This window comes from Pantherophis guttatus, chromosome 1, assembly GCF_059756535.1.
Source record: "Pantherophis guttatus breed Tessera chromosome 1, ASM5975653v1, whole genome shotgun sequence".
Taxonomy (NCBI): domain Eukaryota; kingdom Metazoa; phylum Chordata; class Lepidosauria; order Squamata; family Colubridae; genus Pantherophis; species Pantherophis guttatus.
The window spans coordinates 110,783,661-111,068,470 of NC_142063.1; the positions used below are offsets into that span (position 1 = coordinate 110,783,661).

The following is a 284,810-nucleotide window of genomic DNA, read 5'->3' on the forward strand; positions in this document are numbered from 1 at the left end:
TGATCCCAATCTGTTGCTATCACTTGTTTTCAAAAGAGTGGGTTATTTACGGATGATATTAATACACTGCACTCTCAACACTTTGCATCCATCCGTACAATTCAGAGTTATAAAATTTTAACACCAAACAGAATATAGTCTTTGCATGGAAATGGAATAAAAAAGAAGCAAAAATAAAATGGACAAATACTGTTTTAGATCTGTTTCCAAGTGTAACACCCCCCAAGGCTAAAATATGAACAAAGTTATGAAAGACAGGAACTTTGCTATTTGATTGAACGTAGCATTAATTTTCACAGCAGGTCGTATGTAGATAATTTGAGGTTTATAACTGGAATAAATATGCCTTAAGGTTTAATTTTCTTTTCATTTTATTCTTTTCAGGCAAGGGATCGTAAAGTTATTGGAGATCCTGAAAGCGCAGCTACTTATGGGAAGAAAGCCAAATACCTGAACGTTGCTGCCTGCCTTATAGGCTTTGGAATCACTGTTACTTGTTTCCTTGCAATGATTTTAAGTGCAGGAGATATTCTTAAATTGTTCAGAGAAATAAGGGAGAACCCCAAATTATTACAGCCAGGTCAATGAAGAACAAGTAATTCACCCAGGATATCATTACCAAACATACTGCCTACTGGCTGCATCACTTTTCTGTCTCATGTATATTTTCCCTTGTCAAAAGGAGGATTCTGTGCAGTTTAATACAACTTGCCATACTGACAGTGGGAGAGATTTAGATTGTCTCTAGAATAGTTTTTCAACTGAATTCTGCAGAACTCCAGACTTCCATGACAACTTGACAGAGTTCACGAGAGATTTAAGACCAAGCAAACAAAATTAAATTCAGTACAGCCAGTGTTATTCAAAGCAATTTTTCTAAGGAAAAGCAATCACATCCCAGTAACTAAACATTGATTTCTATGGTTAAAACATTAAATTCCCAAGTAATTGTGTGAGTTTTTGTGCACTAGAAATGTTAATTTTGCATTTATAATACTTTAATTTTTATACTTAGGATAAATGGAGGAATCGTGGGATTATGATTGAGATATCAGTTATTTTGAAATTCAAATATATCAATAAATGACAAAAAACAAAAATTACTTTGACGGTTTTCTGTTATTACAGTAGAGCTTTGCCTCTTGATCAGGTTTTAGGAATTTCTTTAAAGGAGTTGTGGCAAAATAGAGTCTTTTGTGAGTTTATAATGCACTCCATCTTATATTCTATACAGTTATTTGAATTTATTTCTGAATTTATTTCTGTCGTCTTTCTCTAATATGAGACCGGCCACAATGGACTTAATCGTTGTAATCTCCTTTTATATATTCTTTATTGCATGTATCTTCCCTGAATTGTGAATGGCTTTGATTTAGCAACTTCAAGTGTTCATAACTGATTTCCTCAGTTTGAAATGAGGTGACAACCAAACTTAGAACTGGCATGGTTGGGTCCATCCCACTGGCATTGGCCCACCCCACCCTTGCTGGCAGAGGAAGCATGCTATGGATCCTATTGGCCAGGTTATTCTGGTTGGTGGGTTCCAGGAAAAGGGCCTTCTCTGATGTTGCACCTGCCCTCTGGAACATCTTGCCCCTCCGTGAGTGAGGTTGGCTCCAACCCTCGTGAGCTTCCATAAGAGCCTAAAGACCAGGTTCTGCCAGCTAGCTTAGGACTCCAATAGAGGGGTTTCATATGGGGATGGCTGATAGATTATCAACAGATTCCCCCCCCCATTCAACTCGCTCCCCATCTTTTAATTGGAGCTCAGTATTTGAATCTCGGCAGTATTTTATTTATGTCTTTTAGGTTTTGTATAGTTTTTATCTTTTTAAGATTATAAGCCATCCAGAGTTACCCTGTGATAAGATGGGAGTCCAATAAAGTTTACAAATAAATAAATACAATGGATTAAAACAAATGGGAATTAGAATGGCGCCTGTTGTGCTTATTTAACAAGTTCCTATAGCTGCCTATCTACCAACACCCTATGAACAAGAATTACTTTTTTTTTTAAAAAAAAGCATGTTTACAAATCATTAATGCCCCTAACAAAATGCCCCTGACAAAAACTCAGCATTAATCTCTCATAATCCCCGCCTTTCTTTCCCTCCACCCCCGTTAAAATTTTGGCACCAGTGCCTGTGGTAATCTGGAAGCCAATAGGGTAAGGCTGTCCATATTTCAATGTTCCTGTTCCACAAGACAGGTACCATGCTAGAGGAAGCACTTTTCCTAGGGCCAACGAGGTGACCTTGCATCACCTATGAGACCCAGAGCATGCCCACTCTGCCTGATTTGGTGGAATGAGCAGAAACTATTAGGAAGAGGCACAGCAGTCCTGCAAGTATTGATTCCATGCCAAGCACAACAAAGAATGTTCTTTCTGCGTCAACTCAGGAAGCTCAAACTCCCCAAGGAGCTGCTGATACAGTTCTACAGAGGAATTATTGAGTCTGTCATCTGCACCTCTATAACTGTCTGGTTTGGTTCTACAACCCAACAAGACAGACACAGACTTCAGAGGATAATTAGAACTGCAGAAAACAATTGCTACCAACCTGCCTTCCATTGAGGACCTGTATACTGCACGAGTCAAAAAGAGGGCTGTGAAAATATTTACAGATCCCTCACATCCTGGACATAAATTGTTTCAACTCCTACCCTCAAAACGATGCTATAAAGCACTGCACACCAGAACAACTAGACACAAGGACAGTTTTTTCCCGAACGCCATCACTCTGCTAAACAAATAATTCCCTCAACACTGTCAAACTATTCACTAAGGCTGCATTACTATTACTATTAATCTTATTGTTCCTATCACCCATCTCATCCCACTTATGACTTTAACTTGTTGCTTGTATCCTTACGGTTTATATTGATTGGTTCCTACTATCATTTGATTGCTTATTTGTACCCTATGACTATCATTAAGTGTTGTACCTTATGATTCTTGACGAATGTATCTTTTCCTTTTATGTACACTGAGAGCATATGCACCAAAGACAAATTCCTTGTGTGTCCAATCACACTTGGCCAATAAAGAATTCTTTCTTTCTTTCTTTCTTTCTTTCTTTCTTTCTTTCTTTCTTTCTTTCTTTCTTTCTTTCTTTCTTTCTCGTTTTTCTTTCTTTCTCTTTCTCTTTCTCTTTCTCTTTCTCTTTCTCTTTCTCTTTCTTTTTCTCTTCCTACCTACCTACCTACCTACCTACCTACCTACGTCAGGCTTTAAAGATGACAACAAACATCTTGACTTGCATGCAGACTCCTATTGGGAGCTAGTGCAGCTGGCATAACAGATCATCCACAAGTACAGTCAGTTAATCTCAGTACCATATCCTAGCCTGACTCCAATGAGCTGTTTCCAGAACCCTTCGGAGCTGCAAGCCCACCCCAAGAAGTGTTGGAGGTTGGATGAAAATTGTCCCATACTTCAGTTTAATGGGGAAAAAATGGTTTGGATTTTTGGATTGCAATCCTTCTAATTTATTCCTCAAGGCTGAGTTTTGCTGTTTCATAGGTTCTATAGCTTGGAAAGGGCTTTATAGCCTCTTTAAAAAAAAAAAAAACATGTAAGAAAAATTGGGCATTAGATGGGAATAATGTTCTCAGTGTATTAACAATTCAGGAAGCTACAGTTCCTATTCCTTTCATTTACTAGTATACGCCTGCCCTCAAGTGGTCATCTTCGGCAACAAAGATGAGCTAAAGGAAGTCCTATACAGTAAGTGTCCATACAGTGTAATACTTTCCTGTATTACTCAATTCATGATTGCTTCCTTCTTGAACTAACTTCTTGGAATACATAGGCCAATAATACCCATTCACTGTGGAAACCAAACCTTTTCTTTTTGAGGTTATTGCCTTTGGTGGGGAGGGGAGCATTTATTTAGAAGGTTTACTGCCTACTCACTCTCTGAATCTGGGAGGCTTACAAATAATTTAAAAATCCAATAAAGAATAAACTTGCAAGTATGAATGTGCTGTATCTTTTCCCTCTTATACTCCTGTTCATTAGGAAAGGCGCCTGCCTGAGTCTCTCCCAAATATTTTCTATTGGTTGTGGACTTAGGATCCTTTATTTTACTCCTGGTCACTTTGATAAAAGAGCTGCCATATCTCTGTCACAATCTTCTTCCTTGTGCTTTACATCGGCATGGTTTCAGAGGTTCTGGACATGTGAAACAATGGGATGCAGAGCAAATCTCCAACAGCAAAACTGGGGATAAGTCCTGGACTGAAGCAAAAAATAGAGAGAAAAATAATACAATTTAAGTGATTGTCCAGATTTTATACAGGTGAGGTCTGGTAGCCTTGCCAGGCTGGCTCCAGATGGTTAAAAAAATCAAGAAGGTGGCCATAACCATTTTACTAACTCTTGTCTGCACCCAAAGCCTCACTTTGCAATTCAGAATTTGGATTCCCTCCATTCCACTCCAATATTTAAAAGTTTATATTTCCTTTTTTCCTGGCTGACTGCAAATAAAAAAAGTTAAAAATTGCATAGGATGGGAAATAGTGGGAGGACTGTCCAGGCTGTCCAGGGGAGAGATTCCTGATTTGGCAATCCTCAAAATCTCTCCCTTTCTGCCAGCTCCATGTCTTGTAAATTACACTTATATTATTATACATTGAATAGCATTTACAGCTCTTAACACACAAGCTTAAAAGATTCTTGAGAAATCAAGTACCTACTCTTAATCCTCTTAACAACTTTTTAAACTCTGAAGTGCTAAAGAAAAACTTCAGCAAACAGCAAGTTCGAACAGGTCTTTGCAGCAAAGAATTCCATGAGTCCCACCAGCAATATACAAGAACACAAAGAAGCTAAAACGATAGAATCTGGGCTAGAAAGGAGGTCTTCTAGCCGAACCCCCATGCAGGCAGGAATCCTCAGACCTGTAATGGCGAACCTATGGCACAGCGCCCTCTCTGTGGGCACGCGGGATTTTGCCCCAGTTCAGCTTTGCCATGCACGCGCGCATGCCTCCCACTGGCCAGCTGGTTATTGGGTCTCTGCTGCGCATGTGCAGGGGATAGGGCATGTGTGGGGGGCGTGTGCACATGTGCAGGGGGCCTGTGGGGGGCTGTGCACGCTTGCATGGGATGTGTGCATGGGGACGTGTGCACAGGCAGGGCACATGCGCAGGGACCATGCACACATTGCATTTTGGGGGGTTGGATGCGTGTGTGCATTTGTGCACACTTTGGGCACTCGGGCCAGAAAAGGTTAGCTGTCACTGCCTCAGACCATCCAAGGACCTTCCAATCTTTGCTCCAAAGCTCCAGTGATAGAGCCTCCATGACTCCCAAAAGGGAGGCTGTTCCTCTGCTTAATAGTCTTCATGGTCAGAAAATTCCTCATTTTGAGTTTGGATCTTCCTCTGTAAAGCTTCCACCCATTGGTTCTTGTCCTTTCCTTGAGCGCTAGGGAGAATAAATCTGTACCCCATTTCTCTGACAGCCCTTCAGATATTGGAAGACTGTTCTTATGACTCCCTTTGGCCTTCGTTTCTTTAAGCTAAACTTACCCAGTTCCTTTAACTGTTCATAGAATTTAGCCTCCAAGCCCTTCACTATCTTTGTGGCTCTTCTCGGCACTCTTTCCAGTGCCTCAAATCCTTTTTGTACTGTGGCAACCAGATATGGATATGGTATGTGGAGATCTGATTAGTGCAGTATGAAGGGGAGGTATCAGTGGTGGGTTGCTACCGGTTCACCCCGGATTGGTCGAACCGGTAGCGGCGATAGTGGGAGGCTCAGCCCACCTGCGCCGGATTCTTCTGCACATGCGCAGAAGCGTCACGTGAGTGCGCGCATGCCCACGAGCAAATCGGTAGCGACAGGTTTTGAAACCTGCCCCTCGGAGGTATCCATACACTCAAGGGCCTAAGAGAATAAAACACCGGTTGGCTCTTTTTACAAAATAGAAGAGCAAGGTTAGGACTGAGGGATTATCCTCATATATCATGTGTTTAATTAAATCACATACCCACAATTGCTAATACTTCCATTACAACAGTTACACTTCAGAGGTGGGTTTCAGCAGGTTCTGACCAGTTCCGGAGAACCGTTAGCGGAAATTTTGAGTAGTTCGGAGAACCAGTAGTAAAAATTCTGACTGGCCCTGCCCCAGTGGTGGGCTGCCCCCGGTTCGCACTGGTTGTATAGAACCAGTAGTAAAACCGGCAGGAGGCCCCGCCCACTGCCCCCGAGGTCATCAAAATGCTTCTGTGCATGCACACTGGTAGTAAAGGTAAGTAGAACCCTCCCCTGCCCTGCCCCCATCTATTCTCTGCCTCCCAAGTCCCAGCTGATTGGGAGGAAATGGGAATTTTGCAGTAACCTTCCCCTGGAATGGGGTGGGAATGGAGATTTTACAGTATCCTTCCCCTGCCACGCCTACCAAGCCACACCCACCAAGCCATGCCACGCCCACCAAGCCACACCCACAGAACCAGTAGTAAAAAAAATTGAAACCCACTGTTACACTTGTCTTTGCTATTTTCCAATACTAATTATGTGTCTCCTTTCCAATTTTATGTGATTTCTCCACTGACATTTTTTCTGCTTTAAGTTTAAATCTTTATTTTTTCCAGGCAACTTGTTCATTTTTCAAGGGTGATTAATAACCAGCACCAGATATGCAAGATCTATACAGCAAAGATTCCATTAAAGTATCTTCTTTAAGACATGTCAAACAAAAGCATCTATTATAAAAAGATGAACCATTGCTATGTTGCTCAATACAGTGCATACTAAGAAAAAGCGGGGGGGGGAGCTTGCATCATGAAGACATGTCCTCCATCTTTCCTTTTTTGGCATCTCCCATGTACACTACTGCTTTCTTTTTCTGAATTTAAAAAGGCTTGCTTTTGAGATTCCCCCATGATTCCAATTTAAGGCTAGCTTGAAGTATATATTCTCCCTTGAACAAACAAACTATAGCTAAGAGAGCTGGGGGTTAGTCAGAGGGAAGGATAGGCCAATGTTTCCTCATCAGGAAGGAAGACCACCATTTTTGTACTTGGCCATTCTTCTTTGTAGGAAAGTTAAAAGCTAACTGGCTTCTCACCTTGGTCCCCTTTTCATGGGAAAATCCAGAGATAAACCCTAAAGCCAGTGCATAGTCCTGGAAAAGAAGTTGGGCTCTGGGAATGGCATTCCCATTGGAACCAGGAAATGAGCAATGTCTGGTTTGGCCTTCCTGGTCTTGCTACATTATACAATCTACATTCAATAGGGCACTTCTACAGAACATGATATCCATTCCCCAATCCCTCCAAGGCAATTTATAGTGGATCTGCAATCTTCAAAATACAGAGACTGGAATGAGCAAATGGAGGTTCTCTCTCAGTGACCAGAAAGAGTTTGCTAAAACATAGTTCCTTTACTACCCGATTCACTGCTTATCTTAAGCAACAAGATTTGCCCTCTCTGAAAGAAAAAAAATAAACTGCTAATTCCATTCATGTTCCCAATACTTATTTGTCTGATCATGTTCAAAATAAATAAAGTGTCATTTGGAGCAGTAAAATTATCCAGTTACCAAGATATTCTTTCTATATTAACAATCCCATTGGATCTGTGAAAGTGACATGAAGACTTGCCCTGTGCTTCTAACCATAAATAGAGCAAGAATCTTTTAACAAAATGCATACATTTAGACTGCAGAAACTGGAAGCCAATGTAAGAGTGTTGACTTTATGTCACTGTTTCAACTTTACTAACCAAAATCACTTCACTTCCCATTCAACACACAAGGGAAATAAAAGGTAAAGGAATCCTAAGTAGCCTGTATTTTGCATGTCACTTTGTCCACAGCTAAAAAGAGAGGAGAAATAATCAGATTTCTTTCAGCCTGCTTCTCTCCTGGGTTACTCAGTGCGAAATGCAAGGCTGGCAAGTCAGATTTCCTCTTAAAGGACCTATGCAGGTGCTGAAATTCAAAAGCCAGGAAGAGGAATGAGGCACGACTTTCTTCCATCCAATGGGAAAACAGGTTGCTTGCAAGCTCTCTGGAATTTATTTCAGCCCATTCCATCAGCTGGGCAGGGTTAACATGCTCTGGATCTCAACAATTAAGCAACATCATCTTATATGAGCCAGGAGTTGTGCCTTTCCTGTCACTGCACCTACCCTATGGAATAGTCTTCTTCCCTGTGTCCTGAGATATGGCTCCAACTTGCTAGCATTTAGGGAGACATATAGGCCTACCTCTTTTTGCAGTTTCTGGGATAGAATATGGGGCTGCTTTTAAGATTATGTGAACAACTTTAGGAATCAATTGAAATCACTTAGTATGTGTGAAGGTGTGCAATTTTGTCCCACAGGTGCTTTTTTTTCAGGAGGCAACTGGTCTTTCTTGTTTTTTCTTTTGAAGATGTTTCGCTTCTCATCCAAGAAGCTTCTTCAGCTTTGACACGATAGTGGGGAATGGAAGGATTTATATTTCTTGCAGACAGCTGGTCATTTGCATCCTACTATACAATTTGGGATGAATGCCCTTTGAATGGTGTGGGAGTAGGAATGGATTTCCAGAGAAAAATGGCAGACTACAGGAACCAGGACCACTCCTCAGATGACCCTGAGGACACAGATAAACCTCCAAGTGCTTCAACGACCCTCTAAAAGGATGCAAATGTCCAGCTGTCTGCAAGGAATATAAACTCTTCCATTCCCCACTATCCTGTCAGAGCTGAATAAGCTTCTTGGATGAGAAGCGAAACATCTTCAAAAGAAAAAAACAAGAAAGTCCAGTTGCCTCCTTGAAAAAAAGTACCTTTGGGACAACCATGACCTGGATAACTGAGGATCTCTACAGGCGTGTGCAATTTTGGTTTTACTGCAACAGAGCTGTCAGGTCAGTTGCCAATCTTAGGTAAACATTACCTAAGGTTCACAGAAGTCTGGGGCCACTTCTGCAGAGTGTTTGTGGGCAAAACTCTAAACCCCAGGAAATAAACAATGGGGCAAGAGAAGACACAATGGTTGTGGAAGAACAAGAAGAGGCAATGAAAAGGACTGCAAGATCCCTTTTGCTGTATGCTGGCTCTGTCATTCACAGAAAGACCCTGAAGTGAGAAGGTGGCACTGTGAAACCTTTCCATCTTTTGCCTTTGTGCCACGTGCCTGAATTACTCTCCATTGTGGAGAGTAGTGCAATAACAACCGCAGTGATATATAAAAAAGCATTCCTTGCCCAAGTGAGAGAGGGCAGGCATGAAAACCAAATATTTCTTTTAGCCCTAGCAAGGCATTTTTGATAACCACAGTCAAACTAGAGCTGTAATTTCTTTGCTATATAAATAGACGGAGATGAAAATGTGCCTTCGCCAGGAACTATATAAAGGGCTTCCCTGGTCTGGCTCCCTCACAGACTAATCTTACTGGGAAACTGCGTTTCCTCTTTCTTTCTCTGCACTTTTGCAAAACCTGCTTGCCCATGACATCCCACGAGAAGGAACCTTCTCCCACTATAATCACTGTCAGGCCTCCTGTGGTACCCCAGGACTATTTGATATGGTCAGTCTTCAACACCCTCTATATGAATATTTGCTGCCTGGGCTTTGTAGCTTTTGCATATTCTGTCAAGGTAGGAGATCTTTTTTATATTATTATATATTGAGAGTTGCATTGGGGTTTGACTGTTTAGCTGGGATGGTCCCTGGGGAGCTAACATTTCCCAAATGTTAGCTGTGATGTTGTGCTATGGAACCTTTGTAGCTTCTGTGAAACATCTGAGTTTCATAGAGCTCCATCATGTATTTAGTTGCTCATTAAATTGTTTAATTGTAAGGGTCTAGAATCTACCAACTCTTTTAGTTTACACCAGCCAGGCAGAAACACAAAAGATAGGGGGTCCCTCAAGTAACCTGGCCTAATGACATGTAAGGCTTTATATGTGATAACCAGCACTTTGAATCACACTTGGAAGCAAACTGACACCCAGTTCAGCTCACAATCATGGGGGTATATTGAGGTATGACTATCAGTGCCTGCACCATTGCCCTCAAGGCCAGTTGAAACTTCTAAGAGTTAAGGGCAGCACCATGTAGAGCGTGTTGCAATAGTCAAAGCATTAAGTGACTGGCATGTGTGAATGGTAGGTAGACATTCCAAAAGAGTATTAGTGTTTGCTGTAGATTGATCTGAAAGATGGGAGAAACTACATATTTATGTGACAGACTACTAAAGGCATTAGAGGAAAATAAGGAGAGGAGGTAGAATAAAGAGACAGAGAAACATGTTTATGTGGGAAAAACTAGGCTACAATGAGATCAATCCTTATTTATGTTAGTTATTTTGAGAGGTGTTCTTTGCAATGAATCTGGTTTAGTCTCATTTACTGAAAAGGATTACATGATAGCACGAGCAAGAATCAGCAGAGAATTTGTGAGACAACCTTTACATCAGTATCTTTGTCATCTGATGATGAATAAATGGTGCATTTGTTGATTATGTTTAAAAGGCTGCACTCTGTGCTTTGTGAAAATGTGAGATTACAAACAACATAGGATGATAGCAGAGGTAGTGATATACAAGCAATTGGAACCAGTCAAAACACAGATGGGGAAAAAAACCCTCTAGGAACTGTTTAGAGTGTGTGGGCAAATTCTAGAGAACAATTACTATTTCATGTGGTTTTCCTTAGAAGGAAGACATGCCATGTTCCTATTCTGGTTAAAAGTAAAGAATGTTTAACTGCTGGTCTACCAAGATTAAGGACATGAATTGATTTCTCCTGCTGCCTCTTTGGGATTTCTGCATTAGATTAGCCTTCCACAAGTTAGATGGCATTGAACTGAGATATATGAAATGTAGCAACATGTCACTAAGAAGAATTATTAACATATGGATTCTTTTCCCCCCCAGTATTCTTCCCCTTAACTGTGCCATTTGTACTTTGGAAGACAGGGGAAGAGCATAAACATTAAACACAACAGCAAAGTGGTTGATATAAACTATATGTATTAAAAAATATGTTCTCAAATATTATATTTTTTCCACCCTTGAAGGCTCGGGATCAGAAGGTGACTGGGGATCTGGAAGCTGCTCATCGCTATAGTTCCAAAGCCAAATGCTACAACATCCTTGCCACAATGTGGAGTGTGGTGCTGCCATTGGTGCTCATTGCTTTGGTGATTACGGGTGTCCTTCACCTTTCAAAGCTGGCTCAGGAGTCCGTGGACTATTTGGCTTACAGACTTTTCCCAGAGGATGTTGAGGACAAAAAGTGAGGGGGGGGGAAACAAGAGTTGGGTATAACTCAAGCACTGCACAATACAAAACCTCTACCTGCTTCTGATCTGGATCTTCTGGTTCATTACAGTAAAGCATTAAACAAGCCTAGGACTCCTTTCTCAGAAAGTCCTGCAGATGTTCATCCTTGGTGTCTTTCATAAACTCTGAATTGTTCTGCCTCTACCCTGTCTCACACTTCTCTTTTTTGAGGCTCTTTTCTTCCTAGCTTTCTGTACATTCTGCTGTATCTGCACATATTTTGAGTAAGCAGACTTGCAGAATTCAAAGAAAGCAGGTAGAAAAGGTAGCCTAATAAAAAATAATTATTATAATGCTTCTGGAAACTGATTTGTATTTACAAAAATAGCCTTGTTTCTTTCAAATTACTTGCTAGTATGTTTCTATCTATAGGCTTACTATCAAGATATATTAGCTAAAACAGATTTTTTAAAAAGTTCATCTAATTTTTTTGGTACCATTTATGTATTATTGACGGTGAGATCCCAGGACAAGCGATCTGGAAATGAATAGTTAATGGAGTTTGATCAATCTGGCATATGCAGAAAACCAATGGGAGGGTTTATTTTGTTCTTGTTTTTTTTTTTTTTTTTTAACAAAGGTGTAACTTAAACTCAATAATAAAATTTCTCAACCAAGAGTAGATCCCAAATGAACTTGGTGGTATTTTCTTCTTAATAGCATTTTAAAACATCGCACAGTTAATCTATACGCCAGAAAACTAAGTAATAAAATGTTTTACCATGCATTGATAGAATAGGTGGAGAGTCTCTTACAAAAGTCTTTCCCAATTTACTATAATATTTGCTAAGTGAGGCTGAGGCAAGTCAGAAATATCTAAAAGGCATTAGCCTAGTTGGTTGCCAGAGAAAGAACATTTGTCAGCTCGGCTTTTTTAGTTAATATAGACTACAAGGTCAGCCACCATTGAATAGTTCTAAGGGTTTGGTATTGGTGGTGGGGGGCTCTCTTAGATGTTAGATTACTTAGGAGCAAGCCCTCAAATCTTCCTTAGAGCCCTATTTGGTTCCTTACCTGTTGTTGATGTCAATTTCTCTTTATATAAATAGTCCTTGATTTACAACCATTTGTTTAGTGACTGTTTGAAGTTATAATGGCACTGAAAAAAGTGACTTATGACAATTTTTCACATTTATGACCATTGTCATGTGATCAAAATTTGGACACTTGGCAACCAGTTCATATTTATAATGGTTGCAGTGTCCCGGGGTCACGTGATCACCTTTTGCGACCTTCTGACAAGCAAATTCAACGGGGAAGCCAGATTTACTTTGCAACTGTGTTAGTTAACAACTGCAGTTATTCACTTAACAACTGTGGCAAGAAAGGCCATAAAATCTTGCTTACAACTGTTTTGCTTACCAACAGAAATTTTGGGCTCAATTGTGGTCGTATGTCGAGGACTACCTGTGGTTGCTATTTAAGTACAGAACTGAGACAACACACTAGTCTTCTGTGCATTTCAGTGTTAATATAAGTAATTATTTTAATCTTGGTCATTTTTCAGCCTATGATTTATTCTAACCCAAATAAAAGAGAGAGGGAGGGAGGGAGGGAGGGAGAGAGAGAGAGAGAGAGAGAGAGAGAGGGAGAAAACTTGGATCACCTCTGTCTAAAAGTCCAGTGGACATGACAGCCCTGCTTAAAATCTGTAAGCCTTGAAGGCTCCAACTGTAATATACACTTGAAGGTATAAAATTGTACAGAATAGTGTGTGAAGCAGAAGTGTTAGGGATATCTGCTGGCAGTGCTGTCCAAAAAAAGTGAAGCTGACACATAATTGTTCAAAAATAGTGACGCTGACACATAAAAAAGAACACGGCTTTGATTATGTGGTAGTGGCAGCCATCTTGCCTCTTTGACACTCTTTATTCTTTCCCTTGGAGATGCCCTTGAGAAGAACTATTGTTACCAAGTAGAAAAGAAAATCCTTGACTGTTTAGAACAGGGGTCCCCAACCTCTGGGCTGCGGCCCCACGGCCCACTACCGGGCTGTGGCCCATTTGCAACCAGGCCGCGTGAGCGGTGGACTGGCACACATGCATGCATGCGTGTGCACACTGGCTCGCTTCTTGCATGAGTTGTGCTGTGTGCATAAGTGCTGGCCTGCAGCTCACATGGCCTGGTTCTCCTCTACCTTCCCAGCCAGGCCGCCAAGCCACAAAGGTTGGGGACCGCTGGTTTAGAGTAAAAGTGGTTACTTCCATGTGTGCTTGTGGCTGCAATCTCAGAGTCTTTCAAAACTAGCTATAGGAGAGATAATAGAATCTACTGCAAATGTAATTTGGACTCAAAATCTATTTTTTCTAAATATTCATGACTTAAATGGGCCTGTAGCTTTGACTAAATAACTTCCTTAACATACAATAAAGGCAATTTTAGGCAAATCAATCAATCATTTGTATTATACTTTTCTTTACATTATCAATGTGATGTGCTGCAATGTTGAAGCTGGATCAGGATACATCATACTAATCTCTGCTTAATAAAATGCATTAACGATGCACCTATTCCAGATCCAGATGGAGCAATTTGAATATTTGTAGTGATCCACCAGCTGGAGACTGCTGCTGTATCCTCAGACATTTCTTAACCAAGTTTTTATTATAACAACTGGCATGTGTTAACTTTCTTTCACTTAGCAAAGGAGGAAAATGTAGTCCAATTATATTATTACAGAGATATAGTACTTGCATTTATTACCAATATAGAACTATAATAAAATAACTCAAAATTCATCTACCAAGCTCTTCTGCTTTCCCTTGCCATTTTGGGCTTCTTGGGGGATGTTTTACAAAATGTCCATTGATTCACAACCTCTACTTAACATTCCTCTGAGGCTCATCCATCTTTAGATTCTTGGTTATGCCGAGGAACAAGGATTGCAATGTAGTGCAAAGCTCTGTAATTTACTGGTTTCTCTTCTCTTTTGCCTCGACCATTTGTTTTAAAAGCACTCCCTAGCATAAAATGTCCTCTTTAATTTTGGATGCACATGGCCCCCACTAGTTTGTTTGCCCTGGCTATGTGTTAGCCCTTTGACATCCTGGGCTGAAAATTTATTGCATGGCTATTTCAGGATAATAGCAGAGAAGCTGCTGTTGCTGCTCTTTGAAGCCTTTGTGGCTAATAGCTACCTTGTTTACTATTGCTGGAACATCTTACCAAGCACCATGTTTCCAGCTGTTTTGCTGGATGGTGGCAAGGAACGTGTGAGCTGTGTTAAAAGCCAATCATTATCTCATTATTATCAGCTAAATGTTGCAATCTGTGGGCATGGGAAACCATTGGGATACACCATTTGCTAACAGCTCCTTTTCATTTTCTGGTGTCTTGACTGAGCAACACAGAAGAACTGGGTGGGCAGAATTTTCAATTTACTTAACTTCTAGGTTGATTTCTAGATACTGTATCTGTGTGGTCAAAATGATTCTGGTGTATACAGGATTTAGAACTTCTGTTTAGTCAGGTTGCCTTTGAATGTGAGCTCTTCTTGTTCAGCATTTTATTAAGGCTGAAATCTTAGATACCCTTTTTTGTGAATGCAGTGGGGCTTCCTTCTGAGCAAGCCTGCAGGGTAAATGGCTGTTTATAACTAGAAATCTCCCAGAAGAGCAACTCACAGCCATTTCTACTTACATTCTCAACATATTGCCTTTTATAATGTCAACTATTATTACAAGATAGCAATCCTGAAATCACACTGAAAGAAATAACTTGCTGTGAGTGAGTGTTTTGATTTGTCCCCGTGCATTTTTAAAAGAATACAACTGTTCAAGAAATAGTAACAATTTCAACAAGCTTAAATGTTTTTTTTCCACACAAAATCAATGGAGTTTAAAAAGGACTGACATTGGATTTTGCTTCACATATATCAAACTTAGATAAGTGGCAGAACTGCTATAAGTTACATGGAGGTTCCTGCTGTCAGTCATAAAAATTACCTTAGATGGGAGAAAGATTTCTCAAATTAAAACAAATTTAAAAGGCCATTTATAATGCTTCGGTCCTACACGTTACTTCAAAGTAAATAATCCTCTCTCCGCAGCTCAGTGAAGAAAAAGATAGACAACCTCCATTCCTTGAACCTGCCCTAAAGGGCTTCAGAACAGTTGTGGGCATTTGGTGATTAAGGGACGAGCATTTCCTCTACTAAAGACAGGTCCTGAGTTGCCGCCAGCCTAATTACAGGGCACTGAAGGTTCATTTCATTCCCTTGTTAAACGTTCCCACATGATGGCTTGATGGTCACAGCAGTTCTGTGCTTTTTATGTATAAGGTCTAGTTTGAACTTGTGGGATTTGTTTGGATAAAACCAGATCTTAGCAAAAGAAAAACTGGTGTGTGAATGCCTGTTAGAGAAACATGATACTGCTTGGGTAGAAATAAGTACACAGCCAAAATAACAAGTGCCCATAATCTGGTATGAGCACCAGTTTACCTTTGTCACCAACTAACGGCAGCCTAGGCTGAAATTTCTGAAGCTGGCTTAAGAAATGACTGGGAGCAGCATGGCGAATAAGCAGCTTACCCTGCAGTACAGAACTGATAACCTGCTCAGGATCTGAATGCCATTTGTAAAAGAAAAAAAAAGGATGGCTGTAAAAGGATGCCATCGCTGGCTATTGGGGGCGAGTTATTGGCCCCCACAGATAGGGCTCGCAACTTGGGTGTCCTCCTGGATGCACAGCTGTCTTTAGAAGAGCATATAATGGCCGTGGCCAGGGGGGCTTTTTATCAGGTCCGCCTGATTCGCCAGTTGCGTCCCTTTCTGGATCGGGACTCCTTACGCAGTCACTCAGGCACTCATCACTTCCCGCCTGGACTACTGCAATGCTCTCTACATGGGCTCACCTTGAGGAGCACCTGGAGGCTCCAACTGGTGCAGAATGCGGCCGCGCGGGGGATTATGAGAGCGAGGGGGCACTCCCATGTGACACCTCTCCTAGGTGAGCTGCATTGGCTTCCAGTGGTCTTCCGGGTGCGCTTCAAGGTGTTGGTTACCACCTTTAAAGCGCTCCATGGCATAGGACCTGGGTATTTGCGGAACCGCCTTCTGCCACCGATAGCCTCCCACTGACCAGTACTCTCCCACAGAGAGGGACTCCTCAGGGTGCCATCAGCCAGGCAATGTTGGCTGGCGACCCCCAGGAGAAGGGCCTTCTCTGTGGCAGCTCCTGCCCTCTGGAACGATCTGCCCCCGGAGATACAAAGGATATTGGATCTCCGGGTCTTTTGCCGTGCTCTGAAAACTTTTCTATCAAGCAGGGCTGGCGTGAAACCCCTCCCCCCCTTTTTAGTCTTTTTTAGTTTTTTAGCTTTTAATTTGTCAATGGGTTTTAATTCGAATTGTTTTAAATTTGGGCCAAAATATGTAATTCTTTTAATAATTTTAAATTTTGTATTGGTATGTATTTTAGTTCTGGCTGTGCACCGCCCTGAGTCCACTAGGAGAAGGGCGGTATACAAATTGAATAAAATAAATAAATAATAAATAATTCTTGTAAATATGATTGAAGGCTGCCTTTGGAGTAGAATAAAATAGATTAGAGCTGGAAGGGACCTTGGAGGTCTTCTAGTCCAGCCCGCTGCTCAAGCAGGAGAACATATACCATCTCAGATAAGTGACTGTCCAGTCTCTTCTTAAAAACCTCCAATGATGGAGCGTCCACGATTTCTGTAGGCAAGCTGTTCCACTGGTGAATTGTCCTCACAGTTAGAAAGTTTCTCCTTAATTCCAGGTTGCTCTCTTTTATTAGTTTCCAACCATTATATCTTGTCCTGCTCTCTGATGCTTTGGAGAATAGTTTGACCCCCTCTTCTTTGTGGCAGCCCCTCAAATACTGGAATTCTGCTATCATATCACCCCTGATTTTTCTTTTCTTTAGACTAACCAGACCCAAAACCTACAGCCGTTCTTCATATGATTTAGTCTCCAGGTCTTTGATCATTTTAGTTGCTTTTCTCTGAACTTTTTCCAAAGTCTTAGCATCTTTTTGGCCAGCAAAATTGGTTGCAGTATTGCAGGTGTGGTTTTTTTTTTTTTTTAAATTTGATTTATATGCCGCCCTTCTCCGGAGACTCAGGGCGGCTTACAATGCGCTAAGCAATAGCCTTCATCGTTTTGTATATTTATACAAAGTCAGTTTATTGCCCCCACAACTGGGTCCTCAATTTACCTACCTTAGAAAGGATGGAAGGCTGAGTCAACCTTGAGCCTTGGCGAGATTCGAACCTGCAGTAATTGCAGGCAGCTGTTCTTAATAACAGGGTGCTTTGGACCACTGTACTACCAAGGTCTTAGTAAGTTTTTGTAAAATGGCACTAATACTTCATGTGATCTTGATTGTATGTCTCTGTTTATACAACCCAGGATTGTATTAGCTTTTTTGGCTGCTGCTGCACATTGCTGGCTCAGATGATCATCCACTAGGATTCCAAGGTCCCTCTCACAGTTACTGTTTTTGAGCCAGGTCTTGCCTAATCTATACTTATACATTTGATTTTTCTTGCCTAAATGTAAACCTTTCCTTTTCTCCACATTAAATTTCATTTTGTTGGATATGGCCCATTCTTCAAGTTTGTCAAGATCTTTTTGGATCCTGAATTTGTCTTCTGGGGTGTTGGCTATTCCTGCCAGTTTAGTATCATCTGCAAATTTAATGAGTTCTCCTTCTATTCTCTCATCTAAGTCATTTATAAAAATATTGAAGAGTACTGGGCCTAAAACGGAGCCTTGTGGTACTCCACTGCTTACTTCTCTCCATGTGGATGTAGTACCACATGAGAGAAATAGACAAAACTCCATTATGATTTGTCCTACATGAGTGGGGGGAGGCAGAGAAGGAGAAAGGTTATCCTTGAATGTCGGAAAAGTGGACATCTCCCTATGAATCAATTTGAATAATCTGCATCTATGGGAAGTGCTTTGTCCTTAGCAAAAGAGAGTGGACAGAAACTATGGCAAAATGCTTTACTAGTGCAGTAACAACAGAGACAATATGCTCCACTTCTTTACATAGATGCTTTGAGTGTTCAGGAATTTTAGAATATCCCAAATGCAGCATAAGGGAATTTGTTGTAAGAGATTTTCATATAAAAATCAGCTGATGTTCATTTAGGATAAAAAATTCACCTGGAAGGCAATCTAAAGTCCATCATTGGAAAAGGAAAATGTCTAATTCCAGCGTGACAGGGAGCAAATTTCATAATGCACAATGAATAGCCATTACAAAATCTACATATATTAGATGTGTTAATTATGCATTTTAAGTCACTACTTGTAAGTGAGAAATGCAGTTTTGAGTCATGGAGTCTGATCCACTTGTAAAATATTTGGGATACTGGGACTCATTCAGAGGCTCAAAGTATTCGATCTTGTCCAGATTATTCTTCATTGCAAAACAACCTCCTTCCAGATTGAAGAGTAAGATATTGCTATATCCAAAGTTAGTATACATTAGCAGATATGACCAAAACCATATTTAAGGTACATAAAAAATAAGCTGGAATCCATCACAAGTAAGTGGCATAAAACACTTTATAAGAGAGGAAGAGATGAACATAACCGAAATAAAAGTTAAAGAGGTCTCTTTGTCCAAACTGTGGTCTTGTATAAATTCCCAGGATGCAAGTTAGAAATAATCGTATATGATAAAGATAAGGTTGTTCTTTCCCTAAGTCTAACAAGATATGAAAGGAATAGAGATGTAATACATGTAAACCAGACTGGTGCTTTTTAAACTTGGCAATTTTAAAATGGGTTGACATCAACTCCCAGAATGCCCTAGTCAACATGCCACTTGGGGAATTCTTGGAGTTGAAGTTCACACATCTTACAGCTACCAAGTTTGAAAAAAACTGATGTAAACCAACATAAGAGAAATGCTACAGTCTCCTATAAATGAAAGAGCTTTTTCTGTTGCTTCTTACAGAGGAGTTCCCAATTAGATTTGTGAGTGATCAAAAGTTCTTTTTACAGTAAGCCAGGAGAGAATGAGGCAAAGCTGCCAATAACCCCCCCCCAAATCTGGGTCTCCTCCATCTCCAATCAGGAAAACACAAAACCACCAAAATTGAGCAGAGATGAGCAGCAAGGGAGGGATGCTGTACTACAAGACATTTCTACAAGGACTGACTTGGAAAAATGTTATTCCAGTTAATGATCTCAGTGCACCTATCCTTGAAAACTCTAAGAATGGCAGTAGCTAGAATTATTCTGGTCCAACTGCCCTTCCACCAAAAGTAGAAGGTGCCATTTCCAAGGTGTTATTCCCAAACTACAACCAATGAAGGATCAGCTGCATCAAGGACTTTATGCTACCAGCACTTGGCTGCAAGATGGCACTAAACCAACATAATAAATTACTCACTAGATTGTAAACTTTTGTCTTCTCCTACTTGGAGTATCCTGCAATTACAGATTTAATAAAACAATATTCTTTTCAGCTTTATTGCCCTAAATTAGGTCTGAGAGCAGTGGTGGGTTGCCCCCGGTTCGGACTGGTTCACAAGAACTGGTAGTAAAACTGGTGGGAGGCCCCGCTCACCGCCCCAGATGTCGTCATTGCTGATCTGCGCATGCACAGAAGCTTCACACCAGTGCGATCCCATTGAGAACCAGTAGTAAAGGTAAGTAGAACCCATCCCTGACTGAGAGGACTGTTTTCCTACCACCTCATTAGTAAAAAGCTATACTTTGCTTCTCATTAAGGTGTGACTGTAATCTTGGAATCACTTCAGCTGAATATTTAAATATATATTTAGATAAACAAAGAGAATATTCCTACCCAGCTAGAGTGAGTCCAAGATTAGTCATATATATATATATATATATATATATATATATATATATTGCAGTCACTAGCTTTGCATCCCATTTTTTTTCCTAAATTTTTTATTGAAAATTATTAAAAATTACAGAAAAAAGTATAGCAATATGGATAGAATTGCAGAGAGTAATATAATACATATAGAGTTTTAAAGTATCAATTTTCACCTAGAGATAGTACAAACCTCCATTAAACCAACTCATCAAAAAAAAAAAAAAGATTATCCAGAAGAAAAAATTCTCAACTGCCATGCAATGCTCCTATAAATATTTACCCACGTTCACACTAAGATTAATATTTTACATTCTTTTTAAGATTTCTTTTCTTGCAGCCAAGCATACCACCTGTCCCAGCTTCTATATAACCCCAATTCTTGTCTATCTCGCAAAAGTCCAGTAAGCTTGTCTGCTTCTGCACAGTCCATGATCTTTGCGGTTAACGTAGCCTCCGATGGAGTATTTTTGGATTTCCATTCTTGCGCAAACGAGATCCTGGTTGCAATGATGATGTGGAGAGTGAGATACCAATTAGATTTGTTTAAGTTCTCTGGTTTCATGCCTAGTAAAAACGTTTCCGGGTTCAATTCTATCCTACATCCTATGATTTCTAAAATCCATTTTTGAATTCTAGCCCAATATTCTTTTGCTTGGGGACAGGTCCACCAGCTATGAAAATAAGTTCCCATAGCGGCGTTGCATTTTCAACAAACCGGAGAGGTTCCCGGGAACATCTTCGATAATCTAGCCGGAGACAGGTGCCATCTATACAGCATTTTGTATATATTTTCCTTATAGGAAACCAACGTTTAGTTTTAAGGTTTTCCCCCAAATTTCTTCCCATTTTTCAAGTTCAATTGAATATCCCAAATTTCTTGAATCTTGGGGAAGAACAAGATTAGTCATATAGATAACCATCCATCTACCCAGAACGCCAAGCTGCAAGCAAAACACAAAACATAGCCATACATATAAATCCAATTTGTATGCTGCACAAAGCATTATAAACCCTTTCTTCTTTGTGATGCATACGGTAAAGAGCAAGAAAACCATAGAAGAGCACATTCTATGTAATTAACAACTTTTGCCCATTCAACACCATGCTGTTTATAGGGTGTCTTTTCCCTGGCTCAATACACTAAGTTTTTGTACTGGTTTATTTATATATTACTCCACCATAATTACAAATCATAAGTTTAGGAATATTTTGTTACCATAACATTTTTACATCTTGTACAGTATACAGTAGTATATAATCTTTCTAGCATGGACTACATCAATTAAATTGTACTACATCAATTAAAAAAAACCACAGTGTAGAACCATAAATACTGGTATATATTTTAAAAAGGTGGATAAAATAATATACATCAAGTCTGGGTGACTTGAAACAGCTTTGATCAGCTAACATTGCAATAACCAGAAAGACAGCAGCTGACTTTTCAAGAGCCAAGTTGCTACTTCAAAGAGGATGTTTTTCGGATTTTTATCTTCAATCTATAGGGGATCTGGAGTTAGGATCCAAAGAAGTTGTGCTGTCTGAGGAATTCTGGGAGCTGAAGTCCACTAGTCTTAAAGTTTCCAAGGTTGGAGACTCCTGCAAAAGCCTTGCTCCAGGCTTTAAAACTGAAGAGCAGGATCGCTGGCAGCTCATGATGGGATCAGACTGGGATAGCCTCTTGTGTGACCCATGATGAGAACCACAGTCTCACATTCTCCAAGGCTATAAAAATCCAGCTGCTTGGTGAGCTTCTGTTGAATGGTCTTCCTTCTTGAAGCAGGATAGTTGGGGAAGAATAGTTGCCTGTGGTTATTCCTTCAAGGAAGTCCAGAATTGGCCACCAAAATAATGAGTACTGAAATTACTCTTATTGGAGGGATATGGTAATCTTGCAATTCTGAATGGGCTTCCATTCTCCCATGCTTTTATTTTAAGAGAGAACTAGGAAGGATTTGGTCTGAGAACCCTTACTCAAATATAATTCTCACAGCACATTATATCTATGGGCCTCATTTAGCAACCATAAAACTTACTTATATGTTTGTACATGCACACAGCAGAAATAATAGCTATGCAAAAATGCATGCAATGTATCTAAATATATATTTAACCTATCTACTGTAGTAATCCAGGCAATCTCAAGCAAGAAGTCGCATCCACTGCTTAAAAGTGGATACTTAGAATCTGAAATGGATTGGCAACCTGTGGAGTTGCCAAAAGCATAGGAACGTGATGCTAAATAAGTTTTGAAAATCTCCTCTTGATCATCATCAGTTTCTGAACCATTTTTAAAGGGAGCTCCATGGAAGATGGATTGCAGAAATCTAAAGAAGTTAGGAAAAAAACTGCTTACTTTTTCTTCACCCGAGGAAGCAAGTGGAAGCCCGTTTGCTGCACAGCAAATGAGCAAGATTGGACAAATGAAGTTGCAGCTGTGTCTTCCTCCTAGCTGTACTGGAGAATGGAAAGACACAGGCCTGACTGCCATCCTGCAAACTGGCATCCAGCTTCCCTACGCTGGTCGCATTTCCCAACAGTGAATTCCCAAGTATTACTGAACCATACAGCTCACCTCCCACATAGTCACTATAGTACTGTACAATCAAAAATCAGGAATGCTGCAAGCTATTGCCCACAACCCATGTCAAGGTTTTCACAGGTTAAGCCAGAGCAACCAGATGCAAACTGTTTTTTCTTGGATAACTTCGGTTACAGATGTGGTTTGGGTGCCATCATGTGGTTCCTTTGTTGACTTTCAAAGGCTAAAAATAGATGGAAGTGACGCCTCCCAAATGCCTTTAAATAGCCTCCTGGTTGCTGTTCACAGAAGGCTTCTCTCACTGCTGAGCTCCTCTTGCAGACACTGCCCCATTATTTGGAAAGAAGGAAGGTTTTCTTCCTCCCAGTGAAGGGGCTAGATGGGATTCCTGACCTAAACCAATCCTGAAATCCACAGATCGCCTTCTGTGCCCAAAAAAGCCCCTGCTTCATTCCAAACATTCGCAACCCCCACAGATGTGCGAGTCCACACAGAAGAAGGCCACAAGAGGTAAAAGAGGGCCAGTGTCACAAAATCCAACACAAGGAGTTAGAACTCCCTCAGTACTGGCTCCATTAAGCAGGAAGTCAGAAAAAAATAGGATTGATGAGCAACTTCAGGAGGAAGGAATATCTGTTTACAATACATGTTTCTCTTGAGACTGACTGAAGTTCAGAGCTTAAGGATGAAATGTCTGACTTAATTATTTGGGAGCATTTTCCCTTATGATTACATTTTAATGGGTGAATGACATTATTATGGAGATTTCTAGAGAATTTAATTTGCATATTCTTTTGAGATTGTTTAGTTTGGACCCAAGATAGAGGCTATCCAAATATGGATTTCCCTCCCTCCCCCAAAGATATTATCAGACTGAATAATGCCTCAGTGTAGATTTTGACTCCCACTAGGCATGAGTTAGGTAGGATTAGATTCCAGCCTAATCACCACAGAACTGATACTGAAAAGCAGAGCTTTCACGTCAGTGAGGAAACATTTCAGGCGTTTCATGAGCTCTAGATCCTCATTTCAGAAACTGATTGTCGTAAATGTCTGGATAACAAGGAAAAATAAATTGGAAATATTGGAAAACCACAAGAAGGCCCTTCACAAACATGTTACCAAAGAAATGGAAATAATTTATACACCACCAGTTATTTACAATGTCATCTATTGTGGTAATTTGGCTAGCAAGATAATATTGTATTTTATAATTCTGATGAGTTGCAAAGAGAGAATAGTTAGTCCTCAATTTACGACAACAATTGAGCCCAAAATTTCTGTTGCTAAGGGAAAATTTGTTAAGTGAATTTTGTCCCATTTTATGACCTGTTTTTGCCACAGTTGTTAAATGAATCACTGTAATTGTTAAGTTAGTAACATGGTTTTTAGTGAATCTAGTGAATTTAGTTAAGTGAATCTGGTTTTCCTATTGACTTTGCTTGTCAGAAGGTTGTAGAAGTTGATCACATGACCCCAAGGCACTGCAACCATCATAAATATGAGTCAGTTTCCAAGCATCTGGATTTGATCATGTGACCATGGGGATGTTGCAATGGTTGTTAGTGTGAAAAATGGTCATAAATCAGTTTTTTCAGTGCTATTGTAACTTCAAATGGTCACTAAATGAACTGTTGTAAGTCAATGACTACCTCTAATGTAAGAATTACGCTGTACAAATGATGATATAAATATTCCATGCCCAGTTGGGTTGCTACAACACAATAATATTAAAGCAGAAAGGCATAATTTTTCAATAAAGTATCCATGGAATTTGTATTATCCCAGTCTGTATAACATTATGTATTGATTAAAGAAACATTTCTCCAGTAATATTGCTGAGACTTACAAATTAATGTCTCTGTAATATGTCAGTAAAGAAAATTATCAACTCTTGCTCGATCATTTTTATAAGAGTCATAAATTTTATTTAAATTGTACCCCTCTTTTATTATTTTTACAAATAATTCAGAGAGGCAAACTTATCCAATACACCTTCCTCTTCCTATTTTCCCCACAACAACAACTCTGTGAAGTAGGTTGGGCTGAGAGAAAGCGACTGGCCCAAAGTCACCCAGCCGGCTTTCATGGCAGAACAGATTCTTTCTGAACCCAACCAGCAGTTGTAAAGAAGGACACACTTTGCCCTGAAATGAAAAGAAAGGCAGAGTGTGTAAAATCGTGATTGAAACCTCTTCCAGTTTCCATCCTTCATTTATGTTACTTCTCCATGTACACCTGTAAGACAGAATTGGAGAATCTATACATTTCCAGCTGTTATTAATTCCTACTTCCATCAGCCACATTGCTGGCCAAAAGTCAGGAATAAAGCTTGTTGTAGTCCAGGTCCTCCAAACTGCTCTCCCTTCTAGAAATGTGAATTTCAAAATTTCCTGTTAGCGACTGGGGAACACTGTTGCACTCAACATGATCTGGTAGGTCAGACAGATTCCATCCTGAAGAGCGTCTATACCTTTCCCCACACAAAGCAATGGGTACTGCCTAACATTATTTCTAGGTGTCAATATCTGGTGGCCTAGTAGATCTTAGCTAAGCAGGGTTCTTGCTATGCGTTTTCTTCTAGGAGCTCTGGAACAACAGTTGGAACTCGAGGAATTCCATCAACACCTGATGTTCTCAAGGGCTCCAGCTATAATTCTTTAACTAGGTTTGCTTTCACTGGATTCCCACATGGAAAATCCAGAGAAGATATAGAGCTATGTCTTAGAGGGGAAATCTTCAGAGAAATTGTGTCATAGATATGTTTGGCATTCACTTATCAGATTCTTCAGCTGTCCTGAACCAGTGACTACATATACTCTTATATAGACTCTGTTTTTCATCTATAGGGACTGATCTCAGTTTTTGGCTGTTTATGGATCTAAATTGGCTCAGTTACAGCTTTAACAAATATGAATGCCCAAAGGCCATCCTGAGTGCTAGTCTAGTAGTGCTAGTGATATAAAGTTCTTAAATGCTCTTAAGGGACAATATGGGGTATTCATATTATAGCAAACAATGTAACACCTTCTTTTAAGGACAGATGCTCTCCTGTTCTAGCCAATACCACCTCTAGAACAGATAAGTGTAAATCGGGAGAAGACTTGGTCATTTTGATGGTGGTTTTCTCTTTGGTGAGGGTGAAATTCAGCTTGCTTCCTAAGTAGCAAATTCCAGTAATGTTCAGCTGCTTTATGTCATCAGGATAAACAGGGTCAAACTTCAAGCAGCTTCTGGAGATCCTAGGAAGAGCAGAAAGAACTCAGTGGCTAGAATAGGGAATCCCATACATTATCACGAGCCTTGAGACAGGATACAGATAATGATACACGCTATCATTCACGATTACTATTCTTCCCGAACAAGTGATTTTAAAGCAGAGTCCAAGAATAAGTTCTTCCAAAGCTCGGTGGGAGTGGTAGTGGTGAGATGGCAAAGAAAATTATTAAGGTTCAAGTTAAATTAACTAGTTTTAAAAAGGAATGTTAAAGCCAAAAAGCCAGAGCTTAGAGTAGAATACATTTCCAGAAACTCTGGAGAGTTACCAGGCCAAAGTTGATCCTGCTGGCTAGAGTGGCCAATGCCTTTTGCAACTTGATTTTTGCATTATCAATGCACATAGTATTCTGTGGAGCAACATGAGCAAAACAACACAAAGTACTGATGGAAGAGAATATTTGTAGCTCAGGGTTCAATTTTGACATCCTTGGTGCTCCCTGAGCTTGGTTGTTTTCTTGCAGATGTTTCATTACCAAACTAGGTAACATTATCAGTGCACTTGGTAGGAAAAGACAATATTGTCTTAATCTCAGTATCCCTGCTTGAGGGATACTGGCTGCTCAGCTAATGGTATTTCCGGTTAGCAGAAACAAAAGGTGTTTGATTACTGCAGTTAGAAGCACTTGCCCATGCATAGCTCCTGCAGTGGGAAAAGCTTGTTCCTCCCCACCTTGACTTCTAAAAATAGTTATAAAGTTAGTAATTTTAATACAATTATATATTTAAACATGTGTGTGTAGTGAGACACAAAAGGGACTTTTGAATAGATAGTAATCACTCATAGCAAGTGCTAAATGAATTCATTCTATCAAATGTTTGTATTGCTTTACAAAATATTTTTAGTTACAAAACTTGCACTATATTTATTTTTAGATGTGACTTTTCTAACCTATATCATTGCTATGTTTTTATAAGGACTTATTCCCAGTTACACATACCCTTTATGCAAATTTTTCTGAACATATAGAGATACATTTTAAGTCAAATTCACAATAAGATAGCTAAGAAATAGATTATAAGAAACTCTAGGGTTAAGGAAGCAGGGATGAAATCCAGCAGGTTCTGGAGAACCAGTAGCGGAAATTTTGAGTAGTTCGGAGAACCGGCAAATGTCACCTCTGGCTGGCCCCAGAGTGGGGTGGGAATGGAGATTTTGAAATATCCTTCCCCTGCCTTGCCCACCAAGCCACACCACACCCAGCAAGCCACGCCCACAGAACTGGTAGTAAAAAAATTTGGATTTCACCACTGTAGGGAAGCTATGTCTCCATTCATTCTGCATCACAATATGTTCTGGTACATCATATGATTTCGACTAGGAAGAAAACTGTGACAATTTCTTTCGCCATTCCTAATTTATACCTGAACCCAGCATATCCAAAAAAGATGGCTTGCAGAAATCCACCCATCCCGGTCAAGAAATTTACAGCTCCTGATCCATCAGAGTTTTCCACCCAGATCTAAGAAAAAGAATAATATATATACATATGTGTAGATGATTGTTGTCAAGAGTACAAGAACTTAAAAGACAGGAATAAAATGTGCCCAATTGCTTGACCTTGAATGGCTCGGTGATGTTGCTGAAACATTTGTTGATTTGTTGTTGTGCTTTTTTGATTTCCTTCAGCTCCAACCAGCCAATTGCAAACATGCTCTGAAGGGAGAAAGACACTGGTAACACTGAGGATGCACTCAATCATCAACACACCCCTTATTCAAACAGATGCACTGCAGATGGGCAGGACCCCACATTTTTAGGATGGAAAGCGCTTGCTCCCTTCCTCAAGGTCAGCTTTTTACCCAAGTCATGGCTGGCCCCTGAGGATCAGTCACAGGCTCATAGATCTCAAGATCATTCCTTCTGACTTCTGGGTCCATGGGGTACATGAGAGGAAACCCAAGCAAGACAACATCAGCTTGTTTCACTGGCTCACCTGTGGGAAGAGGCATGAAGCAAAGCTCTGAGGTGACCAAGATGTGGGATGGCAATCACCAAGGAAATGGAACCTCTTGTTTTCATACCACATTACCTTTGATGGCGAAGGGGATACAGAAAGCCTCTACTTATGTCAAAGAATCTTGATGTACAGTAAGCAAAGGTGCAGCTGCTGTCACAATACATTTACATGCTGAGAAAAGCTCACTTGTTTTGGTTTTTGTTTTAGCCCTACAGCAATAAAGCTCTAGGAGCCTGCTAAAATGTCCATTTGAAGAAGCAACTTGCCGATATTCTATTATCTGGCCCACCAGTTTAAATACTAATTTAGCCAATATGTGAGAGTTATCTCTTTCCAACTCATTCCCTCTTGAAGGGGTAAAGGTAAAGGTTCCCCTCACACATATGTGCTAGTCGTTCCTGACTCTAGGGGGCGGTGCTCATCTCTGTTTCAAAGCCGAAGAGCCGGCGCTGTCTGAAGACGTCTCCGTGGTCATGTGGCCGGCATGACTAAACGTCAAAGGTACACAGAATGCTGTTACCTTCCCATGAAATGTGGTCCCTATTTTTCTACTTGCTTTCGAACTGCTAGGTTGGCAGAAGCTGGGACAAGTAACGGGAGCTCACCCCATTACGCAGCACTAGGGATTCGAACTGCTGAACTGCTGACTTTTCGATCAACAAGCTCAGCCACTGAGCCACTGTGTCCCCTTCTTGAAGGGGTAGACAAGTCATAATCAAAAGCCACATGTAGTGTCAAACCCTGTGTTGCCTTTGACACAACCAATGCAGTCCTAATGGTTTCAAGCAGTTTCAGGCAATCAGAGGATTCCAGGGGATAACTGGAAGGAACGGGAAAACAAAGGTTTCCATTTCCTTCTGGCAAAGAAATCACTGTGTTTCCAAATATCTATGAAAGTGAGAATAGAACAATTTTGCCTTTTTTTTTTCTTGGTGAGAGGAAAAGGAAAATCTCTTGGCTTTGCACTATTCTTCTCCTCATCCTCATTCCCGAAGTGGAGAAAGTACATCCCTGAGCAAGAATGCAAAAATATTGAACACTGGGCAAAATATTAATTTGATGCCCCCCACATTAGCATGCAAGCTGAGTGATGGTTACATTCCCATGATTAGGTGAACACTTGATATGCAGTGCAGTTGGTTTTGAAGTTAGGATGAACATCTTGGTTTATTCTTCTGAATCCCTCACCTGGACAATATCCATCATATTCTGGATGATAACATCTGCTCTTATCCAAAGGCACTTTAAGTTTCTTCATAATCTCCTTCCACTCTTCGGGCACAACAAAATGCAATTGGGAGCCCAAGTCAATTGCAAATTTCAAGCTGAAATGGTGTGGAGGGAAAAAGATCTAGCTGAGTTAACCTAACAGAGAATTATAAATTGGAAAAAGGTTGACATTTAGCATTTTAAAAGACAACAGTTATTTTTCTTTGAGGTTGCTCCTGACTTGGTATTAAAGAGGTATTAAATTATTCCTCCCAACACATGTTTTAATCTCTTTGATGTCATACTTGCTTAATGTTTTCTTCTGTGAAATTAAATGGCATCCCAAAGGTACAACAGCATACATTTTGTTGCAGAAGACAAATCAGTTATATGCCACTTAAAGAAGTTTTGGGGACTTCCTCTAGTACTGGGGTAAAGACAGGCAGAATTTGTTCAAAGAAAATGTTACATTAAAAAGTATCTACACAAGGTTTGCAATTGTATTTAAACTTTTCTGCTTTTTACCAGTACTACTTGGGAGCAGAGTATTGATTTCTGAACAATGCTGTTGCTTTTTCATACATTTCAAAGAGATGGCGTCTAGTGAAACCAAGAAAATCAGCAGCAATATTTTCAAGTTTATCATCTGTGTATTTACATTCCTTTTTCTTTAGAGTGTCTTTAAATGAACATGGGGCCTGAGATCTTGGATAGCCAACACTGATGGATTGCTTAATTGGTTATTTTTTCTTTTGTACAATGTGGAAGATTAGATTGAACCCTTCCAAATTTGGAATGATCTGATTCCATAACTGGCCCACACTAGGGACGTCTTCTCTGGCATTAACTGTTAGGGATGTAATGACAAAATCTAAAGCTAGAGAAACACATTTGTAGACAACAGTCACACTGATGAACTGAATTTGAAAAAGATTCCCAAATAATCCTTAAAGTACTTGGAAATTTGTACTTGATTTTATATTATTCAAACCAATTAGGAGAAGTTTTTCAATTGCATTTACAATTTGTATTTACAATTTGCATTTACAATTTGTAAAGAAGCAATATATATTTCATAAGACGAGTATCCTTACAAAAAATATTACTCTATTTCTATTTGATTGGCCTCCTTTTCCTTTCTTTACATGGGCAGTATCTTTCTCAAAGGAGGTGAGGAGGGAACGAAAGGGAAAGGTTAATCTTAAACCATCGCTGCATTTGAAAGTCAACTCCTCCTGGAAACCAGAAAGTAAATTCTGTGTGAACTGGAAGTGGGAAGGAAGAGGGAGTTGACAAATATAGTGCACTTGGTTTGGACTTCAGACCAGAAAATTCAGAACATCTTCCCAAGAGTTGGGCTGAAGAGATGAAACTCCCCAGCAAGACAGACAAAAAAATATGACATGAGGCTCAGCCTATGGTAATTATCCTTTATCTTCCTGAAGGATAGAGTATGCCAATGAACTTTTAAATTACAGGTAGTCCTCAATTTACGACAATTGAGCCCCAAATTTCTGTTGCTAAGTGAAACATTTGTCAAGTGAGTTTTGCCCCATTTCACAACTTTTCTTGTCACCATTGTTAAGTAAATCAGCGCAGTTGTTAAATTAGTAATACGGTTACTAAGTGAACCTGGCTTCCCCATTGACTTGGCTTGTCAGAAGGTCGCAAAATGGGATCTGGGACCCCACAACTGTCATAAATATGAACCAGTTGCCAAACATCTGAATTTTGATCATGTGACCACGGGGGTGCAGCAACAGTCATGTGGAAAATGGTCACGTCGTTTTTTTTCAGTGATGCTGTAACTTTGAACGGTCAGTAAATGAACTGTTGTAAGTCGAGGACTACCTGTATTTAAGTTTATAATAGATAACAAATGCATTGAGAAAGTGAATTCAATGTTAACCATAAAAAAGTCTAAAGTAGAAAAAAGTCAAAAGACATAGAAGAAAAGAACAGCAATTCTGGAAGAAGAGAAGGACAGTGAAGAATTTCCAGAAGGGGAAGGGCAGAGAAGCAGGATCAGCGATTCTGGAAATCTCTTACCTCCTCTGGGCAACTGCATTTGTATAGACAGAATTATCTACAGTGCAATGATATTCATCTGGGGGCATAACACCTGAAAGGAGGCAGACATTTTTAGAACTCAGCAGCCCTTCCATAGGCACCACTGTGATGTCCGCACGGTTAGGAATGGACACCTATAACCTGTCCAATCTTTTTTTTCCTCCCAGAATAACTGTTAGAATAAGTATTGATGGGTAAAGATTGAAGGGTGCATTTTGGTTACAATCCATTTGGGCATTAAAAAAAAACCCTTTATTGCTCTTCCTTCTGTCTCCCAAGGTCATTCCCACCTATCATTACAGGTTCTGCCTCATCAGCTGTAGCTGCTAGAGAAGATGCACTGAGCTGGCTTCTATCCCTGCTCAGGAGTTCCCTTACACACTTACCAACAATGTGATAGTTTTCTTCCTCAGAGTTCCACACAACTCGGCTGCACCAGTATTGAGCAATGGCCTGGACTACATCCCAGCCACCTTCCTGCTGAAAGAGCTTCAAGTCCTAGAAGCACATCAGGAGAGATTCCATTGACCCTGGAGTGCCCCATCTGACTCAGACAGGCTAACCGGGTTTGCTGGCAAAAACAGGATCAGGACAGGAGGCAACAGTGGCTACTCCAAGCCCAGCTCCAGCTACCTGAGTGATGCAGAAATATTGCTCGAATGCCAGCATCACATCTCCATTGATGTGGATCTCCTCGTCTCCATAAATTTTTTCAGGGCAGACCTCTCGGCCCGTTGCCGCACTCTCCCAGGGAAACTTTGCACCCTGCCACAATCAAAACCAAAGCCAAAATAAAATAAAATATCTTGGTAAGCTCAAGGCATATTAAATAGTAAAATGTTTCCTTTCTTTGAGGGCTTTCAAATCCAGAGCATCCTTGTTCAGGAATGGGCAGCTTTTTCCTGCATGACAGAAGAGCCTGCTAGAGAACGGCCACTGGCCTCGTTTGCTCAATCCAGTTTCCGTCCTCAGTGAGGGAAGGCAACTTTTCAATGTCATTCTGTGCCTTGTTCAGTTGACAAAGAATAGTTCTTGCTGTTGTTAAGTTGTGGTTCCCCACAAAACTCTCCACTTGGGTCAAATGGGGTAAAAACTCATGGGGGAGGGGTTGAATCCAGCACCTTCACTATTCAGGCACATGTTCATAGGAAAGAAGAGAACACCGGGAAGATGGCACACGAAGGCCATTGACTGGATCCAATAGGCAAGTCAAGAGGTTTTCTGTTGTTGATGCCAATACTGCAGATTAGATGTTGCCAGGCTTTATAGCCAGTCTGGAGCAATGGTTAAGGCATCAGGCTAGAAATCAGGAAATTCTGAGTTCTAGTATCCCCTAAGGAAGCAATCTAGTTGGGTGATCTTGGGCCAGTTGTTTATTCTCAGCTCTAGAAAGAAGGCAATAGCAAGCCCCTTCCAAAGTCTTGCCAAGAAAACTGCAGAGATTAGTCCAGAGAGTCACCAGGAGTTAAGACTGTTTCAAAGGCATAACTCCCACCCCACCTCTATAGCTTACCATAAGATTTACTGAGACTTAAATTAACTGATTTTAAACCCTCAGTATCAAGTAGCACATTTGAAAAATGCTTAACATACTTGTGCCCTCTGAATCCCTGTATGTTACACAAGCATCACTGGAGTTTTAGCAGCCAACTTCTGAAGGAAGTCTGCTCTTCAGAATTATGACCTTAGAAATTGTTACTACTGTGTAATTGTTCATTGTTGTTTAAGCACATTGCCATAACACTGAGCACTAGAAACTTACTCCAATAGCACTAGCATTTAGACTTATATATTGCTCCATAGTACTTTATTGCACTCTCTAAGCGGTTCACAGAATCAGTGTATTGCCCCTAACAATCTCAGTCCTCATTTTACTGACCTCAGAAAGATGGAAGGCTGAGTCAACCTTGAGCCGGTGAGAATCAAACTGCTGGCAGTCAGCAGAATTAGCGTGCAATATTGCATTCTAACCACTGTGCCACTAGGGCGCCAACAATTTATCTAGCTTAATTTCAAATTATATATTCATGTGGTATTACTGGTGGTTGGTCTAAATTACTTTATTTAATAAATTCCAGACAACGCTAGAAACTCACCCTGAATTTTCCATTGTGCTACTTCAGAAATTCTTCCATAAATTATTTTCAAATTAGCCTGCTGAAATTTGGAGCATCTGGCTGTTCTAACCATTTATGCTTTCTGAAGAACAGAGAAGAGATCCCTGACTTGTCTTCAAAGCAAGGTCCGAATCCGGAAAATCTAACTCCTGAGTCATCTAACTTCTCAGAAAGAGTTAAAATCTCCTCAATTTAGACACCACTCCCTGCCCTTTTACTTCCAGTATGTATGTATGTATGTATGTATGTATGTATGTATGTATGTATGTATGTACGTACGTACTTATTGGTTCAATTTATATGCTGTCCTTCTCTGGAGACTCAGGGCGGCTTACAATGCGTTAAGCAATAGCCTTCATACTTTTGTATATACCTGCTTAGTAGGGCTTTCAGCCCCCCCAAGCGATGTTCTTTTTTATACAAAGTCAGCTTATTGCCCCCACAATCCGGGTCCTCATTTTACCTACCTCGAAAGGATGGAAGGCTGAGTCAACCTTGAGCCTGGTGAGATTTGAACTTGCAGTAATTGCAGGCAGCTGGTGCTACTTTAACAGCACTTTAGTCTGTTGTGCCACCAAGGCTCTTCCCCACTTCAGATTGAAAGAGCTGCTTCTGAATATCATCAAGGCTTTCATAACTGTTTAGAGCCACTCTTGTTTCAAAGGAGTTTCTGTTGCTGTACCAAAATTTTACTTTTGTTTTTTGAAAACTTGCCGAAATGCTAAAATTAAAAACCATTCAAGTCAAGGGGAACCTCTGTGTGGATCCCTGCCATGACTAAAGGAAATAATGAAGGAAACTGGTTCCAAGCCTTCTGTGGAAAGAGATGCCGTATTTCCTCTTGCCTATGTAAGTGGCTTCTACCTTGTATCCTTGTTCCCGTGCATTGTGTAGAGCTCCCTCTAGTGTTTGGATCCTGTATTTTAAGATAGCACAAGCCGCTTCTGGATAGAAAAGCAGGATGTTCGGATAGATCCAGGTATCCTAGGTTTAACAACAAAAAAGGACAATATATATAAATATTGCCATCAAATGAAAAAGATCTGCAAATTAGAGTAAAGCCAGCACTTATTCCTTTCCCATAAGGGCTCCCCGCTTCAGATGAGGATGAGATGGAGAGCGGGAGACAAGTTTCTTCAACCCCACCCTCAAAAAAAATCTGGGCCCTAGGAATTATGTCACTTCAGTTTAAAAACTAAACTAGAGAACCACATGATGAATATTCTTCTCTGGGGCAGGAGGCTGGTGGAAAGTTGGTATCAAATCCTCCTCAGGAGACTGTGGAAGAAAAAATGATGGGCCCAGAATCTTAAAGTGAATATGCATAGTTAGTCTCAATGCACATCACAATTTAGGGGACAGTGTTTAAAGGAGGAAGTGAAAGAGCAATAATAAAAACATGGGATTTCACATGCCATGTGAAAACCCATTGAAACAATTGGAAGGTTAGCAAAGCTTAAGTTATAAAGAAATGGATAGAGAGGGAGGGAGGGAAGAGGGAAGAAATAGAGACAGATCCAGAGCCAGATCATTTGCTAATAAAACATTGCAATTTGTTGACCATTTTGAAAATATATTTTATTTGAGAAGCAGAGACTGTGCCTCAGGATAGAACATAAATAATAGCCAGATTCAATCCATGACCCTCCAATTAAAAAAATCTCTTGGTTAAAGGCACACATACATTGTATCCCATCTATGCCAGGTGAGATGAACTAAGTCTAACTTTCTATCTTCACTTTCCAGATTGAGTCACATATTTAAACTCACAGTTGATTGCATGGTACTTACATCAACCTGCAACAGAGAGAAGCAGAACTGGGCAAAATTCACAACACCTTTTAGTCTTTGCATGCACATTACAGAAAGCTAACAATAGTTGCAGGACAGAAGATGACCAGGATGTTGCCATGCCAGGTAACATCTTCTCCAATTCATCTCCGCTTCATCCAGCAGTAGAAAACTGGGGCGGTTCCCTTTGCTCACCTGGTCCCAGAAGACATGGCCCCAGTAGTCTTCACCGGATGTGCCGTTGGAAAGGCCTCCTGGGCTGATTCCAGAGAAAGGGACGTTCGCAGAGCCCAGAGGAGGAATGGCACTCAGCAGGTAATACAGGCAGCCATATATGGCCTGGCTGAAAGGAAGAGGCCCGTCCACATCTACACAGCAGCCGTCCCAGAGTGCTGCCCATGCCTGGGTGTGAGACAGATATAAGGAACCAGAGCCAATCAGGGACATCCCTTCACAAAAGGTCCTTTGCACAACCTCTTCAGACTCTGCTAGGGCAGTGAGGAACTCCCATCTCTGCTCCTTCTGGTCTCCAGGGAGGGTCACTGATTGGGGCACCGGGGTCCAGATCATGTGTACAGTAGGCTGGGGGCCACCCTCTACTTCTGGGACCAATGTCTTTCCATATAGATAGCTAAAGAGAAAGAAAAAATGGGAATCCTTATGTTTCTCTCTGGATATTAGAGGATCTACTAAACAACAGAAACATTTTATACTGGAATTTTATACTCATTGAGCACAAAGACTTCGCTTTGCATACCTTTTGAACTCTAATCTAAACCTTTTCCATCTTCCCATTCTCCTTATTCTTTGTATTTCTGCCTATACCTTTTAAGTGCAGTGGCCAATGGTTCTCTTCTCCCTCAATCACTCTGCCTTGTAGACCAAGCTAGTTGGGATTTCAAGAAATTGTAGAGCCAGCGTATCTGGAGGACAGCAGGTTAGGGAAGGCAATGTTAGACAAAGTCCACCTTTTCTTATAATCCAAAGCACCCTCTTAGCATGATAGGGGTTTCCTGACAGCCTCCCTGTGTCCTCTGGAGGGAACTGCATTTATTCCCTATTCAAAACCACAAGAAAAATGACCAAGCTTTGTTTTTTTTTTATTTATTGCAAAAGTTTTACAATTACATTTTCACCCCTTTTCCCCCCCCCACCCCCCCAAACTTCCCAACCTCCCTAACCCTCCCCTCCCCCCAGACTTCCCTATAATATACTCATAACTCGTAAAAAAAAAAACCCTTAATATGACACTTATGTGTAAACTTGAACCCCTCCCTCCCCTGTATAATTTTTCTTTTTACCTCATTACATTAAAATATTTCTAAAACATTATTTTCAAATAAAAGCTATTTGATACTTTCTAGTTTGATATTTGTTCTGAACATATTCTATCCATCTTTTCCATTCCCATTCATAAGTCTCTTGTGAACAATCTTTTAAGTATGCTGAAATCTTCGCCATCTCTGCAAAACTGGCCATCTTCAAAGTCCATTCCTCAATAGTGGGCAAAGCTTCATTTTTCCAGTATTTACCTATCAACAATCTTGCTGCTGTTATCATATACAATATCAGTTTTGTTTCACCCGATGTAAAACCCTTAACTATACCCAATAAAAACAATTGTGGAGAGAATTGAATTTTTTTCTTCAACACATTCTGCATGACCCACCAAATTTTTATCCAAAAAGCCTTAACTTTCCTACAGGTCCACCAAACATGATAATACGTAGCATCCAAACATTCACATCTCCAACATTTTGGCTGAACATTAGGGTACATACATGACAACTTTTTGGGATTGGGATTGTTATTGAAGTCTTTCAATGCTTGGCCAGGAGCCACAGAAAACATTCCTACAATAATACTCACTGAGCTCCCAGGAAATCTGGCCCTTTCTGCAAGTCCAGGTCTGGACTCTCTGGTTTGAACTGGGTGTGGAGATTCACTGTGATGGGTTTAGTTTTGAGAGCTGATCTTGCGATTGTTATGCTGAAAGCCAGAAGGTGGACAAGAGACTGGTGGGCATAGACTGTGTGAGTAGCTGTATATTCTGAGCACTGAGCTGTATGGATATACGTCCCTGCAGACGGAAGGAAAGGGTCAGTTTGAATGCATACCCTAAATTTTCATGTCAAATCTATTTTGCAATTTCACATAAGCAAAAGGGTCTGGCATAAGAAATTGAAACATGGCAATATAATCCTTCTGTTATTTGATGAACTGAAATATGAAAAGGGATCTTTGGGATTGTCTGCCTAACCATTCAATTCAATTCAAGGACTGAAAGGTAATCCATTGTTTTGCAAGTGTCACACAATTGGTCTTTTGGATCCAGAGAGAATAAACATACCAGGGAATAAAGACATTTTAGGATTTATTATTAACTTAAGCTAACAGCTTTGAAAGCTTAACACAAAAAACATACAAAGCAAGCAAGCTGATATCCAAATTCTTACAAGCTGTTAGGAGCTCCTTAATAAGGACAGCAGTGATACCCCATGGGGGGGGGGGGAATTTTCACAGTACACTGTGCTATTCTGTGCAGAAGCTCCCAGCTTAACATCCAGTACTAGAGTTTTTATTAACTTGACATTGTGACTTTATATGACCCTGTTGCTATGGTATCCAGCCTGCAAGACCTGACCTGGACAGGGTGGCAAATGACTCTGGGATGGAAGCTAAAGAGTCTGAGACTTTTATAGATAAGAAAAGTTTTGCCGCTATGGGAACATTTGCCCCTTCACCTTTGTTCAACAACCAAGAGTGAAAAATAAGCAGGTTAACAGAGAATGAGCTCTACATTTGTGACAACTTTTCTTAAGTATGTCACAAGAAATCAAAATATGTTATTAAATTCCACAAAATACAATTGATTTTCCATATTGCTACCATATCCATTTTCACAGAAAGTGAAAATATTCTCCAGATTTTGAGCACTCTCGTATCTTAAAAATTCTTGCCTTCTTTCAGGTTGAAAGTTTTAGGAGGCTTCCCCGTTGGACAAGACATGCTGGACAACTCATGTCAGCCTGTTGCTAATGGGGACTACTTTGCTGCATCTGGAGATCTAGTTGAAGAGGCTGTTTTAAAATCTGCCTTTCAAAATAGGTTCATTTAAGAGATTTTCAGATTCTTTTATGAGCTAGGAAGGGATTCAAACTTCAGACAACATAGCTCAGTTTGAAATTTCTATTTTCCACCCCTTTTTCTCCTTTTTAAATCTTAGCTTTACACTACCTTTCAAAACAAAAGCTAATTTCTATATTCAACATGTTGATGGAAGAAAACTGCCCTGACCAGGTGGCAGGAATATATTGGCCATGGAAACAATATAGATCAGTGGTCCCCAACCTTTTTATCGCCGCGGCCCGCTGAGCGCGCGCAGGGGTGGGGGCACGGCCCAGGAGCTTTTGCGCACGGCCCATTGCGCACGGCCCAGGAGCCTTTGCGCTGCAGTGTTCATGTCCCCCGGCCGCTGCGCGGCCCGGTGCCAGGTACTCCACGGCCCGGCACCGGTCCGCGGACCGGGGGTTGGGGACCACTGATATAGATGACGAAGGTGGCATTGCCACTTACCTATCCTGGTGTCCAAAGAGAAGGTCTCCCTCAAATCATCAGCCCCATCCACATCCATTTTGACATTAAGGGGACTGGGGAGATCAGCCCGATGTGTCTGCCCAACTTCTCCATTGTACACCCCGTTAACATGAAGGATGTCCCTGTAGACTCGGGTGCCCAGATAGGCGTTGGTCAATGTTGGGAGGAGCCTGATATCAGAAGGCAGAGCATCCGTGGTAAATACAGCAGGGTCTTCACGCACTTCTGCCATATCAACAAGAGGGAGGGAGCAATGGCTGGAGTTCTAGCTGGGGAAAAAAAAATAAGGCACACAATATATATATTCTATCTTAGTGTTTCTCACCCTTGGGAACTTATGGGTGGATTTCAACTCTCAGAATTCCCCAGCTACCTGGAATCCACCCACCTTAAAGTTCCCAAGAGTGAGAAAGGCTGCTCTGTTTGCATGGCATTGTGCCAAGGGATGGATTTCCATGCCCATCCTCTCTCCCCCCCACCCCTTGCTCTGGCACTCAGAGCCTGGCACTGAAGATCAGCTTAAAATCCACATGGAAAGAAGGACTCAGATGGATCCATTCTGTGTGGTAAGGGTGTAAAGGAGAGGCAGGCAGGCAAGTCTCCACCAGCAATTCCTAATCAGCTAGTAGGGACTAATGGGAAATATAGTCCAAAATTTCAGGCTGCTGCTCTCTAGGGAAGAAAAGAGCCAGCCCATCTGCACACAGATATTCCAAAGGAACGGAGGAAGTTCTGAAAAGAGGCGCCGCTCATCAAGTCAGAAGCGGGAGGACATCACCTGTCCGGCCCAAGTCAGTCCGTCTAGCCCTCGATTACGGGAACTCCAAAGCTTCGGAGACGAGGAAGTGCGGCAGCTCCGACCCTCCTTCTTCTCTCCAACTCCGGCCAAGCCGCCAATTCGGACACCCACCCAGCCACCCCCGCCGCCTCTTCCGCCTGGCGAATTTGCTACTTGGTCCTAAGTCCGCAGGGGGGGGGGAATAGCTCCAGGCTGAGGAAGGGAGTTTCTTGTAAAAACTCACCACGCCTTCCGGGCCAAGGGACAGGCGGAGCCTCGCCGTCTCCTCACCCACCACCGGCGTCGCCCCTTTTCTGCCCTTTCCATTTTGTCTTTTTGAGACTCTCCCAGTTTGTGCCGCGAGGGGGCAGCATCTGACCGCGCAGCGCCAAATCTACAAACTTCCGAAGAGTTTTCCCCTTAGGAAGAGAAAGAGTTTTAAAAGTCTTTGAAAAGAGTTGCGAGCCGAGCGCGAAGAATCCATAGTGTGTGTCCCCCCCCCCCCATGTTTAGCTGGAAAATGCCGACTTACAAGAATAAAGATTGGCACCCAAACCATCCATATCACAGAAAGGTAGACAATAAGTCATAGAGATTTTCTATACTGTGAGAGAGTAGTTTCCTTGAAACCTGAAGAAGGAAAGGTAACACATCTGCACTTTCTCATTGTTACTAAACAATAAAAGAGAGGCAGTTCAGTTTCTATGCATAATCGCATTCTCTTTAAACTCTATAAGAATACATTCCATGCTTGCTTTTCAAAAGGTAATTGCAATATTTTTCACTCTTTTCTGCAGGTTTTCTGGAGAGATCCTGAGTGAATCTTTCAGCAGGCATGTTGCAGACGTATTCAGGAAAAACCCAAGACTGAGAGTGTTACACTTGGACATCCAGAATCTAGATGACAAAACAATGGAACTACTCTGCAACTACTCTACTCCTTTTAGGTTGATCTATCATTTGAGGGTTAATTTTCTGTAAATATATCCAGGGAGAGGCACATTCTCTTCCGTTCCAATAAAATACATACCTGCCTCACTTTCAAGAAATAATTTTAATTCTTTATACTATTCTCCACAGGCTTGGTGGAGAGATCTCGACTGCATCCTGCGGCAGGCATCTTGCAGAAGTACTCAGAGAAAACCAGAGATTGAGAAAGTTAGAACTGACCTTCAAAAGCCCTGATGACAAAACAATGGAACTATTGTGCGATGGGCTCAATGATCCAGAATGTACAGTAAAGGAGCTAAAGTAAGAAATGCATATACCTCTCAGTTTCAGCTGCACAATCATTTTTTCACTGTTATTCTTCTGGAAATATATTCAGGGTGAGGCAGTTCAGTTGCCTTACATAATCACAGTCACTTCAAGTCCTATAAAAATACATTCTATGCTTGTTTTTCAAGAAATAGTTATAATTTTTCATACTCTTCTTTGAAGGCTTGGCGGAGAGATCCTGACCATGTCGTGTAGCAGGCATCTTGCAGAAGTACTCAGGAGAAACCAGAGATTGAGAGAGTTAGAGCTAGCCCTCAAGAACCCAGATGCTAAAACAATGGAACTACTCTGTGAGGGGCTCAAACATCCACAATGCACAATAGAGATATTAGAGTAAGTGACTATTTACTTTCAGTTTGATCGGCACAAAAGTCTTTTGATGTTAATATTCTGAAAATATATCCAGAGGAAGGCAGTTCAGTTCCTACATGATCATATTGCGTTCAGTCCTTGTAAGAATACATTCCAGCTTGTTTTTCAAAAGATAATTGCTATTTTTCTCACTCTTTTCTGCAGCCTTGCTGGAGAAACCCTGACTGAATCGAGCAGCAGGCATCTTGCAGAAGTACTCAGGAAAAACCAGGGATTGGATGCATTATTATTGTCCCTCAAGAACCTGGATGACAAACCAATGGAAGAGCTGTGTGAGGGTCTCAAACATCCAGAATGTACAATAGAAATGCTGCAGTAAGTGACCGTTTTTTTCAATTCAGTTTGATCTTCACAACCCCTTTTTGTGACTGTTAATATTCTGAAAATATATCCAGGGAGAGGCAGTTCAGTTGTCTTACATAATCACTTTCCCTTCAATTCCTGTAAAAATACATTCCTGTTTGTTTTTCAAAAGATAATTGCAATTTTTCTCACTCTTTTCTGCAGCCTTGCTGGAGAAACCCTGACTGAATCGAGCAGCAGGCATCTTGCAGAAGTACTCAGGAAAAACCAGAGATTGAATGTATTATTCTTATCCCTCAAGAACCCGGATGACAAAGCAATGGAAGTGCTGTGTGAGGGTCTCAAACATCCAGAATGTGCAATAGAAATGCTGCAGTAAGTGACTGTTCCTTCAATTCAGTTTGAGCTGCACAATCATTTTTTGACTTGTTACTTTTCTGGAAATATATCCATGGTGAGGCAGTTCAGTTGCCTTACACAATCACATTTCCTTCAATAACTATAAGAGTACATTTGATGCTTGTTTTTCAAGAAATAATTGTGATTTTTCATACCCTTCTTTGGAGGCTTGCTGAAGAGATCTTGACCGAATCCTGCAGCCGGCATCTTACCGAAGCACTCAGGAGAAACCAGAGATTGAGAGAGTTATCCTTGTCCCTCAAGAACCCAGATGACAAAACAATGGAACTGCTGTGTGAGGGTCTCAAGCATCCACAATGTACAATAGAAACACTGCAGTAAGTGATTTCCCCCCCTTTCAATTTGATCTGCGCAACTGTTTTTTGATTTTTAATAGTCTGGAAATACATCCGGAGGGAAGCACATTCTTTTCAGTTCCAATAAAATACATACCTGCCTCGCTTTCAAGAAATAATTGTAATTTCCGACTTCCGGTTTGACATTGCAGAGAGACAGTCGGGGAAATAGCGGGCTCTGATGAGCCCCGCAAAAACCCCGACTGCCGAACCACCGCCAGTGGGTCTTTGGACCCGAACTGTCCTGCAGGGATGGGGGTGAAAGAGAGGTGCCTCGGATGACCAAGAGGAACAGGCAAGTTCCTTGGAGGTCGGAGGGAACTCTCTGCATCGGCGGTGGGGGGCGGCAGCCATGGTGGCTGCCACGAAGCTGGGACATACCGAAAGAAGAGATGTGCAGGAGGAAAGTGAAAAGAACAGAGCTCTTTGAAGCTGGGTGAGTGACACCAACCTAGGCTTGAAACAACGCTAGAGCAATAATTATAATTTGAAAGACCCCTTAGCCTAAAAATAGCGGCTGTGGATTACAGGGGCATAGAAGATCTTGAAAAGTGACTTTAGAAGGAAAAGATCCGCAAGGCAAACTATTTTGGTTTTGAAGTATTTGGAATAAATAAATAGTGAGGCATATTGCAAAGCTTGGAAAGAATTTGTTTAAATTAGATTTGGATTTGGAAAAAAGGAAAAAAGAATTTTAAAAGAAGAAATGGATTGAATTGGATTGTTATATAATCACAACAAAATGGAGATGTATTTGACGAAGGGAAAGTGTGGATTGCAGAATAACACCTTCCATTTTAAAAAGAAACACTGTAATTAGTCATTTGTCTTGGAGCATGGTGAAACTACTGAGAAACAGCCGTGAGTGGTCGGGACTAGAGGTTTTTTCTTTGTCTACAGATGGTTTTTTTGAGGGAAAGAAAGAGGAAATACAATGGATTTTTTAATAAAAGAAGGAAGTTGATGTACTTCGCAGGAAATATAAGGAATAAAAAGAACTAAAATGATACATGAAGAATTAATATTGGGAACACTGAATTTGAAATTGATTATAATTTGACAGACAAAGAAATGAAGAAATAAAATATTCACGCTAGAAAGAAGAACAAAAAATAGTTTGATTAAAAAATGAAACTGTATTGTTTAGATGTACACTAATTATAAAAGAAGGTGTTTGTATGGAAAATAAAATAATGTGACTAAAATAGAAAAATGAAGTAAAGATGGGTAGTTTTGATAAAAAGGAGCTTTCTGTAGATGAATAAGAAAATATATGAATATGAGAAGAATCCAAGAAACTTTATTGATTTCATATGTGGATATGTTTGATGTAAGAATTAAGCCTCAATGTTAAATTGTAAACAAAGCTGAGATTGAAAACAAGATTAGATATACTGAATTAGAGAATGCTAATGAATATGAATAAGTAATGATTATAAAATAAGGTGATTATATTGGGTATAACAGTAAAATTAAAGAAACTTATGTTGAGATTAAAAATGAATATATTGGGTTTAACAGGAAAATTCAGAAGATTATGCTGGGATTGACAGCAAAACAAAAATGATTATACTGGGTTTAACAGTATACTGGGTAAAACTTTGATGATTCTGCTGGGATTGACAGCAAAAAATAAAGTGATTTTACTGGGTTTAACAGTAAAATTCAGAGGATTATGCTGGGTTTGACAGCAAAAACAAAAATGATCATACTGGGTTTGACAGTAAAAAGAAAGATGATTTTGCTGGAAATAATAGTAAAAATAAATGATTATGTTGGACAGTTAAAATAAAAATGATTATGCTGGGATTAAAAGTAAAAGGAGGACTAAAATGAAGATGATGTGCTGTGATAAATAATTAAAGATAAATATGTTGGGATTATTGGCTAAATCAGGATTATATTGAGATAAATAATAATGAAGATGATTTGTTGTGAGTAATTGTTAAGATGCTGTTTAAGATAATAGTAATGATTTATATTCTTAAAATACATTCATTCAAATAAAAATAAAAAGATAATGAAATGATATTGAGTTAGGATTTAAAGATTTAAGTAACGGGTTTTTGGATAAGGGGATTATAAAATAGATAGAATTTAGGGAAACAATTGTGTAAAACATTAAGTTGTGTTATTTGGAAATTAATATTTGAGGTGAAAAAATAGAAAGGTAATTGTTTTTGAGTCAGTTATTGTGAGATGGTTTTTTTTTACTGTTTTATTACTTTTTATTATTATTATTTTTACAAGATGATAATTAGTGGAGATGAAAATTTGGACAGGCCTGGCAAAGAGATTGTTCTTTCAGTTTCCTCTGCACATCATTTTTTTTATTTTTAATATTATGGAAATATATCCAGGGAGAGGCAGTTCAGTTGTCATTAATAATCACATTCCCTTCAATTCCTATAAGAATACAAATCAGAGGTGGGATTCAGCTGGTTCGCACTGGTTCAAGCAAATTGGTTGTTAATATTTTGCGCAGTTCAGAGAACTGGCTGATACCACCACTGGCTGGCCTCGCCCCATCCCAACCCTCCCCTCCCAGCCACTCCTTATCTCACCTCGTCCACCTTGGCCAGTACCTAGAGTCACACCTGCTGCCCAGCTGCTTTCTGGCTCCTTTGCTCACTTGTTTGCCCAGACCACATGGCCCCTGCGGCCCAGCTGATCTCCGTGCCTCACCCACTCTGCTCACCATGGCTGCCCACGAAGGTAAGGCGTTTGGCCGAAGGGCCACCTCAGGGTGGACACAGCGAGGCTTGGCTGCCTTTCGGGCTTGGCTCTCGCCATTCTTCTGCTCTCATGCCGCCCACTTGCCCTCTGCCTCTGGGTGGGATTCCTTGGCCATGTGTTTCCTCCTGACTTTGCTGGCAGAGCCCCTTATTAACTTTTAACAAGAAGCAGTTATTCAAATTAACTGTAATTTCCAGCCTCCCAGATAAACTCTGCCTACCATATGGCTACCTCCTGCATGTTCTTAGTGTATCCTTTGGGATCAACCCATTGGGATCTTTAAATATGTGTTAACTCTTGATTTTTCCCATTGGATATTAATTTGAGACAATGTAATTTTGATAGTTTTCTGTCCCCTGATTGCTTTGCATGTGATTAATATTAAAAAGCCATTATTATATTTTCTCATTCTTTTTCTAAAACAATAAAATTAATTAGTTATACCTAATGAGATTGATCCATTACAGTATTGAGGGGGGAATTCTTACTCTAATTACATGTCTGATCCTAAAGGGTCAAGAGGTGATACTATAGAATTAGTTTCATTTTGTCAGATACTTATCCAATGTAATATGTAGTTCCATTATACTTCAGAGAAATAGTAACCAATCAATAAGTCCAAAATGTAAAAATCAGTTCAGAACACATTTGAAATTAAATGACTTACAGCACTATAAAGTATAATTTGACTGTAATAGTGCCAGTTTTTAATGTCAGTATGCCGTTTCTTTATTTCAAATATGATAATTGACATAGAGATCACTCTCATGCTACCTTAAAATGAAATAAAATACAATAAAATACCTTATGCCACCAGACTCCAAATTTTGGGCTTAGACAATTTAGAAGTACGCCGACTTCAGTCTGACCTAAGCATAGTACATAAAATTATCTGCCACAATGTCCTTCCTGTCAATGACTACTTCAGCTTCAACCACAACATTACATGAGCAAATAATAGTTATAAACTCAAAGTAAACCGTTCCAAACTCGATTGCAGAAAATATGACTTCAGTAACAGAGAGGTCAAAGCCTGGAATGCACTACCTGACTCTGTAGTTTCTTCCCCAAACCCCCAAAACTTTAAACTTAAACTGTCTTCTGTTGACCTCACCCCATTCCTAAGAGGTCTATAAGGGGCGTGCAAATATGAGATAGCTGTTTTCCTAATTTATTTTTTTGGGGGGGAGATGAAGATCAATTTGAGAAACAGTGTGATACCAAGGATAAAATACACACACACACACACACACACACACACACCAGTTAAATTGTAATGATAGCAAATCTTCCCAAAGAGACTGGAAATCAAACTTTTTGATCAGACAAAACACCCTAGAATGAGTGAAAACAAATCACCCCTGAAATTAACTAGGATGAATCAGATTATAATCTCATTATTAGGGATTTCTGCTGGGAGGTTAACATACTTTTTTTTAAATTATAGGTTGAATGGAAAATACATTATACAGAATGGAAAATGGAAGGAAACAGCTATGGTGGAATCTCCAGCTAGAAACCAAGGAGGAGTGAAGAGACTGGCAAGCTCAGAGTCCTTGCAGAGCAGGAAGAGGCGCAGACCTGACCACTTTCAGAATCCCTAAAACCCTAATTTGGTTGGCATCTAGGACAGGTTGCTGCGCCAAATCGCCATGGCCAAGTTGCCATAGCCACCTCACCACAGGACAAGAGTTACACTAATCAAAGAAATGGTGGAATAGAATCATTTAAAAAAAGGCTGCAAAAGGAGGGACAAAATGAAATGTGAATGACAAAAATGAAAATATTAAAAAATATTTTAAATAATTAAATTGAATGGTTTAATTGTCCTGCTACAAGTTGGCTGGATTGAGTTGACCATGGCATTGTCCGTGGCGAGTTGGCTGTGACAAGTTGTCTCATTTCAATCTGGTTGTTGCCAAGAGAATGCAACCTATCCGATGAAATTCTCTTATCAGCTCAGGGTTCCTTGCATCTGACAATGGCTAAGCCTCTGGATGCTGTTTCTTCATGCTTGCTTATTTGATTGATCTATTTTTATTTCCATTCTGAATATGGTAAGGAAGAGTTGGAATTTAATATACAGGTAGTCCTGAACTTATGACCACAATTGAGCCCAAAATGTCTGTTAGTAAGTTAGATGTTTGTTAAGTGAGTTTTGTCCCTTTTTAACCCCTTTCTTGCCACAGTTGTTAATGAATCATTGGAAAAACTTGGAATTTAATAGATATTTTTCTTATTTGAAGGAACATTTTGTTCGCTGATTTTTGCCTTGATTAGTTTCTGATTTACCTGTGATTTTGACTGTGCTGCAATTGCTTCATTTCGTTGTAACTATTGGTCTGCTTCAATCATTATAAAATGTAATTATCACTAGAACAGAACATATTTAGTTCAAAGTTGAACTCAACATGTGTGTATGATTTTGCATACAGTTTTCATAAGTTTTCTGTTACTTGTTGCTGGTTTGCCTTTCACATCAATAAAGTTTTAACTTTTTTAAAAGTGCAATTCAGCATAGGAGGCTCCTTTTGTGGAACAGTGGAGCTCTCACCAATATTCCTTGATTAACGTACACTAGTTCAGTGAACGTTGAAACTTACAGTAGTGTTGAATGAGAGGTATTTACAAAGGGTCCTTGTAATTGCAACCATTGTAACATTCCCACAGATACATGATCACAATTCAGATACTCTGTTCACAGTTATGACATTGCAACATCCCATGGTCACATGGACAACCTTGGTAACCCTCACTACTGTGTTCCAAAAAGCAAAGTCAATGGGAAAGTTAGCTAAAGGTTGCAAGTGGTGATCACATGACCTGGAGATGCTGCAAATACATAGTATTCACTTAATAATGGTAACTGGGACTGCCAGAACTGCTATATGGCAGTGTAATCACATGCATCATGCCTTATAACTGCATTGCTTACTAACAGAGTTTCTTATCCCAATTCATGTTGCTAAGTGAGGATTAAATATACTGAGTTGTGGTGATATGTCTTAACATCCAAAATAACCTCATATTGGAGTAATAAATGTGACCAAGAATGGAATTCAATATAGAAACCAGGTATAGACTACAATGCTATTCATGGATTACTGTTTGTAGAACATTCAAAATGTAGGTTTCTTTTGAAGGTATTAGCACTTACACTTTAAAAGATTTGGAAGAAAAGACAGAGTCTTATTGATTAGACAGATTACAGTAATGGCAACAAGGTGTGTTCTTGGAGGCAGCTGGCAAATTGGGGTTGTGAGTCAGTGGGTTTGTATATGTTTTGGGTTATTGGTGTGTTGGTATTTGTATGAAAATGTTTTCCTTCTATGTTCTTTATACTGGATATAGTATTTTAATTGTCCTTGCAAGATTTTCTTTTGTGGCATGTGGGGTCATGACTAGCCCTAAATGAAAAGAGGAAATGTAAATCCTAAGTGTTTTGTTTTCCTGATTTGACCCCAGCCTGCACAATCCATTTCAGTCCTTTATCTAGTTGGCCTGTCTATTTGGAGATCCTTTTAGCTGTGCGGTTTTATTAATGGATACATTGTTTTATGAATGAAACAGTTTCCTTAAGCTTCACCTTCGGGCTATTTTAGTGGAGCAAAGTTGGGGGGGGTGTATTCAATACTGACACAACCAGCAACACACAGCTGGCAGGATCAGAGTCCTGTGGTATCCAGGGATCTTCCTGCTTCAACCCAATTGCTTCTCCAAGGATCAAGTGGAAGGGATGAATTGCTAAGTGCTGACAGTAAAGAATTTTGGCCAGCAGTTCTCCAAGATAGTCCATGGAGTAGACAAAGGGGCCAGTAGTTGAAAAATGGCTGTAAACAACTATGGCCAGAGAAGCTGCTTGTTAGAAAATCAGTTCATGCTCACTAAGCAGAAAGCTGGCGAAAAGACAAAACAAATCCACTGAATGAAATCTTACCAAGTTCTTAAGTTATTATCTGTGAGAATCAATGCTCATGCTAGATTCCAAAAGTTCAATCGTGAGATTGATAGCAATACTATAGTATCACACACACATAAAAACAGGAAGAATTTCGGAGGTGGATTGACAGGGAATACAAAAGCTGCATTATATCTGATCTAGCAAACACAATACTTCTCCCATGGAGTTTAAGGTGAAACAGGAGGGAAGCATTTTCTAGGCTTGTATGAGCAACTTGGGATTCACTTCAGGACAAGAACTTTCTCCTTGTAACTTCCTTCAAGTCATTAGCCCCCTCTATCTCTTTCAAAGTGGAGAAAAAGAATCTGTGTCCATAAGCTCTTCCCTGATATTACAATCTCTGTAGGAGACTGAGAAAGCACCCGGAAGGCTGCAGAAGATCTTAAGTGAAGCAGCGGCTGTGTGTCTCCACTTAAACCTTTGTGGAAGAAAAGCTTCTGTTAAATATGTAAATAGGGAGTGAAGCCGGGAACAAAGGCTTCACTCAGGTCCGGGTTAGCCAAGACATTAGCATACCCGCAACTCATTGGTCCATTTGAGCAGCAGGAAAATAAAGCGATGGCAGTGGCCAGGCTGCCTGACAGCTCCCTTTAAAAGAGGGTGCTGTTGGCCAGCCAGCTCAGAAGTTATTCCGAGCTGCTAAATAAGGAGCTGAAGTCACTACCTGGAGTCCTGCCTCTTCATTTGACCCCCCTCCCCAACTAACACTGGCAATGAAGGTGGGATAATAAGAAAACAAAGGACAATCGAGCTGATCTGAACTGGACATCCACATGGCATTCGCCATCATCGCAGCATCTGGACATCTACATTGGCATCCAAGATGACCTCATATGCCCCACCTGCTCCATTCAACCCAGCTAAGGAATCGTGGAAGAAATACATGTTCAACTGTTTCCTGGAAGCCAACGATCTATTGGGTCTATCAGATAACAGGAAAGGGCACTTTTCCTAAGTTACTGTGGACCCAAAGTCCTTGATATGGCTGAGGCAGTATCAAAACCAGCTGACTTACAGATGGTACTGTGGCCAACCCTCCAAGAATCACCCAGAGCCCATTACACACCCATACCCTCACCGATGATATACAAACACAACTTCTACCACAGAAATCAAGAGGAAGGGGAGATGATTAATCAATACATTGCTGCTTTAAGAAAAACTGCGGATTGCTGCAAATTTAGCAATATAGGAGAAGCAATGATGGATAGACTGGTCTTTGGACTGAGAGACCTCCAATTACAGAGAAGGCTGCTATCCCAGCCTAATCTCACTTTTAAAATTGCATTAGAGGAAGCTAGAGCCTCTGAAGCAACTGATAAAACAGCAGCAGCTATCAAAAAAACAGGACACACAAACAGGTCACCAAGAGCAGCCATGGTACATCAGGAGAGCTGGGAGCCCAAGGACTCCACCAATGAAGATGATGAAATCCATCGCCTGCGATTCGAACGGAAGACAGGAAAGCCAGAGACGTGAGACAAATCGCCGTTGCATGCCAGCTGTGGGGTAAACCATCCCAGAGTGAGCTGCCGATTCTGGGATGCAATTTGCCAAAGATGTGAGAGGAAGGGTCACATCACAAAAGCTTGTTGAGCCAACCAGCCGGCCATGTACCGGCCCCAGCAGACAGCGTGGCAGGCAGAAAGCCGAACAAGATCCAGGAAAACACAATTTCCAAAGAACAACCGCCGGGAAAACCAAGCCGCAGACACCAAAGAAGCACATCAAACAATCATAGGACACTCCAGTGTGCACAAATAAAAAAAAAATCCATATCATGGTATGCATCGAGGGGTGCCCATGTGATATGGAGGTGGACACGGGGTCATACCTGACCATTGTGTCCTGGAAGACAGTCAAAAAAGCAATTCCAGGACTGGAAAAGAAACAGCTGGAACTGTAGAAAATGATTTTAAAAGACTATCAAGGAAACTGGGTCCCTGTCCTAGGGAGCAGATCCTTTCAAATCAAGTTTGAAAAGTTCATCGGACAGCTGCAGCTGACCGTAGTGGACAATGAACTCCCAAGCCTGCTGGGACTGGAGTGGTTTGAATCTCTGGGTTTAGGAGTGACTGGCATCCACACAGTCCAAGATGACAGCTTCAAGGACCTGATGAAGGAATTTGCAGACGTTTTCAATGGAACTTTGGGCAAGTAGATTGGAAACCCACCTCTTTCAAGCTAGATCCTAATGTAGCCCCCATCAGAATGAAGCCAAGGAGGGTCCCCTTTGCTCTCCGGCCCAAAATAGATAGTCAATTAGACAAACTAATTGCTCAGGGAATTCTGGAGCTAGTTGATCATGCTAAATGGGAGACCTCAATAGTCACCCCAATTAAACCAGATGGGTGAATTCACATCTGCACTGACTATAAATGTACCCTAAATAAGGCTTTGCAACAGAGTGCCTAGCCAGTACCGGTTGTCCAGCATCTACTGCACTCGCTGGGGCAAGGCAAAATATTCGCAAAACTTGATTTAGCACAAGCCTATCAGCAACTTCCAGTGGACAATGCCACCACTGAAGCACAGACTATTGTCACACACTGAGGGGCATTTAAATGCCACCTGTTACAATTTGGGGTGAGTGTGGCACCAGGGCTTTTCAAAACCATAATGGAATGCCTCCTACAGGGCATTCCAGGGGTAGTGCCTTACTTTGATGATGTCTTCGTGCTCAGGCAAGAAACCCTACAACACTTCAGACAAATGGTTATCCAATCTTTTCTTTAAAACTTCCAGTGATTGGAGCATTCACAACTTCTGGAGGCAAATTGTTTGTTCCACTGATTAATTGTTCTAACTGTCAGGAAATTTCTCCTTAGTTCTAAGTTGCTTCTCTCCTTGATTAGTTTCCACTCATTGCTTCTTGTCCTACCCTCAGGTGCATTGGAGAATAGCTTGAATCCCTGTTCTTTATGGCAGCCCCTGAAATATTGGAACACTGCTATCATGTCTCCCCTAGCCTCCAGTCCCCTAATCATCTTTGTTGCTCTTCTCTGCACTCTTTCTAGAGTCTCAACATCTTTTTTACATCATGGCAACCAAAACTAGATACAATATTCCAAGTATGGCCTTTCCAAGGCATTATAAAGAAATAATATGGTGATGATATTATGAAGCCAGGTATTTTGGAGAATGCTTATAATAGATTGAGACAAATTCTACTTTCTCATCATCCAGACACTTTTTAAAAAAATTAAGTATTATTAAAAATTTTATTCCTACCTACTCAATACTATGTATGTTATAGCTGCAAGGATGCTGTAGAGATCATAGTGGAAAGCATAGGCAGCTCTTGCAGGTAGTTCTCTCTTAATGTACACTCATTCAGCAATTTTTCAAAGTTACATCAGCTCTGAATGACGGTTAATTATGATGCAGAATAAGAATAAGACAATGCAATCCATCATCTTAAGCATTTTACTGTTTATATTTTTATTTGGCATGTATTTGTGTTAAGGAATCGCTAATTCAGAGTGGTGGTCTGAATTCCATTGATAACACAGCAAAATATACACAAAACCTCTTGTCGCAGAATGTTCAATGCACTCATTGCTGACATAATAGCTGGCAGGACTAGAGTCCCGGGCATCCAGGGAGCTTCCGCCTACTTCATCCTGGCTGTTTGTCCCAGGATCAAATGGGAGGACAAGTTTTAAGTGCTGGCAGCAAAGAGTTGTGGACAACAACAACACCCAGGAGTAGACAAATGGGCCAGTAGTTGAAAAATGCCACCCCCAAAATAAGAGCTGCAAAAAACTTTTGGCCAGAAAACCTGCTTATTGGAAAACCAATAGTTTCTTATATCAAACAGACTCCAATGAGATGATTGATGCTTATTAGCAGAAAACTGGTAAAAGGACCAAACCAAACCCACTGAAGGAAATCTCACCAAGTTCACAAATTAATGTTCACCAAGATTCTAATGCAAGCTATGGCAAATGGTATCACATACACAGATACAGGAAGAGCTTCAGAAAGGAATTGACAGAAACATGGAAGTTAGGCAAACATTTCTCCCACAGAGCTGGGGGGGGGGGCGGGGAGGAGGGGAACCTTTTTTTAGAGCAGCAAGGATCCCCTCAGGAGGAGAGCTTTATCTGCCCTTTAGCCTCCTCCAGGTCCTTGGCCTCCTCCATCTCTTTCAAAGAGGAGAAAAAGAATCTGCACATGCCCAGAAACCCTTTTCTGGTATTACAACACTGTGGGAGGTTGAGAAAGAATTAGGAAAAGTGTGGAAGACATTAAGTGAAGCAGCCGGTGCGTATCTTCATTTCAACCTTTGTTTAAAGGCATCTTTTCAAGGCTTTTACAGCTCTCTTGTTTGATATTCATTTAGCAGAACTGCTGTGAAACGTTTCCTGTCTTTTGAAGCAGCTACTTCAGGACACGACAGAGCAAACACAACTCACAGAATAAACTGCAACGAGGAAGGGAGGGCCACTGTTGAAAATGAAAGCACTTTTATCTGAGGCCTATGAAGGGCAAAGCTTTATCTATCTGTCTACAAATTCAGGACGAATTTACTTTCAGACTCCATTTTTTTGCCACAAAAAGGTAAGGTTGCCATCCTAAGTGTTTAAATATAGGAGAGTTGGATTTCGTGTAACGTGTGTGTGTGTGGGGGGTAGTCTGTTTGGGCAGTCAATGCTTTGCAAAAATATAAGGCCTTTGAGGAAAACTTTTCAGCATAATTTGTGCAAGGAGGAAACGTCTCCAGGAAAGGAGGAGGCCCTTCATCTGAGCTTGGAATGGGGCTGGCAATAGAGGGACCCTTATTTCCACCATCAGTCTATAAGCAGAGAGATATTTTTTCCCTTAAGTTTTGCTTGGAGGTCATCAAGATCTGGCTCCTCATATAGGGTGTATACCTGATACCAGGATGAAATTCCTGTGATTTCATGTTTACAAACTTTCCTGGCTTTCCAGTCTGCTGAAATGCTGTGTAGAGCTCAACCTGTCTGTGCTTTTAATGTTTAATCACATGCTTCAGCAGAAGAGGTGACATCTGGGGCATTAGTACAGCAGAAAATGTGTCCCTACCTGGCAAAAGCTGATCTGGCCCTCAAGTGCCCTCTGGGAAAGAAGGAAAAAGGGCTTATGTGCCAGGCGTGCAAGGCACTATGAGCCAGATGCAGAGGGTGGGAACCCCAGCCTGGTTCGATCTGTGGGGCTTCTGTTTGTTTTTGAGCAGCCTTTGAAGTTCTTTCAGTCCTAACCGTAGCAGACAAATGGAGATCAGGAAGGGCGGTGGCTAGGTTATGGCCAAGGTTAACGGGTGAAGTGAATGGAAAGGGTAACATAGATCATGCCAAATGTGATATGGAAGTCACTGTCAGATCTTGTCTGTTGAGTCTGAGCCTGCCTAACAAAGTAAGGCATGTTGGAGCTGCCAAGTTGGGAAAGTGGCTGGGGGGGGAGGGTTGAAATCACTGCCCACATCATTTAGCCTCAAGAGAAAGTTGTAGGGAAGGAGAGATGTTTGTCTTGTCCGCTGCTCCTGATTGTGGTCTTGGAGAACAAAGGGAGGAACCGGTGTGGATTGGAGTTTGTTGTGGTCCATCACAGGCTCTCATTGGAGTCTCTGCAAGAAGAGTTGGAAAAAGAGAATGCTAGAAGTTTGGATCTGCTATCAGAGCGAGGCTATCGTCTGCCTATCCTGACCTCCTTGGCAGTATCGGGGGGGGGGGGGGAAGATGTCAGTGGGGATTGTGAACTGGTTTCTCATTGAATACAAGCCAGACTTTAAAAACCCCAAAATATTTCTAAAGGGTTTCCCCAGAACAGCTCTTTTTGTCTCTATATTTGTTCATATATTTAGGAATGTGTGGTAGTGGCCCCCTCCACTGAAATCGTTAAATGGTACAGTATATAGGAGGTGCCACAAGATCCAGTTCAGCAATAAAAGAACACAATATGATAAAATTTAGTTTATATTCTAAAAGTGCTGTTAATCATATAGTAGAATAGCAATAATTCCATTCATGCCACCAGAAATCCCACAACAGTCCAGTCTCAAAGGCCTTTTGGAACAGTCATAGTCCAGAGGCTATGAGAGTGGATGCCTGTTGTTTTGCAGTGAGATATTCTCAGAGAATATCTGTTTTCAAGGCTCCCCATCCCATTGCAATTCATGAATGGGTGGGAGCCTTCTTAGGCATTTTCTGTGCTTTTGAATTGGGTAGGCAGCAAATTTCAAGAGTCTATTTCAAGTAAACATCTATGTTACATTTTGCAAGAACTAATCAAGAATACTACTTGCTGGAAATATAGAGTCAGGGTAAAACAATTTCTTTATTAAAAATCAGGGGTGAAATCCAGCAGGTTCTGACAGGTTCTGGAGAACCGGTAGAGGAAATTTTGAGCAGTTCGGAGAACCGGCAATTACCACCTCTGGCTGGCCCCAGAGTAGGGTGGGAATGGGGCAGGGGTGGGTTCTAAATTTTTTTATACCAGTTCTGTGGGTGTGGCTTATTTTGTGGGTGTGGTTTGATGGTCATGTGACAATTCTTTAGGATTTAGCAGAGGTACTGGTCTACCAGACTTTTAACTGCTTGCAGAACTGTACCGGTCTACTCATTTGTTCTTGGAGCGTTCCGGTCTACTCATTTGTTTTTGGAGGCACCGATCTACCCATTTGTTTTTGGAGGCACCAGTCTACTCATTTGTTTTTGGAGGCACTGGTCTACCCATTTGTTTTTGGAGGCACCGGTCTACCCATTTGTTTTTGGAGGCACTGGTCTACTCATTTGTTTTTGGAGGCACTGGTCTACCCATTTGTTTTTGGAGGCACTGGTCTACCCATTTGTTTTTTGAGCACACTGGTCTACCACCACACTGCCTTTTAACACTGATCAGCTGTAGGGCGGCCCTTTGAAGCCCTGCGGCAAGAGTTTAAACAGTTTTTTTCCTTCTAGCCGATCAGCTGGGACTCGGGAGGCAGCAAAAAATTGGGGGCAGGGCCAAATAAAAGGTAAGAATAATGGGGGGGCAGGAGGGCCCAGCTCCCGAACAAAGAGAACCGGTTCGGTGATGTCATATCGTCACCGCTACCAGATTGGCCGAACCGGGCTGAACCGGGAAGAACCCACCACTGGAATGGGGATTTTGCAGTATCCTTCCCCTGCCATGCCCACCAAGCCACACCCACAGAACCGGTAGTAAAAAAAATTGGATTTCACCACTGTTAAAAATGTATGGCTGCAGCCCCTCTCTTTCTGAATGAGAACCTGTTAAAAAAAAAAGGTCAGTTTTCATTTGGTCTTATAGTTTCATTTGTTTAAGCTTCTGGGATTTTTTTGTTGCTTAATGGTATGTTCTAGCAGACCGAGGAGAGGTGCCTTCTGGAAAAGAGACTCACAATATGTGGACAACTTTGTTGACTAGCTTTCTGAATTGAAGGCCTGATTTATAATTAAGAATGTATTTCCTCTTTGGTCTTTGGTCTTTTAAATGAAGAGAAGAAAATGACTAAATTCAAAGAGAAACTGGGATAAAAAAATAATCTTGAAATAAAAAACATTATTGACATGAATGGAAGACACCATTAAAGAAGGCAGAATTGAGCACTATCCAAAGCAGTACATATTTGAGCCTCTAAATAAGACTCAGAATGAACATTTTATGAAATATGCATGTTAGAGAAGTGGATTATTGTTTTGCTTCACTGAGTGCGATAGTGAGCAATGCACATTCCCTTCAGTACTGCTGTAGTTTGGAGAGCCTTAACTAGATGGCCTTACATTCAAATCAGAAGGACAGATGGAATATTTGGAAGAAGAGTTATTCCATTCACAAATATTGCTAAATCCAAATGTATTATTTACAATTTTCTTACCTTTACAATGTTCTTGCTCCACTTATTTTTAACTTTCCTTTCAACATCTGCTTATTTGTCTTCCTAATATACTGTCTAATAAAGGAGAATATTTGTAGCTCAGTATTGAAATGAGCTTGCTTTGTTTTCTTGCAGACTTTGCATTACCCAAACTAAGTAACATCATCTATGTTGTTGACCCAGATGAACCTCCTGGTGACCGGCGGGGTGTCAACCTAGTGGCCCGTGGGCCGGATGCATCACACACAGGCCACGCCCACCCCCGGCTCCACAGAGGCAAAAAACGTTGTGATACATTAGGTGACGTCACGTGATGCAATTGACTTTGACACCCCTTCTCTAAAAGAATGCAAATGACAAGCTGTCTGCAAGGAATATAAATGCTTTCATTCCCCATCATCCAGTCAGAGCTGAAGCAGCTTCTTGGATGAGAAGCAAAACGTCTTTAAAGAAAAAACAAGAACATCTAGTTGCCTCCTGAAAAAGCACCTTTGGATTATAACCAGACACATCTTCATTTTGTGCCTCACTTCATTTTCTTTACAGGTAGTCTTCAATTTATGACCATTTGTTCAATGCCCATTTGAAATTGCAATGATACCGGGTAGCTTACTCATACCTGATGTTATAGCCATTGAAACCCTCTGTGGTCACATGATCAAATTTGGATTCTTGGCATCCTGCACAGGCCTGGAGTCACATGGGAGGGGGGCTGCAACTTAGCCTCCCATCTCCCACCCCTGTTTGTGTCTTTTTGCATCCTGTTGCCTTGCTGGGTGGCAAGCAAACTCATATGTTGCAAACAGCAGCAGGAGAAATTGGTTGCTAAAAGGAGTCAGATAAGCAGCAAAGGAGCCAAAGGGAGACCCTGGTTTACTAAAGCTGGGAAAAGGCCTACTATTTACTCCAGAAGAGGAAGAGAAAGTAGAGTCGACTAGGAAGGATGCTCAGTGGTCCATCAAGTGATGGTGTTTTGCAAAAGAAAGAAGTCACCCTTGTGAGCTGGGCTCTGTTTTAATCCGCTGGCATTTTTGCTAGGCTTTGGGGAAGTGATTCCCCTCAATTCATAGGCAGCAGTTTTGAGACAAGCTTCCCAAAAACTTTGCTTTACTCACACTCTTGACATTTTCTATAAAATATTAATTTCTCTAATTTTAATTTTAGGTCAGATATAATCTATCATAACTGACATGAACAACGCTGTGAGAGAAGAACTTTTCAAAGCATTGAATGACCTCCTTGAGAAGCAATTTAATGATTTTAAATGGTTGCTAAAGGGTATTGACCACAATGGAAAGCCAAACATTCCTATTGCTTCATTGGAGAAAGCTAATCAGCGAGAAGTTGTAGATCTCCTGATTCAAAATTATGGAGAAGAGGCTCCAGAGGTGTGCATTCGTGTCCTTCAAAAAAGCAATATAAATGATGTTGCTAGAAAACTTGAGGAAACTTTACAGAAAGGTAAGAAAATTGAACATATTACAGAAAGGTTCTCTCATGTAAAATCAGCTGGAAATAAACATCAATTGTGATTTGGGGAGCTGTCTCCACTGAATTGTGTTCCACTAATTCTTTGATGTTGACTAGGATTGGCAGTGAGTCCCTGGGATTTCAGAGAGGAACTTTCCTTCTGGCCTGACATACCTTCTAATCTTGGACCTGAAATCAAACCCAAGGGAAGCATCTGCTCTGTCACTCAATTTGGCACTTTCCTATTACTGGGAAAAAAAAAAGAAAAGAAATAAGCCAAGTTCAACCAAACAGTTCATTGATCTAAATTTAAAGGAGATTCTTAAAGGTTTTATTTATTTATCAAATTATTAAAACTGTGCCTCTTCCTAAAAGATAGACTTGGTATGATATACAAGTAAAAAAAATATGAAAGCATAAAAATCTGATAAATAAAATTTACAATTTAAAAAGGCAAGAATGTATGAAAATTAATTAAAAGGTTTTCAGGGTGCTAAGTCCCTCTATAGTGGCATGCTCTTCTGTGTGCCCCAAGGAAGGCCTCAGAGTCATGTTTTTATACTTTTTCAGTAGACCAGGGGAGGGGAGCCTGCCTCACCTTGGGAGAAAAAGTGTTCCACATGGAAGGAGCAATGGTAGAGAAGGCAGAATTTTTAAGTAATGGAGTCCACAACATACCTTACCTGATTTAGAGGATGGGGTGTCCTGAATTAATAGGATTAAGATAGCTCTGAAGGTATCTTGGCCCCATCCATGTAGGGCTTTATGCAGTATGCAGTTCAGCAAAGTTCCACCTAGTTGTAGCTGCTATATATTCTTTGAACAGGAGCTGAGAATATAGGAGGACCCCCAGATTATGCATGGTTTTTGTCTGGGAAAGTACAACCTTATCGAAGACCAAAGATGCTAAACTCCTGGATGCAGAGGGGCTCAGCCACAGCCACTTTGTCTTATCAAGGTTCATTAGAAGTCTATTGTTCCCCATTCAGGCCTCCACAGTCTCCAGGCACTGTGAGAGAACATCCACAGCATCACTCACTTCACCTGGGATGGAGATATAAACTGAGGTATCACGCAGATATTAATGATACCTCATCTCAAGCAATAGATGATGTAATCCAGTGGTTTCATGTACATCAATATAGATTATGTAGATGTTAAAAAGTATGAGAGAAAGCACCGAGTCCTGCAACACCCCTCAAAAGAGGGCTGTGAGCTAGACTTCTCACTTCCCATCAACACTAATTGGGACCAGCCTTGAAGGAAGGAGGCAAACCAGCACAGAACACTCACCCCCAACTCTCTAAATTAGCCCAAAGGGATACCATGATAACAAAAACAGCTAAGAGGTCAAGAAAAGCAAGGATGGATGCATTATGTCCATCCCTATCCCAACAGATGTCATCCATGACTATGACCAATGCTGTTTATGTATGTGGGCTTCAAACCTGAGTGAAAAGGGTAGTATAATCCATTTGCTTCAGGATAGTCTGAGGTTGCAATGCCACCACCTTCTCAACCATTCTCCCTAAGAAGGAAAGTTGCAAGATTGGATGGAAAGCATCCAATAAAGGAGAGTAGAATATTTGTAGCTAAACTAAAAAGCTTCTTCCAACATGTTAAAAACAAGAAAAAAGTCAAGGAAACAATTGGTCCATTGCTGAGGGAAAGTGGCAAGAAGGTGACAAGCAACAGGGAGAAAGCAGAACTACTTAACTCGTTTTTTGCATCTGTCTTTACGCAAAGGGAAAAAACAGTCCAACCTATCAAAAACAGCACCACAAAAAGCAGATTAGGAACACAAGTTAAAATAGGGAAGAAAATGGTAAGTGAACACCTGTCTACCCTAGACGAGTTCAAATCACCAGGACTGGATGGATTACACCCCAAGGTTCTGAAGGAACTGGCAGATGAGATCTCAGAACCACTGAACTACAATATATCTTTCAAAGCTCCTGGAGCACTGGGGAACTGCCAGAGGACTGGAAAAGAGCTGATGTAGTTCCCACCTTCAAAAAAGGGAAAAAAAATAGATCCAGGAAACTACAGACCTATCAGCTGGACCTCAATACAAAGGAAGATTCTGGAAAAGATAATCAAGCAACGAATCAGCGAACACCTAGAAGCAAACAAAGAAATAACCAAAAGCCAAAATAGGTTTGTCAAAAACAGATCATGCCAGACTAATCTTATTGCATTCTTTGACAAAGTGACAAAATTAGTGGACCAGAGGAATACGGTCAATATAATTTACTTGGGCTTCAGTAAAGCATTTGATAAAGTAGACCATAACCCACTACTACATAAAGTAGAAAAATGTGGGTTAGACAGCATCACCACCAGATGGATTCATAAATGGCTGACCAATCACACTCAATGTGTAGTCCTCAATGGAATTGCATCGACATGGAGGGAAGTATGCAGTGGAGTACCCCAAGGCTCTGTTTTAGGCCCAGTACTCTTCAACATCTTCATCAATGACTTGGACGAGGGGATAGATGGGGAACTCATCAAATTTGCAGATGACACCGAGCTGGCAGGAATAGCCAACACTCCAGAAGATAGGCTCAAGATACAGAAGGATCTTGACAGACTTGAACTTTGGGCGCTATCTAACAAAATGAAATTCAATGGTGAAAAAAGTAAGGTTCTACATTTAGGCAAGAAAAACAAAATGCACAGGTACCATATATGTGGTACCTTGCTCAATAGTAGTAACTGTGAGAGGGATCTTGGAGTCCTAATGGACAACCATTTAAATATGAGACACAGTGTGCAGCAGCTGCCAAAAAAGCCAACACAGTTCTAGCCTGCATAAACAGAGGGAAAGAATCAAGATCATGTGAAGCGTTAATACCACTTTACAATGCCTTGGTAAGGCCACACTTGGAATATTGCATTCTGTTTTCATTGCCACGATGTAAAAAAGATGTTGAGACTAGAAAGAGTGCAGAGAAGAGCAACAAAGATGATTAGGAGACTGGAGGCTAAAACATATGAAGAACGGTTGCAGGAACTGGATATGTCTAGTTTAATGAAAAGAAGGAATAGGGGAGACATGATAGCAGTGTTCCAATATCTCAGGGGTTGCCAGAAAGAAGAGGGAGTCAAACTATTTTCCAAAGCACCTGAGGGTAGGACAAGAAACAATGGGTGGAAACTAATCAAGGAGAGAAGCAACTTAGAACTAAGGAGAAATTTCCTGACAGTTAGAACAATTAATCAGTGGAACAACTTGCCTCCAGAAGTTGTGAATGCTCCAATCACTGGAAGTTTTAAAGAAGAGAATGGATAACCATTTGTCTGAAGTGTTGTAGGATTTCTTGCCTAAGCAGGGGGTTGGACTAGAAGACCTCCAAGGTCCCTTCCAACTCTGTTGTTCTGTTCTGTTCTGTTCTGTTCTGTTCTGTTCTGTTCTGTTCTGTTCTTGCAAATATTTCATTACCCAAACTAGGTAACATCATCAGTATTAGTCAGTGTCCAGAACAGTGGCATCCATGAATGGCTTAATGAGGAGTTGATGCATCAGAACATCTTCAAAAGGTGCCAGGAACACTCTGTCCATCAGGGATGAATTTACCATCACTTACATCCATTAATTTGCTGGACACAGAGCAGTCAAATGGGTCCAGCCTCCCTGCAGAAGGGGTAGCATAAGAGAGCCTGAAAGTTACCAGGTCATGAGCTGACCATGAGGTAGACCACTCATGTTTCCTGATCTGATGCAATATTATAATACATTACAGGTGGTGATGCTTTGTTGCTGTTAAGGAAGAGAGCAGGGTATGTAATGCTTGGTGGAGCCAGAAAACAAAGAATGACAACATTTGTAGCTACTAAGATTGTTGCATGAGCAGGGACAAAAACAGCCAGGGAAGTGATTGATTGGTAAAAGAGCCCTTCATTAGTCAACATGAGTGCAGATTTAGCACTATCTTATCAACTACTTAAGGAGGCGAGGCCTTGACAGCACAAGCACAGCCAATCGCTTAATAGCCAACTATCAGCACCCAATCAATGTCTAAACAGCTATGTACAATAGGCACCAAATAAATATCACACACAGAATGGCCCAAGAACATTCACTCTGCTGGGCTCTATCTTGTAAGACAAAACTTCTGGTCCTGGTGACTGACCCAGATTGTATCCAAAGACAGCATTCTGTCACAGGAGCTCCAAGTGGAAAGGAAATGAAAGATGACTTGGGAAAGGACAGTTGCCAAATATGAAACCCCTGAGTACATTTCTACATTGAAGATCCCAAATCTGGGAGCCGAGAAGTATCCCAGAACCATTCTTAATCCCAAGAAGAAATCCCATTTATGTCTTGATGCATCCTGAAGGTCTGCTTTTGTTTGCCTGACATTTGCTCGGATGGCATGAGATTAGCCTCTGTAGAAACAGCAGCATTCTTAAAGGAGGGCACAACCCACCCACCCTCAAAGAGTTGCCCAAAGATCTAGGGAGCTGTAATTTCATTAAATTACTTAGGCTAGAGAAGAAAAAGCTACACAGATTGAATGGCTGACATGGCATAATTGAAACCCAATTTACATTCAGCTGAAATACAGTGAAGAGTTCACTTGGCTTCTAAAACTCTAATGCCTGAAAAAAAAAACTTACAGACAATTGGAAAAACCAAAAACAACTGGTATCCAAGTTAGGGGTTTTGCTTTGATAAAGATGGTATGCAAAACTCCACACATTTAAGACATACTTGGAAAATAAATTGTGTAATGTTATGAAACACCACCCAACACCTCAAAGCCCCCACCGTTGGGCATGCAAGGTTTTCTACCTTCAACTTTCACATATGAAAAACAAACCAAGATTGAAAAGTAGATATGAAGATGATAAAAGGTGGGGAATTTATTCAGAGACCAAAAGGATGAAAAATGCTGCCAAACCAGTGGTACAGCTTTGAAGAGCCCTGGAGGAAATGATTACCTAGATCCTTTCCCAACATGTTTTGGGTTGGGATCTAGCACTGAGATGGTCTAGAGCGGAGGTGGTATTCAGCTGGTTCTAACCGGTTCTGGCGAACTAATAGCAGAAAGTTTGAATAGTTTGGAGAACCAGCAAATACCACCCCTGGCTGGTCCTGCCCCTGATCTATTCGCTGCCTCCTAAGTCCCAGCTCATTGGCTGGGTCTTCTTTTGTTGCCTTGCATAGGAGAAAGGAGCTGGAAAGCAGGTTAGTGGGGTGGGGAGGGAATGGGGATTTTGCAGTATCCTTCCCCTGGAGTGGGGAGGAAATGGGGATTTCGCAGTATTCTTCCCCTGCCACACCCACAAAGCCACACCCACAGAACCAGTAGTAAAAAATTTTGAATCCCACCATTGGTCTAGAGGATTAATGGATGGCCTCTAATGGGAGCGGGAAATGGAAAGCACATGTGTCCTAACCCTCCTTGATCTCTCGATGGCCTTTTATATCAGGGATCTTGATATCATTTTGGAATGGTTTGGTGTCATAGGAGTGGAAGGAGTGGTTTAATAGTAGCTCTCCCTCTTCCAAAAAGAAATGCATAGAAATGCATAGGAACAGTTAGATAGGAAATCTAATATACATTGTAAATGTAGACAGACATAGTTGCTGTTTAACTCTAAAACTCATGTATTTACCTATTTTTAAAAAATGCTCTGAATTTACCTATTTTTATCATTTCTATTTCACTAATTCAGTCCATCTTCATTTGCAGATGCTGGTGCTCACCAACTGCCAGGTTTATCAGGTAAGTGAATCTGTTCATGTTTAAAGCTAATTCAGCATGATCAGGTCCTTCCCTCTCCATCCTCATTATGTAAGAAGCTGTTGTGAATATTAATCACACCCAAAATCCTGATGGGGAAAGCTGCAGAGTGGTTCTTGCAGTGCTGGCCATAAAAAAGAAAGGAAGAGAGGGAAGGAAGGAGGGAGGTCCCCATACACCCCTTTCTTTTTCTTATATTCAATTTATATTAGCTTGTCAGAATATAACATACAAGGAAAAATGAAAATATTTTTTTTATAAAAAGTTTTTTTTTAATTTTTTACACATACACAAACATACAATGTATTTTTGCTGAACAGAGTATTTGGCCGGTTAACAAATTTAAACAGTTTTTAGTCCTTTCAACTAAAATTACAATTTCTATACCTCCTTTTTGCCATAAACCATTAAAAGTATTTCAATTATTACAATTTAAACTTATTCATATTTCTAAAAAAAACCCTCATCGTTATCTAGATTTCAAAAATACATATGATAATATTCCAATTATTATTCAGTTCATTTTCACCATCAGATGATTTACCATTATTTCTTACTACAATTCGTATTTCAGTTCTAGATATATACATCATATTCCTCTTTCATTTCTTTCTCCTTTTCTCCCTTTTCATTTTTATTTTTACCTTTTCTTTCCCCTTTTTTCCTGTGCTTTAAAATCCTGATCTCTCGGACTTCCTGTTGGCTCCGCGAGCTTTGAAGACGCTCTTTTACGAGCGCCCGATCCCCGGTTCCGTAAAAGCCCCAGAACAGCCGAAAAACAGCTGTCTGGAGGCTTGGAACCCTCTCCCCGGGCAAAGGGGAGAGAGAAGAGTTGACAGGCAGAGGTAGAGCCCCCCAAGTGCGCTAGGAGAAATCCTGGGGCGCAAAGGGTGTGGGCTCCCTATTGAAGCCGGTCAAGCTGCTCTGGACCAGGGACGACTCCGCCAAAGCGGAGCTAGAAGCCGCGACCAAAATCTGCTGAAAATCAACGGGGGGACTTTTAACATCTTTACTTTGATCGCAGACAGAGCAAATCAGGAGAAAACAAAAAGGAAAACTTGCAAGTAACATTTTAACTCCATTTTAAAATGCAGAAAATGGCGCCTGAGGGCGGGAGGAGGAAACTACTAGGGAAAGTGCTTGTTAAGGCTTGTGAACATTTGCAACAGTGATACAGCTACTGGATTACACCTTAAGAGAAAGTTTTAAAGTGGAAGCAGCCAGGAAAAGAATTTGGTATTGAGGGAAAGAATTAGATACTGACTTTAACTAAAATCTTGTTTTTATACTGTATGGAAAAGAGTTGAATTGTTGTCCTGATAGCTGGATGAATACAAAGTGGCTGAAATATGGCTGACAATAGGGCTGGTGAATCAGCAAATTCTCAAGCCATGACTGTTCAGGCTTTTCAAGAACTTCTAGACTCTTTTACTTCTGCCCTGTTGGATACAATTGAAAGGGCTTTTTCAAAAAACAGCTTGGGAAAATATAAGCAGTTGTTAGAGGGACAGCAGGAAATTATTCAGAGGAATTTGTTTTTGGAAGATCAAGAGATGGTCAGAATTAAAAGACAGGCTGGCACAGTTGAAACAAAGGTTTTGGTGGACGTTTCCGTTCAATTGACAGAAAAGCAACAAATAGTCTTTTTACTGCAAGCTGACAATCTTTATGGCAACAAATTCTGGCTATATGGACAAAGAAAAGGACTGAATGATTATACAAGCAAGAAGAGACGAAATGGGGATTTCAAGTTAGAAAACGCGACCTCAAGAAGAGTATTTCAGAAACATAACCTCAAATCACCATTTTAAAAGTTTCAAAAATAAAATTGGGGGGACTGTTGAAAGAATTTATAAAAAAAAAGGATTGGAAAAATATAGAAAGAACAGAAGAACAGAAGATTAAGAAAGATATCTTCCTGTGGATTTTGAAATTGGCATCGGGCAAATATGTGTTTTAATGGTATTAAGAGATTTTTAAAATATTTAACATAAGTTTATATTATTTTAAAAGATATATGAGATAAATTGTATAAGCTTTTAAGATGCCTAACCTTTTGAAGAGAAGAGGAATAATGTTAAATTCAGAATTTTATTGCAAAATGATAATTAGTTTTGGATAGTAAAAGGGCTGTTCTCTAAAAAGTTAGAGGTATTAAGACGGTTAATTGAAAATTTGAAAGACATCCTCCTGTAGATTTTGAAATTTATATTTGGTAAATAAGTGTTTTAAAGGTATTAAGAGATTTTTAAAATGTTTAACATAAGACTATATTATTTTAAAAGATATATGCGATCAAATGTGTAAGATTTTAAGATGAATTTTTTTTTTTTTTTTTGAAGGAAAGAGTATTAATGTTAAACTCAGAATTTCACTAGGGAGTAATGTTCAAAAAGAATGATGTTCGAGGGTATAGAAATGGAATTTATTCATGATTTTTACTGTTTGTAAGACTGCTTAAGTATCAGATTATACATCAAGAAAAAGTTTTTTTATAAGTAGGAAGAATGAATTTAATTTAATTGGTTTTGAGAATTTATAAAAGGGAGGTTGATGAATTGGAGCAAGGGGAGTTAAAGAACATGTGGGAGTCTTGAACTTTATAATTAGTTGGTTTATTTTAGCATATGTTTGTTAGATGCTATACCCTGTTTTTGCTCTGGGAAGTCAGGGTGGTGGTGGGGAGGGTGGGATAAGGGATGGGGGGGGAAAGTGGTGAATAGAGAAAGTTTTAGCAGAAGAAAGTATCTATGAGTAGAATACAGGAGTTGCTCAGACACTAAAGGAGGAAAATATTTCACAGCAAAGAAGTTAGAAAGGAGAGAGGAGGAGGGGGTAGGAAGAGGAGAGGGAGGGTGAGGAATGGAAGAAAGGAGAGGAGGAAGGGAAGGGAAGGGGACAGGAGTAGGAGTGAAGGTGAGAAGGGGGAAAAGAAGAGAGAAGTGGGGGAAAGGAAAAGGAAGTAGGATGAGGTGGGAGAGGAGGCAGGAGAAAGTAGGAGAGAAGAGGAGGGAGGGAAGGGAAAGAAAGGAGGAGAAGAAGAAGGTTTGTTGTGGAATGAGGGAAGAAAGAGAAGAAGAGCAACTCCGAATGTAATTAAAATGTCTTATTTTAATGCTTTCTTTTGTATAAGAAAATGTACAATTTCTATTATGTGGGAAAGGGGATAGGGTGGGGGGGAGAAAATTGTTTGTATTTCTTATAAAACTTTTCAATTAAAAAAAAAATCCTGATCTCTCCTGTTTTGCCCTATATTTCCCATTGTTCCCCCTCTCTTTTCTCTTTTTTTTAATTTCACCACTGTTTAGCCCACTGTTTATCCCAGTATTATCATTCTGTATTTCTTTTTTTTAAATTTTTTTTATTTATTTCTTTACAACAAAATATTTATTCACACACAGATCGCGACGGGAGCTTTACACAATATATTAACTTCAGTCAAGATATACAAATAAAGAATAAAATCTACACTAACCTTATCCTTCTTTTATTCTATTATTCAACCAAGTATACCATTGGTCCCAACATTGAAAATATACGGAGTTCTTTTGATCTCTCAAAATTTTTGTTAACCTGTCAGCTTCCGCATATTCGATAATTTTTCCCAGAATCAAATCTTCAGCCGGTAGGTCTTTCCCCTTCCAATGTTGAGCAAAACATATTCTTGCTGCGGTTGTGATATATGTAATCAGACACCATATACTCGTGCCTATCTTATCTGGCCTAATATTTAATAGATAGTATTCTGGTTTCAATTGTAATTTATATCCCGTAATTTCTAATATCCACCTCTGTATAAATCTCCAAAATTCGATTGCCTTAGGGCAGGTCCACCATACATGATAATAAGTACCTATCTCCCCACACTTCCAACAATTTGGGGAGAGTCCTGGAAACATTTTAGCTAATCGAGCAGGAGGGAGATGCCGTCTATACACCATCTTATACAAGTTTTCTTTGTAAGTGGTTGCCATCAGAAATTTCAATTGTTTCGTCCAAATTTCTTCCCATTTTATCAATTCAATTGAATAACCAATATTTCTCCCCCAGGCAATCATTGAGTCTTTAACAATCTCATCTCCTATCCAATAAGTTATTAAGAATTTATAGATCTTAGATAATATTCTTTCCTCCTTTCCTAATATAATACTATCTATTTCTTGCTGGGTCATAACTATACCACTTTTTTCCTTGTCTTTCTTATATTTAGAGCTGATCTGGGCATATGACCATCAATCCAATTTTATTCCTTGAAGCTCTAACTCAGTTCTTGTTTTACGCATCCTTGGGCATCCAACAGTTCCGGATAGGATAGGTGTTTTTCTTTATTATAAAGCGAACTATATGTTGTAGCTTCTAATGGGACCAACCAAGAAGGAGTTGAAAAGTAAAGTTTACCCTTAACTTTCCTCCATGTATCAATTAGGATATTCCTTACTTAATGTCCTGCAAAACTCATATGTTTTTTAACCTTATCTTGCCAAAGAAAATAGTGCCAACCCTGTTGTAATCCCGAACCTTCCAGGATCAACAACCGTCTTCTTCTCAGCAGGATACATTCCCTTATCCAAACTAAGTTTGCAGCCTGATAATAATATTCCCATTTTGGTAAGCCAAATCCCCCTCTTTCTTTCACCTCTTGAAGCATTTTAAGTTTAATTCTGAGCTTTTTATTTTGCCAGATAAATTTAAGGACACATTGATTTAACTTTTTGAAAAAAGTATTGTCTAGTCTAGCTGGTGCTGTATAAAATAAATATGTTCATTTTGGGAGGATATAAGATTTTATAATTGCGACCCTACCTAATAAAGACATCTGAAGGTTCTTCCATTTCTCTAAATCCTGTTCTGTTCGTTGGAGTAATTTCAAATAATTATCTTCTTTAATTGTTGTACATTTAGCTGATAATATAATACCTAGATATCATAATTTATTGACAATTTGGAATCCCAAATTCGCTTCTAATTCCTTCCCCTGCTTTGTTGTCAAATTTTTAATAATAACCTTAGTTTTTTCCTTATTTACTTTTAAGCCCGCTACATTTCCATATTTTCCTAACTCATAAATCAAATTCGGACCCGATAAAATGGGGTCTTCCGATATAAATACTAGGTCATCAGCGTATGCTTGTACCTTATATTGTTGGTTTTTAATATGCAATCCTTTTATCCCCGAATTATGCCTAATTTCCCTCAATAAAGGTTCTAATGTTAAAATAAATAGCACTGGAGAAAGCGGGCACCCTGTCTAGTTCCTTTCTCAATGCAGATTTGTTCAGAAACATCTTCATTAATTAGAATTTTAGCAGACTGCTTCGAATAGATTGAACGAATTGCCTGAATAAACCTTTCCCCAAATTGCATATGTTGTAATAAACCCACTAAAAAACTCCAACTCACTCGATCAAAGGCCTTTTGCGCATCCACAAAGACCAAAGCCAATTGTTTATCAATATGGGTTTCATAATGTTCCAAGACGTTCATAATTATTCTCACGTTACCTCTAATCTGCCTACAAGGTAGGAAACTGTTTTGATCTTCATGTATAAATTGACTTAGGAAACCTTTTAGCCTTTCTGCTAGCACTGCCACAAATAATTTATAATCTGCATTAAGAAGTGAAATAGGTCTATAATTCTGGATCAGGGATAAGTCACTGCTTTCCTTCGGCAAGAGGGTTATTAATGCTTCTGACCAGGAATTCGGAATCTGTCCCTCCTGGATTACCCCATTAAATAGTTCTGTCATATAAAGGCTTAAAACTTCCCAAAGTGCCTTATAATATTCTATTGGGAGGCCATCTGTACCGGGAGTCTTTCCTGTTTTTTGTTTTCCTATAACCCTTTCAATTTCCCCTTCGGTTATCTCCCTGTCCAGTATTTCCCTAGGCATGTCCGATATTTTGGGTAGATCAGATTCTTCTAGATATTTCCTTATTTCCTGCTCAGACTTGTCCTCTTTTCTATATAGATTGGTATAAAATTCCTGCGCTATTCTTTTCTTCCCTTCTTCCCCTGTAATCCATTCACCATTCCTATCTCTCAAATTATGAATTCTACTCCTTTCCTTTTCTTTTTTTAATTGGTATGTAAGCCATCTTCCCTGTTTATTTGCATTTTCAAATTGTCGTTGTTTCATCCACCTAATTTGTTTTCCTAAGTCCTCTTGGTTTAATGAATTAATTTGATGTTGTACTAATTTCAAATTCATATTGAGTTCTCTATTGTTTGGGTCCTGTTGCAACATAGCCTCACTTTTGGTCAAGTCTTCTAATAATTTATCTCGTTTAGCCCTCTCCTTCTTCCGTTTCCCTGCTATATAGTTTATCACTAAACCCCGAAACACTGCTTTAGCTGTTTCCCAGACATTTAAAAAGTTCGCATCTTCCTTATTATTTTCTTGAAAGAAAAAACCCATCTCCTTCTTTAAATAACTTAAGAATTGTTCATTTTTGAGGATCCTTACATCCATTCTCCACCTGGGGCTTGTTTTCAACCTCCCCATGTTATCCATAATGGATTATGGTCTGCCCACTCATTGATACCTATTTCTACTTTCTGTGTTCCCTGCCTCAGTTCCCCCGACATCCAAACCGCATCTATCCGCGACCAAGATGAGCGCCTGGCGGAGAAATATGTGTACTGTCTATCTTCTGGATGTTTTTCCCTCCAAATGTCTCTAAGTCCAAATTCCTCTTGTATTTGATGGCAGATAGTAGGCAATCTTTTCTTTGCTGATCTCTTTTTTCCCTCCTGATTCTTATTTCCGGATATATAATCTTTATCCTTATCATCTATGGCGTTGAAGTCCCCCACTACACAAATATGTGAGTAATCAAATTCTACCAATTTACTATAAAGATTCTGAAAAAAAAACTTTTTGATTCCAATTAGGTGCATAAATACAAACCAATATACATTTTTTACCACAAATTTCTACTTTGATCATCAAAAGTCTCCCATCTTCATCTGCAAAAATTAATTTCGAGTTTATATGCTTTTGAACATAAATTGCTACTCCTCTTTTTTTAGTTTCCGCTAGAGATGTATATAATTGACCCAATTTGGTATAATTCAGTAAGTAAAGATGATCTCTTTTCACATGTACTTCTTGAAGGCATATACTATTCAAACGTGCTTTTATTAATTTATTAAATATCTTTTTTCTCTTATTCGGGCTATTCAGCCCATTGATGTTAACTGACAATAATCGAATTTCCTCCCCCATCCCTTCTCTCTTCTGTTGCCCTTACTTGCCTTCTGCTTGGAGTTTCTTTTTTGTTTGTCTTGTTTCTCTCTGATTTAGTCCCTCGGCTCCTATTTCTGCCTGTATCTGCGTCTGTCCTCTTCCTTTCTTTCTCCCACCTACCTGTTCTGGTTCCCCTCTCTCTTCCTCCTCTAATAATTCTTCCCCACTCTTCCCCTCTGGCTCTTCTCCCACATCCGCTTCTAAAGGGTTCAAATGTCTTATAAAAAAGTATCTGGCATCTCTAAGGTTGTCAATTCTCACTTTTTTGTCAGCCCAAGTAAATTGTAACCCTTCCGGTAATAACCACCTGTATAATACTTTGTGTTTTCTTAATTGAGTGGTTAAGAAATGATAGTTTCGTCGTATTTCCTGTACCCGTCTGGGGAGTTGCTTCAGTATTATCAATTGTTTGTCCTTATATGTCACCGTTTTGTCTCTGGACTTCAGAATCACTTCTTCCCTAAGAGCTTTTTTTGATAGTCTAACATGAACCTCTGTCGGAAGTCTCTGCCTCCTGGTGTAACTTGTAAATATACAAAAAACGTCATCTATATCTTAGTTATCTCCAGAATCCCAGCCAAAATATCCACCACAATATCTCTTAAAGCCCCCCCCCCGTTCTTCCACCACATTTTGTATCCTCAAGTAGAAGGCTGACTTTTCCATTTCAAGAAATATAATTTCTTCTTCAAGGGCTCTATTCACCAAGAGCTGCTCTCTTTCATTTCCATTCAGTCTCTCCTCACATCGTCCCACTCTCTTCTCTACGTTTTGAACTTTACTCTCCTGTTGTGTCAATAGCCCCTGAACACCTTCCAGCCTCTCGTTCAACATTTTGATATCATTTCTAACAGCTTCCAGCTCCCCTTTAAGGTCTGATGTTAAGTCCTCTAAATTTTTGGAGATATCTTCTTGATTTTTGGTCATCACCTCATACATTGCCTGCAGCATATTTTGTAGACTTAATAACGATGGAGGTTTCCCTGCAGCAGCTAAGTCCTCCAAAGATTTAGATGATGATGAAGATGATGATGTAGGTGTGGCTGGGGTAGCAACCGTTGGGAGTGTCAAAACTTTTTCCCCCGATTTTGTGGTTGTTACAATTGTTGCGCTTGACATCTTGTTTATAGGGGTATTCCCAATCACTTTCAAAATATCTTAATCAGCTTTTAAGTTAGTCAATTGAACAAATATATTGTATTCCAAGTCCTTCAGGTCAAGTCTAGTCAATAAAGATAATAATCAATGGGGGTAATTCATTCAAAAACATACAATCAAGTACAAAACAGATTCAAATTTCTTCTCTCCTAAGAGCACAGTATATAGTGTAATTCTACAGTTCGCCACTAGAGGGGGGTAAAGTACTGTTCCACACACACACCTTCTAATGATAGAAAAGAAGGAAGAAGAGTATTTCTCTACCAAGGGGTATATCTGTCCGTTCGACCACCGTTCTTAATTTAATTCTTAATTTATCAGTGGGGAGGGAGGAGATAAACCATCCAGCAATACTTCCCACCAATCGAATACAAATCCAATATTTCTTTCAGTCAGCACAATTCAATAACGGCTCGAAGTTCATGGTGTGATAAACTAGCAGCCGCTTTCCCCGTCTTAGCTCCAATCGTAAAAGGGCACTCAGAACATTCCTCCACCACCACAACACTCACAATAGGGAGATCAAAAGGATCAAAGGTCCGTCACAATGTAGACTAATTATAATTAGAAAAGGGCTCCTTGCCCATCTGCGATCAGGTTTCCCTTCCAATATAGGTAGTCATCGCTTTGGGGCCGCCATTACTGGTGCCGTCTTCCCAGCCTGTAACAGGAGAGATTCGCCTTCGCGCATTGGGTTGCCACTCCACACGCGCTCTCTGCTCCTCTCCGCTTACGGCCACCTCTCCGGGGCCGCCGCCGGCAAAGAAAAGCCACCCAGACTGGAAAGTTTACAAGAAGGGGACAGGAGTGATCTCCATACCCGTCTTACTTGACACGATGACGTAACCGGAAACCTCATCATTCTGTATTTCAAAGTCCTGGATTCTTCTATTTTGTCCTATATTTTCTGTTGTTTTCCACCCTTTTCCTCTCTTTTTTATCTTTTCACTGTAAATCCCAGTATAATCATTTAAGTTCTTTATATTCTTTCTGTTCCACCCTTCTTTCCTTATTTGTCTCTTTCCATCCTTTCTATTTTTTTCATTGTTAATCCCAATGTAATCTCTAAAAACCTCCTTTTTATTATTACTATCCACATGTTCAGTTACTTTTTCATATTTAATCGCATTGTCTTTATCTTCTTTATTTTCAGCCTCTGTGTCTTGCTTCTCCGACTTTATTTCCTTGTCAGCTTGCGTATGCTCTATCTCAATTTTTATGTCCTCAGATTTTAATTCCCCATGCAGCATTGTAGTTATATCTCTTATTTCCATTTTCCAAGACAAGTACATCGATTTAATCATTTCTCTAATTTCCTGCACCATTTTATTCTTTTTGAATTAGTATTATTCCAATTTTAAAAGTTCAATTGTATTCCTTTCCCCCCCCCCCAATGTCAAGCCGCTTGCAGACAAAGGAATCCTCCCCAAAAGTTCTCACGGCTGTTATCTGTAAAGTTCACAATTTTCCAAAACAAAGATCAAGTTGTAATGTTCCTTTTTGCTCCTGAAGATGTCTCTCTTAATGCTCTCCTGCTTAATGCTTAATCCAGTTGCCCCAGCTTCGTGACAACCGCAATGGCTGCCGAGTCGTAGAGAGTTTCCTCTGACCTTTGGAACTTACCTGTTCCTCTTGGTCTTCTGAGGTGCCCTACAGGACGGTTCCGGTCCGAAGACCCCTTGGCTGCGGTTTGTCAGTCTGGGTTTTTGCAGCTCATCAGAGCCCGCTAATTCCCAGACTGTCTTGCCGTGATGCTTCCAGTCAACCGACACTTCCAATCAATATATGTTAGATAAGAAATCTTATATACATTGTAAATGTAGACAGACATAGTTGCTGTTTAACTCTATAACTCATGTATTTACCTATTTTTAAAAAATGCTCTGAATTTACCTTTTTTAGGTATTTGTATTTCACTAATTCAGTCCATCTTCATTTGCAGATGCTGGTGCTCACAAACTGTCAGGTTCATCAAGTAAGTGAATCTGTTCATCTTTAAAGCTAATTCAGCATGATCAGTCCTTCCCTCTCCATCCCCATTATGTAAGAAGCTGTTGTGAATATTAATCACACCCAAAATCCTGATGGGGAAAGCTGCAGAGTGGTTCTTGCAGTGCTGGCCATAAAAAAGAAAGGAAGAGAGGGAAGGAAGGAGGGAGGTCCCCATACACCTCTTTCTTTTTCTTATATTCAATTTATATTAGCTTGTCAGAATATAACATACAAGGGAAAATGAAAAAAAATTTTTATAAAAAGTTTTTTTTTTAATTTTTTACACATACACAAACACACACACACAAACATACAATGTATTTTTGCTGAACAGAGTATTTGGCCGGTTAACAAATTTAAACAGTTTTTAGTCCTTTGAACTAAAATTACAATTTCTATACCTCCTTTTTGCTGTAGTATTTATTTTCATCTATTTTTTACCAATATTACCCTTCATTTTCATCTCTAATTTTAACTAAATTCCATTTTTTCCCTTCTATTCTATATTAAACCCCTTCTCATTGTCATCTGTTTTTGTATCCATCATCAGATTCATTAATTTTGTGGTGTTACAGTTGTTCAATTCTTATAGGAATAGTAAACCCACTTATTTTATAACATAAATTTCCTTAAATACAGTCCAACATTTTAATATAAATCAATTAATTATGTAAATATCTTTTTCATTTATATATTCAAACAAGAAAAAAAAGAATATAAATGTGGATATTCCAATTAGTTCCATTTTCATACATCAAATAATTTTCCCCATATGTTCCTCTAAACCACATCTTAATCATTTCTACTTTCACCACGATATGCAATTAAAAATATTTCATTTATTACAATTTCCTTAGTTAATTCTAGCTGTTATCCTCTAATCATATAGCTTTCCCCATGTATTATTCAAAATCATCACTTAATCATTTCTACACACACCACCATAAACCATTAAAAGTATTTCAATTATTACAATTTAAACTTATTCATATTTCTAAAAAAAACCTCATCATTATCTAGATTTCAAAAATACAAATGATAATATTCCAATTATTATTCAGTTCATTTTCACCATCATATGATTTACCATTATTTCTTACTACAATTCGTATTTCAGTTCTAGATATATGCATCATATTCCTCTTTCATTTCTTTCTCCTTTTCTCCCTTTTCATTTTTATTTTTACCTTTTCTTTCCCCTTTTTTCCTGTGCTTTAAAATCCTGATCTCTCCTGTTTTGCCCTATATTTCTCATTGTTCCCCCTCTCTTTTCTCTTTTTTTTTTATTTCACCACTGTTTAGCCCACTGTTTATCCCAGTATTATCATTCTGTATTTCAAAGTCCTGGATTCTTCTATTTTGCCCTATATTTTCTGTTGTTTTCCACCCTTTTCCTCTCTTTTTTATCTTTTCACTGTAAATCCCAGTATAATCATTTAAGTTCTTTATATTCTTTCTGTTCTACCCTTCTTTCCTTATTTGTCTCTTTCCATCCTTTCTATTTTTTTCATTGTTAATCCCAATGTAATCTCTAAAAACCTCCTTTTTATTATTACTATCCACATGTTCAGTTACTTTTTCATATTTAATCGCATTGTCTTTATCTTCTTTATTTTCAGCCTCTGTGTCTTGCTTCTCCGACTTTATTTCTTTGTCAGCTTGCGTATGCTGTCTCTCAATTTTTATGTCCTCAGATTTTAATTCCCCATGCAGCATTGTAGTTATTTCTCTTATTTCCATTTTCCAAGACAAGTACATCTATTTAATCATTTCTCTAATTTCCTGCACCATTTTATTCTTTTTGAATTAGTATTATTCCAATTTTAAAAGTTCAATTGTATTCCTTTTTCCCCCCCCCAAAGTCAAGCCGCTTGCAGACAAAGGAATCCTCCCCAAAAGTTCTCACGGCTGTTATCTGTAAAGTTCACAATTTTCCAAAACAAAGATCAAGTTGCAATGTTCCTTTTTGCTCCTGAAGGTGTCTCTCTGCAATCCACAATTTCCGGTTATCTAACAAGTATCCATTTTGTTTCAATCTACATTAACAATCTTAACTAGCTTCTCTTTTTCTTTTTAGCTTTAAAAATACCAAATCAGTTTTATAGTCCAGTCCGAATTTAAACAACCCTTTTCACTTCTTTTTTCCATTTTTCTTTTGTTTATACAACACTTCTATTACAGGGCTTATTGTCCGTTCTCTTTTGTTTTTCTTAAAATTCGAAAAAGAAAGGGGAAAAAAGGATCTATTTCTTTCTTTCTGATCCTTTAATCAATCTTGGGGTGATTTCTCTAGTTTTTAAAATTTTCCAAATTATTTTTCAAATACTTTTGTTCAAAAGTCAATTTTCTATTTGGATTTTTGTCCCTTTAAAATTACGCTTCAACGTCCTGTTTTCTTCCCCCCATGTTCATTAGCTACTGGTTTTTCGCTAGGGGTCTTCAGGTTTAAAGACTTTTTTCTTATTGTTGTTTCACCTGTGAGTTGGCTTTCACTCACCCAGCTTCACAAAACTCCATTCTGTTCACCGCTCCTGCTTAATGCTTAATCCAGTTGCCCCAGCTTCGTGACAACCGCAATGGCTGCCGAGTCGTAGAGAGTTTCCTCTGACCTTCGGAACTTACCTGTTCCTCTTGGTCTTCTGAGGTGCCCTACAGGACGGTTCCAGTCCGAAGACCCCTTGGCTGCGGTTTGTCAGTCTGGGTTTTTGCAGCTCATCAGAGCCCGCTAATTCCCAGACTGTCTTGCCGTGATGCTTCCAGTCAACCGACACTTCCAATCAATATATGTTAGATAAGAAATCTTATATACATTGTAAATGTAGACAGACATAGTTGCTGTTTAACTCTATAACTCATGTATTTACCTATTTTTAAAAAATGCTCTGAATTTACCTATTTTTAGGTATTTGTATTTCACTAATTCAGTCCATCTTCATTTGCAGATGCTGGTGCTCACAAACTGTCAGGTTCATCAAGTAAGTGAATCTGTTCATCTTTAAAGCTAATTCAGCATGATCAGGTCCTTCCCTCTCCATCCCCATTGTGTAAGAAGCTGTTGTGAATATTAATCACACCCAAAATCCTGATGGGGAAAGCTGCAGTGTGGTTCTTGCAGTGCTGGCCATAAAAAAGAAAGGAAGAGAGGGAAGGAAGGAGGGAGGTCCCCATACACCCCTTTCTTTTTCTTATATTCAATTTATATTAGCTTGTTAGACTATAATATACAAGGGAAAATGAAAATAATGGTAACTGGAAGAATGGAAAAGGGGAAAAAAAGGAAAGTGTGCAGTAAAAAAAGGGAAAAAGAAAAAAGGCATAGACTTCCAATTCTCTTGATCAGTGTAGAAGATAGAGATTTTGCAATATCCTTCCCCTGGAGTGGCGAGGGAATGGGAATTTTGCAGTATCCTTCCCCTGGAGTGGGGAGGTTATGGAGATTTTGCAGTATACTTCCCATGGAGTGGGAGTGGGAATGGGGATTTTGCAGTATCCTTTCCCTAGAGTGGGGTGGGAATGGGGATTTTTCCGTATCCTTTCCCTGGAGTGTGGAGGGAATAGGGATTTTGCAGTATCCTTCCCCTGCCACACCCACCAAGCCATGCACACAGAACCGGCAGTAAAAACATTGGGAAGCTAGAAATTTTTCTTTAGAATTTGGAGGGGGCAGAAGTACGAAGAAGAATCCATCTTAATCTGTGTCATCTGAGGGCAAACCCACACCCCACACACAGAGCATCGCTGGTGAGATTTAGATTACTTGTGTTTATTAATTGTTATGTTCAGCAGTAACTCAATACTGCCTATCTTGTATTTGGTTCTCATTGTATGTATTCCTATTTTCCCCAGTTTCACCATATCCTGTTCTTTCAATAAAGCATCCAGATCTGTGCACATAGTCTTTTTTATTGGAGGATAGGTGGGTTTAGCTGCAGGTCGAGCTGCATACAGACTAACATGTAGTGAGGACAGAACAGTGAAACAGCAGCTACCCAGCAAGTGGGATCCTGGATAATGACTGTATAGTCATTATAGCCTATGCAGCTATCTGCATACAGCCATACAGCAGTCTCTAGACAGTCAAGCACCTCCAGAAGACACCATGTCACAGAGCCAGCTATCTTCATACAAGACAAGGTCTCAAATCCTCCAGATTCCCTTCACAGGTCTGCCAGCTCTTCACATAGAAACCCAGATCAGAGATCCTGGTAAGCAGTGTCCTCTACACCAGAAGCCACATCCTCTCCTAAAATGCAGAGCCTTCAAGGAGAAGTCCATTGAAGATTGCAAAGCTTTCCTGAAAGCAAACAACATTTGCTACAAGTGCTGCTCATCTGTTCCTCACTTTGCCAATGACTGTAGCATCAGTGTAAAATGCATGGAATGTGGCACCACAGGTCACAACACAGCTTTACATCAAGGGCCAGCACCATGGACTTTACAACACACTTACAGTGGCAGTGAGCACAGCAGGGAGGAAGAACACACTGCTACATCTACAACAGAAATCAATTCAAAATGCACATGAGTCTGCAAAGAGATTGCAGATGGCAAGTCCTGCTCCAAAATCCGTTTAGTCAGAGTCTATCCAGCAAGCCAAAGGGACAAAGCCATTAAGCTTTATGCCATCCTAGATGCCCAAAGTAATAGCTCTTTAGCCGTGCTGTGAAGACCTTTTTATTCCATCAAGCGGGCTTGGCCTAATCTCTTCCCTTTTTAAATATGTAAATTTTAATCTGTTTTTAAATTATTGGGGTATTTTAATTTGTCTGAGCCAAATAATTTAATTTGATTTTATCGGGTTTTTAAATTTTGTGTATTTATGTATTTTATTGTTGGCTGTTCACCGCCCTGAGTCCTTCGGGAGTAGGGCGGTATACAAATCAACTAAACTAAACTAAACTAAACTAAACTAAACTAAACTAAACTAAACTAAACTAAACTAAACTAAACTAAACTAAACTAAACTAAACTAAACTAAACTAAACTAAACTAAACTAAAGGCCCCAGTACTCCATATTCCTTAAAAATTTTGCTGGAATTGTGGAGATGGCAGGGAGGAGCTTCTGGTTATCAAGTCAAAAACATGCCTGACTTTACCAACTCTTATCAAATGCAACCAGATCCCTGACCATAGATCTGAAATCTCTACACCAGATGCAGCGATTCATCACCCACATTTGAATTGCGTAGCTGATACCAGAATTCGATCCTCAGGTTCAGAGAGTCTTGTTCCTAGGGAAAGATATTTTATGAGTCCACAAGGCAAGAGCTCAGATCAATGGTCCTCACAATGCTCCATACGCTCAGAAATTAGACCTAGGGTGGGTCAGTACAGGAGATGTCTGTTTAGGAAGCATGCACAAACCAACCACTGTTAGCAGCATGCTGACAAGTACATTAAAGAATGGACATCCTTCTATTTTTCAGCCAAGGCACAACCAATTCCACTTAAAGGAATCACCACACATTACCCATTTGCCGTGTCCCTTCACAGGCACCCTTAGTGTCACCTTCACCTGTGACAGTGACCAAGGTCATTTAAGGTGTACAGTCTTCCAAAGGATGGAAGATGACAACCAGGTGGCAACATCTACTTAGGACAAACTCCCTTTAGAAATGACAGAGGAGGGGTTGGTCAAAGAAGATACTGACAACTGGGTCGTCCCTCTTCCCTTCAGATCACAGACTCAATGCCTAACTAAAATAAAGAACAAACTGTAGCATGTTCCATGCCACAGCCTCCAGAGTCTAACTATGCTATTCATACCACAGAACCTGTGGAGAATACTATGGCTCTAATGGTGTAGCAGCCTACAGCCAGACCACAAATATCAGCAAAGATCAAAGAGAAACTGAACCAGTCTTCTGCAGTGTCCTCCACCGTATTTGTTTAAAAGGAACTTCCATTCTGTCAGTCACAGAAAGATCCCAATACAAGGTGTGGGACAAATACATCAGAGACTGTTGCATCCTCAGAACAAACTGCATCCTCAGAACAAACTGGTTTCCTTGCTTCAGAGGCGGGTTCCCCCCCCCTGGAAATATGCCAATGATTTTGTTTCAGCCATCCAAACCAAATGCAGAGAAAGAAAGAGTAGTTCATAGAAGGGCAAATCCCCTGATCTGCATCTGCTCATGGACGTGGCTTGCAAGCAAGAACATTTTCTGAAGGAAAAATGTTTAACATCTCACAGATCCCTGATGAATGGAGATTCTTCATCTAACACAGAATCTGAGGGCAGCCTCACAGTAGCAGAAGCAGTGACATGTCAGTCTCAAAGCCAAGTCACTGTCCAGATACGTTCTGACATGACTCGGGTCCCATTGCTACAGAATGGTGCTGGATATACATCAGATTACTTCACCAATTTTAAGGGAGAAGCTAACAATGAGATGTTATATTCCAAACATATATCACTGTCAAGCTCCCAGAAGTCTCATTGGAAACTGCAGTCATGTCATTCTACTGACAGCCATATCAGCAAAAAAGTAATGGCAGCTCACTTAATGCTACCATGTCAGAACTCAAAAAGTGGTATCAGTTGAGGGAGTGTCATGCCCCAATATGTAATTTTTATATACTGTTGCTGCTCTATAGTCCCATCTAGTGGCTGGAGAGACAAATACGAATTATATTGTTTTGAAGCTGACCCAACCTCTTTACCCCTCAGCCCACACTCAAAATAAGTGCACACTGGGAAGCTAGACTCCATTTTCCTTTAGCATTTGGTGGAAGCAGAAGCACAAAGAAGAATCCATCTTAATCTGTGTCATCCAAGGACAAAACCACATCCCACACTCAGAGCATCACTGGTGAGATTTAGATTACTTGTATTTATTAATTGTTATGTTCAGCACTAATTCAATATTGCCTATCTTGTATTTGTTTCTCATTGTATGTATTCCTATTTTCCCCGGTTTCACCATATCCTGTTCTTTCAATAAAGCATCAGATCTACACACACAGTCTATTTTATTAGAGGATAGGTGGGTATACTGCAGGTCCAGCTGCACACAGACCAGGCGTGAAATGCTCCCGGTTCGGATCGGCTCGGGCAAGTAGGTAGCAATGATGGTGGGCAGTTCGGAGAACCAGTAGCAAAAATCCCTGCCCCCGCCCCCCTATGCCCAGCTGAGCCCCGCGGTCATCAGAGCCTTTTTTTTCTTTTAAATGGCTCTGACGATCCAAGCTCTGACAATCCCAGCTGAGTTGCCTGCTAACAGGTAGCAAAAATTCCTCCCCCCTCCCCTCCCCCCAGCCTCCAGCTTGCTTACATTAGCTGCTGGTCGCATCAGCTGCCTTCCTTCGCTTGTTGTAATCTCTGCAATCCATTGCATCAGCAAGCAGCTGAATTTCCCTGCCTGCAATCAAGCTCATCGGTGAGCAGCTCTATCTGCCTTCCTGCCTGCCTTGTACCTTCTATTGCAGCCTGTAATAGCTGGCTGAGGAATTCTGGGAGTTGAAGTCCACAAGTCTTAAAGTTGCCAAGGTTGGAGATCCCTGTTCTATTGGGTAAGATTTTTTCCCCTTTGGGAGCTTTAAAAAAATAGTTAATTGGGTTTTTTTTTTAGTTGTTCTTTTTTTTAGACCTAGCCATTTAAAGTTTAGGAAGTTTTAAATTTAGCTGCTTTTATATAAAAATAAATTAAAATAAAATAATATTTGTGCAGCTTTCTGAGATTTATTGTGTTTCTGTAGTGTTTCACTCTAACTACACAAAGACACAAAATCTCACAAAGCTGTATGTGGAATTTTGTGTGTGTAAAGTGTGAAAGTTGGCTTTTTGGACTTTTTGTGCCTGTGTGAGGTTACTGCTTGTTGCAGGGGCCATTTTGGGTCTAGCACAGCTGCTTTTACATTGTAGGTGAGCCAGTTGTGTTGTGTTGTGTTGTGTAAAGTGTGTGTAAAGTGTGAAAGTTAGCTTTTTGGACTTTTTGTGTCTGTGTGAGGTTCCTGCTTGTTGCAGGGGCCATTTTGGGTCTAGCACAGCTGCTTTTACATTGTGGGTGAGCCAGTTGTGTTGTGTTGTATTGTATTGTTTTGTTGTGTATGTAAAGTGTGAAAGTTGGTTTTTTGGACTTTTTGTGCCTGTGTGAGGTTCCTGCTTGTTGCAGGGGCCATTTTGGGTCTAGCACAGCTGCTTTTACATTGTGGGTGAGCCAGTTGTGTTGTATGTGTGTAAAGTGTAAAAGTTGGTTTTTAGAACTTTTTGTGGCTGTGTGAGGTTCCTGCTTGTTGCAGGGGCCATTTTGGGTCTAGCACAGCTGCTTTTTTTTTTTTTTTTGCTTTAATTTATATGCCGCCCTTCTCCGGAGACTCAGGGCAGCTTACAATGTGTTAAGCAATAAGCATTAAGCAATGCTTTTACATTGTGGGTGAGCCAGTTGTGTTGTGTTGTGTTTTGTAGGTTAAAAAAGGGCAAAGAAGTGACATTGACTTGGCCACGCCCACCTTACCACCAAGCCATGCCCACCCAGTCACCTTACCACCAAGCCCTGCCCACTAATTAAGCCACGCCCACAGAACCGGTAGCGAAAATTTTTAGATTTCACCCCTGACACAGACTAATGTGTAGTGAGGACAGAATATATATATTATGCTGGTATTAAATTCATTCTGAGAGTATTTACTATAGTCCACGGGGATAAGGTTTAAGAATCTCCATCTATCGATTTGTTTTGCACAAAATGTGTTCGACAATCTCAATTGGACATTTTTAACATTACAATTAGAAAAAATGAGAGCAGGCGACAAATTCTTAAATATGATTAAGACGATATACTCCAACCAAATGACGAGAATATGGATAAATGCAGAGACAACAGACCAATTTCAAATATCTAAAGGGGTGAGACAGGGTTGTCCCTTATCCTCCCTACTATTCATATTAGCATTAGAAATATTATTGAACGAAATTAGGAAAGTCAAAAAAATAAAAGGATTAAAAGTAAAGAATCAGGAATATAAATTACAAGCGTTCGCCGATGACGTGGTATTTATCCTAGAACGACCAAAGCAATCAGGAATGAAATTATTAAAGAAAATAGAACAATACGGAAAAGTAGCAGGATTGAAAATTAATAAACAAAAAAACAAAACTACTAACGAAAAATTTGATGAAAACTCAGGAGAAAGACTTGGAAGACACATTAGAAATACAGACAACAACAAAAATAAAATACCTAGGAATCTGGCTCACCAACAATGTATCAACACTCAAAGAAGACAACTATAATAAATTGACCAAACAAATTCAAAAGGACCTAGATATATGGAGTAAACTACGACTATCACTTTTGGTAAAATTGCCTCCATTAAAATGAATATTCTGCCGAAAATATTGTATCTATTTCAAGTAATACCAATAAACCCAGGGAAATCATACTTCAAAGATCTCGATAAAATGATATCAAAATACATCTGGCAAGGAAAAAGGGCAAGAATAAAATTGAAACATCTTCAAGACACCAGAGAGAGGGGTGGCCTAGGATTACCAGACTGGCAAATTTATTACAATGCAGCATCACTTACATGGATAAAAGACTGGATAACATAAAAAAACAAACGTATGTCAGCACTAGAGGGATTCGACCTGCTGAAAGGATGGCATGCATTCTTATGGGAGGAGAAATTCAGACAGCATGAACATTTCAGGAGACACTTTATCAGAGAAGCACTTGCAAAAACTTGGACAGAAATAAGGAGAAACCACTATGACAAAATCCTGAGGTGGCTCTCAACCATGGAGGCCCAAATTTATCCAAGTGCAATGGACATAGATAAGATGAGAACTTATAACCGCTGAGGAGATTATTGCCACAATTAAACAATTGAAAACAGCTAAAGCTCCTGGGACGGATGGTTTAACTGCGGTGTACTATAAAACCTTACAAGCAGAAATGATTGAACATCTTAAAGATCTATTTTGTAGTATACAACAAGGGGGTAAAATACCCCCATCATGGAAAACAGCTTATATTTCATTGATACCGAAAGAGCAAATAGGTCCTAAAAAACCTGAGAATTTTAGACCAATATCTCTTCTGAATAATGACTATAAAATATTTGCAAAAGTATTAGCCAACAGGTTGATGCCAGTTATTCAAGAGGTGATTCATTGCAATCAAGCGGGATTTATAGAAGGCAGATATATGAAGGATAATGTAAGGCAAGTTATAGATTTATTGGAATATCTTGAGAAGAATAAACAGATCCCTGCAGTGCTGGTTTTCTTGGATGCGGAGAAGGCTTTTGATAGAGTGGATTGGAATTTTCTATTAAAGACTCTAAAAAAGATGGACTTTGGGGATCAATTTATTCAGGCGGTTTCAGCAATCTATCAAGAACAAAAGGCACAGTTTATTATTAATGGAAGTTTGACAACAGACTTTAATATTGAAAAAGGAACAAGACAGGGTTGTCCGTTATCCCCATTGTTATTTATTTTAACATTAGAAGTCTTGTTGAATATAATACGGGACTCGAGCACTTTGAAAGGAATAGTGATAAGGCAAGAGGATTACAGAATAAGGGCATTTGCAGATGATCTGGTAGTTACCCTAACACAGCTGATGGAATCAATAATCCAGATGAAAGACATTATAGAACAATATGGTACAGTATCAGGATTTAGATTGAATCAGAAAAAAACTAAGATGATAGTTAAAAATATGACACAAGATCGAAAACAGGAACTTGAAAGCAAGGCAGGTTTTGAGATAGTATCAAAGGTCAAATATCTAGGAGTTCAAGTTGCAGAATCAAATATGAAATTGTTCCAAAATAATTATGAGGTGTTGTGGCGAGACGTACAGAAAGATATGGAGACCTGGAAAAAACTGCAGCTGTCTTTACTTGGAAGAATAGCAACAGTTAAGATGAACATTTTGCCCAGATTTCTTTTTTTGTTTCAAATGATTCCGGTGCTTAAAAGTGATAAACAACTGAGAGAATGGCAAAGAGGACTGAATAAGTTTGTCTGGAATGAGAAAAAGCCGAGAGTTAAACTGAAAATTATGCAAGATGTTCCAGAAAGGGGAGGCCTTAAACTTCCAAACCTACAATTATATTATGAAGCAGCAGCTTTGACGCAAGCAAGTGACTGGTTTGGAAGGAAAAAGACTGGAATATTGAATATAGAATGTTTTGATCTTGAATTTGGTTGGCATGCTTACTTATTTTATGAGAACAAAGTGGATAAAGTATTTAAAAGCCACATACTCAGAGACTCTTTGATGAGAGTTTGGAAGAAGCACTGACTCAAATGGGATTACAAAATACCGTTATGGCTGGATCTTGGTCATATCATGTGGAATACAAATATAATGTCACTCAGGGGGGTTTTATATAAAGAAGTTCTTTTTGCAGATGTGGGCAGATGGCAACTGAAGACTTTAGAAACGCTGTTGGAAGAAGGGATTAATTTAACTTGGTTACAGTATAATCAACTTCAATTGAGATGGAAAGAGGACCAAAAAACTGGTATAATGATGCATGAGGAAGAATTGGTTAGACATATAAAAGAGAAAGGTCCAATGCATATTAAAAGGGTTTATAATGTTTTGTTAGAAAGGGACTCAGAAACTGAATTGGTTAAAGATTGCATGATAAAGTGGGCACAAAATTTTGCAGAACCAGTGATGTTGGAAACATGGGAAAAAATATGGGTTCAGAATGTTAAATTTACACAGTCGCAGAATTTGAGGGAAAATTTTTATAAAATGTTTTATAGATGGCATTTAGATCCTAAGAAATTGTCGTGCATGTACCCTAATGTTCAACCAAAATGCTGGAGATGTGATTGCCTAGGTGCTACATATTATCATATGTGGTGGACTTGTAAGAATGTGAAGGCTTTTTGGATAAAAATTTGGTGGGTTATGCAGAATGTTTTGAAGAAAAAAAATCAGTTTTCTCCACAATTGTTTTTATTGGGTATAGTTAAGGGTTTTACATTGGGTGAAACAAAGTTGATATTGTATATGATAACAGCAGCGAGATTACTGATAGGTCAATATTGGAAAAATGAAGCTATGCCTACTATTGATGAATGGACTCTGAAGATGGCCAGCTTTGCAGAGATGGCGAAGATTTCAGCATATTTAAAAGATCGCTCACAAGAGACTTATGCATGGGAGTGGAAAAAGTGGATAGATTATGTGCAGAATAAATATCAAACTAGGAAATATCAGATAGCTTTTAACTGAAAGTATTATATAGAGATAGAATATTTGAATTTTGTGAAGATATGAAAAATATACAGGGGGTGGAGGGGTTCAAGTTTTATAAAAAGGGGATTTTGATCTGGATTATATTCTGTGGAAGTCCGGGGGGAGGGGTGGGCTGGGGGGGGCTAGGGAGGGTTAGGGAGGTCAGGGAGGGTTGGGGGGGAAATTGGGGAGAAAATGTAATTGTAAAACTTTTTCAATAAAAAAAAAGAAAAAAAAGATGAGAACATATAATGAACTGCTGAATAATGAAGGAGAACTGAAGACAAGAGAGGAACTGAAAGAACAGGGTACAGACATTGATTGGTGGCCGTATTTACAAATAAAATCAAGACATTAAATGGATATGAAAAAAATTGGAATCCAAAAAGAACAGAATGAATTGGACAAAATTCTATTGGGATCAGATGATAAATTAATAACCAAAATTTATAATTATTTACTAAAATACAAACTAGAGGAAGAAGTGGTGAAAGAGAATATGATTATGTGGGTGAAAAATTTCGGATACAATATTGAAATCGATAAATGGGAAAAAATGTGGAAAGTAAATACCAAACTGACAATGTCTGTACCCTACAAGGAAAATACATACAAAATGTTCTACAGGTGGCATCTCCCCCCTGTATGTTTGGCAAAGATGTTCCCTAACAACACACAGGACTGTTGGAAATGTAGATCACATAAAGGGATGTACTACCACATGTGGTGGTCATGCCAAAAGGCAAAAAAAATTTGGAAAATGATTCAAAAACAGCTGGAAGAAATTACCACCCATTAAGACCAGAAACATACTTATTAGGAATACTAATGAATCACTATGAAAAAGAAATACAATATTTGATAATCCATATTCTGACAGCGGCAAGAATCACGTTCACGCAAATGTGGAAATCGGAAGATAAGCCATTAGAGGATAAAATAATACAAAAAGTAATGGAATGTGCGGAGATGGACAGGATTACCAAAGAAATACAGGAAAAGGAAGACACAGAGTACTATCTAGTTTGGCAACGATGGTACGATTGGCTAGAGAAAAGGAAAACGAAATAAGAAACAATCAAAAGGACAGGAAGGGAATACCAACTAAGGAAACAAAAATTAAGAAATAATCTTAAAATATCATTATATAATGAAGGATGTAGATATATATATAGAAATATAAAATACCGAACTAACTTTCTTTTTTCTTAAGGTTCAAGTTGTAAGACTTGATTTTAATGTATAGTTTGTCTATGTTGTATATTGTATGTATGTATGTATGTATGTATGTATGTATGTATGTATGTATGTATGTATGTTTTTGTTTGTTTATCTTTAATAAAATAAAATAAAAAAATTTTTTAAAAAAGAATCTCCATCTATCAATGTCCAAAGAAACATCTTTATATAACCTACTAGTGTTGAGTGCAATTATTTGAGAAATATTATGTGGAAAAAGAAGTTAATAAATAATTTTATGTATTTTATTAACAAACATTTGCCTATTGAAATCAATTCCTATTTTGATTAATTAATAGAGTATCCTACAATTCCTCTGAATACATTAAACTAGAGGGTGGATGCAGGTGGCTTCAAGGAGAAGATACAGCAACAAAAACGCCTAACTGAGTGTCTTTTGCAGGCTTTAATTTTATAACTTCTAATTTGATATTTTTTCCTTGCTTTAGATTTCAGAAACAATGTTATAAAAAAATTTCAAACAATTGAAGATCCTAATTCTATTCTTGATGAATATGTGGACCTAAATAAGAGATTCTCAGAGCTAATCATCGTAAATTTTCAACACTCTCTAAAAGAAAGAGAATGTGAAATTTTGGCAACAGGAACAGCACATACTGAAATCATCAGCAAGAGAGCTGAGTCTTCAACCAGCATTAAAAGATTATTTAACCCTAAACATGGAGCAATTCCACAAACTGTTGTGTTGCAAGGAGCTGCAGGAATTGGAAAAACTACCATGGCCAAAAAAATTATGTTGGATTGGGCTTCTCAAAAACTTTACCAGGACAAATTTAATTATGTTTTTTATATTTATTGTAGAGAGATGAATCTCCATACAGAGTCAGAAAAGAGTAGCATTGCAGAGATAATTTCAAAACAATGTCCCAGCAATTATTCAGAAAAAGCCATTCAATTCATACTGAAGAATGAAAAGAAGCTTCTATTCATAATTGATGGGTTTGATGAATTAAGGTATTCTTTTGATCAGCCCGAAGATTCGCATTGCTTTGATCCCTGGCAGAAGGAACCAATTAGAATTATTTTGAAAAATTTATTTCAAAAAAAGCTTCTTCCTGAATCCTCTCTTATAATCACAACAAGACCTATTGCTTTGCAGACACTCCGTCGATGTTTAGAATATCCACATTTTTTTCAGATATTGGGGTTTTCTAGAGAGGAAAGGGAAAAATATTTCAGCAATTTTTTTAAAAATAAAGACCAAGCAACTCAAGTTCTCAGCTTTGTGAAACAAAATGATACACTTTTCACGATGTGTGTCATTCCCCTTGTGAGCTGGATCATCTGCACAGTGATGAAACAAGAGATGGAGAGAGGTATAGATCTTCAGAAGTTGCCATGCACTCTTACTGCAATCTATATGCTGTATCTATCCAGCTTGTTAAAGTTTCACCACAAAGAAAGTGAACAGGATGTCCAAAGAAAGTTGAAAGGCTTCTGCTCTTTGGCTGCAGAAGGCATCTGGAAACAGCAAATACTGTTTAGGGAAGAAGAAGTCAAGAAGCACGGTTTGGATCAGGATGACTTCTTTCCCCTCTTTCTGAATCAGAACATCTTCAAACAGGATATTAACTGTATTCAAACCTTCAGTTTCTTTCACTTAAGCTTCCAGGAGTTTTTGGCTGCTTTGCTTTATGTTCTAGAAGATAGAAAAAAGTGGCAATCTCAAAACCCAAAGAGAAATTTGCCAACACTTTTACATAGACATAGTATATATTTTGAGTCTGTTTTTGCAGTAGGATTTCGCTTCCTTTTTGGTTTTCTAAATGAAGAAAAGAGAATGAGAGAGTTGACAAAAGACTTTAAATGGAAAATTTCTTGTACGAATAAAGAGTTATTACTAGACTGGGTAAAAAATAACATTAACAGAAAAATTTATAAGATCGACCTAAATTGGATCACACAAGATAATCATGTGCTGTATTTATACAACTCCTTTCATAGAAGAATTCATTTCTATTTGGAAAAAGAAATACTTAGTTATTTATATGAGACACAAGATGAGAATTTTGTAAGAAATGCGCTGTGTGCTATCACTGAAATAAATTATCACTGCGACTCAGATATGGAATTGATTATCCTGGCCTATTGTTTACAACATTGTCAGAATTTGGAGTATCTCTATGTTCAAAGCCCTACATCTCGATATCAGGCAGATAATGAATTATTTCTTCCAAAAAATGAGTAAGTATTTTTGAAAGTTTATAACATTTGGGTGTGTAATTCAGATTATAATAATCTCACTGCTGTTCTCAGACCTACTCTCCAAAATATAAATATGGGTTAAAAATGCTTTGTTAGAATATGTATAAATAACTTTTAGCAGTTAGATTAGGGATGTCTCAATCATTATATAGCCTTTTAAAACAATATATTATGCTCTCTACCAAATGGTACCAAGTGGACTGATTCCCTGCTTGCTTTTCTGGCTGATAATCTGTCTGTTCACTTCTTGAACCCTGACTCAGAAGATTGATAAAATTATAACAGTGCGAAGGAAACAATCATGGATCAATGACCTGTGGGTGGACAACACCTAGTTAGACCTTTTTTTTTAAAATTTGATTTATATGCCGCCCTTCTCCGGAGACTCAGGGCGGCTTACAATGCGTTAAGCAATAGCCTTCATACTTTTGTATATTTATACAAACTCAGCTTATTGCCCCCACAAACTGGGTCCTCAATTTACCTACCTTAGAAAGGATGGAAGGTTGAGTCAACCTTGAGCCTGGGGAGATTCGAACTAGCAGTAATTGCAGGCAGCTGAATGATAATAACAGGCTATTAGTCTGCTGCGCCACCAGGCTCTTTTCTACTAGCCTTCATCCAATCATTAGCCTTTGTGATTGACATGATGGACTAATAAAAGGAAAAAGAAAACACCAGTTTTTCCATTTTGTCTGTCACCTCCAGTAGAAGATAACACTCTTGTCAATTTCATCTTGTTAAAAAAGGCAGTTCCCCCTTTAACTCTTCCACTAGTGACCTGTTCTTAAAATAAATGTCCAGTCTTTTCAGTGATTTTGTACAGTAACCCTCCAATGCCCAAAGAGCACTGCCCAAGGTTATTGCATAAGAGGCAATAACCAGCCACCAGAGAGGAGAAGGCATTCTTGCCACAGTTCCTAATAGCCAATTGGAGCAGAGACATTTTCCTAAAATTAAATGAAGCTCAGGCAGCAATCTCGACAGTCCCACTTGTTTATAATTATAGGCAATAATTATTTGGATGTGAATGAAGAGGAATATGTATGAAGAGGAATATGTATGGTATGCATGCATGCATGGGTGTATAACATGTGCAAACTGCTTCTCACATCTATGTCCTGGTACTTAGGACTCCTTAAAATTTCTCCCATCTTATTCGTTTTTTTGTGTCTTGGATGTCATCTTAGTCTTAATTGCTTAATTCCTGCATATAGAGCTCCATAATCATTTCATTTACAATATGGTCTTTTTGTACTACTACTTTTCCAATTCTGCAACAAGAGTACATTCACATCTCGTTAATTTACAAATGGACTGGAAGCCATTTATATTGGATGAAGGATATATGGAACATTTCTTTAAATCACTGACAAAGCTGAGAAACCTAAGAATCCTGAGGTAAGAAACTGCTTGCATTTTAACACAGATGTTATTGATAGAAAAACCAATACATACTTTAGTACCCAGATTTATAATTCAAGATGATCACTAGCCAAGGCAATCCCATCCAAGGCATAGATTAGGTCATGTGGAGCTCCCCAAAATTACGATATTGTTGCCTCCACATGATGTAATCAGGACTAGAATTGTCTTGTAACCCATTCAAATTTACCCGTGTTTCCACCACTGCCCCTTGACTGATTCACTTAAGGACTCTTTTGTCCTCTGTAGCATATTTTTCAGAATCTTTCAGGTTGGCAATTTTTTTCACGCCACAGAATTAGGATATTGTCCTTCTATAAGAAGCATGAGAGCTAGAGTTGCTGAAATGGAACAGCTTCATTTTTCATACATTGTAACACATGGCCTAAAGAGTATTGTGTATTTGGAGCTATAGCTGGCCTAACTTCAACCATACTCCAATCATTTGTCTTCTCCCCAGCATAGTGTTCCCACCTTGTTACTGGAATAGGAATGAAAATCAGGATATTAGCTTGCACCAGGTTTATGCACTTATCCCTTCACATAGACTGATGTAAGATTTTTTAAATTTTTTAAAAAGATAATTTTTATTGAAAATAAACAAACAAACAAAAAACAAACAAAAACTGATATTTACATCATCTTCTTTTCAACATCCTTGCATTAGTAATCTATATTTATACATTTTATCTTTTTTATTTTAATCTATCTTTTATACATATATTTCTAGTATATCATATATATATATATATTCTCTTAATCTAAATATTTTATTTACATTTAACATAAACAGGTACCTAGTTTCCTTTCCACAATTTATATCTTCCCATTTGTTTCCATATTTCTCCACCTAATTTAACCATTGTTTAGTTTTCTTTTGCCCCCCCTTTTTCCCCCTTTCTCCTCCAACCATTTATGCCATTTCTCCCAGACTAAGTAGTATTCTGTTTCATCTTTTTCTTGTATCTCCTTTGTGAGCTTATCCATTTCTGCACATTCCATAATCTTATCTTCTGATGGCATGTCATTGTTTTTCCAATTTTGGGCGAAAACTATTTGTGCTGCTGTCATTATGTGAATAATTAAGTATCTTATTTCTTTTTCATATGGCCCATTAATTATTGCCAGTGAAAAAGTTTCTGACCTCATTTGTATTTGTTGATTTATAATTTCTTCTATTTGTGTTTTAATTGTTTGCCAAAATTGTTTTGCCTTCTGGCAGGACCACCACATGTGATAATAAATTCCTTTTTGATGTTTACATTTCCAACACAGTAGGGAGGCATTTGGAAACATCTTTGCCAATCTGGCGGGTGGGAGATGCCACCTATAAAACATTTTATACATATTTTCTTTATAGGGTACAGACATTGTTAGTTTGTCATTTATATTCCATAATTTCTCCCATTTATCTAATTCAATATTGTATCTATAAATTTTTCCCCAAATTATCATATTTTCTTTAACTACTACTTCTTCCAATTTGTATCTTAATATATAATTATAGGTTTTTTTTTATCAATTTATCTTCTGTTCCATGAAGAATTTTATCTAATTCGTATGTTCCCTTTCGAAATCCAAATTGTGCCAAATCTGTCCTGTATCTAGATTTTATTTGCATATAGGGCCACCAATCAATGTACCCAATTCTTTCAATTTCTGTCTTGTTCTTAATTCCCCTTGATTATTCAACAGATCTTTGTAAGTTTTCATTTTACCAATATCTAGAGCATTTGGTAGATTTGTGCCTCCATAGTGGATAGCCATTCCGGAATTTTATCATAATGGTTCTTTTTTATGCCCTGCCATGTCTGTAGCAATGCTTCCCTGATCAAATGTCTTTGAAAATATCCATGCTGTCTACTTTTTCCTTCCCACAAGAAAGCATGCCATCCTCTTTGTAGATCATACCCCTCTAATGACAATATTCTTTTGTTTTTTAATTCCATCCAATCTTTAATCCATATCAATGAAGTTGCTTTGTAATATGTTCCCCAGTCTGGGAGTGCTAATCCTCCTCTCTCCCTCATGTCTTGTAAATGTTTTATTTTGATCCTTGCTTTCTTCACCTGCCAAATGTAATTCGCTATAAATTTGTTAAAATCTTTAAAAAAATTCTTCCCCAATTTTATCGGTATCACTTGGAATAAAAATAACGTTCTTGGTAGCACATTCATTTTGATTGAGCGCTCATGTTGCGAACCGTTAGCGAAGGTCAGTAGAACCCACCCCTGGGTTAAACCCAATTCTTTCTCAGGCTGTATGACCTTGAGTGCTGGCACAAACACTCAGAGCTCCACTGTTCTTCATCAAGCTGTCATTCCCTCCTCCCACTTTCCCCTCATGTATTGCCCTTTTGGTTGACTCTTCTCCCCCCCTTGGTCCTTTGACAATTCTGAGTGTAACTAATGGACTGGATGGTCTAAACTAGCTTGTGGCCATGGGCATCTGACTCTTTAAACTACCATGCTTGACTTCAAAGTTCCTATAGATCTGCTGATCATGTTATCTGATGAGGAGGCTGGGGAAGAGGTAGAGTTAAAGGCTCTAGAGACAATAGTCTTGGCTTTGATAATTTTAGTTGCAGAGTCAATGAGTACACCCTGGTTGAGTCAGTTCCAGTAAGCCCCTAGGATGCCTTGACTTCACCAGTGACAGCCTCAAATAGAGCAGAACCTGGTAGATCTGAGAAATTTGGTAAGAACAAAGGCAACCTGCAGAGAAGCCAATGCTAAGAAGAAAACTGCCACAGTTGCATATTGGGTGGAATATCAGTATGATTGACTTATTGGCCTCACTCCCTGAGAGCATATTCTGAGAAAAACATTTTAAATGTTTACAACATTTAAAGAATGTTGTCTCTCAAGCTTCCTATCACCAGGTCTCTTATCTTTTCTCCTTGCATCTCTTACTTGTGAGGATTCCCCATCTCGACTTGTGCCAAGCTTGTGGCTATCTTGATAATTGCCCTTGTATCATATTGGACAAAAACATTTTTTCAAAATTTTGTCTGAAGTTGCATGTCACAGGATTGTGGAAGGCATCCTGCTTGCTGTCTTGTTGGTTGTCAAAGGCTACTAAACCACATATTGCTTCAATATATTTATTGACGAATACTAAGATTGAATATGTTAGAAGCTACAAGAATTTTATATATTCTTTTTTGAAAAAGATGGTGATCGTCTCTTTTGACCCATGACTAACTAAATTGTGGGAGTGTAGTTCAACATCTAAGTTCACTTCATATTTTAAAAGTATATTGGATTTAGAAATCTATTCTGTTTGGAATACAGTTTAGATGACAACGACACACATGAAATGGTGCCAAATCCAACATTTATGTTTCAGAGTTTATTTTTTACTTTGATATATAATCTACACACTATTTATAGGATATTTTTAATGTTTTATTTATTATCTAGACATATGATATTTTAGATTTGTTAGTTCCCATATCTATAATTTTTATTGAGTGTCTGTAATTATTATCTATTTATCTATTTTCATATATCTAACTTTGTAACAGTACTCTTTTTCTTTCCATCCTCCTTTGAAAATTATAATAAATACCTCATAAAAATAAATAAAATGTAAACCAAAGCAGAAAGTATTATTCTAATGCTTCTGAATATTTACTGCACTTTCAGGTTGGAAAATTTGCACTTTACACGGTCCTGCAGCAGGCAACTTGCTGAAATCTTTAAAACAAACCGGAAGTTGAAGGAGTTAAATTTAATCTTAGAAGACACAAATCTGAGCTCAATGGACTTCCTGTGTGAGGCCCTCGAAGATCCATATTGTAAAGTAGAAACACTGGAGTGAGTGATCAGTATTTATTTTTCAGTTTGACACAAAGCTGGAGGGAATTTGAAGACAGACTGAATATTCGGAAGGATCTTGACAGAATTGAGCTTTGGGCCCTATTGAACGGGATGCAGTTCAGTGGTGAGAAAACTTAGGTCCTGCACTTAGGCTGGGAAACCAAATGCACTTCTATTGAATAGGTCCGTGATGGCGAACCTATGGCACGCGTACCACAGATGGCATGTGGAGCCATGTTGCCTGGCACGCACAGTGGTGTCCATTCCTCCCTCCAGGTTTCTGGTGCACACATGCACACCAGCCAGCTAGTCTTCTGGTTACTGGCGCGCATGCGCATGCGACGATCAGCAGGACTTCACGCATGCGGCTGTGCCAGAAACCAGAAGATCAGCTGGCGAGCTGACCATCCCACACGCATGCTCACCAGTAACCAGAAGACTAGGTGGCTGATGCGCATGCGTGCACCGGAAACCAGAAGTTTATTTCCCGGCACACGCATGTCCACTGGGCAGCTTCTCTTAGCACATATGTGCACCGGCCATGCCATTGACAGCCGCTTCCTGGGATCCACATTGGAGGCCGTTTGTGCTGGCAAACCAGCGCTGCCTCTTTGCCTGCGCTGCTGTCTCTGCTTGAGGTTTGCCTTATGGGGGGGGAGAGAGGGGGGAATGCTCTTTGCAGAGGTGGCAGCGGCCAGCTTTGCTGTAAATCTCAGAGTTTGCCTTGGGGGGGGGGAAAGGTCCTGGTTGGGAGCAAATCCTCTTTGCAGACACAGCAGCTCCTCCTCCTCCTCCTCCCCCTACCACTGTAAATCTCAGGGTTTGTCTTTCAGGGGGCGGGGGGGAGAAAGGTCCTGGTGGAGGGATGTCTGTGGTGTCAGTGACTGCAGCCACACTCTGGAAAAGCCCAGTTGGAGTGCCGATCAGCTGTGTGCAAGGTGGTGGCCAGCACAAGAGAAGCAGGATGCCAAATGCTCAGCTCTGCAGACCCACAGAGCCGGGATGAGGGGCTTGCCCACATAAGTTTGCTGGTGCCACTGCCTCTTTTCTGGCACAAACGGCCTTCTGCCACTGCCTTTTTGCCGGTGAAGTTATGTAAGCAAGCCCTGCGCCCTGCCAGTGCAGACCATGCTGGAAATTGACTGACCATCTCCAACGGGGCTTCTCCAGAGTGCAGCTGCAGTCACTGGCACCACAGACATTTCCCCACCCCAGGGCCTTTCTCCCCCTGTAAGGCAAACCTTGAGATTTACAGTGAGGCTGGCAGAGGGAGGAGAAGGAGCTGCCGCTGTCTCTGCAAAGAGGATTCCCCCACCACGGACATTTTCTCCCCCCACCCCCCCGTAAGGCAAACCCCGAGATTTATGGTGAGGCTGGCAGGGGGAGGAGGAGGAGCCGCCTCTGCAAAGAGGATTCCTCCCCAACCAGGACCTTTCTTGCCCCCCGTAAGGCAAACCCCAAGTTTTATGGTGAGGCTGGCAGGGGGAGGAGGAGGAGCTACCGGTTTTTGGATTTGGAGAGGAAAGGGTTTTCGGACTGCAGCACTGGGATCCCCTCCCCGAATCAAAAAAGTACACTGCATTTCAGGTGGCGGATCTGGCCATCTGCGGAGAAGGAGTAGGAAGGCATGCAGTTCTGCAATGTGCACCGGAGAACCACAGAGGAAAGCGTTTTCCAGCAAATCCAAAAACAGAGTGCGCGGCTGGCCACATGCCCTTCTCCTCCTTCTCCGCAGACTCACTTTCTCTTTCCTCCTGGCCAAATCTGCTGCCTGAAATGCAGTGCACTTTTTAGATTCGGGAACGGTATCTCAGCACTGCCGCCCAAAAACCCTTTCTTCTCCAAATCCAAAAACCGGGCATACACAGGCAAAACAAGAGCACCAGAGTTTCAGGCACTGTGCAGGGGGCATAAGGCAAGGTGCTTAGCCGCCCTGACTGCCCCTTTTTCAGATGACCTAGGTGGAGGTTGGTTGGCTTCTGCTCCTGGCCCAGGAGGAAGGAGAAAGTGAGTCTGCAGAGAAGGAGGAGGAGGGTGCACTGCTCTGCAATGTGTACTGGAGAACCAAGGAGGAAAGCCTTTTCGGGTGGATTCGGGGAGGGGATCGGGCACTGCTGCCTGAAAATGCTTTCCTTCATGGTTCTCCGGTGCACATTGAAGAACCGTGCGTCTTCCTCCCACTTCTCTGCAGATTCACCTTCTCTTTCCTCCTGGCCAGATCCGCCGCCTGAAACGCAATGCACTTTTTTGATTCAGGGAGAGGATTGCAGTACTGCCGCCCGAAAACCCTTTCCTCTCCAAATCCAAAAATGGGGCATGCAGAGGTCAAAAAAGTGCATTGCATTTCAGGCCTCTGGGGGAAGGATTGAAGCCTGCTGCCAGCTGCTCCTGCCACTGAGTGAGAAGTGGTAGCGTGAGAAGCGCCGGTGGCTATGGGGTGGCAGCATGGGTGTGCTGGGGCTTCAATCCCACCCCCCAGGCCTGGGTCCACGCCAGAAGCCTGCTCATGCAGGGAGACAGGGAAGCTCCGGCTCGTCCATCCTTGCAGCCACCACCTCATTGCTCTTGGGGGCAGCGGTTCTCACGTTGCTGCAGGGGGCTTGCCGGGAAGCCCAGCACCCAGTGGGGAGGAGCCCAGGCAAGGCTGCATGTTCGGAGCTTCCCCAGCTGGCACATGGTGGGGCTGAGAGCGCTGCCACCGGCCAGGGAACAGCTGTCTCACCAGGGAACAGTTCGGTATCTGGTTGTCCTCTGGTAAGAGGCACGCTGGCCCCCTTGGAAAAAGTGGAGGCGCATGCATGGGAGGGCGCATGCGCAGTGTGGGGTGCATGCGTGGGGGGAGGGTCATGTGCACATATGCAAATGGGGTGTGTATTGCATTATGGGTGCTGGCACGTGCGAGCACGCTCTGACTTTTGGCACACAATGCCAAAAAGCTTTGCCATCACTGGAATAGGCTGTATTTGGCTCAACAGTAGTGATTATGAGGGGGATGGAGCCGCGGTGGCTCACATGGTGCTGAGCCTGCACACCGCTGAGGTCAATAGCTCGGTGGCTCGATTCCCATGAGTGAATAAACTGCAGAGGGACAAGAAAGGAGCCTCCCCCGATTGCCTACCAGCATTCAGGTGGGTAAAGATAACATTGCCTGAAAAAATTCATTTCACAGAGGCAGCCAGCCACCTCAGTGATCTCTGGCTAACATGTGCCATACACTAAATAAATAAATAAGGGGGATCTTGGTGGACCATCCTTCTAATAGATCATCACTTAAGTATGATTCAGCAGTGTGATACTGCTCCCTATAAACAGTGCAGAGAAGAGCAACAAAACTAATAGGGCTCTAGGGGCTAATCTATATGATTATATGATAGATAATAATCCTCTATAGAACTGTATCAGTAGCTCCTTGGGCAATCTGAGCTTTCTGAGTTGATGGAGGAAGAATTTTTTATTGTGTCTTTTTAATGATGGTTCTGATAGAAGGTGTCCATTTCAAGTCTTGGGAGATTATAGAACTCTGAAACCTGAAGGTCTCTACTGTTGATACTGTTTAATATTGTAAGAAGTGGTAGAATAGGAGAGCTTCTCCTAAAATGCCATCACTCTGCTAAATGCCTAATTCCTTTGGCACTCTCTTATGCCTAAAGATATTTTGTAGTAGGGCTGTATTGCTATTATCCTTCTCATCTTCTCAGCCTTCTCATTTTTTTCATCCTTCTCATCTTTCTCAACTTTCCTACTATCCTATTAGTATCTTATGTTTTATTACTTGCTTGTACCTTATGATATGATATAAGATTATATATTATGATTTATGATCTGCAACTTAATGGTATGTACACGGAGAGCTTAAATACCGGAAACAAATTCCTTGTGTGTCTAATCACACTTGGCCAATAAAGAAGAGTCCTACTCCTACTCCTACTCCTAGTTCTATATTAACAGTTAATGAAACTAAGTATGCGTATCCTATTGAAGAAATGAATGAGGGGTGATGTGATAGCTGTCTTCCAGTACTTGAAGGGCTATCAAAGAAAAGAGTGTATCCAAATCATCTGAGGGCAGGACAAGAAGCACTGCTTAGAAGCTCATTAAAGAGAGATCAATCTGGAACTAAAGAGAAATTTCCTGGCAGAAAAAACAATTAATCAATGGAATAGCTTGCCTTCCTGAGTTGTTGTACTTCATCCCTGGAGGTCTTCAAGAACAGATTGAGCAGCTATTGTCCAGGATGCAATGATGTCTCCTGCCTTGGGCAGGGGTTAAACTAGAAGACCCAGAAAATCCCTTCCAGCCTTATGATTCTACAAAGGCTGCATGTTTTGTTTAAATGATTCTAATGTATTTCTCCTTTTGTTTATTCTTGGATATTGAAGGAGTTCCCCATTTTACAGAGAGTTGTTTGTTATGATTAGGAGCTCTAGAACTGATGTCATGCTCATGTACTGGCTTGGCTCTTCTCCCCAGATTTAATGGGGACCAAGCATAGCTGTTATATAGTAGTTTCAAACTTGTCATGGATCTGCCTCCAGATGCCCTGCTGGCGTGAGTTTGGAGGAGGAGGGTGAGTTTGAGTCGGCAGAGGAAAGCATGGAGCTAAGTGTTTGGGGGCTCAGAAAGTGCTACTTTGGTGGAGCAGCCTCAATTGGGTCAATTGGGCGAGCAACAGGCTGAGGCTAAGTGAGGCAAGGCACAGCTGCAGCAAGTTGGCCAGGATTGTCTCCTGGCCAGTCTCCAGATGAGAACTGGGAGCAGCTACCACCAGTTAGCAATGAAGAGGAGTTGGAGTCCACACCTCCTCCCGATCCAAGGACAAGTAGAGCAGAGTGGAAACAGGCACAATGCCAGTCAGCTAGACTACACACAAGAAGGCAAAGTCACCTCTCACGAAGGACTGCACCAGTATTGCCTTTTAATCCTGCTCTGAGGACTTGAGCAGTGCTGGAGCAACCTACCCAGTTCTGTGCCTTGTGTGCTTGTGCTGCATATCCTGACTTTCAACTTGTGAACAGTTTTCCTGGACTTCATGTGTGCCCATTGGACTCAGTTACCCAGTGCTTTTTCCTGTGCTGAGCTCCGGATCTGAATCTGTGCAATGAGGGTGCTTTCTGAGGACCTGTTTTGGGGGGGTAGAAGAAACACCTATAGACTCTTGATGTATGTGGAGGGGGGGGCGGGCAGCACGAAACCTGTGAAGATCAATAATTTCTCTATTTGAAACATCAAAGCCAAAACCAGAATAAATAGCTACACCCACAAAAAAAAGGTGGGAATCACACAGTGGATAAAAAATATAATATCAATAAATAAAGGATTTACAATAATAATATTTAAAAAGAGTTATTCCACTCATTCCTTCATTAAATGTATACCGTTAGATTTAGATCGTCTTAAGAAAATTCTCCATAAAACTCAAAATATTAGTACTGATACTGATCTCATCAATGTTTGTCATTGTTCCAAAAGTAAAAGTACCTGCTTATGTTTTGGAAATGTATCCTCGGAGAGGCAATTCCATTATCAGTAAACATCCATATTCTCTTCAGTTCCTTGAAGAACTGAATGTTTATGTTTCTTTTCCAAGAAATAATTGTAACTTTTGGGATTCATATCTGCAGGCTTAGTGGAGGAGTCATGACCAAATACTGCAGCAGGGAACTTGCAGAAGTATTCAGGAGAAACCAGAAATTAAAAAACTTGAAGTTGTATCTCTACGATATAGATGACAGAACAGTGGAAATACTGTGTAAGGGGCTTCAACACCCAGACTGTAAAGTAGAAAAACTATGGTAAGTGATCCAGGGAGAGGCAGTTCAGTTGCCATACATAACCATATTCTCTTCAGTTTCTACAAGAATGTAGCCCATGCTTGTTTCTTAAGAAATAATTTTAATTGTTTTGAATCCTTTTTATAGGCTTAGTGGAGAATTTGTGACTGAATTCTGCAGCAGGCATGTTGCAGAAGTATTCAGGAGAAGCCAGACAATAAGAGCATTATGGTTGGTGCTAAAGTATCCAAAAGATCGACCATTCAGAATGCTATGTGAAGGGCTCCAACATTCCGCCTGTAAAGTAGAAGAGTTCGGGTGAGCAATCATGTTTCTTTTTTAGTTTGATGTACATAACTTTCTCTTGAGTTCTGGAAAAGTATCTAAGGAAAGGCAGTTACAGTTCTGATGTATAACCACATTATCTTCACTTCCTTGTGTTTTCTGAGATAGAATTCTATCCAGGATCATAGTCACAAAGGCATTAAGATGCCCTCCTAGATTTACTAGATATTTGAGAGCTGTCTCTTCTGACTGCAAAGATACTTTCTTAGCTGTTAAGTGCTAAGAATCTGCCTGAAGGGCTACTTTTTTTTTGAGATCTATTCCTGGAGAAATAAACTCAGTAATTTAGAAATCTTCTGCCAGGTTTGCCATCGTAATCACTTCAGCCTACTTTGCTACACTGGCATTCTGCCGTATATGCAGAGAGGAGGGAGAATGGGAATGCAGGGAAGGGGATTGACAGGATGACAGGAACCAGAGGTGCCATTCCGAAACAAACTGGTGGGACAGACTGGCAGATCCAAGTGTGAAAATGGAATGCGGAAGTCTACCAAAGAGGCACCAAACCATAACACTGTTACATAAACTCTTAATTTGAATACTAGGGAAGATTTATGAATAGTCAAGGGGGTGGGGGGGTGGTCCGGGAGAAAGGGAAAAATCAGGATTTATGCAGGAATAGTCAGCTCCAGCTTTGCTTACACTGTAACTATTTGGCTTTAGTAAAAGAATATAATTTTTTCCAAATGGAATCAAGGGTCTTTCTTTCTTAAGGATCCAAGCTAGGACAAGCCTGACATCTTCATTAAGCAATTTGTAGATATGACAGCAATTACTCTGATAAAAAAAATAAAATCTGCAGCTAGACTTTACAGATGTATAGATCTATAGCCTTTGTTCATTCTTTCTTCATTATTTGAGTGGATAATATCACCTTGTTAACCCTTCCTGGACTTTTTCTTCAATTGTTTACTAGCTTCCTTTAATACAGAAAAGATCTGTAGAAGAGCCATGGTGGTGCAGTGGTTAGAATGCAATACTGTGTGCTACTTCTGCTGATAGTTGGCTGTCTGCAATTTGGCAGTTTGAATTTTACCAAGCTCAAGGTTTTCTCAGCCTTCCGTCCTTCCGAAGTCGGTAAAATGAAGACCCGGATTGTTGGGGGCAATATACTGACTCTGTAAACTGTTTAGAGAGGGCTGTAAAGCACTGTGAAGTGGTATATAAGTCTAAGTGCTATTGCTTATTGCTATCTTTGAAACTTTCTTATACTTACGATTTTGGGAATCTGCTTTAATATTAATATTGGCTTGTGAGGTATTGGCACTGAATAATTTGGACTTACCAGACTTCTGGGGAAGCAGTGGCAAAATTAGCATTCCTCTCTGGACAGGGAGGGGACTTAGCATTGCCCCCAAGCACTCTAGTCTCTGGTGAACTTCAAGGTCTGGGTGCTAAGCGATTGCTACCTTTATCCAAGGGCACAGGGTTCACAAACTCATTTCTTAATCACTTCTGGAAATTGTTTGTTATCTACTTTGTATTAGAAACCTTCAGAATAGTAAATTTCATTACACTAAGTGATTGTTCTTCAATCCTAAACGAAAGAAGTTTTATGTAAATGTAAGCAATAAAAAAAATCTTATCTCTTATTTTGGAATAAACAGCAAAAAGTAATGAGAACATTGACTTTGGGAAGTTATATGCAGAGTAAGGGTCCAGATGGATCTGAAATAAATATTTGAAATTAATTATTAAGATGGGAGAGGCAGTTCCGTTATCAGCAAATAATTATATTCTCCATATTCTCTTCAGTTCCTTCAAGAGTATAGTTTATGCTTGTTTTCCAAGAAATAATAGTATTTTTGGGGGATTCAAACATGCAGGCTTTTTGGAAAATACTTGGATAAATATTGCAGCCGGCATCTTGCAGAAGTACTCAGGAAAAACCAGAGATTGAGAAAGTTATGGTTGTGGATTGAGGGTTCAAAAGTCGAAATGGTGGAGTTGCTGTGTGCGGGGCTTCAACACCCAGACTGTAAAATAGAAAAACTATGGTAAGTGATCATTGTTTATTTTTTTAGTTTGATGTTGTTACTTTCTCTTGACTGTTTCTCTTCTGAAAATATATCCAGGGATGGGCAGTTCAATTGCCATATATAACCATAGTCTCTTCAGTTCCTATAATACTAAACACAGTAAGGAACAAACAATGGAGGAAAAAGCGAAGGGACTAGAGCTGTGATGGCGAACCTATGGCACATGTGCCACAGGTGGCACGCAGAACCCTTTCTGCCAGCACGCCAGCCATCGCCCCAGCCCAGGTCCACCGCACATTCATGCACCTCCCATCGGCCAGCTGGTCTTCCAGTCTCTGCCGCGCATGCACGGAGGAGGGCCTTCCCCGATCTCTGCAGGTTCTACCCTCTGCAGATGCCTCTCCGTGGCAGGAAAGCAGGAGAAAGCTAGCACGCGATGGGGGGAGAAACTGAAAAGATCTGAGGAGGCACGGAAGGCAGGAGGCACTCAATCGGAGAAGGCAGGAGAAAGCTAGGATTCGATGGGGGGAGAAACTTTGGAGATCGGAGAAGGCAGGAGAAAGCTAGGATTCGATGGGGGAGGAACTTTGGGGATCGGGGAAGGCAGGAGAAAGCTAGGATTCGATGGGGGAGAAACTTTGGAGATCGGGGAAGGCAGGAGAAAGCTAGGATTCGATGGGGGAAAAACTTTGGAGATCGGGGAAGGCAGGAGGCAGCTCTTTAGCACAGCTAAAGCACAGCTCTTTAGTCAGATCTCTCCCCCCTACAAGCGCGGCTCTTTTAAACAGGGAAAGAAGACAGGCAAGAGAACGAACACCAGGAAACTTTGGAGTTGCCCGATCATCAGCCAAGCGAATTCCGGCTCTAGAGCCACCCCAAACCCCACAGCCCATGAGCAAGGTGGAAGAAGGGAAAAGCCCCTCTCTTTTCAGTTCCCCATTGGGCTGGCTCCGCGAAAGGCTGCCTCCCGGTCTCGGATCCAGTTCCCTCCTAAAGTTTCAAGGGCCACCACATGATTTCCATGAACTTGAACTGAGCAGAATTGCGGGGCCGAGCTGGGCGAATGTGGCGGCCGAGTGCTCAGCGTCGGTGGCGGCAGGCAGGTGTTGGGGAAGCACTGAGGGCAGCATAAGCATCTGGGATGCCCCTCTTTGGGCTTTCCACTTAGGTGGTGATAGGTGCAGCCAGTCCCCGTCCACCACCTGCTTGGCCTGCAGCTCCCAGTGTGAAGGAGCCCAGGCAAGCCGCACATTCAGAGCTTCCTCGGGGGTACTTCTGGCCCTGCCATCTTGGCAGCGCCATGTGCCGGGCGGGGAACAGCTGTCTCACCAGGGAACGGGCTGGTACCTAGTTGTCCTCTGGTAAGAGGTATGCCGGCCCACTTGGAAAAAGTGGGGGGGCACAATGGGGAGGGCAAGCATACACAATGTGGGCGCATGTGTAGAGGGAGCATGGGGGGTGTTGTGCATACATGCGTAAATGGGGGCACGCATTGCATTATGGGTTCCGGCACGCGGGAGCGCGATAGCGCTCGCACGCTCAGACTTTTGGCATGCAATGCCAAAAAGGTTCGCCATCACTGGACTAGAGACAAGTCTAGCCACTGAAACTTAAACAACAAAATGAGGAACTCCAATTAAAGGAAAAAGATTGCAACCAAATTGAACACCATAAGGAACAATTAAATAACACAAGAATAAACCTTCAAATATAGACCAATGCAGAAGTGAAATCTGAACCAGTTTGCTACCAGTTCGCTGGTCACACATGCTCATTGTGCGCGAAGTGCATGCTGTGCATGCACATGCACAATGCACACCAAACAGTGTCGGCTGGCAGCCCCCAGGATTAGAGTGTTCTCCGTGGCCGCACCGACCCTCTGGAATGGGTTACCCACCGGGCTCTGGACGGCCCCTGACCTCCGCACTTTCCACGCTGAGCTGAAGACATGGCTTTTTCAGCAAATTCCCTGATCTGCTGTGGGGTTTTTAATTGTCTGGGGATTTTAAACTGACTAATTTTAGTATTGGGATTGTTGTGTTGTTTTTATTTTGTGAGCCGCCCCGAGTCCTATGGGAGAAGGGCGGCATATAAATTTGAAAAATAATAAATAAATAAATAAATAAATAAATAAATAAATAAATAAATAAATAAATAAATAAATACATGCTGCACATGAACATGCACAGAGCACTTTGTAGATCAGACAGTCTATCTAAAGTAGTTTGCTGTACCTCAGGAGCAAAGTTCAAAGATGTGACAGAGAGGCTCATGAAAATAATTAAATCCAGAGATTATTATTATTCTTTTCTCCTCATTCACGTGGGGATGAGTCATATGACAAAGAGCCTGAAAACCATATCAAGAAACTATGAGCCAAAAAGATGCGGGCACAGGTGGTGTTTTCCTCTCTACTCCCAATGAAAAGTAAACATCCAATCAGGGAATGCAGAACATTTTTTTCAATTTAAATGTATTGTTTTATCATAAACTATAAAATACAGAACAGTAAAACAAACAAAATTAAACCAAATAAAAATACATTCAACCCTAACAACAACAACAACAACAACAACAATAAATAGTATACAAAAAAGGAAGGAAATGTTGTCAATTAAATTTAACATATAACATGTAGGATCCACCCTGGCTGAGTGCTGGAAGAAAAGAAAAAGCAATAAATTCTCCTCCCCTTTTACAAACATGTTTGTGTTTGTGTGTGTATGTGTGTATTGTATAAAGAAGAAAAAGTAGTCAACAGTTTGAGCTAAATATTACACAAACCCTCAAATCCCTCTGTTAGCCATCTGTTATTTATATTTAGCACGTAGAATGTCCACAAATGATTTCCAGCTGATTAGATATACAGCTGTCTAATCCATTATCTCTAATCAAAGCAGTTAATTTCGCCATCTCTGCTAATTTACTCATTTTCAAAATTCATTCTTCAACAGTCGGCATCTTTTCTTCTTTCCAGTGTTTGGCAAGTACAATCCTTGCAGCTGTCACCATGTAAAGGAATAGCATCCCAAATTGTTTTTCAATTGACTTGTCCATTGTACCTAAAAGAAGAGCTTCGAGTTTCATTAATATTGGTATCTTAAATATTTTTTCATTGTCATTGTTATGTGTATCTAGTAAGTTTTCACATATTTGCAAGACCACCACATATGAGAAAATGAACCTGGATTTTAACTATATTTCCAGCACTTATTAGAATCCCTTTCTACATTTTCGCTATTCTATCAGGGGTCAAGGACCAACAATACATCATTTTATAAATGGTTTTTTTTTTCAAACTATAATTTAATGTAAATTTTAATCCCTTCATCCATATTTTCTCACATTTATCTGGCATTATATTATACCCAATTTTACCATACAGTCTTTAACCTCTTCATCTTCTAGATTCATCTTGAGTAGCATTTTATATACTTTAGAAATCAAGTGTTCAATCTCTAGAACATTAATTAATGTCAAATTCTTATTTAGTTCTATGAAAACAAAACTTTTTATCAAGTTTAAATCTTTCAAAAATCTATAATAATTAAACCAATCACAAGCAAGTCCTTCACTTATTAGTTGTTCTATTATTTTTATCTTAAATCCCTCTTTTTCAAATATCAATACATCTCAATATGTCACCATTTACATTCTGAAATCATCTCTGCTTTATGTAATGCTTCATGAGGTGATAGCAAAAGTGGCACTTTATCAGCTAATCTTCTTTTATACTTCCACCACATACGTCCAATCAATTGCCTAATAACCTGAATCTGAAAGCCAAGATTAACTTTTACTTTGTCATACCACAGATAGGCATGCCACCCAAATCAAAACCTTCAAGGTCTAACAGCCTTGACTTTTTTAAAGTTACCCAATCTTTTAGCCGTACCAGATGACAAGCATCATAACATAATCTAAGATCTGGCAAACCCAGACCTCTTCTATCTTTAGAATCTTGTAGCAGCTTATATTTAATTCTTGGTTTTTTATTTTGCCCAATAAATTTAGATATATCTTTCTATGCTGTTTCAAAGTAGAATATCTAATCAATATTGGTATAGTCTAAAATAGAATAACATTCTAGGTAGTGCATTCATTTTAATTACTGAAATTCTTCCCATTAATGACAAATGTAATTTTTGCTATCTATTTAAATCCAATTTTATCTCCTTCCATATTTCACCATAATTATTTTTGTAAAGCTTAGAATTTTCCTCAGTAAGAGTCACCACCAAGCACTGTACTTTTTTCACAACTTTAAAACCAGTGTTAAATTCCAATTTATTCTGATCTTCCATCTTTATGTTCTTAGTCAGTATTGTCATCTATGATTTATTTATTCTTAAACTTGCCATTTTTCCAAACATTTTAATCTTCCTCATAACATGTTCAATGTTCTCTAGCGGGTCTTGCACAATCAATACCAAATCATCAGCAAATGCACGTAATTTGTAATTATGCACTTTAATTTGTAGTCCTTTTGCTCTGTTAGTCTGTCTAATATCTCTATTCAACAGTTCCAACACTAGAACAAATAATAAAGGGGATAATAGACACCCCTGTCTTGTTCCCTTCTGGATTGCAATTGATTTTGTAAAGTCTCCATTCACCATGATTCAAGCTTTCTGGAGTGTATAGATGGACTTCAGACCAGTGGTGGGATTCAAAAATTTTTATCTCCAGTCCTGTGGGCATGGTTTGATGGGTGTGACTTGGTGGTCATGTGACTAGGTGGGCATGGCTTGGCTGTCACGTGACTGTGTGGGCACATGGCTTAGTGGTCATGTGGCTGGGCAGGCCTGGCTGGGTAATTGTGTGACTGGGTGGGCATGGCCTGAAACAAAGTAGATTTTCTTGAGTTGCTGGAGTCAAGTCAAATATAATAAATTATTATTATTAATTGCATATATATTTCTCCATGCTTGGTGACAAAAAGACTGTGTGCCTTAACTATTCAGAGGCTTTATTAACCATCATTTAGTTTGGAAGCAGCAGAGCAACTTCTGCTCCAAATAATTTTACCCTCATTAACTACAGACCATAAAGCCAGAAAAATATATAATCATTATATATGCATTCTGTAAATAAATTGATACTGGAAAAAGCTATAGTAGTTTATCATCCAACATAACCATTAGTCTGTGTAGAATTTTAGACAGAATGCTTCACCAAGGATACCTGTAAAATCCAAATACATTTTTACTAGTTTTTCTTCCAGGTTCCACTCATTCTGGCTTCCAACTGAAATGCCTGAAATTCTATCCACACTCACAGACTTAACATTCAATAAAATTAATGCTGCAGTTCAGCAATCTTCTTAGTTTTCTGCTGAAATGTACTGCCTGAACAGGGATTAATCCAGAAGCAGACTGACTTTCCCAGTTCCTTTTGACAAGCACTGACACCAGTAAACCAAGATGATCAAAATGCTCCCTGTGAAATGAATGAGAACTGCAGATAATTAAGATACTGCTTCAGTTAGTTCAACCCTTGCATAATGGCAAGCCTTGATTTGTGTGCTCACAAATTCCAAACTTATGTACATTTACTGGAAAATAAATTTTACTGGTTCCAAAGGCACAGATTTACGAATACTCAATCGTATTTCCAGTACATTTTCTCAGAATGTCTCTATTCTGACTTTATATTTATAAAGTCTATGGGGCAACTTGAAGAATAACTGTTTTGAGAGCTGCAGATGAACTGTTGTTATTGAATTTGCTGGATTTTCAGAGACTGGAGAAATACTGCCTTATAAGATTATGAGGCATGCATCGACCTCAATTAAGGTAACATTCATATATTGTATTATATGATTACTGCTTAGCACTTACCATGTGTGGTTAGGGTGCATTTGATAGAGTTGGCCTTCAGGAAAGCAAAATTATATGTAAACATTGAAATAAACAGCCAAGGAAAATTTGTATCTTCTCCTGTCCTGACAGTGACTAAACCTGGTGGAACTATTTAAAAATCTTATCATCAGAAACTTGCAAACATTTGGCTTCTGCATTGAGCCTTTGCTGTTAATCTGGTAATCCAAGCAAACTACATATAAATATGTTCTTACTATGCTTGAATAACAAATGTAATTGGAGGTTTTGGTGAAAGTTTTTTTCCTTAAATTTCTCTTCCAGGATGGCTGTTCCTAGTCCATAAAAATGTTCTAGGGTTAGTGCTGTCTTAAATTTAGAGATAGGTATTTGATTTAATTATATTAGTAGTGTAAAACAGCAGAGGCTGACTACTGAAAATCATATCTAGGAAGGCCAGCAAATCTAATTGCCTTTCTACCTCCATAACATAATTTTAAGGCTGAGTATTACCTGTTTATAGCCCATCATAAGCACTACATCCCATGAAAAGCTATGACACAGCAATTTCCAATGAATTAGTCAATTAAATAAAAATTTTAAACTACTTTCTCTCCTGCAATCTGGGCTGAAGCAGAATTAAACCACATCTGCCCCTTTGTGCTTTCTGAATGGATTTTATAGGAAGGAGGCTTAATTTCACACCCATACACCCCAGCCACTTCCCACTCAATCTACCTCATTTAGGAAGCATGGAGGAGGTAGTCAGCAATAGCAAAACTCAATATCTTCCAAATGGGATAGGCATGGGGGGTGGGGGGACAGAGAAAGGGATTCTTGCTCCAGGCTACTTTAAAATGTTTTAAAACCTGGCCGTTCAGTTCCAGCAACATATCTTCAGCCTCATCCAAGGTGAGTGGCTGGAAGGGGAAGGGGAAGGGGAAGGGGAAGGGGCATGGCTGGGAGGGGCAAGGAGGTGTGCAGCACTACTGGTTCGCGCGAACCTGGCCAGACCAGCTGAATCCCACCCCTGCTTCAGACCCTCTATAAAGCCCAATCCAAAATCCATCTTTAAACATAAAGGCCCAGTTCAAATTGTCAAAAGCTTTTTCTGCATCCAAAAAGATTAATGCAACCTGTTTGTCATTACGTTGTTGTAAATATTCAATTATTCCATATTCAACCATAAAAGTAAAGATAACCCCTTCCAGCTCATCCAAGCGAAAGGGAATATTATTTTGTTCCAGGATATCTGTCAGGAAAAAATATTCTTTGTTGTTTCCTTAATATTATAATTGGAATTTCTCTGAATATTTGCACCTCTTTTCCAAAAATGTTGAATCTCTTGTGGTAATGTTTCTGAATTAGTTGCTCTTCAATAGATTTTCTTATAAATTGGATCCTAACATCTCCTGGCAGCTGTCTTTTGGCTGCATATGCTGAATTTATTTTGTAAATCTTGTCAATTTCTTTAGAGAAGTCTACTTTCTCATCATTAAAACATTTAATCATTTCTGTTACAATTACATCACTTAAATTATGAATTTGTTCAGATATTCCCATGAGATGCAGAAAAATTTCCTTCTGTTTCAGATCCAGTAAAAATAAATGTTGGTTAAGAAGATCTAATCTTGTGTATGTCTCATCCAATCTAATCTGTATATTTTAAACATCTTCTTTAGTTTGTTTTAGCTCTGATACTAATGATTCAAATTTTTATCAGATTTTTTATTCATCTCTTTTATTGTGTTATAAAAAACCTTTTCTCAAATACTTCCAAAACAAATTTGGTGCTGGGCTTGTCCAAATCATGTTTTAATACTTTCAATTCCTTCTTAGGCGTTTTTGCCAATATTCTCTCATACAGCCTGTCAGGGCAGTGATTTAAGAGCTGATCAGCTTCTACAATGATGCAATGATGTAATCATGGGAATGAGTCAGCAAGGCTTTTGGCTGTTATCCCTTTAAAAACCTGTATAATAAGAAGAGGCCCTGTTAGGGCATCTTTATCTCACCATATGTTCTTTCCTGCTGTAATTGCTGATTGTTTGACCTCTGCCTATAGTACATGTATGTATAATATATATTCTTTTGTAGATAAAACCACTATTTATTACAAACCTCTGTTTGCTATTATTGCTCCTGTGTTATGTCACATATTAAAACTGTGCACACTCTGACACAGCCAGTTGCTTGCAGCAGAAAAGCAGGCAAGAATACACTGTTTTCTTTTCAAAGTCAGATAAGTTCCAAAACTAAGCAACTGGCAGATCAAATAGTGTTGATATGCAAATAAATAGAGAAAAAAAAAGAGGTTTCTAAACTTTTAACATACTGTTGAAAGTCGAGAATTATATGTAGAGTACGGAAGAAATAGAATAAAGATGTAAAGTCTTTTCAAGTTGATAACATATATAATCTTTTTGGAAGAAGTTCAATATTATTAAATCAGTAGTTCATTTTTTCAGTAATCTAACCCCCCCCCCTTGTTGCCATTTGTCTTTTCCATATGGAATGAGTAATTATTTCAAGACATTCCTCCAATGTTATTAAATCAATTAAAGTCCACAAAGAGGGAAGGTATCTAAATTCGATCACACAGTCAGCAATTAACATGCAAAAAGGAAAAAGGAAAAAAAAAACATTGCAAAGTGTGAAGTTAAAATAGAGGCATCTTTGAAGATGACTGGGTGGACATGATATAAATCTTCTTTGGCAAACTTACTAGGGAGAAGAAATTTGCTGAATATTCACCCCGCCAGCCAAGGAATGTCATCCAAGGAGCTTCAGGGCAATTCCATACTACTCCTTTTCTAATCCAGCACTGAAGTAGTTACAGAGACCTGCTCTGTAGCTATCAAACCATACATTGTCTAGCAGAACAAAGAAATGAGCTGCTAGTTCAGAGCACCATACTGGGTGAAGTTCAGGGAATGTAGAATATTTTAAGTAAACAGTGTTTTCATGGTAAATGTGTACCCACTCCCATTGATGAAAGACATACTGGCCCACTTGGCAAAAGAGAAAATCTTTCCCAAGCTAGATCTGCGAGAGGCAAATTACCAAGTGAGAATTAAAGAGAGGGACGAGTGGAAAACAGCATTGAACTGCCCATTAGGAAGCTTTCAGTTCAAAGTGATGTTTTTTGACCTCCAAGGAGCACTGTGGTGTTCATACAATTGATGAATGAAGTGCTGCATGAGCACCTATACAAAGGGGTCCTTGTATACTTTGATGACATCCTCATCTTTACCAAGAAAATGGAGGAGCATGTTAAATTGGTTTGCCAAGTACTCAAAAGATGTCTAGCAGAAAACCTCTATCCCAAACTATCCAAATGTGAATTCCATAAGACCAGCCTTGACTGTCTGGGGTACTAAGTATCCAGTGTTGGGGTCAAAATGGACCCAGGAAAAGAAAACTCCAAAGCTTCCTTGCAAATGTCTATCAGCAATTGATTCCCTCCTTTGCAGAATTTGCCCTCCCAATCTCCAAACTACTAAAAACTGGAGGGGGGAAGTGAAACCATGACCAAGTCAACCTTTGAAATGGACGCTGAAATTCCAAGAAGCCTTCAAAATGCTCAAAACGCTCTTTGCTAAAGAACCAGTCCTTAAAACCCTGACCCAGAGATGCCTTTAATCATCCAGGCAGATGCCAGCTATATGGCAGTGGCCACAGTTCTCCTTCAGAGAAACTGGAGGAGAACCTGCAACCATGTGCATACACCTCCTGAAAGCTTACTAAGCCCAAAAAGGGGTTGGCAATGTGGAAGAAGGAAGCCTATGCAGTCTGCTGGGCTCTGCTAATGTGGTGCCACTTCCTTGAAGGAAGCAAAGTGCCTTTTGAAATATGAACAAATCATAAAAATCTGGAGGCTCTTAGGACCCCATGGAAACTTTCTCCCAAGCAGGTTCGGTGGGCGCAATACTTCAACCATTTTAATTTCACCTTGAAGTACATCCAAGGGGAGAAAAACCTTTTAGCAGATGCTCTGTCATGAATGCCACAATACAAGTTTTAGGAGGTGATCCATGCCATGATTCCTCCTTCCCAGAGAGTGACACAAGCCATGACCAGGCAGCAAGTGCGAAAGCGATGAGCTGCGAGGGGGCGGGGGTTCTAATTCAGAACCTCAAAACTGAACTGCTTTTCCACCTTTGGTACAGGGACAACAAGAAGCTACTAACCTCCAGGGATTGACTAGCCTGGAAGGGCTCTAAACTATATGTCCCCAGTACCCTTCGACTTCAAGCGGAGCCATGACACAAAACAAGCAGGACACTTTGGGTTTCTAAAAACTCTAGAGACAATTTTGGTGGCCGAGAATGAAGAAAGACATTGATAACTATGTCAAAAGTTGTGCAGTTGGTGCCACTATGAAAAAAAAGACCAGGAAAACCTCCTGGATTCCTCAACAAGTAGTCGGCCCATCCCATCCATGGGAAGAAATTTCCATGGATTTCATAGTGGAGCTTCCAGAAAGTGGGGGAAACACTGTCATTTGGACACTGATTGACCTCTTCTCTAAGTAAGCCCATTTCATAGCCTGCCCTGGTCTCCCATCATCCCATAAACTAGCCAAGTTATTCTTAAAGCTCATTTACAGGCTGCATGGGGTTCCTAGGAGGATCATCTCAGATCAAGGGGTTCAATTTACAGCCAAGTTCTGGAAGGAATTTATTAGGTGAATTGGGTCCTCCCAGGGGCTTAGCTTTTCATGCGAGTACCAATGGGGTGGCAGAATGAGCTAACGCAATGATAGAAAAATACATGAGGTGCTACATCAACTACCAACAAGGATTTGCTGCCCTTCGCTGAGGTAATATACAATAATGCTGTACATACATAGTAGTACCAGGCTCACCCCATTAAAAATAGCTACATGGATGGGAGCTTGTCCCCATGCCTGAGTTCCCTTGGGAGCCACCCTCCTCAGTGACCTTAACCAAATGAGTGAATTCACTGAGGAAACCATGGGAAAATATAAAATGGGCTCTCAATGAGGCTGCCAAAATCCAGAAAGTCCAAGCTGATAAGCATCAATCCCCCAACCACCATTCCAAATTGGGGACAAGGTTTACTTCTCCACCAAGTATTTGAAGTTAAAACTGCCCTGCAAGAAGCTAGGACCAAAATTCCTAGGGCCTTTCCCTATCGTGAAAATCATTAACTCTGTTATAGTGGAGCTAAAACTCCCCCATCTAATAGGGAAAGTGCCTCTGGTTTTTCATAACAGTCTGTTAAGACCAGTAATAGAGTATCAGCTGAAGCTATAGCCCGGGTAGCCCCAAGACCAATCATAGTGCAGGGAGAAACTCATTACAAAGTAAAAAGGATTCTAGACTCTTGGATTATATAACAAAAAGTTAGTATCTAATGCAGTGGAAGGGGTATCTGCTTTCAGAAGCCACCTGGGTAAAAAGTAAGGATGTGAAAGCAGATCAGTTAACTAAAACGTTTCATGACAAATACCCTCGGAAGCCAAAAGAACCCCTTAGGGAGGGAAGGGGTGGTTGAAGGAGAACTAATCTGTTTTATGCTTGCATTTTCCAGAAATTTCTCATGCTTTAAGGAGGAAGGTCTGACTGTCAACTCTGAATCAAACTTGCCATGTACACTGGGAGGATAAGGGGGCAGGGGGAGTAAATAGACTGTCTCATAGACATAACAAAGAGTCTTCCCATGGGAATCAAGATCATCCCAACAAGTAGCAGTTGAAGGAGGAAAGGAGTGACCAAGGAGCCCGTCAACTGCTTTAATTGGATAATGTGACTTGGGAGTTTGGGGAGGGAAACAGCTACTCTTTTAATTATGCTATAACCGCAGGAAACTTCAGAGTTGGTTTTCACTAGCCGTGCCAATATGATGTATCCAATAAACATGTTCTTCCTGCCTCAGAGTTCTGATTTCCTTGGATGCGTTACTCTGAACACTGACAGGATGAGGAACAGGGTGTTGTTGCCATTACCACAACATGAGATGAAACCCATGACTTGCCTAATAAAGAGGACTGGGGTGGCATTACAGTAATCTTCCAATATTTGAGATGCAGTCACAGAGAAGAGGGCATCAACCTATTCTCCAAAGCACTTCAAGGAATGAGAAGAAGTAACAGGTAGAAGATTATTAAAGAGAGATCCAACCTAGAACTAAGAAGAAATTTCATGGCAGTGAGAACAATTAATAAGTGAAAATGCTTGCCTCCAGAAATTGTGGATGCTCTATCAATGGTGGTTTTTAAAGAGATTGGACAGCCATTTGTACAGAATAGCATAGGATCTCTGCTGAGAGTGAGTCAAAGTAGAATATTTCCAAGTGTCCTTCCAACTCTGTTACTCTGTATTGTATAAACTAAATAATTTTATTTTTGTGTCTGTGTGTGCTCTTTTCCACAGCATTCATGAAGGATTTCTGTCCAACTCATCCAGCAGTGATTTTTTAGAAGTACTTAAGAGATTAAGAGAGTTACAGTTATTTCTCTGCAGTCTAGATGAAAACGTAGAGGAAATGCTGTGTGAGGGGCTCCAACATTCAGAGTGTAAAATAGAAAAACTAAGGTGAGTGATCACTGTTTTTTTGTTAATTTGATGTACTTTCTCTTGATTGTTTGTGCTCTAGAAATATATCCAGGGAGAGACATCATTTGCCATATATACCCATATTCTGCAATTCATATCAGAATACAGTCCATACTTGTTTTTGAAGGAATAATCATAATATTTTGCCCTTTTTGCTACAGGCTTGAGGGACGGTTCCTGAAAGAATCCTTCTGTGAGTCTTTTGCCGAAATACTAAGGAAAAAAACGAGATTGAGAGAGTTGGATTTATTATCCAATGACACAAATAAGAAAGCAGTGAAAATGTTATGTGAGGGGCTCAAACATCCAAACTGTAATGTAGAAAAACTAGGGTGAGTGATCAGTTTGATATACGTTACTTTCTCTTGAGTATTTGTCTTCCAGAAATATAGACAGGGAGTGAAATCATTTGCCATATATAACCACATTCTCTTCAAATTCTACAAAACACAATCCATGCTTGCTTTTCAAGAAATAATTGTAGTATTTTGCACTTTTCCTTACAGACTTGGTGGAAAGTTTCTGACTAAATTTTTCAGCAGTCATCTTTCAGATGTATTCAGGAAACATCAAACACTGAAAGAGTTACAGTTGTTTCCCATCAACAATATTGATACAGTAGTGGAAATGCTTTGTGAAGGGCTCAAACATTCAGACTGTAAATTAGAAGTACTACGGTGAGTAAGCAGTGTTTTTTAATTTGATTTATGTTATTTCTCTTAAACGATTCTATTCTGGAAATATATCCACAGGGAAGCAATTTTAATACATTATTTAATCATATTTTCTATGGCTGCTTCAAGACTAGAGTTCATGTTTCTTTTCAAAGAAGTTATTCTAATTCAGGCTTTGTGTAGTGTCTGTCAAAGAGCCACTATAGGGATCTTGCTGAAGTATTTGGGAAAAACAGTTACTGAGAGAGTTAGGGTTGTTTGTCCATGTTAAAGATGAGAATGGGCGGGGAGGGTCAATGGAGGAGGAAAACTGGCTGTAAATGGCCTGAGGCAGGTGATTGTGGGTGAAGGAGGTGTGGCCAAGGGTCTGTGACTAAATATCCTAAACCCCAAGTATTATCAAGGGAACCAGTTGTGGGATTCAGTCCGTTCACACCGGTTCGGGAGAACTGTTAGTTAACTTTCTGAGCATTTTGGCGTACCGGCTGTTGGAAGAAATCTCCTTCCAACAGCCTTTTGTTTTTCCCACCTTAAAGGGTTAATCCTGTCAAGAAGGCAGGAAGGAGACATTCTGGTGTGCCTCTTTGTGTTGTTTCTAGCTGAATCCTGCTTATCTTTAAGTTTTTTCCAAAACTCCCTTTGACTTAAGACTTGTTACATTGTAACAGCAGTTAATGGTTCTTGGCAGTACGCCCAGATTTTCTGCAGTCTTAGCCTTAGCTTCTCTGGAGTTTTTTTCCTTTGCTGGTATTTATTAGGGGCTTGACTTTCTTAAAGGGGAAGGGTTATTTTAAGCATTTTACATTGCTTTAATAGTTCCTGGCACTGTCCTTTTGGGGTGTATTTCCAAGAGGCAGGATGCAAGCTTGGCACTCTGTCTGATTTTTTTTACTGCCTTTCTGGGGGCATGTGATCTTTCCTTAAATCTGGATGGTTTCCTTAGGATATCTTAGGATATCTTGTGAGGTGAGTGAGGTCAGCTGGTATCTTTAAGTTGTGCAAGTGGATCTAAAGATTGCTTCCCCTGGGTGGGAAAGGGTGCTTTTGTCAGTTCACTGAGCACAGGAGTTTCTTGTCTATGGGGATTCTTCAGTCAACCAGGTCATGATTATCCCAAAGGTGCTTTCTTCAAGAGGCAACTGGACTTTCTTAGTTTCCAGAAAGTCCAGTTGCCTCTTGAAAAAGCACCTTTGGGACAGGAGTCTCTTGCATTGCTTTGGGGTGGCTTGGGAGGGCAAAGACTTGAACCTGGGCCCCCTATATACTTTGTTAATTTGTCTTTTTAGCTTGGCATTTTGTAGCCCAAGTATGCCCTCTCATTTTCGGGAGAGCTTAAATGACTTCTCTACTAAAGGGTTTCACTTTATGAGCAAAAGTTGGCTGCTGATAGTTATCATTGCATTTTAACTATTTTAATTCCTCAAGGTGCTCTGGCACCCTGCCTGATTTGTGACTCTTGGTTGCAGATATTGTTGATGAAAAGGAAGGTATTCAGACAGAATGGTTTAGGTTTCCATGATGGCTGTGACTGTCATTGATCTTCAGTGTGCATTTCCCCCATTTCTAATCTAATGATTGGTATTTAGGGCAGCTTTTTGCAAGTAAACAAGCTTTTTATATTTTTGTATAGGTAATCCTTGACTGACAACAGTTCATTTAGTGATCATTCAAAGTTACAATGGCACTGAAAAAAGTGACTTATGACAGTTTTTCACACTTATGACCATTGCAGCATCACCCCGGTCACGTGATCAAAATTCAGATGGTTGACAACTGTCTCACATTTATTATGGTTGTACTCTCCCAGGGTCATGTGATCCCTTTTTGCAACCTTCTGACAAGCAAAGTCAGTGGGGAGGCCAGATTCACTTAACTTAAAAAGTGCGGTGATTCACTTAACAAATGTTGCAAGAAAAGTTGTGAAATGGGGCAAAATTCACTTAATAAATTTCTCACTCAGCAACATAAATTTTGGGCTCAATTGTGGTTGTAGGTCGAGGAGAAGCTGGGCCAGGCAAGGTCAGGACAGGACAGGCGTGACAAGGAGTGGCTGGGAGGGGAGGGGTGAGGCAAGGCCGTGTGAGGTGAGGCGCCTCTCAATGTGAGTGACGTCAAGTTGGCCATGCCCACCCAGCCACACCCTCTCAGTCAGTCATTAGGGCAGAGAAGTGGTTGTTAAATTATTTGAATCCCACCACTGAGCATAACATATACTTTCTATGCTTCTGAAAGCACACAATTATCTCTTGACCATTCCTTGTTCTTTTAATTCAAGGAAGGTTTTCCTCATAAACTGGAGGTGATCTGACAGATTTTCTTCACACCTTACTCTATAAAGTGTTCTTGTGAGAGTTACTTTGCTGCTTTCAGTCTCTCTTACATAAATTCTTTGTAAAGTAAGCCAGCATTCTCTAGCCGATGTTGGTCCATGTATATGTATTGCCTTTCTGCCAAGCACAAAATTATGTTAGCTAGTGCTTTTTCATTTTGCCTTTGCCTCTCCTCATTGAGATTTGATAGAGGATTGCTTACCACTGTCCACAAATCTACCTCGGCAGGAACATCTCCAGGTTTAGTCTCCATGAGAGATAATTTGTCTCATTAAGACAAGCCGTTTCTATGACAAATAGCATGATGCTGTCTTTACAGGCCAATTGTCCTCAGCATTCTTCAGGATCACGAAGAAACTGTTACCTCAGAGAAACTTACACTGGTGCTTCAGGGCACTTCTGGGCCCATAACCTGTCAGGGAATTGTGCAGCAGGTATCTAAATGAAGTCAGTGATGCTGACACAAACTTGTGGTTTTATATAAATAAATATATTTTACATCTATTTTTCAGCAAACAAGATAGTCAGGCAAACAGGAGCACCATGAGGTATATCACAGAACACACAGGTGGGAAAACAGGGAAATTCCCCCTTTACACCCACAGCAACCAATCACAGCTCAGATTGCCTCACACAGGAGTCAGCTCTCTTCCACCAATCAGCTATAACTGTGTGTTCTGGTTCCTGGTACAACCCCTATTTTTCCAGCTATTAAATTTGAAAATCTTGACAAGCACTGTGTGAGGGGGCCAAAGATGGAGAATGATTTATGTAGGTGAACAGAATTTTCAGTTAGAGATGTACAATTATCTCTTGATAATTGATGTCTTTTGTAAACATATCCGGGGAGACCACAAATAATGAAATTCCATCCAGGTTCTTCAAGACATATGTTCATAGTTGATTTCAAAGATCTATTTGTAATTATCCTGACCTTTCTATGTAGGATTAATGGAGAGTACTTAGAAGTACTCTGTGGGCACTCTCTGCCCTTTGGGAGACAGATTGCAAGAATTGTCACGATAAACCAGAACCTACGTAAATTGTATTTGCATGGTGACTGCATTAGTGACTACGAGACGAAGCTGCTCTGTGAGGAACTAAAACACTCAAGGCATAAGTTAAAGGAGCTATGGTAAGCATCAGTTCTGTTTGATTTCTATATTGTTCATATTTCTTAGATTTTATTATGGAGACATTTTAATTTAAATCAAATGAAGTGAAATATTTTACTTCTGATATTTTGAACATATTTTCCTTGTTAATGAGAATTTATTCACTTATTCCATGTAAGTTTTTAAATTTGCTTGTTTAAGAGAAACTTGTTATTAACTTTTTTCTTGTTTTTATTGAGAAAGGCATTGATATCTTTAATCTATTTCTTGTAGAAACATAAGATATAATAATTGAACTGCTATGGTAATAATTAAAACCTTCAGATCCAGCAGCAAAATTATCACAATTGCATCTTTTGTCTCTTAGAATTGCTGGAAAATGTGATGGCATGATATATGATGGCCTGATTGCCATGTTTTGATTTTGCTTAGTTTTGGTTTTTACTAATGTAGCACAACTCTAGGCAGCTCATTACAAAAGATGGCTAGTCATAAACCAACCAACAAACATACAGTAAGTAATGAGACTGGCACGTGTTGCTCTTCATAAAATATTAAAATATACTCTGGGCTCATTGATGCATTGAGGGGAAGCTCCCTCTAACTGGATAACCTTCTCCAACACATTGACTTGTTAGCAGGACTGTTTGGGGAGTAGTGCTGTAGTGCTCTTATAGAAGACTATTAGACTCATGTTCAAAAGTGGCACAATAAGAGCTAACATATAGGATGGAAGGATTGCAAGCTAGTATGTAGAGCAAGAAAACTTCTGGAGAGAAGATTTCAGTCCTCCAACCTTGTATCCCACTGGGTCAGTTCTGCTATTACAGTGATCAAGATCTTCAAACACTCTAACCCTGATCTTTTGAATCTTTCGTGATTGAGCTTTGTTGGGTTTGTTGAAATTAGTTTTCTACAGTCCAAAGAATAGATCTGATTAAGTTTATTTTTCACAAATCTTCTTTTCAAGATAGACATATACAGTGCATTTGAAAAGTATCCAGTCCCTCTTCACTTTTGTCCATTTTGTCATGTTGCAGTCTGATTTCAGTTTCTTTTCTCATTAAGCTATTCTCACTGCCCATAACAAGAAACTGAAAACAGATTTTTAGAAATGTGTGTAAATTAACTGAAATATCGCATTGGCATAAGTATTCAGACCCTTTACAACAACGCTTGAAATTTAGCTCAGGTGCCTCCCTTTTCTTTTGATTGTTGCTGACATATTTTTACATCTTGATTGGAGTCCACCTGTGGTTAACTAAAATGAGTGGACATGATTTGGAAAGGCACGCACCCAGTGGTGGGATTCAAATAATTTAACAACTGGTTCGCTGCCCTAATGACCAGCTGGGTAGATGTGGCTCGGTGGTATTGTGACCGTGAGGGTGTGGCCAACTCAATGTCACTCACATCGATGGGCACTTCGCCTTAGCTGTTACAATGTAATAAGGGTTAACTAGAGAGGCAGTTTAGATTAGGCTAGAAACAACACCAGAATGTTTCCTTCCTGCCTTCCTTAAAGAATTAGCCCTGTAAAGTGCAAAAAAACAAAATAAGATTTCTTCCAACAACCGGTTCTCTGAACTGCTTAGAAAGTTAACAACCAGTTATTCCGAATAGGTACAAACTGGCTGAATCCCACCACTGCACACACCTCTCTATAGAAGGCCTCACAGCTGATAATGCATACAGTAGCAGAGCAAAAGCCATGAGGTCAAAAGAACTGCCTGCAGAGCACAGCCCTCCACCAATCTGGGTTTTATGGTAGAGCGGCTAAACGGAAGCCTCTCCTCAGTGCAAAACACATGAAGCCTGCCTGGAATTTGCAAAAAAACACCCGAAGGATTCTCAGACTGAGGAACAAGATTCTCTAGTCTGATGAAACCAAAATTGAATTGTTTGGCTTCAATTCTAAATGTTATGTCTGGAGGAAACCAGGCACAGCTCATCACCTGCTCAATACCATCCCACCAGTGAAGCATGATGGTGGCAGCATCATGCTGTGGATATGCTTTTTAGCAGCAGGGACTGAAAGACTTCTCCGGATTGAGGGAAAGCTGAATGGAGCAAAGTACAAGGATATCCTCAATGAAAACCTGTTCTGCTCAGGACCTCAGATTGGGCTGAAGATTCACTTTCCAACATAACAATGATCCTAAGCAGACAGCCAAGAAAACACAGGAGTGGCTTAGGGGCAACTCTGTTCATGTCCTAGAGTGGCTCAGCCAGAAACCTGACTGGAACCCCATTGAATATCTCTGGAGGGACCTGAAAATGGCTGTCCACTGACAGTCGCCATCCAACTTGACTGAGTTTGAGAGGATTTGCAAGGAGGAATTGCAGCAAATCCCCCAATCCAGGTGTGCAAAGCTTGTTGCGTCATACCCAAAAAGACTCAAGGATGTAATTGCTGCCAAAGATGCTTCAACAAAGTACTGACTAAGATACTAATGTGATATTTCAGTTTTTTTCTTATAAATAAATTTATAGACATTTCTAAAATTCTGTTTTCACTTTGTCATTATGAGTGTTGATTCATGAGAAAAAGATGAATTTCAACAACGGTAGAATCAAGCTGCAGCATAACAAAATTGACAAAAGTGAAGAGGGTCTGAATGCTTTCTGAATGCATTGTATATACTGCAGGTAGCATATTGGATGAGCACAACACCATTCTGCTATTTAAAAAATGGCTGCCTTAAAAATAGCAGAGAAATGTGCTGATGATTGCATGAGGTCCAAATCATTTCTGTCTAATAGTTTACAAAGTGCGAGGAATTTAGAACAGAAGCGGGGGGGGGATGCCATCCTTGCCACCCCTCACCATCCATTCCACATGCAAATAACCCACCCTACCATCCAATTGAAAATGTTATGAAGGAAACACAATGTTGCAAAAGACCACAACACTTTAGCTTCTTAGCCTATGTTGTAAGTATTTACCAGTTTCTTAATCATATAATCAGATTAATCAGATAACAGATTCCTTCCTTAACATCAAACCCTTCAGTCAACACCTAGTGAATTATCACACCTTTCAGGGGAAATCACATTTCTTCCCAACAGACTTCAAATATACATTCCAGCTTATATTACTGTCCTAAACCTTTTCACTTCTGGACACCTGTATGATACGCTACTCTATTGAATAAATCATCCTTCATTTCAAAAAGTTGCCACGCTTATTTGTGACCTATCTCAGACTTGAACCCAGAACTTCCTCCTAACAAAATCATGCAGAGCAACTTGCCTTAAGTATGTGCAGGATTGGATCTAGACCGGGGTCAAACTTGCGGCCCTCGGGCCAGATGCATCATGTGAATGGGAAAAAGTCATGAAACGTCACATGACAGCAACATGACGTGGTGAGTTTGATGCTCGTGATCTAGATTTAATCATATTTAGATAAGATCACTAAATGGATAAAGTGAGTTAAGAAATTTGTAAAAGTGTGATAACTGTCTTTAGAAGAGCATTTGGAGGCTGTGCCCGGGAGGACTTTCTATCAGGTTCACCTGATCCGCCAGTTGCGTCCCTTTCTGGATCGGGACTCCTTACGCACGGTCACTCATGCCCTCGTCACCTCCCGCCTGGACTACTGTAATGCTCTCTACATGGGGCTCCCCTTGAGGAGCACCCGGAGGCTCCAACTGGTCCAAAATGAGGCCGCGCGGGTGGTTATGGGAGCGAAGTGGCATTCCCATGTAACATGTCTCCTGTGCGAGCTGCACTGGCTCCTGGCGGTCTTCCGGGTGCGCTTCAAGGTTTTGGTTGCCACCTTTAGAGTGCTCCATGGCTTAGGACCTGGGTACTTACAAGACCGCCTTCTGCCACCAGTAGCCTCTCACCGGCCAGTACGCTCCCATAGAGAGGGGCTCCTCAGGGTGCTGTCAGTCAAACAGTGTCGACTGGCGTCCCCCAGGGGGAGAGCCTTCTCTGTCGGGGCACCTGCCATTTGGAACGAGCTCCCCCCGGAGATACGGAGGATCCCGGACTTACGCACTTTCTGCTATGCCCTCAAGACCTTCTTATTTCAACAGGCTGGCCTGGCCTAACTTCCCTTTTAAATTGTTTAATTTTAAATTTGTTTTAAAACAATAGGGGTGTTTTAATTTGTATGGGCCAAATTATTTAATGTATTTTTACATGGTTTTTTAAAGTTTGTATTATGTGTGTTTTATTTTTGGCTGTTCACCGCCCTGAGTCCTTCGGGAGTAGGGCGGTATAAAAATCCAAAACAATAAACAATTAAATCCATTTGGTACAGAGTCATCTTTACCAAATATCACAGATAATATCATCAGTGCTTGGCATATTCTGTTCATGCTCCTGTCCAAACATCTTTGGTTGTGGAATTGGGTCTTCTAATAGCCAGACTTGGACTTTGCTTCAGACTCTTACAAACCCCAAATATTGAACAGATTGGGGAAGCCTGGAAGCAATTTTAATTAAGCCAAGACAAAGTAAGGATCTCTCATTCATTCTCTTTGAAAGAAAAACATGTTTGATGTAGCTCTGCCTGATCCAGAACAAGTCAATCTCAATTTTTTGAATTGGAGAGTAAGAGTAAGAAATAACTGTAAGTCTAAAATATAAAATTCAATTCAGGTAAATAGATAACATTGCAAATATATATATAAAAACCCTTCCAGCACCACATAATGTATATAAAATGCCTATATCAAAACAGTAACGTTACTGGGTCACTATTCCATTTTTATTTTTAAATTTGATGACATCACTTTTAAACTCCTATTTTCTTTCATACTTTTTTACCTTCTTGGTTTGTCCTAAAAGTTTATTATAGAGCCTTAAACCAAAGTATTCATTGAAGTCTTCTAGTAGTCAACTTTTTCTCTTGAATCAAAGTGAGCCCTTGAATAAATCCATCACTGGCTGCTCCATTCAGTATGGCCCTTTCAACTTATCCATTGTTGGCCACCCAGTACCATCATGGACAGAAGATTAAATCATGGAAATATTTTCTTGGCTATTGCTTGGAAGGATCAACTGAGAACCAGGTTGGATAAATTAGGGAGGGGGAGGGGCAATACTCACATTGAGAGATGTAATAAAAATATGAGAAAATTATGATTTTCGCCTGATTTCTGGGGAAATCATGCAGAGCACTTGAGTAATATGGGGACACCAAGGAAGAAAGAAGAAATAATTCTTTTCCTAAAATGGATTTTATAGGGATAGCAAATTCTTCTATTGACAATTAAAATATAGGTTTTTTTTGAACCAGATAAGACTTAGAATGAGTGTGACCAAATAAACCTTGGAATTATTTTGGCTACATCAGATTATATTTGGAGGTTTGGGTCTGCCTTCAAAGATGGTCAGATGGGTCCCTGTTCAGTCTGACAGAGATATTACTGTGGATTTATCTTTTGTTGGGGGATTAAAATAAGATTTTCTTTTTCATTATAGGTCGAATGGAAAATATATTATACAGAATGGAGAATGGGTGAACATGGACCATAGGACTAGAGCCCCCCGTGCAAATGTTTTTTCTTCATGCTTGCCTATTTCTTTTGTGGCTCGCCGGCGGCCAGTGGAGCTGGCAGAAGAGTTGGACAGTGAGGAGCTTGGGGAGGAATTTTGGCCAGTCCTGGGGGGCTGGTGAAACCTCGGACGAGAGCTCTGTGTTAGAGGCAGAGTGAGAGCGAGACAGCAGCAAGGCAGAGGAACAGTTGGAGCGCATGCACAGAGCTACCAGAAGACAAGGACAACTAAGAAAGCAGAGTCTACTCAGGAGAAGAGCCACACTTTGGAAGTGATTGGTCCCTCCCATAGGAAACAAAAAAGGAGCAAACAGGGAGTGGGCTTTTGCAGGAAACAATTCGTTGGTTCAGTGGTTTCAAGAGTGGAAAGTTCTGTTAATGACTCTAAGAGACTCTGTGCCAAGTTTTGCTTTGCCCTGCGTTTGGACATTAGTTATCTGGCAGCTTCCCAAGCGAGATAAAGTGTGTTGATAAATATTCCTCTGAAAGACTGTTTGCCAAGCCGTGCTGACTGTGAATGAAAGGAATTCAGTCGTGTAAATAAAGGATTTTGGACTCTGCTTCTTGCTTTCTAAGACAGCCTAGGTCAGATCTATTTTTATTTCTATTAAGAATATGGTCAGGAAGAGTTGGAACTTAATATATTTTAAGTGAAATTCTAAATAACTTTCTTTCAGCAACTATAATCTGAACTGTGGACTTTTCTCCCTTTGCAACTGAAAAATGGTACAAGAATGTAAGCATATAAACTTTTTCATGGAAATGTGGACAATACATCATTTTGTTTACATTGTGAGATCTCCTCCTTTGAAATCTGAAAAAGGGAAGGAAATCTTGCTTGCTTGCTTGCTTGATTATATGCCATTAATAACTATTAATGACCACATAGATTGAAACTATTTTGTTTTCAACCAAAGAGAATATTTATAGCTCAGGGTTGAACTGTGGTGTCCTTGTGATCTCTGTGGTTGATTGTTTACTTCCAGATGTTTCGACTTCTAGCACTGAAGATGCTACCTAGTTAGGTAATGAAATGTCTGCAAAAAAAAGAAGAAGAAAAGAAACAAGTTCAAGGACCAATAAAGTAACAAGTTCTATTTTAAGAGAATATAGAAAGAGAAGTATGATGCAGCTTTGAAAGTTAGTGTTATCATTATTGTGCTTATGTAATAATCTCTTTCAATCTCATTCTCTTTTGTTTTTGCTCTCTACAAACCCATCCATCCATCAGGATTTGTAGCAGTTGTATTTCTTACTTTTGTGGTGTACTGCAACATTATTTTCTTTTATTTCCATTTCTATGGTTTTACTCTCAGAGGATTTCTGAAATTCCAGTTAAAAAGCTGGTGTCAACACAGGTCTGACATAAATAAAACATTTAGAAGGACATTTATGCCATGGTTGTTGATACAAGATTTCAAAATAGAGAAAGCCAAATGAGCAAAGGGTCAAATAATGGAGTGAAGTTTAGGAGTAAGAATTCAATGTTGGTAAGCAGTCTTCTGTCAGTGGAAATCCAAAGGGAAAACTAGTGAAATTTGGGAGGAAACATTAATAGCTAAGCAGCCATTCAGATAACGTGACAGTATACTTATGTCAGAAAGGGCTGAGCTGCATGGCCAGATATCCTAGTCAGGTGTTAGAAGCCCAACCAGAAAAGAGGATGAGATAGCTACATCAATAGCACTTAGATTTATGTAATGTTCCATAGTGCTTTATAGCAGTCTGAGCAATTTACAAATGTCAATGTCACTGCGTTTTTGTATTTACCAGATGAGCTCATATTTTTGGACTCTAAGACTTTCCATAGCTTGCCAAGTCCTTATCTCTGATTCACTACGCATGTCCGCATTCCTTCACTTTCTTTCTACTAACTTTCTTTGTTCTCCTGCCAAGAGGTCCAGCTGCAGAGAGGTGGCCAGCAGGAATGTTGCCAAAATGTAATTATTTTAGAAAGTGAGATGTTTTATTTTCTTTATAACAAATAAATGAGTTTTTCTTAGAAAAAAATATCTTCGGGGTTTATTTTCTTGAAAAAGTATGCTTCAAGGGAAAAGTCTTGATCCACGTCTCTAAATCAAGGTGCGATTACCCAAAAGAAGAATGGGATTAATTAGCACCCTGACAGTCAACGTATTGCTCTCAACAATCTGTGTCCTTATTTTACCAACCATAGAAGGATGGATGCCTGAATCAACCTTGAGCCAGGCTGGATTGAACTCCTGTCTGAGGGCTGAATTAGCCTGTATTACTGCATTCTAACTACTGCGCCACCAGGGGTCCTAGTATGAGATTATCCTACACCTTCCTGCTTCAAGATGAAAAAAGTCCCTTCTGGCTTCTTCCAGCTCTAGAAGTGCTTCCCAGTTTGCTTCTTCAGGTACCCAGTGAGTCTAGTGGCAGGGATGGTCCCTCTTCCAGGTTAATGATTGCTGCGTGGCCATTTTGGGCCTGGACCATTTAACCTTTAATTTACTTTCACTTTTTCATTCCTCCCCCCTCCGCACTTATTTCCCCCACAAGTTCCCCGATGAAGTAGTGGAACTGCTACAGTCCTTTCTCTGAACACTTGAGAGTTGTTGTTTTCTTCCTCACATGGGAGGTATGATGGATTCTGGCTTTTGATACTTAGACTCTTCTTTTTTGTTCCCTCTTCTTTCAGTGGTTAGGTCTTCTTTCAATTTTCCCCATAGAAGAATATAAATAAAAAGAAAAAAATGGGCCTGTTAGACAGGCAAAGGCAACCCACAGGAAGGGCTATGACCTCATAGACGACCCTCACTCTGTCAAGGACCTTGGAGGACTCATCTCAAATGATCTAAGTGCCAGAGCTCACTGCAACAACATTGCCAAAAAGGCATTAAGAGTTGTTAACCTAATCTTGTGAAACTTCTTCTCTGGTAATATTGTACTGCAAACTAGGGCATACGAAACCTTTGCTAGACCAATTCTCGAATACAGCTCATCTGCCTAGAACCCTTACTATATATCCAGGGGTGGGTTCTAACATTTTTTACTTAACAGTTCTGTGGGTTTATTTTGTGGGTGTGGTTTGATGGTCATGTGACAATTCTTTAGGATTTAGCAGAGGTACTGGTCTACCAGGCTTTTAGCTGCTTGCAGAACTGTACTGGTCCACCCATTTGTTCTTGGAGCGTTCCGGTCTACTCATTTGTTTTTGGAGCGTCCTAGTCTACCTATTTGTTTCTGGAGGCACAGGTCTACCCATTTGTTTTTCGAGCGCACTGGTCTACCACCACACTGCCTTTTAACACTGATCAGCTGTAGGGCTATCAGGTCTTCAGCTGCAGGTCTGGCTCAGTAAGAAAGGAAAACGCTACGAACAGGTCTCGTGTGTTGGAAACGCTTTTACTTCAATCGAGTCTCAGCAACAGCAGTAGCAAACCTGACAATTGATGCGGCAATACACAAAGTCGGCGTTGGGAGCGGCTGCCTTCCAACGCCGTTTAAATACATGCACCTCCAATTACAGTTGATTGCATGCCCTTCTGGGTCGCCGTGGCTTCTGCCCATGCGCGCATTATCAATTTCATCATCCTAGCAGAACGGAAGGGCGGCACAACTAAACCCTGCAACCCGACCGCAGCGTGACCGACCACCTATCGTTATGTTAAACACCCCCACCACCAATGTGAACAGCATACCCAAACCAACCCCTCCCCCATGCCGCTGGAGTCAGGTATGATATATACATCAGGATCCAAAGTTGCTACAGGATCCACGGTCGTTACTAGAGCTCCGGGTGTTGAGGGGATCTCGATAGGCGGCTCCCCCTACCAGGGATTCTCCTGGAAGACAGAAACATATATGTTACTACCACATTATGGTTCTATACATACACCCCAAGGCCCAGGTTTTTGTGGGTATTTCTTATAGAATCGTTTAAGCAATTGGTTGGCTTTTAGGTTTGTAGCAGTAACCCAGGAAGATTCTTCAAATGGGTACCCTTTCCACCTGACCAAATACCTCAGTTTTCCCCTACTGATTCTGGAGTCTAACACTTCCTCTATCTCATAGTGGTCCCCGTCCACCGGCCCTGGTTTATCCAGTTGTTCCCGAACCACCTCTACTGGTTTTAACAAGCTACTATGAAACACAGGGTGAACCTTACCCAGTAATGGTGGTAATTTCAGTTCCACCGTAACCGGATTAATCACTTTCACAATAGAAAAGGGTCCAAGGTATTTGGGGCTCAATTTACGACTAGGTGTTCGTAACTTCAGGTATTTTGTAGACAAATAGACTTGGTCTCCAACCATGAACGGTTTGTGGTCTGCTCTTTTCTTGTTTGCTTGGAACTTATATGTTCTGGTCACTTTATCTAACGCCTCTTTTATTTGGGGCCATGTTCTCCTGATGCATGTAGCCCAAGCGTCAGGGGACATATTTTCTTGGTTATGGGATTCTAATTCAGGGATTGCGATAAATTCTTTACCTGAAACGACTTGAAAAGGTGTGACTCCTGTACTCCCGTGGACAGCGTTATTATACGCTATTTCTGCAAAAGGGAGTAATTCTGCCCAATCTGATTGCTGATATGTTACATAGCAACGTAAGTATCTTTCTATCATAGCATTTGTTCTTTCTGCTGCTCCATTGGTACTAGGATGGAAGCCCGAACTTAATCCCTGTGACGACCCTATCATCTTAACGAAATTGCGCCAGAACTTTGAAGTAAACTGAACACCTCTGTCTGAGATGATACATCGAGGTGCCCCATGTAATCGATATATGTGCCATATGAACATTTTCGATAATTTTCGGGCAGATGGTAAACCATGACACGGGATGAAATGGGCTTGCTTGGAAAAAAGATCAATTACAGTCCATATTACGGTGTTACTGTTGCTCTCCGGGAGGTCTACGATAAAGTCCATGGCGATCTCCCAGGGTCTGCTCGGTTCCGCCACAGATTGTAAAAGGCTGAGGGGTTTCCCTGGCCAGGGTTTAGCCATTGCACACACCTTGCAGCTTATTACATAATCCTCTATCTCTTTCCTCATGCGCGGCCACCAAAATTGGTGTCTTACTAGGTGTAATGTTTTTAGGAAGCTGAAATGGCCCGCTACCTTGGTATCATGACACCTATGAAGCACAGAATGTCGCAGAGAGGTAGGGACATGCAATTTGGTGCCCACCCAGGCGAGTCCATCCTGGTGAGTTACATCAGCCACATGTTCCTTGACCCAGGGGTCTTCAGCCAATGCACGACGTAAATCACTATCCCACGATGATGACTCAGTGTGCGACATCAGAGTTACTTGCTGGTTTTCGGGGATCATTGCTTGCACAACGTCCTCCCTCTTGCTATCAAATTGCAGTAGTCGTGATAGTGCATCTGCCAGGAAATTCTTTCCTCCTGGAACGTAAATTGAACCTCTGGAAATATTGCGCCCAATGGACTTGTTTAGGCGACAATTGTCTGGGATTCTGGAGTGCTTCCAAGTTTTTGTGGTCTGTCCATACTTTGAACTTAGTACCACTTCCCTCTAACAAGTGCCGCCAGGTAAGCAAAGCCCACCGCACTGCGAAGGCTTCCTTCTCCCAAATAGCCCAACGTGTTTCCATGATGGATAATTTGTGGGACGTATATGCGCACAGTTGTAACTCCCCCCCCCTGCGAGTCTCTGCAACAACACAGCAGCGACAGCGACATCGCTCGCGTCTGCTTGTACAACAAATGGTAACGCTGGATCGGGATGCTGTAGTATTGGTGCTTCAGAAAACAGGGTTTTCAATTGTTCAAAGGCTTTTTGACAAGTTGGAGTCCACAGTAACACTTATCCTGGCCACGCTTTCACCCCGGAACCTTTTGTGCAGAGCAAATCAGTTAAAGGGAGAGCTATTTGGGCAAATGTCAGAATGAATTGCCGATAAAAGTTTGCAAAACCAAGGAACCTTTGTAATTGCTTCCGTGTTGTAGGTGCCTGCCATTCCAGTACTGTATTCACTTTTTTAGGATCCATTTCCATCCCATCCCCTGAAATGTGGTATCCCAAATAGTCCAGTCTCGTGCAATGAAATTCGCACTTTGATAGTTTAACAAATAGTTTTGCTCAAAATAATTTCAACAATACCTGTTGCACCATTTCTGTGTGTTCTTCCATCGTCTTGGTGTAGATTAGGATATCGTCCAGATACACCAGGACACCTCAATATAAGTGTTCATGCAATACCTCGTTTATTACTTGCATGAAAACGGCTGGAGCACCCTGCAAGCCAAACGGCATTACCCGGAACTTGTAACTACCTAAGGGGCAGTTGAACGTGGTCTTCCACTCGTCACCTGGCTTTATACATACCCTATAATAAGCCTCCCGTAAATCCAATTTAGTGAATATTCTCCCGGTTGACAAGGTTGCCAGGAGGTCTTTCATTAAAGGAATGGGGTATAAATGTTTGACACATACAGCATTTAACCCCTGAAGTCCACACATAATCTTAGTTTAGTTTAGTTTAGTTTATTTGATTTGTATACCGCCCTACTCCCGAAGGACTCAGGGCGGTGAACAGCCAAGCAATAAAATACATAAATACACAAAATTTAAAAACCAGATAAAATCAAATTAAATCATTTTGCCCCAGACAGATTAAAACACCCCAATAATTTAAAAACAGATTAAAATTTACATATTAAAAGAGGGAGGAGATTAGGCCAAGCCCGCTTGATGGAATAAAAAGGTCTTCACAGCGCGGCGGAAGGTGTTCAGATCCGGGATCCTCCGTATCTCTGGGGGGAGCTCATTCCAGACGGTAGGTGCCCCCACAGAGAAGGCTCTCCCCCTAGGGGCCGCCAGCCGACACTGTTTGGCTGACGGCACCTGGAGGAGTCCCTCTCTATGAGAGCTTACTAGCCGGTGGGAGGCTATTGGTGGTAGTAGGCGGTCCCGTAGATAACCAGGTCGTAAGCCATGGCGCGCTTTAAAGGTGGTAACCAAAACCTTGAAGCGAACCCGGAAGACCACCGGGAGCCAGTGCAGCTTGCACAGGAGAGGTGTCACATGGGAGCACCATGACGCTCCCATTACCACCCGCGCGGCCACACTCTGTGCCAGTTGGAGCCTCCGGGTGCTCCTCAAGGGGAGCCCCATGTAGAGAGCATTACAATAGTCCAGGCGGGAGGTGATGAGGGCATGAGTGGCCGTGCGTAATAAGTCCCGATCCAGAAAGGATCGGGACTAATCTTAACCCTCCATCTTTCTTTTCCCGGAACAAAACAGGAGCGGCCATGTGTGATCTGCTGGGCTGGATGAAACCCTTAGCCAGGTTCTTATCAATATAGCGTCTAAGCTCCTCCAATTCTGGTTTAGTCATGGCGTACATGCGTGGCTTTGGCAACTTGACATCTGGTTGCAGTTCTATAGCACAGTCGGTTGCCCTATGCGGGGGCAACACCTCACACTCCTCTTCGTTAAACACAGCCGCTAGATCTTTGTACACGTCAGGGTAACCCGTCTGTGGCAGGTCGGCCAGAGTTCCCCCCTGTGCCCGCGCCTGCGCAGTCTGGTCCTCCAGTTCTGGCTCCGGGCCTACACTTAACCACAGTTTCCGGAAACCCCCCTCCCACCAGATATTTGGCCGCCATTTGTCCAACCACGCCAACCCCAGTATGACGGGTTTGACCATACTGTCAACCACTATAAAACGGATTTTTTCCCAATGTTCCCCAATTTCCAACCGCACCAATTCGGTTACTTGTGTCGCGGGCTTCCCACCCAACAGAGAGCCATCCATCTGTTCGAAACGGATAGGGGCTTGGAGCCTCGCTGTCTGCAACCCCAACTTAACAGCAACAGACCCCAGGATAAGACACTGAGTACACCCCGAGTCTATTAGGGCATCCTGCTGGATTGCTTTTGCAGTCTGAAGATGTTTCCCAGTTCAGGGTAACCGGGATAACAAAAGGACATACTGGGTTGCTTACCATAGGATCAGCTGGTGCTTCGCCATCACTGCTGTCTGATGCTACTGGACCGCTGCCTTGACCAAGAGGAGCTTCCGGTTCTACTTTCATCCCTCATGTACCCCTTGACGCCGTGGGCGTGGGTGTTCTGGACCACTCGGACGAAGATCGAGCCCGCTCACGTCCTCTCCCAGGTGACGAAGGAACCCAGGCAGTGGCAGCCAGAAGAGGAGGCACGGGACAGTCAGCGGCCCGGTGGCCCAGTTGGTTGCATCGGAAACAATGGATTGAACCCCTCCCCATAGGAACAAGAGAGCGAGGCGGGGAGGAAGTCACCCCCCCTGGGCTCGGTGGTTTCTCTACACTTTGCCGAAGTGGAAAGGGAATACTACTCACTCCCCATGTACGAAACTCTCGTAAGCCTACGTCTAAATCCACTGCTGCACTGAACCACTCCAATAGCTTAGGCGGCAGCCCTGAGTACACACATGCTTGTCCCAGTTCTCTATCTAACCCCAGTCGGAATTGATGTATTAATAGACATTCGGGCCATGTATGCAGGCGACCAGCCACTGTATGAAATTCTTTGACATACTGTCTAGCGGGTCTGCCCCCCTGCTTTAGAGCTACCAACTCGCCTTCAAGCAGCTGTGTTCTTGACTGGTCTTCAAGACGGCAGCGCAATGCTTCTAGGAACAGTCCTACATTCGCTAATTCTTTTGCATGGTCGCTGTGCAAATCAGCGACCCAATCTGCCACTTCACCCATTAAGACAGTAGTGATAACGACCACCATGGCCCACTGCGACAGATAAAGGCGACCGTACAGGTCCATATAACTGAGTATCTGACTCAGAAGCAAAGATACCCTGTCTGCACTCCCGTCAAAAGTGGCCTGTATAGGGGAAGGGACCCCGATATGTTGTTGGTGTTGGCCTATACCAGGTACCCACATAGGAGCCAGGCCCACCGGCCGAGAGTCTTGAGCGACTCCGCCACCTCCCCGTTGTTGACTAGGATGACCCCGTGCAGCGACCTGGCCTACTTGCAGTGAGCCATGTCGCCTTGGGGCATCCTGGTCCTGGTCCCCTCCACGCGGAACCTCCCCCAGTGTGGAAGGTGTAGGGCCGGAGGCTGGGGAGGGGTCGCGCCATCCGGGTCTATACACCCCCTTGTCGATACGGAGCTTTGGACTCGCTAAATGGAAACGGGTTCCAGTGCTGCTCCAGGTTTCCCCTTGACTTTGCCAAATGTCCTGGCCCGGTGCCCATGGCTGCCAGGAGGGAGCATCCCGGAAACTAGCCTCTCCAAACTTCTCCCGTAAAATGTCTAGAATGGAGGCTCCCAACCCCATGGAGTAGCTCCAGTCACAGTCCTTGTCCTCCATCCATCTTCTTTCCCTCCACCCTTGGAAGGACGTCTCTCCCAGCTGAAGCAACAGCTGCTTTGGGCCGGTAATAGCAGAGTTCTGCCACCACTCCCCCACATCGGTTTTCAGCCCGCTGGAACTACAGTCCTTGGCATCGAGGGGAGTGCCCTCCCCCTGCTGTGACGGTCTTTCCTTGGGGCGCACCACCGGCAGCACCACCTCCTCCAGTACCTGGATGCCTGGCATCGTCTCCACCACGGTATCCTCCGCTGCCTCCTCAGTCGCCGGTGAACCAGCCACCGTGCCTTCCGCCATATCAAACACGGCACTGGCAGGTCAAACCAACGAAGAGAAAACAAACACCGACTTTCTATCAGGTCTTCAGCTGCGGGTCCGGCTCGGGAAGAAAGGAAAACACTACGAACAGGTCTCGTGTGTTGGAAACGCTTTTACTTCAATCGAGTCTCAGCAACAGCAGTAGCAAGCCTGACAATTGATGCGGCAATACACAAAGTCGGCGTTGGGAGTGGCTGCCTTCCAACACCGTTTAAATACACACGCCTCCAATTACAGCTGATTGCACGCCCTTCTGGGTCACTGTGGCTTCTGCCCATGCGCGCATTATCAATTTCATCATCCTAGCAGAACGGAAGGGCGGCACAACTAAACCCTGCAACCCGACCGCAGCGTGACCAACCGCCTATCGTTATGTTAAACACCCCCACCACCAATGTGAACAACATACCCAAACCAACCCCCCCCCCATGCCGCTGGAGTCAGGTATGATATATACACAGGATCCAAAGTTGCTACAGGATCCACGGTCGTTACTAGAGCTCCGGGTGTCGAGGGGATCTCGACAAGGGCAGCCCTTGAAGCCCCATGGCAAGAGTTTAAACAGTTTTCTTCCTTCCAGCCAATCAGCTGGGACTCAGAAGCAGCTAATAGATTAGGTGCAGGGCCAAATAAAAGGTAAAGATAACGGGGGTGGGGGGGCAGCTCCCAAACAAAGAGAATCGGTTTGGTGATGTCATATCGTCACCGCTACCGGCTCGGCAGAACCGGGCCGAACCGGGAGGAATCCACCACTGTGTATATCGGACATAAATACAATTGAGTGAGTCCAGAGATATTTCACGAGAATAGTCCTCCACTCCTTTGCTCATAACAGAATACCTTATGCCATTAGACTTGAAATTTTGGGCTTAGACAACTTAGAACTACGCTCCCTAAGCGAAGTACACAAAATTATCTGCTACAAAGTCCTACCTGTCAATGACTACTTCAGCTTCAACCACAATAATACACGAGCACATAATAGATACAAACTTAAGTTAAACCGCTCCAAACTCGATTGCAGAAAATACAACTTCAGCAACAGAGTAGTCAATGCCTGGAATGCACTACCTGACTCTGTGGTTACATCCACAAACCCCCATAACTTTAACCTTAGACTGTCTACTGTTGACTTTACCCCATTCCTAAGAGGTCTGTAAGGTACCTACGCTCCCTGTCCTACTCTCCCCATTTATTTGTATATATTTCCTGTATTCATAATATGTTTATACTTATATCTGTTATACATGTTCGACAAATAAAATAAAATAAAAATAAAAATAAGGGCAGCCCTCATCTGCCCACCCACAGCAAGACCAAAAAGAGGAGCCCCAGAATTGGGAGGGCACAGCAGAAGAAGGATTGGCCAGTAGGGGCCCAGCTATCTCACAGCCCAGACGGAGCACATGGCTAGTCACTGCTGGAACATCACAGTCTAAACAAAGCCTCCTTAAACTGGCCATAGAGTCTACCTTGCATCAATATCAGACAAGTACAGCTTAATGCAATGTTGAATTAGTCTTTCAATTTAACTTTTTTCTCTTGGGACCCCTTCCCAACTTTTAAACATTAGGGAGGATCCCAAAAGAGCTTTTGTTTGTATGGCTTATATTGATTAAATGAAAAATTAAAACTGACATATTCGTTGCCACTATTATTTCTCATAATTTTTTATTGGGTTTTAATATTGTATTATTAGGTTTGATTTCACAGACACCTGAGAAGGTCTTCTATCTGGGTGATAAAAGAAAATGAGATTATAATTCTTTTGAAGATTGTATTATTAAATCTTCTATTCCTACATACTGAGCTTGCCCTGCATATGTTATAGCTGCAAGGACACTCTAGAGATGATATTGGAAAGCATAGGCAGCTCTTTCAGGTAGTTCTCGCTTAATGTCGTACAATCATTCAGTGATTGGTCAGTATTACATTAGCACTGAATGAGGGTAATTATGATGCAGAATAGGAATAAAACTAGTGCAATGCAACATCTTCAGTGTTTTAGTGTTAATATTTTTATTTGGTATGTACTATTGCAATGCTAATGCATAGTGCTGGTCTGAATTCCACTGATAACACAGCAAAATATTCAGCTACACAAAACTTCTTGTCACTGAATGTTCAGTGTTCAATGCACTCATTGCTGACATAATAGTTGGCAGGACTAGAGTTCCAGGCATCCAGGGAGCTTTCTCCTGCTTCATCCTGGCTGCTTGTCCCAGAATCAAATGGGAGGACAAATTTTAAGTGCTGGCAGCAAAGAGCTGTGGATAACAACAACATCCAGGAGTAGACAAATGGGCCGATAGTTGAAAAATGTCACCCCCAAAATAAGAGCTGCAAAAAACTTTTGGCCAGAAAACCTGCTTATTGGAAAACCAATAGTTTCTTATATCAAACAGACTCCAATGAGATGATCGATGCTTCTTAGCAGAAAACTGGTAAAAGGACCAAACCAAACCCACTGAAGGAAATCTCACCAAGTTCACAAATTAATGTTCACCAAGATTCTAATGCAAGCTATGGCAAATGGTACCACATACACAGAAAGAGGAAGAGCTTCAGAAAGGACTTGACAGAAACATTGAAGTTAGGCAAACATTTCTCCCACAGAGCTGACGGGGTGGGGGGGGAGGGGAACCTTTTTTTAGAGCAGCAAGGGTCCCCTCAGGAGGAGAGCTTTATCTGCCCTTTAGCCTCCTCCAGGTCCTTGGCCTCCTCCATCTCTTTCAAAGAGGAGAAAAAGAATCTGCACATGGCCAGAAACCCTTTTCTGTTATTACAACACTGTAGGAGGTTGAGAAAGAATTAGAAAAAGTGTGGAAGACATTAAGTGAAGCAGCCGGTGCGTATCTTCATTTCAACCTTTGTTTAAAGGCATCTTTTCAAGGCTTTTACAGCTCTCTTGTTTGATATTCATTTAGCAGAACTGCTGTGAAACGTTTCCTATCTTTTGAAGCAGCTACTTCAGGACACGACAGAGCAAACACAACTCACAGAATAAACTACAACGAGGAAGGGAGAGCCACTGTTGAAAATGAAAGCACTTTTATCTGAGGCCTATGAAGGGCAAAGCTTTATCTATCTGTTTACAAATTCAGGACGAATTTACTTTCAGACTCCATTTTTTGCCACAAAAAGGTAAGGTTGCCATCCTAAGTGTTTAAATATAGGAGGGTTGGATTTCGTGTAACATGTGTGTGTGTGTGTGTGTGTGTGGTAGACTATTTGGGCAGTCATTGCTTTGCAAAAATATAAGGCCTTTGAGGAAAACTTTTCAGCATAATTTGTGCAGGGAGGAAACGTCTCCAGGAAAGGAGGAGGCCCTTCATCTGAGCTTGGAATGGGGCTGGCAATAGAGGGACCCTTATTTCCACCATCAGTCTATAAGCATAGAGAGATTTTTTCCCCTAAGTTTTGCTTGGAGGTCATCAAGATCTGGCTCCTCATATAGGGTGTATACCTGATACCAGGATGAAATTCCTATGATTTCATGTTTACAAACTTTCCTGGCTTTCCAGTCTGCTGAAATGCTGTGTAGAGCTCAACCTGTCTGTGCTTTTAATGTTTAATCACATGCTTCAGCAGAAGAGGTGAAATCTGGGGCATTAGTACAGCAGAAAATGTGTCCCTACCTGGCAAAAGCTGATCTGGCCCTCAAGTGCCCTCTGGGAAAGAAGGAAAAAGGTCTTATGTGCCAGGCGTGCAAGGCACTATGAGCCAGATGCAGAGGGTGGGAACCCCAGCCTGGTTCGATCTGTGGGGCTTCTGTTTGTTTTTGAGCAGCCTTTGAAGTTCTTTCAGTCCTAACCTTAGCAGACAAATGGAGATCAGGAAGGGCGGTGGCTAGGTTATGGCCAAGGCTAATGGGTGAAGTGAATGGAAAGGGTAACATAGATCATGCCAAATGTGATATGGAAGTCACTGTCAGATCTCGTCTGTTGAGTCTGAGCCTGCCTAACAAAGTACAGCATGTTCGAGCTGCCAAGTTGGGAAAGTGGCTGGGGGTGGTGGTGGTTGAAGTCACTGCCCACATCATTTAGCCTCAAGAGAAAGTTGTAGGGAAGGAGAGAGGTTTGTCTTGTCCGCTGCTCCTGATTGTGGTCTTGGAGAACAAAGGGAGGAACTGGTGTGGATTGGAGTTTGTTGTGGTCCATCACAGGCTCTCATTGGAGTCTCTGCAAGAAGAGTTGGAAAAAGAGAATGCTAGAAGTTTGGATCTGCTATCAGAGCGAGGCTATCCTCTGCCTATCCTGACCTCCTTGGCAGTATCGGGGGGGTGGGGGGATGTCAGTGGGGATTGTGAACTGGTTTCTCATTGAATACAAGCAAGACTTTAAAAAAAGGCCAAACCCCAAAATATTTCTAAAGGGTTTTCAAGGCTCCCCCTCCCATTGCAATTCAGAGTCTATTTTAGTTTGCAAGTAAACATCTATGTTACATTTTGCAAGAACTAATCAAGACTACTACTTTCTGGAAATATAGAGTCAGGGTACAACAATTTCTTTATTAAAAATGAGGGATGAAATCCAGCAGGTTCTGACAAGTTCTGGAGAACCGGTAGAGGAAATTTTGAGCAGTTTGGAGAACCGGCAAATACCACCTTTGGCTGGCCCCAGAAGAGGGTGGGAATGGAGATTTTGCAATATCCTTCCCCCAGGAGTGGGGAGGGAATGGGGGATTTTGCAGTATCTTTCCCCTGCCATGCCCACCAAGCCACACCCACAGAACCGGTAGTAAAAAAAATTGGATTTCACCACTGTTAAAAATGTATGGCTGAAATCCATCTCTTTCTGAATGAGAACCTGTTCAAAAAAACAAAAGGTCAGTTTGCATTTGGTTTTATAGTTTCATTTGTTTAAGCTTCCGGTGTTTTTTTTTTTTTTTTGGTTGCTTACTGGCATATTCTAGCAGACCGAGGAGAGGTGCCTTTTGGAAAAGAGACTCACAATATGAGGACAACATTGTTGAATAGCTTTCTGAGTTGAAGGCCTGATTTTTAATTAAGAATGTATTTCCTCTTTGGTCTTTTAAGTGAAGAGAAGAAAATGAGTAAATTCAAAGAGAAACTGGAATGAAAAATTAATCTTGAAATAAAAAACATTATTGACATGAATGGAAGACACCATTAAAGAAGGCAGAATTCATAACTATCCAAAGCAGTACATATTTGAGCCTCTAAATATGTCTCAGAATGAACATTTTATGAAATACGCATGTTAGAGAAGTGGATTATTGTTTTGCTTCACTGAGTGCGATAGTGAGCAATGCACATTCCCTTCAGTACTGCTGTAGTTTGGAGAGCCTTAACTAGATGGCCTTACATTCAAATCAGAAAGACAGATGGAATATTTGGAAGAAGAGTTATTCCATTCACAAATATTGCTAAATCCAAATGTATTATTTACAATTTTCTTACCTTTACAATGTTCTTGCTCCACTTATTTTTAACTTTCCTTTCAACATCTGCTTATTTGTCTTTCTAATATACTGTCTAATAAAGGAGAATATTTGTAGCTCAGTATTGAAATGAGCTTGTTTTGTTTTCTTGCAGACTTTTCATTACCCAAACTAAGTAACATCATCTGTGCTGTTGACCCAGATGAACCTCCTGGTGGCCGGCGGGGTGTCAACCTAGTGGCCCGCGGGCCAGATGCATCACACGCAGGTCACGCCCACCCCGGCTCCACAGAGGCAAAAAACGTTGTGATACATTAGGTGACGTCACGTGATGCAATTGAGTTTGACACCCCTTCTCTAAAAGAATGCAAATGACAAGCTGTTTGCAAGGAATATAAATGCTTCCATTCCCCACCATCCAGTCAGAGCTGAAGCAGCTTCTTGGATGAGAAGCAAAATGTCTTTAAAGAAAAAACAAGAACATCTAGTTGCCTCCTGAAAAAGCACCTTTGGCTTATAACCAGACACATCCCTTCATTTTGTGCCTCACTTCATTTTCTTTACAGGTAGTCTTCAATTTATGCCCATTTGAAATTGCAATGATACCGGGTATCTTACTCATACCTGACGTTATAGCCATTGAAACCCTCTGTGGTCACATGATCAAAATTTGGATTCTTAGCATCCTGCACAGGCCTGGAGTCACATGGGGGGGGGGGGCCCTGCAACTTAGCCTCCCATCTCCCATCCCTGTTTGTGTCTTTTTGCATCCTGTTACCTTGCTGGGTGGCAAGCAAACTCATATGTTGCAAACAGCAGCAGGAGAAATTGGTTGCTAAAAGGAGTCAGATAAGCAGCAAAGGAGCCAAAGGGAGACCCTGGTTTACTAAAGCTGGGAAAAGACCTACTATTTACTCCAGAAGAGGAAGAGAAAGTAGAGTCGACTAGGAAAGAAGCTCAGTGATGGTGTTTTGCAAAAGAAGGAAGCCACCCTTGTGGGCTGGGCCTCTGTCTTAATCTGCTGGCATTCTTGCTAGGCTTTGGGGAAGTGATTCCCCTCAATGCATAGGCAGCAGTTTTGAGACAAGCTTCCCAAAAATTTTGCTGTACTGACACTCTTGACATTTTCTATAAAATATTAATTTCTCTAATTTTAATTTTAGGTCAGATATAATCTATCATAACTGACATGAACAACGCTGTGAGAGAAGAACTTTTCAAAGCATTGAATGACCTCTTTGAGCAGCAATTTAAGGATTTTAAATGGCGGCTAAAGGATATTGACCACAATGAAAAGCCAAACATTCCTATAGCTTCATTGGAGAAAGCTAATCAGCGAGAAGTTGTAGATCTCCTGATTCAAAATTATGGAGAAGAGGCTCCAAAGGTGTGCATTCATGTCCTTCAAAAAAGCAATATAAATGATGTTGCTGGAAAACTTGAGGAAAATTTACAGAAAGGTAAGAAAATTGAACATATCTCAGAAAGGTTCTCTCATGTAAGATCAGTTGGAAATAAACACCAATTGTGATTTGGGGAGATGTCTCCACTGAATTGTGTTCCACTAATTCTTTGATGTTGACTAGGATTGGCAGTGAGTTCCTGGGATTTCAGAGAGGAACTTTCCTTTTGGCCTGACATTCCTTCTAATCTTTTTTTTTAAATAAATTTTATTAAATTTTCCAAATCAAAATCAACATAAGGCAAAAACATTGATTATACATAAAGACAAAAACCATTCATTCCCCTCCCTCCCTCCCCCATTCATAATACTAAACATACAAACACGTCTATCCCGGCAGATAATATTCCTGCCCTGATTAATAAATAATTATGCCCATAACACAGAATAGAGTAAATAATCCCCAATACAAACAATTTACTCTTCCCAGGTGGCATGGGTTCTAGTTAATGGAGAAAAGACAAAGGAGGTTACAATTAGTAGGGGAACGAGACAGGGTTGCCCGCTCTCCCCGCTTTTATTTATTCTGACTCTGAAGCCCCTTCTCAGGGAAATTAGGAATAACCCGGCAATTAAGGGACTTAAAGTACGAAGGCAGGAATTTAAAATACAGGCGTTCGCGGACGATCTCGTCTTTATTCTAGAAGACCCTCAGGAGTCGGGCCCAGAGTTGATAGAGATGATAGAAGAATATGGTAGAGAGGCGGGATTAAAAATGAACAAGGACAAAACTAAGATATTGGTTAAAAATATTCCAAAGATACAGAAGGACATATTAGAATCTAGATTGGATGTTCAAATTGTAAATAAAATTAATATCTTGGAATTTGGCTATCAGCCCAATGCTCTACAACTAAGGAAGACAACTTTGTTAAATTATATGATCAAACTGTAAGAGACCTGGAGAAGTGGAAAAATTTGCAGTTGTCTTTTTTTTTTTAATTGAAAAAGTTTTACAAATACAAATTTTCCCATTTCCCCCCCTTCCCTCCCTAACCCTCCCCTCCTCCCATGACTTCCCCAAGGTGAAATCCATCCACATTATATTATATCATACTTTACCACCCTTCTATTCTCCCCCCTGTGTACTATACATTTTTACTTAACAATAAGCTATTTTACCCCCTATATACTATACATTTCTACACAACATTCAGCTAAAAGCTATCTGGTATTTCCTAGTTTGATATTTATTCTGCACATAATCTATCCATTTCTTCCACTCCCATGCATAAGTCTCTTGAGTCTGGTCTTTTAAGTATGCTGATTTCTTCGCCATTTCTGCAAAACTGGCCATCTTTAAGGTCCATTCTTGAATTGTGGGCATAGCATCCCTTTTCCAATATTGACCAATCAATAACCTAGCTGCTGTCACCATATACAATATCAATTTTGTTTCACCCACTGAAAAGCCCTTAACTATACTCAGTAAAAAAACTTGAGGAGAAAATTGGATTTTTTTCTTCAAAACATTTTGCATAACCCACCAAATTTTTATCCAGAAAGCCTTTGCTTTCTTGCAGGTCCACCATATATGATAATATGTAGCATCTAAGCAATCACATCTCCAACATTTTGGTTGAACATTAGGATACATGCACGACAATTTCTTAGGATCTAAATGCCACCTGTAAAACATTTTATAAAAATTTTCCCTCAAATTCTGCGACCCATTCTGAACCCATATTTTTTCCCACGTTTCCATCATAACTGGTTCTCCAAAATTTTGCACCCATTTTATCATACAATCTTTAACCAATTCATTTTCTGAATCTCTTTCTAACAAAACATTATAAACCCTCTTAATATGCATTGGGCCTTTCTCTTTTATCTGTCTAACCAATTCTTCTTCATGCAACATTAATCCAATTTTTTGATCTTCTCTCCATCTCAGTTGAAGTTGATTATACTGTAACCAAGTTAAATTAATCCCTTCTTCCAACAGTGTGTTGAATGTCTTAGTTGCAATCTGCCCCCATCACAAAAAAGTACTTCTTTATATAAAAACCCCCTGAGTGACTTTATATTTATATTCTGTATAATGTGACCAAGATCCAACCACAACGGTATTTTATAATCCCATTTGAACCGGTGCTTCTTCCATACTCTCATCAAGGAGTTTCTAAGCATATGGCTGTTGAATACTTTATCCACCTTGTTTTCATAAAATAGATATGCATGCCAACCAAATTGAAGGTCATAACTCTCTATATTCAATATTCCAGTGTTTATCCTTCCAAACCAGTCACTTGTTTGTGTCAACGCTGCTGCTTCATAGTACAGTCGAAGGTTTGGAAGTTTAAGACCACCCCTTTCACGAACATCTTGCATAATTTTCAATTTCACTCTTGGCTTTTTCTCATTCCAAACAAACTTATTCACTCCTTTTTGCCATTCCGTCAACTGTTTATCACTTTTAAGCACCGGGATCATTTGAAACAAAAATAAAAATCTAGGTAGAACATTCATTTTAACTGCTGCTATTCTTCCGAGTAGAGACAGCTGCAGTTTTTTCCAGGTTTCCATATCCTTTTGTACCTTTTGCCACAACACCTCATAATTGTTTTGAAACAGTTTTATATTTGAGTCTGCAACTTGAACTCCTAGATATCTCACCTTTGATACTATTTCAAAGCCTGCCTTCCTTTCCAATTCCTTCTTTTGATCAACTGTCATATTTTTAACTATCATCTTGGTTTTTTTCTGATTCAGTCTGAATCCTGATACCATATCATATTCTTCTATAATGTCTTTCATCTAAATTATTGATTCCATCGGCCATGTTAGGGTAACAACCAGATCATCTGCAAATGCCCTTGTTCTGTAATCCTCTTGCCTTATAACTATTCCCTTCAAAGTGCTCAAATCCTGTATTGTGTTCAACAAGACTTCTAGAGTTAAAATAAACAACAACGGGGATAATGGACAACCTTGTCTTGTGCCTTTTTCTATACTGAAATTTGTAGTTAAACTTCCATTAATAATAATTTGTGCTGTTTGCTCTTGATAGATTGCTGAAACCGCCTGTACAAACTGATCCCCAAAATCTATCTTTCTTAAAGTCTTTAATAGAAAGTTCCAATTCACTCGATCAAAGGCCTTCTCCACATCCAAAAACACCAGCACTGCAGAGATCTGTTTATTCTTCTCAAGATATTCCAATAAATCTATAATTTGCCTTACATTATCCTTCATGTATCTGCCTTCTATAAATCCTGCTTGATCATGATGGATCACCTCTTGAATAACTGGCATTAATCTGTTGGCTAATACTTTAGCAAAAATTTTATAATCCGTATTCAGGAGAGATATTGGTCTAAAATTTTCCGGTTTTGTAGAACCTGCTTCCTCTTTCGGTATCAGAGAGACAAAAGCTGCTTTCCATGAAGGGGGTATTTTCCCCCCTTGTTGTATGCTACAAAATAAGTCTTTAAGATGTTCAATCATTTCTGCTTGTAGAGTTTTATAATACACCGCAGTTAAACCATCCGTTCCTGGAGCTTTAGCTGTTTTCAGTTGTTTAATAGCTACAATAATCTCCTCAGCTGTTATTGGTAGACTCGTTCTTTCCTTTTGATCACTAGAAATTTTTATAACTCTCTTTTCTTCTAGATATTTATTTATAAGTTCATTCTGTATATCATCTTTAGCATATAGTTTAGTATAATAAACTAGAAAGGCTTCTTTGATTAATCTTTGTTGAAATACTTCCTTCCCTCCATACTCAATACTACCAATAGTCCGAGTACTCTGTTGTTTCCTCATTGTGTAAGCCAACCACCTGCCCGGTTTATTAGCGTTGCAAAATGTATTATGTTTCGCAAATTGTAAATTAGTTGCTGCTTATTCTGCTGTAAGCATTTGAAATTGATCTTTCAAAAGTTTTATAATTCCTTGTAGTTTTTCATCTGTTGGATTTTTTATAAGTAACTGCTCTTTTTTCTTTATCTCTCCTTCCATTTCTAATCTTTTTCTTTGTCGATTTAACTTATGTTTAGAGTTCATGTAGATCAGTACCCCCCGCATATACGCCTTACTCGCATCCCAAACAATTTCAATAGGGGTACCCTTATTCAAATTCATTTCAAAAAATTCCTCCATTTGTTTTTTAAGTTCATTTACATTCTTTTCATATCTAAACAAATTTTCATTTACTCTCCACGATCTTCTCTCATTCTTTCCCATTTCTATTTCTATCCATACCGGGCTATGGTCAGATAAAGTCCTTGGAAATATCTTTGTTTTCTTTGTTTTTAAAAGTAAGTCAGCCATAAGTAGAATAAAGTCTATCCTAGAGAAGGATCTATGTCTATCTGAAAAAAAAGTAAAGTCCAGTTCTTTTGGGTTATGCACTCTCCATATATCTTTCAGTTCCAAATCTTCTTTCATATCAAAAAAGATCTGTGGTAGTTTAACACATGACTTTGCCAAGCTCTTCTTATCTTTTTTAGAATCTATTACTCCATTCCAATCTCCCATAAGTAGGATAGATCTATAGTCCCATTGTAATATTTTAGAATACAATATTTTATAAAAATTTTCTTGTTGCTGATTAGGAGCATAAATTCCAATCACCAAAATTGGACCATTGTCTGTAAAAAGTTCTATTGCTATATATCTGATTCCCTTCACAGGGAATCCACCCCAGTGCCTTGTTTTCAGCCTCCATGGCCTCCTGCAGCACTCTGCTGGCCAAAACCAGGTTGCATGGCCCGTTTTTGGCTGGCAGAATGTTGTTGGAGGCTGGGGAAGCCGAAAATGGGCTTTGTGGGTCCGCACATGCCTCCCCATGGGCTGTTTTGGCTGGCAGTGGCACTGCGGGCCGGTCCTTTGATATTTCCATGCTGGCCCCGTGGGCCAGATTTAAGCACCCCGCAGGCCGGATCTGGCCCGCAGACCTTGTGTTTGACACCCCTGACATAAATTGCCATTGAGAAGGAGATAGTGTTGCAAAATGCTTGTATTTAGTTTCATATTGGATTTAAACATTTCCGCTTGTACTTTCACAACTCTCTTGGAGCCAAAAGATCAGTCACTGGGGTAATAGTAAAGAGAGCTCTGCACCAATTTATTCACAATTTATTCATTTTATTTATATATTTGTATCTTAATTTTATTACTTTTACAAATAACTCCAGGTGGCAAATATATCCAACCCACCTTCTTCTACCTGTTTTCCCCAGAACAACCCTGTGAGGTGGATTAACTGGCCTAAAGTCACCCAGCTGGCTTTCATGGCTAAGGTGAGACCTGATCTCATAGTCTCCCACTTTCTAGCCTGGTGCCTTAATCACAAGACCAAAGAGGCTCTCAATTCCTGCTTGAGAAGGTTTCTTAACAACTCTCCCTCTCAACTGCATGCATGTGTGAGATACACATCCTTTAGCAAAGCCAGGGGATGCCTTGGGACCAGTGAGGTCATTGTAGGCAGGCTTGGTTATTGACTCCTGATATTGGCTGCAGGAATGAAGAAGACTCCAGGAGTTGGGCATGAGGGTATAGCAAGAGGGAGTGGATGCAAAGAGAACAGACAGTTGATAGAGATCCTGAAGCAGCATTTCAAAGAAAACTATAAATGGAGAAAAATAATTTGTTTGAATATTCTTCTGCTGCTATGTTGTTAAATACTTATTTTCATGAAGATGAGATTAAAGAGAAGTTCACATAGTAGAGAGACAGTGGATCGCATAGAGTGCAAGTCTTACCGTACTAATCCATAAGATAAAGATAAAATACTTTGAATATTTTGAAATAATCCCCATAGTTCTAAATTAATTACAAAATCAAAATGAACAAGACTTGGCTGAATTTGGAAACCTTATAGCACAAAATTGGTGAATTTAACCTTATAGCATACAATTTGGAGAATTTTCATTTAAAAATTGCTGAGTGATAAAATATGCCAGGCCATAAATGGCTATGCCCAGCAGCATCCAGGGTAGTTCATGCAGTAGACAAAAGAGCCACTAGTTAAAAAATGCCACCCCCAAAGTAAGAGCTGTAAAAAAACTACAGCCAGAAAACCTGCTTGTTGGATAACCAATAGTTTCTTATATCAATCAGACTCCAATGGGATAATTGATGGCTGTTAGCAGAAAGTTGGCAAAATGACCAAACCCAATCTACCAGATGAAATCTCACCAAGTTCTCAAGCTAATGTTCACAATGCCAATGCCAGATTCCAAATGTTCAGTAGCAAGATTTATAGCAATGATATCACACACACATAAACAGAAAGAACTTCACAAGGGGATTGACGGAGAACATATAAGGTTTAAGTCTGTTCTAGTAAACACAATATTTCTCCCATGGAACTGAAGGTGAAACAGAAGGAAAGCATTTTGTAGGTTTGTGTGAGCAACTTAGATTCACCTCAAGAGAACAGTTTTGTCTTCCCTTCAGCCTCCTCTAACTAGTTGGCCTTCTCCGTCTCTTGCAAAGAGGAGAAAATCAATCTGTATATGCCCAGAAACTCTTTTCCAATATTGCAAACTTTATGAGGTTGATGAAGCACCAGGAAAGCAAAGCAACGCCAATTAAGTAAAACTGCTGTGAAACATTTCCTCTCTTGAAGCAACTGCCTCAAAACACGGCAAAGGAAACCGTAATCGACACAATAAGTACTAGGAGGAAGGGAGGAGCACTTTTGAAAACAAAACTGCTTTAAATAGAAGACATGTGAAGGACAAAATTTTATCTATCTGTTTAAAAATTTAGGACCAATTTAGGTTTCAGACTCCTGTTTTTCACCATAGAATGGTAAGCCTAGCATCCTAAATGCTTAAATATGGGAGGGCTTGATTTTATGGTATGGTTTTGTGTCATAGACTCTTCTGGGGAGGAGCCAATGCTTTGCAAAAACATGCAGTCTTTAAGAAAGACTTTGCAATGTAATTTTTGTGGGGAGGAAATATCTCCAGGAAGGAAAGAGGCCCTTGAGCTAAACTTGAAGTGTGATTGGCAATGAAGGGTCGCTGATTGCCACTGTCAGAATTATACTTTCTGGATGTAGCCTAAAGTTTTATTTGTCTGTATTGTGTGTGTGTGTTTATATATATGATGTTCAGTATTAAGAAAAATAATATTGAGATGATACCATCATTTTTCTTTCTAAGACTTAATGGATAGCCAATTAGAAATGATTCATGGATAGTTGATTTTATATATGGTGACTACAGCGAGACTTATATGCACAAAGATAGAAAAATGCAAAATTATCCACAATGGAGAGATGGATTGTGAAGATGGCAACATTTGCAGAAATGGCTACATTGTGTTGTTTGATTAGGGAAGGAATTACTTTTGACTGAAAATCCCTTATGGATGTTTTGCTGAAAATGGATAAAAATGAACTGATGATTTCTGGATTTACTGATTTAAAAAAAAACTGTATATGAATACAATGGAATTATGTCATGCAATTTCGAGGAGAGAAACAGTATTAAGTATGCTTATCACTATTGTAAAGAAGATTGGAAGTTGCTTCTGTCAGAAGAATAATTTGGGATTCCAATTCAAACCAGGGTTGTACAACATTAAATAAAAATGAAATCCAGACAGCTGTGAGGAAAGAAGAAATATTTATTCCCAAAAGCAAAGAGTTTTGCTTTGGGGATAGCTGCAGAGAAATTGGGTACAGACATTGTTTTATAGAGGAACTTTCCTGGATGTGGAAGTATGTACCAGTATGTGCTGATTCTACGGAGAGACTTGAGCGTGGGTGTATAATGTTTATTCTTGTGAACATTCTCCAGAACCGGTAGTTAAAAATGCTTTTAAAAACTTTTTTAAAAGGTTCCCAAGCTCGCACGCCACAGCTGTGATTGTCGGAACCTTTTTAAAAAACTTTTTAAAAGCATTTTCTACTACCGTTCCAGAGAACCGGTAGTAAAAATGCTTTTAAAAAGTTTTTAAAAAAATTCCCAAGATCTCACGCCACAGCTGATTTCTGTTCTACTTACCTACCCAAGCCTCCTTTTGGCGTGTATTGTGCATCCGCTTGGAGTGCAGTGCGCATGCGCAGCCAGTGAACCGGTGGCAAAACGGTTCAGATTTCACCACTGATCTAGGTCCTCATTTTCTCAATTTCAGAAGGACGGAAGTCTGAGTCTCTGGCTGTGGGCAGAATTAGCCTGCAATACTGCATTCTAACCACTTTGCCACCATGGTCTTCTTCTTTCTTTTCTATTTCTTCTATTTCTTTTTAACATTTTTGTATATATAAAGCCATCAAGAGAAATTAATATCCAAAATTATGGAATGCGCTGAGATGGATAAACTTACCAAGGAGATCCAAGGGAAAGAAGAATCTGAATATTATCTGGTCTGGCAAAAATGGTATAAATGGTTAGAGGGAAGTGAAAAAAGAAGAGAAGAAGAAAGAAAGAAAAATTGAATAAAAGAAAAGATATCAATAGAGTAAAATAAAGTTTTAAATCAAATGAAATTTAAGAAAGAGACACGAGATATCAATAAAATAATATCATTATATAAGGTGAGAGAAATATTGTATATTGAAGAATATAGGATATTGATATTGTAACAATTCAGATATTATAGGTAGATGTTATAAAGATGATGTTTGTTGTAAATTGTTTTACTTGCATTTATAAATGTATTATATGGTTTCTTAAATTAATAAAAAAAAAAAAAAAAAAAAGCCATCATTTGAGCCAGCCATTTTAGGTACTTATTACTCCATCTCCAACTTCCCTATTTTAGGGAAGGTCATACCAAAAACAGTAGGATGTAGCTAGAATCATAAAAGCCATTGTGTCCAATCCCCTTCTCAGTGCAGGATCTATCTCTGATAGATGACCACCTACTTCCTCTATGAAGCTGTCCAGCAAGGGGCAACTCCTCTTCCAGAGGGCTCTGGGTGAAGCAGAGCATGCATCCCTTCTGATCGGTGTTCAGGGATGGAAATTTCAGTGGTTGCTCTTATGGAAGACCTAAATGGGATTGGATTACCTGTTTCCGCGACATATTCAAAATGGACAGTGATTAATATATTTATGTATATAAATGTATAGTGCAGGTATGTATGTATGTATGTATGTATGTATGTATGTATGTATGTATATAGCATGTGTACAGTATATGTGTGTTATGTATGTGTGTGGGTAGATATACACTCTCTTGAGACCAGTCAACATAATTTCATTTTTAATGTGGGCCGGTGTGCTCGCAGTAAAAAAATGACAATAAAAGTTATCTTAACTTATCTTAAGAGAGAACACCATCTTACATTTCTATGACCTCCTTTTTGACAATCTAAAAGGGGCAGTTTTCAGAGTTTTTGCACCTTCTGAATAGTGCAGCTACAAATTGGGATATTCAAGGTAGAATCTGCCTGCTCGTTACATGCACACTAAGAAGAAAGCTAAGTGTTCACATCATTGAATAGGACAGGGGAACTCTGAAAGGAAGAGTTCTTGGTTAAGCTTGTCACTCCAGATAATGATGTTGTTGTTAGTTGTGAAGTCATGTCCGACCCATCATGACCCCATGGACAATGTTCCTCCAGGCCTTCCTGTCCTCTACCATCCTCTAGAGTCCATTTAAACTCATGCCTACTGCTTCAGTGACTCCATCCAGCCACCTCATTCTCTCTCTTCCCATTCTTTTGCCCTCAATCTTTCCCAGCATTAGGCTCTTCTCCAGTGAGTCCTTCCTTCTCATTAGGTGACCAAAGTATTTGAACTTCATCTTCAGGATCTGGCCTTCTAAAGAGCAATCAGGGTTGATCTCCTCTAGGACTGACCAGTCTGATCACCTTGCAGTCCAAGGGACTCGCAGGAGTCTTCTCCAGCACCATAGTTCAAAGGCCTCAATTCTTTGGTGCTCAAACTTTCTTATGGTCCAACTTTCACAGCCATATATTGCAACTGGGAAAATCATAGCCTTGACTATACACACTTTTGTTGGCAGGGTGATGTCTGTGCTTTTTAGAATGCTGTCTAGATTTGCCATAGCTTTCCTCCCCAGGATCAAGCATCTTTTAATTTCTTGGCTGCAATCCTCAACTGCAGTGATCTTGGAACCCAGGAAAATAAAATCTGTCACTACCTCTATTTCTTCCCCATCTATTTGCCAGGAATTGAGAGGGCCGGATGCCATGACCATAGTTTTCTTAATATTGAGTTTCAAGTCAACTTTTGCACTCTCCTTCGTCACCCGCATCAAGAGGCTGTTTAGTTCCTCTTCGTTTTCTGCCATTAGAGTGGTATCATCTGCATATCTGAGGTTGTTGATATTTCTCGTTCTTGTATAGCTCGTTGATAAGATCACTCTTGTATAGTTCTTCTGTGTAATTTTGCCACCTCTTCTTAATCTCTTCTGCCTCTGTTAGGTCCCTGCCATTTTGGTCCTTTATCATGCCCATCTTTGCATGAAACGTTCCCTTCATATCTCCAATTGTCTTGAAGAGATCTCTGGTCCTCCCTATTCTATTGTTTTCATCTATTTCTTTGTGCTGTTCATTTAAGAAGGTATTCTTATCTCTTCTAGCTATTCTCTGGAATTCTACATCCAATTGGGTGTATCTTTCTCTTTCTCCCTTGCCTTTCACTTCCCTTCTTTCCTCAGCTATTTGCAAAGCTTCCTCAGACAACCATTTGGCTTTCTTGCCTTTCTTTTTCTTTGGGATGGTGGTAGTTGCTACCTCTTGTACAATATTATGAACCTCTATCCATAGTTCTTCAGGCACTCTGTCTATCAGATCTAATTCCTTAAATCTATTTGTCACCTCTACAGTATATTCATCAGGGATATGATTTAGTTCCTACCTGAGTAGCCTAGTGCTTTTCCCTACTTTCTTCAATTTAAGCCTAAATTTTGCAACAAGAAGCTCATGATCTGAGCCACAGTCAGCTCCTGGTCTTGTTTTTACTGACAGTATAGAGCTTCTCCATCTTTGGCTGCAGAGCACATAGTCAATCTGATTTCTGTGTTGACCATCTGGTGATGTCCATGTGTAGAGTCGTCTCTTGGGTTGTTGGAAAAGAGTGTTTGCAATGACCATCATATTCTCTTGACAAAATTCTATCAGCCTGTGCTCTGCTTCATTTTGTACTCCAAAGCCAAACTTGCCTGTTATTCTAGTTATCTTTTGGCTTCCTACTTTAGCATTCCAATCCCCCATGATGATAAGGACATCATTTTTGGTGTTAATTCTATAAGATGCTGTAGGGCTTCATAGAACTGGTCAATTTCATCCTCTTCAGCATGAGTGGTGGGGGCATAGACTTGGATTACTGTGATATTGAATGGTTTGTCTTGGATTCAAACTGAGATCATTCTGTTATTTTGGGGATTGTATCCCTGTATTGCTTTTCCTACTCTTTTATTGATTATGAAGGCTACTCCATTTCTTCTGAGGGATTCTTGCCCGCAGTAGTATATCTGATGGTCATCTGAATTAAATTCACCCATTCCTGTCCATTTTAGTTCATTGATTCCTAAGATGTCGATGTTCAGTCTTGTCATCTCTTGTTTGACTACATCCAGCTTGCCTTGATTCATGGATCTTACATTCCAGGTTCCTATGGAGAAAAAAAAAATCTTTACAGCATTGGACTTTCCTTTCACCACCAGATGCATCCACAGCTGAGCATCCTTTCGGCTTTGGCTCAGTCGCTTCCCTCTTTCTGGCACTATTAGTAGTAGCCCTCTGCTCTTCTCCAGTAGCATATTGGACACCTCCCAACCTGAGGGGCTCATCTTTCAGCTTCATATCTTTTTGCCTTTTGGTACTGTCCATGGGGTTTTCATGGCAAAGATACTGGAATGGGTTGCCATTTCCTTCTCCAGTGGATCATGTGTCAGAACTCTCTGCTATGACCTGTCCGTCTTGGGTGTCCCTGCACAGCACAGCTCATAGCTTCATTTACCTATGCAAGCCCTTTCTCCACGACAAGGCAGTAATCCATGAAGGGGAGATAATGATGAGTGCCATCTATTTTAAAACTATTACTTGCCTGGAATGTATGGAGTAGGCGACCTACACAAAGTTGTATAAAACAAATAATAAACAACATGCTATAGGTAACTTAATACCTTTATGAATGAGCAACATGTTTTAATTTGAAAACAGGGAAAACTGTTTCCTTCAATCTTCATTTTCTATAAAATATTAGTTTAATTCTCTAATTTTAATTTTAGATCAAATGTAATCCATCATAACTGACATGAACAACACCATGAGGGAAGATCTTTACAATTCATTGAATGACCTCCTTGAGAAGCAATTTAACAGTTTTAAATGGTGGCTAAAATTTATTAACCATAACGGAAAGCCAAACATTCCTACAGCTTCATTGGAGAAAGCTAATCAACAAGAAGTTGTAGATCTCCTGATTCAATATTATGGAGAAGATGCTGTAGAGGTGTGCATTTATGTCCTTAAAAAGAGCAACATATATGAAATTGCTAAAAAACTTGAGGAAACTCTACAAATAGGTAAGAAAATCCAACATATTATAGAAAAGTTATCTCCATGTGAGATCAACTGGAAATAAAAATTGGAAACTGCCTGCCACTGAAATCCTTTTCAATTGATTTGTTGTTGTTGGCTAAGATTGACAGTAGCTCTCCAGGTTTTCAGAGTGGGGCTTTCCTTCTAGCCTGAAATTCCCAGTCTTTTCTCTGGAATCAAACCTAAGGGAAGCATCTGCTGTATCACTCAATTTGGCACATTCCCATCACTGTCAAAGAAAAATGTTGAGCCAACTTCAACCAAACAGCTTAGTTCATTGATCTAAATTTAAAGAAGATCCTTTAAAAATATTTAATTATTGATCAAATAATTAAAACCACCCTTTTCCCTCAAACTGGAATTCTGCGTGGTGTAGAAGTAAAAAAAAACCAAAACATTAAAATAGTGTATGCAAATTAGAGTAGAGTAGAGTAGAGTAGAGTAGAGTAGAGTAGAGTAGAGTAGAGTAGAGTAGAGTAGAATAGAATAGAATAGAATAGAATAGAATAGAATAGAATAGAATAGAATAGAATAGAATAGAATAGAATTCTTTATTGGCCTAGTGTGATTGGACACACAAGGAATTTGTCTTGGTGCATATGCTCTCAGTGTACATAAAAGAAAAGATGCATTCATCAAGAATCATAAGGTAAAACATTTAATGATAGTCATAGGGAATAAATAAGCAATCAAATCATATTGGGAAACAGTCAATATAAATCGTAAGTATACCAGCAACAATGTTACAGTCATACAGTCATACGTGGGAGATGGGTGATAGGAATGATGACAAGATTAATAGCAGTACAGACTTAGTAAATAGTTTGACAGTATGAAATTTACAATTTAAGAAGGCAAAAGTGGATTAAAAATTAATATGAAAAATTAATTAAAAGATGGGGGAAGAGGGCTTTCAGAGTATTAACCAATCAGACGGTTGCATTTTCTCTGCACTCCATGCATTGCTCTAGAACCATATTATTATAACATGAAAGGATGGGAAAGTGAGTGCCTGCCTCACCTCTGGAGTAGAGTGTTTCACAGGATGGGGGTAGAGACAGAGAAGGCTCTGTTCCTGGACTCTGCCAGTCAGAATTTTTAGTTGACAGTGTCCACAACATACCTTACCTGCATGACTGGGTGGGACAAACTGAATTAATGGGATTAAGACAGCTCTGTAGTAACCTGGCCGCATTCCATATAGGGCTTTAAAGATTATAACCTTGAATTGGATTCAGAAGCAGTCTGGGCATCTCCACAGGATTTGTATCCTGCTTGGTACCTAACTGGGGTCGAATCCGAGAGATTTTATCTTCCAGTTACAAGGAAAATTCCTTTGCACAGTCCTGTAAATAGGCTTCCAGCCTCACTTTTGCCTAGGAGAGTCCTGGTAAGCCTAAACAGAGCCCTTGGGCAGCATTCTGCAAATGCAGTAAGAGAGGAGACGTACTGGCATTTCGACACTCTTACTGCCATGAGTTAGGCCTTAACAGCAGCACTAGCTTATGTGCATTTGAATTCATTCTTATTTTCCTCCAGTAGTGCTCTAGGAGCCTCTTGATCCTTTTCAGCTCCCTCAACTCCTCAGTGAATTATAGGGAGCAACAGGAGCAATGGTCCAAAAGAGACCGCACAGACGCAATCCTGTCTGAGGCCTTGGCCCTTTCCCTATTCCAGGCAGCCACCAGGATGTCTGGAAGAGTATGCAACAGATCAAAAGTTATTTCCCCCAGCTCCCTTTGAAGCCCAATTGGCTCCATTAGTCACTGGGGGTAGACTAGTCAAATGGGTCCAGCCTTCCTGCAAAGCAGGGAGGGTAGAGAAAGAGAACCACAAAGTCACCAGGATGTGATATCACCATGATTTTGTTCATGCTTTTATCTAGCAAGCTTCCTGACATGATACAGCATTACAATATCTTACAAGTGGTGATGCTATTGTTGCTACTAGGGAAGTGAGCAGAGCATGAAGTACTGGGTGGAACCAGAGAACAAAGAAGGGCAACTTCTATCTTGCAGCAATCCCAAGTGGAAAGAAATTGAGAGCTGATCTTGGGGAAGGACAGTCCCAAATATCTAAAATCCCCTGAGTATATTTTTACAGTGGGGATGCCAAATTAGGGAGCCAAAAAGCATCCCAGAACCAGTTGCAATTCCAAGAAGAAATTCCATTTGTCTCTTGTTGCAACGTGTAGGGCTGCTTTAATTTGCTTGATATTCTGTTGGATAACTCATCAGACTGGTCTCTGTAAAAACATCCATATTTTTGAAGGAAGGCACAATCCACACACACACCCTTGAACATCCCTGTCCAAAGATCTAGGGTGCTGCCCTTTTATCAAACTACTTAGACTAGAAAAGAAAAGGCTAAAAAGATTGAATGGCTGACATGGTATCATTGAAACCCAGTTCACATTTAGCTGAAATATGGTGAAGAGCTCACTCAGCTTCTAAAATTCCGATGCCCAAAAGAGACATATTTGTAATTGGAAAACCCAAAAGAACCATTATCCAAAACGGGAGCTTTGCTGGACTAAAGATAGAATGCAAAATTATTTAAGTTTAAGTTTAAGATTCACTTGGAAAGTAAATTATGGAGGACTGTAATATGACACACCCCATCAATTCCACAAAGGCCTCACCATGGGCAGGTGAGGATTTCTACCCCTACCATCCACATATAAAAAACAAACCAAAAGTAGAGATGAAGATGATGAAAGGTGGGGACTTTAAGTAGAGGCCAAGCAGGATGAAAAATGCTGCCAAGCAGATCCTGCAGCTTTGAAGATACCTAAAGGAAACAATTACCTAGATCCTTTCCAGTCATGGTTCAGGCTGGGAACTAGCACTAGGATGATCTTGATTGCATTTATAAATGACCCCTGATGGGAGCAGGACATGAGTAGCACATCTATCCTAAATCTCCTTGATCTCTGGATTGCCTTTAATGCCAAGGATGTTGATATCCTTTTGGAACACTTTAGTACAGGCTTGTCAAACTGGTGGCCCATGGGCTGGATGTGTCACACGCAAGCCATACCCACTCCATCTCCGCAAAGGCAAAAAACATCGCCATACGTCACAATATGTCATGTGACACGATCGAGTTTGACACCTGTGCCTTAGTGTTTTAGGAGTGGGAGGAGTGATTTAATGGTAGCTCTCCTTCTTCCATACAAGCTAGACTGGGAGATAAGGCAAGGGCACAGTTAGTTATGTCTGGTAATTTTCACAGTTGTGGGCCATTCACATCTGCCTATAAATGAAAAGAGGTAAACAGGAAAAGAAATTTATAGGAACATATATGAACTATTAGATATGAAATCCAATATACATTGCAAATGTAGGCATCCATAGAGTCACCCATGTAGTTACCTATTTAAAAAAGCTCTGAAATTATTTTTTAAATAATTTGTATTTTACTAATGATAGACCATCTTCACTTACAGATATTGATGCTCACCGACCGCCAGATTCATCAGGTAAGGCAGCAGTCATTTAAAAGTTCACCATTCGGGGAGGACATACATTTTGACGGCAGCAATCCTTCCCATAAGTGATAGCTGTAAATTTTTCCACCTCTCCAAATCTCTAACTGTCTGATTATAAAGGGGAATGGTTGTTTTTGTTCCAAACTGCCCCGATAAGTTTGGATAGGGAATTCTTCAACAACTTGAACAGAGTTGTTTCTAAATTTATTTGGCAAAGTAAAAAATCAAGGATTAAGCTCAGGATGATGCAGGAACCTAAAATTAGAGGGGGATTTGGACTCCCAAATTGGGAGCTTTACCATCAGGCAGCCATTCTGATATGGGTGAAGGACTGGATTGCCCTGAAAAGGAGGTGGCTATTGGCGGCAGAAGGTTATGGCCTTCAACACGGTTGGTACCATTTCTTATGGCCAGGACAGTCAGCCCGACCGAGGTATTTTTGGAATCATTATTTACCTAAGATCCTAGGGGATACCTGGGAAAGACTTAGGAGAAAGTTGTATCTGAAGATACCATGTTGGATCTCAATTCAGGAGGCCCTGGTATACCCAACATTATATAAAGGAGAGAAGGTCTTGACCTATGAAGATATTTTGGATACTCAGGGCAGACTGAAGACACGGGAACAACTGAGGTCAGAGGGGTGTAACATAGACTGGAGGGCCTACACCCAAATACACTCAAGATGGAAGAAAGATCAGGAGAGTGAAGGGATATATCATGGAAAACAAGAATTGGATAAAATCTTATTAGGTAATGACAGGAAAGTCTTATCGAAATGCTATTCTTACCTATTATCATTGAAAGCGGGGGAGGAAGTCGTTAAAGACTCCATGGTTGCTTGGGGGCAAAATATGGGTTATTCATTGGATCTTCAAAAATGGGAGGAGATTTGGCTTAAAAATTTAAAATTAACTATGACATCCTCTTATAAAGAGAATATTTATAAGATGGTTTATCGATGGCACCTACCTCCAGCTAGATTAGCTAAAATGTTCCCCGGGACATCTTCACAGTGCTGGAAATGTCGGCATAGCAATTGAACTTACTTCCACCAATGGTGGACATGCCCACTGGCAGCTAAATATTGGAAGAAAGTACGATGATGATTGCTTGAAATCACACATTGTAGAGTGGAACTGAAACCGGAAACCTTTTTGTTGGGGGTTAGACCTGCAAATATTGGATTGACTAAATGGTATTTGATGTTGCACATAATTACTGCAGGGAGACTGGCATTCGCACAAGAATGGAAGAATGAGGACTTACCAATGGACTCAAAAATAATTTATAAAAACATGGAATGTGCAGAGTCCAATAGACTTACAAAACTGATCAAGGGTAAAAGAGACTCAGACTTTTATGGTAGTTGGAATATGTGGTATGATTGGACCCAGAAACGATGGGAGAGAGACAAAGGATAATGTTGGGTTATAATTATAGATGATGGTATATTTATAGTAATTAATAAGTATTGGAAATGTAAATTTGTATACAAGAATCTGTAAATATTTTCTATTTTTACTCTCTGATTATTGGTGTATATATATATGGATATTTTGGTGGTGTTACACAGTGATAGAAAAATTATTATACATTTGTTTTTGATTTTTTTTTAACTATAACAATCTAGCTCTAATAAAAAAATTTAAAAAAAAATTCACCAAATTATGTTTAAAGTTAATTCAAGCATGAATGGGCCCTAACTTTAAACCTAACCCTAACTCCAATGGGAAAAGCTGCAAAGTGGTTTTGGCAGTGCAGGCAGTGCAGGCAGGCAGGCAGGCAGGCAGGCAGGAAGGAAGGAAGGAAGGAAGGAAGGAAGGAAGGAAGGAAGGAAGGAAGGAAAATCCCCAATGTTCCCTGCCAGCTTCCCAAAAGAAAACTCAATGGAAAGTTGGCAGGAACTAAAGTCATTCCCCACCCACTCCCACTGCTGTTTTTCTGTCTCCTGTCATTCTGTTTCTCTGTTCAAAGAAGGAAATATATCTAAAATGATGACTCAACAGTCAATACTAGATAACTCAGCAGGTTATCTAGTATTACATTTTAATTCTCCATTCATAGACTCCGTTTGGACACAACTTGTTCAGATTTTGCAGGTTACTTATTTGTTTGGTTTTCACATTTCTGAATTGCCCATCTCCCTCAAAGAGGGACTCTTTCTAATAATATGAAATCTTTAGTCCATTGGCTAATTGGGGCCATAAATGCATCTTCCCAATCTCCAATAGAAAGTTTTTTTACTGCTAAGGATGGCACAGAAAATCCATTTCTGTTGTCCAGCTAGCAATGTTCCCATAATAGGTAATAGTCCCAGAATATATATATATATATAAGTTTTCACGGGTATATATGTGTGTATAGTTAATATTTCGGGTTTCTTCCCGTGTAATTGTGGATATATCCCTAAAAGGGTAGAAGCGACGTTTCGACAGAATCTCATCTGCCATCATCAGGCTTATGTGAGGAGTCTTTTGCAGTTTAGTAACGGCAGTTACTGCAAAAGACTCCTCACATAAGCCTGATGATGGCAAATGAGATTCTGTCGAAACGTCGCTTCTACCCTTTTAGGGATATATCCACAATTACACGGGAAGAAACCCGAAATATTAACTATACACACACACACACACACACACACACACACACACACACACACATATATATATATATATATATATATATATATATTTTCTCAGGTTTTCGCGGGTGTTTGTATGTAGGTCTTTGGTTATTCGGGTCTTCTCCCACGTAAAATTGGAAGTGTCTTGGCGACGTTTCGACGAAGTCTCATTCGTCATCTTCAGGCTGGTGTTCTCGGCTTCGTGCTTCCAGTTTGCTCCTGGAAGCACGAAGCCGAGAACACCAGCCTGAAGATGACGAATGAGACTTCGTCGAAACGTCGCCAAGACACTTCCAATTTTACGTGGGAGAAGACCCGAATAACCAAAGACCTACACACACACATATATATATATATATATATATATATATATATATATATATATATATATATATATATATATATATATATATAATGACATGTTATTCTCACATTTTCAAAAGGGCAATGGTTTATTGATTTCTTTTCTGTACAAATGTAATGGGGGACCTATAAATATTATTTTATATTGAATAAATTATAATCTAAGATATATTGAAAATTTTGATACTGACAGTAAGTATGTTGTTGTATTAAATTAAATCTCTACCTATTACTTAAATTCACTTTTTAAATTGTACATGTCAATGATTTATTGGAAATTAATATTTATAAAGTCTATCTGGGATGTTAAGTTTCATAAGATTGATGATTACTTCTAATTATCTATGTGTCTCTGAAGCTGAAATGCTGCAGGTCCAAAATAAGATGCCAATATATGTTGCATCAGTGGAATGCTAAAGTAAAAAGATATTTATCCTTTAAAAAAGGAAATTAAAACTAACATCATAATCATCATTATTGTTGTTGTTATTATTATTATTATTACTATTATTATTATATAATCAGTCTAAAGTAAAAATCTCAGCATAGATTCAAACCTTCCATAGAATAGAGATTTTGTTTTAAAAAAAAAAATTTGATTATTGCATTGCATCAATTAAATATGGGAAAAGGTACCAAAATGCAATTTTCTACAAATAGTTTACCACAGTATTCAACTTGGCTATAATAGTGACAAGGGTCATGTCTAATCTGTTATGTTCTGAAGGTGATGCCATCTAAATAACCAAGAATGACATATACAACTATTCCAAAAGATCCTAGGAAGGGTATTAATATTGAATGAAGTTGCTCTAAATTTGGTTATGGTCAGACTATCTTTAAAAAGTCAACCTTGTATTTGTGGGAAAAGAGGAGGAGGAGGAAGGAGAAAGGAGGAGAAAGAGAAGGAGAAAGAATTGTCTAATAGTATAATTCAAAATTTGGGAAATCGAAAGCCCATCTATGAACAACTACATATTTTTCACACATAGTCTGAATTGAAGAAACCCATATCTATCCATCTGTCAGTCTCTTTTGTTTCTGAATAAAAAACAATCACATAAAATATAACTTGTGGCGGTATTATATTCATTCTAAGAATATTTACCATATCTCAGGTGGGTAAGTTTTAAAGAATTCCATCTATCAATGTCTGAAGAAACATATTTATATATATTATTAGTATTTAGTGTAATTATTTCATAAATGTTATGTAGAACAAGAACTAAAAAATAAATAATTATTATTTAATGTATTGATTAGCAAATTTTTCCTATTGACATCAGTTTCTATTTAGACTAATTAACAGAGTATCCTACAATTTCCCTAAACAAATTAATCAGAGAGGGGAATGGGGGTGGCTTCAAGGAGAAGATGCAGTAGTACTATACACCTAATTGACTTTCTTATGCGGGCCTTATTTTTCATATTTTATTTTGATTCATTCTTTTTTTAGATTACAGAAGCCACATTCAAAAAAAATTTCAAACCATCGAAGATCCTAATTCTATTCCTGGTGAATATGTATCTCTAAACCAGAGATACTCAAGCTTAATCATCCTAGATTATCACCGGTCTGAAGAGGAAAGAGAAGATGAAATTCTGGCGACAGGAAGGAAACATGTTGAAATCATCAGCAAGAGAGCAAAGTCTTCAACGAACATTAAAACGTTATTTAACCCTGATAAATGTGGACTAATTCCACAAGTTGTTGTGTTGCAAGGAGCTGCAGGAATTGGAAAAACCATGATGGCCAAAAAAATCATGCTTGATTGGGCATCTCAACAACTTTACCAGGATAAATTTAATTATATTTTCTATATTTATTGTAGAGAGATGAATCTCCATGCAGAACCAGAAAAGAGTAGCATTGCAGAAATAATTTCGAAGCAGTGGCCCAAGTATCGTTCAGTGAAAAATGTCACTCGAAATATATTGAAAAATGAAGAGAAGCTTCTGTTCATAATTGATGGGTTTGATGAATTAAGATATTCCTTTGATCAGTCTGAAGATGACTTTTGTACTGATCCCTGGAAGAAGGAGCCAATGAGAATTCTTTTGAGCAGTTTATTTAAAAAAAAGCTTCTACCTGAATCTTGTCTTATAATCACAACAAGACCTATTGCTTTGGAGAAACTCCATCGATGTTTAGAGCATCCACGGTATTTTCAGATATTGGGGTTTTCAACAAAGGAGAGGGAAGAATATTTCTACAATTTTTTTGAAAATATAAACCAAGCAAGTCAAGCTCTCAGATTTGTGAAACAAAATGATATGCTTTTCACCATGTGTGTCATTCCCCTTGTGAGCTGGATCATCTGCACAGTGGTGAAACAAGAGATGGAGAGAGGCAAGGATCTGCAGAAGACACCATGCACTCTCACTGCAATCTATATGCTGTATCTCTCCAGCTTGTTAAAATTTCATCACAAAGAATCCAAACAGGATATCCGAGCAAATGTGAAAGGTTTGTGCTCTTTAGCCACAGAAGGAATCTGGAAACAACAAATACTATTTATGGAGGAAGAAGTCAAGAAGCATAGTTTCGATCAGGAACAATCCCTCTCCCTCTTTCTGAATGAGAACCTCTTCAAAAGGGACATTGATTGTATTCAAACCTACAGCTTCATTCACTTAAGCTTCCAGGAGTTTTTTGCTGCTTTGTTCTATGTTCTAGAAGGGGAGGAACGACATTCTGAAAATCAGAATAAACATTTGCAGACACTATTAGAAAGACATACATATTTTAGGTCTGATTTTGCAGTAGGATTTCGCTTCCTCTTTGGTTTCCTAAATGAAGATAAAAGAATGAGAGAATTGAAAAAAGAATTTGGATGGGAAATTTTTCCTAATAATAAAGAGTTCCTATTAGACTGGGTGAAAAATAACATTAAAACAAGAATTTATTTCAATATGCAAAAAGAAATGTTTAGTTATTTATATGAGACCCAGGATGACAATTTTGTAAAAAATGCACTAGATGGTATCACTGAAATAAATTATCAGTGCAATTTAGATATGGAATTGATGATCCTGGCCTATTGCATACAACACTGCCAGAATTTGGAGAATCTCCATATCGAAAACCATACATTTCTATATCAGGCAGAGAAAGAATTATTTCTTCCAGAAAATGAGTAAGTATTTTTGAAAGTTTATAACCCATTAGGTATTTAATTCAGTTTATGATCCTGCCACTGCTATTCTCTTACTTATTCTCTCAAAAATAAAAAAAAGTGTCAGAAAAATGACACTTAAGATTATAGATAAATGTCTTTAAGCTGCTATGTTAGAGAGGGGTCTCAATCCTCAATCCTAACCCTTTTAAATGATATTTTAGAAACTTGATTTTTTTATACATTGCCCGACACTGACAGTCTGTAAAGAGTGATTTGAAGTTCTTTTGGCCATAAGTAAGCTCAGGCTCTTTCTCCCTGTTAACTAAGAAGAACTACATTCAGCAGTCTGAAATGTTCCATGGCACTGCATTTGAATGTCCATTGTGGATAAAACTTTCTAACTTATGGCAGATAATATAAGGAAATTCTTCTACAATAATTGGAAATTTCTGAACTTCCTTTCAGGAAGAGACACTGATTGCCTTTCCTCAGCCCGTTCTATAAAAAGCAGGTGTTGTTTTTTTTTTTTTTTCAATTTGATTTATATGCCACCCTTCTCCGGAGACTCAGGGCGGCTTACAGTGCGTTAAGCAATAGCCTTCATACTTTTGTATATTTTTATACAAAGTCAGTTTATTGCCCCCACAAACTGGGTCCTCAATTTACCTACCTTAGAAAGGATGGAAGGCTGAGTCAACCTTGAGCCTGGCGAGATTCGATCTTACTTTAATTGCAGACAGCTGGTGTTAAATTACAGTGCTTAGTCTGTTGAGCTATCCAGGCTCTCTAGTTGGACTTCCCTTCCCTTCCAACTCTATTCTATTCTAGCAATTATAGGCAATAATTATTCTCTGAAGATGAATGAATATGATTATGTATGGTGTGTATCCATGCGTGAGTATATAACATTTGCATCAATGGTGGATTGCTCCCAGTTCGCACCGGTTCGCAAGAACCAGTAGTAAAAATTTGTAGTAGTTCGGAGAACCGGTAATAACATTGGCTGGCCATGCCCCCGAACCTGTCCCCGGCCTGGTCGCCGCTTACTTACCCTGCCCACCTCATCAGAAGCTTTTTGTTTTTTTACTTTTAAAAGCATTTTTTCTACAACCTCTTCAGCCAAAAAAATGCTTTTAAAAGTAAAAAAAAAAAGCCTCTGATGATCATGCGGCTCAGCTGGGATCACCAGAGGCTTCTAAAAGCATTTTCTTCTGCAACCTCTTCAGCCGAAGAGGTTGTAGGAAAAAAAATGCCTTTAAAAGCCTCTGGCGATCCGATCTGACTTGCCTGATCGTCAGAGGCTTCTAAAAGCATTTTTTTCTGCAACCTTTTAAGGTTGTAGAAAAAATGCTTTTAAAAGTAAAAAAAAAAAGTTGGCCATGCCCACCCAATCACATTACCACCACCACCACCAAGCCACGCCCACAAAATAAGCCACACCCACAGAAGCAGTAGTAAAGAATTTTAGGACCCACCCCTGATTTGCCTATTGCTTCTCATGTCTTGATTGTGGGACTTTGAGTTTCCTGAAATATTCTCTGTGATTCCTTTTGTGTGTGTGTGTGTGTGTGTGTGTGTGTGTGTGTATGTGTGTATCTAGGATGCCATGCTTAATCTTAATTCCCTCAAATAAAGCTCTGTAACCATTTCATTTACAAAATGGTCTTGTTTTTACTATTACTTTCCCATATTAAAATATGAAGAAATTCATTTGTGGTTACTTTACAAATGGATTTTACAATTATATTTGCAAAGTATAGGGACTGGAAACACTGAAATCTGAGAACAAAAATGTCTTTCCCCATTAGGAAATGGAGTTTGGATGAAAGATATGTGGAAGACTTCTTTAAAGCACTGACAAAGCTGAGACACTTACAAATCCTGAGGTAAGAAACTGCTTGCATTTTATCACAGATGTCATTGATATAAAAACAATACATAGTATTTGAAGTTTATATATTACTATAATATTTCTGTATCAGACTCTCATCAGTTTCTCATGGTCGCAATAGAGTAGGCTTTGCTGAGGGTTCCTGCAACCTGGGAAGGAACTGGATGATAACAGACACTGAGAGAAAAGAAAATTTTAGAAAATGTAAGGAAGGGAATTTCTGCACGAAATGCAGTGTATATTGTTGGAAGGCCTCCTCCGTAGAGAAAAAACAGAGCCATGCCCCCCACCCAATCTGTTTTTTGTGTATTTGTGGGAGAAGGTCTGAGGAAGGGTATGTTCATAATGGTTATGGAAGGTAAAGAAAGAGGCTTATGTGGCATGTAATATGGGTTGAATTGGTAGGTGAGTCAATGGAAGCACTTGACAAAAAGCAGTCTGCTCTTGGCAGAGAAAATGAATTAGAGTGGTTGTGTGCATAGCTTGTTAAAATAGAATTGATTGTGGTGGAAAGATTGAGGAACTGAATTGAGGGAATGAGGCTGGGCATTGTATTTCTTCTACCTCTCCTCCAAAGAGGAAAAGTATGTCTCCAGTTCATCACAAACATATGAGAAAGCGAACAAACTTATAGTTCCCAGAATAAGACGGACGGAGAGATGGATCCTCATCTGAAAGTCAATTTCATAATACTCAATGGATTCATAGGTTACTTTTTCAGTTTTAATAAATATTAATAATCTTAATAATCAGAGATTGGAAGGTCCTATTCTTTTCTAATAATCTCTGCCAGCCCTATATATTGTTATAAAAGAAGGCCAACTGTAATGGTCTATGAGAACAACCTTGAGGAAGAAGAGAAAGAGCCACAGTCAATGCAACAGTCAGGTAAAAGCCCATAGTAGGAATGTAATTTGAGTAAATATCTCAGAGTTCACCCTCCCTGGTTCTCTTTAGGATAAGGGAAGGGAAGGAGATGTTCAAATCTCACATTTTCACAAAGACAATATATATATAGACAAATGTTCCTTATTACTTTTGGAGTTACTAAAAGTGGGTGAAGAAGAATAAGAGAGGGATTAATTATCTTTCTTTCAAGAAAGCCTAAGTATACTGGGTTAAACTGGCTCCATACAAACAGCATGCAACACCAGTTGTGAAATTTAGTTTCTGCTGTGAAAATGGATTATATTCTTGCTTCTTGTGTATTTTTTTAAATATACAAGATATATATTTGCAATCATAAAGAGTAAAGTTATTCTAAGAGGAAACTTCCCAGCAGTAGTTGTGATGATGGTAGTTGACTTTAATGCTAGGTTAGGGCTCTTTTGCTTAAATTCCAGGAGCACTCCGGACAAAAGAAAGGCATCTTTCCCTCCCTGGTCTAATGGCAACTGAGAGATACCCACCCAGTATCATGCATAAATCTTAAGGTACCTTGGCAGTATTTTTAAAAACTTCACTGCTTGGAGTATCTGCAAATGGCATGAGTGCTTTTTGGTGGCAAAGTCTAGAGGAGCCAGAATAGGTAGCTAGGGGGAAACAGGTCCACACTATCCAAACTGACAGTTCAGTTGAAAGAGTTGAAGCTGGAAAAACCACTCTTGTTTTCCTTGGAAGTTTGGCAAATTATCTTCTTCAGGTTTTACTAAGAAGCCATGAGGCAACCTGCCAGGGAATCTTATAAAACTGACATTCTTGACAGTATAGTTTAAGTTTCTTAGACCAGTTTCAGCAATCCAAATGTAACACTTAGCAGTATCACTTAGACTTATATACTGCTCCATAGTGCTTTATAGCACTCTCTGAGCATTTTACAATGTACACTATTACTTCCAACAATCTGGGTTCTCATTTTACCAACCTCGAAAGGGTGGAAAGCTGAGTCAGCCTGAGTCCCATCAGGATCAAACTCCAGACTTTTTCAGTAGAAAAAGATTATTAAGTTTAGCAATAGCAATAGCACTTAGACTTATATACCACTTCACAATACTTTACAGCCCTCTCTAAATGGGTTCTCATTTTACTGACCTCAGAAGGATGGAAGGCTGAATCAACCTTGAGCCAGTCAGGATCGAAATCCTGGCAGTGGAATGCAGAGTTTTCCTGCAATGCTGCATTCTAACCACTGTGCCACCACAGCTCAAGTTTACCTTGAACATTATAGTTAGAATTGTTGTAAGGTATTTTACCACTAGAACATTACACCAGACAGATTGTGAAAAGGAGTACTCCTTTTCTGTGAAATGCTAGAAATGTAATGAAAAGATTTAATCCCTCCTCCATACCTCCATATATGGTGGCAATGTTGCAAAGCTCAGCAATACTGGAAAATAATTCATTATAGAAGGGAACAAATTTTGAAATCATAATTCCATTTCGTCCTGAGGTATTTTTATTAAATGTTACTAAACACATTTCTTCAAAATATACTGAACTAAAATTCAGTACATGTTAACCATTGCAAGGATTTTATACGCTCTTTATTGAAAAAGATCTTTGATCCTATCTATAGAAGTAGGGATAATGAAATTGTGGGAATATACTTTAATGTCTATATTAGTTTAAAGAAAATTGGACTTAGAAATTATTTGGAAACCATTTTTAGATTACAACCAGACACTAGAAATGGTGCCATATCCAGCATACGGGTTTCAATGTTTCATTTTGATAATCTACATATTATTTACACGATTATTTTAGTGTACTTTTTATCATCTCTAGTTTTTCTTTTTTCATCTTATTGACTTCAGTTTGTGTTAAACAAGTATCTTTACAGTTCAATACAGACTTTTTTTTTTACTAGAAATTGAGTATGGCATGTCTTACAATAGTTGTAGGTGTGTTCATCATAGGATATTTTAGATCATCATCATTTAATGCTTTCTTGAGATGTTTATCATCTCTGTACCATCCATTTTTATATATGATACTTCTGTATTATCTTTTTCCATTCTTCTTTGAAAATTATAAATGTAAAGCATACCTATCAGATACCATTCTAATGCTTCTGAATAATTGCTGTTGTTTGGGGGGATATTCCATCAGAATTCTTCAACAGGCATCTTGCTGATATCTTCAGGGAAAGCCAGAATGTTAACGTTGTACTTAAAGAACACAGAGGTATCTTTTGACAGTTAATCATCTGAAAATATATACAGGCAGAGGCACTTCAGTTGTAATATATAATCATATTATTATCAGTTCCTACAAGAATACAGTTCACACTTGTTTGCCAAGGGGAAAAAATGTAATTTCTCAGATTCTTCTCTACAGGCTTCCTGGAGGGTTCCTGACCAAATCCTGCAGCAGGCATCTTGAAAAAACATTCAGGAGAAATCAGAGGTTGGAGCAGTTGGAGTTGTCCCCCGTGAATGCAGATGGCAAAGCAATGGAATTGCTGTGTGCAAGGCTGCAACATCCAGATTGTAAAGTAAAAGAACTGCAGTGAGTGACCAGTATTTATTTTTCATTTTGATGTCTCTCTTGGAGTTCTGGAAATATATTCATGAAAAGACACTTCCAGTTGTTATATATGGCTATATTCTCTTCAGTTCCTTCGAGAATAATACATTTTCTATTCTATACCAGGTTCTAAATTTTTTTACTACCAGTTCTGTGGGCATGGCTTATTTTGTGGGTGTGGCTTGATGGTCATGTGACAATTCTTTAGGATTTATCAGAGGTATTGGTCTACCAGGCTTTTAACTGCTTGCAGAGCTGTACCGGTCTACTCATTTGTTTTTGGAGGCACTGGTCTACCCATTCATTTTTGCAGGCACCAGTCTACCCATTTATTTTTGCAGGCATCGGTCTACTCATTTGTTTTCTTTTAACACTGATCAGCTGTAGGGCGGCCCTTTGAAGCCCTGCAGCAAGAGTTTAAACAGTTTTTTTCTCTCTAGCCGATCAGCTGGGACTCAGGAGGCAGAAATAGATTGGGGGTGGGGCCAAATAAAAGGTAAGAATAATGCAGGGGGGGCAGGGGGCAGAACCGGTTCGGTGATGTCATATCGTCACCGCTACCAGCTCGGCGGAACCAGGCCGAATGGGGAGGAACCCACCACTGTTCTATACCTGATCATAATGAAAAAGCCATAAAGAATTTTTGCTAAATGGTATGAAATCTGGGGCCTCCTTACTTTCCTATCTGCTAATTGTTGAGAACCTGGCAGGACTAATTTTTTTTCCCTCTGGGATCTGTTCCTAGGATGAACCATGAAGATTAGAAATTGTTATTAAGACATTTGCAGTTATGGCAGCATTTACGCTGATAAGAATGTCTGCATCTAAATTTCATAGATTTCAAAGTCTGTAACTTTTGCTTTTGCTTTGCAGATATTTTATTCTGCTTCTTTTAACCTCTTCTTTTAAATTTGGATTTAAGCAATTTTGTGGACTATAGTAATTCAGGTGGATTATATCATCCTGTACTTTCTCTTCAATTGTCTACTAGCTTCTTTTAATATACTAAAGATGCTTTGAACTTTCTTCTCCTTATGATTTTGGGAATCTGCTTTGATATAAACAGTGGCTTGAAGTTATTTGATAATGCACATTAAAATTTCAATTTCCATTTTCTTTCAAGAGACCTTTGGCTTGCTATAAATATTACTTTGGTTATTATTAGCATTGAATAATTTGGACTTATCTTTCTTGATTAACCATCATTCTGTGAATTGTAGTGTGGATATGCCTAATATATATTTATTTCACTGTTTCTAATTGCATTTTGCATTGGGCTAGTTTTGTTTGGCTTATTTTCTTCTTCTATTTCTGCCCACATAAACACTTGTTTGAACTACAAAAAAGCATTCCAATGTAAGATAGTATTTTTTCTCTTTAATGTCAATTGTTTTTTTTAAAAAACCTATTGAATCTGTCATGCTTGTTTCCCTTCTTTCAAATATGTTAATTTCTTATAACAAAGATTGTTAATTTTTAATCCTGAAGATATATTCATTCATGCATTTAATTCAGTGACAAAACATTCCTTGTGTACATTTCTCATAATATTTTGTTTATTACATTATGTTGCATTATATATCAGATATATTAATTAATTAATTGATATTAATTAATTAATTCATTAATTATTGATATTAATCTGATACAATCTGATATTAATCTTTTGCTGTTATCATGTGATTTGCTGTAATTTCATCAATCTTGAGCCCATCAGGATCGAACTCTAGACTATGGGTAGAGTTAGCCTGCAACGCTGCATTCTAACCACTGCACCTGACTTAATTGAATTGTTTCATTGAATTGAATTGAATTTTAGATCAAAATGTTAATGTATTTTATATTTGCAGCTGTATAGGAAAACTTGGAAGTTTTTCTTTTGTTATCATTTTTCTTTATTCTTTTGCACTTTTCCTTTCCCTTTTTCCTTTTTAGCAACTTTTGTCTGTTTGTTTTTTATATTTTATCTTTTGTAGAAATTTTATAAAGTATATTTTTAAAAAATAATATACTCTCTGCTTGTTTTTCAAAAATAATTGTAATTTTTCACACTCTTCTCTATAGGCTTTCTGAAGAATCCCTGAACGAATCCTTCAGCAAGCATCTTGCAGAAGTACTCCGGAAAAACCAGGGATTGAGAGTGTTAAAGTTGTTCTTCAAGAACACAGATGACAGAGCAGCAGAAATGCTATGTGAGGGGCTCCAATGTCCAGAATGTAAAATAAAAGAACTATGGTGAGTGAGCAGTGTTTGTTTTTCATTGATGTGTATTATCTTGAATGTTGTTTTTTCTGGAAAGATATCCACAGAGAGGCAGTTCTTGTTTCAATATGTAACTAGGCAACCTGTGACCTGCTCAGACTTTCTTCTTTCCACATATAATATAATCTGGAGCCACTTCCCCTCTCCTCATGATCCTCAGTAGAGGATCTACTCTACTTTCTCTTTCTCTTCCTCCTTAGCTGATCTGCAAACCACTTTCATTGAGATGATGGGGAACAAAGGGAGCTGAGGACTGTGGGAAAAACTGCATCTCCAACTAGCATTGCAGTGTGTCCCCAAGGTCCACCTCCCTCCAGGGGAGAAGAGTGCTCACTCATTGATCGATGGTGTCCACCAGCCAGGCCTACCTCCCCAGCAGGCATCTGAGTCACTGCCTCACCCTTACCTCACTGGCAACAGTGGCTAAGAAAATTCAAATTTTGGCCTAGTTCCAAAGCAACCAATGACCACGCATCTCTCAGATTTTGTCACCAGCCAATTGGACATAGGAGCCAAATGGAGGTGGAAAAGAGGCTGGGTATATACTGCAATGCTGGTTGGAGGTGCAGTTTTTTTCATTCCATCTTTTGTTGCAGCACACAATCTAAGTTGTTTCTGGAAAGTGTAGTTAAAAGACATGGTAATGTTGAAGCAGTCACAACATTGCCAAATGTCATTCCCATAGAAGTCATGGATCCTGGCATTCTATAAATAAGCCTATTTCAGCTTCCTTGGTTCAATAATTGTTGCCTTATTTATATATTTACTTATCAATCAAATTTATACCCTGTCCATCTCAATATATATGTGATTCTGGGTGATTTATAATAAAGTAGACTGTAAAAACCATACAAAAATATACAAAGTAAAAAAGTTGAAGAGAGCATCACCCCTTGGGCTGCATACCACTGTAGGATCCCCTTGCTAGTTGGCAGAGCCAGGTCTTCATGTTCTTCCAGAAGGCCAAAAGACTAGGGACCAACTTCATTTGTGGAGGTAAGAAGTTCTATAAGGCAGGAGCAATGGCCTAGAAGGTCCTTCTCCAAAATCCTCCCAGTAAGAATTCTTTAGCATATGTTAATACAGTTTTCAAATATGTTATTCTGATTCTTCTGAATATTTCTGGAGGCTTGGCAGAGAGTCTTTCAAACAACCAGTGCAGGGATCTTGCTGAAGTTGTCGGGGGGGAAAAAAAACAAGTCAATAAGAAAGTTAGGAGTTTCCTGTCCATGTTAAAGATGACAAAGAAATGGAAGCACTGTTCAAGGGGTTCAAACATTCAGAGGATAAGTAAAGAGATTAATGTAACTGAGCAGAATTTTCAGGGTGATTTGTGTTATTACCTCTTGATAGTTTCTCTTTTGTAAATATATTCAAGGAGAGGCTGTACTATTATCCACAAATAAGTATATTCATTTCAGGTTATTCGAGAATACAGTTTATAGATACATTTGTAATTTTTCTGACTTCTCCCTGTAGGATTAATGAACACTTCTTGAAAGAATCCTGTGGGAAACACTTCCTGCCCCTCAAAATCCCTGAGCCCTTGGATCTGCTTCCACTAGGAACCATACGCTCCTCCCTGCCCCACATCCCAAACACTCACCCTTTACCACATATTTCCTTCTGGAGCTCCTGTTGGGGAAGGAGCTCCTGTTGGGGAAGGAGAAAAAACTGCTTTGTCCCTTGGTGTCACAAAGGTTTCAGGGTTCCCTTGAATTCCCCAATGAATTAAGGCCACTGGAATGATGGTTGCTTCCAGAATGGAGGAACACGGCCTATAGAGCAGCTTCTTCCCCAAGCTGCATGCTCACAAAGCTGTACTATTATCCACAAATAAAGATATTCATTTCAGGTTATTCGAGACTACAGTTTATAGATCAATTTGTAATTTTTCTGACTTCTCCCTGTAGGATTAATGAAGAGTTCTTGAAAGAATCCTGTGGGAAACACTTCCAGTCCCTCAAAGTCCCTGAGCCCTTGGACCAGGGGTGAAATCTAAATTTTTTTGCTACCGGTTCTGTGGGTGTGGCTTAATTAGTGGGCGGAGCTTGGTGGTAAGGTGACTGGATGGGCATGGCCAAGTCAATGTCACTTCTTTGCCCTTTTTTAACCTACAAAACACAACACAACACAACTGGCTCACCCACAATGTAAAAGCAGCTGTGCTAGACCCAAAATGGCCCCTGCAACAAACAGGAACCTCACACAGCCACAAAAAACCCAAAAAACCAATTTTCACACTTTACACACACAAAATTCCACATACAGCTTTGTGAGATTTTGTGTGTTTGTGTAGTTAGAGTGAAACACTACAGAAACACACTAAATCTCAAAAAGCTTCACAAATATTATTTTATTTTATTTTATTTTTATATAAAAGCAGCTAAATTTAAAACTTCCTAAACTTTAAATGGCTAGGTCTAAAAAAAGAACAACTAAAAATTATGATTAGCAGGCAACTCAGCTGGGATCATCAGAGCTTGGCTCGTCAGAGCCATTTAAAAGTAAAAAAAGGCTCTTTTTTTGCTCAGGGATTTTTGCTACCGGTTCTCCGAACTGCCTACCGCCATCGCTGCCTACTCACCCGAGCCGGTCCGAACTAGGAGCATTTTACCCCTGTCTTGGACCTGCCTCCACTAGGAACCATACGCTCCTCCCTGCCCCACATCCCAAACACTCACCCTTTACCACATATTTCCTTCTAGACGTTCTGGAGCTCCCATTGGGGAAGGAGAAAATGCTGCTTTCTCCCTTGGTGTCATAAAGGTTTCAGGGTGTCCCCAATGAATTAAGGCCACTGGAATGATGGTTGCTTCCAGAATGGAGAAACGTGGCCTATAGAGCAGCTTCTTCCCCAGTCTGCATCCTCACAAAGCTGTAACTCAGTTGAGCGGAGCTGGGTGCATTTGGATTTATTGCCTTTGAACTGACTGCTTGCAAGTCCACTGCTTAGCTGCATTCAGCTTTGCTCTCTTGGCTTCACCAGTTCCTCCCTCTGCCATTTGCCCAACATAGCTGAGCAGCAAGCCTGCAAACAGCGGGCTTGAAGGTGACATTGTGTTCTGCTCACTTACCTTTGTCCTTCTGCTTATGAAGGTATCCAGGAAGGATAGTGTCTTCTTTCCTTTTTTCCATCTGAGTTTTATTCCTTTGAAAATGTTCTTGGTTGTTGTTTGATTTGTATATTATTCAATTGAATCTTTAGGTTTTGTTTATTATAGAGGCATCTTAAAGAGATAATAATTAAACTGCTGTGATATGACTGAAATTATTATTATTTGTATAATAATAATTACTTTGATTTGGTATGGAACCAAATATGTTTCTGCCATGAAATAAATTATTTGATCCATCAAAAATTAAATAATTAAATGGACTATTGCTTACAAAAATTTACAGATAATGAAAATAAGTTTTTAATCAACCTGTAACAGAAGATAAAATTAAAGAGTCATCTAGCTCTCCATTCTGTCATCTGGAAGCCCCTGAAATGGTTGTGTACCATGTAGGGATAAATGAATGACAAATCAGAGATTGATAGAGTGCAAGCTCAAGAAACCAAATGAAAGGAAATTTTTTGCACTCCTCTCTACAGCCTTCATATAGAGTCTCTGACAGAATCCTTCAGCAGGCCTCTTGCAGAAGTATTCAAGAAAAATCAAACACTGAGAGAGTTTGAGCTGTTTCCCAACAGCACAGATGAAAGAGCAACAGAAATTTTATGTGAGGGGCTCAAACATCCAGACTGTAAAATAGAAGTAATACGGTGAGTGAGCAATGTTTGTTTTTCAGTTTGATTTGTATCATTTCTCTTAACTGATTCTATTCTGGAACTATATCCACAGAGAGGCAGTTTCAGTTGCAATACAGTATGTAATCATTTTCTGTATGTCAACCCTGAGGCCATTTTTTTGAGATGTCTTAATGGCTGCCACAGCGAGGCTGTCTGAAGCTGTGGGAACGGGATGGGGAGTAGAGATAGTTGGGGTCCTGCAGCCATAATACAATTCTTTCCCCTGGGAAGCAAGGACATTCTCACCAGGCGTGGATCGATAGCATCAGAAGTTGGGACTGTAACCTGATTGGGACCTGTGATGGATGTCCCACCTGAGGGGAAGGAACTTTGGGTTTGAATTGGGTGGAGAAAACTGGGGGTTTTCAGAATTGTGTTTTCCCCAGATGCACCAATATGACTTGTCCAATAAAGGAGATTATTAATGGATCCAAGGCTGATGATGTGATCTCTACTTTGGGCTCGTTACTTGGAACTCTGACAGTATGGGTCCTTCAAGAGTACAGAATCCATGCTTCTTTTTGAAGATATTATTCTAGTTCAGGCTTCATGGAAAGTCTGCAAAAGAATACTGCAGAGATCTTGCTCAGAAAGTTCTCAGAAAAAAAATCGGCAAGAGAGTTAGGGGTTTTTGTCCATGTTAAGGGTGAGAAATAGAAGCACTGTATGAGTGGCTCAAATATTTAGACTACATGTAGAGAGATTAATGTAGATGAGAGAGTTTTCAATTTGATGTGTGTAATTATCTTTTGTAAAAATATCAAGGGAGAAGATCTACAATTATCTACAAATAATAATATTGACTCCAAGTTCTTCAAGACTCCAGGTTAATAGTTGATTTTTTAAGATGTATCTGTAATTTTTCTGTAGACTTAATGAAGAGTTCTTGAGAGACTCCTGTAGGAGACACATTGCAGGAGTTCTCAGGATAAACCAGACCCTGCGTGAATTATATTTGCATGGTGACCACATTAGAGACAATGAGGAGAAGCTGCTGTGTGAAGAACTAAAACACTCAGGGTATAAGTTAAAGATATTATGGTAAAACTTCAGTTAATTCTTTTCTGTTTGATTTGTATATTATTTAACTAATTTCCTAGGTTTTGTTTATTACAGAAACATTTTAATTTAAATAAAATGAAGTGAAATATTTCACTTGTGGCATTTTGAACTTATATTTTCCGTCTTAATGAGAATTTATTCACTTATTTTGTATAGTTTTTTATCTGCTTCTTTAATAGAAGATTGTTATGAACTTTTTTCTTGTTCTTATTGAGAAAGAGGCAGAGGTGAAATGCTCCTGATTCGGACCGGTTCGCCCGATCCTGTAGCAATGGCGGCGGGTGGTTCAGAGAACCGGTAGCAAAAATCCCTCCCCCCCCCATGCCCAGCTGAGCTGCATGATCATCAGAGGCTGTTTATTTTTACTTTTAAAAGCATTTTTTCTACAACCTCTTTGGCCGAAAGAGAGTTTTTGAAAGAAAGAGAGAAAGAGAAAGAAAGGAGGGAGGGAGGGAGGGAGGAAAGGAAGGAAGGAAGGAAGGAAGGAAGGAAGGAAGGAAGGAAGGAAGGAAGGAAGGAAGGAAGGAAGGAAGGAAGGACTACAAACCTGGCACTAGATGCAGCTTCAGAGGATAATTCAGGGCTGGAAGGGACCTGGAGGTCATCTAGTTCAACCCTACTCCAGCAGGATATTCTTAGTGAGTTTCTGTCTTTTGATCCCCCAGTCACATAGTTACATAGCTACGTCCTCCCAATCACATGACCCCAGCAAGCCACGCCCAGCAAGCTATGCCCACAGAACCAGTAGGAAAGAAATTTAGATTTCACCACTGCTATAATCACCTGATTGCCATATTTTGATTTTACCTAGTTTTGGTTTTTACTATTGTTGTGAACTATCCCACAGTTGTGGTACATAAGATGGCTAATTATATAAGTCTTATAAATAATCACACACTGAATAATGAGCCTGGCAATGTTGTTCTTCATAAAACATTATTCTGGGAGACTTTAAGAGCAGTGACTGGTGGATTGCCATGACTTCATTTCTGCTCCCACTTAGCATCTATTCCTGGTGAGAGGAAAAACATCCACCAATCACTCTTTTGAAAGTCAAAAATGCACTCATTTGGCAGAACTTGGTTATTCTAAAGCCAATGCTCTGACCATCCATCATTCAAAGGATAACTAAACAAGTGTTTAAAAATTAGTGTAAGTGCAGAAGGGCAGCCCAACTCTGTACCTCAGAAGCTCACATATTGCCTAACCAATGCTTTGCAGAGCACCACTCATGCAATGCTCAGGGAAAGGCCTTTGCAGTAACTAGAGGTCTTATTTGTCCTGTAGCCCAAAAGCCACTAGAGAGAGGATGGTACCCAGGCAATCTCAAGAGGCCAATAAGACCTGGGCAGCAGCATTACCAAGTTCCTTTGTGAGATCTGGCAGATCATCCCTATGACAAGGCTTCTTTCAGGAGCAGAAGAAAAATATAACCATGAAGCTGCAACACCAAAAGATGAATGTAGGCTTAACTATGCCATGGGCTGGGGCGGGGATGAAATATGTCATGAAAATATAGCCTTTAGAAATGGTTGGAGTGACATTTTGGAGCCATGTGAAGATGAGTCCAAAGTGTCAAACATGGTTGACTTTCAGGAGAATCCACAGCAAGCTGAGACTTTATCAAAGGTTGAAATGTGTTTCATGCCTCTTACGTACTTTCAGGTGATATTATGATGCATATTTTGTCATTTGCTTCCTTCACCACAACCCCTCCCCTCCCAATGTCTTCTATTTTAATATGATTAGTATAATGCCTACTAGCTCTTTCAAAGGACCAGTTTATTACAGAGCCTTAAACTGCATTACAGGTAGTCCTCAACTTAAAACCGTTGATTTAGTGACTGTTAAAATCAATGAAAAAAGTGACATGACTTTCACATTTATGGCCCTGATTGGGAGGATGTACTGAGAACCGGGCCAGAAAAAATAGGAGGGAGAGAGGTAATGCTCAAGTTTAGAAATGAAATAAAAATTTGAGAGATCTATGATCTTTACCTAATTCTGAGGGGGGGAAATGCTGCAGACCAATGTGAGAAATACTGGGATGCCAAGATTTATTTATTTATTTTTTTTAAAAAAGGAAAAGAATTCCCCTCCTAAAATGGATAGATTTTATAGGGATAGCAAATCCTCCCAAAGGGAATGGAAATCAACTTTTTTGAATAGACAAAACATACCTGGAAAGAATGAGATCAAATAAACCCTGGAATTATCTGGGGTGGATCAGATTATATTTGAAGGTGTGGGTCTGCCCCCAGGGATAATTAGATGGATCGCTGTAAAGCTCTATTTGGGACAACATTTGAGAATAATCTTTTGTTGACAGGTGTGTTTTTTTTTTCATTATAGGGTGAATGGAAAATGTATTCTGTGGAATGGAAAATGGATGGACTACATGTCTTGAGTTTCTTCATGTTTGCGTGCTTGATTTTTGTTTTTGTTTGCATTCAGACTATGAAAAGGAAGAGTTGGAATTTCATATATATATATATTTTAATTTGATTTATATGCCGCCCTTCTCCGGAGACTCAGGGCGGCTTACAATGCGTTAAGCAATAGCCTTCATACTTTTGTATATTTATACAAAGTCAGCTTATTGCCCCCACAAACTGGGTCCTCATTTCACCTACCTTAGAAAGGATGGAAGGCTGAGTCAACCTTGAGCCTGGTAAGAGTCGAACCTGCAGTAATTGCAGGTTAATAACAGGGTGCCTTAGACCACTGTACTATCAAGGCTCTTTCAAGTGAAAGTCTGAAGAATGTTCTTTCAGCAAGTTTAATGGGAACTGAGGACTTTTCTCTCTTTTCAGATGAAAAATGCCAAGCTACAAGAATTAAAGTTAAGAGAATGAATTTGGGACTTTGGCAGATTTCAAAGTAAATAAACAGAAAACAATGCTGATCAAGGATATGTCTTCTCAGGATAGTGATATATTGAACAAAAAGTTGGATTTTAGGGTTGAAAAAAAGGTGAAACGCTTAGGGGTTATGCTGACAAATATAAAACTGTTTCAAAACAATTACTTCCCTCTTTGGAGGGATATTAAACAGGACTTACAAAGTTGGGATAAACTGTACTTATTATTAATGGGTAGAATCTCTGTAATCAAGATGAATATTTTACCAAAGATGCTTTTTTTATTTCAGATGTTACCAATACTTATAACTGACAATCCAATTAAGCAATGGTAGAAGTATATTTTTAAGTTCATAATATGGCAAGGGAAAAAACCAAGAATTAGATATAAGCAACTGCAAGATGCTAAGGAAAGAAGGGTTTGGGCCTACCACACATGAAATTGTATTTTGAACCATGCTGTCTGATCTGGTCAAAAAAAATAGGTGAGCCTCCAGGAAAAAATAGAAAAAAAGAATGAAAGTTAGAACACAGATCTGTTCATGGAAATGTGGACAATAAATCATTAAAAAAAATTATGTACAGACTTCAAAGGGGGATAACATAAGAAAGGAAATATTGATTGAGTGGGTGAGTGAGTGATTGATTAAGTGCCCCCAAGTCCATACTGATTCCTAGCAACCACAAAGATTAAAACTACTCTTTTTTTTTTTTTTGATCTACCATATGGACATGGAGGCATTTAATCCTTATCAGAATTTATTGGAATCTGTAAAACAAGGAACTATAAATAATGTTATATATTCTTAAGTACATATAATTCTGTGCAATTGTTTGATAATACTATTGTCAAATTGTCAATATACAATATAATCATAATGTAGAATTCTAATCAATAAAGAATCAAGATTTATTTTAAAGGGAATATAGAAAGAGAAATATGATCCAGCTTCAAAAAGTTTGATAGTTAGAGTTATCTCTGGTGTGTTTGAGTTGATAAGGAGAAAATCAAAACAAAGTAGATACACACATATAACTTTAAAAAAAGCTTTGGTGAGCATAAACGTAACCCCAGATGTATTGAGGGACAAGACAAATGGTTATAAAAATAGGAAGCAGAGCTGCCTCAATACTGAAAATAGGAAGTTGTGAAATAAAAATTGCTTAAGAAAATATGTAGCTGACATTAGCCTAAGTACATAAATATACATTTCATGTTTTTTTTCTGATATCTGTAAAATATAGCCATGTAAAGAACTGAAAACAATCTTACGGTCTTGTGACATGGAGGCTTCAACATCCCAGGCAAGAGCCCAGTATTGTTTGAAAACAAAGTAACCGTCCCTCAATTTCACTCTCTCCCTTTCTTACTCTCCACAAACTACCCATCCCAGAGGATTTGTAGGAGTGCATTTCTTGCTTTTGTGCTGTACCGCAGTGCAATATATTTATTTCCTTTTATTTTTATTATTTTACTCTCAGAGAATTTTTGAGATTCCAGTTTAAAACTGCTGTCTGCACAAGTGCCTGACAAGAACAAAAGATTCAGAAGGACATTTAAGCTATGGTTGCAGAGGTGGTATTCAGCCAGTTCGGACCAGTTCATACGAACCGGTAGCGAAAATGTTGAGTAGTTCGGAGAACTGGCAAATGCCACCTCTAGATGGCCCCGCCCCCTGCCGCCTGCTTGCCCCACACACCTGCTTGCCCTGCCCACCCACTTGCCACTTGGCAGGGGTGAGTTCTACTTACCCTTACTACCGATTTGCAATGGGGCTGTGCGCGCATGCGCAGAAGCATTTTGATGACATCGGGGTCAGTGGCCAGAGCCTCCCGCTGCTTTTACTACCAGTTCTATAGAACTGGTGTGAACCGGGGGCAAGCCACCACTGCTGTTTGGCCTGCCCACTCACCGGCCACCCTGCCCAGTCACTCATCTTGTCTCCCCAGTATAGCACATACTGTAGCTCCTCGCTTGCATTGACCACACAGTCTCTGCTGCTTGCCTGCCTTCCCACGCAGTGCCTGCGGCCCAACTGAGTGGCCCTGATATGCCTGCCTGGGTAAGTAAGCCTGCGAGTCGCAGTCCAGTTAGCTGCCACCCCCACCATCCCAGTCTGCTTTCCCTAGTCCCCCACGGCCTTCCCAGGGCTCCCCATCGCCAGGCCCACTTGCCTGCCTTCTCTACTCCCTTCCACATGGCCTGTAGCCCCGCCATGCTTGCCTGCCTTCCCAGCACTCTTCGTGGCCAGGCCCGCTTGCCTTCCTTCCCTACTCTTTCCACATGGTCCGTGGCCCCAGCATGCTTGCCTGCCTTCTTTGTGGGGAAGGGAAGAAGCTGGGTTGCTGCTGCCTTTCATTGGGGCATGTGGAGCAAGACGGAGCTCCTTCCGCCATCTCTTCTCTTCCCCCTTCTCTTCTCTTTGTGGGCAGAAGAGTTTTCCACACCCACCACCACCCAGATGCCCTCACTTTCCCCAAATTCCCCAAGCATTTCTTTGCCTACCTGATATCCAGCTCCATCGCATTTCTCATGATCATGTGCAGAGAAACAAAAGCTTGTGTGGGGCTAAGAAAAAAGTTCAATCAATCAATGTCAACTTGTCGTGAAAGAAAAAGATCTCACAAAGTTGGAATTGATTGAGTGAATTTTTTTTCATTCAGGTGTAGGCATCAGGGGAGGGTTAATTTGAAAATGAGCAGTAAAAGAGAAGCATGTTTCTGTACATAACAGAAGGAAAGGAAAGGAAAACATTGAGAAGTGTTGAGGAGCTGAGGTGTGTGTGTGTGTGAGCAATTGAATTCCAGACTGGAAAGATTGTTTTGAAATTGGGGTGGGGGAGGGGGAAGAGAATCAACAGCTAAGCAGTCAATCAGAGCATGAGACATCATGCTTATCTCACAAAGGGTTAATTTTCATGGATGAGATGACATCATCCTGCAGTCATCCCTCCTGCCAATGCCATTTCCACTCCTGTCTTCCTGCTCTAAGATGAGAGTTCTTTCTGGCTCCTTCCACTGTGTCTCCCAGTTTGCCCATTCTTCTTTTCTTCAATCTGGGCAACTCCTGCCCTTCAGATGTCCACTGGGTGCAATGACAGGGATGGCCCCTCTTTCAGGTTAATGGTTGTTCCCCTGGATGGCCATTTCGGGCCTGGACCATTTAACCTCCAATTTATTTTTGTTTCACTTTTTCATTTCTCTCACACACAAACACAACTCCCCATATGCTACAGGACACAGCTCCATCTGACAGGTGACTGGAAAACTATGGAGTTGACAGGTGACTGGAAAATGAATGAAAAAAGCAAAAAAATCTGGACAAAGGAAGAAAATTACTCAATTATGGAAGCTTATTATTGATCTGAGCCAACAAAATGTGGATTTCAAAAACGCATGTTCAAGATTTGGAAGGGGAATCACTTAGATATAGAAATCAATGAACAAAGACTTATGGACCAGTGGCGTGTTATTTTGAAGCACAAACTCTTCACTAATGCAGAATTACAAGAGATTGCAAGCAGAGCAGTTGCAAGATCAAGACTCAAGTGTAACTGATAATAGAGATAATTTAGAAGTGGAGCAACAAGTGAAGAAAAGGAAGGAAATCAGAGAAGCAGATGCGGAACAAGAAGCAAGAGTTGGATTAGATCTTGAAGAACCAACAGCTTGAACCAAATTAGGTGAGAAGATTAAGACTCAGATGGAAAACATGGAAAGAAATTGATTGCCAGAACTGAATCAAGTTAATAAGATAAATTTGGCTAAATTATTGAAGAATGGGAATTGTTGGAAATGAATTCAACCAACAAGCATGGATCGATGAAAACAAAGAGACTTTATTAAAAGAAAATAATAAAAACAATTTTGCAAAATAGGGTGGTATCCCAGCAGAGCTCAACAAGGAGTTTGAGCCAGGAAGCCACGCCTAAAATTTCAAAAGCATTACATTTTATGGTTCCCTATGTCAACGCCCCCCCATGCCCCTCCTACATCGCATCCAGTGACCGATCACAGCTAATCCGTAATGCCTTCAGAGACAACATCATCTCTTTTCCCTAATTACATGTTCATCAACACCTCCCCATAACTATGCCCATAAAATAATTTGCAAGCATGGCTCTCTCTTATCTCTACTGCCCTAGCATTAAAGAATGTCCCCTTTTTCAAGGCCTCTTTCTAACTGTCCTAAAACAAAAGAAGATTTATTTTTAACACAACATTGTTACATATTGGTCAGCATGTTCTCCAACTATCCTAAAGTAGAATAATGTCTAACAAATTTACCAGAGTAGCAGAGTTGAAAGGGATCCTTGCAGGTCATCCAGTCCAACCCCCTGCCTAAGCAAAATTGAATCTTCACTTATATGCATTTCTGACCTATATACCTACATACTATTTTATTTTTGAATTTTCTCATGTCCCACAGAATGAAGCTGTCCAGACTATTCCAACAGAAACATATTCAAACAAACCAGCTAAGGTATGCAGCAGTTTATATGAATGAATGAATGAATGAATGAATGAATGAATGAATGAATGAATGAATGAATGAATGAATGAATCAAGTTCTGGAAACATCAGAAAGTGAAAAATTGCTAATGACTGGAAGAACTTTGTTTGATTCAGGAGGATGCAGAAAAGGGAAACAAACCTGAAAATTACAGGCCAATCACTTGCCTGCTGACAACATACTGTAGGGAAACAATAATAAAGATAGAATATAAAATAGTAATATACTAGATTTAGTAAAAGCTTGTTATTCTGTAATCATTAGGTTTCAGAAGGAAGGAGGGGAGGCTGTGTGTTTAGCATGAAAGACCATTATGTCAGATACACCCCGGTTGCATTCTAACTCTTTCTTTTCCCATTTGAAATAAAACACATACCATAGAAAGAAAAAGAACGAAAAAGTTGTGCGACTAGAGAGCAATTCGTTTTTAGCGTGGTTACACCTGATCAATGGTCATTAACCTGGTTCAGCTCCAGTTGGGAGGAAGGGCAGAGCCCTGGAAGATTCTAGTACAATTGCCATTCATGCTGCCTAAAATTTTGCGGGCTATCTCTGCATTACAGGCTAAGCCAAAACACCCAACTCATAAGTGCACCCAAACTGCCATTTTAGTCCCATTAACTAGTGGAGTTAACATCCTGGAGCAGGGATGTCAAACTGGCGAAATGTCACATGATGGCAACGTGACACCTCTAGTTTGACACCCGTGTCCTAGAAAGACTTCCATTTGAGGCTTTCAAAACTTAGTTTCAGAATTCCACTTTCTGGAACCCCCTTCCCCCAAATAATAAGTGCTTCTGGGGTAGAAAAAACAGTACAACAGTGTGCATGTTTGGAATAAAATAGGGGGCATATCTTAACTATTGGGGGGGGTTGCCTTGCCAGTTGTGTGAACATTATGTGAGTTTGATTTAGAGTTTGTTGCTGGAGTAACATATATATTGTGCTTTTTGTATCACATATATTATTCCTTTCTATTTGTATCTCCTGTTACAAACATATTGTCATTAGGAAAATGTATGTATCTCTGAAATGTATCTGGTATTTGTCAAACGTATGTCCCTGCCATTTGACCTGAACTCATATCAATCTAAAAGCATGGTACGACTAGCCATCAACAAAGGAATAAACTATACCTCAGTCCTAATTTATGCCTGATCTGGATAAGATCTGGTCTTCCAGAGCCAGGGGCTAAGTAGCCAATTAAGTAAACAAAGAAATGCTTAAGATAAGACTAATTGGAAGTTTAGATTCCTTTGCAGGGCAACAAAGAATACACAAACATAAATTAAGGGGCCAGGGTTGGGGATCTAACTGGTGCTTTAAAGGTATAAAAAGTGGTTACATCTTCTCTGAAGGTGTGAACCCTCCCATATACATATCTCTTTGTATGTGTTTGGAATGGTTTTACCCAGCCTTTTGTCTTTGATCAAAGATTAAATGTTCATTCTTATTCAAGCCTCCGTTTAAGTCTTTCTTTTTGGTTCACTGAGAGCTTAAGCGTATAGCCGGACCCTACAATACAAATTACAGGCATTATTGCAAACCAAATTTATGGATATTTCGAAAACAAGGTGTTCTGACCCAGCTCCCAAACACAACTATTTTTAAATAAATGTTTCCTTTATTGGAAGCGCCAGCAACCCAGGCAAAGAGTTTCTCGCTCTCACAACAGGCTAACAGAATCTCTAAGTACCTGTGGAAAGCAAAGCTCACTCTCTTTCCCTCTATAATGGCTTCAACACACCCAGGAGTCTCTCTCTCTCACCACACTCATAACAGAAGTCCTGGAAAGTGCACTCACTTTTTTCTCAGCCATGGACACACACACACACACACACACACACACACACACACACACACACATTCCTTTTTCCAGCAATGGAGAGACACACATACACGCTCTGAAGGTGCACCCAACTCTCAGTGCCGCAGATTCCAAGAAAGGATTCTAATACAGTTCCTGACATGATTCAGAAGTGTGGACTTTCACTGGCTGACTGACAGGAAGACAAATAGTTGTCTGCTATACTTATTTGTCTCTGCCCCCTGCCTTTTATCCCCAGAGCTAGGGTGGGGCTTAGCAGTGGTGGCTCTTTTGTCCTGAGGATCAGTCTATAGCTTCCCACTGCTCTGCTCTCCTCTGCCTTCTGCGCATCCATGCATCAGGCATGGGAGTCAGCTGTTCCTCCTCTTCCTTATCAGCCACCCGCAAGGGGCTGTTGACTCTTCATCTGGGGGCTGATGGATGGCCCAGGCTCTGCCTCTGTCTCTGCCTCTGACAGCTCCATTCCCTGTTCCCCCTCGAAGCTCTCAGATTGCCTTGATGCTGGCCCCGACTCCCACTCCACCTCCTCATCTGATTCGGCTGATGGAGGGGCTGGCAGCAGACAGGCCACAACACAAGGATTGCCTGTAGAATAGAAAGAATGCCACAAAAAATCAAGTTGAACCAAAGACCAACTGTTGATTGATAAACTGGTTTTGAAGAATTCAAAGAAAAAACAAACAAATTTGTTCATGGCCTGGATTGATTATAAGAAAGCATTTGATTCTGTTCCACACAGCTGAACTGAGAAATGCTTAGACATTTTTGGAATTAGCAGCAACATCCAGGAATTCCTGAAGACTTCCATGAAGCTATAGCAAACTAAGTTGATGGCCTGTGGAGAAGAACTTGGTGAAGTTGAAATCAAACAAGGAATATTCCAAGGCGACTCTTTGTCACCTCTATTATTTGTACTTTCAATGGTGCCATTAACAAGCATTTTGAACAAGACAAGCTATGGCTATGAATTGGCTAAAAAAAGGGTTGAAAAATTCCAATTAACTACATGGATGCTTTAAAATTTTTGGAAAAACAAAAGCTGAATTGAGCTTACTGCTGAAAAGCACTGGGGAGTTTAGTAAAGACATTGAAGTGTACTTTGGCATTGACAAATGTGCAACAATTGCTGTTAAGTCAGGAAAAATTATTGGAAGATGATGGATTTGAACTTGATAATGAAGAGTTGATAAAAGCAATAATACCAGAAGAGAAATACAATACTTAGGAGTTTTGGAAACTTCTGACCTGTTGCAAGTCAAGGAAACTACTTCAACAAAAGTAGTCTGGAAAGGGAGTCTGGGAAATCTTGTGATCAAAGCTGAGTAGAGGAAATATCATAAAGGCAATTAACATCCAGGCAATGCCTGTAATATGATACTCAGCTGGAATAATTGATTGGACTCAGCTAGAACTTGATAACTTGGATCAAAAAACAAGAAAACTAATGACAATGCACCATGCTCTGCACCCAAAAAGTGATGTCGATTGATTGTACTTGCCAAGATCTCAGGGTGGCAGAGGTTACAGTTGAAACAAACTATGGAAGAAGAAAAACACAGCTTAAATGACTACAATAAAAAAAAGTAAAAGAGCCTCTGCTGAAGGAAATGACCAAGGTAACAACAAGATTGAAAACAGAATATCAAAAGGAAACAATTGAGCATTGGGTTTCTAACTAGAAAAAGAAGCCTATAAACAGTCAATACCTGAAGAATATTGAAGAAAAGATAGATGCAAAGCTAACATGGAGCTGACTGAGATCAGGAGTACTGAAGAAAGAAACCAAAGGCTTTGTTTTGTCTGCCCAAGAACAAGCCTTGCAGACCAATTTCATGAAAGCAAAAATTCAACATGTCAGCAACAACAGCAATTGATGCTTATGCAATGAGAAAGACAAAACAATGGGTCACCTTATCAATGGCTGCTGCAAAACCTCACAGACTGATTATCTACAATGCTTGTTTGGGTTCGAATACAGCAAAAATTACTGGGAACACCAAATTGACAAAGTTCTTGAAAATGACCAAGTCAAGATCCCATGGGACTTTTGGATCCAAACAGACAGACATCTGGCCTACAACACATCTGACATCACTATCACAGTAAAGAAAAAAGTCTGGTTCATTGATATTGCAATACCAGGTGATGCATGAATTGAAGGGAAACAGCTAGAAAAAATAACAAATATGCTACTTGAAGTTGAACGACTATGGAGGAAGAAATCAATGGGTCTATCATATTGTGTTGTGTGGTATCAATAGTAATAGGAGCCCTTGGAGCAACACACAAAGGGCTGCCTAGATACATGGAAATATTGAACTTATCAGACCTGAATATCCTGACTTTGAAAAAAACGCTTAATCAAAACTGCCTATATACTCAGACTTTACCTTAACAGCACTTAGGTCTTTGATTAGAATTTGAAGTGTTAAATTTTTACCAATACCAGACTGTGACTTGAATTGAAGGTTAAATCAAATAACAATAATAATAAAGAACTGGGAAAAATCATGAAATATCGCGACCTGGCCATCAAAACTACACGGCTATGAAACATGCAACAGTGATACCCATTGTCATCGGGGCACTTGGTACCATGTCCATGAATTTTATAAGATATACCAACAAATTGCAGGTTCCTGCAATAACACCAGCGGAACTGCAAAAAACTGTGCTACTTGGAACATCGTACATCTTAAGAAGGTACTTGGTTGATACCTAGGACACTGGCAGGAACCCATATCAACCGTTAGCACTAGTCAATGGTATTTATGATGCATTTTGAATGTTCAGTTAACTGAGTTTCATGTTTAAGGAATAAAGTAAATAGTAATAATAATAATTAATATTAATTATAATTAATAAAATAATTAATAAAATATTATAAACAATTAATAATAATTGCTCAAGAACAAGCACTACAAACTAATGCCATGAAAGCAAAGATACAAAAATCCACTGATAATCCAAACTGCTGACTTTGCAATGACAAAGTTGAAACTTAATACAAACTTAATGACAAAGTTTCACACTTAATATGTGAGTGCAGCAAAATCACGCAAACTGATTACAAAGCTAGAAATGATCGAGTTGCTAAATTAGTCCACTGGTCATTATGTAAAAAGTACAACATACCTGTATCTGAAAAGTCATGGGAGCACAAAGTGGAAAAAGTTATAAAAAATGAGACAGGGAAGATCTTGTGGGATCCTCAAATACAGTCTGATCGTCATTTGGAACATAACATGCCAGATATTATAGTTGTTGAGGGCCGAAGAGTACAGTTGATTGATATCAATGTACCAGGAGATGCAGAGTCGAAGAAAAAGAACTGGAAAAAATCACGAAATATCGCCACCTGGCCATTGAAACTACACAGTTATGGATGAAACGGCTATGGATGAAACATGTAACAGTGATACCTATTGTCATCGGGGCACTTGGTACTATATCCAAGAATTTTACAAAACACATCAAGAAATTGCAACTTCCTGTAATAACACCAGCAGAACTGCAAAAAACTGTGCTACTCGGAACATCATATATTTTAAGAAGATACTTGGTTGATACCTAGGATGCTGGCAGCAACCCGTATCAACCATTAGCACCAATCAATCGTATTTGTGACACATTTTTAAATGTTCGGTTGACTGAGTTTCATGTTTAACGAATAAAAGAGATAATAATAATAGAAGACATAGGAAGAGGACACCATTAAAGAAGGCAGAATATAGAACTATCCAAAACAATACATTTTTGAACATCTAAATGAGACTCAGAATTAGCATTTTATAAAACCTGCATTGAATCATGTAAAAGAAGTGGATTATTGTTCTGCTGATGGACACAGTGAGCCATGCACTTTGCCTTCAGTGCTGCTGTAACATTAAGAGTCTTAGCTTACATGGTGTTGCATTCAGGGGTAGTATTCACTTATCTTTGCTACCAGTTCACAACCGGTTTGCAAAAAGTTCTACGGGAAGGTGGCTTCCAACTCTTCTTTAAAAACACTTCTGCATAGCATGGCCCTCTCCCATCCCCAGAACATAATGGTAGCCAGAAATACCCTTCTAAAGGAATAGATTTTGTAAAGATACAGGAAGGAATATTCCAAAAGTTAAAAATAATAAAAAACAATTTTTTGAAGTTTGACTAAAAATGCCAACGAGTGGATTAATCTATTTCTAAAGTTTTGAGTCTAACCTCAAAGATGATCAGATGGATTACTCTGTAGCCCTAATACAGACATTAATTATTGAGACCTTAACTTCAGGTTATTATTTTCTTTGTTACAAGTTAAATTGAGTATTTATTAGAAATGGGTTATGGAAAACAGATGGAACCTCTATTATAACTGTAGAATTCTGCTTTCTCACTTTGTAATGATTAGATAAAATGGGAATATAAGAAAAGATTGAAGTTTACAGATTCCAAATAAAAGTCTACAGATGTTTATTTTAGTAACCATAGTCTCAACCAAGGGCTATGCAAAAGAATCCATATTGGACATTCTTCTGATTGCCAAAAATGCAAAATGTCTGTAAATGCCAGTAATGAAAGTTAAGGAGCACAGTGAAAAATAATGGAACATGTTAAATATAAAGAAAATGAAACTAATGACAATAGGTGCAATGAATAGCCTTAGGACTGACAATAAAGATATATATCGTCCTCAATTTAGGATTGGTCCCTTAGTAGCAGTTAGAAGTTATGACAGACCCTCCCAAAAGGTATTTATAATCCAACCCTGAAATTCCAACAGATGCCCCACCACAGTCACATGACTGTATTTGGGGTCTCAGGAACTGGCCTACATTCATGACCATTTTCAATGTCACATAATCATATAAATCATATGATATGCAATTTACATTTTTGCTGAAAAACAGTGAACTCATGGAGCGCTCCATGGAGATAACAAAAGCGCTCCATGGAGATAACAACCTTGGCATATGTTTAATGGCTGCCACCAAAACAGTTGTAAAAATTGGGTCCAGTGACATGATGACCTGTTTTACAACCATCACAACTGTAATGGGCAGGGTCGATTATGACTGTAAACCAAGGACTGAAGGGGTGGATATCTTTTACCTTTGAGGATCAACCATCAATTCTAGAGAAATAAGTGATCAGGAAATGCAAGCTGGAAGAAGGTCGGAGTAACAAGTATGCTTTTAAAAGTGAAACTGCTCTTTGCAGCTGGTATGAAAGTGAGTGGACAAAGTCTGCTTCACAATTCAGGATCAAATTTTGCCTGTAATGTTTCACCGCAGAGTGGTAAGTCTAAACATCATATTATTTAACATGGATTAACTGATGCTTGTATGATATTTTGGTGAATGAGCACAAACTATCAGATATATCCAGATAGTTCATGTAGGAAATGGCAGTATTTCCTTGTACTTTATGTAATCAATGAAGGGTTAGCAAGCAGAACTTTCATATCACTCAGTCTGAGCAATAACTTGATCCGAGAATAGCTATTACCTTATAGGGCAAGGTATTTGATCATAGCCAGGAAAGTAGGCAGCTGGGTTGGGCTGACCCTAAAGAATTTCAGTCTAGGATTTTAAAAAAAACACAACTTGGTTTGCCCTGGGACTGAGCAGTTAAAAGATAGGAGTTCTTCCCTGGGATACTAGGATACCCTCCAACCCTCAGTCTACATGGACTTGCACACTCTCCCCTAAAAGCACACTTTTAAGAGAGAAAAACTGGGGCCAGTTTTGCATTCCAAACTACTGCAAGCAATAGCCTGGACTTCATCTATACCCTGCTTTGTTACCTGAGCTGTATCTTTGCCCTTGGGTTCTTGCCCACCCCCTCATGCCAACTCCTAGGCCTTGCAAACACTTTACAGAAGATGATCCAGGCTTCCTTGATGCCATCAGTTTGTAATTCAGCACAACTACTCTGTACCATGCAGGGACTCAAATCTCTTCGCTTTATATGTAAAATAATAGAAAGGTAAAGATGATTTACATTATATATTTCTTGGAGAGATTGAATCACAATCACAAAAGAGAAAAAGGAAATTATAAACATTCAGATGCAGACCCAGTGAAACAGTGAACTCATCACCTGGAGGGAGCATACTGTCAGACCTGGAAGTCATCTTTCTATCTTTGTGCCTTCAGGCTTCAGACCTGCCACAAATTCTACTGTGGGAAATTGTGAGGGGGGATCGTATAGAGTGAAGAAGATATGTAGTCAAAATAAAATTCTTTATAGAAAGTCAAGGCCATTGTGCCCTGCAGCTGTGTTGAGAAGAATGAGGAGGTATCTTCTGTTCCAGACGGTACCTGATTGGATGTGTGATGGACATGTGGGTGAGGGCAAGGTCTTGAACTTTCTTTTGGGTGTGGAAAACCTGGAAGCTCTCAGATTCGGGTTTTCCCAGCTGTGCCAATATGACATCTCTAATAAAAGTTAGCTTTGAGGAACTGCAGGCCTCAGAGTTTGATTTCGTTGGGGATGTTACTTGGAACCCTGACACAGACACTTTTTCCTCTTTTGGGATCCAAAGTTTTCATGCACTATTCAACTCCTATTGCTAATGCTCTATGCATCTGAAAGTTCTGCATTTTGTTTTGGGAAATCACCCTCTACATTTTCTTGCTGGTTTTTTTTGGGGGGGGGGATGGGGGAATCTAGGCACCAACAATATTGCTGTTTTGTGTCTTAATCCAGGGTCTTTTACAATATTAGAGTTCCTTCATTTGGATTTTGGAATACTAGTGAATACTTTTAAATACAGGGAAGCCCTTCTCTCCATTCTATTTTTGAGCAAATTGTATCCTTTAATTGTGACATTCCCAGTGGTGGGATCTATCCCACCAGTTCTTCTTTATATTTATTCAATCCTATACATAAAATATATTGTTTACCATATTTCGAATATTAGTGTATATATAATGAAGATAATGAGCTTTGGTTCATAATAGTTCATGGAGTAGATTGATAAGCAGAGTTAAACTAACACTCCTACTTCCTTCTGCAGTGCTGAAGCCTTTTCTAAAGCAGCTACTTTAGGTTTTCACTTTCAGATCCGACTAAGTGCATTTAGTTGGAGGCCATCTTAATAATGCTTGCCATGCTTCAGCCACAAATGTTTTATATTGGTACTTGTGAGATACAAGCCATCTTGGGTCAGCTGTTCCTCCAGTCATGGTCCAAGCAGCTCAATCTCTCCATATCTTGAATTCTCAGAATCAGAGGGTGAACACAGCAATTCAACAGCCTTTTAGCCTGCTGTGGCAGAAGAGTTTTGCTCTTAGCCAATACAAGATATTAGCAGAACCTGAATCTTGCAGAACTGGCTGCTCAAGCAGATTGTGAGATGTCCATTGATTTTGGCCAAAGGCCCTTCCAAAGGTAAACAGGATGGGGCAAAGAGGATTCCTGAACCTTTTACAAAAGAAGATACGTTAATCAAACTCCCTATAACAAAGCAGTGTGCATGCATTATTGCATACATGCATTATTACATTGATCTCAGTCATTAAAATTGTTCAATTGTTGAAATTAACATTGGAAGAATAGGAGAAAGAAAAAACTTCTTCATTTGCATTCCATAATGTGAAAGCCATGACAGAGAAAGCAGCTTCCATCTTCCTGATAGTTGCAGTCTGTGGGGAAACTGCCCCTCAACTCTATTCAGAAATCTTAACTTTCCCCTATGTGTTTATGAAGGTGAAGTGATATAAGTTTATCAACAGGCCTACCAGGTTCTGGGTGTGTCCGCATTGGGACAAATGTGACTTTAAGATAAAACAAATCAGTTTGTGGTAGAGGAAACTTATGGAAATAAATGGATCTCCTTTTGCTGTTTCAGTTTCAGGAGGGTTTTATATAGGTATATGAGTTAGGTTTCTCTGTGTGAGGAAGGTTTGTGTGTATGTGAGAGAAGTGTTGGCAGAGGCAGATTGGGATCAATTATTGAATCTTCAGAGTGCTCAAAAAAGTGAACATGGCATAGGATTTTTGCCTGGGTTTCATTTTTTTTTTTTATCCAGTTTACTTTTGAGGGCAGTAACAGTAATTTTAGATAAATTCTTAGATAGCTTTCTGCCTTTTCTCTTTGAAAGAATTGTCCAACCAGTTTATCTCTCAGATACAAAATCCCCAGCAAATTTGGTCCTCAGGCATTAAGGTTGATTTTCTCATTGTCAAAAAGTGACCCCAAGTAGTTCTTTTGTAATTCCCATTGAAGATGATGATGATGATGTGCCATCAATTTAGTGTTGACTATTAATAACTACATAGATTTCATCCATGACGGACGGTCCCTAGGCTGGTCCTTCAAGTCTTCCAACCATCCATTGCCACTGTAACTGAATCCATTCACCTTCCTATTGCTGATCCTCTTCTCATTCCTTCCACCTTTCCCAGCATTAGGGATTTTATTTTTAGTTTTTTATTTTATTTTATTTTATTAATTTATTATTTTATATATAAAACCCAGGGGATCAGCTTGGTGCTGCTATCAAATTCTATGGCAAAATAATCTCATTAAATAGGCCACCCCAGAGATTTTATAGAACTGATTGGCTCCTGATGGATGTTTGGTAAGTTTGTTGGTGCCTTGTTGACGCCTGCAACAAAAAAGTGCCAAAGGCAGCACATATGCTTCCTCTAGAGTGGCTTTTTCATGATCTCCAATCCTAGGCTGCTCCTTGCAAACTGAATTGCTCTGGCAGATGGCTTATTAAAAAAAAAGAAGTGGACATAACAGATATTGGTCTAAGCTCAGGTTTAAACTTACATTGTGGTGATAAAATGGCTTCTCTGCAGACTTTGTTTCTTCAAATTCTTTACAGGTGTTTTAATACTGCTTCTTGTCTCTTCTAATGACTCTCTGAAAGTCTGCTAAGTTCTTTCCTGAAATGTATTGTCTTTCCCAGCTTTGGCCACTCTTTTCTTCTCCGCAATTTCCACCATTTGTTCTGATATCCAGATTGCTTTATCTTGTTTCTTCACTCTGGCTCTTTTCACACTCATCTTTAATGACTTCTTGAAATTCATGCCATAATTCCTCTGGGAATTTTTTTTTTTTAATCAACGATGTAAAGGACTTCAAAGCAGTTCCTGATGTACCCCTTGAAAATATTGGGAATACCATATTTTTCGGAGTATAAGATGCACTTCCCTCCCCCCCAAAAGTGGGTGAAAATTGTGGTGCGTCTTATACAGCAAATGTTGCTGAAGCCCCTCCCACCCATCGGTCCCCATCCTTCAGCTGTTTTTGGCCTCCGTGTGTTGCATTTTCAGCCTCCACATGCTCCGTTTTAGATCTGTTCCAGGCTGCGGGGATCGCCATAGCACATCGCTGATCACCGCCTCCATGCATCACATGTTTGGCCTCCAAGTGACACGTTTTCAGCCTCTGCACAGGATGTGACAAGTGTACAGATGATAAAATGGTGAATTGTTACTATGGCTAAAAACTGCCATTTGCGATCACAAGTTACAGAGTGAATAGAAGTTATACATTTAGTCATCAACTGATCATCATTCAAAGTTATGACAGCACTGGGAAAAGTAACTTATGACCAATCATCACACAACCATCACAGCATCCCTGTGCTGGCTACTGGCATGTATTTATGACATTTATGACAGTTGCAGTGTGCAAGAATCACATGATCACCATTTGTGACCTTCTGACAAGCAAAGTCAATGGGGGAAAACACATTTGCTTAACTCAGTGTGTATAGAAGCCAAAAGCTCCAAAGTTCAGAGAGACAGGCAAAGATTCCAGAAATTCTGCAGGGCAAAATTAAGGGCTTGGAGGTTTCCACGTGGTTTACTTGGTTGCTCTGTGTCTGCAGAGATCTTGAGCCATCTGATCATACTATAAGTGCTTTTTTTCTCAGCCTTTTTCTCCATTTTCTGTCATTTTTCTGTTCACTGATTAGAATGGAAAAGTCATTCTTGGCCAAATTACAGAGGTTTAACCCCGATGGCTACAGTGAAGGAGAAGATGTTAGGATAATTTTTAATTTTTTTATAATTCAACAAAGAATTGATCTTGAGCTATATCTTTCACATTGCACTCATCTAGCAGAAAATGGTTTTATTTTTCTGAAATACAGTCACTTAACTCCTTGAGAACAGGAGGGGTTACTTCAACATCCTCTATGGGATGGGCTCCTAGTGAACTATACGGGAGTGGTGCCATTATTTGTTCATTAATGAATTCTGCTGAGCTTGAACAGCCATTGCCAATCAGATATAGGCATACTTAGTCAGAAAATGTAACCACTTCCTGATTTCTCTGTCAATGCAATCGTTAAAAGACATCCATATATATAAAAGGCAAGACACCACTCACCTGTGGCTCAAAGAGAGAGAGCTGGTAAGGCAAGATGAAGCTTTGGGCTGGTTCCTACCTGATTTTCCTGGTTGCTAGTTCTGTGAAGGGAGAAGTCTCAAATCATGATACTGGAGGACTCCAGGACACTGAAGCCACTTGTTGTGCACGTGAGTTCAAGCTATGTGATCTTTCAGCTTGGTCTTAGCCTCTGTGGGGTCCCTAATGTGAAGGAGCAGAATGGTTGTACTTAGTTTCCCAATATAGCCAATTCGTAAGGAAATGAATACTTGCCTTACAATCTTTCTTCTGTCCGCAACTACTGTGAGCCGAGGAATTTAGGCATCGCTGATTAGCAGTTTTACAAGTAAAGAGATGGCTCAGGAACAGGTGAGGGGTGGAATCTGGCTGCAGTGAAGTTCTGCTTAATAAGCATTTATTGAAGATGCTGGTAGGATTGAAAGGTTGGAGAAAGTTGAAATGTGATGTTCTTTGAGGGAAAGAAGCTCTTTTAAAAGAAGCAGTTTTCTAAAAAATTAGTAAGTTACTTTTTAATCAGTAAAACAAAATTAATCTTGACATTACTTTTAGGTGACATTTTGACATTACTTTTAGGTGACATTTAGGTGGAACATATATTAGATCAGGTTTTGATTTCTACAAAACATGGATTAAATCTGGAAGCTACAATGGTTCAAAATGGAATAGCACAAGCAGTAACCAGCACATCTCATTGTGCCTACTATGAGAGCTGCATTGGTTGCCAGTTGGCTTCTGGGTGCAATTCAGAATGTTGGCTGTTCCCTTTAAAGTCTTGCATGGAATAGGACCTGGTTGCCTGAGGCACAGCCTTTCTTCCATTAAGTCTATCCACCCACTAGGTTCTGGCAGAGTGTGCCCTTTCCATTCAATGTTCTGCTAGAACAACATATGGACCACTAAGAAACCACTGGAATAGAAATCTATGATTGAATGTGTGGATGGCCTTGGGGGATAATAAGAAAAGATGCTGCCTAGCAAAAAAATAAGTCAAGAGTCAGGAGCCTTCAGTGGCTAAAAGTGGGAAAAAATGCCAAATCCAATCTAAATATCTGGCTGACTGGGCAACAAATTATAATAATAACACATATAAAAATACTTCAAAAGTGATGAAAAACCTGGTAAAAAATATATGTCTTCAAGTTTTAAATTTTACTTAGATTCATATATCTATGATGTGAAAGAAAAGACTTCGTAGCAGCCAAATTAAGAATGGGTTTTGGACTAGTACAACTCATTAACCACAGGCTGAGGATCACTGTCATACATGTTGTTTGCATGTATCAACATTCCCCAGTGAGACTCCCATCATCATCATTCAGCAAGCCCAACGGTTCCAAAAATGTCTACTATGGTTGTCCTTTCCCCCTGGAATTATCATGCTTTCTTTATGTAATCACTTTTTACTAGAGATCTCCATGAGTTAATTCCATTACAACAAGCATTCATATTCCTACAACAGAGATTATGGTGATTTCACACTAGGGGGTCCTTCACAAAGGTCAACATCTGTCCCAGACATATATTTTGAGACCAGAACTTGCCTGAACTGACCCATTCAACCATCCCTATTCTTCCCCTAGAGACAGAAACGAGAAACTGCAAGGACCTCCTGGAACATGGGGAGACTCTGAGTGGCTGGTACACAATCTACCCAACCAAGGGAAACCCAATGCTGGTGTTTTGTGACATGGAGACAGATGGAGGAGGCTGGTTGGTAAGCTGGAGTCCTCCAGAAGAGGAGGAGGTGGTGGTGGAAGAGATGATTATTTACTTTAACAGAAGAGCAAGAAGCCCAATATTATGATAATAACATTTTTGAACAAGTGGCCTCCACACTGCCATTTTTGTTACAAATTAATAGCAACTGTTGAGGGGCCCATCAGCCTTCTCCCCTGTCAAGAAACAGGTGCTGGACAGTTTGCAGCCCCAGGGCTTAATAAAAACCTCTTGGGATATGAGTTCAAGGCAGTGGAAAACTTTCCTGTTATTGTGAGATTGAACAAACTGGAAGCCCTAAAATAGAGATTTCACAGCTCCGAATTCTGTCCATATATGGGATGGGTATATTCCCACTTTGTGTCCCTCAACCTCTATCATTGGGAGCCCTCCCTCAGGAATCCAATAAGGGAGAAGAGCAGCCAGGCCTAGCCTTGTTTGCACTTTTGCTTTTCTTGATAACAAGAGAACTCAGAGAAGAGGCCATCATTGGTAGTTACAGGGCCATCCAGACACCAACCACCATCTCCATTCCTTGTAGGGAAGTTTCTCTTCATCTATTATTCCAATCTGAGAAGGGGATCTTGGGGTGGGGGACACAAAAAGTTAAGTGGGCATCTTAACTATCTGTAACTTCCCGTAAAGACATCTCTGACTCTGATTTTTTCACCTCGCTTGGAAATATGTATATTTGCATCTCCTGCACTCCTCCGAAGGTCTGCAAGGATTCTCATCTCCAACAATAAATTTATCACAGCATCTTTATAATAAATAAATAAAAATATTTATAAATAAATAAATAAATAAATAGGAGCCTGAGTGGCGTAGGAGGCTAATGCCTCCTACTAAGGCAGCATTTAACATCCAGCTGCCTGCAATTACTGCGAGTTCAATTTTCACCAGGCTCAAGGTCGACTCAGCCTTCCATCCTTTCTAAGGTGGGTAAAATGAGGACCTGGTTGTGGGGGCAATAAGCTGACTTTGTATAAAATATACAAAATTATGAAGGCTATTGCTTAACGCATTGTAAGCCGCCCTGAGTCTCCAGAGAAGGGCGGCATATAAATAAAATTTAAAATAAATAAATAAATAAATAAACTAGGCTGATTGAGTCATCTCTCTAAACCTACATACTGAGTTTCATGGATCTGTGAGGGATTCTTTGTTCCTCGTCCAAATATGCTCTAATCGTCATACCAAACTAGGCATGTTCTTCATGGATTATTCTGGCATGGGGGGACAAACTTTGGATTTCTTTAGTGATTTGTTGATTTAAAGCATTTAATTGAGAACACCTTTTTTTTTAACACAATGGGCAGTAGGATAATTTTCTATGGGATTTTTTTGCCATTTGTCTTTGAGATGATTTAAAATATACCTATTCCAAGACTTGAGACATTAAAATAGCTTTTTAAGCAGCAAAATGCAGTGACATTCAGTCACAGACTCTCCCTACTATAACTATGACAGTCCTATTCCTTTTTCAAAACAAGGCTGAAAGACAGTGCTCCACTTCAGAAATGGTGTAAGACAGGGTTCTACTTACCTTTACTACTAGTTCGCATCGTGCCCCTGTGTGCACGCTAGCTTCTGTGCATGCGCAGATTGCTTCTGATGACATCCAGGTCAGTGGGCAGAACCTCCCGTTGATTTTACTACTGGTCCTACAGAACCGGTCCGAACTGGGGGCAACCCACCAGTGGCGTAAGATTAGGAAAGCAGCTTCTCCATCAAGCAGATGTTGAGGTAGCTCCCCCTCTCTTTCCACCAGCTCTTTCAGAGGCGGTAGGATGGATCTATCAATTTCTACCGTGACTGGGAATCATATAAGAAAGGATTCGGAAGTCAAGGATCAGAATTCTGGCTGGGCAATGATAAGATCCATCTTCTCACCAGTTCTGGTAAGCCAAAAATCTCCTCTTCTACTTGATACTCAGTTTGATATACGTTAAGTCTGTTTCCACAAATAATGCTTATTTTATCAGAATTAATTATGTAAGGAAAGATTAATATCCTTCCAGATTCAGCCTATAAATATTGCCAGAAGCTCTCTTTGCACCACAGTAACACAGTATGCATAAAGGAAACACTCTGATCTGTTTGTGTAAGTCCATAAGACTTAACTTCCATTTCCTTCCATAGAGATGAATGGTATATTCCAAATTCATAAATCAAATATGGGAAAAACAGATGTTCTTTCCTGTAATTTGGAAATTGTCTTGGAGCTTTATGCAGCCTGATTCTGCAAGAGGGTTAATCATTAACTGAAGAATAAACTGTTAGAATCAGGGAGAAAGGAGAGATTTGCCTTCTTTCTCTGGGGGACCATAAATTCTCCTGTTTTCGAAAAAGTATATGGAACCAAGACATCAAGCACCAATCTGGACCCCTCCTCACTCTCTTACCCATCACATGTAGGTAGAAAGTTATTAAAAGATAAAAGATCACTTTTGGATTAATTGTGCACCAAGTCCAGAAATGTCCAATGCTTGTGATTCTGTCCTTCCATATTGGTTAATTAGCACTGCTTTTGAATAGACATGGCTCATAATCTCACTGTGATCATGTCTTTATGGAATGAAAATCTACTACAATGATCAATATGCTTCCCTTATGAACTTCTGCATGTCTAGCATTTGTTCTCTAATAACAACTATCCTTTGGGATTCAGGAACACAGCAGTTGCGGATTGATCTGGAAGATTTCAATGGTTCCAGAACCTTTGCAACATATTCCAGTTTCAGAATTGAAAATGAATGTGAAAATTACAGGCTAACTGTGGGTTCCTATTTAGGTGGCAATATGGGTGAGTAATACAGAGAATGCCTCTTCATTTGAGTACCTTCTGACAACAAATGTAACAAATATAAATGTCACATGACCTGATGCAGAATGCAGAAACATATTAAGCCAGGGTCTGCTTAATTCCTTTGTGGCCTATCACAGGGACAATGATTTGGCCACATATCCTACGCAAACTGCAAATACAAACCAAGAACATCATTCCAACTCATTCCCTGAATGGAATGTTGAGGAGGGATGAGGCCACAGGTTGCCCACCCCATTTTTACTTTAATAAGTTCAAAATATATGATCCAATTTTCTTAGGGTATCTAGCTAAAGCAGAAGCCTTCAGAAGCTGTCAAACCACTTTTGGTGGTTTGTCCCAACACCTGAGCATCACTGGGTTTGAATAAGGGTTTTACTGCAGCTATCATTGCTGATATTTGAAGAGACTCATAAGTTCAATATGGCTGCATTTCACAATTGCCAGTGAAAATATTATTTTCTATAGATTGGTTTAGAAAGAAATATTTAAGAGGTTGTGGCCATTCTTCTTCCCACATTGTATAATGAATGCTGAGTACATTGTGATTTTGGTAAAGGAACATTTCTTCTGCTTCTTCCGGAACAAACCCAAAGCTAATTTCATTAGGAAACCCCAAAATTCTCTTTCTAAGAGATGGCAATTGATGCATCATTTTATGATTTCACCTTGACTTTGATGAAGTGAGAATCATTTGGAGGCTACTTGGTTTAAAATGTGGGATAGAAATTGATTTATTAATGCATATTCTTGACCTATGTGGTAAGAAAAATATTTTTACTTCCTTGGATTAGTGTAGGAGTGGGCAATCAGTGGCTGGTGTACCACTGAAACTCAGCAGTAAATGCCATTTTTCCCCAGTGACATTATTTCTTAAACCTTCCCCAAAAAGCAAAGTGAACAAAACTTCCATCCGGCTCCTTCTAGTTCTGATAGCATGTCAAGGGAATGCTTATAACCCTTCAACTGATCCAGGAAACAAACTGATCCTGGACTCAGCCAAGTTGGCCACACTTTGGCTTAATGTTTCAAACATTCTGGGTTATCAATCATGATCTATAACGTGGCTTGTTAGGTAGACATCACAATGGTATATTCAGCCAGTCAGGTTAAGCTGACCATGACTTCAAGAAACATAAATCACTATAATGCACATTGAATAATCTTAATTGGGCAGGCTAGTGATGCCAAAGTTCAAATGTAGGAGATTGTGCAAATAAACCACATTAATATTCAATCTCTTTCTAATTCTTAGCGATGAAGGTGCATTTTTCATTGATAAAACCTCCTGCAGGTTTGCATTCCTGGAATCTATGAATTTAGTGCTTCCTCTGTGATTTCCCCCTTTTAGGTGATTCTTTCTCGGCGCATAATCACTCTGCATTCTCTACCAAAGACAGAGACAATGATATTGATGGTGGAAATTGTGCTGTATATTTCAAAGGAGGCTGGTGGTACCATAAATGCCATGCTTCCAACCTGAATGGCCTGTATCACAAAGGAGAACATACCTCTTATGCTGATGGCATCAACTGGGCTACCGGAAAAGGGTACTATTATTCTTACAAGTATGCAGATATGAAAGTTAGACCACAATAAATGAAACCACAGTTTGACAGATTCTTCAACAGACATCACCTCAAAAGTACTAGCAGATTAATATCCTTCTCTATTTTCTACCTGAAAAAAACCAATTAAAATGCAATAAATTTTAAAACTGTTCCTTTGTGTGTTCATTGGACTGTACTCTTTTATAGTACTCCCCTTTTTAATTACATGGGGATAGAAATAGCACTTAGATTTATATACCACTTCAGAGTGCTTTTACAGCCTTCTCTAAGCGGTTTACAGAGTGAAAATATTGCCCCCAAGAATCTGGGTCCTCATTTTACCCACGTCAGAAGGATGGAAGGCTGAGTCAACCTTGAGCCTGGTGAGATTCCATCTGCCAAATTGCAGGCAGCCAGCAGTCAGCAGAAGTAGCCTGTAGTACTGCATTCTAACCACTGCACCACTGCAGCTCATGGGGATGGAGTTCAAATGCTTCTCCATTTTGCAAATGTTTTGGAAGAGAAAGAACGGTGCTCCTGAAAATTGTGCAAAGCTGACATTTACCTATATTGATCTATAATTTATAAGTAGGTAAAGTAACACAACAGTTCCTACTCATTTGTCTGTCTGTGCTTTATGAATCAACTTTAACAATAAGATTCACTCGGACCTCTGCCTTAGTAAAGCACCCTTGGAAGGTTTTCATAAACCAATTGCCTTAAATGACTAAGTTGGTAGAAGTAATAAATGAGATAGCGGTGCCAGTGTTTCTCATAGTCAAGGAAATCTGAAGAATGTAACTCAGATCAAATTTTTAGAACCAATTTGTAAGGGGAAAAATTTGCTTCCCTTCAGCTGTTGATTCAGCCACATAATTCACACTGAATAGGAAGTCTAATCACTAAATAAATTGGTCTAATTAGTTTCTGGGGCACCTACTATATCTGTATGATCATATTTTTCTGAATGACCTGGTGCTTTACAAAAAATTGCAACACACATACAATGTAATTTACTATTGAGAGGAAATCAGTAGTATTTGGACTGTTCACAGTATGACAGTCCCTTGAAAGTTAGTCAGATGTGATGTTTTATCCTACACAATGAAGACCGCTTTCTCCATAATTGATCCTGAGATCACACAACTCCAGAGTACTCTTTCAGTATCCCCTTCAGTATCCTTTCTGGATGCAAAATGCTAGAATGGAATTTTATAGCCAATAATTTTATGCTAACTTGTTATTTTGCTAAAATACCATAGCCATGTTTGTTTCCGTGTTTAATGGTGGTGGCATGGATATGGATATCAACAGTAGCTGAAATAATTAAATTATCCGCATTGTTATATTTTGGTACAGAAATTCAGTGTACAAGTGATTTAGTATGCAAGTTGATAAGAGTGTACAGGAATGAAGATAAAGATATCTGTTGGATCCATTGGATCCTGCAAGAAGCTACAGCCCCAGAGAAGACACAAATACACAATTTAAGATACATTGAAGAAAAGAAGCAAACATGAAATAATGAATGAGAGGAGGGTACCACTTGGCTTCTGCAAACCATTGCTATTGCTCTGGCAACCTTCATAATGATCTAACCTTCAAGTTCGATCTTGCAGAAGGAAGATTGTAAGTTCTTGATTAGAAAGATGAGTAAAATTTCCTATAATTGTGTTTGTAAGTGCCAGATATTAAGAGTACAATTGACAATATAGCAATACATAGATTACTGACTCTGTGAATATTTCTGAGTCAAATACAGATGAGTGTTACAAAGGAGACTAGTATATTTATCCATAGCAAAGGTATTCTTATGCTCCTTTATATGTAGTGCACCCAGTGGTGGGTTTCAAAAATGTTTATTACCAGTTCTGTGGGTGTGGCTTGGTGGGTGTAGCTTGGTGGGCGTGGCTTGGTGGGCATGGCAGGGGAAGGATACTGTAAAATCTCCATTCCCTCCCTAATCCAAGGGAAAGTTACTGCAAAATCCCCATTTCCTCCCGATCAGCTGGGACTTGGGAGGCAGAGAATAGATGGGGGCAAGGCCAGTCAGAATTTTTACTACCGGTTCTCCGAACTACTGAAAATTTCCACTACCGGCTCTCCAGAACTGGTCAGAACCTGCTGAAACCCACCTCTGAGTGCACCTATTCAAACTGAAGATGAATGTGAAATATGCAGAAAGTGCAGGGTTAACTAGGAATTGTGCATGGAGATAAATTTGCCAATTGCAGCTCCAAATTGAGTGGATGAAAAGATTGTTGAGGTTTTCCCAGATCACATCTCATGTTTAATTATTATGGAATGTAATCCTAGCCATATTTCTCATTCAAAAGTCAGCTGATATAAATTTGGCCTATTCACCAATCACTGTACATAGAATTGCAGCTTTTGGCCTGTCTTTGCCATACAGTTGGGCTGAAATAAACTCCTAGATTTCCCCTTATTGGGAAGTGAACTCCTGTTTAAATATCACTCATTGTTTTATATAGATAATATGGTTCTTGAACAATTACAATAAAAATATACCATTGCTTTTTAAAGACTGCAATATACAAGTTACAACAGCACTGATAAAAGTGACTTACGACTTGGTCCTCACGCTTACAATTGTTGCAGCATTCCTACATTTGATAAGTCACCTTATCAAAATGCAGGCCTTTGGCAACTAACATGTATTACAATGTCTGCAATGTCCCGTGGTCATGTGATTGCCATGTCAACTAGCTTCCAACAAGCAAAGTCACTGGAAGAAGCAGGATTTGCTTACTGATCACATGATTCATTTAACAATTGCAATGATTCATTTAACAACCATGGCAATAAGATCATAAAAACAGGGAAGACTCACTTAAGAACTGCAATGGAAATTCTGGTCCTAACTGTAGGTGTAAGTTAAGTACTGAATGATTTTATGAGTGTAACTCATATGTAGAATTGATGAGGTTGACATATTGTGGTCAACACTGCCATCGTGGGGCGAGTCTGCATCAACACACTGTTATATTTTTCTTCATTTCATACAGTAGAGAATACAAAAATCATCTGTCAGACAACCTTTTAATCCCATAAACATTATTGCAAGTTTAAAAAATATTTTTGATATTTTATTATAATCTCATAACTTGGTCTCTGAATTATAATAACAGATCAGACAGAGTACTAATAGTACATTGCAAGCTTAAATATTTGTGGGCTCTTAAGAATGAAATTCCGTACTCAGCTGTAAAATAAGACTATTAGGATTTTAAAAATGCCACTTAATATGTCTAAATATGTTTGGGCTGTTAAGTTAAATGGTATATATTGTCTGTTCTTCCTTAAGACTCTCTTGGAAGAGAGTTTGTTGGATAATGGGGCGAGGCAGGGAGAAAGCAGAGTGAAACAAAAGTAAATTGGAGATTAAATGGTCCAGGCCCAAAATGGCCATGCAGGACGATGCTGGGTCGCTTATCCAAAGATGCAGAGATGCTGAAGCTCCTTGTTCCAGGATAGCATGAACGGGGCTTTCCTTTAGCAAGCTGAATAGATTTGTGTGGACTTGGCAGCTGGGCCAGGCTTGACTAACACTGCTGAGTTACAGCAGAGAAACAAGCTCCAAAGCTACAAGGAACATTGATTTCTTGTAACTGGCTGTCCTGGTTGCTTGAACCTTCCCTTGACAGAGTCCCTGGTACAGCAAGTTTTCACAGACTGGACCCTGGTTGCTATCTTGCTTTAGGCTCTGTATTGGTTTGGCTGTTCTTCTATTTTGAGTTGGGTGTAACTCATTTTGGTTTCAAAGTCAGGCTGTTCAATGATACTGTTCTGTCCCCTTCCTCACACAGGCAAACGTAATACCAAGCACACCTGTCAATATTTTATTAGGTAAACGGATTAGAATTCCTGGCAGACCCAGGTTTTGGCAGCAAACTGCCGAATGCCTGCCAAGACCGTTTTCACTCCCATAAAGCAGAAGAGGACTTATCTTCAGTCCGTTCCAGGAGCAACAAATTTTCCATGAGACAAGAGTTTAGTCAATGTTCAGTCCAAAATATATCCAAGCCGAATTTCAGAGATCACAATGTGACTTTCAGGGTTTAACTTTGTCCGTCACAAAGCCTGAAGAGCAATCCCACCCACTTTTATTCCTGGTGGGATGTGGCTCCGTGACTCAGCTCAATCTCTGGCCCTCCCACACCTCTTCCGTTGCTGCACACGCTTCTCCCTCCGATGCTGCCTGGGATCAAGCCAGGATTCATCATCCTCGCTCCCTATCAATTGGTGCCCCAATATGCCTTCCTCCTGGCACATCCCAGGCTGTTCCTCCTGGCCTTCGGATGGAACCTGAGGCATTGCCAGAAAGGAGGGTCCTGGAGAGGGAGGCCTTGTCAGTTCCTCCCCATCACCTTCTGAGTCCTCCTCCTCTGTTAGGACAGGCTCGGGAGTCAGGGGCACAACAGATACTTTTATTACTCCCAATCCCTAACCCGGACAAAATGGAACAAACCATTGTTAATAAAATATTCAGCACATTTCAGTCTGTCCCATGTCCCCAATAGGGGATCAAAATGTCAACTTGGCAACCACGATAGCACAATGAAAGCTCCACCATTTTTAAAGCATGCAATGATGTTTGTAAGGCAAATTTATTTATTCAGTCAGTCAGTCATTCAAATTTGTTTTATCTGCCCAACTCTGACTGACCCTTTAAAAGTTAAAAAAAGGGGTGGGGGTCATTTCTAGTGTTTCCACATCCCCACCCCCATATGTCCCTGGTCCCAAGTACCAATTTGCACATAGGTTGCTATTAAAGTGAGAAGGAAAATACAGGTAGTCCTCGACTTACAACCACAATCGAACCCAAAATTTCTGTTGCTAAGTGAGACATTTGTTGTGAGTTTTGCCCTTCTTGTCACAGTTGCTAAGTGAATCCCTGCAATTGTTAAGTTAGTAACATGGTTGTTAAGTGAATCTGGCTTCCCCAGATTCATTTGCTTGTCAGAAAGTCACCAAAGGTGATCACACAACTCCAGGACACTGCGAACATCATAAATATGAGTCAGTTGCCAAGCGTCTGAATTTTGATCATGTGAGTGTGGGGATGCTATAACCATCATGTGAAAAATTGTCATAAGTCACTTTTTTTCAATGCGGTTCTAACTTCAAATGGTCACTAAACAAACTGTTGTAAATCAAGGACTACCAGTAGTCCCTATCTGGAATGAAAGACTGGAGGCATGAAAAGAAATTGTCTTAATTAAATAAAGACAAACTGTTTAGTTTATCTTAACTTATCAGCAACACTGCAAAGACAGAAAAGGGTAAATAAAAGATGGCAATAACAACTTAAATCATAGGAATCAAGGGGTCCCCATTGCTTCATGAAGCAGCTTCTGAGGATGCTTGATTTAAAGCTGTTGGAGCAAAATACTCTTTTAAAGCTTTGCACATTTCCATTTTGAGACTCAAATTCACAAGAGAATTTCTCAGCAGGAAAGTTGAAATTAAAATAATTTTTCCCATTATTTTTTTCTTTTAATCTTGTGGTCTGAGCGTTGCTGTTTAGGGAGATCCTTTCATTCACTAACAACCAACCAGCCCCAATTATTGTTGATATTGGCCTAAGAGACACAAAATAATGTCCTGAAATAGCCAAGAAATGTTCAAGAGAAACAGAAGTAAATTACTTTTGGTTAGCAGCTTTAAATGTGCCATATTTATTTACTTTAAAATATCTCTGCTGTTTTTCAAAACAAGTTTTCACAGTGCAGATTACAGAACTTAAATGATACCATGTGATGACAAGAAGCTTCTTGTTCAGGCATTTCCAGCTTACCTTTATCTGATAGATATCGTTTTGGCAGGATTCTCTGATTATTAGAAATAGCTTCTTATAATCACATGCTTTTGTCCTCCTTACCTTCTGTTAGCCTCTTCTTTGACTTGCATTTTTTTCAAGCTACAAAGCCTTCTCCGATGACTTTGGCCTGCACATTATGTGTAAAAAAACATAAGCTTCAGCTTCAGTGTTAATAGTTTCAGTGAGTAATCTGATTTTACTTTATCTATTATTGGATGATTGATTTCTCTTGCAATTCAAGATGCAATCAGAAAATCACTCCAATCTCCAGAGGTTAAGGGCATTGCCTTGTGGCTGTTTTTGTTAACCCAGGAACCTAGCAAACTTTTAATTCTGTAATTATAATTACTGCAAGTGTGGCACACAAAAATGGCTTTTTTCTTTTAGGAAAAAAATAATTGTATAAAATCAGTGATTACCTATTGGTGAACTAGGAATATGGTCAATGTATCATCAATGAGGGATCTCTTGCAGGATAAGATTGGCTCAGGGATTCCTTCTCAGAAAGTTATGAATGTGCTGCAGTATGCTTCAGAACCGTCCAAGAGCAAATATCTTACCCTTAAAACAACAGTATCAGTTGCTTAATGAATGTGGGAACTTGTCCAATCAGGAAAAGTGTACAGATGTAAACCAATATGTTTTTGGTTTGATTTGGTTTTTTCTGATACAATGTGGCTACAATGCACACATTGTTCAATATAAGGAAAGGTTGGGTAATGTGACGAACATTGCATAATTCAAGAGTACCCTTTTTCCTTAATAATAATGAACTCTGCTGAAGTTGCACAAACAGGCATTGCAAAACTGATATGGGCATATTTATCCTTACTCAGAAAATGTAAGCACTTCCTGATTACTCTGTTGATGCAATCATTAAAAGATCTCCGTATATATACGTATATGAGACAAGATACCACACATCTCTCTCTCAGAGAGAGAGCTGGCAAGGCAAGATGAAGCTTTGGGCTGGTTTCCACCTGATCTTCCTGGTTGCTAGTTCTGTGGAGGGAGAAGTCTCAAATCATGGCACTGGAGGACTCCAAGACACTGAAGCCACTTGTTGTGCACGTGAGTTCTAGCTGTCTGATGTTTCAGCTTGGTCTTAGCCTCTGTGTGGTCCCTAAGTGCAGGAGCAGAATGTTAGTACTTAGTTTCCCAGGAAAGCCAATTCATAAAAAAAAGGAATACTTGCCTCACATTCTTTCTACTGTCCACAACTACTGTGAGCATGAGGACCCAGATTGTTGGAGGCAATATGCTTATCCTGTAAACTGCTTAGAGAGTTCTGTAAAGCACTATAAAGTGGTATATAAGTCTAAGTGCTATTGCTATCTAGGCACTGCTGACTAGCAGTTTTGCAGGTAAAGAGATGGCTCAGGAACAGGTGAGGGATGAATTCTGGCTGAGGGAAGTTCTGTTTTAAGATTGAGCATTTCCTGAGGGTGTTGGTGGCATTTAAAGGTTGGAGAAAGTTGATGAGTTGTGATGCTCTTTAAGGGAAAGGGGCTCCTCTCAAAGCAGCAGCAACTTCAGAATAGTTTTTAATGATCAATAAGTTACTTTTTAATAAATAAAAACAGAATTGATCCTGAGCTACTGGGTAATTTTCAGATGACATTTTGTATATGTGGAACATGTATTAGCTGGGGTTTTGATATCTGTAAAACATGATTAAAATCTTTGCCTAAGTATTTGCCTAACCAGTTTTATGTATATACATGTATAAGTAAACATGAGAACAAGAAAGTTTAATCCTACATCTTCTAGATACACACAGGGCCTCCTAATCAGTGGTGGGTTGCTCCCGGTTCGCACCAGTTCACAAGAACCGGTAGTAAAAATTTTTAGTAGTTCGGAGAATAATAACATTGGCTGGCCATGCCCCCGAACCGGTCCCCAGCCCGGTCACCGCTCACTTACCCCGCCCACCTTATCAGAGGCTTTTTTTTTTACTTTTAAAAGCATTTTTTCTACAAACTCTTCAGCTGAAAAATGCTTTTAAAAGTTTTTTTTAAAAAGCCTCTGATGATTGTGCAGCTCAGCTGGGATCTCAGAAGCTTCTAAAAGCATTTTTTCCTGCAACCTCTTCAGACGAAGAGGTTGTAGGAAAAAAAATGCCTTTAAAAGCCTCTGGCGATCCGATCTGACTTGCCTGATTGTCAGAGGCTTCTAAAAGCATTTTTTTCTGCAACCTCTTAAGGTTGTAGAAAAAATGCTTTTAAAAGTTTAAAAAAAAATGTTGGCCATGCCCACCCAGTCACATTACCCCCCCCACAAGCCATGCCCACAAAATAAGCCACGCCCACAGAACCAGTAGTAAAAAAATTTAGAACCCACGCCTGCTCCTAATGAACTCTGCTTTACATGAAAGCCCCTGGTTTCACATTGTATAAAGGGCGAAGATGAGAGCTGGTTTAGTGTAGCAGTAAAATATTCAGACTAGAAATTGCGGGACCATGAGCTCTAGTTCTGCTTCAGGCACAAAGTCATCTTCTTCAGGCACAAAGTGACCTTGGAACAGTCACTCTCTCTCAGCTCTAAGAAGAAGGTAAGGGCAACTTCTGAGAAAGATTGCCAAGAAAGCTGCAGAAATTTGCCCAGCAGTTGCCAGGAGTCCAGACTCATTTAAAAGTGAAAGAAAGAGAAGAGAAGAGAAGAGAAGAGAAGAGAAGAGAAGAGAAGAGAAGAGAAGAGAAGAGAAGAGAAGAGAAGAGAAGAGAAGAGAAGAGAGAGGGAGGGAGGGAGGGAGGGAGGGAGGGAGGGAGGGAGGGAAGGAAGGAAGGAAGGAAGGAAGGAAGGAAGGAAGGAAGGAAGGAAGGAAGGAAGGAAGGAAGGAAGGAAGGAAGGAAGGAAGGAAAGGGATATATATATATATATATATATATATATATATATATATATATATATATATAGGTAGGTAGGTCTCTGGTTATTCGGGTCTTCTCCCACGTAAAATTGGAAGTGTCTTGGCGACGTTTCGACGAAGTCTCATTCGTCATCTTCAGGCTGGTGTTCTCGGCTTCGGGCTTCCAGGAGCAATTCCTGGAAGCACGAAGCCGAGAACACCAGCCTGAAGATGACGAATGAGACTTCGTCGAAACGTCGCCAAGACACTTCCAATTTTACGTGGGAGAAGACCCGAATAACCAGAGACCTACATACAAACACCCGCGAAAACCTGAGAAAACATATATATATATATATATATATATATATATATATATATATATATATATATATATATATATATATATATATATATATATATATATATATATTTGAAAAAGGAAGGGGAAAGGGAGAGTCAAAACAAACCAATACTTTTAAGAAGTATGCACTGTTGCGTTAGAGAAAAGTCCTTGGGCAATAGCCCCCTAATTTCATTCTCGCATTCTCCAACAGCCCAGGAACAGAAATAACATTTATGTGTGGAAAATAGAAGTGGAAGGAATTTTGTGTCTCTTTTATACCTTAATCACCTTGTGTTCTTCTCCACCCTGATTTTTTAGCACCTCACTCGTGCTATTTTGGTTTAATGTGAACCTATTGCCCCATAAGGAAACCACACTGCTTCTTTTCTGTTTTTCATGTTGTGTCCTTTTTATGCTCTTTCTCCTATGCCAGAGTTGAAGGGCTTAACACAATGCGGAAAGGACAAGATTCTTCTCCAAGGTCAGGCTGGGATACCTGGAATTCCAGGTGTGCCAGGAACAAATGGATCACCAGGGCTAAAGGGTGACCCAGGTCCTCAGGGGCCCCCAGGTGAGTAAATGCCCATTGAAGATGTCATTCCAGGTATTCGCAACAGCTTATTTGCTGTCTTTCCTTGCAACAGTGGGAAGCAAACTTTGCATTAATAAAGCTGCTTGCCTAGAAAAGAAGTTGCTGGCAGAGAGACAGAAGCAATTCTCTTTCTCCCAAATGCTAGATAGGAAATGAAAATTGCATGTTCTTTAGTCAGTAAGAGGATCCTTAAGATCAATGTCTTAGCAAAGAAGTCAGGAGATGCTTCTTTGGTTCTCTGGTATTGTGGGAACATTTTAAAGACAGGAGGATTAGGTCGTTTTGTTCTATGAGTTGTTCTTATGCCCATGAGCCTTCTTCCTTTCAGGAGAATCAGCAATGCTACTAAGGATTTGTTGGTCACTACCCTACAAATCCAACATAATTTCATACAAATCAAGACTCTCAACAGCCCTGAGCTAAAATTCGAAGCTATCATCTCAAATCCAAACATCTTTCCTCTTTGATTGTTTGCTCTCTGGAAGCTGCAATGTCTGGCTTCAAAAGTCTTTTGAAGATGTATTTTGATGCTCCTGAGCTGGTCTTTCTCCTCCTCTTCTTCAGGTGAAAGAGGATCTGCTGGGATAACTGGAAAAGCTGGACCAAAAGGAGACAAAGGAGACAAAGGTAATACTGATTGAGATCAGAAGTTGTGCAAGAGCTGGATTAAAGGGGAAGCATCGGCCCGCTTGTATGTCACCAATCACACTTTATTTCATGGTGTCCTTGGTTGAATGGTTTGTAATACAGAACCAAATGTTGATAGCAGTCCATCACTATGAAGAATGGACAATACACTGGCATCTAAGAGATTATTCTTATTTATAGGCCTTATGGACCTTTCTGTTTACCCACTGCACAAGAAATTGCTTTTTTTTTTCTTACAGGAGATGCCTGCAGCTTAGACAATTGTCAACCAAAAGGTATGTCTCTTCTTCCTCTTTCTCAATAGCTTCCTAGTTGAGTTGCTTCAGTCTTTCACCTAGATGGCTAGCTGGATGATTCTGGGCCAAGAAACCTGGAAGCATCAAATGCAGAAAGCTTGTTTTGCTAGTGTCAGCCTTGCCAGACTATTATAACTATGCTAAGATGCCTATAAATCTGCCAATCAACTTCCTTTGACCGAGCACATTCCTATCTGTGCCAACTACAATCTCCATCATTTGCAGCAGCCTATCTATCTTAATGGATACAATGTACAGTATTATCAGTCATTTAATGGACTGAACTCAAGTTAGAAAAGCATATTTCTTTTAGCTCCACCCTATTACACTTCTAAGCAGGATTCATAGTCTCAATACTCTCACCAAGTTGTTATTTCCAGAAGCGTTGGCAGCCAATCAAGTATAAAAGCAGTACAAGTTATTAATGTAAGCAGGTGGAATTAATATAAGCAGGTGATAAGAGCTGATGACTTTTCTTCCTATCTGATTATTTCCTACCAAAATATCTGCAATTAAAATTACAAGAACTTACTAAGCCATCTGATAAGCTATATTTTTATGTAACTTTACAGAAAGTCAGTAAATATGTAAAGCTGTTGAGTCCTGAGACAGTGCAATACTTTACATTCAACGTGGAAATATGTAATTTCTTAATCTTAGAATGAAAGGCTTCTCATGGTCTGAGAAAAAATAAAAACTTGTTATTGAATATACACTATATAAAAGGTAGTAAGATATAAGAGGAAATTCAGAAGATACTGTTGAAAATCCTTCAGAAGAAATTACATCATCATATATAAAGAGAAATGGCAATTGAACTGACACGATTCAGAATGCATGCGGGAACATGAGATAATATATTTAACAACAGGAAGATGGAAACATCAGAAGAATATTTTAAAAAGTTCTACTAAAAGGACACTATAGTACTTCAAAGCTTTTGTTAGGTGACAGCTGTGGCCATGAGCATCTTTGCATAGGTATATCTTGTAAGCCAGTTGTGTCATTTTCTTGACCTGGAGTCCCTGCAGGTGACCACTTATGCCCTGATCACTTTATGATTGAACTAATTTAAAGAATTCTACATAGGGCTATCCTTGAAGACTACCTCGAAACTACAATTGTTTCAAAATAGAATGAAACAAGCAGTAATGACCCTGTCTCATTGCGCCTATGTGATCACAGCGATGAGAGTGGCATTGGCTGCTAGCTGGCTTCAAAATGCTGGTTGTTCCCTTTCAAACCTTGTATGGCTTAGGACCTGGTTACTTGAGGGACAGCTTTTCTTCCATTGTGTCGGCTCACCTCCTAGTTTCTGGCAGAATGGATCCCTCCTGTTATATAGCAATAGCAATAGCAATAGCAGACTTATGTATTGCTTCACAGTGCTTTACAGCCCACTCTAAGCAGTTTACAGAGTCAGCCTATTGCCCCCAACAATCTGGCTCCTCATTTTACCCACCTCGGAAGGATGGAAGGCTGAGTCAACCTTGAGCCTGGTGAGAGTCAAACTGCTAAATTGCAGGCATCTGGCAGTCAGTAGAAGTAGCCTGCAGTACTGCACTCTAACCATTGTGCCACCGTGGCTCAATATATTGTCCTCACACAGGATCTAGGAAGCATGACTTCTCTGTGACCATAACCTTCAGTGGACAAAAATGCCAAATGCCAAATCCAATCTAAACATCTGGCTGGCTGGGCAACAAAATCATAATAATAACACTTATATAAAATTACTTTAAAAGTGATGAAAGACCTGGTAAGAACTTGGTAAACATTTTGAAGTGAAAATAATATTTTTAAAACATTGCAGCCCTGAAAGAAGGGAATAATGGCTTTCTAGAAAATATGTCCTCAAGTTTTAAATTTTACTTGGATGCATATGCTTACTGGATGAAGAGAAAGAAAGGACTTTGTAGTAGCCAAATTAAGAATCAGTTTTGGACTAGTACAAACTCATTAACCACAGGCTGAGGATCATTATGATACTTGTTGTTTGCATGTATCAACATTCCCCAATGAGACTCAAACTCCCATCAGCAAGCCCAACAGTTCCAAAGATATCTACTATGATTCTCTTTTCCCCCTGGAATTATCATGCTTTCTTTATGCAATCCCTTTTTACAAGGGATCTCCATGAATTCATTGTGCTACAAGCATTCATATTACTACAACTGAGACTATAGTGATTTCACACTTGGGAGTTCTCCACAAAAGTCGATATCAGTCCCAGATATCTATTTGCCTGAACTGATCCACTCATTTCTTCTCCCTATTCTTCCTCTAGAGACAGAAGCCAGAAACTGCAAAGACCTCCTGGAACGTGGGGAGACCCTGAGTGGCTGGTATACAATCTACCCAACCAAGGGGAACCCGATGCTGGTTTTCTGTGACATGGAGACAGATGGAGGAGGCTGGTTGGTAAGTGGAAGCCCAAGAAGGAGGATGAAGAGATACCTGAATGCATCAGAAGAGCAAAAAATCCCATGTTACTATAATTAATCTTTTAAACAAGCAGGCTCCATGCTATCATTTTTGTTATAAAATAATAACAGCTATTCAGTCTTCTCTCATCTGAAGAGATGAGTGATGGACAAGTAGCAGCCCCAGAGCTGAATGAGACTCCCAAGTCCCCTCTTGGGATTTGAGCCAGGAGAGTAGAGAACTGAAGGCACAAAGATGGTCTCAAGGAGTTGCTCCCCAGTTATGACTTAGAAGGAGAGTCATAGTTCTATTCAAGGTCTTTTGCAAAACAGACTGAAAGGCAGTCCCCCACTTCAGAAATGGCCTAAGATTAGGACAGCAGCTTCTCCATCAAACAGGTGCAGAGGTATCGCTCCCTTTTTCTCCACAGCAATTCCAGAGGCGGCAGGATGGGTCTGTGGATTTCTACCGTGACTGGGAATCATACAAGAAAGGATTTGGGAGGCAAGGATCAGAATTCTGGCTGGGCAATGATAAGATCCATCTTCTCACCAGCTCTGGTAAGACCAAAATCTCCTCTTCTACCTGATGCTCACTTTGATACTTTAAATCAGTTTACACAGACAATACTTACCTATATCAGAATTAATTTTCCCACCCCACTCCAGGGGAAGGATACTGCAAAATCTCCATTCCCTCCCCTCCTGGGGGAAGGATATTGCAAAATTTCCACTCCCACCCCACTCTGGGGCCAGCCAGAGATGGTATTTGTCAATTCTCTGAACTACTCAAAATTTCCGCTACCAGTTCTCCAGAACCTGTTAGAACCTGCTGGATTTCACCCCTGATCTGTACCCCTCCTCACTGCCTTAACCAATAGTATGTACATAGAAAATTATTAAAAGATTGACTTCATAATGGTAAAGGAAAAAATGGCAGTTCAGAGGATCACCTTCTGATTGTGCAAAAAGACTGAAAAAACTCAAGTGAAACTGGAGTTTAATTTATCTGGGACACCCTTTGTGCTCCTGTGATTCTGTTCCTCTATGCTGGCTACTCATCATTGCTTTTGGATGGACATGGATCATAATCCCACCATGATCATGTTCATATGGAATGGAAGTCTATATAGTGATTAGCAGGCTTCCCTTCAAGGACTTCGAGTAGTTCTCTAATAGTATCTATCTTTTGGTGTTCAGGAACACAGCAGTTGAGGATTGATCTTGAAGATTTCAATGGTGTCAAAACCTTTGCAACATATTCCAGTTTCAGAATCACAAATGAAAGTGAAAATTACAAATTAATATTGGGTTCCTATTTGGATGGCAACATGGGTGAGTAATACAGAAAATGCCTCTGCATTCTAGTACTTTCTTACAGTGAATAGAACAAATATAAATAGTTGCTTCAAATAGTGAGATGGGCAGAAAATAAATTGAATCATAGAAAAACTGGAGAAGATAACAAAATACAAAGACCTGCAAGCAGAAATGGAATATCTGTGGCAAAAGAAAGCAAAGGTAGTACCAATAGTAATAAGTGCTTATGCTCATGTACCACCACTTGAACACCATTGGCATTGACAAAATAACCACCAGTCAATTGTAAAGGCATGTTTACTTGAAACAGCTTGCATGTTGCAACAATATTGTAACACAATCAAACATCAATATCTGCCTATAATAGGTCCTTGGGAAGGACTCAATAGGTGGATAAAAATGCCAAATCCAATCTAAACATCTGACTGCATAATAATATCACATGACCTGATGCAGAATGCAGAAACAGTTTAAGCCGGGGGCTGTCTAATTCCTTTCTAACTTATCAGAGGAACAATATGGGGGTGTGAATATGAAGAGGCAGCCGTTCAACTGGTCCAGGGAGCAAAATGCAATCCCAGACTCAGGGAACCTATCCATTCTTTGGCTTAATGTGTTAATGGGGTTCAGACATTCTGGTTTATCAGAAAGATTTACATCGTGACCTGTTAGATCAGTGGTTCTCAACCTGTAGGTTGCGACCCCTTTGGGGGTCGAACAACCCTTTTACAGGGGTCGCCTAAGACCATTGGAAAACACATATTTTCAATGGTCTTAGGAATAATTTTATGGATGGGGGTCACCACAACATAAAGAACTGTATTAAAGGGTCGCGGCATTAGGAAGGTTAAGGACCACTGTGTTAGATGGACCTCATAGTGATGCATTGAACAAGTCAAGTTAAGTAAGCCATGGCTTCAAAAAAACAACTAAAATCATTGAAAAACACATTGTATCTTCTTGACTGGGCTAGTGATGCCAATGTTCAAATCTAGGAAATTGTGCAAATAAACCAGATGCTCTAGCATTTATATTTGATCCCTTTCTAATTCTTAGTGGTGTAGAAACATTTTTCATTGGTGAAAAACCCTGCAGGTTTGTGTTCCTGGAAGACATAAACTTAGTGCTTCCCTGTGATTTCCTCCTTTTAGGTGATTCTCTCTCTGCACACAATGAATATGCATTCTCTACCAAAGACAGAGACAATGATATCTATGATGGAAATTGTGCCGTAAGTTTCAAAGGAGCCTGGTGGTACACTAAATGCCACTCTTCCAACCTGAATGGCCTGTATCACAAAGGCGAACATACCTCTTATGCTGATGGCATCAACTGGCATGCTGGGAAGGGGCATAATTATTCTTACAAGTATGCGGATATGAAAATTAGACCACAATAAATGAAACCACAATTTCACAGATTCATCAACATGACCCAAAATTCTTCTTCTTCTCTATTTTCTCCTGGGGAAAGAAAAATTAAATGCAGCAAATCTTTAAAACTGCTCCTTTGTGTGACTGTTCTCTCTTGTAGAAATCCCTTTTTTATTTAGATGGGGATGGGGTTCAAACTCTTTTCCTTCTTCATTTTCCTTTTTTTTTCCCTGAGGAGAGAGTGTTCCTCAATGTGCTACAAAGCTGATGTTTATTGATCTATAATCCATAAGTAGGTAAAGTAGCACAATAGTTTCTACTCATTTGTGGGTCTCTGCTTTATGAATCAACTTCAGTAATAGGATTCACTTGGACCTCTGTCTTGGGTAAAGCATCCTTGGAAGGTTTTTATAAATGAACTGCCTTAAAATGACTAAGTTGGCAGAAGCAATATCAGAGATAACAATGTCAGTGTTTTTTATGCTCAAGGAAATCTGACAAAGAATGTAACTCAGATCAAACCTGAGAATCTACTTGTAAAGAGAAAAATTATCTTTGCTTCCTTCCAGCTGCTGATTCAGTCACATCATTCACACTTAATAGGAAGTCTAACTCACTAAATAAATTGGTCTGACTTGTTTCTGTAGCATTTTACTTTATCTGTATGATTATTACATGCTTTTCTGAAGGATCTGGTGTTTTACAAAAGTTGAAGCCTTTGGGAAAGTGTTTTCAACACATACAATGCAGTTTAATGCTGAGAGGAAATGCCTCCAGAAGGGAAAAAAGCTTGTCTCTCATCTCTAATTTGGCTGGCAATGAAGTATTTTAATCTCCAAAGTATAACTACAAGCCCTTGAAGGTTATTCAGAAGTGATGGTTCATCCTAGACCAGAGTTCCCCAACCTTTCTGGGTTGGTAGAGTGGGGGAGGGGGAAAGAGGGGATGATTTTGTGGGAGGGGCAAGTGCGTGTGCATGTGCGTACATGCACAAGTGCCCACAACTTTCACACGAAGCTGGTGCAAGTGGGGCCATGAGGGCCCACAATGTGGCCTGCGTGAGTGGGGCAGCAAGCGCCTGCAATGACACTCGGTTGAGTAAGGCTGTGCCCATGCGCAGATACACACATACATGGCCCGGTGGCAATTTAGCCCACAGCCCAGTAGTCGGCTGTGTCCCACAGGTTGGGGACCCCTATCATAGACAATGAAGATCCCTCTCTCCATAACTGATCCTGAGATCACACAGCTCCAGAGTGCTCTTTCCATATCCTTTACTTACTTCACTTTACTTTTATTTGATTTATATACTGCCCTACTCCCGAAGGACTCAGGGCGGTGAACAGCCAACAATAATATATACATATATATTGTAACATATATACAAAATTTAAAAAGCAGAAATAAAATTGAATTAAATAGTTTGGCACAGACAGATTAAAACCCCAATCAATTTAAAACAAATTTAAACTTTGAGTATTAAAAATATTAAAAAATATTAAAATATTAAAATTGTTTAAAAAGAGGGAGAAAGTTAGGCCAGGCCCACCTGTTGAAATAAAAAGGTCTTTAGAGCGTGGCGGAAGGTGCGCAGATCCGGGATCCTCCGTATTGTTGTGGCCCCGCCCTCTGAGCCTGTCCCATCGGAGGAAGAAAGCTCCGAGCATGAGGAAGAGGAGTCAGCCAGGCCTCCCTCTCCAGGCCCCTCCCCTCCGGCATTGTCTCAAGTGCCAGCCGAGGGAGAAGAGACAGCTGATTCAAATCAGAGTGATGAGGAAACATCATTCCTGGACGCACGCCTCTGAAGGCGTGATAAACGTTTGCAGCAGCTTAGGAGGCGTGCTAGGGATTAGAACTGAGTCACTGGACCACACCCCAGAGACTATATAATAGAGGGTAGTGGTCAAAGGATCCTTGTGACGAACAAAGCAAACCTTGGATAGTCACTAAAGCCTCGTCCGGAGCTGCTGAGAGAAAGATTTAAAGTGTCGGACATTTGGACACTTGAGTATTTATCTTTCTGTTTTACTTTGAAAATAAAGTCACTTGGCAGACGGTGTGTCTATTGCTGCCAAGTGGGAGATAAGAACTGGGTGCGTTCCAAAGTGTTTCCTTAACCCTCGACTGGCTGTGTGTGTGTGTGTGGGTACGGGGACAGATCACGTATCTCCGGGGGGAGCTTGTTCCAGATAGTAGGTGCCCCCACAGAGAAGGCTCTCCCCCTGGGGGTCGCCAGTCGACATTGTTTGGCCGACAGCACCCGGAGGAGCCCCTCTCTATGAGAGCGTACCGGCCGGTGGGAAGCTATTGGTGGTAGTAGGCAGTCCCACAAGTACCCAGGTCCTGAGCCATGGAGTGCTTTAAAGGTGGTAACCAAAACCTTGAAGCGCACCTGGAAGACCACCGGGAGCCAGTGCAGCTCGCGCAGGAGGGGTGTTACATGGGAGCGCCATGTCGCTCCCATTACCACCCGCACGGCCACACTCTGCGCCAGTTGGAGCCTCCGGGTGCTCCTCAAGGGGAGCCCCATGTAGAGAGTGTTACAATAGTCCAGGCGGGAGGTGACGAGGGCATGAGTGACTGTGCGTAAGGAGTCCCGATCCAGAAAGGGACGCAACTGGCGAATCAGGCGAACCTGATGAAAAATCCTCCCGGTAACGGCCGTCAAGTGCTCTCCTAAAGACAGTCGTGAATCCAGGAGGACGCCCAAGTTGCGCGCCCTCTCCGTGTGGGCCAATGATTCACCCCCAATAGTCAGTGATGGCACCAACTGACTATATCGGGACGTCGGAAACCACAGCCACTCAGTCTTGGATGGGTTGAGCCTGAGCCTATTCCTCCCCATCCAGATCCGCATGGCCTCCAGGCACTGGGACATCACTTCAAGGGCATCGTTGTGTGAACTTCCACAAAATTATTTCTGGATGCAAAATTCTAGGATGGAGTTTCATAGCCAGTTCTTATGAATTTATACTAACTTTTTATTTTGCTAAATAATAATTAAATTAGCTGCATTGTTATGTTTTGGCACAGAAATTCAGTGTGCAACTGATTTTGTTTGCAACTTAATAAGAATCTACAGCCCCAGAAAAATAATATGATTACCTGTGTCTGTCTGAGCACATATAATTGTTACATAGGACACTAATATATTTGTTTATAGCAAATGTGTTCCTGTGAATAGTGCACCATTCAAAGTAAGTTAAAATGTCTCCTATGAGGATTAATATGAACTGTGTAGGATGTGTGGAAGTAGCTAGGAATTGTGCATGGATAATTTGCAATTGGGCCATAATAGGGATGAATTATTTTAGCTCTGTCATTTTGTAGATCTAAATCCCATATTTATTTATTTATTTATTTATTTATTTATTTATTGCGATTTATATGCCGCCTTTCTCCCTAGGGACTCAAGGCGGCTTATAAAATGACAACTTCAATACAAATCACAATACAATACCAAATTAAAATCAGTAACCCAATTAAAAAATGATTTAAAATTATACCAGTGTACCCCCAAACGGATCAGTTTAATTGGCGGAAGAGCCACGTCTTCAGCTCGCGACGGAAGGAAAGAAGGTCGGGGGCTGTCCTGAGCTCAGTGGGCAATCCATTCCAGAGGGTCGGGGCTCCCACAGAGAACGCCCTCCCCCTGGGGGTCGTCAGCCGACATTGTTTGGCCGACGGCACCCTGAGGAGGCCAACTCTGTGAGAGCGCACAGGACGATGGGAGAACGGCTGGAGATGGTCCTGCAAGTACCCCGGGCCTAAGCCATGAAGGGCTTTATAGGTGAGCACCAGCACCTTGAAACGTATCCGGAGTGCCACCAGTAGCCAGTGCAGCTCACGCAGGAGAGGTGTTACATGGGAGTATCTAGACGCCCCCGTAACTACCCGCGCGGCTGCATTTTGGACTAGCTGAAGCCTCCAGACACATCCCAAGGGCAGCCCCCTGTAGAGGGTGTTACAGTAGTCCAACCTAGAGGTAACAAGGGCGTGAGTGACCGTGACGAGGGCATCCCGGTCTAGGAACGGGCGCAACTGGCGCACAAGACGGACCTGTGCGAAGGCCCCCCTGGTTACGGCCGTCAGATGGTCATCTAAAGACATCCTTTACTTAAGGTTAATTAAGGTTTCCTCTAGACTGAGATAAATTATCAGAATTGCCTGGGTCAAAAACCATAATAAGCTAGATCAGAATCAATTTTCCTCCGTAGGGAAGAAATAAAGCTTTCCAAGACGGTAAAGTAAAACAGAGACTCACCCATCAAAGATTTGTTTCAGCCAAAACCTGACAAGGCAAAGTGAAAGTCAGCCAAACTCTAGCCAAACAATTCTAAAGATCTTAGACTGAGCAGTTTCTAGAGTAGAGACATTCTTATAAACACAGAGTTGTGCAACCATGTAACAACAGACTCGGAATCTTTGCTTTATACAATTTTATTGCTACAGGGATGTTATTATTGCCGGTAAGACTGATATACTTTAAGATTGTGTTAGCAACTTTTTGAGCTCTAATAGAAAGCTCACTCACTTCATTATTCCAATCAGTAAAGGTAACCAAGTTACTTTAAGCCCTTAACTTGATTCATTTGTTTTTTAAATTGATTTCCCATGTAATGGAGGAATTAAAGTGTATTCTAGATTAAACCAGGACCTTTATTTTTTAGTAATTGATTTCAAGAAATTTTCTGGAAGAATAAAACACTAAAGCATCTAGGCCCATTTAGGTTACAGATAAGGTGCCTACTTAACAAGATGATTTCAATCTTCTTTAGAAGAAGATGGATATAGGACAGTGGACAAGCATTATGGGGTAAAATATTTATTTATTTATTTATTTATTTATTTATTTATTTAATTAATTAATTAATTAATTAATTAATTTTTATACTGCCCTTCTCCCGAAGGACTCAGGGCGGTGAGCAGCCAGGGTTAAAATACATGCAGTATAAAAATTAAAATAATTTAAAAATAATTAAATCCAATTTGGCTTTCCAATTTTAAAACCCCTTACCCATAAAATTAATCAATTAAAATTTTAAGCCAGCCCAGCTCGCTGAAATAAGAAAGTCTTCAGAGCCCGGCAGAAAGTACGGAGGTCCGGGATCATTCGTATCCCTGGGGGTAGCTCATTCCAGAGGGCGGGTGCTCCCATAGAAAAGGCTCTCCCCCTGGGGGTCACCAGTCGACATTGCTTGACCGACGGCACCCTGAGGAGACCCTCTCTGTGGGAGCGTATTGGCCGGTGGGAGGTTATCGGTAGCAGAAGGTGGTCTCGTAGATATCCAGCCCCTAAGCCATGGAGTGCTTTAAAGGTGAGAACCAAAACCTTGAAGTGCACCCGGAAGACCACCAGAAGCCAGTGCAGCTCGCGCAGGAGAGGTGTTACATGGGAGCGCCATGTCGCCCCCATAATCACCCGCGCTGCTGCATTCTGGACCAGTTGGAGCCTCCGGGTGCTCCTCAAGGGGAGCCCCATGTAGTGAGCATTACAGTAGTACAGTAGTCCAGGCGGAATTTAGAAAGAACTGTAATTGTGTCATTTATGTAGAAATTGACTAAAGAACAAGGATATAGCCCTAACTCTTCTGAAGATGAAATGGTTAAATCATCATTACAGATGCCTCTAAACTGTGATGTAAATTTGGATTAACAGAAGGAAGCAACAAAAATTGATTTTTTTGCTCTTTGACTTTAATCAAGCAAGTAAATATATTTTGATTGTTAAGATTGGGGAAGTGAATTAAAGCAGCATCTTATCAGCTCATTTCAGTAGTATTATGACTAGATATACAATCACTGTATATTATGGAACAAAAAATTCAGACAATAAAATGAATAACATGTGTCACAGATTACAAACAGCAGAATCTGATCTTCATAAACAGAATTTGAAATGTAGAGCAATTCAGAAGAGAACAATTCTGTGGGCATATGGAACAGATGCTTAGAAATTTGCCTGACATTGTAGGCATAGAGGAAGCTGAGGTGGAGTATGTGATGAAACAGAAGAAGCTCTGGAGGAAGTAAGTCAAGCAACTCAGCAGTTTCTGTTTGATGGTGGACGTTGTGTATGTCTGTTTGTGTGTGCGCGTACATGTGCCTGAGTTTCAAAGTGACTTGAAACTTTACCTTAGCAAAGCAACTCTTTTTTTTTTCAAATAATTTTACTGCATTTTACAAAGCAGAAACATTAAAAACAACATAAATCAATGATTAAAAAATGATTAAGAGTAAAAAAAAAGAAAAAAAGAACAGGGACTGAAGTGTAATAAAAAAGTATTTTTTAAAAAAACAGAAATATATACAAAGAATGGCTTTCAACGTCTTCCAAAGTTATAGAGAATGCTTACTTTTGGCTTTAGTTTAAAACTATACTAAAATGTCAATTTTTCCCAAAAAAGAAAAGGGGAAATAAAAAAAATCATCAAATCCATATGACAAATTTTGATGTTTCTTCATCTCCTGCAAAAAAGTCCACAATTAGAAATGAATTTCTTCAGTGATTTTTCTCTCACTAGGGCCATTAACTTGGCCACTGTTGCCAGTTATGCCATTTTTATTACTACTAATACCTACTATTTGTGGACATTGTAGGAACTTTTCAATGCTGAGTGTATAAAGGTTGTGCATTTTTCATATATAACAATAAAGCACTATGTGATTTTTTCCCATTGCTTTATCCATAATGTTACGAACTATTCTCCATTGTCATTATAGGAATACCTGTACTGAACTGTTTTATGAGTGCATATAGAATTGATGAGGTTGATATCTTGTGGCCAACACTGCCATAGTGTGGAGAACTTCTGCATCAACACAGCATTATATTTTTCTTAAAGTTTATTGCATAGAAATAAAGAAATGATCCATCAACAACCATTTAATTCCATATGCATTACTGCACATTTTTAAAATCATTTTAGATATTTTATTGTGGACTCCCAAGTTGCTTTCTGAATTAGATCAGACAGAGTACTACTTGTACACAGCATGCTTAAATATGTGTGGGCAGTTAAAAATGAGATTCCGAAAGAAAAGGGGGTAATGACTGAAACCCTTAAATATATTAAGGGTATGAATGAGGTTCTAGAAGGCAGCATTTTCAATATTAAGCAAAAAATCAAGAACATGGGGACATAACCTCAAATTGACAGGAGATAAATTCAAAAGTAAATTTAGAAAGTATTACCTCACAGAAAGATTAGATGCTTGGAACCAACTTTCAGCAGAGGTAGTAGGTTACCCATCAGTAATTGAGTTTAAATATGCTTGGGATAAACACATGTACATCATTTATTTATTTATTTATTGGTTCGATTTATATGCCGCCCTTCTCCGGAGACTCAGGGCAGCTTACAATGTGTTAAGCAATAGCCGTCATACTTTTGTATATACCTGCTTAGTAGGGCTTTTGCCCCCCCCCCCCCAAGTGGTGTTCTTTTTTATACAAAGTCAGCTTATTGCCCCCACAATCCAGGTCCTCATTTTACCTACCTCGGAAGGATGGAAGGCTGAGTCAACCTTGAGTCTGGTGAGATTTGAACTCACAATCATTGCAGGCAGCTGGCAGCTAAGTGCTATTTAACAGCACTTAGTCCCCTGCACCACCAAGGCATCCAATAAAAACATAAAAAATTAAAAGAAATATTTAAAAAAATCAAAGAACAAATTGGATGGACCAGTAAGTCCATTTCTGCCATCAGTTTTCTATAGTTCTATGTTTCTATATAAGATTAATTCATTTTAACTAAAAATGATACTTATTCACAATGTGCCTAAATATGTTTGGGTTGTTAAGATAATTGGTATAAATTGTCTGTTCTTCCTTAAGAGTGACCTGGGAGAGAGATTCTTGGGTAAGTGGGCTGAGGCAGGGAGGAAAGAGAGTGAAAGGAAAGTAAATTGGGAATTAAATGATCCAGGCTCAAAATGGCCATGAAGGGTGATACTGGATTAACTATCCAAAAACGCAGAGGAGCTGAAGCTCTTTGTTCCTGGATAGCACAAATGGGGCTTTCCTTGAGCAAGGTCAATAGACTTGGGTGGACTTGGGAGCTGGGTCAGGCTTGATTAACACTGTTGAGTTAAAGCAGGGAAACTTGAGCTTCAGCAAAAAGATCTGTTGAAAAGAAACAACAAAGTTGGAAGGGATATTGATTTCTTGTGACTGCCCTGGTTGCTTCAACCTTCCTGTGACAGAGTCGCTGGTAGAGCAAGTCTTCACAGATTGGGCCCTGATTGCTTTCTTCCTTTGGGTTCTCCATTGGTTTGGCTGTTCTTCTCTTCTGAGCTGAATGTAGCTCATTCAGTTGATCTTCACAGCAAATTTATTCATTCATTAGTTCAAAAATGATATAATTGTCCAACTCTGACTGACTGTTTTAACATTTAAAAGGTGTGTGAGGTTTCAATTGCATGTTTCTCTCCCCACCCCACCCCATATACCCCTTATCAAAGGTGGTATTCAGCAGCTTTTGACCAGTTCTGGAGAACCAGTAGTGGAAATTTTGAGTAGTTCGCAGAACCAGTAAATACCACCTCTGACTGGCCCCGCCCCCATCTATTCTCTGCCTCCCGAGTCCCAGCTGAGGAAATGGGGATTTTGCAGTAACCTTCCCCTGGAGTGGGGAGGGAATGGAGATTTTACAGTATCCTTCCCCTGCCACACTCATTAAGCCACACCCACCAAGCCACACCCACAGAACCAGTAGTAAAAAAAATTGAATCTGACCACTGCCCCTTATCCTCAAGTACCATTACACAGAGGTTGCAATTGAAGTGACAAGAAAACTAGCCATTAACTGGAATGAAAAAAAAATTAAACTGGAGGTGTGAAAAGAAGACTGTTGTCTTAACTGACTGAGAGAATACAAGCTTCATCTTTCCACAGTAATAGCATGGAAAGGTAGTCCTCAGTTCCAACGGCAATTGGGATCAAAGTTTCCATTGCTAAGCGATGCGGTTGTAAAGCATGATGTTACAAGAGGGCAATTCTCTCTCCCAACCATCTCCTCTACAATGGAAAAACTAGAAGGGTCTCTTCTAAGCCTCTTTCCCTGCCCACTCTCTAGCTGCAGGCTATGTTGTCCCTTGGTAACATCTCTTCACCTATTGTCCTAAGATCTTTCTCACATACCATTACAAGAGATGTTTTATTTTAATGTAACCTGTTTTTATGGCAAGACTGGCTAGGCTAGGACAAATTGCTTTTTGGGAAAAGCCTATTAATCTACTTGCTAGATATTAATCTATTTTCTAACCTTTCACTCTGTATACCATATTTTAAAAAACAATTTATTCTATACTATACTTGTCTGGATATAAAATACATTTATAATCCATAAGAATTTATGAAAATTGCAGAAGGGATTAATTTTTAGTCATGCATTAGATACAATAAACTTAGCCAGGATAATTGAGGTAGTGTCAGTTTTTGTCAGGGAGTATTTATCCAAGAAGGAAAATTGTAAAAGCTTGTCAGATGTAAATGCCTTATTCTCTAATGTGTAAATAATATATGAACGGGGTATCAGGGGTTAACTTATTCTTCACTTCTTAATGTATTCATAATTCACCACTCCCACTCATAGCTCCACCCATTGCATATATAAGGAGCCACCTACACCCTTTTCTTTGCTTCTATCTGTGAATATTCAGTGAATATAGAATGCCTATTGTAAATAAAAGGAAATATATTTAAACCTTTAACTCTTACTAATATTATTGAGTCTGATCCTGAAAATATTGCAACAAGCTGGTAGCAGAGGATGGTTAATTGACTCAATAAAAAACTTTAAAATGTCTAAGAAAGATAGGCCCAACACCAGGGCCTACAGCAAAGAAATGGAAACAGAACAAGAAATAATCAACGAATCCACAAACGCAATTTCGAGAGAATCCGAAGAATACACCACTGAAGACGAAGAAATAATAGATGAAATTGATGACCAGAAGGAAATCGAAATAGAGAATAACGAACTCAGGTCAGAGATATTAAAACTATTAAAGAGCCAGAAGAATGATGAAAGCCTCATCGCGAAACTCCAAGATATGCTGAAGAACAGCGGAGCAGCGAGAGAGAAAAACATCACTAATGAAAAGTCTAAAGACCCAAAAATAGTGAGTGATATGACTACAGAGAAAGTCATTATGAAGAAGAAAAACGGTGATCCCGCGCGAAATTTTGAATGGCAGCCATCTTGGTTTCAACAGGCCTCCAGGGTGAGCGAAGCAGAGCCAATCAAAATGCTCAATTCAAAATTTCTGGCGCGAAAAACGTTATCAAACAACGAAAATGAAAAAGAAGATTCAAACTCCTCAGAAGAATCAGAATCAGAAAGTGAAGATGATTCAACAAACTCCCAAATAAAATCAGCAATGAAAACGCTTTTTGCTGCATTTGGGCCAAAACTAAAAATTAACAAACAGCTACCGAAGAAGCGAGCGAGCAAGCCGATGCCTCAAGACCTGCCCGCTCCCATCCTGACTACGAGGACGCCGACGCCCGAACCCAGAGAGCCCTGCCGGTACCGCCCTACGCCACAGACCGAAGCAAGCATCAAAGCCCTCAGGGGAAGAGGAAGAGCAGCCGCCGTCGTCAAGACTCCCAAAATCGAACCAGAGACCGATTCATCTGAAGAGGAGCAGAACGAGCGAGCCACAATGGAGAGAACCTTCCACGACGACTCCAAAGAAGAAATGGACAACGCGCATGCGCAAAACTACGCAGACGGTCTGGGAAGACATGAACTGGCGAGGAGACCATGCAGACTCGTTGCGAGCATCCCCATGCCGTTTTGCAATTTTCTACACTTGCGAGACCACGGACTACCTCAGGTTGTAAGTAATGGACACAATAATGTCGGAAATTTACCCAGTGACTTCCCAAAGCTAAGGGTTGATGGCGTTAATTTGCAAGAATGGTATCAACAGCTCCAGGTTGTCTTTATGAAGGAAAACTTATTATTTTTTATCACTAGTCCCCCAAAAAGACCTTGGACTCTAAAAATAGATTGTTTACACCATAGAGCATTTTTCTTAATAATATCTAGTGTGTCTCCTGCAATGTATCATAGCATTAAGCCAAATCTGACTGTTTCAGAAATCATTCAATGCATGTTTAATTTATTTCACAGTGACAGTGTAGCTACCACCACAAGGATGTCTAAAGATTTCTTTTCATCTAGGGTAAAACCAGGGGTTTCCATAAGTGAGCATTTAATATATTTAAACAAAATAAGAGCTGAGCTGCATTTGAGGGGGGAGGTGATTTCAGACCAAACAATGAAAAGTGTTATTATCAACTCACTTGATTCATCATGGGACAATTTTATGTCACATTTAGACACTATCAATCTAGGATATTTATCCATAGAAAGTCTATCCAATAAACTGATAGCAGAAGACAATTCAAGAAGGAATCGTTCTAGCAATCACACAGAACACAAACCATATAGGAAAGTAGCTTTCCAAGAAAAATATAATGAAACATTTAAATGCCACAATTGTGGATCCAGGGAACACAATAGAAGAGACTGTCCCAAAATTTCAAGAGAAAGGCATAGGTCAGAATATAGAAACAAATACAATTATAGACAGTCTTCCATAGATAGACATAGATATAGGAGCCCACCAAATTACAAAGAGAATAGAGGGGGCAGAGATAATTCAAAGGATAGAAAATCTGGCTCACTGAACGGCTCAATAAACAAGACAACACTAACATACAGCAAAATGAGAACAATAATTGGCTTATTGATTCTGGAGCAACTAATCACACCACTAATAACAAAAATATATTGTCTTCATTTGCAGAAGATAAATTTGTAATAAAGGTAGCTAACCAAGAAAAGGTGCAAGTATTAGGTAGAGGGAATGTAACCTTGCCTGGTCTAGGAAAAATAGAGGGGGTATTGCTAATACCTGAGATACCTCATAACATACTAAGTGCTATAAAACTAAGTAGAGATTCTGACATTAACATTGTTTTTTCAAAAGGAAAAGCGATTTTGGAGAAGAATAAAATAAATATAGGCACAGTGATGATTAAAGGAGGCCTACCTTATCTGATAACTAAGGAAAAATGGTTGCATAACATTGACTCAAATATGGAAGATTGTATTGAAGTAGATGATGAAAATATTAGCAATAGTGACAATGATGAGTGTAAAACATCTCATGATCACAAAGATGCACACAATGAAAAAAAACCAAAAATAGGTAAGCCAATTCATGATGAGTGTGCTCACATCTTACATAGGAAGTTAGGACATGCCAGTTTTCCTGTAGTACAAAAAAATGACTGAACACGCAGAAGGTGTTAAAATAAAAAATTGTGAAAACTATTTGGAATGCTCAGTATGTAAATCTACAAAACTAAAAACTAGCCCCAGGCCAAGAAAATCTACTAGATCAACTAACAAAATTTTTGATTTAGTACACATGGACTTAGTTGGTCCATTAACTCCATCAATCACTTATAGAAAACGTTACTTCCTGACAATAGTGGACGATTATAGCCGCTATGGGTTTGTTTATACATTAAAACACAAAGATGAAACATTTCAAAAATTTAAAGAATTTTACAAACGCATAGAAACACAACACAACATCAAAATAAAACAAATTATGACAGATAGGGGATGCGAATTCATGTCTAAAGAATTCTCCCAATGGTTAAAAGACAAAGGAATGTTACATTACACATCTAGTCCATTTTCTGCGTTCCAGAACGGGATTGCAGAGAGGAAAAATTCCACATTACAAACCATGATTAGATGCACATTGGAAGATGCTGGCTTAAGCAAACAATTCTGGTCAGAAGCCTTACATTATTCAAATTACACACAAAATAGAACATGGTCCAGCATTGTAAATAAGACACCATATGAAGTGATGTATAATAGAAAACCAAAATTAGCACACATGCATATATTTGGAGTCACTGCAGACGTACACATACCTAAACAATTAAGAAGAAAGGGAGAAAACGTATCCAGAAGACTCAGATTTATGGGATATGAAACCGGTACTAAAGGGTACAGATTCATTGATAACAATAACAAATTTATAGTCTCCAGAACAGCTGTGTTCCATGAACAGGCTAACTGGTCTAAATTACATCTTAATGAAATATTTCCAAATAAATATAAAGGTACAAAATCTCATGAAGAAGGGATCATAGAAAAGCAAAATATCAACAAAAATAAGAACAAAACCAAAATTTGGACGAATAGCCAACACAAAATTAAGACAGACACATTAACAAAAAAGGAAGCAAGATATTTGCATGATAACGATAGTAAACCTGAAAAAACCATTAGAAACACCAGAAATCAAATGCCAAATAAATACAAGGATTACATAATGCATATGGATGGTGAGCCAACAACACCCAATACATATGAGGAAGTGTTAAAACTCCCTCGTGAAGAAAAGGAAAAATGGGAATTAGCGATGAAAAAAGAGATGGAAAGTTTACAAGGATTAAATGTATTTACACCTGCAATTGCACCTAAGGATAAAACAATTATTGGTACCAGGTGGATATATAAAATTAAGAACTTAGAGGGAGGCAATACTCTATACAAAGCTAGACTAGTTGCACAAGGTTATGCACAGAAATATCCGGAGGACTATACTGACACGTATTCCCCCACAGTAAGAACAGAGAGTGTCAAAACAGCTCTAGTGGTAGCATCAGCACTCAACCTTGATGTATTTCAATACGACATACAGACTGCGTATCTACACGCTAAACTAGATAAAGAAATATACGTAAGAGCACCTCACAGTCAATACACAAACAAAAATGAAATTTGGTTGTTAAACAAGAGTTTATACGGGTTAAAACAATCTGGTAAACGATGGTATGATTGTTTAGTGAAAGTACTTAGAACCATGGACTTCAACGCTACAACTGCTGATAACTGTTTTTTTGTCAAAAAGGATGATGATTACATTGAATTTGTATTGATTTATGTGGATGACATTTTATACATAGGAAAACATAAAGAGAGAAGAGAAACCTTTGTAACCAAACTAAATGAACATTTCTCGTTAAAATCTCTAGGTAAAGTAAACAAATATCTTGGTGTCCAAATTAATAAGACTAGAAGGGGATTCAAACTTACTCAGAGAGATAAGATTGTAGAACTTTTAAATAAATGCAATTTAAACAATGCCAAACCTTGTGATACTCCTATGCAAACTGATTTTCTAAGAAATACTGATGAATCTTCCCCCGAATTCAAGGATAACACATTTTATAGATCAATCATAGGTTCACTTCTTTATATATCTAATTGGACTAGACCAGATATCGCCTTACCACTCAATCTATTATCCAGACATGTCAGCAAACCAACAATGTATCACTGAGAAGCTGTTAAAAGAATTTTAAGATATCTGAAAAGTACACTAGACTTTTGCTTAATATTAGAACCTAAAGACAATAAAGAACCAAAGCTTACATGTTATGCAGATGCAGACTGGGCTGGAGAAACCTCATGTAGAAAAAGTACATCTGGTTATATATTTCTCTTAAATGACTGTCCAGTTTACTGGTACACTGGTAAACAAGAACTAGTGGCCACTTCAACGACAGAAGCGGAATATGTTTGTTTATCCAAAGCTGCAAATAACCTTGTATGGTTTAATGATTTAATTTCAGATGTTTGGAAAAAACCTGTTTTGCCTTTTGTTATGCATGAAGATAATAAAGCAGCCATTGAAATATCTAGATCTGATGCCATTGGACAAAGGTCCAGACATATAGATATAAAATTTAAACATGTGAGACAATTATCTCAGGATGGATTTATTAAAGCAGTGCATTGTGATACCTCAGAACAGTTAGCTGACATATTGACAAAGCCTTTACCTTCTAAGCAACACAAATATTTAACTTCTAAGTTGTATGTATTGTATTGTCCTGAATCTGAGTGTAATTGGTGTTGTATAACGAATCGGCATTTAGAGGGGGATTTGTCAGATGTAAATGCCTTATTCTCTAATGTGTAAATAATATATGAACGGGGTATCAGGGGTTAACTTATTCTTCACTTCTTAATGTATTCATAATTCACCACTCCCACTCATAGCTCCACCCATTGTATATATAAGGAGCCACCTACACCCTTTTCTTTGCTTCTATCTGTGAATATTCAGTGAATATAGAATGCCTATTGTAAATAAAAGGAAATATATTTAAACCTTTAACTCTTACTAATATTATTGAGTCTGATCCTGAAAATATTGCAACAAAGCTGATGTACTTATTTACCTGAAGTGCAGCTCACTCATGTTCCTCCTCTCCCTCTGGTAACCGAGGTTAAAGATCCACATTGTTCCACAGAAAATGCTCAAGGAAGGACAAGGGGTGGGGAAAGTAATGTGAAGCAGGGATTTCTGTTATTTCTAGAGCTCCATCAGAATGGCGCCAAGGTTTGCGAAAGCAGGTGTTGCAAAAGAAGACTTTCAACATGTACCATTGCAAGGAAATTCTATTATTTCCTCATTTCTCTGTTTACAGAACACCTAGGCATTGCCATAAATACAAGAACATCTAAAACCCCAGCCCAGTTCAAAGTCATATTTAAAGGAGAGCAAACTAGGTTCCCTGAGGCAAGATGACAACTTGGATTGGTTTTTGCTTCCTATTCCTGATTGCTCTGTCTGCAGAGAGGGGACTATCCACACAGGAGGAGACAGAAACCAGCTGCTGTGCACGTGAGTCTCAATTGGTCCTTTCTGGGGTGAGCCAGTTAATAAAGATAGATTGCTCTAGAGAGCTTCTCCCATAACCGCAGGACACTTCATCACCAGTGGGAACGCCTGTCTCATTTCACCTTCCAGCTCCTGGGACTTCCCCTCCCTTTAGGGAAGGTGCTGTTTAGCTCTCGGCAATGGTTAATTTTGTTTTGTTTTTTTAAAAATTTGATTTATATGCCGCCCTTCTCCGGAGACTCAGGGCGGCTTACAATGTGCTAAGCAATAGCCTTCATCCTTTTGTATATTTATACAAAGTCAGCTTATTGCCCCCACAACTGGGTCCTCAATTTACCTACCTTAGAAGGGATGGAAGGCTGAGTCAACCTTGAGCCTGGTGAGATTCAAACCTGCAGTAATTGCAGGCAGCTGGTCTTAATAACAGGGTGCTTTAAACCACTGTACTACCAAGGTTTTTGTTTTTTATTTTTTTCCTCACTGTGAAACCCAAATATAACAGTGAGTGGAAGGCATTGTCTCATAGCCATTTCCTGCTTGGTTATTGGCCAGAGGGAGGAATGGATGTTCAAGGAGCAAAGTTGGCAGACCCACAGAAGGAGCTTTAGTGAAATTACAGACGTTCTAGGAAAGGGTTTAATGGGTGGGGAAAGAAATAGACCAGTGGAGTTTGTCTTTGGCCAAAAAGGTATGCCTTATAAAAAGATGCCTGCTCTTTTCTGTACAATGTGCTGTTTCACGACTTGAAAGACACTTCTAATCAGATGACGGGGAGCTTTGTGCCAAAAGCCTCTTTCACACATAAAGGCTGAGCTAATCTTGTAGTCATGAGAGGCTCCAGGTGGGCTTCATGTGCTGAATCAATCAGCTTTGGAAGTAGCTCATATTCTAGTGTAGAGTAAACACAGTAAAGGCAGTTTTGAAGATTTTCCAGAGTTGCTGCAGTTCCCCATTGCCAAAAACAGTTCCTTGGGGTTCCCCTCACTAAAGTTACCCTGGTACATAGCCTCTACACAGCCCACAGCATTGAGACAGGGCACTGTCTTTCTGCTTTTTGCAAGAAACAAATACTAGAATGGAAGAGGATAGAGTCCCACCTTGTTTTTTTAGCATTTTGCCATTGACCGGTAGGAAGGAGTGCAGTTGGCTCAGAAAGCAGTTGAGCTTGCTTGTTGCAGATCAGACAGCAAACATTCTGTGTAGGCTGGGTGAGGCCAGAGACAACAAGGAAAGAGATGCCTAATTACACATTTTGTGGAAATTAAGTGAAATCTGTCAATAAACATCAAATCTTTTAAACCTATGGATTTAATATTTCTACTGTACAAATCACTAAAGACACATGTGTGTGTCCTTTTAAATGTAATGACCTGTGCATTATCTAAGAATTTAGCTAACAGTTTTTAGGAATACATTTGAAAATATAAATGAGAAGAAAGAAATCTGATTCTTATATGTATAGATGGATTCATTAGAGGACAAATATTTTCTGGGCTCCCACTGAAGTACTCTTTTGTGGAAACACTTGATTTCCCACTATATTAAGTGTGTACAGTAATCAACTAGAATATTTGAAAAGAAAGTATGTACATGTTAATATCAGGGATTGTTTCCTAAGAGTATCCTGTACATGTCATTGTTCTTCTGCCCTTCTCACCCTTCCTCTTGCAGGTCGAAAAATATAAGCTTTAAAAGCTTGTGAAGGCTCAGTAAAAAATAAGAGTGAACTTCCCATGAATTTCCCATGATAGAAATCCAATATTATCTGCTGCATCGTCCTGATTTTCTAGCATCCAAACTAGGGCCACTTTGATTTAGTGTGACTTGTCAGTCTGTGAGAAAACCTTCCTGCTTCTGTCTAGTTTCTCATTCTGTTTATGCTCTTTCTTCTATTCCAGAGCTGAAGAGCTTAGAACAATGTGGGGGTGACAAGATTGTTCTCCAGGGCCAGGCAGGGATACCTGGAATTCCAGGTATGCCAGGAACAAATGGTCTTTCTGGAGCCAAGGGTGAGCCAGGACCTCAGGGCCCCCCAGGTAAGTTGATGCCGACTTCTGTTGTCAATTGATGTCAAAGAGTTCTAGCAGCTTATTTGCTCTGTTACTAGGAAACTCAAAGCCTGGACAGTCTAGAAGAATGGATGTTGGAGAAAGCATCACCAAGGTTACTTGGCAGAGGGATGAAAAACATGCCCTGCCCCTCAAATTCCAGCTAGGAAGGGAGGGTGCTGTACTAGGAAGGTTGCATTTCAGGTGAGGAAGAGGATTTTAAAAATACTGATGGTGGTTCAATAGTAGCAGTTGGGAATGCCTCTGTAGTTGGAACTTCTAGTTCTTTTTTAGGGAGGATGGATTGTATCATTTTGTTAAAAGAACTATTCTTATGCCCATCAGCTTCCTTCCTTTCCAGGGATCAGTCAGTTCTTTCCTAACAAGGATGTTTACTGTCTTTGCAGTGCTTGAGAAAGATGGGTAAAACCTGAAAAACAATCAAAGGGTCGTTGCCCTCTCTTTGCAAACTGAGAGATAAAAGCAGGGGTAAAATGCTCCTGGTTCGGACCGGATTACCCGATCCGGTAGCGATGGCGGCTGGTGGTTCGGAGAACCGGTAGCAAAAATCCCTGCGCGCCCCCACCCCCCATGCCCAGCTGAGCTGCGCGATCACCAGAGGCTGGTTTTTTTACTTTTAAAAGCATTTTTTCTACAACCTCTTCGGCCGAAAAAATACTTTTAAAAGTAAAAAAAAAAGGCTCTGATGATCTTGCGGCTCAGCTGGGATCGTCAGAGACTTCTAAAAGCATTTTTTCTACAACCTCTTCAGTCAAAGAGGTTGTAGGGGGAAAAATGCTTTTAAAAGCCTCTGGTGATCCCACCTGAGTTGCCTGATTGTCAGAGGGTTCTAAAAGCTTTTTTAAAAAGCAAATGCTTTTAAAAGTTAAAAAAAAAGTTGGCCACGCCCACCCAGTCACATTACATCCCCCCCCTCACCAAGCCATGCCCACAGAACTGGTAGTAACAAATTTTAGATTTCACCCATGGATAAAAGCCTCTGTGATTGTCTTGCTTTTTACAAAGAAAAGATTTAGAAAATTCTTGGTATATTCCAGGTGTTCCTTTAAGGAGCTTTGTTCTGTTCTCCTTAGGTGAAAAGGGCTCTGCTGGGATTCCTGGAAAAGCTGGACCAAAGGGAGACAAAGGAGACAAAGGTAATGTATCTCCAATGAGGGAAATATATGGAAATCCTAAAGCCTCTTGGCCTCCAAACAAATATTCTTACTGAAGCTTCTACTTTGGTGATGACTCTGCAAGACAAGTTCTTTGCAGGTAGATTTTCTACAAGTCTATTCCTCTAGGCAAGAAAATAGATAAGGAACTTGCATAAAGAGAGGTGTTGATAAACAGATAGTTCTCAACGCATGACCACAATTGAGCCCAAAATTTCCATTGCTAAGACGGTTGTTAAGTGAGTTTTCCCCCATTTTATGACCTTTCTTGTCACAGTTGATAAGTGAATTGCTGCAGTTGTTAGTAAGATGACTCTTAAGTAAATCTAGCTTCCCCAGTGGATTTGATTGTCAGAAAGTTGCCAAGGTGATGACAAGACTCTGGGACACTGCAGCCATTATAAATATGAGCCAATTACCAAGATTCCGAGTTTTGATAGTGTGAATACAGAGATGCTGCAACAGTTGTCATAAGTCACTTTTTTCAGTGCCTTTGTAACTCCGAATGGTCATTAAATGAATGGTTGTAAGTTGAGGAGAAACTGTGAAATAGTTCTCATCTTCATATTTCCTTTTACTTGGAGCCCTGAGTTTGTTCAGCTCAAAAGCAGTTTTTTTTTTTCCACTTTCCACAGGGGAACCCTGCCGCTTAGAAGGCTGTCAGCCGGAAGGTATGTCTAAGCATTCTCCCCTTGCTTAATCATTAACCTCAAACTTCTCCAGATAATTGGCACAAATGCCATCAGCTTGATTTTATCTTTGTTTTGATCTCCATTTGTTTGACCTTTATCACTCAGGATAATAAATGCAAAACTGCCTGAACAGCCTAGAATCGATGTTTAAAATAGTACAAATTGTCTGATCACAGTTTAAGGATCATTGTGATGCATTTCATCTGCACATATCAGCTTTCCCCAACCTGTGTCTTCTAAAAATGATAGACTCTATCTCCCGTGATCCCCCTCCCTGATAATTAATGACTCTAGTTTGGAGAACCTGCTACATATTCAAATACTGTATGTCTTATTCAGGTCTTGAAGGATCTACCTATACCTATATGCTGTAAGCCACTCAGAGCCATTAGATATGAGATGGATGGCATATAAATATTATAAATAAATAAGTAAATAAATATTTTCTTTAATTTTCTTTAATTTTTTAAATATTATTGCATACCAACTTGTATCCATTCTCCTACAATAGACATTATGGTGATTTCATTGGACAAGTTCTTGCATAGAAACCTGTAATTGTCCTACCATATAAATTATATTTTTCAGACTATAAGATGCACTCCCCCCCAATAAAGGTGGGTGGAAATGTCTGTAGAGCGAATATTGCTTGAGAGGGATGGACGATCAATGTGATGCAATACCGATCTAAGCAGCAGGGATCGCCATCGCCACCTATTGCCACCACCAAGGCACATTTGCTGCTGCCCATTCACCACCGATCACAAATCGAACAGGTCGGAATTAACGGGCAGCGGCGAATGGCCACTGGCAAATGGGCGGTGGCAAACCATGGCGGTGGCGAACATGCTGCAGCAAACAGGCAGATTTCTTTTTCTTGTTTTCCTCCCCTAAAGCTAATGTGCATCTTATAGTCTGGAATATCTTATAGCCTGAATAATACGGTATTTTCAGAACAAGGAGAATCTGAACTGATCCACACATTTTTCTCTTCCCCACCCCCAACCCTCATTCTTCTCTCAGAGGGAAGAGCCAGAAACTGCAAGGAGCTCCATGAACAAGGAGAAACCCTCACTGGCTGGTACATCATCTATCCAATCACAGGGAAAGTGATGGTGGTTTTCTGTGACATGGAAGTAGATGGAGGGGGCTGGTTGGTAAGTAAGAGAGTTTAGAGATGTTTCCTTCCAACATTTATTTATTTGTTTCAATTTGTATACCGCCCTTCTCCAACAGGACTCAGGGCGGTGAACAGCCAGAATAAAAACAAAACATACAAAATTTAAAAACAGTTTAAAATAATTAAATATTTTTGGCCGCAGTTTAAAACAAACCCAATTTAAAATCAATTAAATTTAACCCAAAACTGTGGGATCAAGCCAGCCTGACTAGTTGAAATAAATAAGTTTTCAGGGCCCGACGAAAAATCCGGAGGTCTGATATTGTACGTATCTCTGGGGGGAGGTTGTTCCAGAGGGCAGGTGCCGCCACAGAGAAGGCTCTCCCCCTGGGGGTCGCCCGCCGACACTGTCTGGCGGACGGCACCCTGAGGAGGCCCACTCTGTGCAAGCGTACTGGCCGGTGGGAGGCTATTGGTGGCAGAAGGCGGTCTCGTAAATACCCCAGCCCTAAGCCATGGGGCGCTTTAAAGGTGGTCACCAACACCTTGAAGCGCACCCGGAAGACCACCGGGAGCCAGTGCAGCTTGCGCAGGAGAGGTGCCACATGGGAGCGCCCCGTCGCTCCCATAATCCCCCACGCAGCCGCATTCTGGACCAGCTGGAGCCTCCGGGTGCACCCCAGGGGGAGCCCCATGTAGAGAGCGTTGCAGTAGTCCAGGCTGGAGGTGACGAGTGCCTGAGTGACTGTGCGTAGGGAGTCCCAATCTAGAAAGGGACGCAACTGGCGTATCAGGCGAACCTGATAAAAAGCCTCCCTGGCCACGGCAGTCAAATGGTCTTCTAAAGACAGCCGTGCATCCAGGAGGACGCCCAAGTTGCGAGCCCTCTCTGTGGGGGCAAGTGATTCGCCCTCAATAGCCAGTGATGGCACCAGCTGGCTATATCGGGACGCTGGAAGCCACAGCCACTCGGTCTTGGAAGGGTTGAGTTAGAGCCTGTTTCTCCCCATCCAGGCCCGCACGGCCTCCAGGCACTGGGACATCACTTCAAGGGCATCGTTGGGGTGGCCTGGGGTGGAGATGTACAGCTGGGTGTCATCAACGTACTGATGGAACTCCACCCCGAAGCCATGGATGATCTCACCCAGTGGCTTTACATAAATGTTCAACAGAAGGGGTGAAAGGACCGACCTTTGTGGCACCCCACAAGCAAGGTGCCTCGGGGTCGACCGCTGCCCCCCTGTCAACACAGATTGCGACCGGTCAGAGAGGTAGGAGGAGAACCACCACAGAACGGTGCCCCCCACCCCCAGCCCCTTCAACCGGTGCAACATGATACCATGGTCGATGGTATCAAAAGCCGCTGAGAGATCTAACAGGACCAGGATAGAGGAGCAACCCCTATCCCGAGCCCTCCAGAGATCACCCACCAACACGACCAAGGCCGTTTCCATGCTGTGCCCAGGCCGGAAGCCGGACTGGAGCGGGTCTAGATAGACAGCTTCATCCAGGTACCGGGGAAGCTGCTGTGCCACCACACTCTCAACAACCTTCGCAACAAAGCGAAGATTGGAGACTGGACGATAGTTAGCCAAAACAGCCGGATCCAGAGAGGGCTTCTTGAGGAGGTGCCTCACCACCGCTTCTTTCAAAGCGGCCGGACCCCCTCACTCAGAGAAGTGTTAACAATCCTCTGGAGCCAGCCTCGTGTAACCTCCCGGGAAGCCAGTACCAACCAGGAGGGACACGGGTCCAATAAACATGTGGTCGCGTTCAGCCGTCCCAGGATCCTGTCCATGTCCTCGGGAGCCACAGGATCGAACCCCTCCCAGATAATGCTCTCAAGACCTGCCTCAGTCATCCCGTCTGGACATACCCAGTCAGAGGCCAGCCCTTCCCGAATCTGAGCGATCTTGTCATACAGATACTGCACAAAATCCTCAGCTCGACCCTGCAAGGGGTCATCCCGCGCTTCCAGATGGAGGAGGGAGCGGGTCACCCTAAACAGGGCGGCTGGGTGATTATCTGATGACACGATAAGAGCGGCAAAATAGCTAGATTTTGCCGCTTTTATCACCACTAGGTAGGTCTTAATATGAGACCTCACCAGTGTTCGGTCAGATTTGGAGCGGCTGGTCCTCCAACTACTTTCCAGGCGTCTTTTCTGGCGCTTCATCTCCCTCAGCTCCTCGGAGAACCAAGGAGCTAGGTGAGTTCGGTGCCAGGTCAGAGGCCGCAAAGGCACGACATGGTCCAAGGCCCCGGCGGCCGCACTATCCCAGGCGGCCACCAGGTCTTCAGCTGAGTCATGAGCCAGAGTCTCAGGGAATGGCCCAAGCTCCATCTGGAACCTATCAGGATCCATCAGGCGCCTGGGGCGGAACCACCTGGTCGGTCCCGCCTCCCTGCGGCAAGGTGCAGCGGTTAGAAAGTCCAGTCGAAGGAGCGAGTGGTCAGACCATGTCAAGGGTTCGATAGCTATATCCCCTATATCAAGGCCACTCAACCACTGACCAGAGACAAAAACTAAGTCCAGAGTGTGTCTGCCTGTGTGAGTGGGGTCATGAATTAACTGAGTAAGGTCCATGGCCGTCATGGAAGCCATGAACTCTCGAGCCACCTCAGACGTTTCGCCGATAGATGGCATAATGAAAGCAGGAAAATACCTTTTAATTCATTAGTAATATTCAAAGGCTAACTCAGCTTTTTCCAACCTGGCTCCCTCCATATCTGTTGGGGTGACAGTATCTAGGATTCCCAGCTGTTTGTCCTGCTGGCTGAGAATGTCAAGAGTTGCTGTCCAGCATACCTGGAGTGGGCCAGGTTAGAGAACTTGTGTACAGAGCACAGAATACTGAATAACGGAGTTGGAAGGGACCTTGCAGGGCTTCTAATCCAACCACCTGCTCAAGCAGGAGGCCCTATGGCCTATGCCAGTGATGGCTAACCTTTTTGCCATCGCGTGCCAAAAGCGGGGGGAGTGGGGGGGTCGCACACATGTCCACACCCATAATTCAATGCGCCCCCCCTTCACGCATATGCACACAACCCCCCCACGCTCCCCACGCTTTTGGCACGTGATGGCATGGTGGGCCCGGTAGGCCTGTTTTTCACCCTCCCCAGGCTCCAGCGGCTTTCTTGGAGCCTGTGGAGGGCGAAAACGGCCTTCCCCACTCTCCCTGGAGGCTCTCCGGAGGCTGGAAACAACCTGTTTCCTGACTTACGGTGGGCCCAGAAGGCCCAAACATCAGCTGGCTGGCACGCGCATGCACGCTGGAGCTGAGCTAGAAAAACACTCGCGTGCCCACCAATATGGCTCCACCTGCCACCTGTGGCACGCGTGCCATTGGTTCACCATCAGGGGCCTATGCCATTCCAGATAAATGGCTGTCCAGTCTCTTCTTAAAAACCTCCAGTGATGGAACACCCACAACTTCTGGAAGCAACTTGTTCCACTGATTAATTGTTCTCACTGACAGGAAATTTCTCCTTAGTTCTAGGTGGGATCTCTCTTTGATAAGTTTCCATCTGTTACTTCTTGCCTTGCTGTCAGGTGCTTTGGAGGAAATTATTGAAATCTCCCTTCTACCTGCCTGAAGCAGAGTTCAGCTGCTGGGTTGCCCCTTCCTCAGCAGGAACCCTAACCCCACAAGCCCTGCAAAGAAGACAAGGCAATCTTTATTCTAGAAAAAAAAAATAGGCAATTCTATGCCACCTCAGTTTTTCTTGATTCCTTTCTTTTGGTCCAAATGTGAGTGCAGGCAAAGGTGGCCTTTCATACTGCATTTTAGGTCCAGACAACATGGATAGTAGTGCTTCGAAACAACTTTTTAATTATGCAGTCACCCTGCCACAATGCTTTACTTTTAAAGCAGTAGCCTAGTAAGAACTTACTAACCCAGTATGAGAGACCCAAGTGGAAATGGTATAATATTAAGAAAGCAGATTGTCTCTCTCAACCAGGTCTTCCAGAGGAGGCAGGATGGCTCTGTCAATTTCTACCGTAACTGGGAATCATACAAGAAAGGATTTGGGAGGCAAAGATCAGAATTCTGGTTGGGCAATGATAAGATCCATCTTCTCACCAGTTCTGGTAAGTCCAAAATCTCCTCTTCTACCTGAGGCTTAGTTTGATGAATTAAATACGTTTACACTGATAACGCTCATCACTATCAGAATTGATTTATAAGGAAAGATGAATATCAGTCCTTTCAGATTCTGTCTCTAATATTACCAGAGACTGTCTTTTCATCACGGGGCACATTTATGCATAAAAGAAAGATACTGATCTGTTCTTGTCGGTTCATAAGACTTACCTTCCATTTCCTTCCATAAAGATTAATGGTACATTCCAAATTCATAAATGAAATCTGAGGAAAATAAACTTTTTTTCTCAAAGCTTTATATAGCATGGTTCCCCCAAGACGGTTGATAACTAACTGCCTTGCTCACCATATATAGATGGAAAGTTATTAAACATATTGACTTTGTGAAAGCAAAAGAAAAAGTGGCAACGCATGGATGATTTTCTGGTTAATTATGCAAAATGGTCAAAGTTTTGACTTTCTGATAGTGGCTTAATTTTCCTGGGCCAACTCTTGTGCTCCTGTAATTCTGTTCCTCCATGTTGTTAGTTATCATTGCTTTTCCACTGTAAGCCATGTCCATCGAAAAGCAGATTAACAGATTAACAGAGTTGGAAGGGACCTTATAGGTTATCTAGTCCAACCCAAGCAGGAGATAACTAACCTTTTTTGAGCCAAGGTGGTCCTGTGGTTATGTCTTTGTGGAATGAAAGTCTACTACAATGATAAATATGCTTCCCTTCAAGGATTTCTGTATCTCTAGTATTCATTCTCTAATAACATCTAACCTTTGGTGTTTAGGAACACAGCAATTGCGAATTGATATGGAAGATTTCAATGGTTCCACAACCTTTGCAACATATTCCAGTTTCAGAATCGCAAATGAAAGTGAAAACTATAAGCTAATGTTGGGCTCCTATTTGGATGGCAACATGGGTGAGTAATTCAGAGGCTGTTTCTTCATTTGAGAACCTTGATATAGAATAGATCATAAAACACAATTAAGACAGTTAAAAATCTGCCATATACAGCAGGTGTTTTTCTGAAGGCTTTTAGCCAAGTCCAGCAAGCCTCAGGGCACCATATGAATATAAAAAACATTCCTTATGGTTTTGTCTTCCACTTCTATTCATAAGAAATGTATTATTTTTGATAGTGAATTTTAGAATTACCAGTATTACTAATGGTGAAAAAATGCATTATTTCGGTACTGTTGCATGTAATATTACATTTGATGCATTACTGTCATCCTTTAAACAAATCAAGTGTCGTTCTCTTGAAACAATTATGTCTGAGTTCATATGAAGCTATCAGAATATGTACACATAATCCTCATTTAGCAATCATAATTGGGACCAGCAATTCAGTTGTTAAGCCAAACAGTCGCTAAGTGAAACGATAACCGTGCTTATGATCTTACTTCAGCTTTCCTTTGCTTTAGAAGACCTGCAAAATCATAAATGTGGGCATTGGTCACAAAGTTACTTTTTCATCTCTATTGTAACTGTGAATGGTCACTGTCTGAGACAATTGCTAAATGAAAAGTAATTGTATTGCCTGTGTATTGCTGCCCTGACCTTTTATGAGCTGTGATTGCACAGTACTGCAGGCTTATTCTCCTGACTGCTGGCTACCAGCAGTTCAGCAATTCGATTATAACTGGCTCAAGATTGACTCATCCTTACATTCTTCCAAAGTCAGTAAAATGAGGACCCAGATTGTTGGGGGCAATATGTTGACTCTGTAAACCACTTAGAGAGGGCTGTAAAAGCACTGTGAAGTGGTATATGGCCTGATTCAGAAATAATTTATTTTCTGTTAAAAGATCAATCTATTCATATATCTATAAAAGGAGCTAAATTTGTTGTGTTGCACTTTGCCACCAGGAAGAAAAAGGTTTGAATTTGGCCTTAGGGTTGCTTTTCTATTATTTTGTGATATTTTATTTCATACTGTCTTTTTTAAATGACTCTCTGCTAACTGTGTCATGTGTGATATATATTTGATTCTTTCTCATTTTTTAATCTTTAATCATTAATGAATAAGTAAGGTCCAGAACTGCATCTAGAATTTTAAATATATATAATTTGTATATATAATATAATAATTTACATCTCTCTCATATAATAGTGTGTGGTGATCTTATTACATTGTTCTATGTTGGCTGGTTTTTAGTTAGGATATTAGGAAGTCTAGCTATGTTTGTAAACCATGGTTTATAGCTTGGCATGTGACATGATTAGGGTTTATTTAATAAACCATGGTTAAGCAAACAATGGTATAAAGAATTCCGACCTGGTAATATGATGGACTGAGTAGGGAATTTCTGCATATAAGTTATGCATTCTATTATTTTTTATTTCCTGCTGAATTCTTCCTAGCAGAGAATATATATTTTTCACTGTTGTAGCACTGTCACTGAAAGCAACAATACAGTAAATTATTGACTTTCTCCTCTTATTATCTTCACTCAGGGGATTCTTTCTCAGGACATAAAGGCATGGCATTCTCTACAAAAGACAAAGACAATGATGTCTATGAACCCGGAAGTTGTGCTGTGAATCACAAGGGAAGTTGGTGGTATGGTGCCTGCCACTCTTCCAACCTGAATGGCCTGTATCACAAAGGGGAACATAGTTCTTATGCTGATGGCATCAACTGGTATGCTGGGAAGGGGCACCATTATTCTTACAAATATGTGGACATGAAAATTAGACCTCAATAGGTAAAATATCAGTATATTCGGAATTGTTCAACTGACTTGCTGAATGAACTTATTAGCATGTGAATATCCTCCTGAATGCTGTTCCTGAAAAAAGAAGACTAAATAGTAGGTATCCAAACAATATATATTCCATATATATTTATAAATACCATTAAATTGAGGGGATGCCTTCATTTGGGAATTAAAGATATCTGAAAGGAAAAGGCTAGTTTGAGGATAGAGGATACCCAGCTGTCTCTTGCATGAGAATTTAGCATCTTCAATTTGGGATGTTAACCACTGTTATCTTATGGAAAGCCAGTAGCCTAAATTTTGATTGAATGTCTAAAATCGTCACAGTGTAAATGCAAAGCAGTTATTCTGATTACTGTATCATCCCTCGATGTATCGGGTATTCCAGAAAGACCGCAAAACCTTGATATAACCCTTTCAATTATATGAAATATTTCGTACTCTTACAAAGTCTTCCCATTCCTGAGGTTGTGGCACGAGGCTGCCTCATATCACCATAAAACTGAGAGCCAAAGAATACATGGGCATTATTGACCCACTAGAGTTGATGAACTGGCTGTGTAAGGCTTTGCAACCTGGGGATGTCACTTTGAACTAATTGGAAAGAAGGGGAAATGTTGCATGGAAGCAACATGACAGTGTTTCTCCAAACATAGATATCACCCAAGACAGATGCATTTTAATGGAAACAGTTCAACCAACAATCTGTGAACAGATTCTTCTTTCCTTTCAGAAGATTTTATTTTTCTGGGGACCGGTTCAGGGGCGTGGCCAGCCAATGTTATTACCAGTTCTCCGAACTACTAGAAATTTTTACTATCGGTTCTTGCGAACCGGTGCAAACCAGGAGCAACCCACCACTGGTATACATGCTTGGTAATCCAAATCCTCCATTATTTCTAGATTCTTGCAACATTTTCATTCTTATTCTAGCTTCTTTCCCTTGCCAAATAAATTTTAAAATTATTTTGTTTAACTCATCAACATATTTTTTTCTCTATTTTTATAGGAATCATTTGGAAGAAAAATAGTATTTTCAGTAAAATATTCATTTTTATAGTCACTATTCCTCCTACTGTTGATAATTGCAAATTTTTCCATTTCTCCAAATCTAATTAATTTTTAATTTAGTAGCCTTGTATAGTTATCTTCTTTTATCGTTGCACATCTCGTTGTTAGATATATTCCCAAATATTTAACTTTTTTAACTCTCTGATCTATCTTTTTTGTCAGTTAATATTTTTGTATATCTGTAAGATTTTTGACTATTATTCTGGTTTTTTTCTTTATTTATTTTCAATCCTGCTACTTCCCCATACTCTTCTATTCTTTTCATTAATTTAGGGCTGGTTTCCAAAGGTTCTTCTAAGATGAATACCAAATCATTCACAAAATCTTGTAGTTTATATTTTTCCTTCTTTATTTCCATACCTTTTATTCTGGGTCTTGTGTAATATTTCTGTTCAACACTTCCAATGTTAATATAAATAGTAATGGAGACAATAGTCATCCTTGTCTTGTGCCTTTTTTAATATTAACATTTTCTGTAAGATCCCCATTGACTAGTATTACTTTTACTGTTTGTCTATAATATATTGTCTTAATCAAATATTTAAATTTCTCTTCAAAGTCCATACAGTCTGTTACATCATAAATTGCCACTTTACATTAACAAATGCTTTCTGCGCATCTAAAAAGATGCCATTTGTTTTTCTCAATGTGTTTCATAATATTCCAGTGTGTCTAAAATGAATCTTACATTGTTTTTTATTTGTCTTTTTGGTAGGAATCCGTTTTGATCTGAATGGATGAATTCATTTAAGAATCTTTTTAGTCTCTCTGCCATTATTGATGCAAATATTTTGTAATCCACTTTTAATAATTATATTGTCTATAGTTCTTCATCTGTGTTCAATCTGAGACTTTTTTTGGAATTAGGGTAATATTTGCTTCTATCCAGGTATTTGGTATTTTGGCCTTTAACAGTACCTCATTATAAATCTCTAACATTAACATACTTAATGTATCTTGTAAGTATTTGTATACCTCTGCCAGTAATCCATCTGGTCCTGGGGTCTTGTTATTTTTTTGCTTTTTTATCACCTCCATCAATTCCATCATTTAACATTTTTCTAATATTTTCAGGCACTTTTGGTAGTTTAGCTCTTTCCAAGTTTTGTATTACCTTTTCTTCTGAGATTTTTTCTTTATCATATAATTTTTCATAAAATTCTTGAATTATTTTCTTTTTAGTCTCATTTTGAAATTATAAATTTCCTTTCTCATTTTGTAGTTTGCTTAGCCTTTTTTTTTCTTTTTTTCAATTGATCGGCTAACCATCTTCCCAGTTTATTGGCATTTTAAAAAAAGTTTTGTTTTGCCCTTTTAATTTGTTGTGCCAGTTCTTCTTTTTCTATTAAGTTCCATTTGGCTTTTAAGTGTTTTCTTTTGTGGATCTTTATGTAGTTCTTATTCAAGTTTTTTAAATTTTATCTGAATGTCATTTGATTTTTTTTCTTGTTTTTTCTCACTATATAGGTTATTGCTAACCAAGAGGTAGGATAGAAAATTTTTAGCAACTGATTCGCTGCCCAGTTGTTGGGTGGGTATGTCCATGGAGTCATGGCCTATTTGGCCTCCTGCACTACAGTGGGGGGGGGCTTTTGCCCTCCCAAGGCTTCAGAGGCTTTCCTCGAACCTCCAGGAGGGCATAAATGGCCTTCCATGGGCACTGGTGGCCCTCTGGAAGCCGGAACCAGGCCCATTTCTGGATTTCCAGTAGGCCCATTTTTCAACCTCCCAGAGCCTCCGTGCGGGCCCTGCACTTACCTCGCATCCAAAACGGGCTGCGTGGAGACTCCTGGGAGGAGTAGGGCGGGGTGGGTAGGGTCAGCCAGTCCTTGCAACTACTGGTTCAGTGAACCAGGTTAAAATTAACACCCAGTTCGCCTGAACCTGTCCAAACAAGCTGAATCCCACCCCTGGCTAATCCCCTAATGTATGCTTTAGCAGTATCCCATACATTTTGCAATAATGTCTCTTCTTTCTTATTTTCTCTGAAGAAAAAATCCATTTATTTTGTTATTGTTTGTATAAATTATTTCTCTTTTAATATAGATTGATTCAATGTCCCTCTCAGCTTTTTCTTTTCTCCTTTCCAACTTACTTTTATCAGTCCAAAGATTAGTTTCTATCTCAAACTCCTGCAAGTTGGTTCTTAATTTGGGTGACATCCATATCATATAAATTCTGGACCATGATTTATGTCTATTTGAATAAAATGTATATTGATTTGGGTGGGTGTTCATTTCTCTCCACATATCTTTTATTCAAATTTCTTCTATCATTTTAAAAAAAAATTGGAAGCCTTAGGAAGTATCTTTCTTTCCTTTTTCCTGTCTTACTACTCTTTTATTCTAGTTTTGCAACTACAATTGCATTAAAATCTCCCACTGAGCAGATATTTTGATAGCCCATTTCTAATATCTTCTTATGTAATTTTGTAATTATTATGTGATTTTTGGTAAAATTCTTCTTACTTCTTATTCGACTCATATATTGCTATCAAAAGTGTCTGTTTTTGGTTCGTCACTATTTCCACCATTACGATCCTTCCTTCTTCATCTGCATATATTTTTTGGAGTTTATTTGTTTCCTTGATGTATAAAGCTACCCCTCTTTTCTTTTGTTATGCTAATGAAAAATAAAATTTCTCAATTTTTGGACATTCCAGTAGTTTACAATGATGTTTTTTTAATATGAGTTTCTTGCAGACAAATTATATCTATTTTTAACATTTGTAATTGTGTAAAAATTTTCTTCCTTTTTATGGGGGAGTTCAATCCATTTATATTTATTGACAACATTTCACTTTCCTTCTCCATCTCCTTTATTTATATGTAGGTTTTATTCTTCTCGTTCTTATCTGTCCCTGATCTTTTGCTCTTGCTTCTTCTTGTTCTGGCTTCTCTGTTTCTCCTTCTTCTTGTCATGGATTTCTCTTCTACTGTCAGTTCCTCTTGTCTTTTATATTCCAGTTTCTTTTCCCTCAGTTGAAGCTGTATAGCTATCATAAAATTCTGTTGCCTTGTCTATAGAATCCAATCTGTATCTTTTACCATCCAAATTGACTAAAATTCCCTCTGGAAACAGCTTACATCTCTTTCAATTAGTTTAATAGTCAAGAATTGATATTGCTTCCATGAATCTCTTACCCTCCTAGGGATCTGTTTCAACACTACAGTTTCTTTTCCTCTATATTGTAGTGGGTCCTCTCTTACCCGTCTCAATATTTCATCTCTTATTGATTTTTCTACAAATCTCACATGTAGCATCCTGGGGACCTTGTATCTCTTTTCATAGCTCGAACTGATTCTAACTATTTCATCTATCCCTCCCCTCCCCATCTCTTGTCTCCCTATCTCTAGGGCACCAGCTAACAACTCTATAATCATTTCCAGAAGATCTTCTTTATCCTCATGCATATTCTGAAATCTTAAGAAGTAGGCTGCTTTCTCCATTTCCAACATTATAACTGCATCCTCCAGGTTTTGATTTGATTGTGTCAGTCTTTGGTTTATTTCTATCATTTTTGTTCTGATTTTTTCTGATTTATCCTCTGTTTTCTGTATTCTTTGTTCATTTTTGTTATCATTTGCTGAAAGTTCCCTAATCTCACATCCATGTTATGCATCTGTTCTTTCATCTCCTCCCAATTGCCTTTCACTTCACTATGATTTTTCCTTGTTTCCTCTTTGTGTGAAGTAATTGCTTCCTGGATTGATTGTAGTACAGATTGTATTTCTCTTTAAAAAGCATTTGTTTCTTCTTGTTGTACCATTGTTTCTATTAATCTCTGATTGGATGGGCTAGACACAGCAGATGTTGGTGTGGAGGGTGCTTTCCCCCCCAATTTTAGTTAAATTTGGAGCACTCATTTTTATTCCATCCTCCACTTGCCTCCCTTCAACCTACTGTTTCTTAATATCCTTTATCCACTACAATCCTCTGCAGTTAATCTTATAGTTAATACCACCATATAATAACATACAATACCATATATCCTCTTAATTAATTCATCAATACACCTTTACAATTTATCTCTAAGTTTGTGTCAGCTTTATATAGCCTCCAGTATTAAATCCACTAAAAAAGAACAGTTCAAAATCAGCAGTTTTTTATAATCCAGCTTCCTCATTCAAAGCCTTATCCAGAATATGTATATTGTTTTGATCTTCTTCTTTCACCCCTCAAACTGTTTTGTCAAATGATAATTATAATCAATGGTGGGTTTCAAAAATTTTTACTACTAGTTCTGTGGATGTGGCTTGTTGGGTGTGGCATGGCTTGTTGGGCATGGCTTGTTGGGCGTGGCAGGGGAAGGATAGTGTAAAATCTCCATTCCCACCCCACTCCAGGGGAAGGTTACTGCAAAATCCCCATTTCCTCCTGATCAGCTGGGACTTTGGGAGGCAGAGAATAGATGGGGGTGGGGCCAATCAGAATTTTTACCCATGGTTATCTGAACTACTCAAAATTCCCACTACCGGTTCTCCAGAACTGGTCAGAACCTGCTGAAACCCACTTCTGATTATAATCCAAAATGGCCTACCAAGCTCTAATCTCCCCAATCACCAAATAGTCCAAAAAGCCAATTCACTCAGTCATTAAACAGTTCCACAAGTCAGATGATGTTTGTAATCCACAAAGTTCAATATGTTCCAAAAAAATTCACTTATCTCACAGCAAAATATTTATGGTCTTGCACCTGTTCTTTTATCTTATTCCAGCTATTATTCCAGGTTGCTTCAACTTGTGTTATACTTCTTTTTCACCACTAAGTATCATTCTAGCTCTATCTTATAAAGCAAAAGTTTCACTTTTCTTTCCTGTTATTAAATAATTTTAAAAGTCACCCCAAATCCTTCCAAGGTCTTCTTAGCTATTTAGTTATTTTCTAAATTACTATATTCCAATCCAATCCTCTTCTTTGTATTTAATGTTCTTACATTTAACATTCTAATTTTCTTTTTTGTCCCCTGTATCTGTCTCTTTAAGAGTTTGGGTTGCTGCTTCCTTTTAGAGGAGGGAACCCAGACAAGACCAAGTGGCTGTGGGTACTGCCTCCTAAAGACTATGTTGACTGTCCATCCTTGGTTCTGGGGGAGGAGAAATTGTCCCCCTCAGAGTGGATTCACAATTTGGGTGTCCTCCTAGACTCACAGCTAAGATTAGAGCAATATCTGACAGCTGTGGCTAGGGGGACCTTTGCACAGGTTCGCCTGGTGCATCAATTGCGGCCCTACTTGGATCAGGAGGCTCTCCTCACGGTCACTCATGCCCTTGTCACCTCACGGTTAGATTATTGCAACGCGCTCTATATGGGGCTACCCTTGAAAAGTGTTCGGAGACTACAGTTGGTCCAGAACGCAGCCGCATGAGCTATCGTTGGTGCACCTAGGTACACCCACATTACACCAATTCTCCGTGAGCTGCACTGGCTCCCTATTGGTCTACGGTCACAATTCAAGGTGTTGGTTCTTACCTTTAAAGCCCTACATGGCTCAGGGCCAGGGTATCTTCGAGACCGCCTTCTATCGCATAATTCCCAACGATCGGTAAGATCCCAGAGTTGGTATCCTCCGGGTCCCATCAGCTAAACAATGCTGGCTGGCGGGCCCGCGGGGGAAGGCCTTCTCTGTGGCTGCCCCAGCTCTCTGGAACCAGTTACCTCCTGAGGTCCGGACCATCGCCACCATATTGGCCTTCCGAAAAGCAGTGAAGACCTGGCTTTTCCAGCAGGCCTGGGGCCGTTGATCTCGCTCTTGCGATCCGGCGAGATCCGGCCATGAATGGTGTGAATGAGTTTTAATGTTTTTAATGTTTTTAATTCTTAAATGTTTTTTAATAATGATTTTAAATGCATTGTGAGCCGTCCTACGACTTCGGAGAGGGGCGGCATACAAATTGAATTAATAATAATAATAATAATAATAATAATAATAATAATAATAATAATAATAATAATAGTCCCTTCCTCTCACCTTTAGAGACTTTCTTTGCTTCAAAGGTCTTTTTTTTTCAGGAATAAGTCACCAAGTGGTAGAAAAAGGGTTAGAACCTCACCCAGTTCCAGCATGATGTCCACAGGTTGCTTATTGTGCTTTTCTCTTCAGTTGTCACAGCTTTGGGCAGACCACACAAATATGGCTGCCCTTTCCTCTGTCAGTTATGGAGAGTTTCCTCAAATCAAGCAGAAAGATCACCATCTCTCTGTGATCGACGAGGGGCCCTCCTTTCTTCACAACTCTTTCAGGGTGACTTTGACCCCTTAGGGCCCCCAGATGGAGAAAAATCATCCTGGCTTTGCAGAGCCCTGCTTTTCCCCAGCAGGATTCTTAAGATCAATGTCTTAGCAAAGGAGTCAGGAGATGCTTCTTTGGTTCTCTGGTATTGTGGGAACTTTTTAAAGACGGGAGGATTAGATCGTTTTGTCCTATGAGTTGTTCTTATGCCCAGGAGCCTTTTTCCTTTCAGGAAAATCAGCAATGCTACCAAGGATTTGTTGGTCACTAACCTAATTATACAACATAATTTCGTACAAATCCAGACTCCCAACAGCCCTGAGCTAAAATTTAAAGGTATCATCTCAAATCCAAATATCCTTCCTCTTTGATTGTTTGTTCTCTGGAAGCTGTAATATTCTCATCAGTGCAATGTCTGGCTTCAAAAGTCTTATCAGAGCTTCTCAGAGGGACAATATGGGGGTGTGAATATGAAGAGGCAACCCTTCAACTGGTCCAGGGAGCAAAATGCAATTCCAGACTCAGGAAACTTATCCATTCTTTGGCTTAATGTGTTAATGGGGTTCAGGCATTCTGGTTTATCAAAAAAAATTTACAACATGGTCTGTTAGATGGATCTCATGGTGGTGTATTCAGAAAGTCAAGTTGAGTAAGCCATGGCTTCAAGAAAAAGGTAAAGCCATTGAAAAACACTTTGTATCTTCTTGACTGGGCTGGCTAGTGATGCCAATATTCAAATCTAGGAAATTGTGCAAATAAACCAGATGCTCTAACATTTATATTTGATCCCTTTCTAATTCTTAGTGATGTAGGAACATTCCTTCGTTTTCCAATTTTTTTGTTGAAAAGAAAGGTGTTCTTCATGTGCTACAAAACTGACATTTATTGATCTATATTCCATAAATAGGTAAAGTAACACAATAGTTTCTACTCATTTGTGTATCTGTGCTTTATGAATTCACTTCAGGAAAAGGAGTTACTTGGTCCTCTGCATTAATAAAGCATCTTTGGAAGGTTTTTATAAATGAATTGCCTTAAAACGACTAAGTTGGCAGAAGCAATATCAGAGATAACAATGTCAGTGTTTTTTATGCTCAAGGAAATCTGACAAAGAATGTAACTCAGATCAAACCTGAGAATCAACTTGTAAGGAGAAAAATGATCTTTGCTTCCTTCCAGCTGCTGATTCAGTCACATCATTCGCACTTAATAGGAAGTCTGACTCACTAAATAAATTGGTCTGACTTGTTTCTGTGGTATTTTACTTTATCTGTATGATTATTAAATGTTTTTCTGAAGGATCTGGTGTTTTACAAAAGTTGCAGCCTTTGGGAAAGTATTTTCAACATATACAATGCAGTTTAGTGCTGAGAGGAAATGCCTCCAGAAGGGAAAAAAGCTTGTCTCTCATCTCTAATTTGGCTGGCAACAGAGTATTTTAATCTCCAAAGTATGACTATAAGCCAGGGTTGGCAAAACCTTTTGGCACCAAGTATGAAAATGTGCAAGCTGGGGAGTGCCGGAAACCAGAAGAACAGCGAGCAATGCAGCAGTTTCTGTTTGATGGTGGACTTCGTGTGGTGGACAGATGATTTATGTGTATGTGTTTGTCTGTGTGCACACTTGAATCTGACTTTGTAAGGCAACTTCGAAGTTGGCTTCACTTGAACTTTCATGTTAGTGAGGCAACTCTTTTTTCTAAATAATTTTATTGCATTTTACAAAGCATAAACATTAAAAACATAAATTAATGAACAAAGAAATAATAAAGAGTAAAAAAAAGAACAGGGACAGAAGTGTAAAAAAGTATAAAGAAAAAGAAAAAAACACAAATTATAGAAAGAATGACTTCCGACTTCTTCTTCCAAGGTTAGCGATTAGCTCTAGATTGACTATCCAAAGATGCAGAGGTACTGAAGCTCTTTGTTTCTGGATAGCACAAATGGAGCTTTTGTTGAACAAGCTCAATAGACTTGGGTGGACTTGGAAGCTGGGTCAGGCTTGAGGAACACTATTGAGTTTAAGCAGGGAGACTTGAGCTTCAACAAAAGATCTCCTAAGAAGGAGCTCCAAAGCTGGAAGGGACATCGATTTCTAGTGACTGACTGCCCTGGTTGCTTGAACCTTCCTTGTGACAGAGTCCCTGGTAGAGCAAATCATCACAGATTGGACCCTGATTGCTGCCTTCCTTTGGGCTCTGTATTGGTTTGGTTGTTCTCCACTGAGCTGGGTGTAGCTCATTCTGGCTTCAAAATTAAGCTGTCCAGTGATACCTTTATCTCTCCCAGTTCCCTAACCCAGACAAAACAGAACAAACCATTGTTAATCAAACATTCCATACATGTCATTTTGTCCTCTGTCCCAATGAGGGGAGATCAAAAAGTCAACATGGCAACCATAACTTCACAATCAAAGCTTCACCTTTTTAAAGTATCCAATGATATTCATGGCAGATTATTTATCCATGTGTTCAAATATTAAAAAGGAGTGGGGTTTCAATTGCGTGTTTCCCTTCCCCCTCATTCTCAAGTACCAATTACACAGAAATTGCAATCGAAGTCAGAAAAAAACCTAACCATTACCAGGAATGGAAAAAATTAAACTGGAGGTGTGAAAAGAAGACTGTTGTCTTAACTGACTGAGAGAATGCAAGCTTCTTCTTTCCACAACAATGGCTTGGAAAAGTAGTCCCAAGATCTTTCTCACATACCATTACAAGAGATTTTTTTTTATTTTTAATTTAACCTGTGTTTATGGCAAGACTGGTTAGGATCACATACGTTCCTTTTGACAAAAGCCTAATAGATATTGATCTACTTTCTGGATATTAATCTACTTTCTAACCTTTCTTTCACTCTGTATATTTTTAAAAACAATTTAGTCTATACTCGTACTTGTCTAGGTGTAAAATGCATTTATAATCCATAAGAACATATGAAAATTGCAAAAGAGATTAATGAACAGCTTTTAAATTACATACATTCAACTTGCGAGCTAATTGGGGAATTGTCAGTTTTTGTCAGGGAGTATTTATCCAAGAAGGAAAATTGTAAAAGCTGATAACCGAGGTTAAAGATCCACATTGTCCCACAGAAAATGCTCAAGGAAGGACAAAGGGTGGAGAAAGTAATGCAATGCAGGGATTTCTGTTTATTTCTAGAGATCCATCCCTCATCTGCAAAGATTGTGAATGGTGCCAAGATTTGTGAAAGAAGATGTTGCAAGAGAAGAATTTCAACATAGTTTTCTCCTGTACTCTTGCAAGGAAATTCTATTATTTCCTCATTACTCTGTTTACGGAACACTTAGGCATTGCTATAAATACAAGAACCGCCTAAACCCCCAGCTCAGTTCAAAGATATATTTAAAGGACAGGAAACTAGGTTCCCTGAGACAAGATGACAACTTGGATTGGTTTTTGCTTCCTATTCCTGATTGCTCTGTCTGCAGAGAGGGGACTATCCACACAGGAGGAGACAGAAACCAGCTGCTGTGCACGTGAGTCTCAATTGGTCCTTTCTGGGGTGAGCCAGTTAATTAAGATAGATTGCTCTAGAGAGCTTCTCCCATAACCGCAGGACACTTCATCACCAGTGGGAACGCCCGTCTCATTTCACCTTCCAGTTCCTGGGACTTCCCCTCCCTTTAAGGAAGGTGCTGTTTGGCACCTTTGCCACATCTCCAGGCTAAGGTTAATTTTGTTTGTTATTTTTTCCTCATTGTGAAACCCAAATACAACAATGTGGGGAAGGCATTGTCTAGTAGTCAATTTCTGCTTGGTTATTGGGGGGGCGGGGAGGGAGGAATGGATGTTCAAAGAGCAAAGTTGTCAGACCCACAGAAGGAGTTTTAGTGAAATTACAGCAGTTCTAGAAGAAGGATTTGATGGCCAGGGAAAGAAATAGACCAGTGGAGTTTGTCTTTGGCCAAAAAGTGTGTAAGGTAATCAACTAGAATATTTGAAAGGAAAATGTATACATGTTAGGTATCCGGTACATGTCATTGTTCTTCAGCCCCTCTCACCCTTCCTCTTGCAGTTCAAAAAATGCAGGCTTTAAACACTTGCAAAGGCTCAGTAAAAAATACGAGTGAACTTGTCTAAAATTCCCCATAATAGAAATCCAATGTTATCTGCTGCATCATCCTGGTTTTCTAGCATCCAAACCAGTGGTGAAATTCAATTTTTTACTACCAGTTCTGTGGGCGTGGCTTGGTGGGCATGGTGTGGCTTGGTGGGCATGTCTTAGTGGGTGTGGCAGGGGAAGGATACTGCAAAATCTCCATTCCCACCCCACTCTGGGACCAGACAGAGGGCGTATTTGCTGGTTCTACAAACTACTCAAAATTTCCGCTTCTGGTTCTCAAGAACCTGTCAGAACCTGCTGGATTTCACCCCTGATCCAAACTAGGGCCACTGTGTGACTTGTCAGACTGTGAGGAAAACCTTCTTGCTTTTGTTTAGTTTCTCATTCTTTTTATGCTCTTTCTTCTATTCCAGAGCTGAAGAGTTTAGCACAATGTGGGAGTGACAAGATTGTTCTCCAGGGCCAGGCAGGGATACCTGGAATTCCAGGTGTACCAGGAACAAATGGTCTTTCTGGAGCCAAGGGTGAGCCAGGACCTCAGGGGCCCCCAGGTAAGTTGATGCCTACTTCTGTTGTCAATTGATGTCAAACAGATCTAGCATCTTATTTGCTCTGTTACTAGGAAACTCAAAGCCTGGACAGTCTAGAAGAAAGGATGTTGGAGAAAGCATCACCAAGGTTACTTGGCAGAGGGATGAAAAACATGCCCTGCCCCTCAAATTCCAGCTAGGAAGGGAGGGTGCTGTACTAGGAAGGTTGCATTTCAGGTGAGGAAGAGGATTTTAAAAATGCTGATGGTTGTACAATAGTAGCAGTTGGGAATGCCTCTGTAGTTGGAACTTCTAGTTCTTTTTTAGGGAGGATGGATTGTATCATTTTGTTAAAAGAACTATTCTTATGCCCATCAGCTTCCTTCCTTTCCAGGGATCAGTCAGTTCTTTCCTAGCAAGGTGTTACGGTCTTTGCAGTGCTTGAGAAAGATGAGGAAAACCTGAAAAACAATCAAAATAGTTATACATTCCTCCATTATGTGGAAAGTGTATAGGTAGCTCTCCTGTTTATGAAAGGGTTGTTGCCCCCTTTTTGCAAACTGAGAGATAAAAGCCTCTGTGATTGTCTTGCTTTTTATAAAGACAAGATTTGGAAAACTCTTGGTATATTCCAGGTGTTCTTTTAAGGAGCTTTGTTCTGTTCTCCTTAGGTGGAAAGGGCTCTGCTGGGATACCTGGAAAAGCTGGACCAAAGGGAGACAAAGGAGACAAAGGTAATGTATCTCCAGAGATCCGTTTTTTAATGAGGGAGATATATGGAAATCCTAAGGCATCTTGGCCTCCAAACAAATATTCTTACTGAAGCTTCTACTTTGGTGATCACTCTGCAAGACAAGTTCTTTGCAGGTGGATTTTCTACATGTCTATTCCTCTAGGCAAGAAATAGATAACAAACTTGCATAAAGAGAGGTGTTGATAAACAGATAGTTCTCAACGCATGACCACAATTGAGCCCAAAATTTCCATTGCTAAGACAGTTGTTAAGTGAGTTTTCCCCCATTTTATGACTTTTTGTGCCACAGAATTGCTGCAGTTGTTAGTAAGATGCTTCTTAAGTAAATCTGGCTTCCCCAGTGGATTGGATTTTCAGAAAGTTGCCAAGGTGATGACAAGACTCTGGGACACTGCAGCCATTATAAATATGAGCAAATTACCAAATCTCCGAATTTTGATAGTGTGAATACAGAGATGCTGCAACAGTTGTCATAAGTCACTTTTTTCAGTGCCTTTGTAACTCCAAATGGTCATTAAATGAACAATTGTAAGTTGAGGAGAAACTGTGAAATAGTCCTCATCTTCATATTTCCTTTTACCTGGAGCCCTGAGTCTGTTCAGCTCAAAAGCAGTTTTTTTTTTCCTCTTTCCACAGGGGAACCCTGCCAATTAGAAGGCTGTCAGCCGGAAGGTATGTCTAAGCATTCTCCCCTTGCTTATTCAATCACTTCAAACTTCTCCAGATAATTGGCACAAATGCCATCAGCTTGATTTTATCTTCATTTCTTCTCTTTATCTCTCTTTGTATGACCTTTATCACTCAGGATAATAAATGCAAAACTGCCTGAACAGGCTAGAATGTATGTTTGGAATAGTACAAATTGTCTGATCACAGTTTAAGGATCATTGTGATGCATTTCATCTGCACATATCAGCTTTCCCCAACCTGTGTCTGTGTAAGAATGTTAGACTGTATCTCCCGTAATTCCGCCCACCCTGATAATTAATGACTCTAGTTGGAAAACCTGCTACATATTCAAATACACTATGTCTTATTCAGGTCTTGAAGGATGTACCTATTCCTATATGCTGTAAGCCACTCAGAGCCATTAGATATGAGATGGATGGCATATAAATATTATAAATAAATAAGTAAATAGATATTTTCTTTAATTTTAAAAATATTATTGCATACCAACGTGTATCCATTCTCCTACAATAGAGATTATGGTGATTTCAATGAAGACATTCTTGCACAGAAACCTCTAATTGTCTCACCACATATATTTTCAGAACAGAGAGAATCTGAACTGATCCACACATTTTAACCCCCTCACCCCCAATATTCTTCTCTCAGAGGGAAGAGCCCGAAACTGCAAGGAGCTCCATGAACAAGGAGAAACCCTCACTGGCTGGTACACTATCTATCCAATCACAGGGAAAGTGATGGTGGTTTTCTGTGACATGGAAGTAGATGGAGGGGGCTGGTTGGTAAGTAAGAGATCTTAGAGATGTTTCCTTCCAACATAATGAAAACAGGAAAATACCTTTTAATTCACTAGTAATATTCAAAGGCTAACTCAGCTTTTTCCAACCTGGCTCCCTCCAGATCTGTTGGGGTGACAGAAGGGGTGAAATCTAATTTTTTTTGCCACCAGTTCTGTGGGCGTGGCTTGGGGGCATGGCCTGGTGGTGGTCATGTGACTGGGCGGGCGTGGTCATTTTTTTTTTACTTTTTAAAGCATTTTTAACTAGTAAAAAATGCTTTAAAAAGTAAAAAAAGTTTCTGATGATCAGCACCTGACCAGCCTGACCCCCCTCGCCAAGCCTGATCCAACACCTCCTAGCCCCAAAGATTGCAAGCCTTTCTACCTCGGCCACCCAGTCAGGGAGATGACGGGGGCGGGGGCTAGAGAAACAAATTGTTCGGCTGCTCCCCCTTTTCACTCAGCCCGAGCTTCCTGTTGCGGATTTTCATGCCTTGCTTCACACGCCCAGGATTGTCACCCTCGTCTTCTTCTTCCTCCTCCTCTCCAAGTGGAAAAATGCCAGGAGTGCAAAAAGAAGCGCTTGCTTGCTCCTGGCCTTTTTCCATTTGTAAGGAAGCTTTCGTACCTTGTGAAGGCAAGCCTGGCTTCCTGCGCTAAAAATCTCATCAGTACCGCTGTACACACACACAAACAAACACACAGAGGCTTTAAAAGACCTTTGAATGAAGGCGGGGGTGGATTGGAGAGGTCATTTCCCTCCCCTCCCTGCCTCCACACCGACATTCAGTGCAGCACACACAGAGGCTTTAAAAGACCTTTTGAATGACTTGAGGCTCCTTCAGGTTGGCCTCCAAAGAAAAGAGGAATGAAGGTGGGGTGGATTGAAGGGGTGAATTCCCCAACTCTGGTTCAGCCGGCTGGGGATAGGACGGCAGGCACAGGCTGCTGTGCACAGCAGTACTGGTGAAGTTTTTAGCGAGCAGCACAGGAAGCCAGACTTGCCTTCACAAAAGCTTCCTTACAAATGGAAAAACGTCAGGAGCAAGCAAGCGCTTCTTTTTGCACTCCTGGCATTTTTCCACTTGGAGAGGAGGAGGAGGAGGAAGAAGACGAGGGTGACAATCCCGGGTGTGTGAAGCAAGGCATGAAAATCCACAGCAGGAAGCTCAGGGTGAGTGAAAAGGAGGAGCAGCCAAGCACTTTGTTTCTCTGGAACCGGTAGAAAAAAATGCTTAAAAAGTAAAAAAAAAAAAAAAAAGTTCCCATGATCACGCATCGCTCAGCTGATCGTTGGAACTTTTTTTTTAACTTTTTAAGCATTTTTTTACTACCGGCTCTCTGGAAGTAAAAGCAAGAAGTAATGATGACTGGGCGGGTGGGCGGAGCCTTGGGTTGCCATTGCTACCGGTTCTCCGAACCACCAGCCATCATCGCTACCTACTCGCCTGAGCCGGTCCGAACCGGGAGCATTTCACCCCTGGGTGACAGTATCTAGGATTCCCAGCTGTTTGTCCTGCTGGCTGAGAATGTCAAGAGTTGCTGTCCAGCATACCTGGAGGGGGCCATGTTAGAGACCCTTTGTACAGAGCACAGAATACAGAATAACAGAGTTGGCAGGGACCTTCAAGCAGAAGGCCCTATGGCCTATGCCATTCCAGACAAATGGCTGTCCAGTCTCTTCTTAAAAACCTCCAGTAATGGTACACCCACAACTTCTGGAAGCAAGCTGTTCCACTGATTAATTGTTCTTACTGACAGGAAGTTTCTCCTTAGTTCTAGGTGGGATCTCTCTTTGATAAGTTTCTACCTGTTCTTGTCTTGCTCTCAGGTGCTTTGGAGGAAATTATTGTAATCTCCCTTCTACCTGCCTGAAGCAGAGTTCAGCAGATCTTGGGTTGCCCCTTCCTCAGCAGGAACCCTAACCCCTCAACCTCTGCAAAGAAGAGAGGGCAATCCTTATTCTAGAAAAAAATAGGCAATTCTATGCTACCTCAGTTTTTCTTGATTCCTTTCTTTTGATCCAAATGTGAGTGCAGGCAAAGGTGGCCTTTCATACTGCATTTTAGGTCCAGACAACATGAGTAGTAGTGCTTCCAAACAACTTTTTTAATTATGCAGTCACCCTGCCACAATGCTTTACTTTTAAAGCAGTAGCCTAGTAAGAACTTGCTAAGCCAGGATGAGAGACCCAAGTGGAAATGGTATAATATTAAGAAAGCAGATTGTCTCTCTCAACCAGGTCTTCCAGAGGAGGCAGGATGGCTCTGTCAATTTCTACCGTAACTGGGAATCATACAAGAAAGGATTTGGGAGGCAAGGTTCAGAATTCTGGTTGGGCAATGATAAGATCCATCTTCTCACCAGTTCTGGTAAGTCCAAAATCTCCTCTTCTACCTGAGGCTCAGTTTGATGAATTAAATACGTTTACATTGATAACACTCATCACTATCAGAATTAATTTATAAGGAAAGATGAATATCAGTCCTTTCAGATTCTGTTTCTAATATTAGAGATTCAGATTCTGTCTCTAATATTCGCCTGATACGCCAGTTGCGCCCCTTTCTGGATCGGGACTACTTATGCACGGTCATTCATGCCCTCGTTACTTCCCGCCTGGACTACTTAATGCTCTCTACATGGAGCTCCCCTTGAGGAGCACCCAAAAGCTCCAACTGGTCCAGAATGCAGCCGCATGGGTGATTATGGGGGCGACATGGCACTCCCATGTAATACCTCTCCTGCGCGAGCTGCACTGGCTTCCGGTGGTCTTCCGGGTGCGCTTCAAGGTATTGGTTCTCATCTTTAAAGTGCTCCATGGCATAGGGCCTGGGTATTTACGAGACCACCTTCTGCCACCGATAACCTCCCACCGGCCAATATGCTCCCACAGAGAGGGTCTCCTCAGGGTGCCGTCGGTCAAGCAATGTCGACTGGCGACCCCCAGGGGGAGAGCCTTCTCTGTGGGGGCACCTGCCCTCTGGAACGAACTACCCCCAGGGATACGACTGATCCCAGACCTCCGTACTTTCCGCTGGGCGCTGAAGACTTTCTTATTTCAGCAAGCCAGGCTGGCTTAAAATTTTTAATTGGTTAATTTTATGGGTGAGGGGTTTTAAATTGGGGAAGCCAAATTTGATTTAATTATTTTTAAATTATTTTAATTTTCATATTGTATGTATTTTAATCCTGGCTGTTCACTGCCCTGAGTCCTTCGGGAGAAGGGCGGTATAAAAATTTAATAAATAAATAAATAAATTACTAGAGACTGTCTTTTCATCACGGGACACATTTATGCATAAAAGAAAGACACTGATCTATTCTTGTAGGTTCATAATACTTACCTTCCATTTCCTTCCATAAAGATTAATGGTACATTCCAAATTCATAAATGAAATCTGAGGAAAATAAACTTTTTTTTCAAAGCTTTATGTAGCATGGTTCCCCCAAGACGGTTGATAACTAACTGCCTTACTCGCCATATATAGGTGAACAGTTATTAAAAATATTGACTTTGTTTAAGAAAAAGAAAAAGTGGCAACGCATGGATGACTTTCTGGCTAATTGTGCAAAATGACCCGACAAAATTTTGTGACTTTCTAAGAGTGGTTTAATTTTCCTGGGCCAACTCTTATGCTCCTGTAATTCTGTTCCTCCATGTTGTTAGTTCTCACTGGTTTTCCACTATGAGCCATGTCCATCGAAAAGCAATGATATCTAACCCATTCTGTCCCCACTCTTGGGGGAAGGATATTGCAAAATCTCCATTCCCACCCCACTCTGGGGCCAGCCAGAGGTGGTATTTGCCAGTTCTCCAAACTACTCAAAATTTCCGCTACTGGTTCTCCAGAACCTGTCAGAACCTGCTGGATTTCACCCCTGCTTCAAGGATTTCTTTATCTCCAGTATCCATTCTCTAATAACATCTATCCTTTGGTGTTTAGGAACACAGCAATTGCGAATTGATGTGGAAGATTTCAACGGTTCCACAACCTTTGCAACATATTCCAGTTTCAGAATTGCAAATGAAAGTGAAAACTATAAGCTAATGTTGGGCTCCTATTTGGATGGCAACATGGGTAAGTAATACAGAGGCTGTTTCTTCATTTGAGAACCTTGATATAGAATAGATCATAAAACACAGTTAAGACAGTTAAAAATCTGCCATATACAGCAGGTGTTTTTCTGAAGGCTTTTAGCCAAGTCCACAAGCCTCATGGCACCATATGAGTATAAAAAACATTTCTTATGGTTTTGCCTTCCACTTCTATTCATAAAAAATGTATTATTTTTTATAGTGAATTTTAGAATTATCAGTATTGCTAATGGTGAAAAAATGCATTATTTCGGTACTGTTGCATGTAATATTACATTTGATGCATTTCTGTCATCCTTTAAACAAATTAAGTGTCCTTCTCTTGAAACAATTATGTCTGTGTTCATATGAAGCGATCAGAATATGTACACATAGTCCTCATTTAGCAGTCATAATTGGGACCAGCAATTCAGTTGTTAAGCCAAACAGTCGCTAAGTGAAACGATAACCGTGCTTATGATCTTACTTCAGCTTTCCTTTGCTTTAGAAGACCTGCAAAATCATAAATGTGGGCATTGGTCACAAAGTTACTTTTTCATCTCTATTTTAACTGTGAATGATCGCTGTCTGCTAAATGAAGACTAATTCTATTGCCTGTGTATTGCTGCCCTGACCTTTTACGAGCTGTGGTGGCGCAGTGGTTAGAATGCAGCACTGCAGGCTTATTCTCCTGACTGCTGGCTGCCAGCATTTCGGCAATTCGATTCAAGATTGACTCAGTCTTAGATTCTTCCAAAGTCAGTAAAATGAGGACCCAGATTGTTGGGGGCAATATGTTGACTCTGTAAACCACTTAGACAGGGCTGTGAAGCACTGTGAAGTGGTATATAAGTCTAAGTCTAAGTGCTATTGCTATTGCTATTGCTTTGACAAGAGGTGCTCCAAATAAACAATTCCTTCCTTACTGTTTAGGTTGGCATAAAGAACTAACCAACTTTATTCTATTGAACCCATTTTGACTCCTGGCAACCATGTGGACAAGTCCCTGAAATTTTCTTGGCAAGATTTCAGAAGTGGCTTGCCTATGCCTGCATCCTGGGGTGTGGTGGGAGGCGGATGGAGTGGGGAGAGAGAGAGAGAGACTGGCCCAAGGTCATCCAGCTGGTTTTATGCCTAAGGTGTGACTACAGTGTTCCCCCGAAAATAAGACCCTGTCTTATATTTTTTTGAACCCCGAAATAAGCGCTTGGCCTTATTTTCGGGGAGGTCTTATTATTTTGGGGTGCATGGAGCAAGATGGGGCTCCTCTTGCCATCTTACGTGATTTCCAGCTCTGTCTCCCTAACCCTAACCAGATTGGCTGCGCATGTGCTTAAATATTTTCGGGGAGGGCTTATTTTCAGGAAAACATGGTAGGATTCAGTTTCTTGGTTTCTAGCCTGGTGCCTTAAGCTCCTTACAAAAGTGGCTCTCTGGCCTGAAGCAGAAATAATTTATTTTCTGTTAAAACGTCAATCTATTCATTTATCTATGAAAAGAGATAAATTTGCTTTATTGCACTTTGCCACCAGGAAGAAAGAGGTTTGAATTTGGCCTTAGGGTTGCTTTTCTATTATTTTATGATATTTTATTTCATAATGTATTTTTTTAAATGATTCCCTGCTAACTGTGTCATGTGTGGTATATTTTTGATTCGTTCTCATTTTTTTAATCTTTAATCATGAATGAAAAAATAAACTTCAGAACTGCATCTAGAATTTTAAACATATATAATTTGTATATATAATATAATAATTTACATATTTCTCATATAATAGTATGTGGTGATCTTATTACATTGTTCTACGTCGATTGGTTTTTAGTTAGGATATTAGGAAGTCTAGATGTGTTTGTAAACCATGGTTTATAGTTTGGCATGTGACATGATTTGTCATGGTTTATTTAATAAACCATGGTTAAGCAAACAATGGTATAAGGAATTCCAACCTGGTAATGTGATAAACTGAGTTAGGAATTTCTGCATATAAATTATGCATTCTATTATTTTTTATTTCCTGCTGAATTCTTCCTAGCAGAGAATATAAATTTTTCACAGTTGTAGCACTGTGACTGAAAGCAACAATAAAGTAAATCATTGACTTTCTCCTCTGATTATCTTCACTCAGGGGATTCTTTCTCAGGACATAAAGGCATGGCATTCTCTACAAAAGACAAAGACAATGATGTCAAAGAACCCTCAAGTTGTGCTGTGAGTTACAAGGGAGGTTGGTGGTATGCTGCCTGCCACTCTTCCAACCTGAATGGCCTGTATCACAAAGGAGAACATAGCTCTTTTGCTGATGGCATCAACTGGTCTGCAGGAAAGGGGTACCATTATTCTTACAAATATGTGGACATGAAAATTAGACCTCAATAGGTGAAATATCAGTATGTTCGGAATTGTTCAACTGACTTGCTGAATGAATGAGGGGGTGCCTTCATTTGGGAATTAAAGGTATTTGAAAGGAAAAGGCTAGTTTGAGGATGGAGGATACCCAACTGTCTCTTGCATGAGAATTTAGCATCTTCAATTTGGGATGTTATGCACTGTTATCTTATGAAGGCCACTAGCCTAATAAATTTTGATTGAATGTCTAGAATCCTCACACTATAAACAGTTATTCTGATTACTGTATCATCCCTAAATGTATCAGGTATTCCAGAAAAACCTTAAAACATTGATATAACCCTTTCAATTATATGAAATATTTCGTACTCTTACAAAGTCTTCCCATTCCTGAGGTTGTGGCATGAGGCTGCCTCATAGCACCATAAAACTGAGAGCCAAAGAATTCATGGACATTATTGACCCACTAGAGCTGATGAACTGGCTGTGTGAGGCTTTGCAACCTGAGGATGTCACTTTGAACTAATTGGAAAGAAGGGGAAATGTTGCATGGAAGGAACTGAACCTTGACAGTGTTTCTCCAAACATAGATATCACCTGAGAGAGATGCATTTTAATGGAAACAGTTCAACCAACAATCTGTGAACAGTCTCTTCTTTCCTTTCAGAAGATTTTATTTTTCTATATTGCAAAGAGGAACACTAAAGGAAATATCCATAATTCTTTTTTTTTTGTTTCAAGTTTTTTATTTTGTTTTACATATACATATCAATGCGTGAACAGTTTGGCACCTGGGTGTCATACATTCTAATACAAAGAGAACTAGTAAAATTTATCATAGTTATTACATTGAACCAACTTATATATTTCTAATAATAATACACATTTATATTAAATTATAGTCTAACATTATTTAATTATTCTATGTTTTAATATATTGCTCTAATGCCACTCACCGTATTATTTAATCATGCATAATAGTGCCATTCAATTTCTAAGCTTCCTTCTTGTTATTGCTTTTATTTTATTATATAAAAATGTATACACTAATATTCCCCGTTTGCTTTTTTCTATCTCTATACAAATATCCATAATTCTTGAATATATGTAAGATGCATGAATCTTACTCTACTAAAAAGTATCAACCTGATTCTCACAGTCTGAAACCAGTGAACAGATATTTTTCCCCCTTCACTGTTCTGTCCCCAGATATTTTTATGAAAACCTCAGAAGCACACCAGTGAGCCATGACAGGATCCTAGTGCAATTATTAGTACCATCACCTCAGCATTGCTTTGTACGGTGCAGGGAGGAGAGGGAGATTTTAAGAGGATGCTGAAGCCAAATTTCCAGGAGCTCTAGCTGCTGTGACCAATTCAAAGCAATCTTGACATGAGTTCAGATTCCCTGCCATCGGCACTATATTTTATCAAGGCGCATTTACACATTGATATTGCAGTAATGGGGAAGAGGAACAATTCATTTGTAAACCTAGAATGTACAGCTTATTATACATCATTTGAAAATAAATTGCTACTGAGAAATTCCTAATATTTGAATTCTGCTGTTTCTTTGCTATACTACATAGTAATGTCGTGAAAATGTAATATTCATGTTTGGATCCCCTCATTCTGTATATTTTTGTGAACATTCCTCTCATGCATGTGTGTAACATCAAACCTACACTGCAACACCCTTTTAATAACTTCCTGCCAGACTGCGACTTGTAACTTCTTGCTGGATTCTCCACTGACTTTGGTTATGGGAAGCTAGCAGGAAGTAGCTTGACTTTACAAATCAGTTAATGATGGCAGCTGGGACTACAAGGATTGCTATTGTTTAGCAATGTGGTTATTATGGAATTCTAGGAACTGACACGGAATTCCGGGATCAAACAGAAAAGGTTTATTGTGCAAGGTTCAGTGGCAACACAAGAAGCAAAAACTGAACCCCGAAGGGTGCTGATGCAGTTACTCTTATACATACTTTTGACATCTTATGATTGGTTACAGTTCTGACAGTCCACAGCCCCCTCCCTTGTTGCTACACCATACTCTTTAGCTAGCCTTCCTTTGTTTCTTAAGCAGAAAACTCCATGTGGGTTAGTTCTGCAATTTGACACAAGTGCCTCTGCGGTTTGAATTCTTGAACTCTCCAACTGTAGAATGGTGAGCTAACCTGTGGTTTGAGTAACCTTGCGGTTTAACTTTTTGAACCCAGTATTTGTCTCTTATATATATTAGTTAAAGGACCCTTCAGAGATCCTCTAGGCTGACCCCATATTATTTCACTTTTATATCCAATTTCATTATTCTATATTATGGTCACGCTTTATGATAATACTCAGGGACATCAATTCTGGTCTCCCCCCTTCATGTACAGAACCACCACAGCTGGCCAGGGGGTCATGAGAGGAGGAGGAGGGGAGGGGGAGGAGGAGGAGGAGGAGGAGAAGGAGGAGGAGGAGGAGGAAAGTCTCGGCTGCGGGTTCCTTGGTTCCTCAGCCAGCCCGGATTTCCAAAAGGAAGAAAGAAAAATGGGTAACGAAAAGCCCCAAGGAGAGCACTCAGGGCTTTCCAAGAGAGCAAGAAGGGACACAGAGATGGGGAGCAAGAGATACACACACACGCGCACATACACACAAAGACACAGAGAAGGGGGAGAAAGCAAGAGAGGGAAAGAAAGAATGAGAGAGAGAGATGAGGGAGAGGGGGATGAGGAAGATAGAGAGAGAAAAAGAGACGAGAGGGAGGGAGACAGAAAAAGAAAGATGAGAGAGTGAAAGAGAGACAGAGAGAGAAAAAGAGAGATGAGAGAGGGAGGAGAGAAAGAGAGAGAGAGAGGGTGATAGAGAGTGAGATAGAGAGAAAAAGAAACATATGAGAGAAAGGGAAAGATGAGAGGGAGAGGGCCATAGAGAAAGAGAGATGAGAGAGAGGGAGCGAGAAAGAAGAGGGAGGGAAAGAGGGAGATACCTATTTCCCATAGAAAACATGGGGAGTCACAAAACCTGGGTAGGCATGGCTGGGGGAGGTCATGTGACTGGGTGGAGTCAGTGATGTTGAGTTGGCCACGCCCACCCAGGTTTTGTTGCTCCCTGTGTTTTGTTTTCTGTGGGAAACAGGCCCAAGTGGCTCTTTGAGTGTTTAAGGTTATAAACCCCTGTCCTAGGCAATGAAGATCCCCCTCTCCATAATTGATCCTGGGATCACACAGCTTCAGAGTGCTCTTTCCATATCCCATGTGTGAACTTCCACAAAATTATTTCTGGATGCAAAATTCTAGGATGGAGTTTTATAGCCAATGCTTATGAATTTATGTTAACTTTTTATTTTGCTAAAATACCGCAGCCATGTTTATTTCTACTTCTTATTATTTAATTATTTCTGGAATAATTAAATTATCTGCATTGTTATGTTTTGGCACAGAAATTCAGTGTGCAACTGATTTTGTTTGCAACTTAATAAGAATCTACATCCCCAGAGAAATAATACGATTACTGACTCTGTGCCTATATAGGAGCCAAACACATAATTGTTACACAGGATGCTAATATATTTGTTTATAGCAAATGTGTTCCTGTGTTTCTTTGTAATAGTGCACTTATTCAAAGTAAGTTAAAAAGTCTCCTATGGAGATGGATGTAAGATTGTGTAAGATGTGTGGAAGTAGCTAGGAATTGTGCATGGATAATTGGCAATTGGGCCATAATAAGGATGAATGATTTTAGCTCTGTCATTTTGTAAATCTAAATCCCACATCCTTTACTTAAGGTTAATTAAATTTCCTTGAAGTTGACCAAAGGATACCGAATCTGGCTTTCAGGATCTTAGACTGGGCAGTTTCTAAAGTAGAGACATTCTTATAATTACAAAGTTGTGCACTATATAACAAGGGACTCAGAATATTTGCTTTATTTCATTGTTACATGGATATTATTACTTCCAGGAAGACTGGCATACTTTAAGATTATGTTAACAACTTTTTGAGCTCTAATAGAAAGCTCATTCACTTCGTTATTCCAATGGGTGAAGGTAACCAATTTACTTTAAGTCTTGATTCATTTGTTTTTTAAATTGATTTCCTAGGTAACAGAGGAATTAAAGTCCATTCTAGAGAAAACCAGAACCTTTATTTTTGAGTAATTGATTTCAAGAAATTCCCTGGAAGAATAAAACACTAAAGCATCTAGGCCCACTTGGGTTACAGATAAATAAGGTGCCCACTTATCAAGATGATTTCAATCTTCTTTAGAAGAAGATGGATATAGGACAGTTGCCAAGCATTATGGGGTAAAATCAGGGGTGAAATGTAAAATTTGTTACTACCGGATCTGTGGGCATGGCTTGGTTGGGGTAGGGGGGTAATGTGACTGGGTGGGCATGGCCAACTTTTTTTTTTAACTTTTCAAAGCATTTTTTTCTAATGCTTTGAAAAGCCTCTGCCGATCAGGCAACTCAACTGGGGTCATCAGAGAGGCTTTTTAAAAAATACCTCTCTGCCGATCAGGCAACTCAGCTGGGATCATCAGAGACTTTTCAAAGCATTTTTTTTACCACTCTTCAGCCAAGAGGTTGCAGAAAAAAATGCTTTGAAAAACCTCTGACGATCCCAGCTGAGCTGCGCGATCATCAGAGGCTTTTTTTTTTAACTTTTAAAAGCATTTTTTCGTCGGAAGAGGTTGTAGAAAAAATGCTTTTAAAAGTTTTTTAAAAAACCTCTGATGATTGTGCGGCTCAGCTGGGCATGGGGGGGGGGCGCGCGCAGGGATTTTTGCTACCGGTTCTCCGAACAACCGTCCGCCATCGCTACCAGGTAGGGCGATCCGGTCCGAACCGGGAGCATTTCACCCCTGGGTAAAATCCTAATTTAGAAAGAACTGTAATTGTGTTGTTTATATAGAAGTTGACTAAAGAACAAGGATATAGCCCTAACTCTTATGAAGATGGGAGTGGTTAAAACATCATTACAGATGCCTCTAAACTGTGATATAGATTTGAATCTAACAGAAGGAAGCAACGAAAATGGATTTTTTTTACTCTTTGACTTTGATCAAGAAAGTAAATATATTTTGATTGTTAGGATTAGTGAAGTGAAGTGAAGCAGCATCTTATCAGCTCATTTCAATAGTATTATGACTAGATACAGTATAATCACTGATATTATGAAACAAAGAATTCAGAAGATAAAATGAATAACGTGTCACAGATTACAAACAGCAGAATCTGATCTTCATAAACAGAATTTGAAATGTAAAACATTTCAGAAGAGAGCAATTCTTGGGCATATATAACAGCTGCTTAGAAATTTGCCTGGTATTGCAGACATGGAGGAAGCTGAGGTGGAGTACGTGATGAAACAGAGGAAGTTGAGAAAGTAAGTTGAGCAATGCAGCAGCAGTTTCTGTTTGATGGTGGACTTTGTGTGGTGAAAGATGATTTATGTGTGTCTATTTGTGTGTGTGTGCACATGTGCCTGACTTTGTAAAGCAACTTCGAAGTCGGCTTCACTTGAACTTTCATGTTAGCAGGGCAACTCTTTTTTCTAAATAATTTTATTGCATAAATTGCATAATAAACAACATAAATTAATGAACAAAGAAATAATAAAGAGTAAAAAAAAGAACAGGGACAGTAGTGTAAAAAAGAAAAAAACACAAATTATACAAAGAATGACTTCCGTCTTCTTCTTCCGAGGTTAGAGATTGGCTCTAGATTGACTATCCGAAGATGCAGAGGTACCGAAGCTCTTTGTTCCTGGATAGCACAAATGGGGCTTTCCTTTAACAAGCTCAATAGACTTGGGTGGACTTGGAAGCTGGGTCAGGCTTGAAGAACACTATTGAGTTTAAGCAGGGAGACTTGAGCTTCAACAAAAGTTCTCCTAAGAAGGAGCTCCAAAGCTGGAAGGGACATCGATTTCTAGTGACTGACTGCCCTGGTTGCTTGAACCTTCCTTGTGACAGAGTTCCCGGTAGAGTAAGTCATCACAGATTGGACCCTGATTGCTGCCTTCCTTTGGGCTCTGTATTGGTTTGGTTGTTCTCCACTGAGCTGGGTGTAGCTCATTCTGGTTTCAAAATTAAGCTGTCCAGTGATACCTTTATCTCTCCCAGTTCCCTAACCCAGACAGAACAGAACAAACCATTGTTAATCAAACATTCAATACATTGTCATTTTGTCCTCTGTCCCAATGAGGGGAGATCAAAAAGTCAACATGGCAACTGTAACTTCACAATCAAAGTTCCACCTTTTTAAAGTATCCAATGATATTCATGGCAGATTTATTTATCCATGTGTTCAAAGTTGAACACACAGTAGTTATCCATCTCCAACTGACTTTTCAAAAATTAAAAAGCCGTGGGGTTTCAGTTGCATGTTTCCCTTCCCCCCTCATCCTCAAGTACCAATTACACAGAAATTGCAATTGAAGTCAGGAAAAAAACTAACCATTACCTGGAATGAAAAAAAATTAAACTGGAGGTATGAAAAAAATAGGTTCCAACGGCAATTGGGATCAGAATTTCCATTACTAAGCGATGCAGTTGTAAAGCATGATGTTACAAAAGGACAATTCTCTCTCCCAACCTTCTCCTCTACAATGGAAAAACTAGGGAAGGTCTCTTCTGAGCCTCTTGCCATATCCACTCTCTAGCTGCAGGCTATGCTGTCCCTTGGTAACATCTCTTCACCTACTGTCCCAAGATCTTTCTCACATTTTTTTTATTTATTTAACTTATTTGTCGAGTATGTATTAGATAATATATATAAGTATAAGCATGAATTCAATACATAAAATGAATACAACTAAAGGGAACATTAGGACAGGGACTGTAGGCACGCTGGTGCTCTTATGCATGTCCCTTACAGACCTCTTAGGAATGGGGTGAGGTCAACAGTACCAGTTTAAGGTTCAGATTTTGGGGGGTTTGGGATGAAACCACAGAGTCAGGTAGTGCATTCCAGGCATTGACCACTCTGTTGCTGAAGTCATATTTTCTGCAGTTCATTTTAAGTTTGTATCTATTGTGTGCTCCTGTATTGTTGTGGTTGAAGCTGAAGTAGTCATTGACAGGTAGGACATTGTAGCAGATGATTTTATGAGCTATGCTTAGGTTATACCGAAGGCAGTGTAGTTCTAAATTCTCTAAGCCCAAAATTTCAAGTCTGGTGGCATAAGGTATTTTGTTGTGAAAGGAGGAGTGGAGCACTCTTCTTGTGAAATATTTCTGGACACGTTCAATTGTATTAATGTCCGATATGCAGTACGGGTTCCAGACAGATGAGCTGTATTCGAGAATTGGTCTAGCAAATGTTTTGTATGCTCTGGTTAGTAGTGTAATATTACCAGAGAAGAAGCTATGCAAGATTAGGTTTACAACCCTTAATGCCTTTTTGGCAATGTTGTTACAGTGGGCTTTGGCACTTAGATCATTTGATATGAGTACTCCAAGGTCCTTGACAGAGTGAGGGCCATCTACAAGATCGTGTCCACTCAGCTTGTACTTTGTGTTCTCATTCCTTTTGCCAATGTGTAAAACAGAGCATTTGTTGCTTGAGATTTGGAATTGCCAATTTTTTTACCATTATGACACAAAATCAAGGTCTTTTTGAAGGGTAGCAGCATTGTTAGTGGTGTTAAATAGTTTTACATCATCGGCAAAGAGAACACAATTACTTATAATATGATCACAAAGGTCATTTATGAAGAGTGTTGGTCCTAGAATGCTGACTTGGGGGACACCGCTATTAACAGGTGCAGGATTTGATAGAGCACTCCCTATTTTGACCACTTGTTGTCTGTTTGACAGGAACACGGTTATACAATTATGGAGGGGTCCGGAGATGCCATAGGATTGTAGTTTTAGAAGTAGTTTGTCATGTACCACTGAATCAAAGGCTTTACAGAAGTCTATGTAAATTGCATCTATTGCTTTGCCCTGATCAAGATTTATAGTCCATTTGTTTTTGCAGTGTAGAAGTTGTAGATTACAGAATAATTTTTTTCTGAAACCAAATTGTTTATTAGAGAGTAAGTTGTTTGTTTCTAGGTGGAGGGTAATGGATTGGTTGATGATTGATTCCATGACTTTGCAGTAACACAGCATAAAGAGATTGGTCTGTGATTTTCGACTACGCTGGGGTCTCCCTTTTTGAAGATAGGGATGACCATGGCTAGTGACCATAGGTTGGGTAGGGAGCTGGTCCTGAAAGATTTTTCAACGATTATGCTTAGGGGTTCTGCTATAGCAGTGGAAAGCTTTTTTAAGAAGTATGCACATAGTTCATCAGGTCCAATAGATAGAGATGGTTTTAGTCTACGTAGTGGCTTTTCAATGTTATCTTCTGTGAAATCTATTTGTATTAGATCGTTGTAGTTATTGGTGGTACGATTAGGGAATGTTGGGCATGAGCAATTGCTGTTTACAAAGAGTGAACCGAAGAATGTGTTAAAGAGGTTTCCTTTAACTGCTTCATCATTGCATTTGTTACTGTTAGGTCCTTTTAGGGGTGGAATGGATCTCAAGTCTTTAAGCTTGTTATTTACAAAATTATAAAAGGTGAGTTTGGATTTCGTGCGTTTTCTTCTTGTTTGATGTAGTAATTGGTGCGTTCAGTCTTTATTTGATGGCATATATTTTTGTAGTGGCTTTTAAAGTTAGCTATATAGCCAGTTTTGTTTTTTCGCCAGAGGGATTTTTTTGGGATTGGAGCTTTCTTACTGATATGGGTAATTTGTCTTTCCTGTTTTTTTTTATTTTTAATTTGACCTGCTTTTATGGCAAGACTGGCAAGGCTAGCACAAATTGCCTTTTTGAGAAGAGCCTAATAGATATTGATATTGTCTAGGTGTAAAATACATTTATAATCCATAAGTACATATGAAAATAGCAGAAGAGATTAATGAACAGCTCTTAAATTACATACAATCAACTTGCAAGATAATTGGGGTATTGTCAGTCTTTGTCAGGGTGTATCTATCCAAGAAGGAAAATTGTAAAAGCTGACGTATTTGTTTACCTGAAGTGCAGCTCACTCATGTTTCTTCTCTCCCTCTGATAACCAAGGTTAAAGATCCACATTGTACCACAGAAAATTCTCAAGGAAAGACAAAGGGTGGGGAACATAATGCAATGCAAAGATTTCTATTTTTTTCTAGAGTTCCATCCCTCATCTGAAAATATTGCCAAGATTTGTGAAAGCAGGTGTTGCAAGAGAAGATTTTCAACAGTTTCCTCCAGTACTTTTGCAAGGAAATTCTATTATTTCCCCATTACTCTGTTTACAGAATAGGCATTGCTATAAATACAAGAACGCCAATTCCCCAGCCCAGTTCAAAGACATATTTAAAGGACAGCAAACTAGGTTTCCTGAGGCAAGATGACAACTTGGATTGGTTTTTGCTTCCTATTCCTGATTGCTCTGTCTGCAGAGAGGGGACTATCCACACAGGAGGAGACAGAAACCAGCTGCTGTGCACGTGAGTCTCAATTGGTCCTTTCTGGGGTGAGAAAGTTAATTAAGATAGATTGCTCTAGAGAGCTTCTCCCATAACCGCAGGACACTTCATCACCAGTGGGAACTCCATCTCCCCTCTCGTTTCACGTTCCAGCTGCTGGGACTTCCCCTCCCTTTAAGGAAGGTGCTGTTTGGCACTTTTGCCACACCTGCAGGCTATGGTTAATTTTCTTTTTATTTTTTCCTCATTGTGAAACCCAAACACAACAATGTGGGGAAGGCATTGTCTAGTAGCCATTTTCTGATTGGTTATTGGCCAGAGGGAGGAATGGATGTTCAAGGAGCAACGTTGGCAGACCACAGAAGGAGCTTTAGTGAAATTACAGCCATTCTAGAAGGGTTTAAAGGATGGGGAAAGAAATAGACCAGTGGAGTTTGTCTTTGGCCAAAAAGTGTGTAAGGTAATCAACTAGAATATTTGAAAGGAAAATGTGTACATCATAATAACAGGGTTTGTTTCCTAAGAGTATTCTGTACATGTCATTGTTCTTTTGCCTTCTCACTCTTCCTCTTGCAGTTCAAAAAATGCAGGCTTTAAAAGCTTATGAAGGCTCAGTAAAAAATAAGAGTGAACTTGTCTAAAATTCCCCGAAATAGAAACCCAATGTTATCTGCTGCATCATGCTGGTTTTCTAGCATCTAAACCAGTGGTGAAATTCAATTTTTTTTACTACCAGTTCTGTGGGCGTGGCTTAGTGGGCATGGTGTGGCTTGGTGGGCATGTCTTAGTAGGTATGCAAAATCTCCATTTCCATCCCACTTCAGGGGAAGGATACTGCAAAATCTCCATTCCCACCCGACTCTGGGACCAGACAGAGGGGGTATTTGCTGGTTCTACAAACTACTCAAAATTTCCGCTTCTGGTTCTCAAGAACCTGTCAGAACCTACTGGATTTTGCCCCTGATCCAAACTAGGGCCACTGTATGATTTGTCAGACTGTGAGAAAAACCTTCTTGCTTTTGTTTAGTTTCTCATTCGGTTTATGCTCTTTCTTCTATTCCAGAGCTGAAGAGCTTAGCACAATGTGGGAGTGACAAGATTGTTCTCCAGGGCCAGGCAGGGATACCTGGAATTCCAGGTGTGCCAGGAACAAATGGTCTTTCTGGAGCCAAGGGTGAGCCAGGACCTCAGGGGCCCCCAGGTAAGTTGATGCCTATTTCTGTTGTCAATTGATGTCAAAGAGATCTAGCAGCTTATTTGCTCTGTTACTAGAAAACTCAAAGCCTGAACAGTCTAGAAGAAAGGATGTTGGAGAAAGCATCACCAAGGTTACTTGGCAGAGGGATGAAAAACATGCCCTGCCCCTCAAATTCCAGCTAGGAAGGGAGGGTGCTGTACTAGGAAGGTTGCATTTCAGGTGAGGAAGAGGATTTTAAAAATGCTGATGGTTGTACAATAGTAGCAGTTGGGAATGCCTCTGTAGTTGGAACTTCTAGTTCTTTTTTAGGGAGGATGGATTGTATCATTTTGTTAAAAGAACTATTCTTATGCCCATCAGCTTCCTTGTTTTCCAGGGATCAGTCAGTTCTTTCCTAGCAAGGTGTTACGGTCTTTGCAGTGCTTGAGAAAGATGAGGAAAACCTGAAAAACAATGCAAGTTCAGAATAGTTATACATCCTTCCATTATGTGGAAAGTGTGTAGGTAGCTCTCCTGTTTATGAAAGGGTTGTTGCCCCCTTTTTGCAAATTGAGAGATAAAAGCCTCTGTGATTGTCTTGCTTTTTACAAAGACAAGATTTGGAAAACTCTTGGTATATTCCAGGTGTTCTTTTAAGGAGCTTTGTTGTGTTCTCCTTAGGTGAAAAGGGCTCTGCTGGGATACCTGGAAAAGCTGGACCAAAGGGAGACAAAGGAGACAAAGGTAATGTATCTCCAATGAGGGAAATATATGGAAATCCTAAAGCCTCTTGGTCTCCAAACAAATATTCTTATTGAAGCTTCTACTTTGGTGATGACTCTGCAAGACAAGTTCTTTGCAGGTGGATTTTCTACCTGTCTATTCCTCTAGGCAAGAAAATAGATAAGGAACTTGCATAAAGAGAGGTGTTGATAAACAGATAGTTCTCAATGCATGACCACAATTGAGCCCAAAATTTCCATTGCTAAGACGGGGGAAAACTCAACTCAAAACTCAACCGTCTTTTATGACCTTTTGTGCCACAGTTGATAAGTGAATTGCTGCAGATGTTAGTAAATCTGGCTTCCCCAGTGGATTTGATTGTCAGAATGTTGCCAAGGTGATGACAAGACTCTGGGACACTGCAGCCATTATGAGCCAGTTGCCAAGCTTCCAATTTTTTTTTTTTGAAATTTTTTTTATTTATTTTTAAACATAGATAAAATACATCTTTTAGAGCAAGGGTTTGATCCGATATAAAATAAGTACAATTGCTCACATTCCCTTCCAAATTTCATCCATTAACATCTTAAAAAGGTGAGGGGGGGAGAGAAAAAGACACAAAGAAATCCAAACCCAATTTTTATCACTCAATCTAATATCTTATTCTAAATATTTGGCATTCTGCTATATCACCCTAAATCTTAAACTCCAACTATAGACAGCTCTTTGTTATATTCACTTATCATTTTAACAATCAGTATTTCATATATGTTCCTTACTTCTAAGACCCAAATCAAATCAATATTTTCTTAAATCACATATCCATTGTTTTAACATAAAATACTTTACTCCTCTCTTAAAATCCTTTCAGGATTCCAAACTTCCGAATTTTGATAGTGTGAATACAGAGATGCTGCAACAGTTGTCATAAGTCACTTTTTTCAGTGCCTTTGTAACTCCAAATGGTCATTAAATGAATGGTTGTAAGTTGAGGGGAAACTGTGAAATAGTTCTCATCTTCATATTTCCTTTGACTTGGAGCCCTGAGTTTGTTTAGCTCAAAAGCAGTTTTTTTTTTCCACTTTCCACAGGGGAACCCTGCCGCTTAGAAGGCTGTCAGCCGGAAGGTATGTCTAAGCATTCTCCCCTTGCTTAATCATTAACCTCAAACTTCTCCAGATAATTGGCACAAATGCCATCAGCTTGATTTTATCTTTGTTTTGATCTCCATTTGTTTGACCTTTATCACTCAGGATAATAAATGCAAAACTGCCTGAACAGCCTAGAATCGATGTTTGGAATAGTACAAATTGTCTGATCACAGTTTAAGGATCATTGTGATGCATTTCATCTGCACATATCAGCTTTCCCCAACCTGCATCTTCTAAAAATGATAGACTCTATCTCCCGTGATCCCCCTCCCTGATAATTAATGACTCTAATTTGGAGAACCTGCTACATATTCAAATACTGTATGTCTTATTCAGGTCTTGAAGGATCTACCTATACCTATATGCTGTAAGCCACTCAGAGCCATTAGATATGAGATGGATGGCATATAAATATTATAAATAAATAAGTAAATAATTTTTTTCTTTAATTTTTTAAATATTATTGCATACCAACGTGTATCCATTCTCCTATAATAGGCATTATGGTGATTTCAATGAACACATTCTTGCACAGAAACCTCTAATTGTCTCACCACATATATTTTCAGAACAGAGAGAATCTGAACTGATCCACACATTTTAACCTCCACCCCCATATTCTTCTCTCAGAGGGAAGAGCCCGAAACTGCAAGGAGCTCCAGGAACAAGGAGAAACCCTCACTGGCTGGTACACCATCTATCCAATCACAGGGAAAGTGATGGTGGTTTTCTGTGACATGGAAGTAGATGGAGGGGGCTGGTTGGTAAGTAAGAGAGCTTAGAGATATTTCCTGCCAACATAATGAAAACAGGAAAATACCTTTTAATTCATTAGTAATATTCAAAGGCTAACTCAGCTTTTGTTCTGTCCCCTCCCATGAGTGGCCTTGCAGAAGCTCAAATAGCCTGGCAGTAACGAACGCAGACTAGAGAGACTGAAGCTGGCCCTTTAATAAATAGTTCTCTTTCAAAGCGTATCTCAGTCCAATAATTACCGGGCAATGTTCCAAAGGTCTTGGCAGACAGCCAGCAGGCTAATGCAGGAATGCAGACTCTTGTCAAAAAACTCCAAACTAACAGTTGTAAATCCACTACATCCAAAACACCAACAAATTGTTCATCACGCCTTTCCAGCCCAGTCACACCCCTTTTATACTTTGTAGGGTGTGGCCCTACGTCTCCTGACCACACCTCTTGAGACGTGGCAATAGCTGTTCTCTACGACGTCTCCTATGTCTCTCTCTTGCATCCAATAGGGGCTCCCCCTCCTCGTTACCGGCCTCTGTTTCCTCGTGAATTTGGCTGGGGTCCAGAGGCACGTCAGCAGCTGTCAGTTCTTGCTGACGCACCAGTGAAGACGGCCCCTCCGGCACATAGCTCGTGACAGCTTCCTCCTCCTCCATATCATCCTCCGACTCAGTATGCGAAGATAAATCAGCCTCTGGGGTCGGGGTCAAAACAGCTTTTTCCAACCTGGCTCCCTCCAGATCTGTTGGGGTGACAGTATCTAGGATTCCCAGCTGTTTGTCATGCTGGCTGAGAATGTCAAGAGTTGTTGTCCAGCATACCTGGACAGGGCCAGAGAACCTTTGTACAGAGCACAGAATACAGAATAACGGAGTTGGCAGGGACCTTGGAGGGCTTCTAATCCAACCACCTGTTCAAGCAGGAGGCCCTATGGCCTATGCCATTCCAGATAAATGGCTGTCCAGTCTCTTCTTAAAAATCTCCAGTAACGGAACCCCCACAACTTCTGGAAGCAAGCTGTTCCACTGATTAATTGTTCTCACTGACAGGAAATTTCTCCTTAGTTCTAGGTGGGATTTCTCTTTGATAAATTTCCATCTGTTACTTCTTGTCTTGTTCTCAGGTGCTTTGGAGGAAATTATAGAAATCTCCCTTCTACCTGCCTGAAGCAGAGTTCAGCAGATCTTGGGTTGCCCCTTCCTCAGCAGGAACCCTAACCCCTCAAGCTCTGCAAAGAAGAGAGGGCAATCCTTATTCTAGAAAAAAATAGGCAATTCTATGCCACCTCAGTTTTTCTTCATTCCTTTCTTTTGGTCCAAATGTGAGTGCAGGCAAAGGTGGCCTTTCATACTGCATTTTAGGTCCAGACAACATGGGTAGTAGTCAGTGGTGGGATTCAAGTAATTTAACAACCGGTTCTCTGCCCTAATGATTTCCTCCAACAACCAGTTTGCCAAACTGTTCAGAAAGTTAACAACCGGTTCTCCCGAAGTGGTGCGAACTGGCTGAATCCCACCACTGGTAGTAGTGCTTCCAAACAACTTTTTAATTATGCAGTCACCCTGCCACAATGCTTTACTTTTAAAGAAGTAGTAAGAACTTGCTAAGCCAGGATGAGAGACCCAAATGGAAATGGTATAATATTAAGAAAGCAGATTCTCTCTTTCAACCAGGTCTTCCAGAGGAGGCAGGATGGCTCTGTCAATTTCTACCGTAACTGGGAATCATACAAGAAAGGGTTTGGGAGGCAAGGATCAGAATTCTGGTTGGGCAATGATAAGATCCATCTTCTCACCAGCTCTGGTAAGTCCAAAATCTCCTCTTCTACCTGAGGCTCAGTTTGATAATTTAAATACATTTACACTGATAACGCTCATCATTATCAGAATTAATTTATAAGGAAAGATGAATATCAGACACACACACACACAAATGTTCATAGATAGATAGATAGATAGATAGATAGATAGATAGATAGATAGATAGATAGATAGATAAATATAGATATAGATATAGATATAGATATAGATATAGATATATAGATATAGATATATATGGAACCAGGACACCTCAGCATCAATCTGTATCCCTCCTCACTGCCTTACTTGCTATATATAGGTAGACAGTTATAAAAATATTGACTTTGTGAAAGCAAAGGAAAAAGTGGCAATGCATGGATGACTTTCTGGCTAATTGTGCAAAATGATCCGACAAAAATTGTGACTTTCTGACAGTGGTTTAATTTTCCTGGCTCAACTCTTGTGCTCCTTGTGGAATGAAAGTCTACTACAGCGATCAATATGCTTCCCTTCAAGGATTTCTGCATCTCTGGTATTCATTCCCTAATAACATCTAACCTTTGGTGTTTAGGAACACAGCAATTGTGAATTGATGTGGAAGATTTCAACGGTTCCACAACCTTTGCAACATATTCCAGTTTCAGAATCACAAATGAAAATGAAAACTATAAGCTAATGTTGGGCTCCTATTTGGATGGCAACATGGGTGAGTTATATAGAGGCTGTTCTTCATTTGAGTACCTGGTATGGAATAGATCATAAAACACAATTATTTTAAAACAGTTAAAAATTTGCCATATACAGCAGGTGTTTTTCCGACGGCTTTTAGCCAAGTCCAACAAGCCTCAGGGCACCATATGAATATAAAAAACATTTCTTATGGTTTTGCCTTCCACTTCTATTTATAAGAAATGTATTATTTTTTATAGTGAATTTTAGAATTACTAGTCTGGCTAGTATTTCTGCATATAAGATGCATTCTATTATTTTTTATTTCCTGAATTCTTCCTAGCAGAGAATATACATTTTTCACTGTTGTAGCACTGTGACTGAAAGTAACAATACAGTAAATCATTGACTTTCTCCTCTGATTATCTTCATTCAGGGGATTCTTTCTCAGGACATAAAGGCATGGCATTCTCTACAAAAGACAAAGACAATGATACCTATGAATCCGGAAGTTGTGCTGTGAGTTACAAGGGAGGTTGGTGGTATGGTGCCTGCCACTCTTCCAACCTGAATGGCCTGTATCACAAAGGAGAACATAGCTCTTATGCTGATGGCATCAACTGGTCTGCTGGGAAGGGGCACCATTATTCTTACAAATATGTGGACATGAAAATTAGACCTCAATAGGTGAAATATCAGTATATTCACAATTGTTCAACTCTTACTAAAAATAACTCTTCAGATTTGGTTTTCACCGGCTGTGCCAATATGATGTATCCAATAAACCTGTTCTTAGAGGAATCTACCTGCCTCGGAGTTTTGCTTTCAATGAGTGCATTATTCGGAACGCTGACAGGTAGTGTTTGACTGACAACAGCATTTGGGCCTGGAATTTCCATCACTGAGTAATATTGTCATAAAGCATGACCGCATTGCTTAGCAACAGCAATCCCTGCAATCCTGTTTTTATAGACGGGGCTATTTCAAGACACTTTCTCTTAGGCTGGCTTGCTTTCTATTGAAGGAAAGAAAGATTTTTTTTTCATCCTGGGTAATGATTGGTCAATTTCTCTTCTCTTTCTAGCGTGAGTGCAGATGCAAAAAGGAGAGAGGGAATAGGCTCATATAGAGTTAAAAAACTAATCAGTAAGCCAGTTTAGTCTGTTGGCGAACCTATGGCACGCGTGCCATAGGTGGCATGCATCCCCCTCTCTGTGTGTACATGAGCTATCGCCCCAGTTCAGCTCTGTCGTGCATGCATGTGCGCCTCCCGCCGGCCAGCTGGTTTTGGGTCTCTGCTGTGCATGCAGAGCCCATGCAGGGGGGAATGCACACATGTGCAGGGGTGGGGCGCAGTGGGGCTGTGTGCATATGCACAAGCACATGCAGGGGTGTGCACATATGTGGGAGTGGGGCGCATGCACGGGGGCATTTTGGGGGTTTTTTGGGCACTCGGTCCGAAAAACATTAAAAAGCTGGTGATCTGGAAGCGCCTGGAGACAATGCAGTAGAGATAGGTTTTCTATTCTTTTCCATTAAAATTGTCTCGCACTTATTTGAATTCTCCAATCTTCCTATTGAATGTATTCCTACTGTATTACGACATATTTCTTGTGAGCTACTGGAATTTACTATTGGGAAAAGACATGTAACAAATTTCTTTATGATGCAGAAAATAAGTCTGTGTCCCTAACAACGAGTGAGATAAGGCATTAGATGCAAGTTTAGAAACTGCTAAAAAGTAATCAAATATTAAATGGGAATCTAGCACATGTGTTCCAAATGCATACTACCATAATATATTTGGCTATTTTAAAACCTGTATGTAACTTCCACTTCCATCAGGGTCAGTATACTACACAGACCTTTAAGATATCTAGAAATATAGCTATGCTGTTATAAAAGTAGAGTTGATTGGTTTATTGAATTGATTCATATGACCATTTTGCAAATGTGACTCTGGGCAGTTAACAATGTACTTAAAACAATACAAATCACAAAGCAGCATTATATAAAAATATATAAAATATATAACTGTTGCCAAGAATGAGCCCAATGAACACTCTATGGTACCAACATTTCATAGGTCATCTAATCTCATGACCCCCATGCTGGTAAATTCCATCTTGGAACCAATTTCTATAGTATCAACTAGGAGAGGGGAAAAAAAGAAAGGGAAAAGTCAAATATAAGATTTAAACATTCCAAATTGTGCTTTTAAGAGATCAACTTCAAAAGGCACTCTTCCTGTTTATATATCTCTGTGTCTCAATCAGCCGGTGAACATATTACCACCGAATATTCCAAAATTTAGGTAAGCAATAGCACCTATTATGAAGGTGTAGAAGAGTTATGTTAATGGTTAAGACCCAAAGATGTCACCATTCTGCAAACACTATAAATTATTCTTTTCTTAAAGTCAGTGAATCATGCCTCACTAGCATTAGAACAAGTTCCTTACTGTATTATGTGCATAAACGTAAAGGTTCCCTGCACATGCATGCTAGTTGTTTCCAGCTCTAGGGGCAGTGCTCATCTCCGTTTCTAAGCCGAAGAGCCAGCACTGTCCGAAGACGTTTCCGTGGTCATGTGGCCAGCATGAGTAAATGCTGAAAGCGCATGGAGCACTGTTACTTTCCCACCAAAGTGGTCTCTATTTTTCTACTTGCATTTTTTACATGCTTTCAAACTGCTAGGTTGGCAGAAACTGGGACAAGTAAGGGGAGCTCATTCCATTATACAGCACTACGGATTCGAGCCCTGAACTGCCAACCTAAGGAGCCTGGTGGCTCCTTAGCAGACTGTTATTAACATCAGCTGCCTGCAATTACTGCAAGTTCAAATCTCACCAGGCTCAAGGTTGACTCAGCCTTCCATCCTTTCTAAGGTAGGTAAAATGAGGACCCAGATGGTGGGGGCAATAAGCTGACTTTGTACAAATATACAAAAGTATGAAGGCTATTGCTTAATGCATTGTAAGCCACCCTGAGTCTCCAGAGAAGGGTGGCATATAAATCAAATTAAAAAACAAAAACCTTTTGATCGACAAGCTCAGCATCTTAGCCACTGAGCCATCGGGTCCCTTATGTGCACAGTTGTGTTCAGTTCTCCATATTTGTATCACTGTACTGAAGTGGATCAAGTAATTGCAAATTGGTAAGATAATAAAACTGTGTAGGACTACTAAAT

At 40.0% G+C, this 284,810-nt stretch overlaps 9 protein-coding genes and 2 pseudogenes across 22 annotated transcripts in view; 10 read left to right on the top strand and 1 right to left on the bottom strand.

Moving 5' to 3' along the window:
- LOC117665148 (interferon-induced transmembrane protein 1-like) overlaps nt 1–1,100 on the top strand; it is a 2,546-nt gene extending 1,446 nt beyond the window's left edge. The window contains exon 2 of the mRNA XM_034416701.3: nt 385–1,100. Coding sequence (XP_034272592.2) covers nt 385–588 — 204 coding nt within the window. The 3' untranslated portion in view covers nt 589–1,100. The remainder of the gene's footprint in view (nt 1–384) is intronic.
- Nucleotides 1,101–9,383: 8,283 nt separating this feature from the next.
- On the top strand, nt 9,384–11,917 carry LOC117666060 (interferon-induced transmembrane protein 5). Its single transcript, XM_034418605.3, has 2 exons — nt 9,384–9,598; nt 11,022–11,917. Exons 1-2 carry the CDS (start codon nt 9,449–9,451, stop codon nt 11,241–11,243), a joined length of 372 nt encoding a protein of 123 aa, XP_034274496.2. The 5' UTR covers nt 9,384–9,448; the 3' UTR covers nt 11,244–11,917.
- A 12,641-nt stretch (nt 11,918–24,558) lies between these two features.
- PGGHG (protein-glucosylgalactosylhydroxylysine glucosidase) lies at nt 24,559–39,871 on the bottom strand. 5 transcript variants are annotated; one of them, XM_087881330.1, is made up of 14 exons: nt 39,697–39,871; nt 38,654–38,943; nt 36,947–37,157; nt 35,273–35,708; nt 34,151–34,270; nt 31,803–31,934; nt 31,556–31,667; nt 31,149–31,221; nt 29,079–29,215; nt 27,733–27,866; nt 27,491–27,586; nt 27,295–27,392; nt 25,681–25,895; nt 24,559–24,800 (listed from the first exon to the last, which is right to left on the bottom strand). In XM_087881330.1, the coding sequence occupies exons 2-14, from the start codon at nt 38,904–38,906 to the stop codon at nt 24,739–24,741; spliced, it is 2,079 nt and encodes a 692-aa protein (XP_087737456.1). In that variant the 5' UTR covers nt 38,907–38,943; nt 39,697–39,871; the 3' UTR covers nt 24,559–24,738. The 5 variants fall into 5 exon arrangements, with proteins under 5 accessions (XP_087737456.1, XP_034272589.2, XP_034272586.2 ...); XM_034416698.3 differs by having other exon boundaries at nt 38,654–38,844; nt 39,453–39,730; XM_034416695.3 differs by having other exon boundaries at nt 39,453–39,730.
- A 290-nt stretch (nt 39,872–40,161) lies between these two features.
- RNH1 (ribonuclease/angiogenin inhibitor 1) lies at nt 40,162–47,407 on the top strand. 2 transcript variants are annotated; one of them, XM_087881355.1, is made up of 7 exons: nt 40,162–40,399; nt 40,533–40,703; nt 40,893–41,063; nt 41,247–41,417; nt 41,610–41,780; nt 41,972–42,142; nt 46,344–47,407. In XM_087881355.1, exons 1-7 carry the CDS (start codon nt 40,200–40,202, stop codon nt 46,498–46,500), a joined length of 1,212 nt encoding a protein of 403 aa, XP_087737481.1. In that variant the 5' UTR covers nt 40,162–40,199; the 3' UTR covers nt 46,501–47,407. The 2 variants fall into 2 exon arrangements, with proteins under 2 accessions (XP_087737481.1, XP_087737491.1); XM_087881365.1 differs by lacking the exon at nt 40,162–40,399 and having other exon boundaries at nt 40,554–40,780.
- A 5,793-nt stretch (nt 47,408–53,200) lies between these two features.
- On the top strand, nt 53,201–127,376 carry LOC117658046 (NACHT, LRR and PYD domains-containing protein 12-like). Of its 3 annotated transcripts, XM_087881375.1 has the most exons (17): nt 53,201–53,420; nt 56,836–57,246; nt 57,865–58,161; nt 63,873–63,905; nt 74,272–74,304; nt 77,264–77,296; nt 88,220–89,975; nt 91,281–91,397; nt 95,069–95,239; nt 100,864–101,034; nt 101,161–101,331; nt 103,185–103,355; nt 115,555–115,716; nt 115,899–116,069; nt 116,244–116,414; nt 119,688–119,876; nt 125,293–127,376. In XM_087881375.1, the coding sequence occupies exons 3-17, from the start codon at nt 57,891–57,893 to the stop codon at nt 125,486–125,488; spliced, it is 3,816 nt and encodes a 1,271-aa protein (XP_087737501.1). In that variant the 5' UTR covers nt 53,201–53,420; nt 56,836–57,246; nt 57,865–57,890; the 3' UTR covers nt 125,489–127,376. The 3 variants fall into 3 exon arrangements, with proteins under 3 accessions (XP_087737501.1, XP_087737517.1, XP_087737509.1); XM_087881391.1 differs by lacking the exon at nt 103,185–103,355; XM_087881383.1 differs by lacking the exons at nt 74,272–74,304; nt 77,264–77,296.
- Nucleotides 127,377–137,949: 10,573 nt separating this feature from the next.
- NLRP6 (NLR family pyrin domain containing 6) lies at nt 137,950–180,188 on the top strand. 5 transcript variants are annotated; one of them, XM_034420123.3, is made up of 11 exons: nt 137,950–138,138; nt 140,552–140,963; nt 141,561–141,857; nt 157,783–157,815; nt 162,270–163,950; nt 165,741–165,818; nt 169,100–169,270; nt 171,353–171,523; nt 175,149–175,319; nt 176,217–176,387; nt 178,761–180,188. In XM_034420123.3, exons 3-11 carry the CDS (start codon nt 141,587–141,589, stop codon nt 178,813–178,815), a joined length of 2,802 nt encoding a protein of 933 aa, XP_034276014.2. In that variant the 5' UTR covers nt 137,950–138,138; nt 140,552–140,963; nt 141,561–141,586; the 3' UTR covers nt 178,816–180,188. The 5 variants fall into 5 exon arrangements, with proteins under 5 accessions (XP_034276014.2, XP_060543758.2, XP_034276011.2 ...); XM_060687775.2 differs by lacking the exon at nt 140,552–140,963; XM_034420120.3 differs by lacking the exons at nt 137,950–138,138; nt 140,552–140,963 and adding an exon at nt 154,022–154,318 and having other exon boundaries at nt 141,789–141,857.
- Nucleotides 180,189–195,825: 15,637 nt separating this feature from the next.
- LOC117667180 (ryncolin-1-like) lies at nt 195,826–202,200 on the top strand (annotated as a pseudogene). The gene is made up of 5 exons (XR_015731628.1): nt 195,826–196,091; nt 197,493–197,677; nt 199,451–199,580; nt 200,351–200,485; nt 201,858–202,200. The product of XR_015731628.1 is annotated as a ryncolin-1-like (transcript).
- A 6,551-nt stretch (nt 202,201–208,751) lies between these two features.
- On the top strand, nt 208,752–218,384 carry LOC117667003 (ryncolin-3). The gene is made up of 8 exons (XM_034420128.3): nt 208,752–208,969; nt 211,526–211,663; nt 212,249–212,311; nt 212,572–212,607; nt 214,916–215,049; nt 215,483–215,612; nt 216,252–216,386; nt 217,523–218,384. Exons 1-8 carry the CDS (start codon nt 208,855–208,857, stop codon nt 217,768–217,770), a joined length of 999 nt encoding a protein of 332 aa, XP_034276019.1. The 5' UTR covers nt 208,752–208,854; the 3' UTR covers nt 217,771–218,384.
- A 14,898-nt stretch (nt 218,385–233,282) lies between these two features.
- LOC117667181 (veficolin-1-like) lies at nt 233,283–245,783 on the top strand. Its single transcript, XM_087881424.1, has 8 exons — nt 233,283–233,479; nt 235,375–235,512; nt 236,619–236,681; nt 237,335–237,370; nt 238,415–238,548; nt 242,475–242,604; nt 243,398–243,532; nt 245,071–245,783. Exons 1-8 carry the CDS (start codon nt 233,380–233,382, stop codon nt 245,319–245,321), a joined length of 987 nt encoding a protein of 328 aa, XP_087737550.1. The 5' UTR covers nt 233,283–233,379; the 3' UTR covers nt 245,322–245,783.
- Nucleotides 245,784–255,959: 10,176 nt separating this feature from the next.
- On the top strand, nt 255,960–267,447 carry LOC148116511 (veficolin-1-like). Its single transcript, XM_087881425.1, has 8 exons — nt 255,960–256,135; nt 257,136–257,273; nt 257,924–257,986; nt 258,643–258,678; nt 259,345–259,478; nt 261,717–261,846; nt 263,419–263,553; nt 265,676–267,447. Exons 1-8 carry the CDS (start codon nt 256,036–256,038, stop codon nt 265,924–265,926), a joined length of 987 nt encoding a protein of 328 aa, XP_087737551.1. The 5' UTR covers nt 255,960–256,035; the 3' UTR covers nt 265,927–267,447.
- Nucleotides 267,448–274,890: 7,443 nt separating this feature from the next.
- LOC148116512 (veficolin-1-like) lies at nt 274,891–282,422 on the top strand (annotated as a pseudogene). The gene is made up of 8 exons (XR_015730481.1): nt 274,891–275,376; nt 276,419–276,556; nt 277,214–277,276; nt 278,347–278,382; nt 279,037–279,170; nt 280,827–280,956; nt 281,524–281,658; nt 282,058–282,422. The product of XR_015730481.1 is annotated as a veficolin-1-like (transcript).
- The last annotated feature ends 2,388 nt before the right edge of the window (nt 282,423–284,810 follow it).

Bases quoted from the DNA above. Each gene is read 5' to 3' on its own strand.
- RNH1 (XM_087881355.1), top strand. From the start codon at position 40,200: ATGCTTGCTTTTCAAAAGGTAATTGCAATATTTTTCACTCTTTTCTGC. The intron at 40,704-40,892 runs GTAAGAAATGCA...TCTTCTTTGAAG, and splicing joins TGTACAGTAAAGGAGCTAAA to GCTTGGCGGAGAGATCCTGA. The intron at 41,781-41,971 runs GTAAGTGACTGT...CCTTCTTTGGAG, and splicing joins TGTGCAATAGAAATGCTGCA to GCTTGCTGAAGAGATCTTGA.
- NLRP6 (XM_034420123.3), top strand. From the start codon at position 141,587: ATGAACAACGCTGTGAGAGAAGAACTTTTCAAAGCATTGAATGACCTC. The intron at 157,816-162,269 runs GTAAGGCAGCAG...TTCTTTTTTTAG, and splicing joins CCGACCGCCAGATTCATCAG to ATTACAGAAGCCACATTCAA. The intron at 165,819-169,099 runs GTAAGAAACTGC...TCTTCTCTACAG, and splicing joins AGACACTTACAAATCCTGAG to GCTTCCTGGAGGGTTCCTGA.
- LOC117666060 (XM_034418605.3), top strand. From the start codon at position 9,449: ATGACATCCCACGAGAAGGAACCTTCTCCCACTATAATCACTGTCAGG. The intron at 9,599-11,021 runs GTAGGAGATCTT...CCACCCTTGAAG, and splicing joins CTTTTGCATATTCTGTCAAG to GCTCGGGATCAGAAGGTGAC.
- LOC117667003 (XM_034420128.3), top strand. From the start codon at position 208,855: ATGAAGCTTTGGGCTGGTTTCCACCTGATCTTCCTGGTTGCTAGTTCT. The intron at 211,664-212,248 runs GTGAGTAAATGC...CCTCTTCTTCAG, and splicing joins AGGTCCTCAGGGGCCCCCAG to GTGAAAGAGGATCTGCTGGG. The intron at 215,050-215,482 runs GTAAGTGGAAGC...TTTTCTCCACAG, and splicing joins CAGATGGAGGAGGCTGGTTG to CAATTCCAGAGGCGGCAGGA.
- LOC117667181 (XM_087881424.1), top strand. From the start codon at position 233,380: ATGACAACTTGGATTGGTTTTTGCTTCCTATTCCTGATTGCTCTGTCT. The intron at 233,480-235,374 runs GTGAGTCTCAAT...CTTCTATTCCAG, and splicing joins AGAAACCAGCTGCTGTGCAC to AGCTGAAGAGCTTAGAACAA. The intron at 236,682-237,334 runs GTAATGTATCTC...CACTTTCCACAG, and splicing joins GGGAGACAAAGGAGACAAAG to GGGAACCCTGCCGCTTAGAA.
- LOC148116511 (XM_087881425.1), top strand. From the start codon at position 256,036: ATGACAACTTGGATTGGTTTTTGCTTCCTATTCCTGATTGCTCTGTCT. The intron at 257,274-257,923 runs GTAAGTTGATGC...TGTTCTCCTTAG, and splicing joins AGGACCTCAGGGGCCCCCAG to GTGGAAAGGGCTCTGCTGGG. The intron at 258,679-259,344 runs GTATGTCTAAGC...TTCTTCTCTCAG, and splicing joins AGAAGGCTGTCAGCCGGAAG to AGGGAAGAGCCCGAAACTGC.
- PGGHG (XM_087881330.1), bottom strand. From the start codon at position 38,906: ATGGCAGAAGTGCGTGAAGACCCTGCTGTATTTACCACGGATGCTCTG. The intron at 31,935-34,150 runs GTAGAAGCCACT...TGATTGTGGCAG, and splicing joins CACGGGAACAAGGATACAAG to GGTGCAAAGTTTCCCTGGGA. The intron at 27,587-27,732 runs GTAAAAAGCTGA...TTCTCCCTTCAG, and splicing joins AGGGGCCAGCCATGACTTGG to AGCATGTTTGCAATTGGCTG.
- LOC117658046 (XM_087881375.1), top strand. From the start codon at position 57,891: ATGAACAACGCTGTGAGAGAAGAACTTTTCAAAGCATTGAATGACCTC. The intron at 115,717-115,898 runs GTGAGTGATCAC...TTTTTGCTACAG, and splicing joins TGTAAAATAGAAAAACTAAG to GCTTGAGGGACGGTTCCTGA. The intron at 119,877-125,292 runs GTAAGCATCAGT...TTTTCATTATAG, and splicing joins CATAAGTTAAAGGAGCTATG to GTCGAATGGAAAATATATTA.